Raw genomic sequence first — 288358 nt, forward strand, 5'->3', positions numbered from 1 at the left:
AATTTTAATTGGTAAGAGAAGGTGTGCTAAGTTATCCTGGATTAATTATTGAGTAATATAATCAAATATCAAAACAGATTTGTAAATGTCAGGAATAGTGAGAAGGAAGAAATACCATTCATATCAACCCTCCAGATAGAGAGTCTTATATATTGCCTTTGTGTCCTGAACTTAGCTTTCAGACTAGTGATTTATATGAAAACAAACCCTCTTGGGACAAAATCTCTTCCTACTAAGCAAAAGAGAAGATTAAGAAATGCAAGTTATATCAGATACACCTTGCAGTTTTAGGCACTAGTGTGTAAAACAACTGGTGTATTGCTTTAATAAATACGTGCCAGTGGAGGGCAAAACATGTTCTTTCATTATTTTGAAGTTTTCCTACACAAATTCAGAAGGTAAATGATATGAGAGATCTGCTTTGGAGGGGGCAAACACACGAGACCAGCCTGCTATTGTGAGATTTCTGACATATGTTAAGGCATTAATTAGAAATTGATATAATTGTTTAGGTATTACCCTGCACGGGAAAACCTCTATAACGCAATGAATAAGCCTTTTTGCTTATTTTATCTTTTGTAGCTTGTGAGCTACTTTGAGACAAAATACTTTCTTTTATTTTATTAAAAACTTTCACACAAAAATGGTTATGCATTGGACAACATAATTTATACAATTTATTTTATGAATAAGCCCTACCAATGGATTAAACATGAATTGTTCGATTGTTGCTGTGACCCTTATTCCTGGGCACTTATAAATAAATATATTCCCCCGTGGCTTCACTAAACCTTTGAAAAGTACATTTGCATGCAAATCTATGAAAAGTCATATGGCAATGTCATCCTTAGTATTGCACAAGTTGTGCAGTACCATAGCAGACTGTGGAACACTGACAGCTGATGTATTGGAAGCTCCGGGCCATTTTCAGTGGGGACATCTAAAATCTGAGAGCATAAAAAGCTGAACTATGAAGTACAGAGAACAATTTTGCCATATGCAAGAGATGGACTGGATGACCTGGCAGGCCTTCCTATTAATATCTTCTGCTGATATACACAATATTCTCATAGTCACTTGCTAACTCTTACTAATATTGCCTAAGGAGTAAAATAAGTGATCCTCTGATCCAGAAAATGCAGCTGCTTACCACGTGCCAAGGGAATGGTTAGTAGCCACGAGCCTAACAGCTGTGTGTGATGGCCAGTGGTGACCATGCTGGAAGGCAGCAGGGTTGTGACTGACTCACTGTAACTTTAACCAGCACTACCTGGCTTTCAGTTGAACTGCAGCAACAGAATAACTCAAGTTATAGCCTTGTGTTACAGGTTGATGTGCTTTATATCTACCACAGAACTGTAATGGAAAAACACTTTATAGCAATTTTATTGTTCTAATAGACTATTATAGCATGAGGCTATTGTAAATAACAGTAAGAGTTAACTGAAATTAGGCTTTTTCAGTCATGAAGACATAATGTCTTTGAATGAGGTACCATATGTCAGATTTGCTGTTCTTTTCCTATGCAGAGCAAGAAATCATTTGAATACTGAATTCTTTCATCTGAAATGAGATAAGGAACCTTTCAGGCCACACAATAAAAATAATTAAAAATTATGTATATTAGCCGTTTGAGCAAAGATATTAAGCTCAATGCTTTTTGACATTTTTTTTTTTCTACTGGAAACCACAAGAGTTTTCAAAAGACAGTTTGTTTCAACAAATTTCTAGGATAAAAAAGGGCCTGCCCCTTTTATTAGCCTGAATGATGATACCCAGCCAAGCATCATGTTGTCTGTAAGACAATAGGATGATGGCACTCACTAGATAATTAACTGCTCAATATATTGTTTCAACCTACTAAGAGTTCAGTGTGCAGCTAACATCAGTACCAACATCAGGATTGGCTTCTCAGATCTTCAGCAAATGACCTTTACGTAGCAGGAGTAACTGGCAATGATTGTAGACCGTAGTCTTCAGTTTTCTGTGAATTCTGTAGCTATTGTAAGAAAATGAGAGAAAGTAAGCTCCTGAATCCAAGTCTATGTCCCTTGTGGGAAGTGCCTCTATTTTTTTAGTGCTATCCTCAGCCTGCCTGTTCTCTGCCATGATCAGCCCTTCCTGATATACCACATACCTAAACAATCTGCATCTCGTCATGGTTCCTCTTGACCTATTCTTCTTCTCCTCCATTTTCACACCTGTACGTGTCCCTTCTTTCTGGCTCCTGCAAACCTCTCCGTTATCTCTTGTCCCAGAATTCATCCTACTGTTACATTCCAGGTGCCAAGGGATACAATCCCTCTATAGCATATCCATCACAGTGATATCGTGTGTTCAAAAAAAAATAAATGCAGAGAAAATCTCTTGGCCCTTGCAGTGCACAGTGAAACATCACCAGCGTAGCCCAGTTCCTCAGTGGATGTTTCTTAACTCTTAAATACTCTACTGAGAGTATACAAATGTATTGCTTTTAGAAACTTAAGAATTAACCAAATGTTGTCAAGTTTTCTCAGGAAGAGCAGGAGGTATGGCCCTGAAACTACTTTCTGCCAATTTGAAAGTCCACGTTCAAGATATAGAGTTGCCGGGGGTTGAACCTCTTGGCTGAAATATTTGTAATGGATTCAATAGAAGGCATTTCTTCTTGTTTCCATCTCACAAATTCCCTGAAGGGGAAAAAGAAAGTCCCAAATACAAATATGTGCTACTAGGGCTAAATTATGACTGACAAGTTATAAGCAATTGAAAGTAAAGCATAGAAGGGGAAACTTCACTACAAATTTCACATACAGTACAGTGAGGTGTCTATACTATATCTTCCATGTAAAACAGTATCTTCATCTCTTTTGGAGTCATAACAGTATTAAATAAATATCTTTTTTGTCCTTAGTGTATAAGCAAAGATATCTAATTAAGTGACATCTTCCAATTGACGTAAAAAGATAGATAAGCTCCACCTCATACACCAAAGAAATTTTGAGAAGTACAAATATGTCAGATACAGACTGAAGGGTCAGACATTTAAAGATAAGTGATGGCAAGCATAATTAACCCACTTCACACTCAGAATTATTTTAAAGAACATTATAAACTTTTTAAATACTGAGTAAGTATGTATTTATTACATGACTGTTTAAAAGTCCCCAAACCTTTAGGAAACACACTGGCCAGAAAAATACTGTTGCATTATTATGGTTATGACCAAAGAAATTGAAACATTCACAGCCGATTTTGACATCAAATAGTCGAGCATAGCAGGAAGCTGCCATTGGTAATTTACATATTCACTTCTAATTGTGCCTGTGCATCATAGAGATTGTTCATATTTGCATTTGCTGCCCTCTGAACCAAGTCATTTTCCAGTGGCAAATATTCACTTTCACTGCAGGTAACTTTCATTAGTGGTAATTAAAGGACAATTTTTACTGCATTATGCTACAGGAAACAATAAATGGTTGCTGAGATTGATTAATATCTAAACTAAGTTTGAGATGTAATTAGTCTCACAGGCATGAGAGATTGTTCCTGTTATGTAATGAAAAGTAACAGGAAAGAAAAACCCTATTTATTCTGAACAGCCAATGCTTACCCTTTAAATTCTGTTGGATTGCACTAAATGGCCTGATTTGTTTTTAAATGTTCCCAACAGAGAATAGCCTCAGTCTATGTGTAATGACTTTTTGCCCTCATTATCAGCACAGTCTGTTTGGGCTCTGACTGGGACAATACCAAGGAGGATGTCAATGTTATCTTAGCATGGAAATTATTTTCTAATAGACAACTGTATCTGAGGGTTACTGTGCATCCAATCCCATTCCTTTGGCCTTCAAGGCCTATTGAAGAGACTCCTTTTCAAATACTGCTCAACCTCATAGATTCAATATTCCTTCCAATTGAAGCTCTACTATTTCACTGGGTGATGGAACAGACCCAATAACTGTAATGTGCTTTTACTTGCTAAAAAAAAAATGCTATTATGCTGTGCCTTATTTTGCGATCCAAATATTGTGCTGATAAATACTACTACTGCAGAACTGCTGTCAAATATTTATTTTTATTGGGAAAATAGCACTCTTTCTGTAGTAGCATGATGTTATCATTTAATTATTTTTTCTTTTCTCTTTTATGATGGAAAGCTGCAATTCAATGAAATATATATTTAAATGCAAAAGAGGCATACCAGTTAATCAGTACAGAATACAAATGCTTTTAATCTGCATCAAAAAAATGGTGGGGCTTAGAAAAACACCAATCTTTTAAATAGAAAGTATATAAAAGCAATTTCTATCCATGCTCACATTTCCTCAAATACAATGAAAAATTGCAATCCTCCAATTAAATTATCTCCACAATAATATATTCTTTTAAGGCTTTGCATTACACTAAGAACATTTTGATGAGTCTTTGATTTCTTTTTTATTTTGCACAAAAATGGACATACATAAATAATTTCAATTTATGAAAATGTCAAGAAACCATAGAGATAGATCAAATATTAGCTCTGAAACATTGAGAACTGAAACACAGATGTTTACTGGTTTCTGGATTTTACCCATCCAATTAATGTACAGAAAATTAGCTCTGAAGATAGGAAATAAATTAGGCTAGGGATTGCAGTTAGGTATAGCCATGAGCATGGGCTAATCAATTTTGAGGTGCGTATAAACTAGACGATAGTATTATTACAATCATCTCTCCGTTATCTGAGATCATAGGAGACTGGGAACTGATGTAGAACAGAAAAAACAGGATATTAGAGACGCTCCAAACAGAGACACTTCAGTTATGTATATAGTAAATATAGTCCAGAAGAGCTTACTAACTCTGAGTTCAGCACTAGCCAGTAGTGTCAAGACATCATTTGCAGTGTTGCATGAATTTGCAAAGCCATCCTAGGCTCTACATCTCAAGGAAGCAGTTATATTCCTGATGAATTACTCAGCTAATAAGCCCCACTAAGCCTGGGGTGGCTCTACAGGTATATGCATTCACTCTGGAATATTTCTGTTGTTGTCATAGCCTTTATCAAGTGGTGCAAAACAGAACAGAAATGGTGCTAATGGTGTTTTCAGACTTGAAGACATTTCTCAAGACCTTGAGCAGTGTTTTTTTTTCTGACTAGGGACACTCACTCCAAAGAGCTAAGCAAGTAGAGCACTGCTGACATGGGGCATCCACCTTTCAGTGCCTGCTTTCAAGTCAGGGACCCGGGAGACTTGTCTTTGGACTTGCCTTTCACTGCTAATTATCCAAATGCTACGTTTTATTGGGAAAGATGTCTCTCTGTCTGCTTTTGACCAGAAGCTCTATGCAGAGTGAAAAACTTTTCCGAGAGAAAGTTTTATTTCATATAGAAGTATTCAATAAAGTCTTCCATCTTAAAGGATTGGCATCCTCTAACAAACAGATACTTCATCAGGAAATTCCAATCTGCTCTCTAATGAGTGAGCCAAACCTGCATGGGTCTATTCAGAAAGCTGACTTTCACTCAGTGCCTACCCCTTGGAAAGGGATTGATTATTTTAATATTTAAAATACCCTCCCAAAGCCATTAAATAAAAGAAGGCCAAAACCCATTTGCTAATAAAAAGGATTACTGCCAGAAACACACCTCCTGCTTTAAGTGGTTGCTTTAAAGCCAGCCCTTCCTCTAAATGTTTTTATAGCAAAGTAGTTTAGAGTCATTTTTTTATGGGTGTAAGAAGCAAGCCGTCTTGCCATTTGTTACACAATACCCATGTTACCTGGTTTAGGTCTAGGAAGAAAGAAATGGGCCTTCTTGAGGTCCTGCTTATGTATAGCTGCATGACCAGCGTCTGAACCCTCCACTTTTGCCATGCTCTTAGGGCAGTGGATGCCTCCTCTGCCTTGCCAGTATTTTGTGGGATTAAGAAGATAAGCCTACCTTGTGATGGGCAGTTGGAAGCGATGGCAGCAGAAGGGACCTGGATCAGTACCCAGGAACAGAAGATATGGGAGGAATTCTTTGATGCAGTGAAAATGGAAAGGTAAAGTCAGGAGGCAACCTGGTGGCCAGAGGCTGAGCTGAGAAAGATGAAAGAATGAAGACCAAAACAAAAGAGGCCAAAGGAACAGGGGATCCGGCAGAGCATGGGAGGGGAATAACTGAGATGACAGACTGAGAAAAGAGTAGTGGGAGTGAGAGAAAAGGAAGGATTGCTGACACGAGAGCACTGCTGAGGAGCAAAGATAAGCACACAGGAGGGATGAAGAGGAGAGAGTTTTATGAAAAATGAGGTTGAGGCAGAAGGCAAATCCTGCAAGTGAAAATATATTAGAGGAGAAAGGTCATGTCAAAATAGAGTAAAACTATTTATTTTTGTACTGCTCTTATCTTGTGCATTCTCGAAGCTGCAATTTTGAATCTTATTATATTTGTGCTCTCCAGCAGCTCAGGCTGCCTAGCAATGCCTGGCTGGCGTATGTTGGCTCTGTCGCACAGAGCTCACCGGCTGCCTAGCAACTGGCAGGGGGGGTGCAATGGGGTCCCTGAACCAGGCTCAGGGATGCAGCCCTACTCTAAACACCCCTGCTCCCACGGCAAGGCAGGAGGGAGCATCTCCAGTTGTTACAGCTGTAATGAAAACCTTAAAAATATTAATTGGAATAAAGGGCACGTGGAGATGCCCACGAGAGTGCAAAGAGCCTGACAAATTGTCTCTGAGAAATGGGAACAGCCCCCCCATTCATCTCTGCAATACTCAGACACCCAGTGTTGATAACTGAAATATCAATATGGTTAATTATTCTGGTTCTTAAGTAAGACTCTGTGGGCAGGATGTGAAGCACAGGAAAGCTAACCAACACAGCTATGTAGCTTCTTGAGCAGCTACTTCTAATTTGTAGGAAATACCAAAAAGGTAACTTCTAGTCCCAGGAGAAAACCATTAAAGGTATAGCATTAAGTATTCACTCAAGACTGTCCCAGTACAGCCACACTTGTGTAACTATATCACTGTAATCAACAAAAATTTTCTTACCAGAACATGAGACTTGGCGTTTGGCAGTAGAGCTGATGTGGCTGATCTGAACAGGCCCTGTGTCTTTCGTGCTTCCAGCTGCCCCCTCAGATCCCCCATTTCCCTTTCCATTGCACTGTCAAAAGTGCTTGTGAGGCTAAATGACCGAATCAGGAATTTATCCAGCTGAGAAACAGTTTAACAAAAAAATAAAGAGACACCGAGAGAGGTATATAAGCACATTTTACTCTGAATGGGATCTCATTCAGGTGATCGTTTGGGTGGAGCTTGAAAAGCATCACTACATTTTTTCCCCTACCGGTCCAGCTGCTCCAGACAGGAAAATTTTAATTCCCAGCTCTCTTGCACAGTTGAAGTATCTCAAGTAGTTGGTTAACTATTCCTTCTAATCAGCAGTGGATTGTCTGGAGCAATGGCAAAGTGTGATAATTAAAAAAAAACCGAACAGAATAAAGTAGTTTCTAAAGAAAAACCCAATGCATGCAGTTCAGATGCACACTAGTGTCCTCAGCAAAGGTCAGCTCAAGTCCAAGGTTTATTTGCTCTAGCTCCATGCTGGTTCTGCTAGATTTGGCCAGGACTTGCATAGTTACCTGAGTATGTCTGTGCTTTCAAGTACTTTGGAATTGCTTGGTGTACACACCATGCACACTCATGGAGCCAGGTTGGGTCTATTGCATCTGAGTCAATAAACCCTCTGGGAACCTCAGACATGAGGAACACACCGCAAAGACACTCAGGTGACTCAGAGAGTCATTTTGAAAGCAAGAGGGCTAGCACAGGGTAGGAGCTAATAAGCCTGCTGATCTAACTACCATGCCTGCACCACGATTCCCAGTGTGTCTCGCATTCTTTGGTTACATGGCATGAAATTAAAAAGTCTTGCTGGAGTTGACCTTGCTCAGTGTGGAGCCAGTTTGGGTGTTTCTGGATCTACAATGGGTCAATCTACCAGGCATCGGAATAACTCCCGGCTGTGCCAGGAAGGCTGAAGAACAATCACAATGCAGATGTCACAAGGTGGCGCTCTTTGACGCGGTCTTCCTAGGTCTTCTTGAGTTGCGAGCACATTTTGATGTACAGTTGGTAGGTTTTTTGGTTTGTGCAAGGCCTTTTGGGTCGAGATCTGCTGGAGGAAAACTGGTTGTAAGCCCTCCTGGAGCCTCTGCTCTATTGCTTGAGGCAGGTACGTTTCCTGGGAGCCAGCACTGCTCCGCTCAGCTGCTGTCTTGCCACCTGCTTGTGGGACTAGGTTGCTGGTCAAAGTGAACCACAATACACTGTTTTTTTCTCATACTGAAAAAGTTGATGTGCAAGGCCCCACACATCTGCCATCTCTTGATACAGGGGCAGCAATAACATTTTAAAAAGAGTCGACAACAGTTGTGCTGCATTTGAGGATGTTAACAGCTTCCATGAAGTCAGTTTGTGATCTGTAGGCAATTACAGACTCATCCAAACCAATGGGTGTTAAGCAATTTGCAGCCAGACTGAATAGAGAAATCAAATTTGTCTTTGTATTACGATAGCTGGAAACAAGAAGTCATTGCCTGAGATGGTTTCTGATCACACTTGCCCTGGGACCCATTAAAAGCTTGTCTATAACTCAATACTCCTGCAGATAAAATTTAATTATTTTACATTAAAAGAGTACTTGGAATCCAAAATAAAATGTTTTATTGGAAATTACATGCTGTCCTAAAGAGAGTTATTGAAGCCAGTTTGGAAACAATTTTGCTAAGCTGCCAAATGAATTAACCATCAGAAAGCAGCAATGTAGATGCATTTCTATCCCACCACAAGTGCTGCAAATTTACCAGCTCCTTCCTCTGCTGTCCCAGACAGCACTCAAATATCTTTCTTAGCACCTGCCTAGCTGTTCCCAGACAGGGGGTGGGGTTTTTTTTTGTAACTCCAGCTGCAAAGACCTTCCAAGGCCCACTGGTCATTCACAGGTTCCTTACCATTCATCCTCACTTCCACAGTTCTAGACTGAGATGCTGGAGTTTGATGACCTCAAAGGGGAAGAGAGGTCTATTTTTCCTCTCTCCATCCTGATTTGGAGACATCAGCAGGTATAGCAAAGGATCCTGACCAGAACAGTTTTCAGTGCTGCAAACAGAAGATAGACTCTAAAGGACATGCAAAATACCCCATGATTACGCAGAGATGAGTCAGTCTGCTCCTACTATAATGTGTTTGAGAGTATTTTTTTTTCTGAAACGTGCTGACTTTTCACCGCTGTGGGTTTCTCTGGGACCACTACTAAAACGCAAAGACTGATACCAGTTGTGTTTGTAACTGCGTCCACACAGCACACAAAGCCAACGCATGAATAATGGGCCTTGGAGACAGCTTTTTCTGGGCCTGTTACTCATTGCAAAGGCAGGCTTGGACGTCCCAGTGTAAAAGCCACCTGCTGTTATTGGCTTTTCTTCTGGTATGATCACAGAAACAGAATTTTGCTTACCAAAAAAAAACCCCACATAGAAGAAAGATTGTATTAAATAATCACCAGACCCTTATCTTCCATCCTTTTGCAACAACTAGAGGAGGCCCTGAACGATGATTAACAACTGAGGTAGAAGAGTGGCAGGAATAATGTATTTACCTCAGACAAATATTTAAGTTCTTATGAAACTAAACCCAGAAAAATGTTAATTGTCAATTATTACTCCTGGGAAGGCTTTCACAATGATCTACACAGCTTAGATTCTGTATTTCTCCCTCCCACTCACGATACCCCCCTGGGAAGGGACTAATTGCCCCTAATTGTAATGTCCCTATCATTTTTACCAATTTTATTGTAATCTTACAAATTTCTAGCCTGACAGGAGGCCGTATAACCAGGGCTGCTTTTCCCTTCCAGACCCTCTTGGCTTCTCCTGGAGAGAGGCGTTGCCTCACGGCAGCACTGGTGGGGCTGACCGGTTGTTTGGGGTTTTTTTGTTTGGTTTTTTTGAGGGAGGCCGGGGAAGAACACAATGGCCTCCCCTCGCCTCCAGGCGCCCACAAGGACAGTCCGACGGTCCGACAACCCTGCTGCTTCCCTCCCGCCGCTCTTCGCAGCGGCCGGCCTTCGGCTGGCGACCTCTGGGCACCGCCATCTCCCCTCGGCGGCCGAGGGCGGCAGCCATGAACAGCGACCGCCCCGCCTCACCCCGCGCATGCGCCCTGCACAGCACGACGCTGCCTACAGCTCCCGGCTTCCTTTGCAAAGTGGGTGTGGTTTTTTCTTTTTTTTTTTTTTTCTTTTTTTTTTTTTTTTTCCCCTCCCCTCGGAGGGGGAAGGATGGGTGGGGAAAGTGAGAGCTCACGAAAGCGAGGCGAGGAGGAATCCCACAATACCAGGCGGGTTGCGAGCCCGGCGCTGCTGCTGTCTCTTTAATGCAAGAGGAAGCGATGCGGAGGGGTGGAAAATGGCAGAGTTGCAGATGTTGCTAGAGGAGGAAATCCCTTCTGGCAAGCGGGCTCTGCTCGAGAGCTACCAAAACCTCACTCGAGTCGCCGACTACTGCGAAAACAACTACATCCAGGTGAGAGGCGGCGAGGCAGCGCACGGGGGCCGGCGGTTGGGCGGGGAAGCTCGGCTGGGCTCGGCTCGGGCTCTCTGGTGCGGGCGGCGGGGCCGGAGCCGCCTGAGGGGCAGCGCGGCGCCCGGCTGCCCCCGCCGCGGCTCCCCGCCCCGCAGCCATTCCCTCGGGTTTGGCTTTTCTTTCAACTTTTACAGCCGAACGACCGGGTTTCCCTCCCCCCCGCCCCGCTCCAGAGGGGAAGGGAGGGGGTTATTATGTCAGTCCGGCTGGGAGGGTGTGTCTTTTTTTTTTTTTTTTTTTTTTTCTTCTCCTCTGTATTTATTTATTATGAGTCACATCCCGGAGATCTCCCTGGGCCGGGGTGGGGGTTGAGTGGGGCGTGAGGGCCGCCGAGCCTCTCCCTGTGGCCAGCTCAGAGCCAGTATCTCAGGTTTTCCCCCTCGCTTCCCGGCGGCGCGGCTCCCTCCGGGGGAAGCCGGCGGGCCCCGGTGCGGCGGTTGGTGACGGTTGCTGAGGCGGGCCGTTCCGCGCGCCCTCCGCGCCTCACGTGGAGCGCGGGTGCCGGGCGGTCCCTCCACCGCGCTCCGCCAGAGCCGCGCCGGCAGCGCGGGGCCGCCATCCGCAGCGGCGCGGCGGGCGTGCGGGGAGCGGAAGGGGCCCCGCACACCAGTGACATCACGTAATTCAGTCACCGGGGGCGGGGGGAGCGCAGGGGGATCCGCGGTGGGAACCAGGCACCGGGGGCTCCTCGGCGAGGCGGAGGGAACGGCGCTGAGGGCCCGCGTCGCCGCAGGGAGCGGTGTGCGGGGGCAGGGAGCTGCCCGTGTGCAGGCACCGCTGTGTGAGCGTGAGCTGGTGTTTCAAAATGGCAATCCGTGCCTCTCGCAGGCTCCGCAGTTCAAACACCCGATAACAATCGTTTCAGACCGGGGCCCCGATGCTGGAAGAGGCTCCGTGTCTCCACCGGTCGGTGTGGATTTTTTTTTTTTCCCTTAGATTGCCAGGACTTCTCGGCCTTGGCTTGAAGTCTGTTTTTGTGAAGCTACTTCAAGCACGATTTGCTCTTCTTATTTTTTTCAGGATTTGCAGTGCCTAACTCTGTAAGTCTATATTTGTAGTCATACTGATGTAGATATGGAACCATCCAGAGATGCTCAAATTCACCTGGGTTTTTTTAGTAAAAAAAATTGAAAAGGAAAAGCAAATAAACTCCACTTTACTTACTAGATAGCTTGTAAAGTGAACTTGTTGAATCTAATCCTAAACTGCCTGTGATTAGTATTTAGTACAGGTTATTAAATTGTCTAGCATCCATCTTTATTGGTAAGCTCTCTTACTGTTTTTAGTAATGGAGCAGCAAATTTTGAAAACACAGCTTTTGTAATATGAAGTTAAATATTTTTTAAAAAATACCTGCTTGGATTAAAACTGCTCTAACAAGCCATGTTTTTAAGATTTTTTTTTTTTTTTTTTTTGGTGGTAGGTGAGGTAGTATGAGTTAATGTCTGTTTACCCTTCTGAGTTGTTTGCTCCACCCAAACAAAACTGCTGATATAAATGCTTCTAAGAGGCGAGGTTAATTTGGTTTTACTCATGGGAAATATGACAAATACATGAGCATGGTAATTGCAGTACAAGTTTTGACCTGTCTCCTGCTCCCGACTTTTTTCCTGTGTCAGAAAGTTACAGAGAATCTTCAGTTACATCATTTTCTTCAGAGTCCTGAAACTTGTATTTTCTTTCTTCAAGCAAACAAACCAAAAACCTGAACACTCGAGCTAGTCCCTATACGGTCATTTGGAGTAGCTTTTCTTTTCTTTTAATTTGATAGCTCATTTTCACCTCAAGTATCAAGGTCAGCTGGATATGGGATTGGTACAGTCTGTTTTATCTGTGTACAGCTGTGTTTACCCCTTTTGAAAGGATGCTGGAATTCTAAAATTCCTAATGAGGACTTGTGCATCAGCTTTGAAAAATGTATACCCCGCTTGTATTTACACACATTGTTCCTTTACTCTGTAGAAGTGGCAAATATATTGATAAAATTATATGTTTTGGTTTTTTTTTTTTAAATGTGTGTTGGAGGTGTTTTTTTTTTAATCAGCACTTTATACAAAGCCATCTGCTCTCCAGTTGGACTACTGAACAGATTATACTTCCAGTGCCTGTGGTGGGGCCACTGCAGGATTAGGCAATATGACAGGGGCACTGGGTTATGAGATTTGGGAGCATGTGCATATTGTGGGATAGGAAGGAGGAAAGGAGAGGGAAGAGGCTTAACCAATACATAATACAAAGTGTTTGTATTTAATGTAATTGAACATTTTATAAAAAAAGGCAGGCCGGAACAGAGAACCTGGCCATGAAGTGAATGTTGAAATAGTTCAGAAGTAGCTACACATCATAACTGCGTAGTACATAACTGATTCAATCTGGTCTCTTTGAGTTTGGATAGCTTTGAATTTGGAGAGTTTTCTCACTTCCTGTGTGAAAGGCTATGTGCTTCTTAGTAGGAAAACTTACTGTGTGCTGTGACCCACTCTGCATTGTGGCATTAAGGTGGGACAAGTTTGACTATTCTGAGTACTGGTACTAACAATTTATAGTAATTGCCATAGGACTCAGCTATTTATTCAGAACTCTTGATGTTCTCAGTCTTATGTTTTATATTCTTTGCTCACTTAAGCAGGAAAGTAATTTCCCATCCCCAATATTGCCATATTCAAATTATATCTGTATTTTTGGCTCTGAAAGCATAGGAATCTTGTTTTATCTATTTCACTTAATCTGGGAATAACTCTGCTAAAATTTCAGTCACACTGATTTTTTTGAAGATAACTTGTCTTTGATGTCTTTAGGGACTCCTTAAAAAAAAAAATCACCTGGTTAGAAGTTGTCTCCTTAATGGTAAATGTAGTTCTATTGACAGAAAGTGTCCTTTTACTGAAGCATTTAGGAAAGATGACAGCATTTGCAACTCAGGTTGAAAATCGCTGCTCTTAGAAAGGTGGGAAGCAGTTGCTTGCTAAGGTAAATTGTATTACTGCCTAGCATTCTGATTTATTCACAGTTTGCACTCCAGACCATATGTATTCTGGTTATCTAGAAAGCTTATCTGATAGGAAGGGAAAAGAATTCGGGGGAAGCAGAGCAATTAAGTTTTTAAGGATCTGCAGTGCTAAAAGGAAAGTACAGTATGGTAGCAGTCTTAGTGAGGACGGGAGAGAGAGAGGGGGAGACAGAAAAAAAGGAAAGGAAACTAAATGTAGAAGTAGTAACTGGAGGAAGCTGTGATGTTATTGGTGGGGATTTTGGCTTTGATTAGAAGGAAGAAGGCATTATAAGTACATTACTGTACGTAATGTGTAACAGGATACAAAATCTGTTATGTTTCTGGTTGAAGCTTTAGTGACAAGCAGGTAGAAAATTAGATTCTGGTTTTCTTTTAGATAAGAGACTTAAACTCTGAACAGTTTTAAGAGCAGATTTTGAACCTTGAATCTTTGACTGAAACCATGTGTTTGTCTCCTGAAGTAAGTTTTCTTAAATATAGAGAAATTATATTTTTCTTAATTTTTTTTTCTGTCACCCTTTAGAATCCTGATATGACTCTGTTCTCTTGTGATGGAGACATTTGCTTGTGTATTGGCTTACCTTTATAACAATACTCAGGTTAAGCAAGGAGAGGAGTGGTAAAACTGTCTTATAATAGAAATAAATGAAACTTCTTCATAGATGCCGTATAAATGTAAATTCTGGTACCTCATGCCTTCCCCAAATCTTTTTGCCTGCAAATAAAGTCTTGGGCTAGCCCCTTTCAGTATGCATGTAACTGTGAAAGGTTATCTGAAAATCTATAGCATAAAGCTAAAGATACTAGTGAGGAATCTCATTGGTATCCTAAGGAGTGTGAACTGCATCAGCACTAATACAGAAGTAACATATGGAGTTAAAGCACTGACAGTTCTAATTATCATTCTTCAGCTGAAAATATTAACTTCCAGAGATATTCTCCAGTCAGTTTCCTGTCTGAATTAAATTAATTTTCAATTTTTAATGAACTTATTTACAATAACTAGCTTATGAGGCATTAGAATGACACAGGAAACCAGCGTCTCCAGTGTTACTGCACTGATTATTTCCTTTTGAACAACTTCAGTTGGCTGGTGTAGCACAGAGAGGCCTCTCTGTGCTGTAAAGCACTGCTTACAACTCTCCCCTACTGTCTAAATTGAATGTTTCTTATAGTCTTGTTTATGCATAGGCAGATACATAGTTTTCAGTGGTCTCTTTTGCTTCTAGACCACTTGGGAAGATCCATTTGTAATTTTTTTTTTTTAAGCTCAAATATTGTTTTAATATGACTGAGAACCTCGAAGTGAATAGCTTGGAATATGTACTACTTCTGTAAATTCTGATCTTGGTGGTCTCTAGTGGGTAGACTTAGCAGCTTTAGAAAATAAATTAAATGAAAGACCTTTTAAGGAAGTAAGTGCTATGTTGCCTAAATGTGTGGGTTTTTTTTTTTTTTTTTCTTGTGGTGTTATTTCCTTCTGTAGCTTCCAACTAGTATGTGGAAACTGAGTTGTGAGTTAACAAGCTATTCTGGGTAAAACAGACAAAAGCAGGGACAGATTTCAGTTTGACTGCTATTACAAAAAATTTAGTCTCTTTCCAGTTGGTAGAAAAGTAAGTGTGTGGGCTTGAGCAGAAGTGTTGCATGCAAAAAGTTTCAGAGTTTCATATAGGAATGCTTTCTGTTTGATAGGTGTGATGTTCTGCCCTTCCTGTACAGTAGACAGTACATATTGGAAAGGAAATAACTTTTTTAGTGCTGTTTCTTTTTCCTTGAATATTGGTAACTGATCTGACATCAGTTTCATTGTCTGCTCTATGGAAAGTGGTGTAGCTTAGTTCATTACAAAGAAATTCACTCAGAATGTCTAATTAAGGAAATGACCTGCTTTAAAAGGATAAATGTTTTAAATTGTCACTAATATAAATCTTTTACATGCTGCGAGAACTTGTGTGCTTTCATGTTCATAGGTTAATTAGTTTTTATTGAGAGTACAGTTATTTCCCCCTCCACACCCTCCCCTTTCACTGCTAAATTTGCAACATTTTACAAAATAAGCAAATTAAGCTAGTTCACTTTCTGTTACACAGAAATATAATTCAAAATCAGAGAGCTTGAGAGCAACAAGATAAAATATGAATGTACTGTCCACTATGCTTTGTAGGCTTACATCGTATTCTATAAGAAGAGATGTTAGCTTATATTTTTAAAGACTGTTCTTTTTTAAGGGGTTTTAAGCAAGTGTTTGGCATCAGTATAAAAGGCGCTGGCTGTTCTGTGTGTGTGGTTTTAAAAAAAAAAAAAAAACAAACTTGAGTACAGGTTTGTAGGCTAGGCTTGTAGCTCCATGCCTTGTATAGGTCTTCTGTGCCAGTGCATTGTCTGTGTTTTGGTAAATACAGCTGTATATGTATTTAGCTTGAAAGCAGCAAGGAGATAACAGCGCAGCTTCACTGAACCCGCAAGTGATTACTCTGCATATACAGGAAAGGGATCCTAGAGTGTTGTATGTCTGGTTTGTGTCCAAGGAAGGTAGATGATAGGAGTCCAGCTTTTTCAAATTTAAGATGTTTCCATTAATTTTGGTACATTTGGTTTAAGAAACCAGCAAGATGTCGGCTGCTCTTCCTGCTCCATTTTTTGTTAGTATTTCAGCAGATGATTGTCAACACTGTGCTACCTTTAATCAGGCAGAGTAAAGTGGATTGGGATAAGCTTTTACGGGTGCATACTGCTTCTTCCACAAAGGAAGTGCTGTCCACTCCCTTCCATTCGCACATATGTTAGAAGGAAGGAGCTTGCAAATTGTCTGTCAGTGTGTGTTAAGCGTGATCCTTGCTCTCTGTGCTGCTCTCCCTGTGCCCAGCCCTGTGGAACTGCTGGAAGAAAGAAAGATGACATGCGTAAGAGGAGCAACTCTCTAATCCTTACCTCCCTCTGGATCTCTGGGAGCTCGTTGCAGTAAGTAGCTCTTATGGTAAAGAGAAAATAGATGGGCCTTGAGGAGGGCTCATAAAGTGGATCATGTTGTAATGAAGGCAAGAGTACAGGAGCAGGCTGTGTATATGTAGGAAGAGGGCAAAGTTCTGGTTAGTATCTATGTTACTGATCTAAGTTTAACAACTGAAAACTCCAAACTGAACCAAAAAAACTGATACAACTTCCCAATATCTTTTGTTTAGTATTTTAAACTGTCTTTGTTTTGCAGAAGCATAAATGGAGGCATAGAATTTATAACTGTCTTGTGGAAGGTCATATAGGGACGTGCTGTCAGATTTGGGAACAGAACCTGATTGTTTGGACTCCAGTGCTGTGCACAAGGGTTTCCCCATCCCCCTTTCCAAATTGGCTCTGTTACACTACAACACAGCAAAGGGTGCATATTTGCAGAAATGCAGAGACAGCGCCCACAGAGAGTGCAATGAATCCGTTGCGGAAACATGCACCTGAAACCATCATTGAACTCATTAACAGCAATTTTTAAGAGTTTTACGTATGTCCTCTCATAAGAACCTTGAGATTCAAATTTTTGGCTTTGCAAACTTCTAGAGTTACATAACGCTCACAGTACTGTCTCTCTTCGTGTTGGTGGGTCTTTCTATCTTGGCAGAGGCACTAGAAGATATTGCTCTCTTTCTTGTTAGCGAAAGCAGTCTGTGGTTGATGGTTCTGGTGACTGAAATCTTACTTCTCTGCAGAACAAGAGTGGCAGCTGTGTGGATGAAGTGTCAGTTCTGCTGTAACAGGACATCCTTGAGGGATAAGAGGCTATCTTACTCTCTCTGTGTCTGTATTAAATCCTTAATTAGTAACTTGGAGTCAAAAAGAGCATGATGTGGTTTCTATTTGTTGTTACTTGGAGGGAAATGACTTGTGGGCCCTCAGTTACTCAGTGTCCAGGCTTGTTCATAATTACCCAAATGTTCTTGCTTTCTTTAGTATTTTTACTACCCGGAGCAGTGTTCCTCTGATGCTATTCCTTCCACTGCTGCCCCTCGCATTTTACCACCCCCACCCCACCAAATCTGAGCACTGGTGACAGAGGCAAGTGGGCTTGGTCACAGGGATCCTCCATTCCCTCCACCCCTAAGTAAAGGGAAGTAACTGCTGAATTTGTAATAGTAGATACAGTGCCTCAGTGTGGTTCCTCCCTTTTCCTGACCTTGCTGGTGAGGCGGCTGCTGCAGACAGAGACTTGGTATCTTCTGCGTGTTGTAGAAATAACCCTTTGCAGCTTAAAACTTGCACAGAGCCCTTGAGGGGCCAAGACCAGGGTGCTGTGAAGCATAGGCCACAATGTGCTCCTGAACAGAGCTCTGTGAGCAAGATGGTATCTGCAGGTGCCGTTCCTCCTTCACCTCCAGCCTGGCAGCATGCCCTTTTGACTGCCCTGGAGGGCCTCAGTCAAGTGTTTCATCAGCTTAGGGCCAGGTAGTGAAATAAAAGATACAGCTCTTCTAACAGAAGAAGGTTCTTTAAGGAATCCATTTATTGCACAGCAAATGAAAGCAGAACTCTAAACTCCTCCTCTTGGAATTAGAGGGAATGCCTTTTTTTTCCCCATGCGTTAATTACTAAGAGTGTAGATGCCATCTTTGCTTGAAACTATGCAAATAGTGTTAACTCATTACTTATGCAAGGTCTTAGTGTTGTTAACAGGAGCCATGTACACTTTGCAGAGTGTAGATTTGTTACTATGATGCTGATATTTTAGAAGAAAAACAGAGGGGAACCCTGCAGGAGAATTTCAGCTTAGAGCAAAACACAAGTGCAACATTTTCAGATACAACTTGTAAAATTCAACAATCTGTCTTAACATGAGATGAAATTGGTAGTCAACCTGCTGGCTAAACTGACAAAACAGATTAGTTTTACTCTGAAAAAGACTGACTGCTTAGAAAGTCAGCTTATTTTAAATAATATTATTGTATAAGATTCCAGCTCAGATATGTTTAGTTAGTAAGTGCAGGGTTTAACAAACTGAAAAAAAGGCTCTGAAGATCAAAACTCTTAGTTTGAGCCTCTCCTGTGATCAAGTATCTTCAGAACAGCTGCACATGGTGTGTGCCGTACTGTATCTTCTGCTGTGGTGGAATATTCTAAAAGAACAGTAAAGGTTGTCTCTTCTGCAATCAAATACAGCTTATAGCAGATATATCTGTGATAGTGGCTTCCCTCCTTTTTCCTTCCTCTCTGCCTCTCCAAAGAGCCCAAAATAATCAACTAGAAGTGCTCTTTGGACAGTAGAAGTTAAAGAGCAAGCACGCTGCTCCGTGTACAAGGAGGCTCTGATACGCCTATCACTTGTAGTGATGAAGAGTTAAAGAACTCATGGAGAATTGACTCCACATCACTTTCTTAATTTTAATGTAACCTCAAAGACAAATAGGAGTAAAACGCGGTACTCTTCCCACTTTTCTTAGGAAAGCAGGGAGAACTCAGACAGAGGAGGCTTACTGAAACAAATGCTGGTTTAACATCCTTAGAGTTGAACGTAATGTTCTTACTGGGTGGTCTTAAGGTTATAAATAGTTCCAAGAAAAAAAATTGCTTGTTTACTACTTGTAGCATAACAATTCTTTTATATCCTTGGAAAAAACTGAAGTGTAGACTCTTCTGGCTACTTTCACACTAGTGTTTCACAAGGTAATGTTTTTTATAAGCTATACTTTATCAGGCAAGCGTGGGGGTTTTTTGTTGGCTTTTTTTTTGTTCCAGCTAATCTTTCACCAGATGCGTATCTTAACTTTCATCCTCTGATCTCCTTGTTGTACTTTGGGGTCAGCAAATCTGCCAGCTGGTATTTGTCCTGTGGCAAGCATTGTCAGTTGAGCATCTTATTTGACTTTATTGTAGCAGGTATGCTACAGATTAGTACTTAAACTGTGGTCTCCGTGCAATAATTCTGTGTTTTCTGGAGCCTGAGATAAGAAAATGTCTGCATAAAACAAATAGACAAGAGAAGAAGGTGTCCAGGTAGTTGTATCAGACTACTGTAGTAACATCTAAGCTGCAGAATGTCATGCCTTGGCCTGTCTTTTTGCATTTGTATACCTAATAATATTAGGCACTGTTATGACACTAAATGTTACTAGTGACAATATTTCTCTCTTTCCAGGTGCTTCTCCTAGCCTGTGATCTTAATGTGAATTTGCTAATTTCTCTCTCACTGTTGAAGTCTCCCGTTTGCTTGCTGAAGGCTGTTTCCTAGACCTGTTGTCTCACTTCCTTGTCTTCTACTGCCAAACAGTGTGGACTTTCTCTTTTGCTGCCCATGATGCCAGAGTGCTCTCATCACAGCATCTGCCCCTGAAACAGACTCACGTGCTGGCTATCTACCTCATTGACTGTCTCATTTCAGATCTCATCTGGAAACCTCTTCTCCCTTGTTTATTTTTCTTAATTAAATCTTTCTGTTACTTAACTGTGTATTTTACTGCCTTGCAGCTTAAATTATGCAGCTGTTTTTCTTGATACTTTTCAGACAGCTTCTATTAGCATGAGTTTGAATAATTTGAAACCTGCAGCTACTGAAGACACTTATATACGCTACTTTTTTAGGTTATCTTTATTAGCACAGAGTTGAGGCTGAGGCTTTGGCTGTGAGGTGGTCTGTAACCACCTAGGGAAGCCATGATGAGCAGGATACAGAGGAAACAGAAGGCAGCTGGGGAGATGTGTTATGCAACGGGACTGACGTGATTCTGTCTGCTAGTAAAATTATTAGGAGGCCTCTGGGATAGATGTGACCAGACCTTTGTTTTATAAGAAATCTGTCTTGTTCAGGAAGCTAGTCCTTTTGTTACTCTGAGACCAAGGAGTAGAAAGGGCTTAATAAAACTTCTCTGTTTGGAGGGCTTTAGATCTCTTAACAAGGAGGGAAAGGTGGACATGGTGGGGAAATGGTGTTCTGTTAGGTAATGTATCCACAAAGCAGAGCTGGACCTGATCCTGAAAGTTTTTTTTTTTTTTTTTTTTTTTTTTTAGTAAAGTATTATTATAGCCTCCATGGTTTCCACTGTGAGGTCTTGTGGCAGGTGGCTTGGATGATGCTTCAGTCAAGGTCCAGAGATTATCAGACTAGCAAACAGAGATACGATGGATCAATGCATTTATGTTGGCAAGATCCTTAGAGACCTGGCTCAGCTCTTGATTTGCTGGCTGCCTTGCAGGATTTCTAAATCTCTGGGAGGAGCTATTTTTTCTGTGGTGCAAAGTCTTGGCTTTAGCTGCATTAAATAAAATGTGCATCTGGTTTGGAAGTGCTTGGATGTACAAGGCCTCTCTTCAAATACCATGGATGGATTTCCTTCTGCAGCATACCATATGTTCTCCCGGCTCTGAAATGATCTGGTTGCTGCAGCAGTCCTGAGATTTGTCTGGGAGCGTTGCAAGTAAATATTGTCTTAAAGGGCAACAGGTTTTGTATCTAATTTTTAAGGTGTCTTTAGCTTTGAATGTTAGGGAAAATTGTTGTTGCCTAGAAGTAGTTGACACTTGGGCTCATACAATGCTGCTTACTTTGTAAGAAGTCTTGTATCTTGGCTGTGTCATTTCTAGATGTGTATTTCATTCCTCTCTAGCAATCTTTCATTTAAATCAATGGAGAAGGGTAACAGTCAATGGAAAGCTTTCTAGCACACATTGCCTCTTTGGAACAAAAGAGGCAATGTCTGTGAACAAGAACTATAAAGTGGGCTCCTGTCAATACTCTGCAGTGAATATTGACCTTTCAGAGACCAATTTATTGTAATTATGAGAGGGGCTTGTTTACTGGGGGTAGGAGCCAAGTATGCAGGGATATGGTACCTCTGGGCTGCTGCTCCTCTGCTGAGAGGAGAAAAGTTGCTGGTTTTGGTCCTGAATGTGGGAGCCCTGGGGTTTTTGAGCATGTTCCTCAGGCATGGGAAGGGCTTAAGAGTTCAGTAACATTCTGCCTTGCTAACAGAAAATAGGAATGGTTTGAAGGATGATTGAAAAGCAGCTTGAGGGTCTTAAGCAACTCTAAGTTTCTGGTAGGAGTAAAAGCACAGGAGGAATGGGAGAGAGCATGTAACCATCCTTCGCTGCGTACCTCTCTTCAGCCACTCTCTCTTGCTACCTGTGATGTGGTAGAAGGACAACATTAAAAGCAAATACTGTTACTATTTGCTTCCTGCATATAGCAGAGAGCTAGTAGCTTTACTTTTTTTTTCCCAGATTGCTGTAAGGGGTTGCTGCAGCAGCACTGGGAGTGGGGGAGTATGAACTGAAGCAGGTACTTACTGGCTGTGTAACATCCCACGAGGCCTGAGGTAATGAACGTGGGGAATACAGTGAGTCATGCTTGTCAGTCTCATAAAGCAGGAGGCTTTTTAAAATTGGCCTTGGAGGGGAAGAGGTGTTTAATGGAGCAGTTGTGAAGAAGTTATGCAAATAGAGAACATAAATGAGTACCTTTTGCTCATTATTTAAGCTTCTTGCCTCCTCAGAAAATAACTAAATGCAAACTGACCACTGTGAAAGTCAAGAAAAATACAACATCATTAAGTATAATGGGTGCAAAAATGTGTCCATTCATGATGATAAGAAAATTTCATTTTTGTGACTAGGAAAATGAATTTCTGTGGTTGTTGAACAGAAAAGTGTGTGGCTTTGTGTTTTTTTTTTTTTTTTCTTTCCAGTTTTCTTTAAAAAAAAAAAACATCGAAGTGGGAAGCTGAAAAGCGGTATCTCTTGTCAGAGCTGGTTAGGAGGGAGGGTGGTAAAAAGAAGAGTCTCCAGTTTTGCTTTGGACATATTTTCAGTGTTCAGATGGTTTTTTTTGTATGAAAAGTATTTCCTTTTTCTTCCTTCTATTAATGCAGGATTTTATTTACATGTGAATACTGTATATTCTTTGGTAAAATTGAGATAATGTTTTTAGAGTGTAACTTCTTTTTGCTACTGGCACATCTACTTCTTGCTATTTTAAATCAGAGTTTCAAATAGAGCTTGTGAAATGTAATTGTTTCAGTCCTGGGTTTGCTTGCATCATAGCAGGAATCTTATCTGTGGTAGCAAAGCCTTGCCAGCAGACTTAATTGGAATGTAATTTGCTTGGACTACTTTTTCTGCCTCTCTTGCAGCATAGAGAGGCCATCCCAAGCTTTGAAGCATTTGGATATGCCAGATACTGTCCCACATGCTGCTCCATGGTTGTACATGTCCTCCCTTGACCTCCCCTGTGTTTTAACTGGACGGGGGCAGGTGCTCAACTTTCTCTGGGCCGTACAGATGGGCAGATAGACAGCAGTGTGGGTATGGGTGGATATGCAACTGCGGGTGCCGTATTCCTGTTGTGAAAGGACTACTTCTCTGAACGCAGCTCCTCTGTGGCTGCAATAAGGCCACTCATCTGTCAAGGTGGTTACAGATGAAATAGTAGCGAGATGGCTGTTCCACAGTACTGCAATAGGAGTAGTAGAGAGGAGTTGTGTTGCTACTGGAGGTAGGGACAGGGAGTGATGTGGATGTGACTGTTCTAATGCATCTGGTTTTATGGAAGCGCAAACACTGCTGTCATCTGTATGACTCTCTGCACTTCCTGCATCTGCCTAAAGCTGCCCTCCTCTATGTTTTACGTGAAAGGGTAGCAGTTTTTAAAATCATGTGAGGCAGCAGCATCAAAACACCAGTGGAACTTCAATATGGATTAGAAAACTTTGCTGTAATTGTGTCTGCTAGAGGCATTGCAGCTGTATCTCTAGGAAGAGTTACTCTCTTGAAGTCTCTTGCTATGCTAACACCACAGCAACTGTCTCTCCAAGGACTTTGTTTGTTTTTTAAAAAAAACCCCTCACTCCTGAATGTGACGTTCTTTGCTATTGAAAACTTTCTTTCTGTCTTCTGTTGATTTCTGTAAGTTAAAATTTATCTGATGCTGGATGTGGAGATTACCATATTTATTTACTGCTTGTTTCCTACTGTCCTGTTCATGTGTTTTTTTTTCTGGGAAAGAAACAATGGTATATTATTGGCTTGCCATTCCTCTCTCCCCCTACTTCTTTTCTCCATTCTCCTGAGCCATCTGTTTTGTTCTGTTGTATGTGTTCGGTTTTTTTTGAGGAGCTAAATTCCTACCATCTGCATTTGAAATAACCTAGTATTCCAATTAGCTTATGTGTGTAAGGTTTTGGAATGCTGTTGCTAACCATAGGCTCACTTTTTAACATAATAAAAAGTGATTCTTCAGAAGGAAACTGGATGTGGGGTGCTTAACAACCACTGTCCATACTGTACGGTCAAGTCCAGGAGTATGGAAAGGTCTAAGCAATATTAGCAGCTGTCTGTGTGATTAGATAGAAGCAGAAGCTAGGTTGATTTTCTCCACTTACATGCAAGTTCTTGTAAAAACAATCAGCTCTTGTGTTGCAGTCCATTACTTTATTACCATGAGATCAGTGTATAGCTTGTGTGCTATCTGAGAGTATGCCTCGTGCTGGGAAGCAAGCTGCTACAAAACTGGGGACCCACTGGTGTAAGCATGTTGTGCCAGTGTTGAGATGTGTGCAAGCCCTTGAATGGTTTCCTGCTGGACTATATTTATCTTCAGAACACTAAATAGTCAGCAGTCTAGTGCTACAAAGTATGAGAAGAAAACTTGACCCTGTAATGACCATTGTTTTATTATTTGTTTTAAAAATACTGTGATGTTTGGAACTGCCTGAACTGTAAAATCTGGGCAGTGACTGTGTGTCAAAAGTGACTTTCTTAAACATGAGAACTCTTCCTGAGTTAGGAACATTTACTCTCCTGACATCTGCTGAATGTCAGAAGGCCTGTATGACTCTTTCCTCTACGTTTTAGTGCCTTGAGATTCTTCCTGGAGCTGGACAGGCCTGCTAATGACTTTCCATGCCTTCCTTCCCCACTTCCCTCCCTGCTTTGTTGTCCTGCGATGTCCCCGACATCTCCACCTGGAGAAGCCTGTTGCGGTGCAGAGTGTAGCTTTGAGCCTGCTTGCTTTTGGACCAACCCTTTTGCAGGTGCTGACATTCAGTATATAGCTGTCTTGCAAACAGCAGTTGAGTTTACTCTGTTGTATGGGTTTAGAGCACTGTTGACATGTAATCTGTGATACCAGGACACGCTGAGGTGGCACTGTAATTTGATCCTTTATGCTAAATCTTGATGTCTTAACCTTGCTTGCTGGTATGCTGTCTGGTATGATTCCAGGCCTACCTAGAGGGTAGGGAGGACTAGAGAGTGAGGATCTGGAAAGACAGGTTGTCTTGGAAGTTCACCTGTAGAAGATCATAGAATTTCAGCATGCTGCTTACCTTCAGATATAGGTTTATTGTAGTATTCTGGGTTTATTCCTTCAGTTTGATTTATCAATACTGAGATAAACTTTTGACTTTATGAGCACTCACCAGTCCTTGAGAGTAAACTGAAGAGGTGAATAAAATCCACAGAAGGAAGAGTTGTCATCAATATTATGAAAATACATTTTTTCACATAGTATGAGCTGAAGAACTTGCTTCAGAGTACCTCTGTTCTGGGGCAGTCTTGATTCAAAGGTTTGCATGGCATGAAAATCTACCAGTTTGGGTTTTTTTTCACTCCGGTTAGAAGCTGCATTGCTGCCACTAGATTACAGAGAGGATATTAAGGTAACTAATAAATGCTAGTGTCTCCTTCCTATTACCACAAAGAAGAAGTGAAAAATAAGTCTGACTTATCAGTGAGCGTGTCCTTGCTAGATGGGCTAAAATTTGTGGCTGGATGCTGGCACTTAAGAAAGTAAACAAAGTCGTTTTAATTTCAAGCCCCATTACAAGCAGAAAAGAAAAAAATCAATATTTGAGAGGCAGTATATAAGGAAACAAATGGAATGTAGGTTCCCTAATTCCCTATTATCCACTGTCTGGCTTGCTGAAATAATCATACGCTCCAAAGCCTTGCGTAGCTTTCCTAGTGTTGAAGAAAGAAGACTGCTATGCAACTGCCAAGGGTTTCTTCTCCTGGCTGACAGTCCAAGGGTGGCATTAGTCTGTATTTGGAGCTCTGGCTGATGTCTCTGGTGTCAGAGCCTGCTTTGTGTCAGCTCTGAAGAAATTTGTTTGATGTTATAAGAAGAATCATAGACACTGCAAAGAAGTTAAAAACATGGTTTTGAAGCGACTGTACATGCTAATATTGTGCAGTGTCTTCCACAGGAGTGGAAGATGTAGTTTCTGTCCTCAGCTTGTGTCGTCTAAATCGTGTTAAACCCAGAAGATAATCATAGAATCATAGAATAGTTAGAGTTGGAAGGGACCTTCAACGGTCATCTAGTCCAACCCCCCTGCAAGAAGCAGGGACATCCCTGACTAGATCAGGTTGCTCAGAGCCTCATCCAGCCTGGCCTTGAATGATTCCAGGGATGGGGCATCCACCACCTCTCTGGGCAACCTGTTCCAGTGCTCTACAACTCTCATTGTAAAAAAATTTTTTCTAATATCTAATCTAAACCTACCTCCTTCTAATTTAAACCCATTACCCCTTGTTCTATCACAACAGGCCCTACTGAACAGCTTCTCCCCATCTTTCCTGTAGGCCCCCTTGAGGTATTGGAAGACCGCTATCAGGTCTCCCCGGAGCCTCCTTCTTCTCCTCCTCTTCTCCAGGCTGAACAGCCCCAACTCTCTCAGCCTGTCCTCATAGGAGAGGTGCTCCAGCCCTCTGATCATCTTTGTGGCCCTCCTCTGGACCCTTTCCAACTGGTCCATGTCCTTCTTGTGTTGGGGACTCCAAGACTCGGACCAAGTTCTTAAGCTTGCTCCATGTACACACTTGAAGTCTTTCTAATTCAGTTTACAAGGGTTGTGTGAAAGTGACACATGGGCATGTTTGCTTCTGTCATTTTAGTTCAGTGTTGCAAGATATTTTTGTGGTATACACAGACTATAACAATTGACACTACCAATGTATTGTGCCAACATATATGTTTACTAAGATATCTCCTCTCTTTAATTTGGCAGGAGAATTGAAAATTGTGCTGTTAACAATGTTTTTTTACATATATATATATTATATATATTTTTCTTTTTTTAATAAGGGGAGTGATTTAGTCTAGAGCCAACATGAACACTGCTGCATTGGGCAGAAAATACTGCTAGCAGAGCAGCTGGCACATGTCTTTCCAGGCTCCATCTGTCAGAGCCGGCATTGCTTTGTAAATTGCGCTCCTAATGGATAGATTTGTTTCTTGCTGTAATGTTTGCAACCTGGATTAAAACAGAATTCCTGAGTTTGGTTTTTTTTAGTTATTTACTGTTTTTTTTTTTTTTTTAAGTGGTTTTGTAGGCTACTTCTTCCCTCCTTTACAGACCTGTTAAAGTCTATGTCAGTGTTGTGAATGCTACATCTTGTGGACTTGTCTTAGTTTAAGTGTGGAGGTAAGGTAGTTATTGGAAGCTTAATCTCAAAGACTTGGTTCTCTGCCATATACACAGAGGTCAGAATGGACTGGGATTTGATGATACTGGTGTATCAGTGTATCTGAGAAAGTTAAACTTTTTTTTTTAGAAACAACAATATACATATTCATTTTGCATGTTTTGTTACCAGGACTCATACACTTTTACCACTGTGGGATATATATATGTGTGTGTGTGTGTAATCGTGTTTCTTAAACTCTCCTTTGGAATGAACGTCTCCCTGTAGTGAAGAAACTTTTCTCTCTCTACCTTCCCCAAAAGAGATAATGGTTAGAAAAATTGAGCTGCTTATTTTTACAGTGAATCAACAGAATGAAATTTTTCAAGTAAAATAAAATCTGCAAGGACACAGGCAGATTGACTAAATTGATCTCGGCCCATAGAAATGCTAATTTGCTATCAAGGCTATTCAGGACTGGTCAGGGGAATATTATTAATGGAAATGAAGGATTTGCTTCTAGCTGATTGTCTAGCATGTCCAGGATTTGGGGGAAGGGCCTGTCTGAAACAGAGCTTCTGAATTATAGGCAGTACTTGTTACTGTCCTACGTATTTGTTAAACTACAATAATTTGGTATGTGTCTTGATCCTTGAGATGAAATAGCTGACTAATCAATGATTTTTGTCAAGATAGTGCTTCTAAAAAGAAACAGACTGAAATCTTGCTTGTGGGTTGTGGTGTGATGGTTGCTGTGGTGGTGACCACCTTATCCTCTGGTGCCTTGAACAAATGCTAGCTTTATTGTGCAAGGTCTCTACCTGGGGAGAAGAGATTTCAAGTTCTACCAGTTCCTCTGCTTTTGGTATAGCTGAGTTACTGCATCTTATCTTTGAGAAACTCAACAGACATGGTATTATTTCATATCAATGGGCATTTTTGTTGTGGGTACTGGAAGGAAGTTCACTTGAGTTGAATTGTAGATGCTAGCCTGGCTATGTTTATTGAGGATTTCTGCCTTAGTAGATGGGAAGAATTGCTGTTTACTGAATGGACTTGAAATAATGTAATCATCCTGGTTTTAATTTGAGAGTTACTAGAGTGAGAGGGAGCTTGGGTTTTAGAACTGTTCTGAATGGTTAGGCATCCTTCTGTGCCTCCTTCGTCTTTGAAATTATTTGTACTCCTGGAACAACCAGTTACTTAAGTGGTTGAGAGCTGTAATACTTCTATTTGACACCACTTCTCACTATGTGTAGAGAGAGGTGCGTTGGATAGTCTGTTCTATTTCTTGTTTTCACTGTCAGTGAAGGATTGACTGCCAGTCCCGTGGAGAGAAGGCCTTGGACAGGAGGTGGACGTATTCAGTCACTGCATATATTGCTATTAATAGCTTGCAAGCTATTGGGTAATCAAAATCTTGAGCTTTCAACCTCCCACACAAATTCAGGAACGGTAGGAAAGTACAACAAAATGACAAGTTATGGCAAATCACCTTTCTTGAATATTTTTCTACTGCATGTCTTGTAGTACTGATCTTTGTGATGCAGAATTTTAGTTGAGATTTGCCTGTGCTCTGGAATGTGTGGGTTTCTGGCTTTAGTTTCCCTTTTTATGGAGGCTGTGCTTGTACTAAGTCCCTTCTTGTTCCTTGTCCCCATGTAAGTGCTTTCTTTTTAAATTTCCCACAGTTGTTTTTACTGATGATAGTAATGATGGTTTTGGCGAAGAAGGTGGTTCCAGTAACAAGCATACTGATGATGACTGATCTGGGACTGATTGTGTTGAAGAAAGACAGTAGATGAAGTCTGCTGGTGACCCTCTGAAGTCTTATCTGTGGTGCTGTAGGAGGATGTCTCTTGTGCTCTAGTATGTTTGGCAAAAGTCGAGTTTAAACTTCTGAACTAACTCTCTGGATGGCTGGCTTCACTTTCTGGTGGGGACATTGATCAGCACCTCAATGAGGGGTGTCCTGGTTTCAGCAGGGATGGAGTTAATTTTCTTCTCAGTAGCCAGTGTGTTTTGGATTTCATGTGTGAAGAATGTTGATAAAAACACTCTGATGATACGAGTTGTTGTTAGTGAGACCAAGGACACTGGCTTTCCAAGTCTCGTTAAAGTCTCGTTAACGTGCAGATGCGGGAAGCTGGGCAAAAGACAGAATAATTGATCCAAACTGGCCAAAGAGAGTATTCCATGTCATTAATGTCATGCTCAGTATATAAGTGGGGGTTGCCCATAGGAGGGGGCATTCTTTTCTGGCATCCATTCCATTTGGGTTTCTGTTCGGGCACCCTTGGCATCCTTTTCTTCTCTTTTGCTTGCTGACATCGTTCCCTCTACCTTGCTAGCTTGCTCTCCCCCTTTCGCGTGCTGCTCAGTGTCGTTTCTGTGATTGCTGCTCAGGACGGGCTGCATCGATCACTCAGACATCGGGTGGTGATAAATTGTACATTGTTCATTTTGTATATTTTGTATATATTAGTATCCTTATATCCTGTTAGTTTTTAGTATTTTTAGTAAACTGTTTTTATCTCAACCCACGAGTTTTCCTTTCTTCCCAATTTCTCTCCCCCGTCCTGCTGGGTAGGGGGAGGGTGAGCGAGAAACTGTGTGGTGATCCAGGCTAAACCACCACAGGGGAACAGTCTGTAGCTTGTAGGCAGGTAAATACTGGGCCTAGTATAGCTCTGTGAATATTAGGAAATATTCAGTGTATTGTCCTCTTGAAGCAAATGCCAGCCTAATGGACTGCAGAGAGAGTTTCTTCAATGAGATTGCTGTGTGGCGTGAGCACAGTAAGCATGTTCCAGGAGACAGTTGACACATCTGATTCATACTCTCTTACCTGCATGGCATACAGTGTAAGCAACCCCTATTTGTAAATTTTGAAGCCTTAGTTTCCCCTACCACTTCTGAATGATATATATATATATATCCCTTAAGGCTGTATCTGCGATGAGAGAAACCTTGACTGCTTCCTGCTGAGCACCTGCTAGTAATAACCACAGTCTGTTTAGATCTCTTTGGACGGCTTCCAGGTAGCTAGTTGGCCCCTGAAAGTTCTTCACAATATAGAAACCTGTGGCATTTACTGCTGTGACTTGCTGGTTTGACCTTCTTGTCTCGCTTATAACTGGTATTCTGATGTAAATAACTATCAGTAACAGCCAAAAAAAGTCTATCATGGTGCAGCATGTTTACAAAGCAGTCTAGCAAGCTTCATGAACTATCGATAAGGGGGAACCTGTATCCGTGGGCTACCTGCTTATTTCGGTATATAGCTCTTCAGTTATTTGCAGTGATCTCTGGATTTATGGTTCTTGATATTCAGTGTAAATTAGACTATTGACTCAGTAGGTAAACATTATGTAGTGTGTATGGCGTATTTAATCCTTTGAAACATACTACTGCAGCTTGAATGTGAAATACTTGGTCTAAGCTGAACATGCATTGTGAATAGTTTAGAAACGCCCAAGCCTTTCGCCATTAGCAGTCAAACCCTTAAGACCAACTCTGAGTTATTGAAAGCCTTCTCGGATCAGTGAAGCAGCAACTTCAGACTCATAGATGCATCCACAAGTCTTGCTTTATCTTTGAGTGCTCCTGTTTTCTGAGTGGGGAAGCCACTTTTCAGAAATATGTTCCTTCCACCTTGGAGCATCCTCAGCAAGTCCTCAGGGGAGGTTAAATACTGATATCTAGGAGTCTCCAAGCCACTTCCTGGATGTACATATTCACCTTTCTATAAAAGTATTTCCAATTGACTTGAAAAATTAGATGCTCTAAATTGCAGCTAACTTGGAAGTGAAGGTTTTGGCTGGGTGTTTTCTTGGTTTGTTGTTTTTGTTATTTTGTTCTGGATTTTTTTAGTGAAACTTCATTCCTGAGTGTGTTAGGACCAGATTTCTGAGCTAAAATGGCAAGACCTTCGTGAAGGAAGCGGAACTTTGAAACCTCAACTGTAGTATCTGTCTTGTCAGGAAGTACGCATTCTGTAAATGTCAAAGATAAATAAATGACAACATGAACAGAAGAGAATACAAATGAGTGTATTGATGACTTTGGCATAGTTGCATTCTGTGAATGCTGACATGTGATAGAGATTCCTAAATCCGTATAGGCAATGAATTGTAGTAATCCTGATTTTCTCTTTAATCAATTAATGAAAAGTGGAAGCCTCTTTAAAAAAGACAACCGAGGTGTAAAAGTAAATAATTGTAAAAAGTTTGTGAGGCAAACACAAATGTGCTGCACTGTTGAATTCTTTGCTGTTATTGCTCGTGCATATTTAAAGGCATATAAAGCTGTAAAGCTGTTCTTGTAGCTTGATTGCTGAGAGGATCAAGCCCTTGAACAGAGTGCCGAGCATCTGAACAGGTTTTGGGCATTGAATAATTAACAGTTCTGTTTAGCTTTGTGTTTATTGGGCTGGTTTAGGGCAGTGCTCTGTTAGTAGTTTATCCCAGGTGGGTTTTTCTGTGCTTGAGTTTGCACATATTCCAACAGCTGAAGATGAAAAATGTGGAGCGACACATGCCACATACTGAGGAGGCAAACTAATACATTTCTGCTAGGGCAGCCAGTCTTGGTGTGATCTGGTGAGCTGCTTTCTGACCTTTGTCAAATTGAGCAAGTTCTGTTGGGGCATTTATCTTACACAGAATTTCAAGCACAGTGAATGGGACTGAAGAGGAAAGAGGGAAAACAGAGGTCCGAGAGCAGGTAATGCTTGCAACAGAAAATTTGGCTTCTGAAGATGCTTTGTAATGTGAGCTGATGTGATTTTTGGAGGAAGTTTGTACATGTACTTGCATGCTATATGAGCTAAAAGATGGTGGGAATTGACTGAGAGAAAGAAAGCTGGGAGGGCAGATGGTTTGAACAATACACAGATACTGTTGTGGGGATGTGCCGATGTGGGTGGTAGTTTGGAGAGACTATGCAACTTGTAAAGATCAGCTGCTGAGTGATGGACAGGTTCCTCATCATTTGACCTTGATGTGTCACTGAACTGAAGAATCAGTAAATAAGCTGTACTCTTTTACTGTGGCAATTGCTTGGGTGTAGAATCTATTTTGACTTCGCTATAGTAATTACATAAACTTTTTAAGGAAGCTTTATGATACCAGTTTGCATTTTACAAAAATACGTGATATGCAGAGTGGAATGCAATGCACGTTTAACTGTCTCTTTGTGTATCCACTTGGGTTCTAGGAGAGGTTTGGGGTTTTTTTTTTTTTTTTTTTTTGTGTTAAACCGAGTAATGTGAAAGCAATTTCAAACTGCAATTTTACCATAGTAACATGACTGTTAAGGGTGAACTGGGGATACAGGTGGGAGCTTACTTTAAGAGGGAAACAGCAAAAGCTGTGATGCTCTGGATTTAAAGAATATTCACTTTGCTGCTAAAGGACAGTCAAACTTCCATTTATATCAAGGACTACTGGAGAAACAACAGTGTCTTATTTTAACGTGAGATCATAAAGTAATTCTGAGCTATTAGTAAAACATGTCAGTGGACAGTCTTTGTATTATATTGTCTTTAAATCTGAATAGTTGACTGGTGCTCATGTATTATACTGAAGTACCTGAAGGCATGTAAACATGTACATTATCTTTTATACTACTTTTAGTTTCTGCTTAAAGAGGGAGATGAAAGTAATGAAGAACACTGGAAATCCTGGCTCCCTCCTGTTGCTGCCACATAGCTCTTGTCTTCTCCCTCACCCTGTTTTGCTGACTGCGAAGCTTTTAGCTTGTCTTGTGGATGCCAGCAGCTCTAAATAAAAATGCAAAAGACTACATGCACCACCAAAGCTTGTTTTCTAAAGAAGCAAAATTACTCTTACTAATGTTTTTTGACAGGTAGAAATGTCAATATTCTTTTTAGGTGAAAGGTAGCTTTGTTTGCATTTGGAAATACTAAAAAATGGAGTTTTGCTTAGTGTGGCCTGAGTACATGCAATAGCTGTTTTACCTTTTGGTAACAGATTGCATTAAACAGTTCTGGCTGCTTCACATTGTAGAAGGCGTCTGTATGTGAATCTGTTTGGAGGATGGCATTAACCAAATGTTCTAATACATGTCAAAACACTGCTAGGAATGTTAATCATGAATATGAATGAATTTCCTGGTTGGGAGGAATTCACTTTTGTTTAAAAAAATCTTTAATTAAAAGGTAGCATAGCATAGCTTGTGTTGCAGTATTTAGGTCACAATGCAACTGGTTTTCTCCTTAAAGCAAGAAAGACAAGAAGGATTCCTTATTAGCTGTTGCATCTTTTTTATACTTTAACTCAGGATCAGATTTAACACTTGTGGATGTTAAGCTGAAATATTGAGCTGAAGAAGTAAGAGGCAGGATTTAAGAATGATTGAGTGCATGGAAACCGGAAAACACAGGGCTCAGCTGAATGCAAACAGAATTTCTTTGTTTCCTGACTTTGTTCTTAATAATGTAACTGTTGCATGCAATTTGTGTGTTGCATGTTATCCAAATAAATCAATTAAAAAAAAAAGCAGAAGTCTAGTTGGAAGGGACTACTAATATGAACCTTTCCATTTGGTTGCTGAGGTCGACTGACTGTTATGCATTTTATTTATTTGTGGAAGAAACTATGCTAGCACTGAGTCATCATGTACTGCAAATCCTTCCTTATGCAGTGCACCTTTCCTACAAAGGGAAGAAAAGAGTCCTGGATAGCTGCAGTTGGGTAACAGATAAAGTATGTGGCCTCCACTGCCAGCTCCCAAACTGTGATGCAGGGAGCACTTCAAAGTGGGGTGCATGTGTATTTTCCCAGGTGAAGGTGACGTTGGTACCTCCCATCCTGACAGTGGCCATGCAATTCAAGTTATGTAAGTAGTTGCTGATCTTGGACAGTAACCTGCCCTCTGACTAGGGACCGATGCCTCAGGACAGGTTGAGGACCTTACCTTAGCAAGGTGTGATTTCAGTGATCCTTATATTTTTGCCCTTTGGAGGGAAGCTGTGCTCCTTTCTCACACCTCAAAATATGTGTGTCTTCTCAGTCAATTATGAACTTTCTCAGCTGTCAAGGAAAGTTTATTAAGCTTTTGTGTGAGGAGGGATAATTTCATAAATACTCCTGCATGCAAGAACCCTCTGTGCATGCCGTCTTGATGCTCTGCTCACTCTTCTCTTGAAGCAGTAGCCAGCATAGCTGGAGGGTTGGCTTTGTAGGTGGCCTGTGCAGTAGGGGACACCCAACTGTGGGAAAATATTTTTCTGTCTTTAACTGGCTTGGGCTGCGTGACCTCGTAAGAGATGGTGAAAGCTGCATTTCAGTGTTCCTGGGGAACTGTAGACTTTTCTGGAAATGAAGAATTGGGCAGGCTTTAGAGACTCGACGCCAACAAATGATAATAGTGTTGGTTTTTTTCTACTAAATGAATTGTTTCTCAGCATGTAATGTTATTACAGTTAAATATTTTTCAAATTCTTTATCTGCGCCTTATTATTAGAGAATTTTTTTAAATGTAGGTGCAGGTGGAGTACTTTGACTGCGCAGTCAGATCTTGATTAGATTCTTCTAAACACAGATTGTATTTTTTATTCCTCTCCTTTTCCCCCATCCTGTACTCCTTTCCTGGTCTTAAGCAAACATCTTATTCTTCTGCTTTACAGGCTCCAGATAAAAGGAAAGCATTAGAAGAGACCAAAGCCTACACAACTCAATCTCTAGCCAGTGTTGCTTATCAGATCAATGCACTGGCCAACAATGTCTTACAACTACTGGACATCCAAGCATCCCAGCTGCGGAGGATGGAGTCCTCCATCAACCATATCTCCCAGGTAATTTTTTTTTTTTTTTAATAGAGGACTGACATTGGAGGAGGCATTGCCTTGTCTCTTGTATTATTGAGCTGGATAGTTCATGTTGACTTCTTTGAATTCTCTGAGTAACATGACAGAAAATGGTAAGGTTTTTTTAATATTTATGAAAATCACTTTCTGATGGAGGTCATGACTGAAATAAAACAGTTCTTTTATCAATAAGCACTGGGATTACATTTGATTTAAAGCAGGAGTTAACTATTAAGATTCTGAGATCTGAAGCTGCATTTGAGGGAGGGGTAGAGAAGGATTCTGTTTCTGACAGAAATCCAGGTAGAAGTACCATATGAGTGGTGGCAGTTTACTGCATATGTTGCAATACTAAGTAATCTCATTTGTTTTCATACCCTTGCAGGATGTAATTTCATAAGCTGTGTGGAGAGGGAGGGGGGTTGACATGCTGCCACTACCTGTGCAAGCCAAACTTTGCAAGCTGAGGCAGCTGGATGAGTGAGCTGACCTAACTTGCACTGCGACTGCAGCATTGCTAGAGTTGATGCAGAGAGGACAGGGAAATAGATGACGGGAAAGAACAGGGCCTCAGTGGCAGCCTTGTGTTCTCTTGGCTGAAGCTTCATCCTAACTGGCTGCTGCTGAGGGGGCAGAGCTGCTGCTGCTGCCTGTCTTGTAGCTGATCTGGCACTGGTCTGATTGTATGGTAACTCAGCCAAAAAATGTCTGCTGTGTTTAACCTGGAAGTGACTTATTGCATAACCAGGTGGGTGCCATGCTAGTGCCAAGGAAGAGAGGGACAGAATTCACTTAGTTATTTTACCCTTACAGTGCTGTTCTGAAGTGGCCTTCATTGAGTTGTTGAGGGCCCAGTGTCTACTGTCATATGCTCTTATTGAAATTCAGTTGGATCTTTGCTGGGCTTTATGTCCTATGCATATTTGAGACATTTCATAAACAAATCTCAGAGGATTCAATCTAAAATGTTTTTCGGTGCAGCCAGTGGATTTAAAACCTTTGTTGGTCAACTGATAACTCTGTTAATGGTACACCTTAGACCAAATACTTGACAGAAAACGCTTCTCATGGCCTCTGTCTGTCTCCTCATCAGCTCTGCTAACCTCTGTTTGCTGTTCTTTCAGAGTAATCATGGTTTCTAAAAATCTTTCTGTTAAATGGCAGCACAGTGGTTCACTGAAAGTATGTCAGCAGGGAGAAGATTCCAGTGCATGTGGGAGGGCCTTCCTAGTAACAAACCTTTCAAAAAGGCTTGTCAAGTTAGTATGTGCTAAGAACTACGCAGTGTTAAAAGGTGTATCAGATGTTTTAAAAGTACCTGCCACTGAAACAGGAAAGTAGGAAGAAGTACAATTGCTGTAGGTAAGTTTCTTGTTCTGTCAAGTATTGGGATTTCTTGATGCTAGGATTATGATGACCTCTGAGGAAATGACTGGATAAAGGACTGAACCTACACTTTCCCAAGCATTGGATGTCTGTCCTTTTATACTGAGCACATGTCATGTGTTTCAGAGCTGCAGTATGTGTGAAGCGATTATTGTTAAATTTCCATTGGCCCATTGATATGACTAATCATGGAAAAAGCCAAAATGTTTGATACTAGCACAAAAGGTGTTAACCCTCTGTACTGTTTGCTGCTTGAATTGAAGGCGCTGTGCTGAAAGCTATTGAGTCACCTGATACATGAACTGTTTGCTAAAGACCGTGAACAATCAATGCTTTGTAGAGCTTTTGAGGAGTGTTTAGCAAGGTCACTTGCTTGTAGTTTCTGTCCTGGTTGGTCTTTCCTGAAACTGATCCTTGCTTGTAAATGAACCTCTGCAGACAAACTTTATAAGAATTAAACTGGTTACAGATAGTGCACACATACCAGCTCAGCTATTTGCTTTGAAATGTTTCTGCTCAAATCCTTCGACTGCATATCTTAAATCTGCTGTGCAGTTGCTTTGATAGACTGTTTCCGAATTCTCCGAGGTCTCCAGAGTGCCTTTTGCTGTGCTTGTATCAGTCATAAATATTTTCATGCCACTGGATGAACATACTCTTAAGGTGGAATTCTTCTCTGTGAAAGAAGTATTGCCTAGAAACACAGATCTGAGGTATTGCTAGTCAATTACTCAATTCTAGGTTTTGCAACACAGAGCAGATATCTGTGAGATAAGGTACAATTTAATAGATTTTTTTTTTCTTATTAAAAGCGTTTCTTTCCTGCAGGCATTTTCTGTTCCCCTGCTGTATTTCAGTTCTCTATATTTATTTTCCAGAATGACTGTAAGCTCAATGGCTGGATAGCTCATCTTGATTAGTAGCCACTCAGTATTTTTCCTGGCCATGTACTTCCTTCACTGGAAAAAGCAATCATCAAATATTAGGTGGAGGGATGTGTTCTATTCTTGTTACTGAAGCTTCATTTTACAGATGGTAAGTTTAGTTGCTTCTATAGGAAAAAATTAATTCAATTTTAGTTTCTTGTTGAGAGCAGAGAGGCTTCACGTGAGTAATAACACTGTGGTAAGGGAGCACTGTTCTGAGCACATGGACCTGGTGACCAGCTCCAGGAATGGCTTTCACATAACAGCCAGAGCAGAAGCCTGCCTAGCTGCATTTATTTATTTATTTATTTCCCAGTCATTGTTGTCTTTCAGCTGTAATGTGTGGGTCTGGAGTGACCTGCCACGTAATTATTGGCTACACTCAGTATACAGAGCTGTGCACATACAGCTCAGCATTTTGGCTTAAACCCTTGATATCGACTTTGAGCTTTGCCAAGCTGACTTGACCTTTCTAAGCTGGTCTGATACAGCAGAGCAGAGACTTGATCACTTTTCTGGAGAAATTTGCAAACCCTTCTGCTTTAAGAGATCCTATTCATCCTTTTAGGCAAGATTTGGGGGAAAAAGACAGCAAGTGTATACTTTGGACCAACGTGAGTGTCAAGGCTTCACTAAAGACATTAAGGTGGACCTCTGGACTGCCTACTGCAAGCTTTCTGTTGCAGACACAGTTAACACTGCATATGTCTGTCAGTTCCTGTCTGGTGCTTTACTTTGTTTCGAGAATGGCCATACTTAAAAGGGAAATTTCAGGTAGGAGGTTGAGCTAAGTTTTGATCTAAGAAGTGAAAGCAGAGCCGGCCTGAGTGCTGCGCTGTTGTGGTGTGCTGTGTTAACTTTCCCTATGGGACACTGTGGGGAAAGGAAGCTGAGGAAGGGCTTGAGCCCTATGTGTTTCCTAGCAATCACTGCTGACTCGTCCATCCATGAATGCTAGGTAGTAGCAGAGCATGTCTTCTATGATGTAGATTTACTTCAGTTGCAGTGACCAAAAATAAATTTTCCTCGAAGAGGATTCAACAGCAACAGCCAGGTGTTTTGCTTTCTTCATAGTATTTGAAGTGTAAGGTGCCTGGAATAGTTAGTATTTTCTTTTGTAGCAATTTTAGGGAAGATAAGTGAATGCATGGACTGGACCATGAAAGGGGAAAGAAGCAGCTGAGGTTCAGCCTGCAATTGAAGACACCAGGAAGGACCTTGGACGTTGAGGTGGGGAAGGAATGAAGACCTTAACAGTCAGCATATGACTTTTCTTAAGATGTGCTGCAACTAAATAAACTCAGAATTTTTTTTTTTGTGCACCCCAATGATGGATTAAGCAAGACAATGTGTATTTGTACTCTCAATGCAGTTTATGCTTCACTATGTTTATTTCCTGTGTGTATTAAATGAAATTCTAGTTTGCTGTTTAAACTCATGTTGTTCATTGGTGTCATTCTTTTATGGGTCCCTGAGCCAATGATTTAATTCTTTAAAAAGTAAAATTAAAAAATCCTCTCATGTCTCTCCATTCATTCTGAAAATCACTGTCTTTTAGTAGAGGAGTTAAAAATTCAACTTTTCTTAGCTTGAATATTTGACAAGGGAAAACAGCTCCTCTAGAAATTTTGTCCTGTGTTCTTCTGCTCTTTTGACTTGCTGTTTCTTGGTTGTTCTCCCCTCTTCCCATCCTCCTCTTGGAAACAAGAGCTGACTTAAAAATGGTACTTTAAGATAAATTTTTTTTCTGCTTCACTTCCACAAACTTCAAGAGAATGAAGATGAGACAGAGCCAGATTCATCAGAGGAGAGAGAGTTTGACAGGGACATCCTTGTTTACTGTGTCAAAACTGAAAAATGTAACTGATCAGTGCTCACATTTATGTCAGAGCAGCTGCAGTGTAGCAACTATTCGTTTTTTTTTTTTTCCCCCTGGACATAAACAGTTTTAAAATAGCTCAGTTTTTAAATCTGTCTCTTGAAACATGAAGGAAGCAATACATTCCTTTTTAAGAAGTAATAATTTGCACCAGGAAACACTGTACCCCTTAAACAGTCAGTGTTAAAATTTTCTTCTGCATCTGAAACTATCCTCTAATGCGAAATAAAGACTATTACAAAACAATATGTTCTGAAAGCATAACTCTCAGGAAAAAAAAAAATATGTCTTTTGTCACTGTTAAAAGTTAGAAGCTTTTCAAGCTACAAAAAAAATGGTGAATCAGTTAAGAATATTGCCTGTCACCATCCATGTCTAATTCATTGCATGTGTAATTCAAATACCACATGGAAGCAGAAAGCCAAATGCCTTCTGTTTCTATGGTATGGTTGTCTAGCTAAAGTCGGGGCAATAATGAAATACACAGGTGTTACTCTTGTCTTGTAGGACTTCTGAAACTTACACCTGTGGCCTGTGTTGAATCACACACATGAATCACCATCATCCTCAAATACTAAGGCCTTTTCCATTGGGTGAGCAACCAGGCAGGACTGATGTGGATTAGGTTTCCGAGAAGCTCTTCTGAAGATGTTCTGGGGCTGGAAAGAGTGAGCTCCTAAGTAGTAGCAAGTTGAGAACACAGTAAGTGGTGTTTGATGTCAGGGAAGAAGAGCACAAGAGCTGTTAGGTGCTCAGCAGGTCTCTGGTGTTTGAAGAGGCATAAGGCAGTGCATGTGCAGTGGGGGAGCTCTGAGTTTGTCAGAAAGATCTTTCTCTTGGGGTGTGTGTGTCTGTCCTTTGGATTAATGTGGTACTGCATTCATGGATTGTGATGTATGATCACAGTACAGTTCAAATTCCTGTTTGAAAGCCAAGAAGTAGAGAGAGAGAGAGAGAGTAGAAAATGTGACAAATTGTGTGCTGATAAATGTGAGTGGTCATGCCTAGGAACAAGCAATTATGTCAAGTACTTTAGTACACTTATGGATGGGAGCAAAAGACGTCCTCAGATCCTCTTAGTGATGACTGTGCTTTCAAAGCGACAGCTGTCCAGGTACTTTTACCCAGAAGTTGCCTCTTTAAAAATAAGAGGATGCTTAAAACTAATCTTGTTCTCTGACGCAAAGATCATATGGACTGGACAAAAGGGTTGTTAACTGGAAGGAAAATTAGCCAGAACTAGCAAATGGTTGACAAGCAGGGTCAATATTAGAGCCCACACTGTTCAGAATATTCTTTTGGAGACCATTCAAGACATAAAGCATGTCCTTAGCAAATCTGGAGATAACTCTAAATTAGGAAAGGTGATTCATATGCTGAATGGCAGAGCTTCAGTACAGAGGAACCTTGAGAAACTTGAGGACTGAGACAGAAAAAACCTTGGGAAGCTGGGCAAGGTGCAAGGACCTACACCTGAGGTGGCATAACCCCATGCATTTGTATGTGCCGAGAGGTGACAGTGTGAACGGCTGTTGTGCTGAAAAGGAGCTGGTGTGCTGGAGGATGCTGTGCTGAGCACGAGCCAACAATACAAGGCCATCTCAATAAGTGAAACAGCATGGCAGGGCTGTGTAGGGAAGAGTGGTACTGGCAGATGAAGCGGCAGTGATGAGACTTCATCTGGAGCGGTGTCCACTTTTTTTTTTGTCACATCTACCTTGTTCAAGAGTGATTTAGGGAAAAGTCCAGCAGAGAGGAATCCTGAGATGGTCAGGGACATGGAGCGTGCAGCCTGCAAGGAGAGGCTGAAGGAGTTGTGCTTGTTTAGTGTGACAAAGAGGAAGCAAAGCAGTGATGTAATGGTAGCCTACAAACACTTAAGTCTGCCTCTGTCGTCTTTGCAGTTAGTTTCTCTGTTGGTAGTGACAGTGTAATGTTGAACAGCCAGCTGCAAGCTGAAGCTTGGCAGGCTAGTACATGGAACTCGGAAAGTCCTTTTTATTTTGGATGGTGATGCAGTAGTGGAACAGGTTACCCCCTGCTGTGACTCTTCTCAGTGTTAGGCTGCAGTAGCTGGGTAGATCCTAAAATCTGACTTTCTATCCTTGCAAGGCACATCATAAGCTATAGGAATTAAATGGTTAGAGGGGAGACAATTACAAAGTCAGGGGAGAAACTGCAACTCCATGTCTACAAATCCTTGTAAGCTCCACTTCCACACAAACTTTCTGCATGCCCAGAAGTGTGTGAAGAGTGTCGTAGTTCAGCCCCGATCGGACCAGACTACGCAGTCTCTCTCTCACTCCCCCCACCTTCTGAGAGAATAGGGAGAGAAAATATAAGGAAAAACGGCTCAAGGTTTGAGATAAGGACAGGGAGAAATCCTTAAAGTTACCGTCACGGGCAAAACAGACTCGACTTGGGGAAAACTATTCATTTATTTTGTAAAATTAGCAGGAGAATAAGACAGGGAACAAGATAACCTCCCCCCACCCCTCCCTCTTCCCAGGCTTAACATTATCTCTACTACCTTCCCCTCCCGAGCGGCACGGGGGGGGGGGGGGGGGGGGGGGAAGGGAATGGGGGTCGCGGTCAGTTCATCACGCGTTGTTTTACGCCGCTGTATCATGGTCGGGGGAAGAACTCCTCACATTCCTCCCCTGCTCCAGCGTGGGGTCCCTCCCACGGGCCACAGTCCTCCGTGAAACTGCTCCGGCGTGGGTCATCTCTTCCACGGAGTTCAGTCTCTCCAGAACAGCTGTCCCAGCGGGCCCTCCACGGGCCACAGCTGCCTTCAGGCATCCACCTCCCCCGGTGCGGGGTCCTTCACGGGCTCCAAGTGGATCTCTGGTCCTCCGTGGACCTCCATGGGCTGCAGGGGGACAACCTGCTCCACCATGGTCGTCACCACAGGCTGCAGGGGAATCTTGGCCAGGAGCCGCATTACTCCTCCCCCTCCTTCTGAACTGACCTTGGTGTCTGCAGCCGTTCCTCACAACAGGCTGGTAGGTGTCTCTCAGGATCTTTTTTACATCTTATTCACTTCTCATCTCCTCTCCACTTCTTGCAGCCGGGCTGGACCGAGTCGGGCCCAGTCGGCTGCCTGGCGAGAGGCCAGAGGGTGAGGCCTGCAAGGCCCATGAGGCCTGCGCCTCCCCCTCTGCGCCTCTGCCCCCGCTCAGCTTCTTCACATCTTCTCTTCTCTCTCTCTTTTTTTTTGTTTTCCCATTCTTAAATACGTTATCGCAGAGGCGATATCATGGGACATTCTGCTACCAATCGGCTCGGCCTTGGCCAGCAGCGGGTCCGCCCTAGGCCTGGCCAAGCCCACTGAACAAAGGGGAGCGACTTCTAGCAGTTTCCTACAGAAGCTACCACCTTAGGCCCCCCCTACTAAACAAAACCACAACAGAAGAGGCCAAGTGTTTCTGCAGGAACTAGGGCATTATCTAATGTTGTATACATTAGAAAGATAATGTTGTCTTTCTGGTTCTCTTGGACTGCTATTGCTTGACAGCAGACACAAATATTCTAAATACAGCAAAGAAACTTGCACCTTTTGTTTAGATTAATTTTGCCTTGAGTGATGTTCCCTCTCCTAATAAAGTGCTGACAGTTATCTCTATGGCCTTTGCCTCACATCCTTTGCTTCCTGCACTCTCTGTGGTAGAGGCCAAGGCTCCAAGAAGTTGTACTGTGCTTGTCCTGGTTATCTGTCTGCTTATGAAAATTGTTGTTAACTTTCTGCATATCAACTTCTACATGATATGTATAAATTGCTCAGAGTATAGTATAATGTGTAAGGGTTGCCTTGTCAGCTGTTCTGTTGAGAAATTCCCTTCATGACCATAAATGAATACACATAGGATCTGTCTGCAATTCCTGTACAGTTCAGCTGATGCAGTCAAAAAAACCCAACACACAACCAACAAAAAAAAAACCAAACAAGCAAGCACCATCCCTCCATGTTAGTTATGTACACCTATGAGAGAGCAACCACAACTGCACAACTGTCAGCCTTCTTGTGATGGGGAAGGGCAATTGCTTTGATGGAGAAGAAATTGAGCCAGAAACTTTTGTTTGCTGTCATTCTTTTTTTGTGTGTGTGTGTAGAGCAGCGTTTGAATGTGTTTTTGGGGAATAGGGGAAGTTGTTAACTTTAATAGCCATTGACTGTAGTGAATTCCTTCATATGCTGATTCCAATTCCACAGTCTTAGAGAAGAGCAGTCTGAATGCATAGTTTTGAGTGTATTTTAGACCATTAAAATCTCCTTTCTGCTGAATGGGTGTTTAGCTGAAAGCTCTAGATACCTCATTAAATACTAAATTAAGAGGCCTAATGCAACCTCTTGTTTTCTGAAATCAAAGCCAAAAATCCCAGGACTGTGAACGTTAATGTGAAAGGCCTTTTTGATAATTTTGTGCAACAAAGGAGTCAAGGGTGTTGGTGCAGTCTTTCTTTTTTAATGAAAACCTCTCTTATCTGGAAGATATACCACATAAATGAAATGTGTCACTAACCTACTGTGAAGTCACATGCTGGACTTTTCAAAGAGTAATTTTTTTTTTTTCAGTTACATCTGATTAGCTTGTTGCCTGAAATTAATTTTCCTTTTATTTCAAATATCAGTAAACCAGCAGTCTTCACATATGAATACCTTCTGTTTTATGTTGAATTAGAGTTTTCTTATCTCTGTCAATGTTTTCGTGGCATAAGGGCAAAGCAAGAAGGAAATGCAGTGTATGAGGTGATGGTTATCAGAACATTGGTCTAATACAGCTACCAAGCCATTAAGTAACCAGCTACCAAAGCATTAAGTTGGTCACAGTATCTGTGTCACCCAGTGAAGCTATTTGGGACATAGGTTTTTGTGTTAGCTGGATACTGTTGTGCTTGAGCTGACTATATTGGGGGGGGGGGGGGGGAGAAGCAAGTACAAGCAGCTTATTGTGGAGCAACTATGCTAGTCCGAAACATATTCCAATTTTTCTCAAAAAAGAAAAACCCTACATACGGAACAGCTTTTAACCAAACAAATCTACAATTCTATTTCTACTGCCATTACACTCCTCTTCCATGATGGCATTAGGAGTCACTAGTGATGCAGGGGTACATCACTGCATCACTACACCACTTCATAATCTGCCATTCAAGCACATGAACATGTGCTGCTGGGTGCTTATGGCTGTTCTTGTCCCGTTCGGAAGGGAATTGCTTACTGCTTTCTACTGGCTGGTTTTAATTGGGGGGCATAAAAGTATTTAGTTAATGTTGATCTGCAGATAGAAAACCAAGTAATGATTCGCATGAGCGTTTTATAAGCCAGCAGTAGCATTCTGCTACTCTTTATACTGCTTCTGGTTTGACTTTTTTCTATTTACGAGCAGCCTTTTGGGATACATTGGTATCTGTTATGCATGTCTTGTAAAAGTCCCCTTACAGGTTACATATATGCAGTGAAAAAACTCTTATTAGTTCATGGGAGGTATATGAATAACTTATTAGCTCCTTTTCTAAAGCTGAGACAACATTGGTTGTTTTATTGTAACTTTGAAAAAGTGCATATGAAGTGTGTAAATCTTTCCAAATGCCTTAATCTTACTGAACACTTGTCGTGACTGCTGTTCCCTGGTGTGTGTCCCTTCCCCAACATCATCTGGGACAGTATGACCTCTGCATCACTGAGGCAGTTGCAGAGCACAAAGTGAAAAGTTTCCCTTTACTGTAATGGACAACAGTGTGTGTGAAATTGTATTACCAGATATAATTTATGGCTAAACACCTATATAGAAATAGATTACCGTGAATATTATTTTTTTCAGAACTACTTATTCCACTGGAGAATACCAGAAGAGGTATTGTAGTGGTAGTAGAAATAGAATTGTAGATTTGTTTGGTTAAAAGCTGTTCTGTATGTAGGGTTTTTCTTTTTTGAGAAAAATTGGAATATGTTTTGGACTAGCATAGTTTGAGTGACAACTAGTGATTTGCTTTTTTCAGTAATTCCCCTTTGGAACGCTGGCTGTGCATGTAGAAGTAACCACCATAGAAGTATGTCTGCCCTTACTCAATTTAAAAAAATAGATTACTAAAGCTATCATTTTCCTTTCTAATGTTCACTCCTGGTTTCACCAAATAGTTATACTATTTAATTATTTTGCCTAATATTGTGCCTAATTATATCTTATGGGCATGAAAATGTTAGTAGTGTGTTACCATAAGGACCACAGATCTTATATTTTGTTTGCTTTCTCTCTGAGAATCTGCTAAATAGCTATGACTTTTTCCTGAATGTACCTTTGTATGAATGCTAATGTGCTGTGGTTTTGTAGCTTCACCTATTCAAGCCTAAAAATACTTGCTTTTTCCCCTTACATGTTGTCTTGGGAGGGTTATTGACAGTGGATCCATCAGTACAGTTCAGTGTGATGTCACATGGGGATTGAAGCATAGCTTACTATTTCTATAACTAGCTTCTCTGTTCCTTGCTTGCAAAAGAAGAATAGTGTCTTGTCAACCTGATCATGTCAAATTCCTGTATGTGGCAAAACCAGGAGCAGCAAGGGTGTGATTAAAAGCTATCAGGCTTCTATACAAAGTGAGGACAAGTAGAATGGGGACCTCAGTGTTAAGATGGGTCATGATGGAAGTAATGAAATATATCATTGCTTCAGGAGAGGTCAGTTGGGCCATCTTTTGAAAATACAAGAACAATGAAATATTGAATAATGACTGAAGGGTTTGATTCTGCTTTCTTGTTGAACTCGGTGTCTTACAGGATTGTTTTGTTTTTTTTTTCTTTTTAAGTTATATTTTTGAACTGTGTTCAAAACTAAGCTGTATAAGGTTGCAGGATAAGCCTTCAAACCACAAATCAACCTTTATCTGACTGGAAAGGGATAAACGTCATCTTTGGGAAGCTGATCCTTCTTTGTCCATTTATAGGATTTTCTTACGTGTGTTGTTAAGTCAAGTATTGGGCAAGATGCTGCAATGGCCAGATGTAATAGAGGACGAAGAGAGATGAGTTTTGCTGTGGATAAGACTTGTCTCCTAAACTAAACTAGACTGGAAAAGGTGTTAATGAAGATTTTGAGCAGTGTACATATTTTTGCTCTCTAAGAGCTGATAGGTAGTGTATATTAAGCTGATAACACGGCTGCTCATGTGGACTAGCAAATTGTTTATTTCTCTTAATTAGAAAAAAAATTCAAGTACTATTTCAACCTGTATGTTTTTTAAAAAATAAACTTAGCTTGAAATTATGCAGTTCATCTGCATATGTGTCTTGGCAGATGAAATATGCATTTGAGAGTGGATGAACAATAGAAATATTATGTTATTCCAGTGCTCCAACTCAAGGCACTTTTTGCCTATTGTGGTGGTGAATGAGATGCTGAAGTAAGTGAGGACAATCTCCATTTGGGAGGTGCAACCTCCAAGTCATACCAGAAATGTGCTATCTTCATATAATTATGGGTCATTAAGGTAAAGAGTCAAACAGCCTGAAACAAATTAGACTTTCTCAACTATCTAATATCATACCTGTGCCACTGTGTCTGGATTTAGTTTCCTTCTACACCCTAAATCTCATGTTAAGAGACAGCACTGACGGGGTGATAAGCCTGTAAGCTGACAGCAGCTAGACCGTGCTTTGTTTTATTTGTTCCTCTCTGTGCCCTGTGGATGGTCTGCTCACTACTTGGTATATCACTTTTTTTAGCCTCCTCCTAAATTGATGTGTAATTAAGTATACCTGTTTCTGTGCTATGTGAGTGGTGCTTGTCCATGTGACCTGTACAGTGTCTGTCAGTGCCTTATTTTGACAGTAGCATGAGAGCTGACCACAGAAGTGCTTGTCCTTCATATACTACAGTTTTGAAGCAGCACTGATGTAGTTGATGGTGTTTGGTGCTACTCTGGTATCTGGATGCTAAAACTGGAGGAGAGAACTTCTGGGAGTGTTCATGGTATTTTAGTTAAAATAATGTGGTTTTCTCTTCAGGAAGTGGGGGGGATGGTTTCCGTAAGCTCTCACTGAGAGAAATTCAAGTTAAATCACTTGGGATTTTGCTGCTTTAAGCTTTTGTCCCGCAATGCAGCGTGCCCCTTGACTGGCAGAGAGAATATCAAGCTTCAATCCCAGTTTGCTTCTTACTTGTAGACCTCCAGACCTGGAAGCAAAAGGAGCTTGATGGGACCACAATTCCAAGTTACTTGTATCTTATTTTCAACTCAGCATCTTTATGAAACTATTTCCCTGGGCTGCATTATAATACATAGTCCTTCAGTCAATGCAGAAACTCTTCAGAGATGCTCTCTACTTGAGCTAGCTGGATTACTTTGGATAAATGCATCTAACACATTTATTCTTTTGGAAATTATCTGAAAAACTTTAAAAAGACTGTTTTCCTTGTGAAGTGTTTGCCTAAAATAAGATTGAGAGAATGCTGCTGACTGGTCATTTTCAGATAATGACAGGTCACTGAGTTTGATCGTGTTTAAAAGCATCATCTAACAAGTAGAAACAGAATAAAGAAAATACGTTGTGAATTTTTCCAAGTGCATTTTTAGAAAGCAGAGGTTCTGCAAACAATTATGTGACGTAAGCAAACATCCTGGAAAAACAGACTGAGCAGTCTGCAGATCTTATTCTAGTAAAGGTACTTTTCCTGTGTACTCTTCCCCTTCTTCGCGTTTGCCTAGATTTCCTCATTATGGTAGTTCTTAAAACAAATGCATACTTGGTGTTTACCTTAGCTGTGCACTTCTGGGAGCAGAGACTGACTGTATTGCAGGATGGATATACAAACTTAAATCCAAAAAGTACATTGACCTCACATAGGAAAACTAATCTTTACTAAAGCAGTGGGGAGGAGGCAGGCCACAGAAGTTTGCACAGCTGTCTTTTTGTAGTCCATTAAATTGTGTCCTGACGTACCCCTTTATGTCTCAGGGAAATATTGTACTCTTCACCAACACCTCCCTCCCTGATTAAGGTAACTGTAGCAGTATATTGATCCCAGCCGCTTTCATACGCAGTTAAGTTTCTTGCAGAAGTTCAGGAACTCCTCTGTGTGTGTTTAGCTGTCCAGTATTGCACAGATCAGTGGCCAGGGATGCACGAGGCTGTGGTGCTTGTTATTGTGGTGCTGTAAGGCCTTCTCTTGAAACAGTGGTGCAGTTCATAGGCTTGGAACCCACCACAGTGTTCGCAGCACCTTTACCAGGGCACCAGTGTACCTTCTTCAGTTAGTATTAAACATGTCACTAGTCAGCATTTGTGTAATTGTATGTGTAATTTTTGCCTAAAGTGATGTTAAAGAGATGGCCAGTCTTCCCCCCCGCCCCCCTGGAATTCTCTTATGCCAGACTTCTTGTGTTTCATTCTCTGCCTCCCCTCACCTTGAATTATGGGATCAATTATCCTGGAGACAAGATCTTGAAAGCTACAGGCTTCTGACTGCTTCTTTCTGCAGGCTTCTTTCTGTGTGTCACTACCAATGGCTGACACTCCTCCCCGAGCATTTGCAGTCAAATTTAATCATTATGCTCATAACTACACAGTGAAAATGTCTAATTTCTGAACACATGACCAGTCTGACTAATGAATTTAATGTAACGGTAGGGGGATAATGAATTCAGCAGCAGGGACACAGTGATGTCCTCCTCTCTGTGCCTACGCACAGGACTTCTCTTCAAGACTCGTACTGCCTTTCAGCTTCCTGTCAGGCTGCAGCGTTTGTGTTGAGGTGCACTTACACAGTTCAGAGATGAGAAGTTGCTGCTGGATGTGTGAATGTACAAGTCTGAGAGGTGGTCCTGGAGGAGGGATTGACTGGTGGCATCGTTTCTTCTTGGGCCAGGGTCTTCTGCCAGAGTGCCCACCCTTAGTCTGGAAAAAGTTTTGCCTGGGGAGGACTGTGGCTCAGTATGGAGTAAGTGCTGCTAGGACTGTTGAGGCCATGTGGATGTTCCCAGCAGATATAATTGCAGTATTTCATATTGGTTGTGGCCAAAGGTAGAAGACTAAGGGAAATTCATTTACAGAAACAATGCACAACTTCCTGTTTCAGTTACGTGTGGAAATCAAAATGGCAATGGAGAAGTAGAGCAGCCTTAGCAATTCCATCTCTGCCCTGTCCCTTCCTCCCGACTCTGTTAAACTGGTGAACGTCATCGTACATGCTTTGTGATGTACATGCATGTGATTTGTTTGTCTCTCTTCTGCTTTTACTTAATATATCTCAAATTACAAGAAGTCTGTATTACTCAGTCCAAAGTAGTAACACAGTCTTAGGAAACATGTGAGGGAATTGTTGTTAACTCTCCTTTTCTCTAGAATATCTTAATAAGCTTCTATGCACAATGCTGTGGAAACTGGCATTTCAGAAGTTTGAGCTGAGTGAAGTTCATGATGTTTCTGAGCTTGTCCTCTATTGATGTACCTTCAGAAGGGATAGCTGGTTACTGAAGGAAGTTTGAGAAAGGGAAGACTGTGTCTGAGAGTTGAACTATCTTGTTCTATATTTGTCTTTGAAAACACAAGTGAGAGCTTGTCAGATCCTAGTTGTTTTGATATTAAAGTGACATGGAAATGCTCTTTGCTGCAATAATGTGGTGAAGGTAGCAGCATGGGTAGTAAGTAGACTGCGAAGGGGAATAAGTATATTGAAGTCTTTTAAATGGGATCTATAATGGCTAAGGGTTGTTCTTGTCATCTTATTTTACTCATAAGACTCACCAGCAATGGGGAGAAGAGCAAAAAAATGGCCGTTGCTGATTATCCTGCCGTTGGAGTAGCGACTCATAGTGTGCAACAAAGTTGTTTGCCATGGAGGCTTGCTTGCTTTGTACAAAGTTGTGAACAAAACTAGAGCTGTAGTAGTTCTCTTCTGGAGAAAATGTAGTTTTCAACCTTTGAACATTTAGGAAACAGAGAAAAATAAATTTCACATGTGATAATCTGTGCTTGTGGCACTAAGCCAAGAGGGTTTGTGGTGTAGATTGTATAGCCTTTAGCAATCTGATGGCTGTTTAATTAATACTGATGAGTTACTCTCAGTGCAGTGCTGACCCAGCTGAAAACCAGCAGGTTTCCCACTAGCTTGTATCACTACCATCAAATGAGACGTGATCAAAGAGGTGTAGAAATAACATTGTGCCTTGGATGATTTGTAATCAAAACTGTGTTGGCAGGTGGCTAAAGGATACTCAACGTCATTTCCAGATATACTGTCCTTGGTTTATGTCTTAGGAAAACAGTCTGTCCCAGGACTGTCAATCTTAGACACCTTGTAGGCCCTGAATTCATGTAGAGAAGCAGGGTGCTTAGGAGAGGAGGGTTTTTTTTGTGTGTGTGTGTGTATGTGTGGGTTTTGCTTGTGTTTTCTGTTGGGTTTGGGTGGCTGTTGTGGGTTTTTTGTTGTTGTTGTTTTGTTTTTGGTTTTGTTGTTTGTTTTTTTTTTTAAGAAAAGTAGGTGCCTGAAAATTAATTCAGAAAACTTTCAAGTAAGTACATGTGACAAATCAGAATAGGTTTTATGTGGGAATTTTGTTATTCTTCAGCTTAAATATTATTTTGAGATATGCAATAAATCCACTATCCCAACCATGTAATGTAGCCTTTATTGTTGGAAAATATTTTAGTTTTGCTATTAGAGGTGATGATAAAATAAAGCACTAAAGAGGTGATAAATTAAAGCTAAGGCTATGTTAGCTTACTACTTTTGGTGGGTCATTGTCATCCCCATGTTGCATCCCCTGTCTCCCCCCCATCATGCCCCTCAATTTGAAATGCTGAGTTACAGCTAAATGTGAGGGATTTGGCTTTGAATGTTTTTTGGTTCAGGCACGAGTTTTCTGCTTGTCATTATTCCAGTTTTATCAGTTCCTTACCTCAGTCAAACTTTCAGAAAGTTCAAACTTGTTCTCTTGAGTTTATTTTTTTTTATAGGCTTTTTTAAGATGGTTTTCTTTGCAGCCACCTGCAGTGCTTTTTGCAATTGCACATGTTAATCTCCTCTGAAGTTGCTTTTTTTGGCACACAAAATGCTTTTCGTTTGACATACAACTTTTGTTCTACTCCCATGGTGGTTCTTTAGTGAGTTCAAACTACTGAAGAAGCCTTTTAATTTTTCCTTTCTGTCCTTGCACTTTCATTCAGTCAGTAATATATTTAGATGAGTATGTTTTGTTTAATTCTAGACAAGTGCATTGCTTCTAGTAAGGAAAAGGAGGACTCATTCAGCCACTTTAAAAGCTGCAACTGTCATGTGGGAGCTTGCATAAGCATATTTTGTTTCTTCTATTTTTTTTTAATGAGCCTACTCATGCATGCATATCTCGAGGAACACTCAGCAAAAAAAAGAAATTTGAAGTAACTAAAATCTAATTTCAGGTACTGAAATACACTCACACATACAGTTGGGATTTTGACTTTGCATAATCAAAAGCATTTATCTGCTTTTTAAGACTGAATACAAACGTAACATGTTATGACTGCACGTCCCAACTGTTGTTCTGTCAAAATCAGTCATTAGGTTTTTACACTTGAAACGCTCCTCTTTTGAAGTGTCTTCTATTTTAAAGACTGTTTTTAATCAGCAGATTTTTGCATTTCTGGCTTATGTTCAATTATAATTGATAAGGCTTTGGTTCCATTTAGATAGTCTTTCCTCTGGAAACTTGTATTAGCAGTGCAGCTGGTGTTAGTTAATCCTTGAAATGTCTCTTCAGTTCCCTGTGTAGAAGATCTACTGCTTACTAGAGGAGAGGAGATGTACCTTGGTAGTTCCCTTATCAGAGTCCTGTCTTGATGAAAGGGAGATGAGGGGAGCAGAGGGAGGACTGAGTAGAACTGTCCTTCAAAAAGGTGTTTGTCATACAGCATGAAACTCGAGTGGATGGTCAGCAATTGTTAATTTGCCATGTGCTGTGGTTTTGATCTGATGCAGAGCTGGGTCTGTACTTCCTCTTGTACAACGGTTGTGAGGTGGTGATGTGTGGTGTTCAGCCACAGCTGAATCTCCAGCAAATACTGTAAAGTGTATTCTAGATTGATCATGGATTTTGTGGTGGAATAGGGAGTAACACCATGGAAGCTACTCTCTGCTCCCAGCCTTTGATGATGAAAAACCACAGGCTTCAGGAGGCAGATGGAAGATAATTGCGAATAATCTCGCCATCTCCCCTTCTCTGTGTCCTCCCACAGAGATCTACATTAGAGATGCATTTTTTTTCTACCTGTTTGTTATACTCGGACTCTTGAAGAGCAAATTGAACTAGCAGTTGCATTCTAGCTAACTGTTTTTTCGGTCTTTCAAATTCAAAAATTCGTGTTGTACTCACCATAAACATGCATCTGAGGCCATTGGAGGGCTTGTGTGTTTTGTTTTTTTTTTTTTTAATAAGTAATGTTCACAACACACTTCAATAAGAAGTGTATGTACGTTTGGTTTGCTCAAATGGTTAAAATAGACAGTAAGGTTTGCCAAAGCACAGGAAGTATGATCCATAACTCACTTCTGCATTTGCATTAGCAATTAAAAACTTGGGTGGAAGCTGTTTTACAGAGAAATGTTTGTCGCTGTGTTTCACTGTGCTCAGAGCAGACAGCTATGACAGCTTTGCCTATACCTGTGCCCACCTACGGTCTTGTCTATGTCTATTCTCAAAGCTGCTGCAGGTGGGCAGCTCTGAGAAGCTGGCCCAAGCAGCAAAGCGACTTGCTTGGTGTAGCACAGGAAGTCTGGCGGAGCCAAGAATAGAGCTTCAATCTGTCGTTTTCCAGGCTCTTGCTCCTAGCCACAGACCCATCCCACCGCTTCCCTTTTCTCGACTGACATCCTGGCAGACAGCTGCCTCCTGCATGCAGAGCCAGCTGCTTCTGCAGCACTGTCTGACCTCCATACTCCAGATGTTTGAAGTTCCATTTCCCCCATACTCATGTGAACTTTAGCAAAGTGCTTCTGGCATTTCACCAATGCAACAGGGAGGAGGGAGGGCAGAGGACTGTTGTCTTAACTATTTTCTTTCCATAATGACAGCCTCCGTAGAGCTGCTAAAAATGTCTTTCTCTATAGGACTCAAACTCCATTTGCCTTCAGTTGCCATCTGCCAGTCTTCCTTCCCACATCCTGCTCCCTGTTCCCAAAGATATTCCTGCAGACCTCCTCTCCTTATGCTCTGAATTGACATCATCTTCCTTTCGACTGGGGAGGGGTGGGGGCAGAGGGTGAGGGTGTGATGAGATGCCGTTCTATCTCTCCATAGATGCTCCTCATTTATAGAGCCTAGTTCTGCGAGGTGGCATTTCACAGGCAAAACTTACTGATTTCCTTTAGCTGCCCCATTTTATGTTCTCAGCATCTTGCATGAACATGCTCTGAAGTAGCCGTTAGAGAATAATGTGAGAAGCTTCTTTCCTTCTGTCCTGTCTGGAGGATGAATATGTGTCCTCCGTAGCAGTCCTCCCATTTTCGGTTGGCACCATGAAACAAAAATTAGGCATGAACTCAAATCTGGCTCTTGGATGAGCGGGCTAGTTTCTTTGCTCTGATTCATGTCCTAGAATGTCATGCACTCGCTCCCAGCCGCTCTGGTCTGTCCTTGCCCTGTGTCCCCTTTGCGCGTGGCCCCTTTCTGCTCAGTTTCTTCAGCAGAATGTGTGACGAGATTTGCCAATAGGGTACTCTGAAAAGCATCTATATAAGTAATCCTTTAGCGGAACAGACCTCTCTTCCCTCTCCTTTTTAATGCTATTGTATAGGTGTATGTGCCACTTCACAGATTGCGTTTTGGAAATTGGGGGTCTTTGAGTCCAGTTCTCAGTGAATCCTGGTCTTCCTTTGGAAGAAAGGCTTCCAGTTTCCTAACAGCAAGAGGGCTAAAGGTGAGGCTATTCTTCTATGGTCATTGAGGTTTAAGCCTGTTTCTCTAGCTCTTGTTTTCAGCTGTTTGATTTTAATGAGGCTTATCAATGCCCCGACTCTTTTTTTTTTTTTTTTTTTTTTTTTTTTTTTTTTTTTTTTTTGAGACCTCAGTATTTTAACATTTGCAAGCAGATGTTTTGTTGGTCAGGAATCAGTTTTCTGTTAAGCATGCCTTGCATGGAAATTGGTATAGCTTAGGAAACATAATTCTGGTGCAGGACATGCTGTGGACTGTGTGCATTATTGTTTTACATTCTGTGCTTCTGAATTCTAAAACCATACAGCAAGCAAACTGTCCTCGGTAAATGGGATGCCTGTTGTATACTTCTCTCCCTGACACTTCACCCTCCCAACTGTCCTGACATCCCAGGAAAAATACTTATGTGAAGGTAGAAAATACCTTCAGACCTTTGCTGAAATCTGATCTGCTTTATGTCGATGGTGATTGCTAGGAGAATCTGAGAAAATCTACTAGTGTATATAAAGAAAAAGATTTAAATTTTTCAGTCAAGAGCTAGCTCCATACGATTAAACTGACATATAATTTGCATTCAGAAATAATTAAGAAATCCAGTGATAAGCTGTCAAAATAAAAAAAAACCCCACAACTGCCACCTTTCAACCTGCCCTGACATTGGATGGTATTAGTAAAATGCATTGTAGCATTGTGTGGTTTTTGTACATATAAAAAAACTATATGTTGTTTGTGTATATAAATATATAAAAATGTGTGCATTTACATATGTGTTTCCTCTGGAAATAGGACTTAGTATTTCTTTCATTATTTCTCCTTTGTTCTGTCTAGTGCCTTTCCCCCTCTGATGATGACGAACATTTTATAAAGACTGCAAGTTGCTGTATATGTGCTGATGCTCTTAGTTCATTGTCTTAATCTGTAAAAGCTCTTGATTGCGAACCCTCTTTGCAGGAAAAGGAAGGTGACATATCAGATTACATGAGACATGGCTTATCTGGCTCCTCTATCCTTTTACCTTAAGAGGCCTGGATTTACCAGGACTTCAGAAGATGGAGCTTTATGGAGAGCCTGCCCTACTACTGTGACTTGTCTGTATGCTGAAGGGAATGTGTGAGAAACTTCTATCTATAAACCTACAGGAAAATGTTGCTAGATTTACAGCTCTGGAAATACAACTCTTAATTCTATTTCAGTTGCTTCCTACTTTGCCAGCACCACATACAAAGCAAACACACAAGGTGAAACTTAAATGTCTAAACACTTCAGAGGTAGCAGGAGACCTGTCTTTCGTGGTGCGACTTCAGAAGGCATGGCAGGATATTCTGAGGATTCTCAGATGATATTAGATGCTGGTCTTCAGGCAACTGACTTTTAGCCTTAGTGAAAATTGGATCGAAGGATTGTATGTATGAAATGATAAAACCTTACAATCCTTATATTAAAATAATTTGAGGAACTAAAAAAAGCAAGGAGTGAGAGGCTGGTTTTTATCTTTATTAAGGGATGCTGAAAGTACCTTAGTATTTGTTTCTTAAGTTTTGTTTTCCTTGCTTAACACTACAATTTATGGTCTTGGTGTGTGAGCTTGTAGCACTTAATAGAAATTGTATATTTACTAGAAAATGTTTGTTGGTGTTTATTATAATGTTTGTAACATTCAACTATCTGTGTTTTACTACTATGAGCAACTAAATCTGAAGCTGTGGCTTATTTTTACAGGTAGTAGAACAGATCTTACCTTATATATTCAAACAAACAAGTAAGCTTGGAATCCAGACAATTGTCCATGCAGTTGAGGAAGGAAACTATACTCCTTTCTCTGTACCACTCATTGTCCCATGTATTACGTAGTTTTATTGACTGGGTTCAATTTGAAACCTTTGTCATTGCCCACTATTTTGTGTAACATCAGGCACAGTTACTGCTGAAAGGAGATACCGTATTTGACAAATTGCTAGCCTAACTTGATGCATCAAATCTAGTGTTCCAATTGGCTTGTCTCTGACTAGAATTTTACTTTTTCTTATGCCATTCTTTTCTCTTGTACTACCAGCAATGCCCGTTGGTTAAGGGAATTTCACTGCTGTCAGATGTAAAGTGAATCATACTGTTCTCTCCATTAACTTGCCTTTCAATAATGCTGGCTTTAGCATGGATTCATCTCAAGTTGGAAGAGACCCACAAGGATCACAGAGTCCAACTCCCTGCTCCTCGCAGCTCCCGACCGGGCCCGACCATAGGACAAAGAGCATTGTGCAGACTCTCCTTGGATTCTGACGGGCTTGAGGTCCTGACTGCTTCCCTGGGGAGCCTGTTCCAGTGACCAACCACCCTCTTAGTAAAGAACCTTTTCCTAATGTCCAGTCTGAACTTCCCCTGATACTATTGCTGGTCACCATAGAGAGGGGATCAGCACCCCCTGCTCTGCTGCCTGTCTTGAGGAACTTGTAGACTGCCATGAGGGCACCCCTCAGCCTTCTCTTCTCCAAGCTGAACAAACCAAGTAACTTAGACAATCCTTGTAAGTCTTGCCCCCAAGATCTTTCACCATCTTGGTTGTCCTCCTCTGCACACACTCTAATAATTTGATCTCCTTCTTATATTGAGGCGTCCAAAGCTACTTGCAGTGCTTGCGATGTGGAACAGATTACTTTCAGGAAGTACAGCACCAACTTTTTGCAGAACAAGTTACCGGAACTCAGTAAGTGTGATTACACCAAGTATGCTAGGACAGTGGGCGTGGGAAGCGGTAACAGGTCATGCTGCGTGCATGGCTGATACATCTGTGGTTTTGCTTGTGTAAAGCAATTCTGATCTATTCCGCTAACATTTAGATATGTGTAACACTGATTACTCTGTAACCAGGGCTTTACTTATATGAAACAAAGTGTTGGTAACAGACCCAACCCTCTATTCAACCAGAAACTGAAGAAGCGAAAGAGGGAAGCAACATCAAAATTATACAAGGCTGCTGCTAATAACAAGCTACTCAGCCTTCCTTTTCTCCTCGCTTTCTCTAAAGTAGCAGCTTGGGGAAGCCTGTGGAGTATGAGCCTACGTTCCTTCTTATCTGAGTTAGTCTAGAGACAAAATGAAACGTTACTGACTTGCAGCTCTGTGCAGGACATTTGCTTGAAGGACGTTCATTATGTGAAAATAAAAGTTCTTAAAAGTTGCATGAAGTGGCCTGAAAAATTCAGTAAAAATGGCAGTGTCATTTGGGGATTTTTTTTTTTTTTTTTTTTTTTTGGTCTGATGTGTTTTAGATGTTAGATTTTTTAAATCAAGGAAATGCCCTTGAAGTGACTCTTCACTCATCCTGAAATTCATGGGTAAAAAGGTCTGGTGGTTTGATTTTTTTTTCTTTTTTAGGAGTTTGGTGGGGGGTTTTTTGTGGTGTTGGTAGTTTTTTGGTGTGTTGTTTTTTTTTTTTTTTTTTTTTTTTTTTAAATTTGTAGCTTCCTACAGTGTATCTTAAACAAAACCTCCAAGAAGAGAGAGTCTGTCTATTGTTTTTGCCTGATAGCTACCATTTTCACTGTTGAGGACCGGGTGGCTGTTGTTCTCTTCCCCAGCCGCCACTCCACTCTTCCCAAAAGCCTGGCAGCTTTTTCCAGCTTTCTGGTAAGATAGCTGTGCAGCATTGAACAGTGCTTTTCCTGTCCTCTCTGCCAGGTGAGTGTGTGTGCTGTTACAGCTTCATTCTTGAGGAACTGGAGAGAGGAGCAAAGTAGGAAACCTGAAGTGGAGTTTTCCTGCACAATGCTTCTGGAGTATCAGTGAATTTAACACAAATCTAAAGGGTATTTGCCTGGTGTAAATCTGTGATATTAATTGTCCTTCAGGACAGCCTGAAGTGGGCAGTGCCTGGTTATAGCTGAGTTGACTTGATAGAGGTTTTTCTTTTTTTCGTTTTTTCTCCTGCTCTTCACCAGCTGTGTGTACATTTAGTGAGAGAAGCAGTGGTTGTGTGAGTATCTGGCTCATAAATTTGAGTTGCAGTGGTTCAATATTAAAAAGATTGTCAAAGCTTGAAGTTGCTTTTCTTTTTACTTTTTTTAAAAAAATATCCCTATATATGTGGGCTTTATTGAAATATTTAAATACCCTCAAATTAGCATAACCAAATGTACTGCAGTCTCTGTTATCTTGTAAAGTGTTTGTCCTGGGATTGCACACTGTAGCACGTGGGTAGACTGCTATCTGTACCACAGAGGAAGAAGAGAAAAGAACAACTATTTGCAGTATCATTACTGTGCTGCACTTGGCCTTGAGGCTACTTCTGAGGAAGCAAACAGTTAATTTTTAACTCTATATCCTGTTGATCAACTGGTTGGTTTTTTTTTTGTTTTTTTTTTTTTTTTTGTTTTTCATGTGGTTTGAAGCAGACAGATAGTGGAGGCAGCTAATCATTAACAGCGCCTTCAACCTCCAAACTTAACTTGGCTTCTGGGATTAGCTGGCATGGTCCCTAGCACCCAGTTACAATGGCAAACAGGTTGGTTTGATGGTTAGTTTAAATTTGCTTCTCAAAGGAAACGTGCTTTTGGAAGGGCTATCTCTCCATCTCCAAATCAGTACAATGCTGGACTTTTTCCTGCTGGATTATGTTGTCTAGGAGTGAGAATCCCATCCCTATCCCCAAATTTTAAATTATGCCACATTTTATGTTTCAGCATAGACAGAGCATATTTGAAGCTGGTCTGACTGTTTGCTGGTGCTTGTTAACCTGTGTTAAACCAAGCTGGTTTGCCATGCTTTGCTCTTCTCCGTCTTTAATGTTTAAAAGTAGGTTTTGTGTGTTAAATCACAAACCAGCTACTGTTTACCTGTCTTGTACCGTAATAGAACAGGCACTCATAGCCACGAGTGTTGAGCGTGGCCAGAGCCTTGAGAACAGTCTGGTTTTGCTGCTACCTGGTATATGTGGCTTGTGTCTCTTGGGAATTTACTATTGTCTGTCTGGATAGCTATGCTGTCCTGTTAAAAATTGCTTGTTTTCAGTTTTTCCTCTTTTGGAAGTGAAAAACATGGCCTATGACTAAACAATAAACTTCTGCATCAGCATCAAGCAAATAGATATAAATAAAAATACAAAAATGAACAAGTGTTGTGTGCTCTGTTTGGCATACTGATCACATAACAATAACATGCAGTCTTTGTAGATCTGGAAAAAGTAATTTCTTCTTACAGGAGCAAGATGCTATTTAGTAGCTGATGGGCAGCATATTGCTCTGGGCAAGGCATATACTGGGACCCTTTGATTTTGCATAAAGGCAAAATACTGCCTGGCTTTTCCAGTGTACCAGATGTGGTAAGAGTTGCAGTCGCATTTGCTTCCAACACCAAACTGGTCTGTTGCACAGGCACGTTCAAGATTTACGTATGTGCCTTAAGTTGCTGTCATACAGATAGTCTTCTCTTTGCTTGGTTTACGTTACTGAAGTCTGTGGAAAGACTTTGCAAATCGCTGCTTTGTATTTAATTTTGGATAAGCTGTCTGATAAAATTAATATATGCTATTTTCCTGTTCTAAGAGGTTTTTTTTCTGTTAACATGAATTTGCAAGATCACTTAAGTCATCTTCCAATGAATGTATGGGATAATGTCTGTGCCTGGAATTTCTTATCTTCTGCTCTAGTCATTTATGGAATTTTAGTTGTTCGTTGCAAGGAGTAAAAGCCAGTCCTCATGAACTACTTTCTAGGAGAAGATGCATCTTTTTCTACTGTGAAGGGCTTTGTTTTGTTTCTTTTTTCTTTTGACATCAATGTTAACAGAACTATTAGTATAAAGATGCATTTTTGTCCAGCCACTGAACAAAAAAAGAATTTATTGGTAAAAACAGATTTTGTTTGTGGGAATGAAGCAGAAGATTTATTTCAAGGATTGTAGTAGTGCTTTAAAATACCTTCTTTTAAAACATTGTAGTATGTGCCTTAAATTGATGTTCTCCTCAGCCTGCTATATTGCTGTTGTTTAATGACTCTAAATAAAGTTTTTTGGTTTTTTTTCACCTATGCAGTGCTTGTGTATTACAAAATATGAAGAGTTGCATATTATTAAAGAGTTCTGTAAGATAGTTTCAGACCTGGTATTATCACTGAACAAAAAGAGTTCAGGTTGTCTGGAGGAACTGGAAGAGAGATGATCTAAGAACATGTAGCACAGCACTCATAATGTTTCTTAATATTGCTGAAAGCAAGCTAAAAGGCAGAACAGACATCTATATTTTAGCCTCTAAAAGGAAAAGAACAAATAATAGCTGGAGTTTAAGAAATACGGATAATCTTGTTCTTAAGTCTTCGCTCTGTCGTCTGTGAAATTGGCTGCCAGAACAAACATGGGTGCAGTGGGTGATACCTGATACTGATGTAGTGGTAAATACTTGATGTATAGGATTGTCTTGTTTGGAAAGGTGCGTTTTATTCCTGACTTTGGGATTTTTCAGAGCATGAGTATTTAGAACCATAAAGCTTGCTCCGAAGATTTATTGGGATAATTAACTTATTCCAAATAAGCTAATGCAGACATACTCATGTAATGTCTTGCATTGCTCTGGAAAAGCATAACTCCTATTTCTATTGATATTCCATGCGCTTTCAAAGTAAAACAACTTTTTGCAACGTTACAGGCTGTCTGTTATTTAACTTTAAGCTGTGAAAACAAGCTTGCTTGATATCCCTGCTTTTAGGTGTTTCTCCACTTGTGTTCCCACTTGCAATCTGCAATGCTGTGTATCAAAGCTGTTAAGGAGGATTTTATTTCTTTCTATACTTAGGAGAATTTAAGATAATTTGAGCGTGTGCACTAGTTAGTGAAAATAACAGTTCAATTGAAGGCATTTCATAGTGAACACTGAATGCTGACTTTCCTAGAAATGGTTGTTTCCTGGATGCTTATCTTGCTTGTTTCACCTTGCCTCATGTAGAAGCAGAGTGAAATATAAACTAATTTTGTCCTTCGTCTTTGACTCGGCTTCACTAAACAAAACCTTGCACATCACAATATCCATTTTAGTTTAGCTGATTCTAGTGAACTACCTGAACGGGTACTGATGGACAAGGATTTTTCTTTCTTTCTGAACCTTGACTCTGTTTCTGTGACAGTCTCTCCAGGAGGAATTGATGCTTGCAGACTGAGAATTATTTTCCTTAGTGGAAAAAGTGGTGGCTTGATAGGTTTTATTGAAAGCCGCTTAGAGTGGTGTTTTTTGTCAGATACCATCTTCTGCAATGAAATCCTGAGGTTCTGGTAGGTACTTAAATCAGTAAATACAATCCCTGTATCCTGAAACAGGCTTCCTAGAGGTGGGACTTCCTATGGCATCTGATGCTTGATATGTACTTGTTCTCCTTCAGCTAGGGTGTAAGTGATTATATTGCATATAGAAGCATTTGTCTGTTAAGTGAAGCTTAGTTTGATCCTTCACAGACTGCTGGACTGACCTTTCTTTGTCTCTTTAGATATTTCCTAATAAAATGTTGAAGCTTGGCGTATTTTATATTCCTTTACTTGCATCTTTAAGGCTCTATTTTATTATTTTAGTACAGCTGCTATAAACAGTATGACTGAAACTAGCCTCAGTGCTGAAATTAGCCCTTCCCTACACAGACTTTTACTCTGACATGCACTGATGGCTTTGCTGAAAGAAATTACCACACAGACTTCCCAAGCTTAGTCCCCCTCTGGGGATGTGGGCAAATTGCTTAGCTTGTCTGTCCTGGTTTCCCAGCTGTGGAGTTTGAGTAAATTATTACTAGTGTCAGTCGTAAGAATGTTGAGGGTTAATCTGCAAGCACTGTATCTGCATAGTGTCTTCAGAGCGTCAAAGCAGTAATATGTAATTGTAATTTTATTATTAATATCGGTTATTTCATTAAAGTGTAATTTTCAAACAATTTTCATGTAGATTAAACTCATTTTGTCAATAAACTGGCATCCTTCCAGCAGCATTAACTCAGTTCAGACTTTGTCTTATAGTGAAGCCTAAACGTGTAGATAGCTCTGTAAAGAAAACAGCGAATGCCTAAAGAAACTCATACTTTCTTGTTTTTAATCTAGACTGTGGACATCCATAAAGAAAAGGTCGCTCGCAGAGAGATAGGCATTTTGACGACCAATAAGAACACATCGAGAACTCACAAAATTATAGCGCCAGCGAACATGGAACGTCCCGTAAGGTATATTCGAAAACCTATAGACTACACAGTGCTGGATGATGTTGGCCATGGCGTAAAGGTAAGAATACCTGAACACTTGAGGGCTCCAAGTAACACAGACCAGCAGATAGGGTCGGGGAAGAGTGTTACTGACATTAAAATGTTTAGTTCATTTATGGTAGGAAGGATTATGGGTTTCATATGCTCCCCTATACAAACATTTCAATGTCAAAATTGATCGTTTTACAGTAAGGGGTTTTAGAGCAATGTTTGCCATCACCTTATGACTGCCAGTGGTAGTCACAGTGTCTAGAAATAATGGCTCATGATCTTAGGCTAATGACTTGTCAAAAAAGCCATGACTGACTTTTATTACTCCTTCCTCCTCTGATTGAATTGTCTCTGCCACTCCCTTTATTTCTTTCATTATTGAGAAAAATTAAGTCATCTGTAATGTGGAAACTGGCTGGTGGGGTGGAGTTTTTTGTTGGGGTTTTGTGGAGCATGGTCAGGAGAAAGGGAGTCAGCTAGTTGGTATTTAAATCTCAGTGGCATTTGATGTCTTACTCCCATTTGTGCTTTCAGACAGTGTTATTTTCATTCTCTAAATAAAAGCCTTCATAAGTTAATGTCTATTTCCCTTGAAATGGTCGTAGTTGAAATGAATTAATATAACACTGTGCTCCCTGGACATCTTTTTATAAATAATAGCTTCATATCCCCCTACAGCAGGCCTTGCAGGTATATTCAGTAGTTCACAACAATCTTCCCTTAGCTTTTATTCAACACTCATCTATCCTCTAAAGCTTTGTGTGCTCTGGTTAGTCAGTTGTGCAGCTAGATCAGTGCATCATGTGCCCTTTGAATCACTGAGCTCTTGAGGAACAGATCTTTCAGAATTTCTTGACACAAGAGTGCCAGGGTAACCTCCTGCTTTGTAGTAACCCTCCGAATGCCCAGAGGCATCTAATTTCAACACAAGTTAGAAAGCAGCTCTACACCATGAGAGCTTTGACTAAGACTTTGGACTACCTGATGTTTTGGTGGTGGTTTTTTTTTTCGTTGGTTTTTTTTGTTTGTTTGGTTGGTTTTTTTTGTAGCTAAACCTGTAACTCTTAGGGTTGTTTTACACTAATAATTTAAGCCAGACTGGATGAAGCACAGTCCTGTGTAGAAGTCTGAAAGACATGCCCTGAATTATTGTGAAATAGAAACACTGGGGCCAGAGAAATTGATAAATTTTCAGTACAGTCTCTGCATTTGAGGAGGGAGCTCTATGAATAGAGAATACAGGAATCCACAAATTCAGTGTCCTGATACTGGTTTCTGCATTTAAGTGCTTCAAGGAGCAAGTGCTGTAGAAGGCTTTTACTGTTAGTCTCTGAAGTTGATGCTTTGCTGAGCTACTTGTATTTTGCAGGCTCAAAACAGGTTGCTTGATCCATAAACACTGAAGTTGTTAAGCTGTCGCAGTTGCATTTTCCAGTCTGACTATTTGCTTTTAGGAGTACTGATGTCTTTATTTTTATTAATGTGACCCTGTTTATTTAGAGGGTGGAAATGAGGTGCTGTTTATTTCTACACACCTCTTAGGGAACATTTTTAGTAAAGGTTTTTTTAACTGTTAGTCGTTTAATTCTATCTTAGAAACTTGATCTATTCAGAGGTAAAATAGCTTCCAGTAATAACCAAATTAGCAACTCATTAGAAGTCAGCTACGATTTATATCTTGCTATTGTTTCTTTATTGAGTGATTTGCCTAAGTCTGTTTTACAACTGTGGAAGGCATGAAATGCTTAGTAGAAAAATTACGTTAGGATTTTCTGTGTAGACTCGTTGCGCAAATGAAATAAGCTGCCAGCCAGGCCTCAGGTATATAGTTCAAGATGACTGTCATGCATTTGACACCTTTACCAGTGTTGACATTCACTGGACACACTGTTGAGAAAAGTGGGCTGAGGGAGTGAAAGACATAATTACATGTTTTTAGCCATCTAGTTACTGGGATTCTGAGTGTGACACAGATCATGTCTCTGAAGGAAGTACCTTGCTTTGTCTGCAAACCTAAATGTAGCTAGTGCTGTTATGAGAAAATGAAACCAAAACAGCTTAAGAAACTTAATCAGGTTCTCTTGGAAGTCAAGCACAAATAACAGATGACCCTGAGTATCTTGAGTTACCTCCTGAATGTACAAATTAGGGGAAAGCATACAACAAATGGAATTTAAAACTTTGTCTTGTCCAGAGTGGTCTTGGAAGATGCTTCAGACTCTGTTAAGTCTTACTTTCTTGACCAGAGATTTCACCCCAAGTTGGACAGCAGCATGTCCGATATGGCCTTACAAACCATGTTTTTCTAGAGGAAAATAAGTTTGAAGTCTGCGTAGAGCAATTGTCAGTTTGACTAACTTGCAGGTCTTTGAATGTCTTCTGCTGTAGTACAACACATACGTTGACATTTAAGTATTAAATAAAAATTATGCAACACTTTGAAATCTGTAAATAACAATTTATTGCTATTAATGAAACTCTGTTGTGTTCTGGTGCAGGATTTGATAAAGAAACAGAAAGGAAAATAGAGGGAAGAAAAATGAAAGATACAGGCTGGATTATAGCCTGTTTCTGCTTTTATTTATTTAATGAAATACTGATCCTAGGAAAAATGCCATTAAAATATGTGTTATATTTTTAAGGGGTGATCCTGAATTGTTTTTTTATATATAAAAAGTGTAAATAAAACACTGTGTCACAGAATTGAAAAAAATAAATAGAAACATGGATGATCCTCAGAGTAAATACTGTCATCCCCTGTACATTTTCCATCTGAGCAAATGCAGGAATACCTCCTGTGCATACTCACAGCTCATTTTCTTTGTGTGTATGTCTCTGATGCTTCTCATGGCTGTGTAGAGGGGAGGCAAAAGCAGATGCCTATGCTTGGGACATGGGGAAGGGCTCTGCATGGCTTCTCTGTCTCATGTGCATGCAGCAGTTTTTGTGTGGCAGTGATGGGAAGAAGCTACTCTCTATAGCAGGTTTCGTCCCTGATGGGAGGCACCTCCTTGGAAGGCAGTGATGTTTTCTCCTTCAGCAGCTTCTTGATAGAAAAGCTTTTGTAGAGCATCCTAGGATCGCAGAGGTGGTTTCTCCTTTGGCCTGAAAGCTCCATGGCAGCCCCAAGCTGCCCTAGCTGCTCTACTCCCTGCCCCTTCCCTCTGCAGGAGTAGAGACAGACAAAGTTTACAAAGTTTCCAAAAGGAAAATGTTGCCTTTTTTCTTTTTTTGAATATACATGCCTGTGAAGCCAAGGCTAACATCAGTCAAAATCAGGAGGACTTTTAAAGTTGGTTTGCTAGTGAGAAGACTTTCCCTTGCAACACAAATATTATGTGTAGATGGCTCCAAGAAACACACAGGCAAACATTTTTGCCAGTCTGTTAAGTAGTTGCTCAGCTGTCACCCTCGGGGGATAGGGGAGTGTAGCTGAAGTCATTCTTGGTAAATAAGAGTAACTGTCATGATGCGAGAGCCCACCTTCCTGTGTAGAGCTTGGTTTAAATTATTAGGCAGAGGCTACTTTAACATTTCCTTTCTTCTCTTCCCCTGCTTTTTTGAATGGGAAAAAAAAAATAGTGTGCCAGAAAATAAATAGGTCAAATACAATTACTCATACAGAAAATCCTCAGTTTAAGAGGGGGGAGAAGGAGGAGGAAGCTTGGAAGCTGCCTTAAAAGCCCTGAAGTTGGCATTTGAATTTATTATAATCTTTTTTTGTTTTGTTTTGTTTCAAATAGTAGGCAGGTGGAACTGCAGCAATTTGTGAAGTGGCAGCTAAGTAGGAAATTGAAATGATGCTTTATGGTAAAGGCAGATAAAATGTTGAATACATGCTAAATTGAAATGCTTAATAGCTATGATTGGATCGAGTTTGTTTTATGAGACAAGTATTTCTTCAAAACCAAACTTGAATTGTATATGAAGATTGATCACTTTTCGGCTTTGTTTTCAGAAAAAATTTGGATTGCATCACCATAAAATACTTGCATTTCTGTGCATTAGAACTGTAAGAAGCTTTCTAGCCCAGGAAGTCAAACAGGAGTTAAGCATTCAGAAATCTTTCTCAAGCAAATGGAATTTGGAAGCACTCCCTTAAAGTGGGGATTGGGCCAAAAACTTTTCAAGTACTAAGCGTAGAGAAGGGACCCTTGCTCTCACCCTTGTTACACTTCTCAGCCTGCCCTATTCACTGGCAGTCCTCATGCTTTCATCTGTGTTAGTGCAAAACAAAAATGCAGATGAGGTGCTGATGTCAGGGTGGAAGGCTACCTAATCATGCCTGCTTCCCCTTTAGGATAAGATCTTTTATGTGTTAGCCACTTGAGTATTAATTTTTAAATAATTTACTATAATAAAAACCAAAGTGAGACAGGGATCCTCAACCTGAGCCTCTGCTGCCTTTGTCCCTGTATTGGCCTCTGTCAGACACTCACGCTTCAAAGGATGTCATGTTGCCAGTTTCATTAATGTCACATCATCCCTCTGAGGTCGTGGCCAAACAGTAAATATTACTGAAAGGTAAAGAACCCTTCTCTGGGGGGGAAAAGTAGCTCTTCCTGTTGCCAACTCTAATGACTCTCTTGTGAGTGTTGACACTGTGTGCTTTTCATAGGGCTCTTGCTACTGGAAATGCGGAAGCGTGTGTAGTGTCATCTGATACAGTGTAGGTTTCAAGCCTTTCTACTTGCAAAGAAAACTGAAAACTATGTAGTCTTTTTATTTTCTATTTTTGAAAATAATTTTTTAAATGTTTATTTTATTGTGGCTAGATTCAAAGTTACTAACTCAAAGAATTCAAGAAGCTTGAAGTATTTAAATACAGGAATCTAGGTGTCTTTCTCTGAACAAGGCTGCTGAATGCTGAGGGAACAATATTAAGTTTGTCTATCACCCAAAAGCAGGTTTTTGTATGTTAATAGGAGTTTAATAGGTACAAATATTTTAAGGTCAAATGTGACTTGAAATTTTTTGCCTGCTCAGTTTGAAAACAAAACAACAAAAAAAGATGCAATAAAGGGGAGAGAAGCAATACTGACAAGCTACATCTGGTTACTGTTAACAGAAGACTGTGTAATTACTAGGTTGCAAATAATGATGGGAGACGTTATAGTTAAAAGGTAAAGATAAGACTGCACTGAAGAGATACTTACCAACTCATGTTCAATTTTGAAAGAAAAATTTATTTGGAACCTAAATTTTCTCAAGGTAATGTGGCTTACAATAGACGATATGGAAATAAAGGGCTTCTCACCCATTCTGATAAGGAAATTGAGACACAGAAATGATTTCTTTTAAAACTGCACAGAGCTAGTGGTAGAAGTGTATTATCCTGAGTGTCTGACACCCATGTACGGTCTGCCTTCTGAAAAACATATTTGATTACACATTCTCCCTAAGTCATATCTTGATTTCTGTAAGGAAACAGTCTTCTAGACTTGGTGCTTTACTGTATCCTTTTTTCAGTCTTCCCATACCTTCATGTGCAAGTACCCTTCCAGCTGCTTTTTCTGCTCTGTGTCATCTTCTGGTACTCCAAAACTGCTTCACTGATGAGACAGGAGGCAGTCTTGTGCAAAAATCCGTGAGGATGCCTGTGGGGCAATTGAATTGCCTACCTGCAGATACATAATAACACTTCAAAAGGTCTTAGGGCCAGCTGCCTTTCTGTAGGGATGTCTCAGCTAATTCTCCCTTGACTAATAAAGGAAATACCTTTTTAAGTAAAAGGAGAGGTTGACTAAAGAGTCCTCAAGTGCAATCATGTTTTTTTTCTATTGAGGCTGATGACTGTGATTACTGGTCAAAGGTAACGGATCTAAAGCTGGTTATTGCTTTTACATAGCATACCTATTACAGTTCTGAGTTTACTGGACACTTGCTATTAATGCAGATTAGGCTGGCACCTAATCTTTTGTTTTTAAACCTTTGTTTCCATTAACTAGCATTTATATTGGATAGTCTTTAATGATGGCTTTCAGTGATCCTAGGTATGGCAGGAAGTAGAGTGAAATTGGCTCTTTAAATTCTGGAGTTGGAGAAATAGCGAGCGACATAGAGCAGAGGAAGTACAACCAACCTGCACAGAGATTTGAAGTTTCTGCAGTCTGAAATTGGAGAGTTCATAGCTGAAATGTCCAGGAGAAACTTGCTGGATATCAGTGTTATAAGGATTTTGCTCGTGTGTGCAAGTGGCTTTTTGTATTTCTGTGCTTATAGATACATTTGCTTACATAAATGAGTTGTGGGCAACATCCCTAGCCCTAGTTTTCCAAACACACTTTGTAACTCAAATAATAGCTTTCTGGTTCCCTGAATCGTGACTAATCTTCCCCCATGAATTGTTACTTGGCATGGAAACTATAAAAAGTTATACACGGTTGCCTCCTGAGGACAGCCAGCAGAGTCCCTCAAATGTCTCGACATCCTCTGGCTATCAGTAGATACTTCTGATTGCCTCACACCCTACCCTTCCATGCCGTTCTTGGTCTTGTCCCTTTGGCCTCAGTTATAGAAACCTGCAGTACTGCCTTTGTCGGCAGGTATTTTTGTAGTGTTTAGACTACCAGAACTGCGCACGCTGGAATTGATGAAATAGTTGCCTTGAGCAAGTAAGCCAGTAAGCAAGTGCTTGTTACCTACAGTCAGTGCTCAACTGTCCCAAAACATTGCTTGTCCTCTCCAAACCCACAGCTAAAATTCTTAGTCCAGGTGCTCTGAATTCCTGGCATCAGTTCCAGAAGCAGCCTCACTTTTGGCTTGGATAAATACCTTGCATGGCTCTTGCAAACGCCTGTTTTGCCCATTGCCTTAATTGTATTACCCCTTTCCAGCCCACTGCTGGCTCTCAGTCCTTGGCCAACCTGCTCTCCTATGCTGTCAAAACCCTGCAGATGCGCTACTGCCCTAGCTGTAATCTTTTGGAAATGCAGCAAGGTTGACTCTTATTTCTTGGACCTGAGGCTGTGGTTTCTTTCTCTTAATTTTGTGACAACTTTTAAAACTCTATCCAGGACTGCCACACACTTGGTAGGTTTTTTCTGGAAAGGCAAAATTGTTCTGCTTGCTTCTTTAAAACATCTTTCTGCTACGATGCTTGCAAGAAACTCCAACCAGTACTGCTGCTTTCCAAGCTGTCTTGTTTCTGGGAACATCCTGATCTGTCTAGTTCTCTGTCTCAGCGTCACAAGCATCCCCAGCAAGCCTACACACTCACTGTGTTTTTGTTCTGATGTGTATGTCATCCAGGATGCTGGTATCTGGCTGGAAAACTGTCTCCTGTGTGTACAGTAATATAAGAGCAGGAGGAGAAGGGAGTCGTGTTCCTTACAGCTTCTGCGAGAGTTCTCAGTTCTGCTCTTCATTTGACTCAGTTTTTTTTTCCCTTTTGCACTTCCTATCTCTTATTTTATAGATCGCTCTCAACAATCTCTTCCCTCTTCAAGCTGTGAACCATACGCATGCCGCTGCTTCTCTGCCCTGCATTTCCTTCCTTCCTGCCTCTGCCCTTTTCGGTACTGATGAGGCAGTTGGTGATAGTCATGTTCTGCCAGCTGGCTGGTTGGCCTGGAGGCATTTGTAGAGAAATGCTTGAACCTACATTAAACACATACCTGCTTTTCCATTTGGTTTTCTGCTGTCTTTTTTCCTGTTTTTCTTAAAAATCATAGTGAGTCTAGACCCTGCTGCCTAAACTGTTCCCAGTTCCAAGAATTTTTTTTTAATTACTTAGAAAGCACTACGTTCGGTTTTTAGACCAAGAAATGCAGCGAGGTTGACCTCATAAGCTCAGCCAATAAATACAAGGAAGTGTCTTCTCCTAATTAATTAGCTTATTAACCATGATTAAATAGCCATATGGTTCATCTCACTTTGATTCATTTGCTTTCCTCCCTTATTTCTGTCTTTTGGATCAGGAGTTCCTCTCCCATAAGAATCCCTGTTCCCTTTGTGTTCTGTTCTTTGTTTTCCTGCCCGTATGACTCCTGTACAGAGGACACGTACAGAGCTTTTTACTTACAGAAAGCAGTATGACAACAGTTACTAATTCTTCTGCACAATAGAGGTGTGTGTGTCTGGCTGTATGTTGTTAAAGCTCACCTGATGTAGAAGTAGAGATAGGAATAAAGGTCAAGAGCTGTTGGACTTCAGATATATGTTCAGTATGTTCAACAGTACTTAGCAGTAGAAAGGTTTTAAATAAGATGAAGATTCCTGAGTCATTGCTAGATGTTGATATTCATATTGTCGCTGCAGCAGAGGCAGAACGTAACAGTGATTAAGGAGGAGGTGGAGAGACTCACTATAAGAGCTGAGTGACACTGCATAAGGGAAGGAAAGAGAGGAAGCTTTTTGGTTTTATATTTTTGAGGCAGGCAAATTTAGTGGTAGAGGCTGGGTAAGAAACTATGCCACCCTTCCTTTTAAGTCTTTAAAAGGTTTCGATCTATGGTTCCTGGGGAAGGATGAGACCAGGAGTTTCACTTTTTGGTCTCTCTTAACGAATTCCTTGTATTATGCCATTGCCCTTGGCAACTGGTGAAGTAAGGGGAAGGGTCACATATTCCTGTGAGAGGGGAAAGCAAATTTCATTGCTAAAAGCCTGTTTTAAAAATACAATACTTGAGAGACTACCCTGGCATCCTGGAAGCTCAGCCTTCCTGTTTATCCATGAAATAATATGTGGGGACAGAAGTGGTTTAAGTGCCTTAGTTCTGCCACTCTGCTGACGAACCTCTGCCTAGATGGGAAGTGAACAGGGTGACCTTCAAATTTACTTAAAACAGCTAAGCTTTTTCATTTGAATTTTGGAGTGGGTTTGTGTTTCTGTTCTTGTAATGTGATTAAGGGCAATGGCTTTCAACCTGTTTAGATTTGTAAATCCCATCTGTTTTTCAATGGTTTTGCAGACCCTATCAGAAATCTCTGTTGGTGTTGGTGATTTTTTAATAAGTGAAACAAACTCTTTTCCCCATTCAAAAACATGAGTCTTCTCCCCCAGTGAAATTAAAGAACTCAGCTTGAACTTCTTTAAAATTTTACATTCATTTTCCTTATGGGGCCAAGTTTTCCTAAATTTTTTTTTCCTCCACAATCGTTGAAGGCTGTAAAAGTGATACAGTGGAGTCACATAATGACTTGATTCTAAGAGCTACAATTTCAGAATAAAACAACCATTAGTGCACTGCCAACACAGTTTTGAGCAGCCAGCGCTGTGCTGGCTTGAATCAGATTTCAATCAATAAACCAGAGGTGAAAGGCGCTGCTGCTCATCCTGTTTGAGAACTCCCATTTCTTTATTTACCATTCAATGCAGCAGCTAGTATTTCTTCAAAACACATGAAGGTTAAGTGTCAAAACAACAGGCATGTCTATCCTGCACTGTGTAGCTGAAACTGTGGTTTTGTGAACGAACTCTTAAGTGCACGTTGCACTGAAGTAGCATTGATTTGTGTTTGAACTTGAATGGTCAGCAAAGAACTTTTCAACCCTTTACTGCTCATGAGGAGTCTGGCAAACAAATCTGGCAAAGCTTAGCTAAACTTAATTTTGACACAAGTGTTTTTCCTATGGTCACTTAGTCAGACACAGAACTTCCAACGACTAAGTGAGCCAGTAAAATCTCTGTTAGTGTACTGGGATGTAGCTAATTGTCAGTAGACACAAATTATTTTTTTAAAAAATGTGATTATCTGTAGTTTAACCTGTCCTGTCAGTTGTGATGGATCTGCCATTAATTTCTACCTTTTTCCCCTCTTTTTTTGCCAACGTTAAGTGGCTAAAAGCCAAGGTAAGAAGTGTTATTTCTCCTTTGACCCACAGTGCCTCATGTGACTGATAGTAGAGGCTGCAGAGCCATTAAAACTGAAAACTAGCACTCTCTTATTCTCTCCTCTGCTTTCCATAGGATATTTAGATTAAACATGCTATATTTGATTTTTTTTATTATTTACAGAGTTTAGTATGTGTCAATATATCTGCGATACATTGACATCTGCACTTATACATTAATTTCTCTAACACAAGTAGTGCTTTGCTCTGAATTCAGTAGATGCCTTGATTCCCTTCACTTACATTTTTTGCAGGAGACTTCCCAGACAACCTGAATGACTCTGCTAGTTAAATAGCAGGGGCAAATTGAGAAATTCTGGGCCCATGCTGACTGTATTGTACTGTCAGTGTTAAAGTTTGATGTAAATTATTAACACCCCAACAGAGATGAACACAAATGTGGCTTCCCTTTAAAGAAAAGAGGATATAAGAGATTTGTGCATGAACCTGTCAATTGCCTACCTTTCTGATGTCTGTTGTAATGTAATAGCAAAAATAACATTAAGCTTTTATTTAGAGTCTTTGTATTTACTGGTGTCTGTCTTGCGTGTAGCTGAAAACTTGCCGTTTGACAGCTGTCTGGGAATTCTCACTTTATATTCTTACACTTTAAAAAAAAAAAAAGCTGTTAATAATAGAGCTGCTCTGATATAAAAATAAAATCATGTTTTCCCTTATTTCAGCATGGAAATAACCAGCCTGCAAGAACTGGCACCTTGTCAAGAACAAATCCGCCTACACAAAAACCACCAAGTCCTCCCATGTCAGGCCGGGGAACTCTGGGGTAAGAGTGACGACTGCTTGGTCCCGCCTGTATAATAGACAGTTTTAATTGTGCCGGTGTTGTGTTTCTTAAATACGTGGATAGATGGCAATTCTGATTGCATTTAGCAAAAAACACAATTACCTTTTCTGTATAAACCCTTTCAGCTGCACTGACTCTTATTTTCATGATGACCTTTAGAAAGAATCCTTTTTCATGGGGGATGGATTTATTATAGATACGGGTAAACGACGAGGCTATTGTTATTCCTGATTTTTGGAGAGCAATCCTTAGTGACACAAAAGAGTATCAATAAGGTTTTAACTTCACTGGGGGAAAGACTTCATTGTTAAAGTTTTTTGTCTACTCATTTCTCAGTATTCTAAGAGGAATGAAACGGCTCTTTGTGTCATATTTGTGGCATTATCTAAGCAAAATTTGTAGCATCATGAACACATTGGCAACATTGATTCTCACAGGCTTGTGCATTTTTATTTTTATGCTTAAATGAGGAAGGATTTTGCTATTCCTGAGTCTCTGTGACTAAAGGTCCATGCCATAGCATCTGTTTTGCTGCTGTGGACCTCTGGGGAATGAAATCTTCTTATCTTGGTGTGCCAGCAAGTAGTTGATGATAGGGTCCAAAATGTTAATACTTGAGAATACTTGTTAATACTCAGAGCACATGCCATATCATTTTATCTGTGCAACAATTTTCCAAAAGACATCCTAAAGAAGACCTTCTACCTATTTGTCACTCTCAGTCTTTGTTTTATGCTGTGGGGGACTGTGACACTGAAATTGGCTGACATAGTTGTGTTGGCTTCAAGTACGTTGTATGGGAGAGGTGGGGAGCTGGAAAAATTATGAATAATGAGACGGAACAGGATGGGGATCAGGAACAGTGGTCAAGGAAAATAAGGAGCAGCAACTCCTTTTGTCGAAGACTTAGTGATTTTTTTAATCCTGATTTGATGCTTTGCTGCTTCAGGATGGCAGTATTTGTTGCATATTCCTGCAGAGAAATTACCCTAGAGGTTTCCTGACCATGTTTTGTGAAAATTCCCATTGCTCAAGGGGATATAATCAGTATTCCAATTGTCTCTGTTATCCCAGCTAAGAAAGAGTTGTTTATTAGTCCTGGGAAGCTGGGTAGCACTTTTGTGTCCTCTTGGATGTTTGCTAGTGAAGCAGCAGCGTTGATGTACCGGTGAGCTGCCTCTCTCTAATGCTCCCTCCTGAACAAGCCAGAGCTGTTTGCTTGCCCTAGCTGATGCCTGATAAGGATTAATCAGCTGAACGTCATTTCCAGATGAGCTTGACAAGAGGCAGCAGTTGGCTGAGGGGGAGGAATAATGTGGGTTCGTAACAGAGATTTCTATCTGCCCTTCTTGTTCAGGAAGTACAGCTCTTGTCTTGAGCAGCCGTGTTCTGCCAAAGCATGAAATATCATAGGCATGACTGTTTCCCTAATGTATGCAGAAAAAATTGCTAGAAACCACAAGATTACTACACTTTTCCCTTTGATCCAGAAAACAGAGATAAGCCTGTAAAATCAGAACGAGCTTGGTGTGTAACACGGACCTTTAAAGTACATGCTGCCTATTGTGTAGCTTGTCCCTCCAAGGCAGGGCTATCCAAAGGAACATGGTGAGAAGGGAGTCCTGCACAGAAATCATGTGGGCTGAAAAGGGAGAGGGACTGCAGGAAACAACTGAACACAGGACCAAGGAGAGGCTGCGGAAAACCTTGGATGCTCAAGTTAGAAGTACCACAGGAGAATAAGTGAACTGCTGGAGCTGGATGGAGGGAGTAGTTGCAGTCCTGCCGTGAGGATGCTGAGGCAGATGCAAAGCCGTGGACTCCCTGTAGCTCTCTCTGGTGGCAACGGCCATCAGCACCACACTAAAGTGTTGAGGGACAGAGAGGTGCGGAGTGCTAGGTGGTGTCAGGGAAGAGTCCTGCTCTCTTTACGGCTGACAAATAAGCAAAAGAAAGGATGGGATTAAAGTGATGGAAATAAATTGTTTCTTACTTCTCTGGTGCTTAGGAGTTTGAGTTCTTCAGTGAAGCTGAGTAGAACAAAGGAGAAACTGAGGCACGGCTGAACCTGAAGATATAGTGGTGGTTTGCTTTTGACAGTACTTTTAAATTGTACAGGCAAAATAAATAGTACTGCAGACCTGAGTAGTAGTTCCTATTGCCAGTGCATTCCAAGATAGAATACTTTAAAATATTAGTTTTGAAGGTTGTTTCTGTTGGAAGCGCATTTAAAGTCTTCTGTGCTAGCCATTTTATTTGGTGATATTTAGAGCTCTATCTCTTACAACTGAAATACAAAGTTTATTTTTCCCACGACTGATCTCTTTTGGCAGATCTATAGGTGGTGGCAGTCTGCATATTAAAATCATCTGGAGTTTTTTATGTAGACAAACTAATTTACAAACACCACAGTGTGTGCAAACAACTGCAGTATTTCCACTTTTCTCTTTGAGAGGTTTTAATAATGAAACATCACAGTTAAAATTTAGTATTGTTGTGTTCCATATTGTAAAAAGGAAGTCAATAAGTTTCTTAAAATACCAGGAAGTCTTATAACTTACCAACTCAGTTAGAACCCGTAATTGAACAAATGATTAAATGGCAGTAGTTTAGTATTTTTGTTTTTGCTTAGCTGATGCATTGCCAAATTCCACGTCTTGCAAGGGATCTCTTAGTTACCGGTGAGAACTGGAGAGCTCTGCGATTCAGTACAATAAACACACTGTTCTTAAGGTAGTAATGGGTCTGGTAAATAGATCTCGAAAGATCTGTTATATTTCTGAGTTGATGCAGTCTGCTAGGTGACCTTGGAAGTCTCTGGGCTTCACTTTCTTGGGCTGCAAACTAGAAACAATGAAGCTCATCTGTGAAGCACTTTAAGATCTGCTTAAGTGATAGCAGATTGCTTGATTACTGCATGAAACAATGCTACTAGGAAGAGCACTGGTGATTGCAAATGTAACTTGTTCTGTGAATCTTTCAGCCTTACTCCTGTCTTAATGAGTTGAATACCTTTAGCCAAAAATGCTTCTAGGATGGAAGGCAGGAGGGGAAAGACGGGATTGTTAAAATGGAAGAGTTTGTCACATACAAGAGTGTCATGTGCAGCGTACGGAAAGGTAACCCCAGAATATTATGCAGATGTAACTATTGTATGCTATGTAGTTCAAAGAATGTATTTCAGGTGATAAATTTAGTTTAGGCTTTTCTAATCAATTTATGTGCTGTAGGCCAACTTACATAGAACTGTCTACTTAAGAGCACTTCAGAGAGTTGAATGTGACCCATCTACCCCATCTGGTGAAATTTGTTTAATATACTGTAATGTGGGTCACTATGCAGTGATCTCTCATAAAAACAAGAAAATAAATGGCTTCACTACTTTATTCATTTATCCTTTTGATCTTGTGATCCTTTATCTTTCTGTCTTCAATTTTTTTTTTTTTTCCTCCCCTTGACCAGACGAAATACTCCTTACAAAACCCTGGAGCCAGTCAAACCGCCAACAGTCCCCAATGATTACATGACCAGTCCTGCCAGACTGGGCAGTCAGCACAGTCCAGGAAGGACAGCTTCCTTGAACCAGAGACCAAGAACACACAGGTAGAGCATTTTCTCACTGTAACTCTTTCCTGCCTGGCATGCTGATGCTTACTAAAGTCACAGAAAAGCTTTGAAGCTTTGTGCTTGTGCCTTTTTGTTGAAAGGCAAAAGGTGAGTTGTTATACCATTCTGCGTTAACAGAACTTCACTGTATTGTTGACTTCTCTAACACAAAGAAGTGTCTTCATACTCTATAGAAGCCTCATTGCATCTTGCAACTTCCATAATCACAGGCCTCGTTTTGTATAAGAAATCTATTATGTTCTATGGTATTTGTTTCCCAAGAGCAAATATGTTTTCCCAATAAGCAACACTTCAGAATTTATGCAGTTGCAAGGTAGGGTAGTGATGGGTCCTAATGAGTTTAAAGCTGCATTATTAACCTTGGCCTAAATACACTTAGGCTCCCTGCCCCAAGACCACTAATTGCAAAAGGAAATTTCTGTTGATTAGAAACACTGTAATGAAGGTAGTCTGAAAGAGCTGATTGCATTCTTTTGGCTAAAACTTAATGCTCATAATCAGTGCTTGCAGGATAGAAGTAGAAAATAAAACCTATTCACAGAGCAGGTGTTGGCCTCAGCCAGTTGTTTCCACGTGCTTGAGGGCTTAGATGAGAGAGTCGTGTGTGTTTTGGGTATTCTGAGTGTACCTTGGGGTTTTTTAATGCAGTTTTTTGTCATGAATTGCAAGGCTAGATCTTTCTCTGAGCTTCTCGAGTGAGTTCAGTTTTTTCAATTTTATTTTTATCATAGGCTTCAAACTGCAGGGAAAAAAAAACAGATGAAAGAATTCAATGTAGTTAGAAGTAAGACATTAGCTTATTTTTTGGAAAGCTGCTTTCCTGAATTTTTTTTAACTCCCTGGAGGCAGTTAAACATGATAGGTCACTAACAGGGCTTGAGAGGGTATTTTGGACACAGTTGATCATGAAATACTGTCAGAATGAAGTAACTTGTAAATCTGGTTTCAATGAAGATCTTGTTAATCTGTTTAGCTGGCTACTGTGAATGCTCCCTACACTTGTATCACAAGATCTTCTTTTATGTACACTGCAGTTAGAAATTCAGCTGCAACCATGGTGACAAGATCAAGGTCTTCAGCAGACAGAACACCAATTTTGAAGGAATTATCTTGGCTTCCATTCCAGATCACTGATTTTCTCTTTTTGTAGCAGTGTTATTTTCTTAGGATATATTTGAATGATTTCTGCTTGACTGACAGCACTGATTTGTAGCTACCCAGGAGTGGTAATTAAAGATTACTCAGTGATGTTATAGTTTAATTAACATGAATGGGTTAAAGTGGTATTTTGACTTCAAAACATCTTGACTACTTAGTTGCCTTTATATTATCCATTTAATCCGTGTAAATTCAAGCCTCAGCCTAAGGAATGTTCTTAGGTAAGAATAAGCACAGATTTCGCCTCAGTCTTAATTCTTGTTCAGCTCCCCCAATGAACAGAAGTGTTATGGCCTCCAAAGGCATGTGGAGGAATGCTATCCAGTAGTTCACTAAAAGGATGTGCTGCAAAAAATCTGTATTGCTGGCCTCTAATTTGGATGTAATATAATAGTACTTAGGCAAATTGTGACCTGTCTGTACTGTTACCTTTTAGACTATCTTAGAAACAAACTTCTCGTACACAAAAAGTGCGTGCCTCGTCAGGGAGGAGTGTTAGATATACAGAAAATTAGCGACACCACACCCCACATCCCAATTGGTTTGTCATAGTTGTTGTCAGTTAAAAATTTCTCAATCTAAACTTCTGTTCTGAGCAGAAAAAATGTTCCCTCAACTGACACCATAAATAATCTTAAATAATTATTTATAATTTAGGCATGAACTCTTCCAGTCTCAGTTTATTACTTTCGATTATTACAAGGCCCCTGAACTATTCCTGCAGTTGTTACTCTATTGCCCAGAACTGGTATGGTTGCTTACCTTTCTGTTTTTTAAAGCATTTAATTAGACATTTTATGTGCAGCGATGTTTATTAGCTTAGCTAATTCCATTTATTAGGAGTGTAATGCATCCAGACTTGATTAGCTGTATGCAATTGTAAGTAGACACAGAGATATTTTGTAGGGAATCTTTCAATAGTCTGTAATTGACTTAGGCTAGTGGAGCTTGCTCACGAAGTGTGACTGTTGATAGGCCTTTGTAGGAAATACTGTGCTAATACTCATGTTTTTCTTTTACAGCGGTAGTAGTGGAGGAAGCGGCAGTCGAGAAAATAGTGGAAGCAGCAGTATTGGCATTCCCATTGCCGTGCCTACACCTTCACCGCCAACCATTGGACCAAGTATGTTCGACTCTTTCCGTATTAACTTAAGGTTGTAATGTCAGTTGCTTGTCTTTGCAGAGGGATTTGGACTGAATACGATGTGGTAGAAACTGTCCTGAAACACAGTCCTACTCAGGAAATCACTTATTGAGTGCAGAGGGACATCTAAAGTTTTAATTCTTTTCCTAAAGTACTTGCAGAACAACCACTTACAGACCAGCAGGTGCTTAAAACACCGTTGTTGGTCCGTGTTTTTACAAGATAATCAAGGCAGGGAGGGGACAGAAGGAGAGAGGTGTATCCTTTTAAAGCTTAAGTATGTCTTTAAATGCCTATCTACAATTTGACATTTCTGGATGCTCTAAGCAGCAGCAGCAACTATGTACATGTTTGGGAAAAGTGGTCTTCTGAAACAGCCTGCTAACTTTCCATCTGCTAATGATGGTATGTGCATGTTCTTTTTTAAAAATTAAATAAAAGTCTTCACTTCAAATAAAACCCAGAAGATGACCTATAAAAACACTTCTAGTAGTAGAATTCAGGCTTATACACCAGTGTTGTTTTTGCTATGGTTACATTTTGAAGTTGCTAAGCTATGATGATCATTGAGAGGCAGAACTAGTGTGTCTAAGATAGCAGAGCAATAAAAGAGAACCATCAGGATCTCTCGGCACCAAAAGTATTTTCTTTTGTCTTTGATGAATGGTGAGAATGTGTAGGATCCTTCTTTATTTTAAGCCAACAGGATTATTATCTTGGAAATAAACCAACTCAGTTACTTGTTTACTATCTGTGTATTTTGTAAGCAACAAGTCTTCACTTTCTTACACACATGTAGGCTTACTTTTCCCTCGTTTTGGTCCTGCAGTGGTACAAATAGGCATGAAATTTTAGTATTGTCTGGCATCCTATAAAAATCAATGGGAATAAAGATTTGCAGGTACAGAAGCCTGTGTAGGATCAGGGCCTGAGCTTGTACCAGATGACCGAAGTTGAATTTCTGTATTTATCTGGGAAGCCTATCAAGTGCCCATGGTTTCTTATTTGGGTTTATTTTTTAATTTTTTTTTTTTTTAATATATGGCCTAATTGGGAATATAAACTATTTTATTAGCACATATTTCTGTTCCTCCTCCTCCTGGAGCCCCGCCAGCACCACCACTGCCACCACCTCTCCCGATGGGCAGTCTGATAGGTGAGACTTGTGTCAATGCTGAAGTGATTGCAGTTGTGCTGCATAATCAATAATCATTTCTTCCTAATGGACTTATTGAGAGTGTTTCTTCTTCTGTAGTGGGGTCTATGTGATTTTAGTATAAAAATCAGTTCTGGGAAATTTTTTGTTTGTTTTTAAACAAATCTAATCTTCACTAATTTCCTGTGGTTAAAGCCTCTGAAGGTGAATGCACAAGATATGGGGAAAAGGCTGCCAGTTGCTTGAGGTCTCTGTTCCCAATAAAGCTAAGATCTAGTTAGTCTGATCTGTAAGAAATAAGTCAGCTCGAATATTGGTATTCTGCTGTAGCAGTCCTGCAGCTGAAACGAAACCACACCAGTTGCACTCTGGCTTAAAAATGGTAGCTTATGTGTATGGTGATGTATGTGTTCTATCCTGTGTGTGTAAGGTGACTGAAAAGCAAAAGTGTCTGTCACAATGGCTTGGGGTTGATTCTGTAATGCTGCAGGCAAGTGGCAAACCAGAAGACTTGAGAATACGAACTAACAGTTCTTGAAAAATTGCTTCAAGCATTACACATAGGTGTTAGGATGGGATCTAAAAGTTGTAGTTTTCAAAACCTTGAGGAAAAAATATCCCACCCTTCCCTGTCACAGGCTGATGACAAAAGTCATTGATTGTGTTATGAAACTATCTTTGGAGGCTTTGACCCACATAACCCTTTGCACTCTCCCTTACTGAAGTGTTAAGTGAAAGTGACTTTGGATATCATTACAGGACTGCAAACTTCTGATCGCACACTATTTGTGTATGTGTGTGTGTGCGCGCGTTTTTGTATATATTTCTATAAGATATATACATATTTATATAAAAGCACAAAACATTTTATTGCAAAACAATTTTTGCATTTAAAAAATGTATTGATCCATGTGACCTCAGCATGTGAGATTCATTAGTTTGCAAGGTGTGATTATTTTCTCTATCTGCCAGATATTTGTCTTAATCCAAAAGACAACTTAAATTGTTTTACTGACCTTGAAGTTTGTGCAGCAAGCATGTGGAAGGTAAAAATGAGTGTTCATCCTGAAGAATGAGCAACATGTCTGTCAGCTGGCAGTGGTGATTCTGATCTGTTAGTGCAACTTCCATCAATATAAAAGCACAACTAGCAAATATGATCAATAAATGTGCCAAGTGTCTGAAGCTCACGACACTTATTTTACTATTTTGTTAGAGTGTCTTTATATTAGATTGAAGACAAGTTCTGGTTCACAATGGAAAATATTTTCTTTGAGCAGAATGTGGATTCTTTTCTGTATGCTTTTTGATAAAGGGTATTGCATGTAGAAAAATTGAGATATGCTTGGGAGTTGGAAGCTTATTCAATTTTTCCGTCCAATCCAGTCTCTCAAAGTACTTCTCAGCATTTCTCAAATGCCCTTTATATAAGTGTTGGTTTATGTCTTGTGTGTGTTTTCTCATTATTGATTATAATAGGGATGTTTTGGTTTCTGTTAATCTCCTGTTACTTGCCTTGAGTTATTAGAGACCTGTAATCAAGTATTTCCCATATTCTGGGCTTTTTCCTATTTTCTGCATTCTATCCCAAGTAATGCTCTGCTTAAGTCTTTTTCTTGGTTCCTCTGGCTAATGCTTTTCAGCTGCTCCGGGTTCAGCTCCTGGTTCCCAGTATGGCACAATGACCAGGCAAATCTCGCGACACAACTCTACCACTTCTTCAGCATCTTCTGGTGGATACAGACGGAATCCTTCTGTGACTGCTCCATTTTCTGCTCAACCTCATGTTAATGGCGGGCCTCTTTATTCTCAGAATTCAAGTAAGCTTCTAAGCTCTGAAATCACAAACTGTTTTGAGCAAAATGATTGTAAAAGCATGCATGGCATTTTAATTCATTTATGAAGAGCATCAATCAAATTACTACTTTCTTTCCTAAAACAGAAGGAAAAACAAAAAAAAAAACATATTGAAGTTGTGCAGTGATTGCACTATATGCAATTATACTGTTTTCCCCTCTGACTTGTTTGCTGTTGCTCATGACAAGAAAGTACTATGATTGCCTATCTAATTATAGGCACATTATACCTAGCATTTCAGATGTGCTTGGAGAGCATAAACTAAAACCAGATTTTTTTTTTTGCAGGAGACCTAATATGGTTGTAGTACAGTCCCTCCACTACTGGGCTAGTGGCAAGAGACTACTGTCAGAGCACAGTGCTCATGTAACAAACTTCTCCCATTACACAGTTCCTCTCTGTCTCTTTCCTAAATCTTTTCCTGTTTCCAAGTTCCTCCTTTATTCTTATTTTAAAGCTTGACTGTTAAAGAAGAGCTCAGTCTCTCTCTTTTTAGCAGGCTCCTGCTGTGTGCTTCCACACTGGTAGTAGTCTAGATAATGAGGGAAGGGATGGATGCCACGGGCAAGTGAGCAGATTTTAGTCAGCAGCATCCTGCCTACCTACTCAACAGGGGAAACGAGGTTCACTGCAGAAAGATCTGCAAAATAAGAATCTAGTTGAGTGTTGGTAGAAAGCTGTTTCTGTCAGGAAGTTTCTTCCTTGCTGTTTCCATAAATTTTGACCAGGAGTGATAGTCTTGTAGTGGTTTCTGGTGGTGGCACTGAAGTGTGCCAACTCTTTAAACTTCAAAGTGATATTTCTTTTGAAAAGAAATGTTGATGTTTGGGCTGAAGATCTGTCTGGACCACTGTTTGCTGTTGTGTAGTTACTCTTAAGGAAAGAATGCACGTAAAATGTTTGAGATGCTGAGGTGAAGAGTTTTTTCAGTGGTTTACAAGTATTACATTTATCAGAAAGCATTTTTATATGCAGACACAGTACCTATCTAATTTTTTTTCCAATCCTGATTTTCCTCCCTCTCTCTCTCTCTCTCTCACTCGTATTGGCCCTTCATTCTCCTCCACACTCTTGTTCCCCCCAGATTAATTCACCATAACAACAGAAACGCCTTCCTGTTTGAACAGTTGTGTTCTATTGAATAAACAGGGCTTTACTTCTGGAAATAGTTCAGTTGTCTTAAATGCTGTGCACACCACTGTTTCTGAACACTTACATTTGTCCAAAGCAATTTTTTGCTCAAACTCAGGTGCTGTTCCTTAATCTAGCCTCTCTGGTGTTTTCAAAATACTGATTTTAAAACATTTTTTAAACAGTATTTTGATGGGTGTGTTTTTTCTACTTTAAACTGTTTCCTCTGTTTCTGTAGCTGGTGGGGTTTTTTTTTATTTTTTATTTTTTAATGCTACTGTCTTGACATTAAATCCAGATCTCATGTTTCCTTAAGGTTTTACTTTTCATGCTAACAAATACTTTGTTTTTTCGTAGATGTTTACTTCAATTTTGTGAGAAACCTGTTTGTTCTCCCTCTTTTATTGATCATTTCTTCCATACAGTTTATTTGATTATTGGTTTTGTAATGAACTAAATGCTTTGTTTTTATTCATCAAACATTAATCTTAGTTATGGCTTTATTTAAAACTTGCTTACTTGGAAGTACAGAACCTCTTTCAAATTTGGTTCCAACTGGATTACCCTGCTGAATTCCCACCTTCACAGGGATTTCTCTACTTCAGTGCAAGAGAAGTTCCCCTGAGAAGGGGCACGGTATAAAAAAATGAGTTGATGTTTTGTTGGGGTTTTTCTTTCCCTTTACTTCATGGGGAGGTGTCCTGCCAGAGCTGGAAGTTTGAGTGGTGTGATCTGTTGCTACCGTGCCTCTTTCCTACCTGTAGAGGCAAGAGTTGAACATCTCAGCTGTCAGCCCAGCATTTCTGAGCGCTGGTGCCATGTGTCTCCTATCTCATTACTCACCAAATAGGTACATACTTCAGAGAAGACAAGCTTGCAAGTGCCTTCTGGGGAGCTCTGTGCACTGCTGTTGCCAGAGGTAGCTGTTGAAGCCTTTGCCAGCCTTTTAGGTTGCTGAGTGCCTCCAGCCACAAAAGACTTAATTTAAAATAAAGCTCCGTTCTGCACTAAACCCATCTGGTTTTCCTGCCAACAAGCAACAAAGTCCCTTTTTCCATGGACAACAAAAGCATAGTAAGCCGACGCAATACCCCCTGTCCCAGCAGAAAAAAAAATTACGGGAGGTGCTCTCTGTATGAATATTAAGTATTGATGTTGCAGCGTTGTTTCCCGTGTAAAGTAGTTGCCTTTGCTCTGTGTCAGTGCTGCTTTGCTGCACTTGATGTAGTGCTCTACACTATTTTAGAGGAGGAATCCAAAATCCTGCAAAACATCACCTCTACTTGTAGTAGCATACTTTTAAAAGATAACTACTAAATTTGAGTAATCCTTATTTGGCAGCAAGACAAAAAGCTCAGTTTTGTGTGCTTCCCAAGTGAAGCAGAGCAAGTCCCTTCACACGTGCACCCTGTGAGCTTCCTGACACAGCCTGCGCTTGGCTTTTTGTTCAGCTAAACACAGGGGCATGCTTGGCTTTTTGATCCTCGAGTGGCTAACCATGAATTCAGCCTCGTTGGAAACAAGCTTGAAGAAGGTTCTTCTGTGTGTGTTCTTGTTGTTCTTTACATACTTTGTTTTGTGGTCCTCATTACTGACGGCTGCTTTTGTTTGTTTCCTTTTTTTTTTTTTTCCTTTGTCTGTTTGACTTTCCCTGATACGGTGTGTGTGTGTGTGTTGCTACCAGTTTCTATTGCTCCACCCCCTCCCCCTATGCCTCAGTTGACTCCACAGATACCTCTCACAGGCTTCGTGGCCAGGGTGCAGGAAAACAGTAAGTTTGGACAAGCTGAGCTGTTAAAGGGTAGAGCCTACTTTCTTCTAGCATGCATGGCTGGCAAGTCAGACTCTATTTTGTTTCCTTTTCCAGAAGCTAATACCATCTCGCATTCTAGTGTCAATATGCTATTGGAGCTGAAGGGCACACTCTTCAATATTTTATAACGTGCATGATTATTACTGACCTATTTAAGTTCTGAACGGCAAATTTATTATAGAAATACGGTGTGAAATGTAGCATCTGCTCAGTGTGAATATAGAAATGTATCTTAATTAAAAATATTAATTTCATGTTGAATCATCCTGCCTGAGGCTTTTTCACTAGGGATAATTGATTAGCTTTTGTTACAAAGGCTTATGTAGGCTGTCAAAATATGTACTGTGTAACCATGGACTCTGATAATGGAGTGTTTTCAGGAAGCTGTACAGTCAATTGAAAGTCACAGAATCATAGAATGGTTAGATGTGCAGTCTTACAATCTAATGCCATTACGAGGGAGCTTGTAAGGTATTTCTCCTCTCATCAGTCTTTCATTCTCCATTTCTTTGTGTTCTCTAGCCAGATTTCTCTACTGAGCTTGCAGCATAGCTCTGCTTGTTAGGTTTGTGAGAGATATGCTCCCAGGCTCTGATCTGTGCTGCAAGGTGTTTTATACTGGTAACTCTGCTTTTACCGTTACTACTTGATTCATTTCAGGTGAGTGTTACTGTCCCAAATGCTACCGTAAGTTCCTGATCTGGGAACATCTTTGCTGTAGGAGTGTGCTGCAGTTCTGTAAACAATAGAATGAATGCAATCTAGTTAGGGCATGAAGTAAGTATAAAATGTTTTAAAAGTGTTTGGGAGCCACAGTGAAGTCTGCTAGGATCTCAGAGGCTACTACTACATAGAAGCTACATAGCTCCAGCATTCGTGTAGGGGCCTCTAGATTGCACTACTGCTGCTCTGCAGCTTCCCATTAGAGCCTTTAAGTGGTCATGTTCTGAGCGTTCCCCTAGAGAAAGGAGGCCTCTGTCTGGTTCTCATTTGAAAATAAGGTATTTTGGTGGTGTGCTAGGTGAATTGTAAGAATTACGTTGATGAAGAATAGTATGCCACAAAATTATGTTGACGAACCTTAAGTGTAGAGGTAAACGTACTGAAGGTGAAAGTTACAGAATGTCTTCACTTGCAGATAAACTTGAGAAAATTGACACCTGCTTCTGAATTGTTCCAAATATTGTCCTCCTGGAGATTACACAGCCCTTGGGAGAGCAGAGGTGAAAGGGACAGACTTATTCGTGTATGCAACAACAAAATGCAAGCTGACTTGTGAATGAGATTGCAGCAAAAATAGCTGAAGCTTGAAATCTGGTCTTAGGAATTGTTCTTTTTATTTTCTTTCTTTTAACAGTCTCTGGGGTTTGAAAGTGATATAACGAGTATGGCTTTGAGCTGCTGCTGCCTCGTTTTGGAGGCAGGGGTGCGTGTGGCAAGTCCGCATACGCTCAGCAAAACTGGCTGTAGAGGCTGTTGTTGAGTTTTGGCATTGTGTGCTGGTCTTTCATCTGCCTCATTTTCTGCAAGAAGTCTACAGGGTAGGGGAGTTAGGAAGACATGTGGGTAGGCTTGTCTTTTCCTTATCATAAAGATCTGTGGGTTTGGAAACAACATCCTCTGCTCTGTGGACTTCTTTCAGAGGACAAGGACAGAGGGCTTAGAAATTATGCAACCCCTATTCTTTTTTTTTTCCTGCGCCCTGTGCCCAAACTGTGGGTATTTCCTTCAGAGAGGTTTTCCAGTGTGTCCAGGGCCCAGGGACAACTGATTGAATATAAATTGCTGCACAGTCACACCCAGTCCTTTCAAAAGGAGTCTGCTGGTCCTCATTTAAAGAACAGGATTGTTAATACATACAAGAGAAGACGTCTAAATTTGGAGCTGTATAAATACTGGTCCTTTTACCCTGTCTCATTTAGTGTGGTCTTCTGTATGCAATTTTTTTCCTCCCCTAGGAAAAGTGATGCTATTCTAGAGCCTCCCTGTTTTTAAGTTCAGAACCAGGAAAAGTCTAGGTTAAAATTCAAGAGGCAGAGGGATACTTCTGTGACGTGGCACTTGTCTGATTTTCTGTTCCATTCTTTCCACTTGTTTAAATGTGAAGTTAAATTGTTTTAAATGTTTCCCGTAAAGCATGTAGTTTCTGCACTGCCTCTCAGTTAGGTTATGTGTTGGCGCTTTCACACTTGCATTTCCTGCCCTCTTCTTTTTTTCAAATAAGCAACTTCATTGTTGAATAAATACAACTTTTTGCATTTCTTAAGGTAAGGCTTTCTCGAGATCTCAAAGGATTGTTGTTTCAATACTTTTTTTTTTTCTGGCTGCAGATGGACATTAAGGGGAAAAATACATTTTGTGAAAGATGTGCCGACACTATTGCACAAACCCAATCCCTTCATAAGCAGTGTTGTCATGTGTCTATGGTGGATTAATGAAGCCTGCCTGTGACTGCTATTCAGTAACACAGGCAAGACGTAGTGTTCATTCAGCCAAAAACTTTGTTAGTCTGTCTCCAAGTGACATAAATGGGCTTCTGTATGGGAGAGGAATCACTAATACAGTGGCAGCCAGTCTTACTGATGGAGAGAGCTGTGGGGTATAGAGCTCAGCTGGTCAAGTTGAAGAAGAGCTGGGCTCACAGATGAAGAGCTCTCCAAGGGGCAGAGAGTGGGCTGAGTGCCAGGGCTGAGGCAGCGTCTCCCCCAGCAGCTCCTGCTGGCTTCTGCCCCCTTGCAGCAAGAGATTTGGCTTCCCCTATGCCAGTCCAGCCAGTCTGACTCAGCTAGGACATGGGAGCTATGCTCAAGCCCCTTGTCAGGGGCATGTGGCTGAAGAGCAAAGGTTAGTCACTGCTGGAGCAGTGGCCAGACGAAAGTAAATAGCATTAAAACAAACAGCCTATTTCTGATCTTCAGTACCATTGTAACTAGCAGTAGGTAAGGCTTCACTGAGTGTTGTTCTTGCCTTGCCTGCAGCTTGACTTTCTACTCAAAATCAGTGTAGTGTGCTGGAGATACATGTTCTTGAGCACGTGCCCAGCCTCATGGCTCCTTCCAGTCAAACCCTTTTCTAGAGCAGTGGTTTTCAGCCTATGTTTTCAATGTATAGACTCTCAGATCTCTTGTCATTAAATCTGTATTGCTGCATAGCGAAGTTGAGTTCAGTGACGCTACCTTCCTTTCAGTAACTTCTGGCTTACACCTAGTGCATACACCTAGGTCCATGAGTGTAGTGGACCACAGTTCCCAAGGAATAGGAGAAGTGGCTGGATGGCTTGCATCTGAGCGTGCTCGGTCTCTCCTTTGCTGTCAGCTGCTGTGAACATTACTGAAAACTAATTTGATGAACTGATTTTAAGAGTGATTTGTACCATAATGCCTTTCTCTTTTTCCCTTTCCCAAAGCAACTTGTAATTGTGCTGATTGGAGAATCTCAGGGCAGGGATTTGACATTTTGGATTATACACTTAATTCCTTGAGCACTTTTTCCCCCAAGAGCAGCAGCTGCCTGTTGTAGTTTTCCATTTATTAATTGAATCCTGGATGTGTGCATGCACACAAACTAGTCTGCAAGATAAGGATCTGTACAAAGCTTTTCTTCTGCAGAAGGATTACTTGGCTTTCTCTTACCTGGTTAAATCTTAAACACGAGCATCTCTTTCCTTTATGTTCCACTCCAGATCTTTTTGTCCCCTTAATGCTAGCTCTGAGAGAAAAGGAATCCAAAGAAACAGTGTTCAGAAATAAATTAAAGTGATTTGTTATAGATAAAGGATTTGTTAAAAAATAATGAAGCTGCTGGTCCAGTCTCGAGGCCTGTTGCTGCCTGGCTCAGAGGGTGCCACTCGGAGTCCTCCCATAGCTAACCGCTGCAGCTAGCCCCTCAGCGCATGGACGTCGGAGCAGGAAGCTTTCCTCTCTGCTGGTGTTCAGCTTACGCCCTGCAGCATGTGCTTTGACTCTAGTAGCATTTATACATAGATTTGACCACTAATAACAAAGGTAGTTTTATGTTGTAGCTATTAATACAAAGCCTTTGTCTCTAATCGGTGCATGGTATTATAGTGCATGCTATCTGTGTTGTCCCCCCACCCCTTTTATTTACAGTGTACAGCCTCAGGCTTGTTTGCCTCTCCACACTGTTTTAATTTAAGAAAAAAAAAATAATCTCCAAACATTTCTAGTTGCTGATAGCCCGACTCCTCCCCCACCACCGCCTCCTGATGAGATGCCAATGTTTGATGACTCTCCTCCTCCTCCACCCCCACCTCCTGTGGATTATGAGGATGAGGAGGCTGCTGTTGTGCAGTACAGCGATCCCTATGCAGATGGAGATCCTGCTTGGGCACCTAAAAACTATATAGAGAAAGGTAAGAAAAGCATTACAACTCTGTGTTACTGCAGCATCGGAGGATTAATGGTATCTGAAGGGAATGAAGGATTTAGCTTGGGTCTGATGAAAACAATCATTGTCCCTGCTAAGTCAGAACTTGGACCGTTGTTTTCTTTGTTCGTCTGCAGCCACACCTAATGTGACAAAATATAATCTTTCTTTGGAAGGATTATAAATACCTTCAAGCATTCTAGAACAGATTAAAATTAAAAAAAAAAATCCTTCATTATGAGAAGCAGATGTAAATCTGATGGCTTTCATCTTTGCTGAGCTGCTGGACTGTGTCTGTAGCTACTGCAGGACTGCTGGGCAATCATCTAGAAATAGTGTTGCCAAAAGGGCACTGTATTTATCCCATCAAACTAGGTAGCTGGAGTGGATCAATTAGACTTTCAACTGTAAAATGTAGTGAGGCTTCCTTGGAGACCTATCAGTAACTCTAGATCAGCAGATTATAAACTGTGCTTAGGTATGAACTCATACAGTAAATGTCTCTTCCCATGAATAATTGAGATGCTGATTTTCTGCCTGTAGAGTTCCCTGTGTTCTGACAATCACCATTTTGTCAACAGCAATGCTGCAAGTTTTCTTATGATCTGGTTGATACTGCAGTGCGTATGAAATGGGGTAGGGTACTTGTAACGCCTGTCTTGGCAGAACTGCCATGTTCCATCTTCGCTCCTAGCTGCACTGTGTGCAGGACCTGCCCGTGGGATGGAAATAACTGATACACCGCATCATTATTTGCTAGGCATTGAGACATCAGACTTCTGGGAATATACATATGTAAAATAGTAGGTTCTTGGAATTCATAAATCTGATCAATAATCCATGTTAACTGTTTTGAAGGGTAAGGCTGTGATGTCCAAAGTTTGTGTATTCACAAAGGTAGTTTTTAATTCTGGTATCATCGGTGGCGACGTTTACTTTGCTTAGGGAGATCTCTGCTTTGTTAATGGCACACAATGAGTTGGAGGTCGGCAAGAGTAATGTATTCACCAAGCAAGTATGGAAAAATAGCTGATGTTGCTGTAAACTTGCTTCTCCTTTTTTCTACAGTAACTTTTATACTTGCACTCATTGCAGCTCCTTGAAAAGTAATGCCAAAACTTCTTATCCATAGAAGCTCTGTAGCAAAGACCATCCATTTCTGTACAGTGGCTTTAAGCAACTGTGTTACAAAATCATCCCCTGAAATACGTGCTATGTAGCTGCAGGGGCCATAGTGTAGATTTTTTAATTTTTTTTTTTTGGCTTTCTCTAATCAAGAGATCCCCATACAGGGATCTGTAGTTTTGAGGTAATCTGACCAGAAATGACTGCCACGCTTATGGAGCCAGTTCTTTCCTAGTTCAGCTTTTAAGTGTCCATACGCTCTGCTTTACTGTGCCACAGTCAACTGCACCTCTCTGTCCATAGTTTAACTGAGCATTCAGTGTAGTCACCACCCACTTCTTACTGGTAGCTAATGTTGCACGAAAAGTGAAATTTCATTTTCTGGACTTAATGTTCAACAGGGAAAGCATGTGAATTCAGTATGGAAAATCCCAGGGTAGTAAACTAGTCTTTTAAAAAAATAATTGTAGTTCAAAAAATGTTAATACTGGTGCTATTAATAAAATGCTAAACGTGTCCCTGTTCAATCCACAGTTGTTGCTATATATGACTATACGAAGGACAAAGACGATGAGCTGTCGTTTATGGAGGGTGCAATCATTTATGTGATAAAGAAGAATGATGACGGCTGGTATGAAGGAGTTTGCAATCGAGTAACTGGCTTGTTTCCTGGGAATTACGTTGAATCAATCATGCACTATGCCGATTAAAATCCTTTGCTTTTCAAAGTTGGGTCTTGTATTCAGTCATGCCATGATTATTTACAAGGGGTAACTAAAAGCTAACAGAATTGTCTTAATATACTTTCAAAAAAAATGTGCCCATTTCTTCAGGCCATACTGTTTTAATGGTATGATTGAATGTCTATCTCTCTACGTCTCTGGAGACAGTACGTCTTACCTGATGGCAATTTGTAAAACAAGCAACTGTCTATAACTGGTTATACTTATTTACTTATGCATTGTTAATTTTATGACCAGCCTAAATATTCTGGGGAAGTAGGGTATAATATTTAATGAACCATGATTCAGATTGTGCCATTACATTTTTCAGTACAGCATGGTAACTAACACTACGTTAGACTAACATATTAAAATCTGGATGAGAAGTTTAATGTTAGTGCTGGTCATATTACTTTTTGTTTAGACTCTTTGCTCATTCTTGAACTATATTTGTTTAAAGCATGCATACAAACTTATGTATTGAAATATACTTTTTTAAAAATCCAAGATGCTTCCAATTGTTGTAATCTTTACCTGGAGTATTCTCACTGAAGTCTATTACAATGAGTTGTTTGGGTCTAAGGTGTCCATGTGAATCAAAAAATGGGTGGTCTTATGTATGTGTAATTTGTACCCAAGTTTTTTTAATGAGTAAATTTACATTATGACTTTTTCCATTCATAAATATATAAGTGAACCAAAGGTCTTGTCCATTACTTTGTTGGTTGGCTTGGCAAAGAAGTCTGGAATGCTAACGTAGCAAAATCATGGCTGTGTTATCCCAGGCAATGTACTAAAAATCAAATGTTTGTGATGTGACTTTTACCACTGAGAGGGGGCAAATAAATTAGATATGAAACCTGAATTACACACTTATACAAACTCTTAAAAGTTCCTTTCTTCCAAAATCAATTTTAGCAAAGATTCTTGATTTAGTCCAGTTACCTAGATGGAGTAAGTTGGACACTGTCTGTAACTGACATTTCTCAGTGGAAACTGTATCTGGCTTGGTGATGTGCCCAGCTGAGCAGAGACAGCAGACTGTCCTCAAGATAAGGGAGAACAAAGAGGGAGCAAACACGACAGGAACGTAGCCATTGTGTTAAGGGATCACAGGCAGAGATAGTTAGCGATGATGTACTTCCCCGTTCTACAAATTCTGTGGCTTAAATAACCTGAAAAGGAATGTGGTAGTACTGGATAATTACTGTAAGAGGAATGTGTCTGGGACTTGAAAGCAGACTTCCAGGAGGGTCCTGAAGACACTCTATGAATGAGTGATGGAAGGTGATGGAGTTGAAGCTTTGACTGACTGTTGACTCATTCATTTTTAGTGTGAGTTGAGAGGAAATACTGAGCCTTTCATTTTCTTAACTGTAGCAATCTCAAATTCTGCACCTTGCTACCTGCCAGCAAGTAGCAACCAATAACATACCTGTATTTCATTAGGAATTTCTCATTTATGTATATAACCAATTAAAGGTTACATATGGTCTTTTATAATAAACCAATTTCCATCTATGTAATTTCAGGTTTAACAGCCAGGAAAGCGTTCGAACCATCTCTCTTCACAGGAGTTTACCAGATAGTAACATGCATGCTCTGTTTATTAGTATGAACAAGTGAAATTTGGAGCAACTTCAATTCTTGTACACTGATTTATATTTATTCTCATTGTGGCCTTTGTGCATCAACATGTAAACATCTTCCCCGCCCCTCACAATTAATAGCCTCCACTAAAACAATTGTACAGCACAGTTTGATTTGCTCTGAATTGTACGGCTTCCCACAATAAAACACTTTAAACTTTTGTTTCTAAAAAAAAGTAGAACTTCCAGGAAAAAAAAATATTTTTAAAAAAATAATTTTTGGTAGCCTGTGTTGGAAGCAAATAACTTTTTAAGTGAATTTAGGCACAGTCTGGTAAGTAGCTGCCAGAACGAGTGGAAGGAGTTCTCTCACTTGTCTCGCATGAGTACCATTTCCGTCAGCTGAATGAGGGCTTCTCTTTCAGGGGATGGCCGTAGTTTACTGATCTCTCTTGTAGCTTCATGGCAGTAGCGCTGGGCGAGGTAGGTTGTTTGCTGCACACCATCACTCTAATGTAAGAAGACAGTTAAAGGTAATGGATAACTGGCCAGCCTCCCTCCTGCCTTTTGCTTCTTCCAGGGCAAACAGGGGGAAGTTTTAAGATCAGTAAGTACCCTGAACACTTAAATTATATTCTGAGGGGAATGGAAAGAGATTGATTCCTACATCTCTTCCCCAAACTGAAACTCATCCATGCTAAACTTAAGTATACTTACAAAACAACACTGGTATATTAACGTACTCTATAATGGTGTAACCGCTCCCCTCCTGCCCTAAATTGAGATGTACAAAAAAAACATTCTATGCTGAAAAAAAAAGACATTAATTTTGCACAGACAATTATTCAGTGTTTTCACAACCAGACTCAATTAAAACTAATATGGAACGTGTACTGCAGTTACAAGACTGACTGGTAGTTACATGCTGCTTACACCAGCTGCTGGATACAGCTACTCTTCAGCTGAAGGAACTGAGTTCATGCATGAACTGTTTACTTTTATTATGTGGATTTTATGCTATTGGAAGGAAAGAAGAAAAAGAAAAGCTCTTCAGTACCTAGTGTTTCTGCTAAAACACTGTGCCAGTAAGGCAGCTGAAGAGTACTAACTGGTATTGTACATAGCATGCTACTTAACATGTTATTTGAACATGCAGCCCTGGTATTTTACTTCTGAGGCAATTAATTTCAGTCTGATTGCAGCAGGGACAGCACTTCAGGAATGAAACATTTGGTATCAGTCTTACCTGTAGCACGTATTTCCGAGCACGTTCAACATCTCCTGGCTTACTGAATCGTCTCATTATCATAGCATTCATTTCTGGAAACTAAGCACAAAGAGAGAAGGTTTTGTACAGCTTCTGAGTTGTTTTCCATGTAGCTGCCTTCGGTCAAAAAGAAACCGAAGTATAGACCTCTTCCCCTGCCACTGCTGTTACTGCAGGTATAGCTATAGGTTAATACCTGCAGTCTGCATGGGACTGTAGTATGGCAAAGCCTGAGCACTTAAAACTTGGCTGGTTCTGTTGGCTGTGGCCAGTTAGTAGCGCAAGTTAGCATCTGCCATTCCATCATGTTGAGCAGATGATCCAGTGTGGTAATTTCTGATGTGGCTACTTCCAGGTGTATCCACATTATATTCCAGGTGTAGAATCTGGTTCAGGTGTTCTTATATCACAAATGATGGTTAGTGTTGGCACACCTAGAAGAAGCACCTCTTCCCCAAGATGTACAACAGAGAACCCAAGAGGTCTGTTGTATCTGTATTGCACAGTTCAACCTGTAAAACCCTTCGTGATACCCTTGACTATTACCTCCACTTAAATTTTCCATTGCTCTGCTATTTTATATATACAAGCTCTGCCTGCGGAAAAGTCAGGACAGATGGACAGATATATATATATATATTTTAAGAGAAAAATGACAACTAGGATGCATTTTGTTTTCACGTAGAATTTGTAGTTATTACTGCACACTCAATTCCCTACAGATCAGGTAGAGAACTAAAGTCCATCATCTGAGAAAGTCACTGCATCACTCAGCTAAACATGTGGGCACTTTCTTCAGACAGTCCAGAAATACAGAAACCTGATGTTTAACAAACAAAGGCCACAACTCAAGGCAGCTACTCAGCAGAATTATTTTTAAAGGAAAGAGGTGTTTGTTCATTTTGTCTGAAAGGGTTATAGGCAAACCAAGATTATTTTATTGCCGTAAACAATGATCTGCTTTCCTTGCACACCTTTGGTCCTGAAACTGTAGATCTACAAACTTGTTAGGGAACAAACAAGTAGCATCCCTTACTGTTGTGACACTTCCCCATTACTCATAGGCAGTCTTCTTGGAAGATACCTTTAGAAGTTTATCGGTGACTCATACTTGGCTTTCTCTAGATTCTAGCTTACTTTCCATATAATGACAATTTAATTGCAATGTTCATATAATCTATTTTCATATTATTCACATTTACAATGACGTAGGATGCATACGCTTTCACTTTTTATACTTAAGCACTAAAAAATATAAAAATCCCCAAACCTGTAATGCAAAGCTGTTATTAGCAGTTCTGCAGACTTAATGGGAAGTACATAAGCATTTGACGGGAATGCTTATAATAAAAACAAACCCTCATTCTTCAGCTGTACTAGTTTAAGAGTGGCTTTAGACTTAGCTTGTACTAGTGTATTTCTTCTTTTAAAATAATTGGTTGTGGGTTTGTTTGGTTTTTTTTAACTAAGTGAACTAACTTTAAATACTGAATAAATAGGTCTCACACGAAGCTAAAATTTTTGTATAAAGGCCTCTCCTTAATAATCTAATCTAACGCACAAAGAAAGATGTATTTTAGAGGGAGGGGAGAGGACAAGAAGAAAAGAAGGCTGCCACGGAAGATACAGAGCACATTAAGAACTACAGTAAGTTTGTCAAGAAGAGAACATGAGGATTACCAGATACATTAAAGGGTGTGCAGGATAGCAGCAATACTAATTTCAAGAGAAACGACAGCCTATAACTAACCATTACATTTTGAGCTGTCCTCAAGTGCTGCCTCGGGAGTTTTTATTCTCAGATACAAATGGATGAAACATCTTTTAGTAGCAGCATAGATAAGTGTCTGTTGAAGCTCCAAATCTTTTAGCACTTTTATTTTGTTTATATATCACTTAAGTCTGTAGTGCTGTTCTTCCAGTTTCTTGAAAACAGCAGGACATGTTCAGCAAAGAAGCCTTCCGGTTAATGCGGAAAACTTAGCAAGATGGTCAAGTTATCTTTCAATGCAAAAACGTATGCTTACCATCTATCAAAGATAAAATGTGGAAAAGCATTTAAAAGTGACCTACAAAGAACAAGTAAGATTTTAAAAGAGAACTAACAGATTTTCTTTTCTTGCATTTATGTATTATGAACTTAACTCATTTATCTTATAAAGCCAATTAAATGATAGATTAAGTTGAAAGTCAGCCAGCCAGCCCAAAGAAATGAATAAAAGAATAGTTTTAATTTAAAAAATTGGAATATTCAATACCCCCAAGACAATTTGTGTCACCCATTCTCTGCCAAAATGAGAGTATTTGGAACATGTCCTTGTTTCTCTCTACAAGTAGCTTTAACACACACAAACCATTTCACAATTGCATCCTCTTTCTGTACCTGAGTCTCTCACTGTTCCTTAGACAACTCCGGTTGCTGATGACTAACAAGATCCTGCTACTTATCAAAAAAATCTGAAATAATGATTCACTAAAAAGTCAGTGAATCCTCCAGATGACTCTGCGGGGAGGAAATGAGAACACGGAGGAGGCTGTTCTCAGCACACATTCAGTGGCTGATACTCTTTGCTTTCCTATCATGGAGATACATGTCCTTGTAAATGCCCAAAGGATGAGGAAACAAATACATGCCTATGCTAACTATTCTATGATTCTCTCTTCCACCTCCCCTCACCCTGGGCTCTTTAAGAAAGAGGGGGAAATAAATGTCATGAAGCTCTATTTTTTTCTTAATTATTTAAAGCTTTTCCCACATCAAGCTCTGTGCAGTTCCAATGAGAGATCAGAGACTACAGCTCTACTGGAATTAGTTGTGCCAGTTGTTATATCATGCTGTGAAGTTTGGTAGAAAGGAATACTTTATAAATCTTCTTTCCTCAGGTGAACCAGAAACTTGAGCAAGGTGCATTAAACCAGCTTCTTCCTCTTTTATGAAATAGCACCAGTTTTAGTGTTTCTTTTGGTGCTGCTGGCACTTCTGTTTTGTTGTACTCCTCCAAATAATTTTTAAGCCACTAAAATCTTGATGAATTTTAAACTTATGTGTTTTATTTATGATACTCCTTTTTCTTTTATCCAAACTATGATGTTTACCTTCAGAAGGGAAAGCTTCCTACGTTGGTAACTGGATAAGACTCAAGGATGAAGAGATTAAGGGTTCAAAAGCAATAAACAGGCATGCCCACCTAAAAGCTAGGCAGAGATTTAAGTTCTTGGCCCCAGGATGGATACAAAGCCCAGAACCTGGCAAAGAGCCTACATATGTAGTCAAGCCTGGGGAGAACAAGATGTCTCAGAAAAGAACATAAGCAAGAAGCTACTTGGGAATAACCTGCAGAAAACATGCAAAAAACTCCCTGAAAACGTGGCCCTTTGCAAAGGTTAAGCACTTGAACTGGGGCAGCAACAGGCTAGTGCTGCTTCTGATATGAGGGCCTAATGGTAAGAGGAGCTGGGTAGGAAGGTGTTTCTCAGTTGGAAAGAACGTGTGTGTGCACACTAAATCCAGCTGATCTTCAGCGCCCTAATTTTTCACACATGCCCAGCCCACGCTCATCACTTACACTGTAGACTTGATCTGTTCAAGCTGGACCTCTTGTGTGTACTGCAAAGAGCAGTGTACACTTTTTGTCTTGGGGAAACAGATTTTTGTTGACTTACCTGTCGACAAGCAAACAAGACGGGGCCTGTGGCTAATCCAAGCTTGAGATCTGCTGCTGCTGGTTTCCCTAGATGGTTGGCACACGATGTAAAATCCAAGACATCGTCTATTAGCTGGAAAAAGATAAACATACAAATTATTTTTTTTTTTTTAAGGAGAACTAAATACAGAATAATCCTTGTTCAGAGAAGATTATGGAAAGGATTAAGACAGCCCACTTTGATTTCTAAGGCAGTTTGGAAAAGTTTAGGTTTTGGATTCCCTTTAGTTCAACAAAAGACTTGGGGGTACTGGTGAATGAAAAGCTAGTCATGAGCCATCAATGTGTGCTTGCAGCCCAGAAGGCCAATTGTATCGTGGACTGCCTCAAAAGAACCGTGGCCAGCAGGTCAAGGGAGGTGATTCTCCCCCTCTACTCTGCTCTCATGAAACCCCACCTGGAGTACTGTGTCCAGCTCTGGGGCTCTCAACATAAGGACATGGACCTGCTGGAGCGAGCCCAGAGCAGGGCCACAAAAAATGATCAGAGGGCTGGAGCACTTCTCCTGTGAGGACAGACTGAGAGAGTTTGGGCTGTTCAGCCTGGAGAAGAGGAGGCTCCGGAGAGACCTTACTGCGGCCTTTCAGTACTTGAAGAGGGCCTTTAAGACAGATAGAGATAAAGTTTTTAGCAGGGCCTGTTGCAACAGGATTAGGGGTAATGGTTTTAAACTAAAAGAGGGTAGATTTAGACTAGACATAAGTAAAAAATTGTTTATGATGAGGGTGGTGAAGCACTGGAACAGGTTGCCCAGAGAGGTGGTGGATGCCCCATCCTTGGAAACATTCAAGGCCAGGCTGGATGAGGCTCTGAGCAACCTGACTGAGTTGGAGATGTCCCTACTCCTTGCAGTGGGGTTGGACTACATGACCTTTAAAGGTCCCTTCCAGCCCAAACCATTCTATGATTCTACGAAAAGCACTACCTGAAAAGCTATGCCAACATTTTTTCCATACTGGTATGCAATCTCATGAACTTTGGGATCAGGGCAGCCTAGAATTGAAACCTGAAAAGAAAAAAAAAACAACAAGTAAATAGAAAGCTTTAGTTAGTATCCACTTTTAGTTTCTGACCACAGGTGTGACAGCAAGCGCAGACATTTGGGATCTGGGAAACAAAAGAAAGCTGACTCAGTAGCACATTCTTGCTTATCTCTGTTCATGGCTACACACAAATAGCTGAGCTTATTAGAAAACAAGGCTGAACAGCAGTGCAGTATTAAAAATATATTAAAGTCTGGGAAGAGATTAGTTTATTAAATATTTATCAGGCTTAGAAATTCTAATGCAAGAATGAAGATAGAAGAAATGTGGATGCACTACATATGCAGGCTAGTAGTCATATACAGTCCAGTGACAGAGTAATTAAATTTATTACATATATAAATCAGCCAGGGGATAATTGGAGGTCAGACAACAGATAAACGGACATTACATGCCTCATAAAAGATCCACAAAACTGGATGTGTTGCACCCAGTTAGGTGCAGTAGGAGGGGCAGTTGAGGAAGATTTTTAAGGGTGATGTTAACTATAACTGAATTGCTCAAGAAGATGAGCTGATTAGCTTGCAGACAAAGGTATCAAGGGATAATTAGTGGCAAAGAAAAGACAGTGAATGAAGAAAGTACACCAAGCTAGACAAAAGTTATCACTAAACTGAGATAAACAAATAAAACATTTTAATCAAGTACAGATAAAGGAATCAACTACGTGAGAGACAGCGGTTTTGCCAAATAAACTCCACAAAGTTAAGATACAGGATACAAACTAAGATTTGAGAATTAATATATTGCCTTAAAGTAAGGGGACTTATGCTTTTGCATTTATGTATTGATTATACACTTTGCAAAATGAGGTTGGTTATATTTAAATACTCAGATTTATTTCAGCTTTCAATAAAGCAATTAGGAACAAGGGGCAAAAATCTATCCTGCTGTACCGCAGACATTTCCACGTCTCCTGTGACTAACAGAAGAAGTGAAGATACATTTTACTTAATGTATGACTAAAAAACATGCTAGGAAAAGCAACATAGAAATGTGTGTGTATGTATATATATATATTCCTCTTTAAGACTATGTAAGGTAGGATCACACTAAAAAAAAAACCCAAAAACCAACCCCAAAGTAAAAGCAAGTCCACTAGTAGCTTTGAAGGTGAACATGAAGATGGAACTAAGAAACATCAAATCCTAATAAATGTGATGCAACTTGCCCAAGATTAGAGACTATTTCAAGCATCAGTGTATTTTGTAACCAAGCATCATAGAATCATAGAATCATAGAATGGTTAGGGTTGGAAGGGACCTTCAAAGGTCATCTAGTCCAACTTCCTGCAAAAAGCAGCTTGCTCCTTGGGAGAGCAAAAATTATTTTTGCATTGATGAAAGAGAAGACCTTCACAGCTCCTATTCACGTTATAAACATTTCTGAAGAAAAAAAAAATTACAAAATCTAGGAGGTTGATACGCCTATCACACCTCAAGTGAGCAACCCTCTGGCCATGACCACATGATAAACCTCCACATGACTGGGTCTTGTCTACCAGGGAGCTCCTTCAGCAGCCAATTTCTCAAATTGCTCTTGTGGATTATTGCCCCCATCTGGACACTCAGTGGGAGGCAGGCAGGCAGCCTTGTCCCAGTCAGCTTGTCACTCTGAGAGAGACGAAGTTTAACTGAAGCCATACTGGGATAATAGCATGCATTTACAAATACAAATCAGGATAATAATGTCAGTATAATGATATATGTTTAAATGATAAAGCTCACCCTTTGAAAACATCCCCTGATATGACTGGCTGTATTACAAATTTAATCTTGCAAGAATTCAGACTCCACAAAATCCTAATGAAAAACCCTTCCTAATACCAAGTGGAACAAATTCTTTAGAAAGGTTCTTTGATTTCAGCAAAGCAAGTCAATCTGCTTGGCATTATTTCAAACACACTTTTAAAATTTAAAAAATAGTTTCTATTATTTTATGATACATGAGAGACTCTTTACTGAATTTCACATCCCTAAAATATTCTGTCATCAGCTCTGGGTAGATACATCCTGCTCAGCTATTTCTCATGTGAGAATACAGCGGCTGGAGTTGAAAGCACTTGCACATCTGTACCAGTGCCCTGTAGGTTAGAGAGAAAAACCTGCTGCTGGGCAGGGATATGTTTGTATAAACTGTACAAGAGATGTTTGCTCTCACACTCCTAGTTTTGTGGACGCCATGAAAGGGAAAGGCTGTAAATCTTCCCGGTTTCCAGCCTTTCTCCTCCATTTCTATCTCCTGAAGCAGCCAGGATCCTGCCTTCTCATTTGTGACTCATCCACCACTGTCTGTCCAGACAGGAGGACTGTTTCTCTTTCCAGTGGAATCACAGAAAGGTTTAGGTTGGAAGGGAACTCTAAAACTCATTTCGTGCAGTCATCTGCTCAAAGCAGAGCTTACTTCACAGGGTGCTCAAGGCTGTGTCCAGTTGAGTTCTGAGCATCTCCAAGGATGAAGATCCCACACTCTCTCTGAGCAACCTGTTGCAGTGTTTGACCAACCTCATGGAGAAAATTTTCCTAACACCTTATTGAATTTTCCCATCCTACAGCTTGTCCTTTCACTGCGCATCTCTCCATCCTCTCTATGCACTCCCATTACATAGCTGGAGACAGCAAGAGGATTCCCCCTCAGCCTTCTCTACTCCAAACTAATACCAGCTCTTGGCATATAATTTCCTCCAGCCCCCAACCATCATGGTGGCCCTTCACTGAACCGACTCCACAATGTGAATGCCTGTCTTGTATGAGGGAGCCCAGCCTTGAGGTCTCATGTGGGCTGAAGAGAGGAAAACAGTCACTTCCTTGATGTGCTGGCTACACTGGTAGTGATGCAGCCCAGTACGTGCTTGTCCTTCACTGGTGCAGAGCACACCGCTGACTTTTCCTCCAGGCTCTTCAAATTTTGGTAACTGCTCTTAGGAAGGGGGTTATGAAGGCCTACTTGGGAGAGGAAAATATCTACCCAGCAGGAGCCTCCTCCAGCCCAGCAGACAACTATCTTGTCTTGAGTTTTCATGCATTTAACCTTTTCTCAAATAACTAGAATTTTAACATGCTAATCAAGTAGTTGTTTATGAAGAACTGTACTTTTACAGAAGTAAAGACTATCTGCCTGAGTATCTGTGATACATTTATGCTGATCTTTTTCACAGCAAACATTATGAAGAAGAAATAGCCCCAAAGGAGTTACTGTATTTTAAATAATAAATAAGGAAATTTACTGGCTGACCATAATACCTGATGCTACTGATGCTATTACCCTACATCTGTCGTTGGACTTGACTGTAGCCTGCATGCATATTGGTGTGGGGGGATCAGTTTTGCTGGTGATGGTCAGAGGTCTTATTTTCCTAGACACCAGTCCCACACCCTTGTAGGTTTTTCTGATGGAGCCCTGTGTACATACCAAACTATAAACTAGTTAAAACAGGAGCTCACAGCTAGATCCAGAGCTGCAGACTACATCTTTTGTTCAGTCCCTAAGGCAGACCTTCCATACGCAGCCTTGCCTTACTCATGGAGGCTGCATGCTTTCTCCTAACAGAGAAATTAAAGGATTTCTAGTGCAACTTTACACTTATCTCAAAACAAGCATGATTTAATCCCTCTTCTGAAACTATGCTACGCAAAATATAAACAGCTTTATGAGGGTTAGGAATTCACATAACAGCGGGATAAAAAAAGACAGAAAGAGAACCTGCACAGCTTATTTTGCCATCTCCAGCTTCTCTGATGACTAATAGAAATTCCACTTCAGCTTTATTGCTTCTGAATTCTTGAACCAAAGTCACCTCTCATGTTTCTCTGAAAAATGCCTTTCAGTAACTAAGGCTTCAGTGACTCTCTGGGCCATCTGCCACCATTTCCTTTTGCAATGTATTACATTGACTGCAACTTTGGTAACATTCCCCCATGCAGAACTATTATAGAAATAAACTGGAGACTGGGATGGCTCTAACATCTTGAACAGACTGTTCTGTCCATAAAAAAAATATTTTGCTAACTTAAAAGACTTTGGATTTAAGTGCAATAATGCTTTGGCAATGCAGAAGTTATCTAATACAGTGACTAGACCACTGTTGACAGACTACCTATTATCTTGTTTAGACATTTTTTCCAAGAATACTCTACTCTTCCATCTCTAAGGCATGACACTGTAGAACTCTAAGATGCCACCTAAAGTTGTTTGACATCGTCTTTCCAGTTAATACTTTTATCTTATTTATGCAGAGAAACAAACTGTTTTCTCCTACCATTAACAGGAACTGAACTGCTTCTAATGACACACCAGACTGGTGGTAACTGATGTTCTGAAAACCAATATCTCTTCTTAGCTTTGTCCCTAAAAACAAGATGTGAATACTCTTGAGTCCCCAACGGAATTTCCTTTCAAGCTAGAACTGATGATCCTGCTAGTCATTTTTGCTACAGAAAACAGAACTCCCCTCTGATTCCATCAATTTCCAGCCAAAGTCATCTAAACACCCTCCCCCGCAAAAAAAAAAACCCAAACCAAAACCCAGACCCTGAACAAAAAAACCAAAACAAAACAAAAAATCCCCTTTTCACTGGTATCAGCAGAGTTTTCTTTATAACACAAATTTTACTGCATATAAAATTCCAGCAATTCCGCAATGGAACTACTCAGAACAACCACTAGAAGAAAAGCAGCCAAACATCCCCTTCACCTGCATCACAGCCACAATCTGGAGGGAAGTGCTTAAATCCTTAACTCTTGCAAGTTATGAAAAGGAAAAAACTCAAAATAGCAGATTTCTAAGAAGAATCCACCCAGTGGGAAGGTGATTTCTTCATCTATCTGTTAAGATCATTTCAGGAAGACTGTCAAAGTGAATATAAAAACTCGTATGTTTTTATTGGGGTAGCAGAATAATGTGATGCTCCTTACTAATCCAATTGCCCACTAATATAAATGAAGATTTGCAAAAGGAAATTATTGCCATTAATTTGAGCAATCCATAAGACTTAACTTCTTTCCTCCAACTACGGTGAAAGATATTTTCCCTCCCCACAAAATCAGTCTCTCATTCTATATGATGTTTTGATTTAAGCGATTTTCAACTGCTGTCTATTGTACAAATGTACTCGTTCTCTGAGAACAAAGCAGTATGACTAACACTAGCACAGATTTTTAGTCTTATTCTTTTAGAATTCCCTCTTGCTATAGCATACACCAGCCATATTGCCTTTAATACTTAAAAAATTATAACTCTCTTTTGGAGTGAGATTATTGCATACCTTCTCCATTTTCTGCATTAAACTAAACAAGTTTTTTTAATAAGAACATCACCTCAAACCAGATCTTTTTGTAATGAAGTAACAGAACTGAATGACAGATAGGGTTGGATATAGCAATTAATAATTAAAAATCCCAGACAAATCAAGAACTACATGCTCCTGTTCTTTTACAATGTAATGTAGAGTATATACAATTAGTTGTTTCCTCCCACTCTTAGCACTCGAGGTCCACTCAGCACCAATGAGTGGGACCAGATGTCACAGAAGACTTAAAATCAAACTATAGACTCAAGAATTATCAACTGAAATTAAAATTAGTCTCAAAGTTGCAGAATTACAGAAATTAAAGGCTGCCACTGTGAATCTTATTTTGATTCAATAAATCTGTGTACGAATATAAAACAGAAAAGAAAGAGTAAAAACCAGTATTAGAGGCTACACAGCTGAACTGTGATAAATGCACAATCACAAACCCATTCGGATTCTGGCAGAATACCATTTAAAGGGTTTGCTTTGGAGGATCTCCAGAGAAAACAGCAGTAACTAGGAGTTTAGCTGTGAAGCTTACAGTGTGGTATGTTAACTTTAGAAGAGACAGACGTACATACTGCTTTACAACTGTTTGCTATAAGACTCGCAGTCTTCTTAAAAGTCTTCTCGAGGTAGTGAGCAAATCTCTCATTCTCATTTTCCTTGGAGCCCAGCTGGAGGAATTCACCTAAAAAGTTGCAGAGACAAGAGTTTTTATTTGTGGGTTTACTGCTTAGGCAAGCAAATCTGAAGATAAAAATAGAAAAAGACCTTACCACGCACCAGATCTTCAATCACCTGAGTTAGAACAGAGATGATAGTAGTGTTTCCAATTCGTGCTAAAGCTACGGAAGCAGCTGAGAGGATGAAGTCACCAGCTAGAACAGCCTAAGAATAAAAAAAATAATTGATCTTTAAAGTCTTTTCCTGTAGCTGTTATTACAGATGATACAATTTCCCTTATTTGCCAGGTCTACTCATATCATTTTCTTACATAAAGCACAAATATCTCATTGTAACAGAGAGAAAACAGAAGATGACCAAATATTAAAATCTGAACCATTTTTTGAATCCCTACCTTACAGTGCTGTTTATATTTTTCTATATAAGCACTGTCCTCCCTGTATGCAATATGTGAATATGTTTGCCTGTGAAGTTTTTTGAACATTACTTCTCTATTTGACCATTCTGTTGTGACTTATGCCATGTTAGCTCTGAATTGCCATAGCAAGTTCATCAGCAATGTATTTCTTTCCTTGCATTTGCTGATGAAGGCCTTCCTTTTAATGCGCTATGAAGAAACACTCCTCTCAAAAAATAAAAAAAATTGTCACGCTGACTGAAAACATTTTTGTGTTTACTACTGAATCAGTAGTAAATATAGGAATATACTGTTCTGCATGAGGTGCAAGTTCAAAGTATTCCACCAACACTGCAAAGAATGGTATAGGGAATGTAAAATCAGTAAGAATCACACTACAATCATACATCATCTAATGCTTCCAACAGTTCAGAAACGGAACATATATTTGGCTTCCCACAATCTGTGCATACCCCTTCATGCTTTTTCTGGCATATCCTAAGGCTGTGCCTAGGGACTGTAATGTGACAAAAAGCCTAGGTACTTGTGCTCTGCTGAAACTCAAAGGCAAGCCTTGCATGTAATGGCAAACTCACCTTCCTCTCTCCCCAGATTTGATTGACTGTCATTTTTCCTCTGCGAGAATTTGCATCATCAATAACATCATCATGAACTAGGCTAGCTGTGTGGATCATCTCAGCAATTATGGCCACAGAGCGCTGGCTTGCTTGAACCTCCCTAAAATAAAGAACAAGAACTGTCAAATAATGAAATCAATTTTATGTGCTGCAATACACTAAAAGAAATCTCTACTAAAACCAAACAAAAAATGTTTCTCTGAAAACAGCTGTCGCAGCTTTTCCATGGTCTGAACCCCATCTTTCAAACCTGGAATTAGGAAGACAAGAGAAAGTACGATCACGTTAGTGTAGTAAGTGCAATGGGACATCTCCATAGGCCTATTTCTGCCTTACTGCATCAACAATACTGCAAAACTCCCGAGTTATTGACTCTAGTCCCTCTAAATCCAGACTGCAATAAATAGCACAGCATCAAGGATGCTTGATTCTAATGAGAAGGAAATCTGGAAAACGGCAGAGAAAAGAATGCCAGGTAGCTTTGCAGATGCATTTTAAGTTTTCCTTATCTCTGTGATGCTCTATCTGTAAGACGCAGTATCAACAGCTCTCCAAAGTTGGCTAACTCCACTAACCAGCAAGCTGGAGAGATCAGCAGGCACAAGAGCCTGTATTCCGCATTTAAAAGACGTAACTCATGAATCTTATCCTTTATGTTACCTTATTATCTTAAGACCTCAGAGGTTCTTCAAAAGCCTGAGGAATTAACTAGAATTATACTGCAATCACTTGAAGCCTGCGAACACTAGCTACCTAACACTTACTGAAGTTCAGCCTTTGGGAAGATCTAACACTCATGATTCAACTCTCAGTAGTTCACACTTACTTTATTTTTTGAACTAGGTGAAAAGAAGGTAGTGGAAGAACACAGAAGCAATTATCTAGGGAACAAGGTTGGCAAAATGAACATAAAAGAGCCAACCTAGCTCACACAAAGGACCATCTACCCTAGTATCCAACTGCCACCTCCTTTTTCCAGTATCTATTTCTCTTTTTCTTCCTGTTTTCATCATGGGGAATCTCAGAAATGGCTATCCCAGTCAGCCTTGCCTTATAGCTGCAACAAGCCCACATGGATGTTAAACTAACAAAACCAAAAAACCCAACAAAAGAAAAAATTACTTCTGATATATTGATACCTTAGTTCTGGTATACAGATACTGAGCAAATCAGACTGTTTTCCAGCAGAGCAGAAAAAGAACTGAGAGAAACAGATGATGGTAATTTCAGCTCAGCTGAAGGGAATTTAAATTCCTGCATTGCCTATTTCTATTAAAATCTAGTGATTGATCAAAAAAAATGAAATAACATCTTGCAGTCTGCTGACATAACATTGTGTTCTGACACCTACCTCTATGCAGAACTCTGCATTGCTGTCAGTGGGAGTTCAATATCCTGAACAATAGCAGGATGTGTGGCTCACAGGCTGTGAAAATGTGGCTTTTAAACAACAGAAAATAAGAGCTGGAAACCTTCATAGTTGTTTGAAGGTAAGTTTTACTGTGGACTAGTAATTTAGTCAAATGCTAGTTCAGTGTAAGTAGTTTTCCCAAATAAACTCTTGTTACTAAGTAGGAGAACTTACCTTCAAAAAACTGTAAAGGTCTCCAGCCTCTTTCATGCACTGGTCTCCTTTTGGGGACTCCCTTTTTCATTTATTATGTCAGCAGATTGGACTTCCTGCTGGGAAGTAGCAGTAAATGGCAACACTCACCGACACACCAAAATCTTTCAGTAGTATGAAGACAGCACAAGGATAGACATTTCAAAAGCAGGTTTTGAAAAGTTCTGCATTATAGTGCATTTCAGCTCTGACAATGACTAAAAATGGCATAGGAATGCTCATGGTTCATGTGTCTGGTTCCCAGAATGCTGTATCAAAAGTAATAATTTAACCCAAAGGGTTTGTTTTTTTAAACTACTATTTCTATAAGGTCTCAAGCAACGTTCTTCCTATCGCTGGCAAAAAATTTTGCAATAGTTTCCTACAAACATCTTGCAAAAGTAATTCTGAATCAGAGCATGCCTATTTTAGGGAAAACACACAAGAAACAGGATCCTTCTCATTCCCTGCCATTTTTCATTCTGCTTCACCTGCAAAACAAAAGCAAAAAGTAGCAGTAACTCAAGTCAATAGACAACTGGGTCCTCACAAGTCCAGTAAGTGGAGAGGTGCCATTTTTAGCTCATTCTCAAAGCAAAGGCACCCCAAGATGACAGATATTTACACAAAATGTTTACAGAACTGTAGGTTTATCTTTTTACACATGCATTATATTAATGTTTAAGTCCATGATCATATTCTGTTTTTCAGTAGGACCCCCTGCTTGTGATAAGCTTTTAGAGACCTACAGCATCCTGAGGTCTTTTCCATTACAGAACTTGTTTCATGTACACAGAACAAGACCAAGGTTGATCTTACAGGTCAAAAAACACCCAAACGCACCTCTCCCTTCAAATATCCCTCAAAAAAAAAAAAAAAAAGGCAGGGGGACATGACTCAAAACAACAACACAAAACGGGATTTACACTCTGCAACAAAGAGCTTTGCAATGTGTTTGCCAGTAAGTAAATATTGCCAGGTTAAAGACAGGAAACATGCAAAAGAACTTGCAAAATTTCTGTGTTATGACCACATTCCTCAAAGTACATTTTTGCTGTTAAGTCACTGTGGCTGAAAGAAACTAACATTTCAGAAACACAGTCTGTGACACAGAAAAGCATTGCAAACTGGAGAAAGCACAGAGAACAGATGTGTTAACACGGAAGCAAATTACCAAACAGATGAAAACCAGCATACAATGCAGGCATCTGACAACCATGGTTTGGAGGAGTGAAAGACAAGAGGACTAATGTTGCTGGAAGGTCCTCATATCTTTAGGAAATATTATTCTAACACGTTTAGCCACATCATTATATTTAAGTATTTCTCACACTATTCTGATGGATTTATTACCCTTTTCCCCCCAAATCTTTTGTGCTTACTATTTTCTCTATTAAGGTGTCTATGTACTTCTTTGGCCTTCTCTTATTTGTTTGTCTCTCCCATTTTGGTTGCAGAAATAGAAATAAAAACTCCTATTTGCAAACACCTCTGGAGAATACACCCTAAACAGAAACATTAGGTCCAGTCAGGCTAAGTGATAATTCTGTGAAATTCTGCACGCAGGTATGTGAAGAAAAGCCAGAGGATGTGTGAAATTGAGGGTTTGCATTACCTCAGCTTAAACTCTTTACAGCGATTCTCACTCTCACACAAAGATAAGTTGCTTTCCTTAAGCAAAAAGCCATTGCCCAAGGGACCTATGGACTCAGGGTTGGACTTCAGACATTTGAATCTTCAAGGGAAAAAACCCAGCATACCAGCACAGGAAAACTTGAATGCTTCAGACACTTATCTTTCTGATAATAGTTCAGATTTTTAATATAACTGTCATTCTCCTTGTGATGACGACAATAAAGTGACCTCACTCTAGAAAGACAGTTAAGCTGCTGAGGGCATTCTAAATACCTAGCCTTCCTCAAATCTAAACATAAACAATCATGTCACCTAACCTGTAAGCAGGGCTACCTGGGTGTTCCCCTCCATTCACTTGAGAAGTCGCAGCTATTCTGGTGGGGCTCTGTGAAGACCAGAGGTCTCTGTGGACTGCCTCCTAAGATCAGAAACTATAATCTTACGAAGCTGTGTTCTGTTATTTTAACAACCAAACAAGGAAGAGTATTACCTTTTCTACTAGTATTGCATAAAAGGAAAAAAAAAGAAAAAGCACAAAACAACAAAAAAACAAATTAAAGAACAGGCAAAAGCATGCTGGGTCCAGCAAGTTATATGACAATTGAGAATGGCAGCAAGATGAAGGAGAAACTCAACATGAGTAACACAAACCCCAGAGGTAGAATAAAAAAAATTTTTAAAAATGCTAGGGATGAACAGCACAGGATATTGGCTCACCTGACAAGTCTACAGATGTTGTGGCCAGTACCTTTGATCACATGTGTGGGAACCAAAGCTTCAACAAACAAAACCACCCCAATTTTGGGAGAAGAATCAATACTAATTGAGGAAGAGACTGATAAAATGCTTTAAGGGAAATGACAAGTTGAAAGACAAAAAACATCTTAAAAAAAAAAATGCTGTAAGAAGCAGAATGGAAAGCAAGTATTTTTTTTCCCCTCAGGTCGACAGCAGAGTCACAGACTTACAAATACACAGTGTTTCCTTCTCTACATATACAATTTCCCTCACAAATCGTAAGAAGTTGGAAGAACAATTTCTCACCTGTAAGCAATGCTGCTTTAAGAAGCAACAAGAATGAAACCAGTATCAGTGTGAACTGGAAGGATACGTACATACAAAGCCGATGTAACACAGCCTGCTTCAAGATGCTTAAGAGCAAAAGAGAAGAAAATGTCCATAAAACTCCATCAACTCACAGTAAGTAGGAATCCACAATATGAAAGTATATTATTTTGCCATGGCCTACCCAACCCTCAAAAAACCTTGGTCATCATGCATGAACCAAAAAGCATTACACTGAAGACTTGTATAAACATATGTGAATTTTAATTACAATCATAGGCTTAGAGAAAAGCAGCATGAGGGAAAGAAGAGGAAGGTAAATAGCCTTCAACCTCTTCCTTTGATGAAACACTTCTGTTTTCCCTACTCCGAATTTAATTCTAAAAACAACATGATGGAGATAGTGACTCAGTCTGTCCTTATGCAAGGAACACTCAGATTAATGAGGAAGCTTTTAAACATCAAACATAGTTTGGAGGGGCTGACAAAAACTGCAACAGATGTACAAAAGCTGCCAAATAACACAGGCATCTATAAATCAGAGCGCTTATGCTGAGGGTTGGCTACTGCGAAGCAAACACTTGCCTCAGGCGTATGTGACACTTGAACTCCAAGATTGCACTTTATCACTGGCACAGGGCAGGTCTCAAAACCAGTCCTGATGGTTTCATGACAGCATTAACGCACGGACGAGAATATGTCCATGAGCATATACATATGCCAAAACCCAGCAAATATGCTTTTAGCCTATAAAGGCAAATTCAGTTCTTTCTACAGCTACTTCTTGTCTTCGATTCACTGCTCACCTCCTACACTGTACAACATCAATTCCAGCCCTCTCAGTATTGCATGTACACTACATAATTTTGATAATAAGCTTCTCATTCTACACTCTAGAATGAGATTGAAGTATTTTTCCTATTATTCTGACTAGAAGCATGCTCCAAAAACTCACTGCTTTGGTTGTTTAAAGTCTCCTCCTAAGTTTTCACCCTCTTTGCAACATTGTCCTTTGTCTTTAATAGCTCTTTCTTCCTTGTTTCTGATAAATTCATAGAACACACGTCCTTCATTCTGATAATCTTTGTAGTCCATCCCTGAAGCTAGCTGGACTTATCTTTTTTTGAACAAAAAGATCAGACATGTTGATGACTTCATAAAGCTGATACAAGGGTACCAGCACTCCCGTAGCTGAACTGGGTTTACTATGGTTGGTGCATGCTGGGATTATTTTAAGGTTTTTCATAGAGAAGGTGGCTGCAAATCACATCAGGGTTACACCCTAATGGGACTCTCACAAGCCTCCAAGCTCAAGCAGAAATTTTTGGTTTATTGCACTTCCTTTCATGCCATAATGGATGGCTAGTCATCAAGAATGATTTTGTCATCAAAAAGTGCCATCATCACACTCCTGTTTTTCACGTCAAGATCACTCGTGAAAATATTAAGCCAATCAGTGCTGTGAGAAAGGACATCCTTGAGGAGTTTCACAATCAACATTTGCTACCTCTAAGACAACGACAAGAAGTAGTACTGAATGGAGAACAGAATCAAGGTGGAGTGAAGTTCATTAATACTGGACAATGTTTTCCTAAAACAAGAGGAACTGGCACACAAAGGACAGGACACTGCCAACTAGGTTTTGCTTTCTCCTTCGAAATTATATTTGCATAGGAGGGGGTATACTGGGAGAGGTGCCATATCAAGCAGCAAAATAGATGCCATGCTCTGAGGTAGAAATCAAGTCCAACAAGGCATTAACTAAGGAAAAAATTATGCAAGAGCTGAGAAATCCCTTAGGACTGATAAAGTCATCTAGAAACACTTCTGGCAAGGGACCAAAGATTTCATATTTGAAATTCTATACAAGGGAAGACTGGAAGTGTAGCTGGAAGGCAGAGAACACTCCAGCCAACATCCTTCCTCAAAATGCGAACAAAACAACTGATAGGAATGTGTGGAGAGAAGCATTTGCAATCAGTCAGAGCAAGGAGTGATACAAGGTGAGTCTGATGTTCTGCTCAGTTAAAAGTGCTTTTGAAAGACAAGTAACTTGAAGAACACGAGGATTATACCAGCTCTAAGCTTAGAATCTTACACTTAAGTATAGAAACTTGCTCGTAGAGGTGGAAAAAAAACAAAATATCTCTGACTACTTCGAATCTCTCACAGCTTTGAATATAATCATACCACCTGCTTAATGGCTTTTCTGCATAATTACAAAAAAAGCTATGGAAGTCTCTTCTTGCAGCAAAGTTCTTACCTATGACAAGAGTTTAACAGCTACAGAGGAGGTTACAAATGAAAAATACTTTTATTTAAGTTTATTTTGTTTCAAAGAGTATTAGAGGTTCTAATAAAGCATTTATGTAAGAAGGTAAAATTGACTAAAAACCTTACAAATACCAGAATTTGGCAACATTATTTATTCATCACCAGTTAAAACTGCAGTATAGTCCACAGTTTTACACATGGAAGCATGTAGTAAACCCAGTAGTTCCTTTTGCATTGCTAACTACAAAAATACAACTTCATGATGGAACTTGAATTCAGGTTTTACTGAGGCGCTTTTTATTTTCATAAAGTTACCTGACATTTTTTGGGAACACAAGAATGATGAATTTCAAGTACGATAGATGTCTATATGTCTAAAAGTGAGCAGCTCACCTGGAATTATTATGGTGAATGTTGCAAGCCCTTGCCATTAGCACCACAATCATTGGTCGAAAGGCCTTTCCTTTCCCATCAAAGTAATAATCACACATTTCCTTAAGTTCTACTGTAGATACAAGTAATTCCTACAAAAAGGAAAAGAATATATCAGCATAAAAGTCACAAAGCCAATCTGTCTAGTGTAAGCAAAACTGTACATGTGTATAAGGTTATTGCCTGTATTCATTCCACGTAGTGTAAGCTGAAGTTGTTTTTAAAATTACTATGAGCAATCTGAAACATAAATGATGTATTCCAGCAGTGTAAATCAGAAGGAAAAAAAATGCATTCTGGTTCTGTAAGAAATGTAGAAATGCTCTCTTTGCCTTCAGTTTAAGTTTCAGATAGCTCTTCATAAACATAAAGAATATTCTTTCAATAGCTATCCTCCAAAGCAATTGTTGCTGTTAAAATCAGAATCATCACAACATCTCAGAATAGTCACCAAAATCCCTTACCTTTTTAATATCTTCATAGAGATTCTTCAAGTCTCTTCTACCAAGTTGAAAAGGGTCTTGGTATTTTTCATCACTAACTGTCTTGCTACAGCTGCACAAGTGGGATGTACTTGTATGATGAAAGCTGGTGACAGTGTTTTTCAAGAGAGTAATGCTGTTAAAAGCAAACTTTCCCTGATTCCCCAAACAGAAACATTCCAAAGCACTTCCTCCTCCTCCTATCCCTTCACACAAAATTTAACCTAATAGCTAAAATATAAGCAGGAGGCATCAAAACACTCTTTTCAGCCAGCTAATAAGGTGCAAGGACAGAACAGCTACAGATTGATGATCCTAGACTTTTGGGAGCTGGCAAAGTGCAGCATTTGGCAAACAATAATCCCTCCCCACCTCGCCTCTAACAGGTTACAGAAGTCTTCTGAGACACATAAAACTACATTGCTCTCAATGTATCCTTTCAAATACACTATTGATAGTACAGTGTACATTTGGAGATGGAGCCTTTCTTGCCACTCCTGCATACTCTCGGAAAAATATTCAGGACTTGGATTTGAAAATTCTCCTTTGCACACTCACCTACATTATAAACTATACATTAAATCAACACTTCCAGTTGCTATGAAAGTTCATCAGTAAAGGGTGAAAGCTCCAGCTGGATGCATTAAGATGCAGTCAGCTTGGGCTTGATTTTTTTAACATTCCTTGGAGTTGAAGTATATGCTTCTTATGATACTTCTTTTTCAAAGTGAACCACATGGGTTTTCTTGGGGCATTCTTGCTTTGCCCATTGCTCCCCAGGATGGAGGGCTTAGATTCAGGTTCAGCACCACAGCAGCAGTCTACACAGAATTATTCAACTATGTACTACAGCAATAACCTTATTTGTAAAGTTTACAGCTCACAGGTATAACTAGCACGCCACCCAATAACTATGTCTTTACCCATTACATAACAACATGAATCTCCAACTTACCGCCAAAATATATTACATATTTTTGGAAATGACAAAGTTGCACTTCTTTGGGTAAAGTGACACATCTGCACAAAGAAAGATCAGAGTTAATTTAACAGAACTTTAAAATGACAGAAAACAATAGATTACAAAGAACAAGTTTCTGTTCACTAGCACTATTCTATTTGTCCATTTTAACAACCCTGCAGCAAAGGGAGTCTCATAATCTCCTCTGGTATCACGTGAGACATAATACGTACGTTGCCAATACGTACGTTCATTAGCTTCTGACTTAAACTGACTCTTCCTCTCCAGACTGTTGGACTTCCTCCCCTTGCAGGACCAGCCCAGAAGATGCATCAGTTAACTTCCCAGAACTGCTCTAATGAAACCTTGCTTTTGCAGCCGTGGAAGGTGCAGTTTTCAATCGTTCCCTGTCTTGCAGATAAATCTGGAGTGCACCAGTCAAGGCAGACAGAAAAGGACAAGAGCTGTTTCCATAAACTACTACACTAACAGAAAAAGAACATCCTTGTTTTCCCCTGAAGCAATTTTAATTCAGCTTTCTTCTTATGATAATTTACACCTACACATCTTCCCTGCTACATGTCAAGAACCTAACCTCCAAACCCAGCAATCTCTCCATTGATCTCTCCCTGCAGACACAGCCCAGGAGCCTGGGGGAAGGAGCAGTTCCAGGTACACGATTTCAGTAGAGATAGGCTACGAAAGGAAAAACTCCTCTTGCTCTGCTCCTGGCATTGCTGCCAAGAACTACCCAGCCCCGCTCTGGAGCGCACGCTGACTCAGAGGCCCAGGCGGGCTGACCCAGCCCAAAATTAGTGCAATCCACATGTTCACCAAACTGTTGCTCCAAAAGCCTGCACAGAAATATTCAAGGAGACCCAGAACTGGAGAAGAGTTCCCCCAACTTGCTCCTCATGCCTCAGTGTCTCCTTGTACACAGCTTGAAGTCTCTCTCTCCTTCAGCATGGGGTAGAAACAAGAGCACCACAACAGCTCCGTGGCACCCTTCCATCCTTCTTGTGTACAGGATGAACAAAGGCCAGGCAAGGAGACAAGGGAAGGAGAGGAAAAAGAGGAACCCTAACTTATCATAGATTTGCAACTCTGCAACTTTGCAAATCACTGCTGAATTCAGTGCCCAGCCCTATGGTTGAGACCTTCGTAAGTTCGCTCTCTCATACCGCGCACCCTTTTCTGATGTTAAAAACCAGCTGATCTCTTGCTATTCTTCCTTCGGTAAGGGCACTGACAGACTTTCTCCTTTACATTGCTGCTTAAGCCTGCAAGACTGGGTCCTGTATGATGGCGGACACATCACAGCCAGAACACTCTACTGCAGGTCAGAACAGTAACTTGGCCTTGTGAGGAAGATGTAAACGAATGCAGCAGAACTGCCTCTCATTACTACTCATAATGCTACCTTAACATATAAACATGTTGAAAATCTCACACTAATGAGAATCGCTCTCCCTGCTCGCACCTAGAGAAGACTCAGAGAGGTTCTTACCCACAGCAGCAACCAATCCTGCCCTGAAAACCCTTCAGCCAGGACTTAACCTTGCACCGAGAGCGTTCCTGCCCCCTGCAAGGCTCTCCCCGGGCAGGGAGCTGCCCGCCCGCCGCACACGGCAGCCGCCCTCGGGCCTTCGCGCGTCCCGGGCGGGAGGGAAGCCCTGGGCTGAGAAACGCCGAGGGAGCGGCGGCCCCGGACGCGGGGCAATTGTGACCGCCCGACCCCTCCGTCCTGCTCGGCCCCCCACCCCGAGCCGCCCCATTCATTCTCGGTGACCTCCAGGCGCCCCGCCGCCGCGCCGCACTCACCGCCGCGCTGGGGGCCGGTGGCGGCGGCGGGGTGCGGGAGCCGGGCCCCGGCGGGCGGAGGCGCGGCAGGGAGGCGAGCGGCGGCGCCCGGCGGGAGGAGGCGCCGCACCGCCACCACCACCAGCGCAAGGCCATGGTGTCCCCCAGCCCCGCCGCGCCGGCACCGCCTTCCGGCACCGCCGCGACCCGGACGCGGAAGCCCCGCGCCGCCGCCACCCTCTGGCAGGGGTGCCGGGAGGACATCCGGGCGGGGGGGGCGAGAGCCCCCCCTTCCTTTCGCCCTTCGTCACCTCACCTCCTGCCGCCCCCTCGGGGCGTTGGGCGCGGCCGAGGGCCGGGCAGGGGCGCGGCGCCTCCTGGCCGGGCCCGGCCCGGCCACCGCACCCGGCTGTGGGACAGGGTTCGGGACGCCGCCGCCGCCCTTCACCGGGGAGCCGGCTCTCCCCGGCCTGGCTGCCGGGCGTGGAGCTGGGTAGCCTGGCCGGCCGCGGCCCAGGCAGTGCAGGGAGAGCGGCTTCAGCGACAGCCGCCCTGTCCTTCCCGCTCGGAAGAGGCACCAGCTCCCCCCTGAAATCTCAGTGAAGAGATAAGAGAGGAGGGCTTTTTCTGAGGGGAAGGGGGGGAGCTTTGAGCCGGTTTCTTACGTGAGGTGGAGAAGGCGAGGCGTGGGGACCATGTGGTGGCCCCCCTGGATGGCCGCCTGGCTGGCGTGGGCCTGTGGGGCCGGGGCCGGGCGACCGGCACCGCTGTGCGCCTCCCGCGGGCTCTGCCCGGCTCCCCCCGGCCCGAACGCCTCGCACCCCGCACCGGGGCACTGCCCGCGGCAGCGCGGCGCGGCCGACCTCTGCGCCTGGGCCCTCTCCACCCGGGGCCTCCGAGGTACGGCCTGCCCGCGCTCGGTGGGCTGCGGCAGCTGTTAAAGTCAAAACTGAAGTGAAAACCACAGGAAAATACTTAGTAGTTTTAAAATTAAAGCTAAGGAGGTTGGGCTTGTCTTTATTTATTTATTTATTTATTTTTAATTGGCAGTTTATCATAATGGAGGGATGCAGAAGTCCCAATTACATGTTAATGCAAAATGGATAACCTGGCACCTGGCTCAAAGTACACAAGGCTGTATAGCTCTCGGGCATACAGAATTGCCTGAAATAAAAAATATAATTTACTACATTACAGAAATAATTTCTTTGGGCAATCCAATTACTTGTAAACGTTAAGAAATAATAATCAGTGATAAAGATGGCAGCTGGCTATAACTGGATTTGGCATTAGAGGTACTGAGAAACATAGCAAGTCTCCAGAGACGCTAACTAACTTGTGATTTTTACAAAACAGTGACTATGAGGTATTGGGATTTTATAATTAACATGGAATCATAAGGTTGTTGCAATAAAAAAAACCCCACAAAAATGTTAAAATAAACAGTCCAGATGTTTAAAACGGTGTTTGTCTGTTACTATGGATCAGGGCGCAGAGTAGCTCTGAAGGAAGAATGAAGCACATCTTTTCAGTACCTATGTTATGCTACAGCAAGAAGTGCATCCTTTGACCCTTCAGTTCTCTGTTTTCTTGGAGAAGACTTCAAGCTGGTTTCTTAGGTTACTTGGTGATTAACACTGCGTATAGACTGTATGCTGCAGCCACTGGTGCACAGTGACTTCATCTGTTGCACTACGTCGTTCAGCTGTGAGGACAGCTGAGCTTTTCTGTCTCATGCAAATATCTTTTAGGGTTGCATATAATTGAGTGCAATATAAAACTGCCCTGAGACTGTTCTAAACACAGTTAACTGAGACTATGCCTAAATATGTTTTAAGTCTTAAAACTGGCATGCTCTGCCGCTCTCTTTAGCTGCAGAATTTAAGCCTTCTTTTAAAAAATCCCAAATAGAATAAAATCCTAAATTTATTTGGGCTTGCTCATGCAGGTTTAACATACATCATGGTAAAGAGTGGAGTTTTAATTGTTTCTGAAGTATTTTGATTGGATTTAAGAGCAAAGGTATTAAAATTGGTTAATTTGTTCTTAAAAAAACTTTTCTTGTGTATTTCTTGTTTATAGATCCCTTTCCAGTTGATGTGATCCAGGAAAATTATGTCCGTAACGTGAGAAACTGCATTTTTTCAGTTGTCTATCCTACACCTTTTAAATCCAGAGTTCGTCTTGTAGCTGTTTCAAAGGTTGACTAATACTGTTTTGTTCCTGTCTAATTAATAGAGATTGTTAATACATGCACTAAAGTATATTTTAATACTCATATGCTGTTTGTTGTGAAAGTATCCTATCAAGATATACTTTAAACAAATAGATCATGTAAAATGTACCGTGAGATGTGCCAGAGGAGGTTTAGATGGGATATTAGGAAAAGTTTCTTCATCAAAAGGGTTTTCAAGCATTGGAAGTGCCCAGGGAAGTGGTTGAGTCATCATCCCTGGAGATATTTAAAAGACGTGTAGATGTGGTGCTTAGGGACATGGTTTAGTGGTGGACTAGGGTTGGGTTAGTGGTTGGACCTGATGATCTTAAAGGTCTTTTCCAACCTAAATGATTCTGTGATTCTATGACTTTTATTAACAAAACCAATAGAGAAAACACATTCATTACCACTGAAAAAATTATCATATTCAAGAACCATCTGTATTTTTTTTTTTATCCAGGAAGTTCTTGAAAATATTTTGGATCTTGATATATCTGTCAAAGGAACATCTGATTTTCTTCAGTTTGTCAGTGGTGGGAACGTGATATTTGGGTCTATTCCATTGGCCCATAGATACGGGGGTCATCAGGTAACTGTAACACTCATTCTTCCAGGTGGAATTGTGTAGGTCTTTTCATGTGAATTGTACCTTGAGAATACCTGTAAGTGTGTGAGAATAAACCTATCCGAACAGTTATGAACGCTTTGATTGCAGATTTGTTCTTCATAAGGGGCTGCAGATGGAAGAGAACTATAATACTCTTTCACAGTACCATGTCTGCTTTCTCTGCTTCTGTTTATACCAGAAGCAAATTATCTTTTTAACTTCTGTTAGCTGCAGAGTCTGACAAGCTCTGATTCATGCTAGGTACTTTCAGCTCAGAGAAGTGAAGAAGGACAGAGCCTCACTGAACTCTGCAATACCGTGATTACTAAGAATTAAGTTTTATTGAAATGATTAAGGTGATTCATGGAAAAGAATGGTAGGATTTTATTAGTAATACACAATTTAAAAAAAGTTACAAGTTGTGTCAGTTTAAAGGCTCATTATACAAAAAAGACTGGGCTATACCCATATGTCACAGCTTGGAAGGTAGAGGGGAAAAAAAAGGATTACTGGTGTAATTTTTTTTCTGTGGTTTTCTGATTCGTATTGGTATGAGTGTGGAAATACAGCTTTAGGGATCAATATCTTAATGACTACCTGAGCAAATGTGTCATTGTATTGATCAAAGAGAACCTACATGTAATTTATACTACTTAAAATATAACCCCTATAAATGATAGAAGAAAATCACTTGATTTTTATTTTTGTCAGTTTGGTAGCTGGGCAGGTCAGCTGGGTGATGGAAGAGCCCACTTGATTGGAATACATACAAACAGGTGTGACATTTTTTACAACTCTGTATTCTATTTAGCTCATTCAGGCATAGCCTGAGGTGTCCTGTTACAAATACTAGTGGTATTTTTGCAGGCATGGTGAGAAGTGGGAACTACAGTTAAAGGGATCAGGAAAGACCCCATACTCCAGGTAAGTTGCAGGTAATCTATGTACGCTAAAACTGGATGTTTCTTTTTGAAGTTTACTTTGCTTTGATGACCTGTTCTTTATTTCTCTGTTTTCCGTAGGAATGGTGATGGAAGAGCTGTGCTTCGCTCTTCTGTGCGAGAATTTTTGTGCAGTGAGGCTATGCACTATCTTGGAATTCCTACAAGCAGAGCTGCTAGGTATTTTTCTTTTGTTTTTCAGAGTATCCTAATTTATAGATGATTTTGTGACTGAGTTTCGTTGAGCAGCAGTAAGGCAGGACAGTTAGTTTCCAGCAGGATAGATCTTTCTTTTCATACGTATGTAGTCAGAACAAAATATATCTTTCCAGTTTTGTAGATTTTTGGATAAAACCTTCCGGTAATGGTAAGCTCCAGCACTTTTGTCTTTGGTATGCTTTAAAGTACTACTTTATTTAAATACAGTATTGTGTCTTCCAGTGAACAGCTGTTTTTCACTTGTAAGACTGTTTTAACTGAATTACCTTAGTCTGAAATCTGGTTTATTTTGTGAAGAGAATTAAAAGTGGAAGTTAGATTGAGTGATTATATCTGACACTAACTCCCTTCTCCAGCTTTTATGATACTGCAATCAAGAGTTTCTTCTCTTAAAAAAAAAATGTTCTCTCTGTTGTTGCTCACCAAAAGACTTGCCAAAACAGCAGGACTAGATTCCTACCCTATAAATAATAATAATGCCTTTAGTTTATGTGGGTAATCAATGAGTCTATTAATACGTTTTACATAGTTAATAAATGAATCTTTTATGGCACTAAAGTTAAGCATTTGGATGAATTTTTCTAGAATCAGGCCAGGTACAAAAATGTTGAAAGTGGCTATTTCTGTATTGCCATACTTAGCTAGTTGCAATTTTTCAGATTGATAAGAAAAATTATCAGTCAGATGAATAGACATTAATATTGGAGGTAGTACTGAATCTAGGTAATTGCTCTCAATTCTTATTTGTGCAAACACTTACTGAGCAGAGAGGGAGATTTAATAAAAAATAAAACTAATTCTGTTTGAACCAAAGAAGACTAATACATTCATTCATTTGGATTATTTTCTCAGAATTAAGTAAACTGAATTTTTCAGATTATCATGTTTGAAATGTCAACTTAATTTTTGTTCCAAGTGTTCTCATGTCTGTACTTGAGCATTTCAGGCTTTAAGGAAAGTAAACGTTCTGCAGCTACTCAGCTGCCACTTGGCTAGGTGTCTGTATTTGCAGTGTCCGCAAATCTCTCTAGCATTAATTCTAACACGTTTACTTGGTTGAAGTGCAGTGTTTGTAAATGACATTTTTGATGGTTTATTCACTGACTTCACCTTGAGACCCTTTGCCGTTGGTTGTTAATGCAGAACTTTAAATCTGTCTGAACATTGGCAGGAAAGCATCTGACAAGGTTACAGCCTTTCTTTGCTGTCGTCTCAACAAATTGTTCAGTGCAAAACCAATATGAAATTACTCCTTAACTGTGCACAAGTTCTACTGAGTACACAGTGTGCTTTAGTTCTCTGCTGGAAAATTGGTTAAATGCCTGGCTCTCTTAACTGCTGTACAAGCTCTCCAGACTGTTTGTGAGACTTCATTTGGAAAAACCCTGGCTGATATCCATATTCTTCCCAATGGGGAGCTGTTGCACTGAGGCTGGTGGGGTGCACTTACAGAGGTTGTGTCAAGTCTTGGCAGAAGTGTGGGGAAAAGCCTTACAGCTTATTCCAGAACACCCAGCGGGTTGGTTTGCTCTATTAATTTTAAGTACTGTGTTCACAATGGGGTGCTGCAGTTTATGACTGTACTGCCAGATGAAGAACACTTCTTCGTATGGTACCATTTTAGTCACATACTGGTACTACCAGTTATCAGTGTTATGCATTAGGTCAAAAAAAATGAGCCAATATGCATGGTTTTCAGAGTGGCCCATACTTGCATAGGGCTTGATGTTCATGCAGAACAGCAAGCAGAGCCTTGGGAGTGCAAAGTCCAGCCCTTAAGCTGGAGCCAGGGTAAGGAGGGGTATAATCCATCCATTCTTCTGGGAGTGCTATTCCACTTTCTCTGGTGTAAGAGCAATTTCAGTGCTCCGTTTCCTGTGCTTGAGTGTATGTGTGGTCTCCTGCCACCTTCTTTCAAGTAATGGTACTTACCAACTACAGGGACCACTTGAAAAGTATTTTTATAGTGGGACTGTAGGTATCTTTACGTGGCTGCTCAGCTATCTGGCCAGCTTTTTAAGTGTTGCATGTCCATTAACTTGTATTAGTAACTAACCAAGTGTTGATACCCCCATAGATTTTTTTTTTGTCAGTAATAGAAGTCTGGTATTCTGCAGGAATTTTGCAGGGAGCCTGCTAAGAGTTATATAGTCAAAAAGAAACAACCCTTCTGGCAGAGATCTGTTCAAACCAGTAAAATTTAGTAGCATTATTTTTCTGACTCCTCTCCCCTAGTGCTCTGATGCACACACTATTTTGTTAGTGTCTGGGATTCATTCCCTGTTTTTGAAAATTTTTGTTTTTCTTAAAGGATTAAGATTTTCTTCTTCTATTTCATGTATGTCAGCTCTTTTTGTACTTAATCCTACAGACATACAAATCACATATGATTGTTTCCAAAAGAGTCTTTTTTTTGAAAAAAATTCCTAAAGTCGCTTGTATCAGAACAGCTCCAGTAGTGAGAGCAGATTGATTGCTAGATACTTTTCCCCTCCTTCTGGAACAATTCACTGCCTGTTCTTTGCAGTTAACAGAGAACATTCAGTTTGGATAGCTGCTAGATACCTTCAAAAAATACTGAACATAATAATAATATTATTTCAGAGCCACAGTTACTGTTGCAAGCACCTGCACTGTGTAAGAATTCAGACAAATAATTCCTTTTCATGATTTTTCGATACACATTTATGTTTATATGCATAACCCACATTTTTGGTCCATCTAAATTCTTTCTAAAGTTTTGGTGCTAAATTGTGTAAAACCAGAATCTAGTGTACTCTGAAAATTTAACACTTGGGAGTTGCTTTAGCTCTGTGATTGTCTTCCGTCATGTTTGTGAATGGAATATTAGGTTTGCCTCCTGTCTTTTTCTGTGTACCTCCAAGGAAAGTTTGGTTCTATATTCTGTACAGTCTTCAACTACCTAATAGACAGCAGATGTAAGTAGCTGCGTTGAATTTCCAAGAGCATGACACCCAACTGTTTTGAATAGAAGAATGTTTTTCAGTTATCAGCAAGCAAAGATAAAGAAAAATTTAAAAAAAAAACAAAAACAAAGAGCTAAATTTTCCTACTGCTAGACTCTTGATCAAGAAGTCTTCTGTGCCTATTGAGGGGAAAACACCTCTTTCAGAAGATAGTGCCAAGCATTACTTCTGCTGGGTTGTCCGTGTAGTCCCAGTAGGTTTGGAGAGAAAACTTCCTACGTGTTAACCTTAGGAGAATATGATGCCCTTCCACAATTTGTGAGGATTGATTCTATTTTATTTTTCCTGATATAGCAGAAAATACAGTGAAATTACGTATTTTATTTTGTAAAATGGGTGTAAGTTGTGGAATATTTTAGAGCAGGTGAAGTGGTTCAAAGTGCTGACAAATCTAAGTATTTGGATAAACATGAAAATTTATACCATGTGGAGAATTTTGAAGCAAGTGAAAGAAAAAAGATAGGAATAATTATAATGTGTCTTAAAAATTATGCCTTTTTTGTGTGTTGCTACTGTTTGAAGAGTTCCTGATTGCTAGGGGTCCCAGATCTGCCCCTGAAGTTCCTGAGACAGCAGTTTTGGCTCACGTCAAGAGCAACCTTCATCTGATGCAACAATTTGGTTTCTAATTTCTCTGTCCTCCTAATTTCACTATTGTCCTCAGGGAAATTGTGGCCTGTTTAATATCATCACACTAATCAGTCACTGAGGTTCCAAATGAATGCAGTACATTTTTTTTTTTCCCTGCAACCCCCTCCCTAAGGACAATGTGAGTAATGGAAATTGGACAACATTGCATAAATAAAAATGAATGGGTCTTCCTAATGAAGCTTGGTAAGCCTCAGGTTACTGTTTGCCTCTATCATTTGTGAATACAAAGATATGCCAGCAAAAAGATCTTTCTTTTTATGAAAGAAATGAAGTTACATAAAATAGGACTTGTTTTTCAATATGTAAATTATTTTTCCTGAGAAAACTTTTTAATGTTCATTTCTTGTTTGTTACAGCTTAGTTGTAAGTGATGATGATGTGTGGAGAGACCAGTTTTACAATGGGAATATTAGGAAAGAAAGAGGTAATGAACATATTTAAAAATAATATGTTGCAAAATTAATTATAAAAATTAATTTTGGTATATTATTTATGTGTAATAAAAAGTACTAAATAGGCTTAATTTCATTTATTAAGATAGAATACTTTTCCTGAGAAAATAAATCTTAACCATATCTTAGTTAAAGAAATGAAGCCCCATGAACACATCTACTATGATTGTGGCATATGTGTTGTAGGGGTATAATTTTTATTTTCACATGCGGTTACAGCAGTGATATTGAAAACCAGGGAGATTTTCCATTGTTCTACTATTGATACTAGGACAGTGGGAATGCTGCTGTGGCTACACCTGCTCTGAAAAAGAGTGGGATGGCACAGCACAGGGGAAAACCAGAAAATATTTATGTTGCTTATTTCTTCATTGCTAGCATTTTTGGAGTAATTCTAGTATTAATCAGTACTGAAATTTTGCCTGTGTTTGTTCATATAGTGTATCTGCCATGGTTTAGCCCCACTCAGCAGCTAAAATACTACACAGTCAGTGACTCAGTCCCCCCTCACTGCCCCCCACAATATGATGAGGAGGAGAATCAGGAAAGAAAAGAAGGCAAAACTCATGGGTTGAGATAAAAACAGTTTAAGAGAACAACAGAGGAAAAGAAAACAGAGATGGAAAACAAAACAAAACCAGAAAATACTTAAGCTCATAATATACAGTACAATATCTCACAGTGGATCCTAACACCTAGCTCCCTTCCAAGGAGCAAATTCTGCCCCTCAGCACAGTCCCCACTTTATATATTGAGCATGATGTCACAGGGTATGGAATGGCTAATTTGGGTAAACTATCCCAGCTGTGTTCCCCAGTCTCAGCTGCCACCAGCTCCAGTTCCTTTCCCAGCTCAGGTGAAAATTATCCTAGCCAGAACCAGAAGAGTATCCAAGTTAAGCAAATTAAACTTTATCATTGAAATGCATTTGTAGTAAAGTAGTATTACACATACTCATCTGTTATACACTGAGCATAGTTATAAAAGTACCAGTTTAAACTATGCATATATAAATTCTGCATCTATAGAAACAACATGTAACAGTTTTTACTATGGGGTTATTTTATTTTGCTGATACTATGTTTACATGTAAACACACGTGTCTGTCTTTAAGGTGCAGTAGTTCTGCGTCTTGCCAAATCATGGTTTCGTATAGGATCCTTAGAAATCTTAGCTCATGCTGGGGAACTGGACTTACAAAGGTTTGAATTTAATCTTCATAGTAACTGTATTAGTTGTCTTAACAGTCAAACATATATTAGAATGTGTACATACAGTTGGAATTTAGACATAAATTATTTAGAAGACTGCATAATTTAGAAAGATAACCTGCTATTTTCCTACAAGCATACAAAAGATCTTACCTCGTATGGGTAAAACCCCCTAGATGTTTTTAAAGACCTGGATCTTACAAAATGAGAAAGGTTTTATAGCTAAAATAGATCTGGTAACTAAGCACTAGAGAAGAATTGTTTGTTTTGGAAAGATTTGTAAATTTAGAATGTAAGCTCCTAAATTTCTCATAGTTGTCAGTGAAGTCAAATTAACACAAATATTAAACCACTAGTATAAGTATGTTGTATAAAGTATGCTTTCCAGGAATATGCAGAACCAGACAAGTGTACTAGGTAAGAAATTATTGCATGATTTTAAGCCTCTTAGCAATATTAATTTATATGTGTTATTCCATTTCAAGTAATTAGCATGACAAATTTTTAGTTCTGCTGTAAATATTTAAAAATTGGTCATTAGTTCTCAGGAGCAATGTAATGGTTGATAATCACTTGCAATCGAAATTGTTCTGGGGTGCTTAAAAATGAGCAAAAGCTCATAGCAGCAGTTGTGTGTTGTGGTAACTGATAATTCAAGTTAACTTTGTGCCTGACTACATTATCTTTCTTTCAATTTTTTTGAAATGTCATAATAGATTTTTGTTGTAAAACTGAAAGACTGAATTAAATAACTGATTTTAAGATGAAACTATTTTGTTTTTTTTCTGGTTAAAGTATTTGTGACCCATTGAATTTAAGGAAGCATGTAAAGATCACCTGTACTCATGTAGAACAGACGATTCCTTCCTGCCTGTTTTGGAGGAGGCCTCAGAAAGAGTGGCCCAGAGCAGGGCAAGGCTAGTGTAACCATCTGCGCTTCCTACTCAGAGAAGGTCCTCCTGAAAGAGGATGTCCTGGAGCAACCAGCTAAAATTCAGAGGCAATAGGTTGGACATCCCTGTAAAGGTCACGTTGCTAGGTACTCTGATAAATTTGTCACAGTTTGAGGGGAGTTCAGTGATTTGCTCCAACAACCCAATTCAGAGGTAAAATCTAGGTATTTGTGTGCGCAGCCTCGCAACCCTGGCCCGGGCTGCCTACCCCACATGTATATGGTGCCTACAGCTTCCTGTGCCAGTGGCCCTGGCTGGCTCTGACCACAAGAGAGTCCTCCAGGGAGCTCCTGAATGTACTAAATGCCAGCCGCTGTACTTTAAAGCTTTAGATCTGCAAAGATATCCATCTGACAGGCATTGCAATTTTTAAAGCATGTATCCCAATTTCCTGGGCATATCTTGTAGGACTATGCAGCAGTGTTCTGGGAATGGCCAGTTACTATGGCAAGTAACTCTACTTCATAAGAATTCAGCCATAAAATTTTCTTTGCGAGAATTCTGATGTAGATCAGAATTCCTTGTAATCATATACCTTTTTTTTTTTTTTTGGCTATGCAAACTTCTTTTTGTTTCCTAAAAACTTGATATTACTGCATGCAAAACCAGATTCTGGTGTGTTCTGGAAGTTTAACACATAGGAATAATTTATGACTGGAGCCTTAGGTTTTATTTCTAAGCATTTGAAAGGGCTTAATCCAAGACTTGTGAATAAATAAACTGAGTTTCCTAATAACTGTTTGCAGCAAGCTGTAGATCAGCATTTAGCTGTTTGAATACAAGAATTTTGAATCATCAGTTCTGAAAGTAACAGTTTTGTTTAAAGAATTCTGCTTCTCATATTACAGAAGATTGCTAGACTTTATCATCCAGGAACACTTTCCATCAATAGCCATGAACGATTCAAATAGATATCTGGTAAGTCTCTTTTAGAAGTTTATTTTCCACAAGCATGTGAACAAAATTGTGCAAAACTTTTCAAAGTTTCAAGTTTTAAAAGGTTTTAAAATTTGAAGTAAGTAATGTCTCTGTTTCTTTTTTTGACTTTTTAATTTCTTTCAGGGCATCTGTATGTACTTACTTAACTATAGTCCTGGCTGGATAAGGTTATATTGTACAGTTACGTAATTTAAAATGTGAATGAAAAGTCCTTGCAGACAGAGATATAAGTTTAAAAGTAGAATGTATGATGTATTTCTGAAGTGAATCAGATGTTTATGTTGTTTACTGTATTCCATATTTTTCATTCAAAGGACTTGAAGTAAAAGATTTATTTGATTTTAGGAATTTTTCTCTACAGTCGTAACAGAGACTGCAAATCTGATTGCATTGTGGATGTCTGTGGGGTTTGCACATGGTAAGCTGCAGTAGATGGCATTGGCTTTACAGGAGTGACTTTTTATAGTCATGTACTTAAAGATGGCTTTTATTTGTCACTTTGTTCTTCAGTTCTTCTGATGTCTTTGCCTATAGCAATTTGTTACGCATTACATAAAAACCTGACCTTTTACAGTGTATAGGATAGAGTGCTGTCCACCTTGGTTTCAGATTTATGTTATGAAAAATAAAACAGCATTGTCTTGCTAATACAGCAGTCAGTCAGCTTGCCAAGAAGAAGCTAATGACCAATTTGTAAGATGCTGTTTCAATACGGAGTAGCAGTGAAAGGAGAAGGAAACAGTGCCACCTAGGTACAGAAACCAGGTGCAGGATAATGTAGCAAACAATTTCTCATTTTCATACTTAAAATGCATGCCAGGGCAAGAATAAGAGAGACAAGTTTATTTTCCAGAGTCTGATTTCTGAAAGGTAACTGCTCCAAAGTTCTCTAGATTCAGAGGATCTATTTCACAGCAAATTTTCTAAAGACTACAGGATTCAAGCGGACTTTTAACTTTTGTTTCTCCTTGTTATCGAATTGTAGGTGTGTGCAATACAGATAACTTCAGTTTATTGTCCATAACAATAGATTATGGTCCATTTGGATTTATGGATTCCTATGACCCAAGTGAGTGTAGCGTCTGTTTTTAAATATATTTTTTTTGCTTAAATTAATCTCTTTTTATTAATGTATGTAGTTTCTGTGTGCATGAAAACTAACATTATTAGCAGAAAAATCACAAGTATGTGTATTGTTTGAAGAATTTTAGGGAAAAAAATTGTATCAGAGGCCAGTTTTATGATACACTGTGCAGGTTGCATTTCAAGTGCTAAAAGTCTCATTAGTGAAATATTACTATTAAACCCATTTTCCTGGGAATATTTCCAGTTGAACTTCATCAATTGAATAGGTGCTACAACAGAAATGTAGAAAGCTAAAAATTGTCTGTTGCTGTAGGCAGCCAAAAGCAAACGTGGTGTACAGTAACTTTGCATGCATCATGCTCTGGCTTTATAGTCACAGCAGCTAGTTATATGTTGGATGAAAAAAAGTCAAACCTATTCAGTCATGGCAACGTTTCTTTGAAAGGATGAACTCAGTCAGGCTGGGATTGATAGATACAGGTCGAGTATGTACATAAATGCATATTATTATCATAGAGTCATAGAGTGCCAGGTTGGACGGGACCTCAAGGATCATCTGGTCCAAACTTTCTTGACAAAAGCACAGTCTAGACAAGATGGCCCAGCACCCTGTCCAGCTGAATCATAAAAGTGTCGAGTGTTGGAGAATCCACCACTTCCCTGTGGAGGTTATTCCCATGGCTGATTGCTCTCATTGTGAAAAGTTTTCCTTTTGTGTTCAATCAGAGTCTCCCCAGGAGAAACTTGTACCCATTACCCCTCTGCTTTTCCATGTCACTCCTTGTAAAAACAGAGTCTCCATCCTCTTTGTGGCCGCCCTTTAAATACTGGAACATGGTGATAAGGTCTCCCCTAAGCCTTCTTTTCTCAAGGCTGAACAAACCCAGTTCTCTCAGCCTTTCCTCACATGGCAGGCTTCTCAGTCCTTTCATCATCTTTGTGGCACTTCTCTGGACGCTCTCCAGCCTGTCCACATCTTTTTTTTGTGTAGTGGGGACCAAAAGTGAACACAGTATTCCAGATGTGGCCTGCCAGGCTCTGAGTAGAGTGGAATAATGGCTTCTTTATCTCTGCTGGTGATGCCTTTGTTGATCCAACCCAGCATCCCCTTGGATTTCTTTGCCACAGCAGCACATTGTTCACTCATATTGGGCTTGTTGTCCACCAGGACCCCCAGGTCCCTTTCCACTGAGCTGCTCCCCAGCCCGTGCTGCACTGGGGTAGATCCCACCCTGTGCTGCACTCCTGGATTATGTCTTCTCAGGTGCGAGATCTTACACTTGTCCTTGCTGAACTTCACAAGGTTCTTGTTAGCCCACTCTTCCAGCCTAGGCACGTCTTCCCACAGGGTGGCTCTCCCTTCCAAAGTGTCCACTTCCCCACTCAGTTTGTTATCATCGGCAGACTTCATCAAGGTACACCTGATCTCATCATCCAGATCACCCGTGAAGATGCTAAACAGCGTTGGGCCCAATATTGATCCCTGGGGGACCCCACTCATGATAGGTTGCCAGTTTGAAAGGGAACCATTTACCACCACCGTCTGGATGTGGCCTGTCAGCCAGTTCCCCCCTCACCACGCAGACCACTTGTCTAGACTGTAATGCATCCATTTCTCTAGGAGGAGGCCGTGGGAAACTGTATTGAAAGCCTTGGGGAAATCCAGATAGACAATATCCACCACTCACTCCGCATCAACCAAGTCATAGAAAGTGACCAGGTCTGTCAAGCACGATTTGCCTTTGGTGGATCCTTGCTGGCTTCTCCCAGTCATGTGCTTCATTTGACTTGTGATAGCCCCCAGGATTCATTCCATAACTTTCCCAGGCACTGAATTTAAGACCGATGGGCCTGTAACTTCCTGGATCCTCCTTTAAGCCCTTCTTGTAGCTGGTAGTGACATTAGCCTTCTTCCAGTCTTCTGGGACATCCCTTAATCTTCACAACTTCTCAAAGATTATGGAGAGTGGCCTCACACGACATCGGGCAGCTCTCTTAACACCCTCAGGTGGATACATCAGGGCCCATTGGTTTGTAGGGGTCAGGCTCCTCTAATAGTTCACATACCAAGTTCTCATTCACGGGTGGTGGATCTGTGCATTAACCTGGATTTTTATTCCCAAGGCCTGGAGCCCAAAACTACTGGTAAAGACAGAGGTGAAGAAAGTGTTGAGAACCTTTGCCTTTTCAGCATTGTTGGTGACTAATTCACCTCTCCTGTTTAACAGATTATTCGATTATTATTAGGAGATTATATAGATTATTAGATTATTGTTTGGTGATTGCATCTGAGTAAGCTTCAGAACCAGCGGTGGTTATCTTGCTATCTGTTTTAATAAGACAGCAGCCTCAAATTAAAGAAGTCTCATGAAAATAAATGTCATATTGTTTTTATTGTATTGGAAAAACAAGGCTTTTCTGGGTTTAGGTCTTTCTTTATATGGTGGGTTGATCCCAGCTGGCAATTAAAGACCTACCAGCCACTTGTTCACTTCCCTGTGCTGGGAGCTGGGGGAGAGAATTGGAAGAGCTAAGATAAGAAAAAGCTCATGGGTTAATATAAAGACAGTTGAATAAGTGAAAGGAAAAAAAAGAGACAAGGAAGACCAACGAGTGATGCCAAGGCAGTCATTCACCACTTCCCACCACCAGACTGCTGTCCAGTTGAGCAACAACTGCCTTGGAAAAAAAAAACCCAGTGCTTATTGCTGAGCGTGATATTATATGATATGGAACATCCCTTTGGTCCCTTGGGGTCAGCTGTTATTAATGTCCTCTGAGGACTCAGGCAGTGCTGCGTGCATTGACCAGTTTATCTGCATTTGATCTGAGCAAGGGGTAAATCCTGCATCCATTCAGAGCCTGGTGCTGTAGATGTGCATACATTTTACTTCTGGATGCCTGTAACTTGCATAGCAGATATTATCTACCAGATAATGGATTTGCATACTGGAACATGTTAGCCTTGATTTTTATGTGACTGCATAAAGCTTGCCTTTACAACTGAAACAGATCTTGCTTAGGTGGCCTATTTATTTAAATATGTGTTTATACATGTTATTTTTCAAAAAATACTTATAAATCCTGGATCTGGTTACACAGTTGTTTGCTTAATCTATGTGCTAAATAATAGCGGTGTATGTAGTAAAAACAGAATAAGACATTAGTTTTAGTGTAAAAATGGTCTTTTTCTGTTTAAACATCTGAATTTCATAGAATCATAGAATGGTTAGGGTTGGAAGGAACCTTCAAAGGTCATCTAGTCCAACCCCCCTGCAAGGAGCAGGGACATCCCTGACTAGGTCAGGTTGCTCAGAGCCTCATCCAGCCTGGCCTTGAACGCTTCCAGAGATGGGGCCTCCACCACCTTTCTGGGCAACCTGTTCCAGTGTTCTATAACCCGCATCGTAAAAAATTTTTTCCTAATTTCTAATCTAAATCTACCCCCCTCTATTTTAAAACCATTACCTCTCGTCCTATCGCAACAGGCCCTACTAAACAGCCTATCCCCATCTTTCTTGTAGGCCCCCTTGAGGTACTGGAAGACCGCTATCAGGTCTCCCCGGAGCCTCCTCTTCTCCAGGCTGAACAGCCCCAACTCTCTCAGCCTGTCCTCATAAGAGAGGTGCTCCAGCCCTTTTATCATCTTTGTGGCCCTCCTCTGGACCTTCTCCGACTGGTCCATGTCCTTCTTGTGTTGGGGGCTCCAGAACTGGACACAGTACTGCAGGTGGGGTCTCACCAGGGCAGAGTAGAGGGGGAGAATCACCTCCCTCGACCTGCTGGCCACGCTTCTCTTGATGCAGCCCAGGATGCGGTTGGCCTTCTGGGCCGCAAGGGCGCATTGCCTGCTCATGTTAAGCTTCTCATCCAGCAGCACTCCCAAGTCCTTCTCCTCAGGGCTGCTCTCAATCCATTCTTTGCCCAGCCTGTATTTGTGTCTGGGATTGCCATGACCCAGGTGCAGGACCTTGCACTTGGCCTGGTTGAACTTCATGAGGTTGGCACAGGCCCACCTCTCCAGCCTGTCAAGGTCCCTCTGGATGGCATCCCTCCCTTCCAGCGTGTCGATGGCACCACACAACTTGGTGTCGTCGGCGAACTTGCTGAGGGTGCACTCTATCCCACTGTCCATGTCGCCGACAAAGATGTTGAACAGGGCCGGGCCCAGCACGGACCCCTGAGGGACGCCACTCGTGACCGGTCTCCACCTGGACATTGAGCCGTTGACCACCACTCTCTGAGTGCGGCCACCCAGCCAACTCCTTATCCACCGAGTGGTCCGTCCATCAAACCCATGTCTCTCTAGTTTAGAGAGAAGGATGTCATGCAGGACAGTGTCAAAAGCTTTGCACAAGTCCAGGTAGATGATGTCAGTTGCTCGTCCCTTGTCCACCGATGCCGTCACCCCGTCATAGAAGGCCACCAAATTGGTCAGGCACGATCTGCCCTTGGTGAAGCCATGTTGGCTGTCACCAGCCACCTCTTTGCTCTCCATGTGCCTTAGCATGGTTTCCAGGAGAATCTGCTCCATGACCTTGCCAGGCACAGAGGTGAGGCTGACCGGCCTGTAGTTACCTGGGTCTTCCTTATTCCCCTTTTTAAAAACTGGGGTTATGTTCCCCCTCTTCCAGTCATCGGGGACCTCACCAGACCGCCACGACTTCTCAAATATGATGGCCAGTGGCTTGGCAACTTCATCCGCCAGTTCCCTCAGGACCCGCGGATGGATCTCATCAGGACCCATGGACTTGTGCACCTTCAGGTTCCTCAGTTGATCCCGAACCTGCTCTTTGAGTACAATGGGCAGTTCTTCATTCTCGCAGTCCCTGTTGCACCTTCTACAGCTTGGGCGGTGGGACAGGAACTCTTGTCGGTGAAGACTGAGGCAAAAAAGTCATTGAGAACCTCAGCCTTCTCCATGTCCTGGGTAACCAGGACACCAGTTCCCTTCTGGAGGGGGCCTACATTTACCCTGGACTTTCTTTTGTCCCCTACGTACCTATTATTTTATATCCTGTTACATTTTATATCCCTGGCCAGATTCAGTTCTGCCAGGGCTTTGGCCTTCCTTACCTTCTCCCTGGCCACTCGCGCAGCCTCTTTATAGTCCTCCCAGGCTACCTGTCCCCACTTCCCCCCTCTATAGGCTTCCTTTTTCACTTTCAGTTGGTCCAGGAGCTCCTTGCTCATCCACGCCGGCCTCCTGGCCTTTTTGCCCGACTTGTTTTTCATCGGGATGCACTTCTGCTGAGCTTGGAGGAGGTGCTCCTTGAATATGGACCAACTTTCCTGGGCCCCTCTTCCCTCCAGGGCCGCCTCCCATGGCACTTGGCCCATCAGGTCCCTGAAGAGGCCGAAGTCCGCCTTCCTGAAGTCTAGGGCAGAGAGCTTGCCGTGTATTTTCCTTGCTGCCCCGTGGATCTTGAACTCCACTATGTCATGGTCGCTGCAGCCAAGGCTGTCCTTTACTTTCACATCCCCGACCAGTCCCTCCTGGTTGGTGAGCACAAGGTTGAGCATGGCACCCCTCCTTGTCGGCTCCTCTATCGCCTGCAGGAGGAAGTTGTCATCCACGCATTCCAGGAACCTCCTGGACTGCCTGTGCCCTGCCGTGTTGTCTCTCCAACAGATGTCAGGGTGGTTGAAGTCCCCCATGAGGACCAGGGCCTGTGACCGTGAGGCTGCTCCTATCTGCCTATAGAGAGTCAGCTCCTCCTCCATTCCCAGGCGGAGCTCCACACACTCCAGCCAGCTGCTGACGTAGAGAGCGACACCCCCTCCTCGTCTCCCCTTCCTGTCTTTTCTAAAAATTTTGTATCTTCAAGTAGGAAAATGTCACTTGTGACACATGGGAACTTGTCTGTGAAGGATGTCTTCCTTAGACTTGCAAATAATAGATCTTGAGTTAATTAATTTTAAATAGGTATCCTTGTGATCTGATTTGAAATATTTAGTAACTTTAGGGCTTTTATTAGTTTGCTGTGTAAATGTAAGAATGAATGCATTTCAATATTTTAACATTGATTGTTCATTGTAATTACTCTGTTGTGGAAAAGCAATGTTTTGTTTGAAACAGATTTTGTTCCAAACACGTCTGATGATGATGGGAGGTATAAAATAGGAAACCAGGCAAATGTTGGACTGTTTAATCTGAGCAAGCTGTTACAAGCTCTAAAACCTTTATTGGATCCCAGGCAAAAGCAGCTGTAAGTAATCCTTAAAATATCCTAACACTTAAAAGAACTAGTGAGATGGGAGACCCTCTAATCACCATATGCATAGGAAAGGGATTAGCTTTTAAAATCTTTTTTTTTTTAAGTGGAAATTGATTCTGAATTAATTATTGGCCAGAATAAGGTGGAAGGAGGGGAGAAGGGTTTTCACTGGTCATAAATAATATCAAAATAGGACTGGAAGGCAGTCCTGGACGTTGTGTGCTCCATTCTCCTTTCACTAAGGTAGGACTTTGGCCTGTAGTTTTCTATTCTGACTAGCTTGTTTTTTAAGATGCTTACTTATGAAGACCACACATCTTTCTGAAGTAATGAGGCAGTATTTTAATATCCTACTGTAAAGATTCCTAATGTGAATCTTCTTCTGTGTGGATTAAACTCATGGCTTCTTACTCAGTATAAAAATTAAGAACATTTTTTTCCTTCTTTGCAGTAGCTATTTATGTATTTGAGGCCTGTTAAAATGTCTTCCCTCAGTCCTTTTTCCGCTACAGATCCCAGTTGATTTAGGTATCCATGTTTGTGAAATATCAGACAAAAGAAGTTTTCATTGCTTAGTGTACAGTAGGATTGTACTCACGGTAGTATTTTAGGTCCACAGAATTTGACATTTCTTTTGTTTTTGCAGAGCTTCCCAGATCTTGGAGGGGTATGGTGAGCACTATTATATCCGGTATGCAGTTCTGGAACTCAGACCTTCTAGTCACAATACTATAAATTATATTATGTAACAATTTCCTTACTTTATTACTATTTTCAGTTTCACAGAACTATTCAAAACAAAATTGGGTCTTCTTGGGGAGAGTGAGGATGATAACTATTTGATTGCGTTCCTCCTGAAAGTGAGTTTGCTGTGCTAATTTTGTTGGCAAACGTCTGAATGGATACCCCATACTTTAAAAACACTGATAGAAGTATCTTTATTTCACTAGCTTATGGAAGATACAAAGGCTGATTTTACAATGACATTTCGACAGCTCAGTGAAATTACTGAAGACCAGTTAAAGGAACTCCTTATTCCTGAGGTATTAATACAAATACCCAATTTTAGGAATACTTAATATAAAATGAGTAAATCAAGTTGGATGTAACTGGTATAATAGAGGATGTCTCAAGCCATGATTTGTCTGGGAAATTTGTCATTGTAGCATTATTAAGGGACAGGGAAACTAATACATCTGTGTCATGCTACCACTCCGTGTTGAGTCTGTGTCTGGTAATGAAGGATACATTAACAAAGAGTACTAATAAAAGATAGATTACTGAAGAGTGCTGAAGTCACATTTTCAGCCTCTGGTATAGGTCCAGAGTAGTCATAAATGTTCATACAGAGATGGGAATGTGATTTGTTTTACATTTAAGATGGGTCTGCTAGGAAGAACTTTTCTCCTCCCGCCTTCCCTTTTTTTTTTTTTTCCTTAGGGATGTCTCTGATAGTATTTCATAAGACACAAGTGAAGTTTGACAGGGCTTATAAGGAAAAATTCGACTTTGGGTCAATCAAACTATTCCTAACATGGGTTTAGCAGATGTCCTAAACCTCTGATCTCAAGCCTATCAGCTTGTCTTGATATCTAATTATCAGTGAGATCCTGTCTTGTCATAAATTCTTCCTAGAATCTCAGCCCATAGTGGCCTCTGTCCTTCCTTGGGTACAAGATTAGTTCTAAATATAGCTTAAAGCGTAAGAGTATATTTTGTTATTGTGTCCTGCTCAGCCTGCTGGCCCATCCTGGGTTGCTGACTCAGCCTAAGCTTATTCTTCTGGACCAAGTGTAACCATAGAACAGATGAGAGTATTAAAATAAAAGAGATAAATGTCTTACATGGATATAGTACAATCTTTAGAAGTGGAAATATAGCTGAAATGTTTGAAGTGGAGTGAGATGCTAGGCAAGTAATAATTGGATAAAAATGGGAAATTCTGAAAATTTCCTCATCTGGAAAGAAAAATAGGAAGCATTTTTGCAAGAGCCAAAAAGACCTTTTTCTTTTTTCTTTAAGACAGTGCCTTTTCCATGTGAGGAATATTGTTCACTTTGCCTGGGAAGCTTCATTGCCTTTCGCTAACTTCTGACTTATTTCTGTTTGTCATTGAATGTAATTTAAAATTAGAGCAGGTGGACTTAAGAGGTTGTTTTAGGGAACAGAATGACTGTACGTAAAGCATAGAATGAAAATGAGGAGTTACTGTTTCTTTTTCCAGTTGTGTCCTAGACCCTGCTACTACACAGGGGGTTATTTCTGGCCTTTACTTGGTAGCAGCTGGCTGTTTTTTTCACACAATGAAATGATTTAGCCCACAAGTTCTGAGTCTCAATGCAGAGTCTCTGATGCAGTAAAGCAGGTACAATTTTATGCTGGTAAAAAGTTTTGGGTTGTTTTTTTTTTTTTTCAATATTGAAGTAATTTCACCTGCTGTTTATTCACACATTAATACTTCGTCAGCAGCAAAGTAAGTTCTCATATTGGTTTGTAGATCACTTATGTTTTTTTCAGCTGCACACCAAAATTGACTTTAAAATGCCTGAACCCTGTGGGGACTCTGCAGGAGTCCTTACGTTTAGTATTAACTGGAAACATTCTAAAATTCCTCCTAAAGCAGCCTAACCCTGCACATTTTTGAACAAATGCTTGACTCCCACACTCACCTGTTATCCACTTGCCTCACCCCCAGCTCTTAGTCACTTCTGTAATTTTAACTCATTTTTATACTCAAATGTGATTTTCATTATATTTTTTCACTCCCGTTCCTGTAAAAAACGGATGTGGTCAAAACTTGTTTTGTTCTTGCTTTTCATTTCCCTTACTTAACTTTTGCCATTTTTTTCTCTTGTATATGGGCTGTTGACCTCTTTTTATCTGTGTCCATTTCTTTCTAATCTGTTCTTTCTCTGAAATTAATTTTTTTGTCTGTGTGTTTTTGCTACTTTCTCTCAGCCAAGCTCAGTGTAGTCAGCCAGGGAAGCCTAGTTTGTGGTTGTTGTCCAATACTGGAGGCAGTAACACCAAGTTCTGTTTTCTCTCTGTTTGCCTTTTCCGAGTTCTGTCTCCTCTCCCTTCTTCCTCTTCCACTGTGTTCTTCTCATTCTTCTCCTATCCCTTTAGTCTTATGTTTCCCTTTTTCTGTACACCTTATCTTTATCAATTTTTGGAAAAACAAAAGTCTTTAAAAAGAGATGTGATCCACATACAAAACTCAGATGAGTGTAAAACTTGTAGTTATGTAGCCTAAAAAATAAAACAGATCAGACCATAAGCCAAGGAAAAATAGGATTGTAGTGCTGGAGGTGTTTAGGCAGAATTTGCCATAAGAGATGGATTAATATGGGTATATCATGGTAGCAAAAATAAATAATTTAAATACAGAGGAAAAGATACTAGTAGAATTTGGGGGGAGAAAATTCCTTGAAGGGTCATCATATGTTTCCCTCATAAATCTTTTAAATATCTGTTTGCTTACTTTGGTTTTTTGCTTAATAGGAACAAAATTCTGATTACCCACCATTAACTATTTATTTCTCTTTAGGAGTTCTGGGCTCTCCATGATCTGAGTAAACACAAGTTATTTTCAGAATGGGTTACTATGTACCTCTTGAGATTAAATCGGTAAGCCTGATGCAGTTTCAAGTGTAAAAATAACACCAGATGTATATTTGCCAGAAGCAGACAACTTTAGTCTGCAATGATTTTCCATAATCTTTTAAACCACCCAAACATGGTTTCATGTGCCTTTTTTGTCTTTATGGTTCCACAGTAATTACTATTGTAGTTCTGTTTTGACACACAAGTACATAAAAATCACATGGCAGGAGTGGCCTGTATTTCTTGTCCTTCATTGAGCAACTGGTCATATTTCTTTGATTAATAATTTTGGTTAAAATACCAATCCTATGGATTCATTCCAAGAATCACAAACAGGCTTTGCAAATAAATAGGAATGAATAGTGCTTCATTACTGGTAATACACACATTTTTAACTATGTAATAATGCTTTAGGATGACAGGAGGTAGAAGATGGACAGTTGTGAATATGTAGACTGTGCTTGGAAACTGCTGGTATTGCATAAATAGGGACATGCATGTTAGAACTTCCTACCAATTCTTTTGTCTTAAATAGATAAAGAATATAAAGAATGTAACGTGTTTTTCTTAGTCATACATGGTATGCATGGCTGATAGTAGTGAAAAGAAGTACATATCAGGTACTTGGAAATTTTAATCAGTAAATACAATTCTTAGAGGAAAATAATACAAGGTACAAAACCTACAAGAAAGTGTGCCGTTTTTTCCAAGTCTGATCATTCTTAGAGATTAATACCGTCTTCCTCTGAATACAAAAGCAGAACACTTAATGATTTTAATGAAAGTCAATTAAAATCTTTCTAAAAATAAATGAGCATAACTGTCATTAGCTAAAGCACTTTTTTTTTTTCTTCTTTTGGTTTGCTTTGTATAGTAACAAGGGTGATTCAGACACCAAGAGAAGAACAAGAATGACAAGTGAGTAAAACAATCCAAAGGAATCATACGCTTGAAAGTAGCAACTGTCTAGTTACATAGGTTTCCTTAGTGTTAGTTATTTTTCCTTTTGATAAGAACTAAAATGTACTGTTTTTCTGAAGAGGAGAAACTCTCATTACACTGCTGCAAATCTTGTGATGCTGTACATTCACTGTGGCTATCTCTGGTTTCACCCACTCTTGTGATTAGAATCGAGCCATGTGTATGGCTAGACCTGTGAATATATATGTGCTTTTTACATAAGCTAAATGATCGAGAAGTTCCTTGGCTACAAGAAGGCTTACTTCCTGCTTAGGATCCTCCCTTTCCCCTCCTTTAAGAAAAAAAAATAAATCCTTAATTTAATTGACTGCGTTTATGAAGAAATTGGTCTGGCCCAGACCCCTTCTGTTGTGAATACAGTTGTAGTCATATCAGTTGACTGAGGCCTAGGAGTGTGAGATCATGGAAATGTACCAGTTCAAGTGCTCTTCTCTAGATTCTGCTGATCTGGAATGACAGAGCACATGTATGTTCATATTTTGGGTGACTGAAATCACAAGTGATGAAGACCTCATAAAGAAGGTTTTCATATCAGGATCCATAAAGGCTGCTCTGACCTGTGTCAAACCGTATGTGAATATAGACATTGAAGCAATCTAACTCAGCTGTCCAGCTATGGTTTACTCCATATCAATCTTTATTTATATACCTGTTTATTTTTCTTTCCTTTATTTACCTTTTTCTATTTATTTTTTTCTCAATTTTTTTACACCCTTTTTTACAGTTTCCATTTGGAGATTCAGGAGATGGCAGGCCTCCACCTTGTTCCAAGGTTTAGTGCTCTTGGACTTGATTCATTTATTTTCCCCTTTTGATTCCCTTTAAGAACTTAAGAATTATTGGCCTGTGAGAACGTGGTTGTCTGTATCTTGTCACATCTCAAGCAGAGCTTCACCTTAGTGTCTTCACATAGTGGACATGCTCTGTCTGCTCCCCAAGTTGTAACTCTTCATTGCAAAGTAGGGTGCTCCCTGAAAAAGTCCCTAGGATTTGATTTCCTTGTGAGAGATGCCCTTCCACTTCTGCTATATCTGCTTTTCCTGAGTGCAAGCAACATCTTTTCCTTGGTGTGTACTTCCTTCCTTTAGCAGTCTGTGACCGTGTTAGTTTGCATTGCTCAGAACATTGTTCTTCTCTGTTGACGAACCTTTGATAACATCAGGAAAGATTCTGGTAAGCATCCTGTACTGGCTCAATGGACTAAGATTTGTCTGAGTGTTCAAATATGTCCAGATCCTTTCTACATGTTATAAAGAACCTGAGTTTCTGATAGGCACCCACTTTTTTTTTTCTTTTTTTCTGCACCTGGAGAAAACTCCTTACTTGTGAAAGGGTTATCTAGTTGTGAGAGGTCTATCTAGTCATGAAAGGAAGGTACGTTAATTCTCCAAGTTCTAAATACAAAATAGTAGAGGTACTGCATTTAGCTGTCTATCACAGCAGAAACAGCAGATGTGAAATTCTAAAAATTATTCAGAGAGAGATTTTTTTTAGGATCTGCAGTAAGCTCTGGTAAATTTGTGAAATTTGCCTGTAAAAGACAGCAACTGAAAATCTCTGACCAAAAGGCAATGAAGGAAATGCAGGATCTGATCAAATTCTGCACAAGAGGTATTATAAGCATCAATGTTACACTGCTTTGCAGGATGTTTTATTCTCATTTCTAATGGAAATGACTGTACTCTTTTGTTAAATATTGATTGGCTGCTTTCTTCAAAAGCTTTAATTTAGTAGGAAGATGGCTGGAGATAGCACTGCCTTTCGGTAGTAAGACAGTAAAAACTACATAGGGCACAATTTATCATCATATGGACCTTCAAGTTTCTATCCACATTTTCTAACCAAGGCTCCATCCATTTCTAAGAACACTTCTTACAATTTTACATGTATTTTTCAGAAAGTTAATATGAAAACAGTTACCAAGAAGAAAGGCTTGTTACATTGTTTGTATTTTGGTAGGGTTGAGAAGTTTCAGCTGCAGGACTCTGAGGCTCTTAGCTGAACTACTGTTTCAAGGTTTTCGGCTCCTCTGTTTTCATCAGCTAAAATTTAATGCTGAAAACTGTCTAAACAAACTTCTTATTTTTCTTTGGTTTTTGAATCTGCTTTTAGAGAAGATAATGACATTCTGAGTTTTTATTCCAAATCAGAAAGGATTCCAGTTTGGGAATGATCTTCTGCAAGCCAGCATCATGTTTTTCCACATGCACCTCAGAGGATCTTATAGTACAGGAGACATATGGAAAAGGTTTTGCCTCCAGGACCACACTTGTACCAGTGGTCTCAGTTTTGATAGCAGTCCAAAACTTGATATGCAAAATTCATGGTTAAGTTAGTTAAGTTTTCTTCCCTATATTTGGTCTTCACTTCATGTTGATACAGCAGAGCTGTAGAAATTTGTAACAGGCTAATGATGAATAATTTGTTATTGTTTAAAATTTAATTTTCCCTTTAAAATCAACAAATCTTGTTACATTTTTGCTAACGGCTCCATATTACACTGCGACTGAAGGTTCATACAGAGTTTTTGTAGTTGTTGTTCTCGTTTTACATCTATACATTTAAATAGATCTCTTAGATGCCCCTTGTGGTCTCTTTAAAATTGTGGGTTTTTTGTTTAAGTATTTCCTTGTAACAGCTGTCCCTTGCCAGTACAACTTGCAGGAGAAATGAGGCTCAACTCAGTCAACTGTGCATTTTTACCCAACATTTCATATTAAAGACAGAACTGTCTCTAGGTTTTTATATGAGTTGGTAAGTTCCACTAAATTTGATATTGCTGTCTTGGGTATTTACTGGCCTTGAATATAATGCCATTAACACCTCATTATTCATTACCTTTCCCTTATAATTAGTAAGTGTAGTAAAATATCTCATTTCTCAAAGTACATTACTTTGAAGCATTTGAAGTTGATCACTTATTCATTATCTTTTTTTTTTCCTCTCTTTATTTAGTTTTTAGTTCTTAGTAGGACTTCATCTTGTACTGCCTAAACTTAGTTCCTTAGGAGTCGATCAGAAAGTTTTGACAATCCAAATCCCAATACAAGTCTAAAATTGTGTTTCTTTACAAAAGAAACATGGAAAAAAAAAAGTGTAGACCAGATCATAAAATGCTCATAAGGGCACAAAATTTCTTCTACTTTGTCCTTTTCTTATCTGACTTGTCTTACTCTTGTATAATTGTCTTGTCACTTGTGTTAATTACAGATATTTTTAATGCCACTATAAAACTTGTCAGTTTGCAATTGTTAAGAATATATTTCTGGGACAAATATTCTCCTGCTAATATGAGTCATAGTTTTAATGTGAATTATCATTTTTGTATGAGTCATGTTAACTTCTCCACCTTTAAAATATTCTTTTTATGTTGTTACTACACTTTACTATTGAAAACCCATTTACTGGATTAAATCAAATACTTGGCCAAAGCATATTCTTTTGCCAAGCGGGAAACCACTATTTTTATAGCAGTTAGGGCAGGATATTGTTAGGACTGTGCAGAGGCTACCAAGGTTGCAAACAGGTACTCGTATTTATTGGCTTTTGTTTAATATATTTAATTACATACAGAACAGCAGCAATGTGAAAAAGCAGCATGTCTGTATCTGGGTGGATTCTCTTCTTCTCATGGAAGTCAGCACCTGGACATTGTGCCAGAATGTTGTTCAATTACCTGGGTGTTTTTTATCAAGGAGGGAGTGGCAGTGCCACCTGAGACGCTTCTGGTTTCAGCCCATGTTCTGATTTTGTGAGAGGGCTCCACCTTCTCTCTTCTGGCAGGAACATGAGTGGTCAGAGTTCAGCACTTAAAGCAGAGGGTGATTTTTTTGGTCCTTTACTTTTCTGAATAACATAAAGACCCTTTGGGTAATGCTGCTTTATGTCAAATCTTGTGGCTTAAAATGGCTGTCATTCAGTTCCAAACATAAAGAATTTAATTGTGTTGTGATACATAAAATAATCATGGAAGTGTTGTTTCACTGATTACATAGCTTCAGTAAATTCTAGTTTGTTAGCTGGTTAAACGGTGCTTTTTAGAAGCAGTGCTTATTACAGAGGCGGCTGTTCACTGTGCTAGGCACTAATTCTGTATGAGGAGTTATTAAATAATAATAAAGTCCTGTGATTGTTTGTCCACAAAACCGCAGGGGGAGCCACTCCTAGCTTTTCTCAAAGATGTCAGTTGTCTTGGTGGTCAGCTGGGATAAACAAGTTATGTTTGCAAGCTGAAGAAGCAGTACAAGGAGATGCAAAAGCAGAGTAAATTGGGAAACGGAACAAGATCAAGTTTAATATTTTTACCCAAAATACTATTTCTTGTTGCCCCCCTCCTAATATAATTTATTTGTAAATAAGATAAGATTATAACATATTTATTAGAGGAATTGAGTAGAGGGAAATTTGGGATGTTGATTTTGATGAATACTCTGCTTTCTCAAATAGCCCTTTTCAAACATGCTGTTCAGAGTATTTGTAAGAGTACTTTAGAAAGCCACATGGATTTTTTTTTTAAGAAATGTAGAAAATATGAGGCTTGACCTAACATTTATTCATATAAAACCTACTAGGATATCAATGGAAAAAGAAGGAACAAATGAAGTTTATATCACAGATTTTTGGTTTCAAGTCCACAGGTGAAATGCCTCTGGTATCGCTAATTAATCTCTTCATGTAATAATCAGCTACTGAATTTGAGAAAATATGCAGACCAGTGTCAAATTAAGACTTACAATGCAAGCTTGAGTTTGTTACAATTAGCCTGTACCATTGTTTTGATCATTAATTAAAGGGAAAACTTTCTGAAGCAGAATCCTAGGCTTTAATTGAAGAGCAAAAATAAGAATTGTGTTGATGTTACCTACTCAAAAATTGATAATAAAAGCCATGTGTGCTGTCCTCGGCTTACAGTTTGAGAGAACTCCCTTTATGAGTTGTTAGTTGCCATCCTGTAAGATACAGCCTGGGTTACTAATTCAGCAGTTTCATTTTCTGTGTCCCTACCGTCTCCCCATCACTGATTAGCCACAATCAGCCAGGAACATGCCAGAGAAGCAGTGTAGCTGTCATGGGTGCTTCCAAGAAGATACAGCAGAGAGTTGTGGAAAAAACTTTGGACACCGCACCCCCAGAAAACTAAAAAGGAATGACAAAATTGAAAAAGTAGTTTCTAAAAAATGCACTTCTAAATTTCTAGTTTCTAAAAAATCCAACATTTTAAGGCTTTTATGGCCAAACTTTTGATACACGGTATAGAAGAAGGAATATCTAAGTACATATACTTTATGAATATATAGATAATTTCTTTTTACACTACATAATATAATATTCATTTTTATGATCTCCAGGATATATAGTGACAACATTGAAATACGCTTTCCAACAGTGTAGCAGGAACCTAGGTTGTGGTAGACTAATCTCATGTGAAAAGTCTGCTGGTGTTCGTAACAGGAAACCCTTTGTGTATCAATGTGCTGTTCTATACTATTCTGATTTTTGTTTGGCACTTCGACATTACTGATCGTGCAAGTTTTAAAAAATCATTTTAGCAGCTCATAAAAATAAATAGATTCATTCCTTTTTATGCATTTTTAATTGATCTGCAAATTAAACCTTCTTAAAGATTTGAATGATATGTTTCAATTATTGTTTTGCTTTTGTTGAATATGTCTAATTAAATTTAACATGATTTGCTTTTGGTTTCAGCTGTTAATCCTAGATACATACTTAGGAATTGGATGGCAGAATCAGCAGTGCAAAAAGCTAATTTGAATGATTTCTCAGAGGTAAAATTATTTCTTTCTTTCTTGATGTGTTTATTAATAATTGGCATAATTGTTAATGAATGAGTTGTTGCATCTACACTTTGAACCTGTATTACACTTTGACCAACATTGTGCTATCTAATATCAATTACTATTAAAATATTAACAAAACTATTAATAGTCTTAATTACAAAATAAATAGTGACTATATTCATAGTAGTACTAATAATTGTAAGCAACTCATAGAGTAGTTTCTGGAGCCAGGAGGGTGAGTCACATGAAGTGGCAGAGGCTTTTCTTGTTTGCAGGAAAACATCTTGTATAAAAACTTACCCATGTTAATTGCTTCCAGGTTCATCTCCTACAGCAGATTTTACAATATCCCTTTCGGAGACAGCAGGCTGCAGAGAAAGCTGGCTACTCCCTGCGCCCCCCAGCTTGGGCCAAGGATCTTAAAGTAAGCTGTTCATCCTGAGAGAAATTTGAACAAGCAAGAAACATGATCAAGGCTGAAGCTCAGGCCTTCAAATAGGATTAATGGATCAAGCCACAGGAGCTTCTTTCCCTTAGACTTTGTGGACTGGAATCTGCTACTCTGCTAGAGAAGACGAAGTCTTGACCAACTTTATAAAGTCTAAAGATTAAAGAAATGGACCACTATGTATGGTTGCAGCAGCAAATTATATTGGTGTGTATAACTCTGCCCTTCATATTCAGCTGTGCATTAGAGTCCCAATATTTAAATTGTGCCAAACTGTCACACTTAACCTCTCCAAATTCATGGCTGATCAGGTGGTTCACAGTGGTCAATTTAAAATCCGTCTAAGCTAGTGTTAATCATACAGCATTTTGATGAATGTTCTCCTTGCTGTTACACACTGTTCAAATATAATTGTATTCTGGAGACATAAATATTCTTAAATCTTTTGCAGAGTTGGAACAGAGGATCATCTTACACTTAGACCTTGCCATCTTTTCTCTTTTTGACCTTGTTTTGTCCCATTAAACTGTCAAGAAAGATTTAAAGGAAATTCAGTTAAATAGGGAGCAAAGATGTCTGTCTTGGGAGGGACTTGCCCCAAAATAAATTTTGGTGTCTTTGCTGGTGTTAGGAGCTTATCAAGCCTGTTCCACTGCTCTTTTAAATGGTATCATCTTTTGCTAGTAGCAGAAAGATTGTTGGTGTATGGCTATAATGCCTCAGGAACTCTTCACTGACTGGACGTGGAAAAGGACTTTCTTGGAAGCATCTCACTATGTATGTAGTCAGGTCAATATACCTTTTGTATCCAGCCACTTGACGCTGTAAGGGACTAACAAAAATCTTCCAGGGAAAGTATTTAAAATTCAACTGAAGCTGTTACATAGAAGTCCTTTCAGTAACAGAGAGAGACTAGCCTCGAGTCCTGGGTCCTGTTATTTCTGTTTGTTTGATACTCCAATTCCACATCACAAAACTTAGTGTATAGTTAAGCCAAAAGTAACACATAAGCAATCAGGTGCAATGTTATGCTAGCAAAATGTCACTTATTTGAGGGCTTTGTTACTTCTAGATGTTACCTCGTCTCTTCTCAAATCCAAAATGGATTATTGGTTTAGAATCTCCCCATTTCTTGAGTGCCGCTTGATTCTGAAATACAGGCTATTAAGTGATATAATTAGTGTTTCACAAATCTATTTCTAGAAATATAATTAGTGGGGGAAAATATACATTATTAGAAATCTTTCAGTGACTAAAAATAGTATTTGAATGTCTTGTTAATTATAATCAACACAATTATTCAGGATGGTTTCCCCCCAGCTGTTCAAATATAAATAGTTGTTCAACTGTAAATGGCCTCATAATGTGAGGCACAATATAGATATTTAATTACAGGTTTCTGAACGTTCAGTCTGAAGTTCAAGCAACTTACACAAGTTCAGCCTGGGTTAACATTCCTTGTGCAGGTAGGAAGTGCTGTTCTGCAGCCTTCGGGATTAGTGTTTGAGCAGGCAGCACCTGCAGGTAAAAAGAGTGGGCTGCTGGGGAGGGAGGGGTCTATAGAAGCCCTTCTGCAGTGGGCTACATTCCCAACCTTTTGAAACATTGGTATTGACGTCTCTTCTCGGACAATTAGAAGCAAAATAGCACGTTGTGATGAAAAGTGTGAACATCATTACCACCTGCAGTGACATGGGTCACACTGCAAGTAAGGGACAATGTGAAGATGAACATATTTGAGCCTGCAGGGTAAATACAGCGGCGCTGCAACCTGGGCCTTGGTTTCCTACTGGGTGAAAGCAAAGAGCTCTCATTTATGTTGAACCAAACATGTGATAAGTTTCTGTCATGTGGAGGCCAGACCATGGCTGCCTGTACTTCTTCACCTCATGGAATAACTACATAAATACAAAGCATTTTTATGCTGCGTTCTTCTTCAAAATGTTTTAGAAATGTTAAATCCTATCAGCAACAGTAGCAAGTGGACCTTTGCTTTACACAGTTACAGGTAAAGAAAGCCTCTGGCATCATGATATAAAAGCAGAACATCCCAAATGGGAGCTATTTTATAAGCAGTGATACCTGTGTACTGCCCACTGTGTTCATTGTGAGGCTTTTCTCAGGTTCTTGGAAAAACATCTGAAGGATAAGCAAGCCCTGAAAAACTGGTTTTGCGTATTCCTCTGGCTGCAGAGAGCCTTAAGTCGCCTACTTCTCTTCTCCAGAAGTTCATCCATGGACTCAGCCGTGTCCTCTTTCCTTGATTTATATGAAAGCAAATCTCCTTCCCTGTCCAGTTTTACCGTGCAGTTTACATAGCCTGGTTTTAGTAATCTTGAGTATTCTGGTCTCATAATAGTGCTGACTGTTAACGGCAATCAAACTGCCTTAGACTGTTCTGCAAGACCATAACAATTCTTAAGTCTTAACGATACCAAATCTCTTCTGTTTTGCGTGTCTCCCTCAAGCAGAATACATGCGTTTCCCAGTTACTGTGAGGCTGTCAGTGATAACCCATAAATAATAGTTCTGTCCTACAGTGTTGCCACATGGTCTGTATACGTTTCTACTTTTCCACTCTAAAAAGTGCCTGAAAGAGTGTATGAAAAACACATGAAGAATACAGTTATCGCAACACTGCCCTTGAACTGTGTTTTGCGGAAGTAGAGAAATGAGCCCACATCATGCTCAGCATTTTGTACCACCTCCCTTTCCACTTCTGGGTTTTCATCATTATGGTTTATTATGACAACATCAGCGCTAATGCTGTTGCTCATGGTATAGTTCCTAAAAATCCTTGGCTTCCATCTGCAGTTCTGGAGCTGCCTCTTCCTTCACCTTACATAAACACAGCAGTGATGCAAGATCAGATGGGGAATAAAAATACTGTGGCTGGTAGTCAAACAGGTGTTTGTTTATATTCTCATCCTCTTTCTGTAGCAGAGGACAGTTACGAGGGGCAGCAGTGGTGATTCCCCACATGTAGACTTTTCCACATGACCATACCTTTCTAATCCTAAGGACCGATGGAAATAATTGCTTGAAGTAGCTCCTTGTGCTGTGTCAGTGAAACAAGAGCCCAAGGGAGATGACAGCTGCTGAGACTGCTTCCACTTGAGGTATGGAGAAACATTCAAACCAACGTGCTGCGATTTCAGATCTTTTCAGACTAAAATACTGTCATCTCTAGTAATGCATATACTACCGCGATCTACACAAATAAGACAATTTCATATGGAATAGATTAGCTAGAGGCGGAAGGATTAATTGCTATTTCTTACGAAGGCTTTGATTTACAGTCTTAACAAGGAAGATATTTTTCTATTTTGCAGCATCTTTTGTACCAAATAAAGCCAGATAATTGTGTATCATTAAGATGGTAGCTCTGTTCTTTGAATGGGGTTTGAATACTTACATTTCAGAAATTCAGTGCCACCATGTACATACACAAAATAGTTGATAGATGTCTAATCATCACAGCATTTTAATTGATTTCTGGAGTTTTCTGTAAGCTTTGATTCTTTTTGTTTTGAAGAAAGCACAACTTTTTCTTTTGTGTAAGATTAAGTGCATGAGTTATGACTGACTGCAGATGTATAATGTGTAAAATTGCAGTTATTGTGCTGTAACAAAAGAGCAGGGAAGAAACAGGGCAGGGGCTGAGCATTCTGGTGAGAAGAGTGAATGCTAGGAAAGCTGTGTAGAAGTCTTAGTGCTTTGTGAATTCAGAGAAACTAGCATATCATGCTATATTTTTCTAACAATGTGTTCTGCTTTATTTTGATGCTGGGTGTATATTTCATAAATTAATTTGATTTAAAGATAGCTGGAGAGCAGACTGCTATTGTCACCTAAGTGTGTCGAAGATGTGCACTCCTAGTACTTTGTCAGAAAATTACACCCAGCTCTTTAGCATTCAGTGGTTCCACATAACCCTTACCTCAGTTACACATGGAAAGCAGATACTGAGCGCTTGCCGTTTGTGCTTTATCATAACAAAGTCCTGGTCTTTGCTGTCCTGAGGAGGACTACGCTCATGCAGCCACCAAAGCGTGCAAACATAGTAGGGCTCATCTGAACAAAAGCAAGAAGGGCCAGCCAGCACTGCTGTCCGTACTGGGATAAAAAGCGTGCCTCTTTGTGCTGTGAACTTGTGGAAAATGTGGAAAATAAGGGTCTGCAACTCTTAGGTGAAGTGTGGCTGTAACGGCCAGCAATCACCTTGGTTGCTGTTGCACTTTCAGACTCTGACAACAATGTTTTCAGTGATGTCAGTCAGTGCACAGACTGCAAGGCATCTGGGAGTGAAGGCCAGGCCTCAGTAGCCTGATATACCTGCATGACCTTGGAGAGCCAAAGTCCCCTACTTCTTCCAGATTGGTCAAATAATTCACCTAAGCCAAAGACCCCACTGGGGAGTGGGGCCAACACAGGAACATGCGGTGTGACATACTGGTGTGGGGTGGGAAGGGGCTGGCTCATTCGAACTGTAGCATCAACAGACTTTTAATGCACCTTCTCTGTGCTCAGTGGTGCCTGCAGGCAGGGCCCTACCTCTATGTGACCGGCGCTCTTAGAGTCTCTCACACAGGCGACCTTGTAAGACTTTGTAATTAAAATGCTTTTATATTTTTTTCAAGTTCAATATTCACCACAATGGCCTTTGCCCACATACAGATGCATTTATTGGTCTGCCCAAGCAGCCACTTCTTCCAGCAGAGATGACCCAGCTGTGGGCTTTACCACAGTGTTTAAAGCAAAACAATTTCAGTGGCAGGAAGAAATGCATGTTGTTCATATCATTAGTGTTTGCAGCTTAAAAAAAAAAAAAAGTAATAATTTCAAAAGGAAAGGCATGGTTACAGCCTTCATATTTCTGCTAGGCTGTTACACAGGTACATGGGTATTGACAAACCAACTTCAAGCCAAAAATAAGACAAGAAATGACCCAAAACTTTCCCAGGCCATGGCACTGCCACCAGCTTGTCATTCCCTTGCATCCCACGACCACTTCTGGACCTAGGACTCCATTTTGACAAACAGCAGCGCTCTCACTCCCTGCTCTGTCAGCTGCTTTTATGTGTTTATTTATTTAGACCACACACTTGACTTTTTATGTTTTTTGTATTGCAAAATACAGAAATATATTATTTATGATAGCTTAGAAGACCATGTGCATGAGAAGAGGCAAAGACTGGAAGAAATAAAGACTAGAAGATATAGACAAAAACTCTTTACAATATTTGAAGTGGCACCAATTGCCAGTAAAATGCCTGTTCATTAACTATGACACTTTGTGCAGATATAAAATAGAAGCTATTTTTATTTGAGAACTAATAATGAATGCTGCCTAAATGAACAACAGAGAATTAAAATGGGAGAACAAATGAAAAAAAAAAATGTAGGAGGAGACATTCATATCAGGTACAAGATAATTACAAAGTCCTTCAGGAGACAGACTATTTCTAGGTACAGTTTGAAGACAAATGTTAACCAATAGGAAAAAAAAAAAAAATCCCTGCTTACCAAGGGAAGCATGTAAGATTTTGAAATAATAGTTTTTCTTTGTCTAAGATAACCAAATAAATGAGACTTAAAGGCAGCAACTGTGAGTGCTGACAGGTATGACTGGAGTTGCATATGGAAGGTAGACTGTATAACATTTGGGGTGACACTGTCTGGAAATGGCCCTGGTCCTGCCTTGCATCTCAGAATAATCTAGCTGAGGTTTTACTTTTTAAGACAGCCTTTTTTTTTGGAAGAAAAAAAAAAAAAAAAGAGGAGTCTTTTTATTGAAAAAAAAAAACCAAAATTGGGGAGTTTCTGATAAAGAACCTTTAAGGGAAATTCTTTGAAAAGAGATCTTCCCACTTCTCAAATTTCACACAAGAACGTTGTTGTATTTTTCCCTTCAGCTCCAATTCTACCAGAGAGGCAACCACAGAAGATGCATTTCACTCGCTGGCTGGCTGTGTGAGTGCTGCTCTGCCATCCCTGGCTGTCTTGATGGAGCGAACCAAGACTCTACAGCCAATTCTTACCTTGGCCTGGTGCTGGAATGGTAGTTAATGGCAGGGGGGTGGGGCACGGCTGGAAGGAGTAGGTTATGGGGACAAAGTGGGGGACAGAGAACACTCCATCTTACTTCTTGAGACCCCCCAGGAGGAATTCTGAAGGAGAATTCCTCCTGGAGGAGCCTGATTCAGCACGACTTGCCATGATGCCTCACAAAACCAGCTATGGCTTGAAGTCCACCTGCTCCCAGAGTTCAGGAGTTGCTGCCCCTTTTCTTCTCGAGAGCTTTCATTAGGTCAGACATGAAATCTGCTTGCTTGCCTCCACCCCCAATTGGAGGTGGCCCAGCTGACCGTGGCTCTCCAGCCTGTCCTGCGTTTTCTAGCCTTTTTGAAGGAGGTGGCACAGGTTTCTTTGTCAGAGGTGCTGGCTTACTGGAGAGAAGTGGAGGTGGAGGTGGAGGAGGTAATGGCAGGTCTCCATTACTACTGCTGGAGGCTGGTGGTGGTGGAGGCACAAAATCAGGCGGAGGTTCACAGAAATCAGATGGTGGTGGTGGAAAATCAATATTCAATGTAGGTGGAGGTGCTGGGAAGCTGTCTGGATCTGTTAGGAAAATGCCGCTGTCTCGTTTGAATTTGGAGGGTAGAATTGGTGAAACAGAAACAGCAGATGACCGCCTTTCAGGTGGAGGAGGAGGCTGCAGTGAGTTCCTCTTACTCTGGGATTTCTGTGGCCTCATCACTGACTGTACCAGGCCAGGCGTGTTGACATTATTTGGCTTAGCCTTTAGTAAGCAGAAGAAAAAAAAGGATAAGACACAGTCAGTGCACATGTAAACTAATGCCACTGCCTAGGAACAGTGAAAAGATGTGAAAAAATACGAGAAGAGTGCAGTAGACAGACAGTGGAGTACATTCTGCCTGAAGAGTGCAAATAATATTTTGTTTTCTTTCTGGAGCTGCCCATAGAGCTTTGACAGTGGGAACCTCCCTGTTGACAGTATTCACAGTGCTTCTTTGAGAGCCATCCTCACAAAAGGAGTGCTTTTAAAATGTCAGAGAACTGTAGTTAGTGAGACGTATAAAGATACTTTCTTGATGTTCCACCCTGTTGTTCATTCCCTGAGAACATGAAGACTTAAAAAAAAAAAAATACTGAACAAGATTTGGGAACATAAAAAGCAGAAGTAGTTTTGACTCTCTCATTGTTGTATCTCCATCTCTCACCCTAGCTGTGACTGCTGGATCTCTGGATAAAGCTAAAACAATGAAGTCACTTATCTCTGCCAAAGTCATTAGAGACAACAGCAGTGAACCAGGAAGAAAGCGGAGAGATCTGGGAATTTAAAGTTTACGTGTCTGAATTCAGTGTCCCCATGTCCCCACTGCTCTGCAGTATGGTGTGACAGGCATTCACCCGCAGGGTACTGCACTGGGCCCCTGCTCTGTGCCGGAGGGAGAGCACTGCACAGCACCGGAAAGAGAGGCACTGGGGAAAGCTGGCTGTCATGATTCTGCACGGTGCACAGCACAGGAAAGATACCCCACCAGTGACCTGGCAAGGGCCACTGATGAATCTGGGGAGGGGCAAGGCACATGCACACACCTCCTCCACTGCCGAATCAACAGTGTGACAAACAGGTCCTTGAAGCCACTCAGTAGTAGCCACGTTTGCAAGGTCACAAGACATTCAAACACTCTGGCAACTTTTGTTATGGAAAAATTAATCAAAGCATCGATCACACAAATTAAGAAAAATAAAATGTAGAATAGCAGTTCTTTATGGACATGTTTATCTTGTCAATATTTTAGATGGTTTGTCTTTTAAATTGTGTTTGCTAGTCGATATTGAAGATAGATAAAGCCCATTTGGTGATATCTGAATATAATTTGCTCTTTTTGTTTTCAGGTAGCAACTGGTAGCTGTTGACAATTACTACACAAACATGCTATCTATTCTTGGAAACCTGTGGAGAAGTCTGCTGTCCTGAAAACAAAGCTTTGTAACACATTCATTTCTAGTTATGCTAATTTATCATCTAGATCGAGCTGGCTTAGTGCTCTAACTGTAGCACAGTACACCCTGAAAGACTTCAGTGTGATCCTTTGGTCCCAGGCTTGTAGAAGCTGTGAGGTGAAGAAGGCAACATGTTTGCTCCTGCTAGAGAAAAGAGCTCTGCAACCCTGCGGTCAGCAGTACTAATTCTGGCATTAGCTAAGTATAACACGCAACGTGCTTGCCTTCTCTTCCTCACTCTCCTTGTCTACAAAGACGGAAGTAAACAAGACACAGGAGGAGGGAACCACTGGCTGAGTTCTGAGAATGTGATGTGTGCCAGAGGAAGTGAGGTTCAGAACAGAGAAATAGATCTTTTTAAAGGAGGAACTCAAAGACAGAAACAAGAAGGATGGACATATAATGCAGGTGACAGAGAAATACTAGGAATTTAGTTTCACTTGTCCTGTGCACTTTATGCATGATGGAGGGATTGAATAATGAACTGCAAACAAATGCAGGGGTTTTTTTCTGTAGGATGTTTTTGAAGTCCTCATACTGTACTCTGCTGATATTTTTACAGCCAGAGATGGAGCAAGTAGACAAAATCTGGAGCTTGACCACGGACTGCATTTAAAGCCTAGAAAACATGTGATGCTTTCCCTTACTTCTTCACACTTTCTCCTTTCTTACACATTCATCTTCAGCCGTGCACAGTGCTCCCTGCCGAAAACAATACTGTATCCTTTGCGTTACTAAGGCAAGACGTTTCCTGGCAGAGACAGAAAACAACACTGAAGTTCTGGCAGCCCAGACTCTTTGAGACTGTCCCAGTAGGCACATTCCTATTTCTGCTACTTGAACTCACATCTATTTGTACTGAAGAACGAAAGTGGTGGATGGCTGTGCCTTCACCTCCCATCGGTGGCTCTTGCTCTGTGCAATGAGCACACTGTTTGCAGTGTGTCAGCATGAGGAGGGGCAGCAAGGAACCAGCCACTCTGCCCAGGAGCCAAACCCTTGTCGCAGCAGTACACTGGCACTTCGAGGGGAGCAAGACAGTGGGTGAAGAAAGACAAATTTGGAGAATGGGTTCACAGGTAACATTTAACTAGTGTACTGCTAGTAACTGCTGACCTGTACCTCTGATGTATCCACTTTCTTCTGAGTCTCTGGAAATTCTGCACTGGAAGGACGAACAATTTGGGGAATCCGTCCATTGGCCTGAACAGCACCTGTGACAAGGAGCAGAGACAGAGGGAACAGAGTGTTACATTTCTGTGGTATTAACCAGATGAGGGAATAGAAAATTAAGAATAATGCTATAAAAACATCTTTACAACTTCCACCAAGGAACCACTCCTTACAGATTTTATACATAATTCAGTAAAACAAGGACGTCTGTTTTCTACTTCAGGCTTATTTTGTGACTTTTCATGTTCAGTTCAATACACAAGGAAAAGCAGCACAATACCATACATGAAAGCTAGTCCCTGCCCACGTGCCTCTGTGGTTGTAGCTGACAACACTACAGGAAATGCAAGTGGCAGAAGTATGAACACATATGACAGAAGTTATCAGAGTGTGTAAAGGTGGTGACAAATGAAGAGCTCTTTCTTCTGACTATTGTAAATGGTGCTTACAGAAGGCGACCGTTAAGGTTAACACAGGAATAGAGAGGGGAACTGGCTTTGGATGGGGAACTAAGCAGAAATCAAACCAGCGTAGTTAAGCCTACCCTCTGGCCTTCCGTTGTTTAAATACCTCTCTTTCATAACAGCATTCTGAAGTTTGTAGTATGCTTAGTATTACTACATTCTCCATTTTTATTGCATTTTTTTTCCCTTTACTTTAGCCTAAAGACCAAAAGCACCATAGTTTCATATCAGTAACAGTCATGAGAACTGAAGGTTTGAAATCCTACAGAGAGGCTGATCCATTTTCTTTAGTAAACAAACTAACAGCTCTGAAACTTCTCCCCCATCTGGAATCACGGAAGATTTGTGAACCTCACTGTATTTCCAGATTAGTGAAGATCTGCTAGCTGGCTAAGTTAAAGCTCTACAAAATGTCTGCCCACCATTAGTGTGTTTGTAAGGGATATGCATAAATAACCCAGTACTGTCAAATGGAGTAAGTGAATGTGAGACCAAAGGCCAAATTTGTGGGTTTAATTAGGAAAAAATGCCCAGCCTCTGTATAGTCTCATGAGGATTAAATAAACTCTCCAGTTTAGTCTAGGATTTTTGGAAGCTGTACATGTCAAAGTAGTAGACAGTGTTTGGTGCCTAGATACATACATTTGTAAACCTTAATGACTGCGTTAGCTCTCCTATAATTTACAGTTCCAAGATCCAGTAAAGTTCCACTCATGTGCTTCTTGGATGCTAGTGAACCTTTAGCTGTCTACAGTATAAGTCTAAGTACAGTGATGGTTTTCATCTTAGCAGGTACTTTTCTGATTAGCAAAGAGGTTCCATGAATACAATACAGAATAAATTATTTTTTATTGCCATGCCTGCAAATCACACAACTGATGGAGATGTAGGACAAACTCTGCAGTGTGCTGAATTTACTAGGGCTATTTAGGCTTCAAGGGATGACAGAAGATGGTCTGAAGTCCTTGTGCTTTATGCCTGTGCTTGTGTGTCGTTCAGCATATTTAATCCAAAGTACTGTTTTGATCATTCAAACTGCAGCCTGTGTTTGTTGAAGGACTAACATGGAAGCTCAATAAAGAGATAAAACCAATCTTGTGGCTGCAAATGCTCAGCGGAGAGATGTAAATCCCTGGGTTCTGTGGCCATGCCCTCAAGTGGAGCAAGTTACTGTCTCTCCTCACTTTGCTCTCCATAGCAGAGCAGGAGCTTGCGCTTCACACTGCTCCAAGACATTGCTGCCCTCAGTCATGCTGAGATTTAACTAAATGAAAGAGAGCAGAGAGAGATCCACTCTCTACAGTGCAAGGTATAATGCTCTACTTGGCAAATATGATATACCAGAAAGTTGGGACATGGCTAAATGGTAATCTGTTTCTTCTTCTGTCAATGGGTTTCATGAACTACACAAGACTTGAAAGCAACATTTGAGATATCTCCTGCCACATACCTGCACATATGCTATGCACAAAGTCAGCCAGCTGAAGGACCCTCAGTCAATCCGAGTTCATGCATTCTATTCTCAAGATTTACTTTGAATTTAAATGTTATAGTATTCTTTGCAAGTCAATTTTTCTGAAATTTTATGTTGAATTAATATTTGTTTTAAGCAAAAAAAAAAGTAGTCCAAACATAATGCAAAATATAGGTACCTCAAATACATACTGCAAAATATCGAGCCTTGTAGTGATACGGAAAATCTGAATAAAGCAACATCTGTCATCTTTCAAGCATCATGATATTGTGCTGGCACATAATACAGAGCTTTTCAGTGTCCAAAGACACACACACACACAGTGAGGCAGAGAGGCAAACAACGTGTCTTGCCTGAGATGCATCTGACACTTGGGACACTTCAGAACCTCAGACTATACCGTTTGTGGTACAGATGAACACACACATGCTGGCTGCAGCCGCCTGACCAGAGAACACAGGCTACAGAAGATCCACCTGAGCACTGCTTTTGGCCGCCACTGAAGTTAAGAGAGTACAGCCCCCTGCTCTCACAGGACTGTAGGCTTCTGTAGCAGATTTTAGCCTATGCCGAAATCAGCCCAGACACATGCTATACAGCCATTTGAACACAGAACAGAAGAAAACACGCTTTGGTCCATTTCCAAAACATGAACCAACAACTGCTCACAATCAGGCAGTTAAGATTACAGCATTATAGTCAGGCCCCAGGTTTTACATAGGGCAGTAATGATAACTGTAAGACAGCAAGAATCACAGCAACTTGCCTCAATTAGAACACTAATGATCCTTCAGAGGTGTTTGCACAGAGACAACATACATGACTAAAATCTTTCCAGGCTACTTAACCATTTAATGAGATCCATTATTTAAGATTAACAGTATATTTTATGATCACATGCAGTGTTCCTGAATTCTATTCAGGAGCTGAAGCTATACAGATGTATATGTACTTTATAAGGTCTCAGTCCTACCCACATCCAGTACAGACTGCAGCACCAGCATGGAGCCTCACTGGCCAGCCACCTCACTATGGCCATCAACACCAGAACACAAAATGCCCCACGACTGTCCCATCCACCCTCGCTAAAGTACTGCCACGCACAACCATCAGAAAATCCCCTGATCTTGAAACAGTTTGTTACTGGGTCTCCCCACCCCAAATGTACATTTATTACCATGATTTGACTCCAAGGAATAGTAGAAAGACCACCCTTTCTCACATGTACTGAGGAAAGGCAAACTGAAGCCTTGGAAAGGTGTTTAGAGGATTTTAAGTTGTCTACATGAGAAGTCAGAATATTAACTGCCAGCACTGATCTTGACTTCACTTGTTTTAAGACAGTAAGTACTTGGTCAGCATGTCCTTCCTAATAAATAAAGTGTATCTTAAGCATGTAAACTAAAAACATTCATGCAAGTTACAGCTAGTAGCATGCACTGTAGTATCTGTACAATGACAAAATAGGTAACAGAAGTATGATGAAGCTACTGGAAAAGTAAAGTCTGAGAATAACCCAATCCTTTCTTCCTCTGCGTCCTTCTCAACACTAACATTGTTACCATGCACACGAGTGAAAGGCTAGGAAAGAGAGTGGCTCACCCTATAATAGTATCTTTCTGAAATTATCATTCTCAGAATATCCCACTCATCCTTTTACTCATTGGAAGAAAAGCTCCCATATAGCCAATGCAGAGACTGAACAAACAGAAAACTTCAAGACATGGACCATCAGTCTGTAAAATGTAGAAGGAGGATAAAGGATTTGTACTCAGATGCCAACAGAAAAATACCTTATTAAATTATGCAGATTTAAACTGACTTTTGGTGGGCTGTCTTTGTATTTTTCAAGTTCTAATTTTAAAGTGAGAGCTCTGCTGCCAGCTTAGTTGTAGTTCAGAGCAACACTCGGCTGTCTAGAATGAGATATTATCTTGCTGAATCAATGGGACAATTTCCTGAAAAAAAGACTATGTGCAGCACTGATGATGAGAGAAGAGGGCAATAAACGTGAGTTCAACAGCATCGGTACCTGCTGATAAGGATCCTGCAGGGGCAGCTGGTTCCACCGTCCCTTGATTTGCCCACCGAGAGGACAAGCCAGCTTTCTTCACTGCACATTTGTAATTATCATACAGTGTCTTGCCATACTGCAAAACAATCAATACAATACAATAAGCATGGTGTTAAGCTTGAAACAGGCCAAGCATTCATTTTGCTCTTGGACAACTTTTCTGACCCCATTCCATCCTACCCAGTTTTGTTAAAGTAGCTTTCTACAAGTGGTGTGCCTATTTCTGTCTAGGGCCAGGTGGAAAGCATCGCCGTAACAGCACAATAAAACACGAATCCCTGTGACCAAATACAGCCCTACTGGTACCATTCTCACCTTATGTTCATTTCAGCATTTGTAAACATCTTGAAGCTTGGCTTTAAGACCAACTGCTCTCAATAACTATCTTTTTCCAATGCTTCCCAAGTATTACATTTTCAGACTGGAGACTTGGGACACTGAATCCTGGGCTCTAGAGCAAACAGCTCTGTCAGTGTAAGACGCAAAATAATTTGGTTTTCACCCCACGCCTCTGTTGGATGTCACCCTATAGAAAAACTGGCAGAAAAGATGATATACCTTACAGAAGTGAGTCTGTATAGCAACATACAGCCAGTATACTGGGCCACGTGTAAATCCATCTTCCTGAATATTTTGTGCAAACCAAAATGGTTTGTGAATTAGGATCTTTTTTAAGAGGGTGAGGCAGAAAATTTGGGCAGAACGGTCTGAAAAATGTCATAGCTGGACTGACCAGAACCTGCACATGTTTAGCCATAGTTTATTATTACTGTGTCAGATAACTGTGGAGTGAGTTTTATGAGTACATGAGTTTCACAGGTACAGAATTCACCCTCATGTTAATCAGAAAAACACACTGATAACTAGGTTACAAGAATATTCAGCAAATCCATCCTGGTCATAGAATCATAGAATGGTTAGAGTTGGAAGGGACTTTCAAAGGTCATCTAGTCCAAACCCCCCTGCAAGGAGCAGGGACATCCCCGACTAGATCAGGTTGCTCAGAGCCCCATCCAACCTGGCCTTGAACGTTTCCAGGGATGGGGCATCCACCACCTCTCTCGGCAACTTGTTCCAGTGTTCTACCACCCTCAGTGTAAAAAATTTCTTCCTAATATCTAATCTAAATCTACCTCCCTCTATTTTGAAACCATTACCCCTAGTCCTGTCACAACAGGCCCTAGTGAAGAGTCTCTTCCTGTCTTTCCTGTAGGCCCCCTTGAGGTACTGGAAGATCGCTAAAAGGTCTTCCCAGAGCCTCCTCTTCTCCAGGCTGAACAGCCCCAACTCTCTCAGCCTGTCCTCATAGGAGAGGTGCTCCAGCCCTCTTATTATCTTCGTGGCCCTCCTCTGGACCTTCTCCAGCTGGTCCATGTCCTTTTTATGTTGGGGGCTCCAGAACTGGACACAGTACTCCAGGTGGGGTCTCACCAGGGCAGAGTAGAGGGGGAGAATCACCTCCCTCGACCTGCTGGCTATGCTCCTCTTGATGCAGCCCAGGATGCGGTTGGCCTTCTGGGCTGCAAGGGCGCATTGCTGGCTCATGTTGAGCTTCTCGTCCACCAGCACTCCCAAGTCCTTCTCCTCAGGGCTGCTCTCAATCCATTCTTTGCCCAGCCTGTATTTGTGCCTGGGATTGCCATGACCCAGGTGCAGGACCTTGCACCTGACCTGGTTGAACTTCATGAGTTTGGCATGGGCCCACCTCTCCAGCCTGTCAAGGTCCCTCTGGATGGCATCCCTCCTTTCCAGCAGGTCGACGGCACCACACAGCTTGGTGTCATTGGCGAACTTGCTGAGGGTGCATTTGCTGAGGTCATGCCCTTCTACTCTTTCTTTCTATGATAAAATTAACATGCATCTCCATTCTTGTCACAATATTTTCAGTTGAGGTGATGACAGTAACCTGAAGACAGGATTTAACAGAAAACTTATTTGACTAAATTTACTTTTAATCTCACCTTGGCAATTCTTATTCCTGTTACCCACTGATGCAAGGTTGCTTGATCATCGCAGCATAAGTACTTGATATATTGTGACTCCTTTTGAATCTGGGGGTGCTGAAAGATATTGATTCACAAAATCAGACAAACACAGAAATCAAGTCACTACACAAAAGTGTGAAGACACTGCACAGTGAGCTCATTGAGAACACTGCCTACAGGCATTATGTTAACATTTAGATGATTTGGAAAAAAAAAAAGAAAAAAAAGCAGCAGTAAAAACAGGGTATAAGAAAATATAAAAAAGATGGTGATTATGAACAACACATGAGTTGCCACTGCCAGCATTTGCTTTAAATAATTTTAATGCATTGCAATATGAAGTCAAGGGCTACAAAAAGTTAACAGTGATCTAGAGTTCAATGAAGTCTACAAATGCCATGTTTTAAGGTCTAACACTCAGTGTATACACAGTAGAAGGAAGTCTGCTCCTCATTGTGGTTTGTCATCTGCAAGGCATCCAGACTGAATGCTGAACATAATTAGTTTTCAAAGAGCATATTAAATTTGTTTAAGCATAAACTTTCAGCTGAAACCGATTTTTCCTTCTAACTGACTGTCTTTCTTTGGGCCTAGTTCTAGCCTAGAACTTCCTACACATTTTTATTCTGCTTTATTCTCACTATTGTTTGTTAACAGTTTTGTAAATCTGCCATATATTCTAGGTAGAGGATAATTCAAAGTACACCACCATCAAAAGTCACCTTTTTCTTTTGTTTGTACCTGAAAGCTTTAAAATTTTTGAACCCTTTTTGTTCTTTGGACACAATTTAGGATCTGTTCCCTAGTGTAGTAGGGGTACATGGTGACGTACCATTGCAACTCAGAGATCATCAAAATGCCAGGCTGCCTACCTGCCTGCGACTGAACATCCTCTCTAAGACTCTGTGGGAATTTGGTTCCCCTGCTACAGCAGAGAAGAATGTAAGTCTTCAGTAGCATGGATGGAATAGTATACTGCCATCTCTTGATACACAAGGAAAAGAATGAAACCAAAGGAAAAGGCTTCATTATCCCTCATTAATGTGTTCATTTTTATTTATAATCTTATAAATTATACATGCACAGTTAGTGAAATCTTATAAACACAAAAAAGAGCAGATGAATATGCTCCAAGGATTCACTGTGGTCAAACTGCTCCCTTTTCAGCTTGAGCAGCTGAAAATTCAAAGCATACTTCCACCTAGCAGCAAGGACCCCGGTTTTATACATATCAAAGTCCCAGAGGCAGAGCAGTGCCAGAAGTGGGGAGCTCAGCATGACCCCTCACTGATGTAGCCCAAGGCTGATGTAGGTGCCAGATGTCTCCTTGCAGATGTCTGCTGGTGGCTGGGGCGTCCCTGGCATGAAGGCCAAGCCCCGGCCATGGCTAGGTGATCCAGGGCTTCAAAACCAGAGCTGAATAGAGTGGTCTTGCTGCTCAGCCACATGTCCCTGCTCCCCACTCAGCGCTGCAGACATCAGACTTCCCTTGCCTGTGCAGACCCAACTGTTTATAATGCCACATTGTGATTCAAAAACAAGGAACTGGTCTGGGTTAAATATAACCCATTTCATCATGCTGTAGTTTTGGTTTGGTTTTTTTGGTTGTTTTTTTTTTTTTTTTTTTTTTAAATTCAGCAATACATAGCATGGCCTCACACACAGCATGGGGTTAAGGGGCACTGTGGCTTGGGGAGAGAACAAATAGCAAGGGATGGATGAGGGAATGGGACCGCACACAAGGCAGTATTGCTGCTAAAGCCCTGTATCATCAAATTGCGGAGCGAAAGTGAACACACCAGGGAGGAAGAAACTGTGAGGAAGAAAAAAAAAAAAAGGAACTGTGAGGAAGGAAAAAACAAAGGGATATTACCCTTGAGGGGTCTCACAGCGACAGATGTGTCTCAAGGCAGTGCTGTGGGTTAACTGCATTACAGCTCCCTGTGTGTTTGAACTCAGCTGCGCGCACAGGTCACACCATTTGCCATTTTTCTACAAACACATTGCTGGCCATCTCCCCTGGACTATGAACATGCAAAGTCCACTTCAGCCCTCTGAAAGGGCCCATGGCTACATTATTTTATTACCTTGCTCTTCGGCACTCCCAAGGTGACAGCTAGGGATATCTCACATCGCAAGTCCCGAGATGCCAGCTCAGTGTCACCAGGTGCAGAGCAGGCACCACGTCTGTCCCACGGACCTGTGTCTCACCCACCTGGTACACTCACACACCGCCCCTTCACACAGCTCAACGGACAGGGCTGTACCTCACTGTTATACATCTATGCCACGTATCAAAAAGAGGTAGCAACCAAGGCTGCTGGACAAACAGCCTTCTCCAGCTCCCCAGTGTCTGCCTGCCCCTGTCTCCAGCAGCACTGGACAGCCTGAATGCTGCTCAGAGCAGGCTCCACTACTGCAACGCATGGCCAGGACACAATGCCAGATAATCTTTATCTCCTTCCACCATTTCTCCATTATGTGACTAAACACAGTGAAAACCATTACAGAAGTCAGTCTGAATGGTATTGTTAAAAGGGAACAGTAAGCAGGCACTTCTCCATATAGCACAGTACGGCCCATGGACCTGGGTTACCTTGTCACCAACAGAGACAAAAGAACCAGCAGGTGCAAACAAATACACTGCAACCCTGGGTAAATTCAATTCTTTCCAACCAGCAACTAGGAATTTCACTCCAGTGTGTAAGCTCCTCCTGAACCCAGCAGATGGCACCCAAAGCTTTAAAAAATGGAAAAAGCAAGGATTTCTTTTCCTCCCTTTTCATGAGAATGAAGTCCAATGGGTCTATGTATCTCCCCTCATTTTCAAACACCACACCTACCATTAAAAAAAGCCCCACTTCTATAATTTAACAGATAATTAATACAACATCTGGAAGAAAGAACACACTGCATAAACAAGGCAGAGGAGAACATGACATAAAGCAAGATAGGCAATGGTGCTGCACATAGACACAGCCCTCCCATGGAGATCTGCTGCTGGGGAGCTCAGAGGGGCTCCTGCAGACCTCTCCTCTGGGGCACCCTACCGAAACCCCAGTTTCACAAGAACTGGGGTCAGATCAAAGGTCTCTGAACCCAGTATCTGGACTTTGACAGTGGCCACAAATACACACTGAAGGAAGAGAAAGAACAAGCCAAGCATATATGATACTTCCTTCTCTGTACTCTCCCCTTCTGCAACTATTCTCAGCTCAGGGGAGTTTCTGGGCTGTATGGGGATTCTCTGTATTTAGGTTCTTCAATGGATTTCTCATCCAGGTACTCCTTCAGCTTTTTATTGAGCCTAGGGAGAGGTCTGGCACCCACATCTTTTAGCAACAATTTCCCCAGGTCTGCTACACACTCTATGAAGAGCCGCCTCCTTTTGCTCTGAACACGACTGCTAGCAGCTTTATCTAAACTTCTTGTTTGGGGAGAGACAATGAATGGCTGACCCCTATCCACACCTCTCCATGCCACTCCTGAGCCTAGAGATCTCCATCATACTCCTGGCAAGCTGTCTCTTTTCCAGCCTACAGGCTACCAGTTGCTGCAGTTGTTCTTCAAGTCAAAGTCATTCCTTACCTTTGCTTATCCTTGTTGCTCTTCCCTGATCCTTTTCCAAGTTTATTATATCCTCTTTGAGATGAGAGGACCAGAACTGCACAGGTGAGAAGAAACCATGGACTTCTGCCATACTACGGCAATGTTCACTATTTTATCATCTGTGCTTTTCCTAATAATTCCTAATGCCTGATCTACATATCTGACCACTACTGAGCACTGAAACAAAGCTTTCATCAAGTTATATGGTATATCAGCATCCTGGTCTTCAGTGGTACAGGTCAGCTCAAAGTTAGCCATTTCACAGGTGAAGTTGTGATCATTTTTGTCCCTACGCATATTACTGTGTTATATCTAGACTGTATGTTATTTATGATTTTATTGTCCAGAACCTCAGCCTCACAATGCCCTTCCAGAATTCTTCAGTCTGCCCTTTCCTCAATGATCTGAATAATGTAGCTTCATCAGCAAGTATCCTCACCTCACTGCTTACCCTGTCTATGAATATTTTGAGATTGTGGAGTTCTCACCATCCTGAGCAGTGAATCAGGCTAGAGTGTCTCATGCCGGACACCGTGGAAGTTATTTACTGCCGGCTCTCTACCCTATCTTTTACTAGCTATTGTCTCCACTGGGCAATTCATCTTAACTACTGACATTCACCAGTGGGGCCTATTCCAAATTACCCCAATCAGTTCCTTGATTAAATTAGTCCAATCAGTAACCATGGTTAAAAGCAGAGCCACAAATATGTTCTGTCAATTAGGGTCCAAACTTGTAAGCTGCTGAACATCCAGCTCTCGTAAGGAAGGTTAAACACCTCAAAACCATGCAAGCATTCTGCACCTTTGCTTCGTAACAGGTAAGAACTGTATAATCTCTCACTTTCCAAAAAACAGCAGCAGCACCGACTCTCTTTAATTTACCAATGACACATAACTTTCTACTGGACCCATAGCCCACTGAGGTTGACTGGAAACATCCCCATTACCTTTCCTGGTCTGGGGATCAGGTCTAAGGACTGCTGTTGCATGTTGCCAGTGCAGGAGCTGCCTACTGCAGCTGTGTGCAAGGCCAGACCATGGGACCAAACACCAGCAACACCAAGCTTAATACTGAAGGTTTACACCTGTAAAAGATTATTAGAAAATGACTCAGATGGAGGCATTTGGCTTCCTGTGCTTTTTAGATGCATGAAGCATGCTACTTTGGGTAGGAAGGCATAATGTTTCAGCCAAGAACTGTCACACCCCACCCCACCAGCTTGCTCACTGAGGAAGAACTGTAGCATAGGGAAATTTAGCGGTACAAATGGCAGAAGTCTCTGCTGTTGACGCTGACCTTTACAAGCTCAACTCTCCACTAAAAACTTCAGGTCACATGCAAAATCTATTATATAGGACACAAAAATGCTGACTCAGGATAATAAATTCAGAGAAGAATTTGGACAGTTGAAAGTCCCTGGAAATGATGACTTGGTATGAAGGTCCATGTCAATCAACTTCCTCCTGCATCTCAGGATAGTTGTTTAGCATGGCACAGAGATGTAAGGAGCTGTAGTCACTATAAAAGTCTGCTTCTGCTAAACTAGATTAATAATCCCTGTAATAACCTCTCTGTGAGACTAACAGAGGTCATAACAATATCAGTCATGACAGTCATGTGAGACATACTGTATTTTTAGGCAAAGTAACACTAACCTCAGTATGCCACAGCTTACCCATCTCACACATAGAAACAAGATAAATTATTCTGTTACATGGTTCACACCACGTCCTGAAAAGGTCATTACAATTGTCTGACAGCGAAGTGAAAACATTTCCTCTGGAAAGGTTTATCACCTTTGCCTCTGAAACATGCAGCACCAAAATGAATTATGAAAGCCAACTGTTTAAAAAGCAATCACCCCAGAATTCACAGTTTGAATGAAAAGTGGTATTACGCAAGTAGAAAAGGACTCCAGAATTTTTCTTACAGGAAAAAAGTTCCCGTGGATTAGTGCTTTGAAAACAATACGGTGTATTAAAATGCAACATAATTTGACTACAGTGAACTTTTTTATCTGTTGATGCCAAAACTCTTAAAAATGCTGAACTAGTAGCACCATTGGGGCTGATTTTTGGAAGTGATGGACATCTCTCCAGTTACTTATTAAGGCCTGAGCACCTCAAATGTCAGGTTGCAAAAGGATGTGCCATGTTCCCCTTGAAAAAGCACTGAAAAGGTTTGGAACAGTATCTCATGTTCCCCTCCTACCCACTGTCTCCTCTGCAAGTATCAACTGTCTAGAGATAAAGAATGCAAAAGCACTTGAATATAAAGAGCTTATTTTCTGGAGAGGTTTAAAAAAATACTTGTGCACAGACTACATTTTCTGATACAAAGTAAACTCTGCCTAAAGAAAAGAAGATAGAACACATTGAAAACCTGAAGAAATGGGAACTGAACAATGTGATGTCTATGGTTTGTGCCAAAACAAATGACTAAAGGCCACGTGCGCATGAAATTAGATATTATCCCAATAAAGCGTTCTTCTGCTTTGCCTTCTTCCAACACTGAAGATGAAAAGTAAACTGAAGTTATTTAGGCATCTCATTGGATTCCTTGCCCCCAAACATATGGATCGTTGCTCAGCCTCTGAGGCAGAAACAATAGCCAGAAGCATAAAAAAAATGACTAACTTTGCATCAAAGGCTTTGGCTTTAGGCCAAATTTTCACAAAATGGTCAAAGTTTTTGGATACTGTATCTTCTGCTGATGAACTTGTGCTATGTTGAGCTAGGTTCTCAGAAAAGCTGAGGCTCCCATGACTCCAAGTAGAATTAATACTCAGCACCTTTCAAAAATCACTCTAAAATGGTTCAAATCTGCTGTCTACTATTAAAAATGGTCAAATTCTAATGCTATGCACTCCTTGCGTTAAGATGACTGAGCTTAACCGATCTTTAGAAGATACGTGTTTAACTGTACAGACAAAACAGTAACTGTTCTAAGGAAATTATTCTTTTGACCTACGTTTCTCTAATGACTGAGGCAAAATTTTTAGCTCATTAAAAATATATGTAATAGCCATTGTGACCAAAGAAATGCTTTACGCAGCAAATAGTATTTTCTAAAGCTATTATATTCCATTTCTCACTGTCCATTCTGTCCTTATTCTCCATATTGTTTACGCATTAATCTCCCAAAACTGTGTGCATGTACTATGATTGTAATTCCTCATATCTGAAAGTGTTCTGTAACAAAGACTATTTCTGCTTTTGCATTTTCAGCAAAAGCAGTTATTTGTTCTACATCTTTTTCCTACTATTTTCTATCTCAAACACTGCTACTTCTCACTTTCTATCTTCTTAACTGTCATTCTGTTGAATGTGTTACGTACACGACTCAGTCTGCGACGGAGCATACTGGGTGTGAGGGAGGAGGGAATCAGGAGCAGAGCAACTAAATACCAAATCCCCTGCTCGAATGAAGGCACTGTTGCAAACAGAAGCTATTCTTGAAAATTTACTTCCAAAATTCTTTGGATCATTAGAAATTTTTTTTTTTAATCGTAGTTTCCAAATGACACCAGGAAAACATCGCTGTTTAGACTGTACAGGAAAATGTACCCAGCTGTGGAAACAGGCAATGATTTGCCTTTGTCTCAGTTTATCCCCAGGATACCAATTTTTTTCATCCTAGATTAATTCAGTATTATGCACCATTACCTCCAGATTACTCAACCACAACCAGCACCAATAAACTATAATTAAATCCACTCTTTGTCACAGGCATATGAGACTGACGAAACCAGCACATTTGCATATAGATTACCTTGCTATTTGTCTGCTTTGAAAGATTTTTCAACGTGGTGTGACAAAACCAGCTTCTGGACTAGTGTGTGTGCATGTGTGCGCACACACACACACAGACACTCTTCAATGCACAAAATAAACATTACGTTCACAATTTCTGCTCAGGACAATGGACGCTGTCGCAAACACGATGAACAGATCCCCTCCGCCACGGTGGAATCTCTGGTTTTGACAGCTTTCAGCTTTGGAATATGAAGGCTGAGTAGAAAAAGGAAGAATCTGCATGTTTACAAGAGCAGATGCCCCAAAAGTATTTACTTTATTCAAAGACTCTATTTTTAGTATGTTGAGAGTTCTCTGTGTTGTTTATTGTTTTTTAAATGTGGCACTTCCTTTGAGGGAGGAAGGCTTGTTTAGCACTGCTATAGAACAATTCAATTTAAGAAGGTTATAGCTCAGCACACATCAAGTAGCTACTGGGGAATAAAACAGTTCCTCAAGCTTTATAGCTGCCCCAAAGCCTAAGGATTCCTGAAAGCCAAGTCCATCAGAAGCTCTGTGCCAGGCTGCACTCTCATCCTCAGGACCCAGCCACATCGGTTCTGGTTTGCTGCACAGGGAGAGCTAAAGGTGACCCTGCTGTCTGACACCGACCAGCCAGCGATGCTCTTTTCAGTTGGTCCCAGCTGGGTTTTCTGCTGCCTGAGAGGAGCTGATATGAGGAAGCATCTGCTTTGTTCAGTTATTGCAGTTGTCTCCTGAATCATTCTGAAACAAAACTCCTGAGTTAAGCTCAGCAAAGTGCTCTCTCTTTTGCTGGTAGACACTGCGATGTGCTTTTGAACTTTCTGGCACACCAACCTTTTCCCAACAGTCTCCTCAGTGTCTTGATTGCTAACAAACAAGCAAAAAACACCAGAGTGGAGTAGAGGGGCAGAATCACCTCCCTCCACCTGCTGGTCACATTTCTTTTGATGCAGGCCAGGATACAATTGCCTTTTGGGCTGTGAGTGTGCCTTGACGGCTCCAGCTTTTCATCCACCAGTACCCCAAAGTCTCTCAGCAGGGCTGCACTCAATCCCTTCATCCCTCAGCCTATATTGATACCAGGGGTTTCCCTGACCCAGGTACAGGACCCTGCACTTGGTCTTATTGAACCTCATGAGGTTTGCATGGGCCCACTTCTCAAGCTTGTCCAGGTCCCTCTGGATGGCATCCCATCCCACAGGTGTGTTGACTGCACCACTCAGCTTAGTGTTGTCTGCAAACTTCCTGAGGGTGCACTCAATCCCACTGTCTATGTCATTGATGAAAATGTTAAACAGTACTGGTCCCAGTATGGACCCTTGAGGAACCCCACTTGTCAGCAATCTCCATCTGGATATTGAGCCATTGACCACTACCCTCTGGATGCAACCATCCAACCATTCCTCATCCACCAAACAGTCCACCCATCAAATGGATCTGCAGCCAAGAACATTTATGTTTGAGCTAGTTTAAAATTGCTAGTCCAGGTGCAGCTCCAACATCACAGGCTGCAAAACCTACCTCAGCTTCTGACTGAGTATTAAAGCAACCTGCCCATGATGTGCATGATCTTCTTGCTACACTACCACCAGTACCCAAGCCAGTATCAGCTAAGTAACCCAGGAATAACCACTGAAGTTGAAAATAAATGGCTAGATTAAAACAGAAACAGGACAGAGGGAGCTGCTGCCTCCTGGTAACTAGAAGCATGTTAGCTAGGGCAGGCACTAGGATCAAAGTCTCACAATCTCTGTGAGACCCTCACTTGACTGTAGTCTAAGAGAAGCAACTGGAGAAAAAGCCTGCATCCCATTTAGAGAGATTAAGGTGAACATTTGAAGAATCAGAGTCATAAATCTTTAAGGCTGGAAAAGACCACCAAGATCATAAAGCCCAACCATCAACCTAACACCACCATGCCTACTTAACTACGTCCTGAAGTGCCACATCTAAATATTCTTTGAACACCTCCAGGGATCGTGACTCCACTTCCTTTAGCAGCCTGTTCCAGTGCTAGACCACTCTTTCAGTAAAGAAGTGTTTCCTAATATGGAGAAATGGAGACTTTGAAGCAAAAGCCCATACATAGTTAAGGGCAGTGTCAGACAATCTGAGAAACCTCACTGTTCTACCTAAAACCAAATCACTAGGGTTGTGGTTAACGCTAGTTACAGGGTTCTTCTTCTAAGTTCTTGGTGATGCCTGGCACATTGATGCCAAAACAGCAGGAATGCTCTGCTCATTCTTACAATATCTCATGAGGATTCTTCCCTCTACAAAGACACATCATTTAGACGACCAAGGCTGAGGGGAGGCAAAAAGAAACAGCATGTCTTTTCTCCCTTCAAAGGCAGGACCTTTGAAGGCTGATACAAATGTTACTGGTTTTGGTCTAGCTATTTGCTTAGAAGGCTCATCATTCAACTCATGACTGGAAGAAAAAGAAGGGATGCTTCCTTCAAGCATGAGGTCAATTCAACTCCAAATCAGCCCACCTCACCGGCCATTTGAATGAATGCAGGGTATTTCTGATGTTCTTGAAGTAAAGATGCCAATTAGCTTAACCTGTCAGAAATAAATACAGTATTTTTTCAACTCAATGGTCAAAGCTGGGAAATTTTGTCTGGTTCTGAATTCAGTAGGATTTTCGACCTAGCACAGAAGCAAGATACTGCTGAAGCTGGTAAGTCCTTGCATTTATTCTGCATTATAAAGCACAAGCTGGTCTCTTCTCTCTGAGCTAGGCAGTTTCTTTTGTTAATTTTGAAGTACAGCAGACCAAGTAACTTGGCTGATGACTGCTCACGGTTTTGAGACAGCAGTTCCCAAGGCTGTCCTCAGAAAGCAACAATTCTTTTAAAAAATGTAGTAGCATGCTATTATTCAAAAGCTGTCCAAGTAGTGTTACAGCTTGCTGGAGCTAATAAGGGCCGCAGACTAACGTATTTTCCAAAACGTGAAAATCTCCTTTGATTTACAGTCATCCTCAGTGAACACATAGCATGAGCTACAATTGCTACTCTTCAACTACTTTCCCCCATTTGCAATCAAGCAAGCAACTGAAAGAGAACCTCTGTGAAGCTCACTGTCCCGAGACACGCTGAGAAGAGCTGTGAAGACACAGCAGTGTGGCCTTGGCTGTAAAGAAATTTCCATCCGGCTTGTACTAAGCTGGGCACCCAAATTCTTTCAAAATTACTAGGTTACCAGTACAATAAAGACAAATGTTTACTTGTTAAATCTATTGCCTTTTGCTCACTGTGCCTGTCTGCAAAAGTACTGTCATTTCACCTTAAGGACTTTACTCTCAAAATATGGCAGGATGAGAAATATCTCAAGGATGATGGTTTCTTTTCCTTTGATATCTCAGGACAAGTGTCTCCTGGCAAGAGAGATATTTTCTTCTGGGATACTTCCATATAAAAATAGATGGGAACAAAATGTGACTCAGTGTAATAAACGGCTCTATGTTCCTTTCCACACACTTTTGTGTCACCAAGCATCCAGTCAGAAAGGTCAACATTTAACTTTGCTCTTTCCTTCAGACCACAGATCTCAAGATGTATTACATCCTCAGCTCCAACCTCCAAAGGTCAGAGAAGGATACGATAGAACTCCTCTCAGCTTCATGCCTTCAGAACAGTATATACAGAACTTAAATTAATTTACAGAAATTAAAGTAAATATGACACTCTCCATTGCATCATCCTCCGAAAACCACCCTAAGTGGGAGGCTTCCACTTTTGAAACAACTGAAGATTTGAAGATATCAATACTTGCCCATACTTTCTGACCAACTCCAGCCACTGCAAGAGACAACTGTTAAAAGAAGCCAAGTCTGAAGCTGAGCTGGTCAGGAATCTATCAAATGCTGATATGTGGGAATTAAAATGAAGAACAATCACTGTAACATAATCTATTAATCACTAAATAGTGTTGTTCAGATATAATGATCTTATCAATACGATATTTACTCTAGCATACCGCAAACACATTTTAGAAGCACCACAGCAAACCGTTTTGCTAAGTAGGTTTCAAAAATATGTAAGTCTATTACACACACAGCTTTCCCTAGTGAGCTTTTGATTTTGTTCTTCACACTTCACGTTGAGGGTACAGCGCTAATATCACACACCCAATAAAGGAAGTATTTTAGTCGAGTTCTGGCTTTTTTTTAATGTAAGTTCTTTTTTATAGCATACTACTTTTCACAGAAGATGGCAGTAAGTCCAGAAAGTTTTGCTAGGGATTGTGAACAGTTAAATACATTGTTACATACACTTCAAAAATAATGCTTTTATTTTCATCTAAACAGAATTTGAATAACTGTTATTAAAATAGTCAGATACTTCTTTGACCAGTCATCTGTTTAGAAATTAAATTTTCCCTTATTTTTACAGTCAGCTCCCCTTTTCCTTTTTTTTTTTTCATTAGAAGTCCTATTTTTCAGAAGTAATGCTTACCCGTTAACTTCAGAAGGCTCACCTCTGTTTTACAAAAAAGGATAAAGTGTTTTTCACAGACCATGTTGTAAAGAAGTATAGTATTAAAACTGCTCATCTGTGTTAATTAAATACATCTGCTTCAGGAAGTAAGTCTGGGTCTATAAACCACTTCTGCTTGGTCATGTGTAAATTAGGCTAGCAGACATTTTGAAACTGAATAAAAAAATGCTCTAAATGTGCAGCTACACCCAGAAATGTGGTATCATAAGTGACCTCTGATGTGAACGTTTCCTGTACTTTTTTTTCTGAGATGGTAAGATACTGTGTTTTCTAATATCTTGCTTGCACTGCAGGCCTTTAAAATAGAGAAGCAGCTTCTGTCTCGTACCCAGTAATCACACTATATTCTATAAATCTGTATTAATGACAGACAGCAAGCAAGGGCTAATTACTGCAATCTCAAAGCTTAACTTCAGCTATCAGAACTATGTGAAAAGCACAGGCTTCTTTTCTTTTCCAGAGAGGAATGCAAAATTCCCAGCCTATTTGCAGTGCTACTACCTGGAGAAGCAGCAATGAGATACTTCAACAGCAAGCACTGATTTTCACGACCGGGTGAACAATGCCTTTTGCCCTCCTGCCACAAAGAGTTGTGCAATAAAATATGCCATCTGAGATATCTGTTCCTGCAAGATTTTGCATCTCAGTTCAACAAACCATTCAACAGGTATGACTACACTGCAAACAAAAAGTAGACATACTTTTTAGTATATAGTCTATAGCACTCATTAGGGACTGCCAGTCTTCTCATCATACATCTGCCTTCTGTGCCATTTGTCCAGCTGCATCCAGTCACCTGAACAGTCAGTCACTGAAAGCATATTCAGCCTTTTTTTGAAGACAACTTTATAAATGTAGTGTAGACATATATCACAGGACTACCAGTCCGTAAAATTAGGGTTCTAAATGTGTGTCGCTGATCAACAATAAAGCAAAGAAGAAAACAGACATGATTTTGCAGGAGATATTCTGTCTCATCAGGGTCCCTGAAGCTTCAAACTTACAACATGTTTACATATAAAAAAACCCCTGTGTATGACATTTCTAGAACTTATTTTTTTGTACATTACCTTTAAAACAAAGCAGTGATCTGTGGGTGCCTTATATTTCACTTTGTGTTGAGAACCATAATAAACGTTCATATTCTCAAATTGTATGAAGCATGCCAGATCCCGTGATGTCTACAATGAAAATTAAGCACATTACTGTTAAAACAAATTGAATTTTGATGTGAAACTCAGTAGTAGTATTTTTTTCCAAGTGTATGAATGCTAATGCTTTTTATTTTTTTTAACTGTCATGAAGTTGACTAAAGAAAGATGAAATTTAAGTGTGTGCATTCTTGAACAATTGGAAGAGAGTCAGTACATATTAGGAATAATATATAACACAGTGCAACACTTCGCTGGTGTTCTGGTTTGCTGTGCTTTATTGCTTTGTGTGGAGATTTTGGCTTATGGCTAATAAGACCAAATAGAAAACCACAGTAAGAAATAACTTCAGTAAAAAAGATATCAGCCTTGCAACCACACCCATACAATTCTGAGTGGAGAAAGGAGGTTTGGGGTTCTAAATTGCTTTGTGAGTTTCTTTTTCTTTCATATATGTGACAAACAACTCTCATCAGCAAATAAGCACACATTTCATGTGTTCTGCTCTGAATTTTCTCAAATTTCCTGGCATCATTCCTTTTCTGTTTATCATATTTGCTTGCTCACAATATGTTGCTACAGCAACAAGGTTTCTGTTGCTGGCACACTTCTCAGTGCAGAATTCTGCATGCAAAGCATAACTTTTGCAATTCTTTGAGTGGAAATGCAAAAAATGACCATGTCACATGGTCACTGCTGGCCAAACTGAGAAATTAGGAAATTGTGAAAAAAAACCAAAACAAAACAAAAAAAACCAACCCCCAAACAACAAAGTCTGTCCACCCCTAAGAATGGGATTATACTTCCATGTATGATGACCCTTCTATGCTATTTTCATTCTTACTGATACTTTCATTACAATACACCCTGGGAGTTGGGTTTATTTACAAACTGAGTTTGCAAGTAAGATTTGTGGGGAGAGGAAACACTCCATACTGTATGTAGACAGGACTCTTCTCTCTCTCCCCTGTCTCCCCTGAAGCTGACGTAAGGGATTTTGTCATTGACTGTGCAGACTTGGGATTTTCCAACACTCTAAGTTCCTAAACGTGCTCAAATCCATGCAGTACGAGTTCCTTTCCTTTACGAACCAGGTAATGGCAATTAAGACCAATATGAACGCATACTTTCTTCTAACTAAGGAACAAATTTTTATACAAGGGACAAAGGCACTTATTGCTGGTGTTTCTGCAATGGTAACACAACAAAGCAACACAATTAACAGAAACAAATTTTAAAATTGTATCTGCAATTCTGACTCTCTTGTTTTGTGACCCTGTCCACTAATAGTGTTTTTGAATGGGATGTTAAGTAGAGTAATGCTGACGAAAGAAATTAAGACAGCAGTGCTGACTGGTGCCTGGTTTGTTAAAAAAAACGCAAACACAAAAACCACTAAAGTCATGTGTGTGTATTTTCACGTTTGCCATGTATTTTACAGCCAACATGAAGTGCCAAAGCTATGCCAAACTTTTGGTTTTTTTACAACAAGTGAAAACATGATTACACAAAAATTTTGAAACAGCTGCTGCAGCAGCTGAAGATAATGTCCGCCAACTGCTTGTTTCTGTACCTCGGTGAAAGACCACTCTACCCAAAACTGAATGACTGCAGCAAGGTGCATGTGCACACTTCATACCACCCTGACATGGGATGAACTCTGGTAAATTAAGGGCTTTGGCTGAAGAGCTCTACTGAATTCTGCTGCAGTGCTTTAAGATGTTTAGCACCCTCACTGCACCCTGCTCATCTACCAGAGATTACTGTCTCCACAAAAGACACAGGTACCTGAGCCTCAGCTGTTTCAACACAGAGTCCAGTAACTAACTTAAATCACCATTAAACACAGATTTGAGCTAAGAGACTTGACTTTCTCTGGAATGGCCGAGGCATGTACATATGCATCCTTTTTCTGAAGGCTGTGGCAGAAGTAGGAGCAAACAGTTGATTGTGGTACCATTTTAAAGAGCTGTGAATAATTCCTAAAGAATTAGATTCAAGGTCCTCACTCCCTGTCAGTGGCTGAGTTGGTAAGACACCGAGTTTGAAGGACTCACACAGCTCCTTAAAATGGCTCAGTTATAGGCAGTGTGGTACACAAGCTGTAACGACTAACAGGCAATAAAACAGCTCAAACAGTTCAACTAAAACAGCTGTTAAAAGGTGACTACACAGCTCCATCCTGAGCCTATGTTTGTAGCCCATCACCTGGGAAAAGAAAGCACTTTCCTCATTTGCACTATGATGGAAACTCACTGAAATGAGTATCACTGGATAATGAACAAAGGCTGGGTAACTATCAGTAAATGCTTCCCCTGCTTTGGCACTGTGCTACTGGCCATCGCTGGAGGCAGGCTACGGGGAAACATCCAAGATAGACTTTTCATTTGACTATTCTAATATTCTTTCCACCTCAAATGCCTTCCAAATCACATTCTAGTTCCTAATTGATAGGATGTTGTCTGTGTGCAACATGATTTTAGTACTGAAAGCTGTTATCTCAGGGTCAGGTAAAGTCAAAATAAATTGCTGTGAAAGCACCAAGGTAATCTAGGTCTGTGTTTCACAGAGATTTGGTTATAAACACAGGTCACTGGAGCAGCAGCATGGCATTCCTTTACAAGCTATAAATTTTAATTTTTTTCCTTTCTAATTTAGTCAGGGAACAGCAGAACAGTCAAGTTTCACAGCACAAATCAGAACAGTAAAGCTCCATCAGCAGCGCCAAAATTTTCAAATACGATGCATTAGCAGAACTGTAAGTGGTAACAGAAGTGGTTTCCAGAATACAGGAAAAAAACCCAAAAACTAAAAAGCACCAGTCCCAGAAACCACCATTCTACCTCATCACAGTGGAAACAAGAAGCCAGACACCCTTATCTGCAACATGTCCAGGACCCCTTTGCTTCTCCAGTGCTGGTAATTCAGACCACTTAAATATTTTCCAATACTAAATGTCAGTGCATTTCATTCAGTCAGGTGGATGCTTCTGTCTCACTTCTTCCTACACAAACGGCAGTCCTAAAAAGCCTTAGAAGGCACAATGCATTCTCTAGGTAAAGACCACTGTAGGAAACAATGTATAGCATTTCTGTATGCTGATTACTGCCACAGAAAGTCAGTATCAAGCAAGTAAAATTCCACCTTTTTTTTGTGATAAGAAATTAGTTTGCTTGAGAAATTTGTAAACACTCTTCCACAGGGAACCCATATAACAGTGAAGCATTTTGGCAGCATAATACTGGCTGAAGGGTGTTGTGCTGTTTTTCTTTCCCCTATTGACTTCCAGAGGAGTGCTATTTCATTAATGCTTTTATCTATCCATAGAAATCAAAAGGAGAGAAATGTGACAGGATTCAGTGACATTCCAGTATTTGCACAAGTGGTGTAGTCAAAGTTAAACCAAAAAAGCCCCAACCCTCTCAGATGCACCAGACAGCGCTCTTAAAATGTCACCTAGGGAGTTCTTCGCTTTCACCTCCATGAATTGTTTTATTGCTATAAGGATTATTTGGCTTTCTGACCTTGGTTTTTCCTTTGGGTACATAATAAATTCCAGAAGCTCGCAGAAGAAAATAACGCCTCTTCCAGGACTTTTTTCCATCTTCTTTTAAATAAAGGGGCCCTTCAAGCTCTGGCACAATGACAGATGTCCCACAGAAGCTTTCCTGTGTAATAAGAATAATAATACACAAAATAAATTGATTTAAGCATAATCCTATTAATAAATAGCAGAAAAATGCTCCCTTGAAAAATAAAGACATTTCCTGTGACAGTGAACGTATGAACACGGGAAATGCAGTTATTAGGGAGATGAACAGCTTACACAGGCAAAGGAAACTTTTCCAAGCTAATGTGGTAACTTGGCTGTGCAAGTTGGGTGTTCACACTGGAAAAGAAGGCTAGCAAAACCTCCACTCTCTAACAGGTCAAGCAAAAACCTACAAAAGGTTTTAACTAAACATAGATGTGCTCAGCGAAGGCAATAAAACAGAATGGTTGGTGCTGCTGCTGTTGGTTTTTCTCTATTTCTGTATCTATAGGTTCTGCAGATAAATACTTCTGTAGATAGAATCTTTAGAGACTACTTAGAGCTCTAAAAATAGCTAAAGAAAAAAATCACCCTCAGTCTCTGCCTTCACTTTGAAATACATGCTAGCATTTTCAACACTGTTTAAACAAATATACTTCACTGTTTTCTTGAAGGACCTACTGTTGGGTAACTTTTAATGCCCACACACTTATCACTTACTGTTTTCATTTCGAATTTACCAGGACTTCTGTGGTTGACATCTGGTGCCTTCATGACATGCACTAATTTTGAAACGGGAGTCCTCAGTCACCTGAGAACAGCATTTCCTTTGTGAATTTTTACCAAACTCAAAATGCTTGCCAGGAGAACTGTAACAATCTTCTCCTTCATAAGCAGACTTTCTGAAAAAGTGCAAAGGCTCTTCTTCTGTTGTAGTAGAGCTAATAATTTGAGCTAGTGAGAAGTATATCTACTTCTAACCCAAAATATAATTGTTTGCTACTGATCAACCTTACTAACAATATAAATTCACAAGTGCTGGCCTGAGGGTGTGGCACAGCTGTTTCTTTTATTCATATTCATATAACACTTCTTTTATTGTTATCATGGCATTACTTTTCATAGAAACATTAAATAAAAACATTTCATGGCATTGGAGTGTATCGCTACAAAATAATTCTCCATTGTTTAATTTCTCTGATAGGGGATGTAATCTGCATTTTTAATGGTGAGCAGCAGATGCAGAGGAAAATCCACATATTAAACCTTACACACAAAGACAACAATCATCACAGAATTTCTTTAATTTCCTAGAACTTCCTCGACATGTGCCCACAAAGAACTCCACGCTGCTGTTGCAGAGCAGATGCAGATGGTGGTAGAGTTTTGGTGATATTTGCATCATGAATCTAGAAAGTTGGCTTACCTCCAGTAAAGCCTCTTTGTTTTTTTCATTCATTTCTTTGATTTCATTCTTCCCTTTGTTTGCCAGGTAGAAATTCTGATTAAGACACAAAAGAAACTGATGTTCATTACAAAGACAGCAATACAAGTAACTAGATCACTACAAACTCATTCAATAGTTAATCAGTCTTTCAACGTTGAGTACACAAGCCAGTAGATGCAAGAGGCAGATGCTTATGGACTTTTCTTATTGAAAACTTCAATCACAGCTGCCAGCTCATGAGTTTTATTTCTTTACTTTGAATATAATTCAAAAGTAACAAAACAAAATTACTTTTGCCTATGTATATACAGCCTCTCAAAATCTGAAAAATGCTGGCTTATGTTGTGGACTGTTTTTCTGGATCAATGGGTTTGACTTGATCATTCCAATTTTCACCGCTTCCTATATTACTACATGTAGTAAAGAACATAACATTTTATTGCATGCTGATATACGATGAATACAATGCAGCATCAAAAGGCTACAATTCATTTTTTCTAACAACTCAATCTGGTAATTTGAAGTTATCTACTTCAAAATTACTCCTAATTCTGTAATTCTTCAGCAATTCTGTAGGAAGAAAACTAAGTGTTTATCTGATTTTTCACCCCTCTTCATTTCTTCATGTCTCAAGACTATGAGAATGTGGCAACATATTTGCATGTCTAGAACTCCACAATGACTAAACTGCAACACAAATACAACCATTACCTACAGGCAAATGAGAAGTGTGTAAATGAAGGGACACACTGTTGCTACAATACAAGAAAGAAAGAAAAACAAGTGGTATACCATGCTAACAGCAACAAGGTTTATCTGAAGTGAAACTCTGCTGCTCCACACAACCACATCTTCTTTTTCAAGCAGCGCTGCGGACAGCTGCCTGCCAGAACGCAAGCCTCACAGCAGTTGTTTTTTGGAGGGGCACCAGAAGAGGAAGGGGAAGAGGCGTGGATGATCTCAAAAACAGTTCTTTAAAAACTGCTTTCTTAAAAGATCACATTAATTCAGACAGGGGACATCAAAAACACAACCACCTGCAACTTGGCCTATGCTGATGCCATGTCTGTTGTACGAACATAAAAAGAAGAAACTTGAACATTCAATACAACAGACAGTTATGTTACAAAATACAGCAATGTCCTTCTCTAGCATATACAGCAGCACATAGCTGGCTCCAGACTGCCTTGGCACAGTTTTAGTCCATGGATGAAGGTAAGCAAACACTAAGGACCACAGCTTCACGACTACATCTGAAGACAGTATTCATACCTGAAAAAACCCAAACCAGCTCAAAACAAAACCTGCTTAGAAGTGTGTTCTCAGTCGAGCCCATACGGTGATGCCTGCCTATGCAGTTCAAAACCATAGGTCTGACTCAGTGACAATGCTCCAGTCATCCCACTGGAAAAAAAGACACTGTTGTGAGCAGCTGCAGCCAAGTTCTCTGTACACGCACAACAGCTCTCCTTGACAGTCAACACTACCACAGCACTGCTGGCTTGATGTTGGCACAGCCACTTTTGCATTGATGAAGGTATGAAGATTAAACTCAGAGGGCACTGTTAGGCTGGGTTGGGCCTCCAGACTTTGGGATGGATTTGGAAAGTGGAGTGACATGCAAGCTTTAAGCCTTCTTCTTCTATAGATCATTATAAAGACATAGTACAACCCCTAAAATACACAATGAAGATTTATCAAGGTAAGTGCACCTTATCATTGTCTCAACAAGGCTTGGCTCATCAGCTTTACTACCGGTGGGGAGAGCATTCATCTGGCTCAGTCAGCCTTCAGTGCACTGATAATACGAAAACAAAGCTTCTCTGATTACAACTGATTCACATGCAGGCATCTGGTATTTATTTAGCAGAAACACAGACCACCCTGTACTGACATAATCAATGGTAAAGAGAGAAAGTTTGTAATGATATCCATGCTGGATCTCTAACAATGCAGCTTTTTCATTAGGGAAACAGAGCTCTATCACCTAAACCAACGTTACACAAATGTACACTGTCATCTTTCACCTGTCAACACACATTTCATTTATTCCTGATCACCTCCTTTATGTCTCTGCCATGAAATTTGGAAGTACATGGTACTTGTTTTTTGTCAGCAGCTGAAAACCTGGGGAGCAGACTGTACTTGTTTTATCACTGTGTGGTCTCCTATTTTTGATCAGAAGCATTCATCCTACAGGAGGCAAACCACATGTGTCCACAAGAGGTCATTCCAAGTCCAGTAGTCAAAGGTCACAATAAAAGGCAAGCTCTTTCCTGTCTGAGGACACTACTGGGAAACATGTTTGGTTTGGGATGTCAGGTCATTAATGTGACAAGATGTGGCTACAGGGCAGCTCTCTGCATATGTCTACAGATTTGCAAAATATTTTTTAATATTTTTTACGTTCAGAAGACAATGTCTTTCTCTCAATAGAGAGCTGGGCTTACTTAACAGGATGGATTCATCCTCTTGGGCTGATAAGAAAAAAAAGCAAACATAAAAGGTTATTTTAACAAACAAACCAAAGTATGCTGGCACACTTTGTCATTGGGTTTGCTTTGTTTGCATTGCTTCTGTTATTCTCTGCAGAGATGAGCTGTCAAATGTTTTTGCTGAATTATGTCCTGTGCCTACGCACCCCAGATCAGCGGAAGCTGACACAAAACCAGTTGCTCTCCCATTGCCATTCTGCCTGACTCAAACTAAGGCAGAGCTACAGTGTCTCTCTCTCTCTCCACTGTATAACCCTGAAACAGTGGAAGACGGGGTGTTTTCAACAGTTTCAAAGAATATCCATCTCTGGGGACACGTAAGAAAACCAAACTTGGACCATGGTAGAAACAGCAACCTTAACTACTGCACTGCCAAACTCTCTGATCTGTGTTCCATGTCTCTATATTTGTAAAAAATAATTTCCTAAATGAAACAGCACCTCTCATACCTTTCATCTTTTTTCATACACAGTCCCCAACCAAGCTGGAATGCAGCAGCTACTTGTCAGTACACACCAAAAAACAGGCGCTCAAGGCAGCATCCTCCCTCTCCTTTCCCTTCCACTCAGGTTGTATTTTTGCTTTCAAGCTATTGAAACCGTTTTTCCTGAAGGTCTGCAACCGTTTGCAAGGTCCGCAACAGCACAGGTCAGACAGTGTGCAGCAAACCAAGCAGCTGGTCCATACTCATGTGAAATGAGCTGCCTGTTTACACCCATCCAAGCTGCACCTGGAATGAGGCAAGAATTGGCCAGCTGACATCCCATTTCAGCCCATTGCAACTGCGTACTGAACGTAGCATGGTTTTTGCAGAAAATATGAAACAGAACATGGTCATATCTGCAACCTGTATCATGATGTGTCCCCTAAAAAAATGCACATTAAAAATATTAGAAGATATCTCAAATTGCTCTGAAGATCACAAATTTAAACAACTAAATGAAGCTAAAGGCAAAGCTCTTTTCAAGCCCCCTCAAATTGATTTTCAACACTATTCACTTCATTTTATAATGTTTGAAGAAATTACTACAGCTGACTTTTCATGCCTTGAGGACAATGGTCTTCATCACCAAAGATGGGGTAACATGGAACAAACAAAAGACGTAGATAAGCTAGGATGCAGCTAACAGAAAAGCACTTAACAGGTTGATTAAAAGTCACCTGCAAAATGGTTCAAATGTGTAAAGACCGTTTCCGTGTTACAGTTCCAAGGCAGCAAAATATTTATTGAACTACGATCTTCAACATGAAACTATTCCATGGTCTGAGATACACTAATAGAGAGAGAAATTAAGATCATTAAACAGTGGGAGTACAGTGAAAAACACTTCCCTTCTCTCACTTCTGTTTCTTTGTGCATTTGCCAGCACACTCAATAGTCAGGTTCCCTGACATCCTTCTATGTTTCCCTCACTGGCTAATGGCGGAGACAAAACAAAAACCTTGATTCATAAATGTGGCCAAAGTGGCCAAAAACAGAAACATCACCTGGTGGATACTAGCCCAGTTTCACTGACTTAAAAATAAATATTCAAGCATGAAACTCACTATAGCTGTCCTGCTACAAAAGACATTACAAATTCTTACTCCTCTTCCTTCTCACGCTGTTTAGTACTCTTGCTTTTCGGAAGAAAAAAAAAGTCAATTCAGTGTATGGGTTCTCAGTTGGAGGGTATAGCTCTTGCTTTTGGCTTACACACGAGGTAGCAGAAGCATAAAGTACTCACTGTACAGATTTTCATTATTTTTTTATAAAGACTGTCCAAAAATAATAAAAAACAAAAGACCCCCACATGCATGTGGTGTCACCTGCACTGTTTGAATTTATCCTATCTGCTTGTATCAGCAAAAGAGAAACACAAGAAATCAAAATTCATGTAAGCAAAAATCAAATATAGTGTTGTAAGACCATGACCAGCACTTACAGTCAGGAGTTTAGATGCAGCTGCCCCTTACAATTAACTCTCTTCAAAATGAACCAAAAGCATTTCCTGCATTTTTCTTTTTTTTTTTTTCAGAGTCTATTTTAGCTGATAATTATTCTTTGAGCTTTATGAAAAGAGGTGTTGAGACCTGACAACCTTTCCTTTCAAAAGTCAAGCACAGCGTCACTCAGTCGCATGACAAAGCATCACCTCTCCTATGTTACAAAGGTTTTCTTTATTTGCACATATACCAATATGTATTTTTGTTTCACTCTTTAGTCATAGACTTGTGACACTCCATCTCTGAGATGACTCACTGATACCATTCACGGAATGGTCTTTTACCGTGAGTTCCCTGCAGGGTAAATTATATCATGGTGAGGAAAGGGCAAAAATGTGCCTGTCTTCATGAAGAAGTGGACACCTGATGATTCCGCAGACACTTTTTCTAAAATGTATTCCAAATACTTTAAAAAAAATATTGTTTTCAGAAACAAAACTGCAGAAAAAAATATTAGAGAGTACTGCACGACAAGAAGGACAATCTTCAAAAAAAGCGACTGGCATTAGCTGAGCAGAATGCTGCTAGCACAGACATAGAGCATCCTTAATTTCAAAACCTCAGTTCCTCCTTAGAAAATGAAACATATGTAATTAATTGTTGTTTAATCTATACCAGGTATATAAATAGTTCACAGAAAGAAACAATGAATATTGGCACAGGTCACAGACCTTCTCCAGAGCTCCACTTGTTCTAGCAATGCATCTGGACATCTTTATAACAAGGATTTTAGAGCATTTAATTGTGTCAAACCTCTGTAATGAAAATTTTGTATCACTGATTTGTATAAGAATAAATTATAGGCACTTGGCCACCTTTGGAATTTGCTTCTTTTTTCCTAGAAAACTATCTGCAAGTTACAAAACTGTGAGATCTCCAAAGACAACCTTCACCAGAATGAGCAATAAATAATACCAACAAGGAATCCAGTTGCTGCTGCATTACCACCACTGGCTGCATCAGAAAAAAAAAGCATTCTTCAATTTCTGTACTCAGAAAATGAGTTTACGAGGTAACCTTGACTGAGCTAGGAGGAGGAGGAGGCTGAATATACTGAGAAGACGGTATCAGAACACTGGATTTCAGTTTCCCATCAGTTACACCATGATTTCCCTAAAGTAATTAGTTAGGTAATCATACACCCTGCCCCCCACCAACTCAGTATTTCCACTTGGTTTACCTTTTCAGGGATTCACTCCAGATCATGTATTTTTACTATGTTTCATTATCTAGTGTGAGCTTCGTCTGTACAATCCTGATTATTTTCTGCCAAAAAGATAAACTGCTGATATGACTGTACTATTCCGCCTGTCTCACAATGTTTGAATTTACTAAGTCTGACAGATGGTTAGACTTTATTACTGGCAAAATATTTCAATAGTGTGATAGCTGCAACTGATCCAGTTTCCTTAGGCTGTTCATTTGAGAGCTTATCACAGAGGGGCTGAAGCTCAAGGACTGCACACATGTAAAGACCAAGTTCAGCATGTCCTGAGATGGAAGGACAGAGCTACACTCCTACTCTGGTTTTGGTTTAGGTCATGTTTATTTCTAAAGTTCATTGCAATCAAAATGCCCAGAATCTTCATTAAAGATTTACTTCCTATGGAAGGTTCACAGCCACTTGCCCTAAGCCACTTGCCCAAATAACACTACTAGTGTACAAATCAAATGTACAAGAGAGCCTCCGCTGCTAGGTATTTTTATGTGCATTAGAAAGTATAACATCTTGAGCCATCATGTATGTTTTACTTCCAAACGTAGCTCTGCTGTTTCATATTAAAAATCAACATCAATCCATGTACACTGCAGGGTAAGTTTTCTTTCCCTGACTGTGGATACTTGTTATGGCAATGACGGAAACTTCCTCTCTGCAGGTTTACTCTAAATAAAACTAACTTCCTAATCAGCAGCTTGGTGAGATTTACTGCCAAATTATGTATTTGACTCATTTTTTCAGCAATGCTGAATTGCTCATTTTTCTCTTGCTGCTCTCAGGAACAAACCAGGTGCTCAGTGAGCTAACAGACCACTGACAAGGGGAAAATATCTAGTGCCCCAGAATCCATCAACTGTATGTGCCAAGGTGTTTGTAAATACGGCTTTGACCACGTATCACAAGAAAGAAATCACTTGGGTATACATCTATCCTGAATAATTTGATGCCATTCAGTGTGCAGACTTTCTTATTACAAAGTTAGTGTGCACAAGTTACTGTTCACCTAATTCTTCTCCCCAGTCTAAATGAAACTCAGATAAACTCTCTGTAGTACTCAGCTTACTCTTAATGAAGCATCATGTACAACTGGCAAAAACTGGACCTTGAAAGAAATGTTGCTTTTCATCAGTAGAAATAGTGGAGAATCTGTAGTAAGAACAAAGGCCAGATTTTTACAGCTGTGCTGTCTCACTCCAGTTCTGAGAGCTGTGCCTAAGCAACAGCTTGTACCAATGGAGAACTACAAGCTTCATTTTTTTACAACTGCAGACGGGCCTTTAAAATAGTGTCAAAAAAGAACAGAAAGGACTAATTTTAAAATCCTTGCATTCAACCATCTGGGTTTTTTTCTGGTTGAAAGTACAAGTTTTGCTTTCTCTAACATCAAACTGAAAGCAAACTAATAATGTTATAGGCAGCATACAGACTAAATTACATAATTTTAGACTCCCACCCAAATATCATGTTAGCTTACCTGGGGATTTTTAAATAAAGCATATTTTTCACGTTTTTCCAAAAACAGAATCTTGTTCTCAGTGTCTCGAGTCCAGCTTGATAACACTTCAACAACATTTTCATGGTCTTCAAAAAACCTTTCTGGAGAGATAGAAAAGGTAATGTAAGACACTCAGACTCTCTCCCCCCTCTCCTGAGGTTGCAGAAATTCCTGTGTAAGCATGTAATCATTTCTGATGTTCCCTCAGAGCTGGACAGCCCAGCACTCTTTTCCATTGCACAGAAGGGAGCAAAACCACATGAAAACAGTGTCATGTAGAAAGGCAAATCAGCTACAGAAGATGCCTTATGTAGCGCTGGCATGCTCCTGGATTCCTCCTACATGTCTGTGCTGTCCGAAGACTGGACAGGATAGAAACAGGGACCCATTAGGAGTAGACGGTTACACCTATGTCTCTCTATAGCCTTCTGCTTTTGCTTGCTTTTGTTTTTTAAAGTTTGCAGTATGATTAAGGGGGTTATATAGTCACTTCGGCTACTGAATTGGAAAAAAAAACAGTAAAAACTTATTTCCTTGTCTTTTTACTTATTGGAACAAATGAAAAATTGCTTTTTGTCAGCAGGAAGAATTCTATGCACTGAAACAGAAATGTTTTGTTTCAAGTAACTGTTTTTAAAAACAGAAATAGCAAAACTCTGCTGGGAGTCTGTAAACTGAGAATGCTAAAGACTGTTTGACAATTTCCCATTTCTCTAGGTCAAATGTGACCCTGGAAGAAAGCTGTGGCAATTTTTCTTTTCCTTTTGATGTGAATACCTTTGCAGCCTGGACAATAAAAATACACTGAAATAACTCACAATTATAGAATACTCCGTTCTTAATCAGGCCTTGACGTCTTTTTGAAACAAAACTCATTAAATTGCACCAAACAGTACACAAGTTTTGCACAGCTGTTTCCTAGGGACCTGGAGGCCTGGTTAGTTATTTCCTAAATCATAAGGTACCACAAGCAGAGCTGCAGCCCCGTCAGAGAGCAATATCCTGTTCACAACTACACTTAAGAAAACTACTATCACAAGTGAAAAGCATTAGAAACGACTGAAATGCTTCTCAGTCAGTCTTGTTTAATTACGTTTGTTTGGCCAGTATGTAACAGCCTGCTGACAGTACTTCAGCACTGCATCCTCTCTTTAAAGAGTTGAGTGTGTTTGGGTCTGTCACTGCCTTGACAAACATGGTAAAATCCACATGGCCCCTTCATTTTGTGTAAAATAGAAAAATGGAAATGGGGGTGAGTAAGGAATCTGCAGTTCACAGCACAGAGGAATGGAAGACTCATTTCTACAGCAAGAACGGCCCAAGTACAGTCCTGCAGCATCCCTCAGCTTAGAGACGGCAATATTCCAACACCAATGGTCACATGGGCAGGAGAAATATTATTAATTATCTTTTCAAGATTACCAATAGCATAGGATGTGCTGTATCTATTTGCTATATGCTCGTCACTACGCCACTTACCAATCTGGAGCTCTGGGTACATTTCATACAGACACCAGTCGACGTTGCAGTCGCAATGGGTTTTCTCAAAGAGATTGTCTAAAACATCCCGTGTCATCTGACGCTCATCCACCATCAGTGACTTTGTGCTGTTATCGTACATGTGCACCTTGATAACAAGCTGAGTACAGAGTCACAGGAGAGTCAGTTAATTTCAGAAGCAAGTAAAAGGCTTGTCTGAATCTGCTACAGAGATAAGAAAGATTAAGGCTGAAGGTTATTACTGATTCAAAGGCACTCTCTCCCCCACAGTGCGCTGAGGGAATGAAACAGCTTGGAAGCTTTCACATATATTGCCACCAAAATAAAGACCTTTTCTCAAAAGAGGAAATTGAACCTTGTCCTGTATATGACTTCAGGAAAGGTGAAATTGCTATGGAGAAAAAGTAGAAGTTAATGTCTTCTCTAAATCTACTAGTTGTGCAATTAAGGAAAATGCTTGATAGGGAAACCAAGGACAGAAGGATAGAGTGTCTTTAATGTAAGCTAGAAATGTGGAAAGTTTAGTTTTAAAAGAGAAAAAGAATGGAAGAATCTTGCCATGTTGACAGACTAATGTGAAATCAGATTGTACTAAAACAGGCCGTAATCCAACATCCATCAATAAGCAAACAGATGAGTTACTTATATTGACCAAATTACCTAAGACACAAATTATTTCTTCATATTGTGAAGTATTTGTTAAAGGTGAAACAGTGTGTGCTTTCTTTCAGAGAGGAACAATGCAAGAAAATGCTGAAGTACATAAAAAGTGATAAAGAAGTGCAAATACATTATAAGGAAAGTACTTAAAATGCTCCATTAGTACTGAAAACAGAAGAAAAATTGTCTACAGGATCTGTACAAGGAAACTGGAACTAAACTGGTGAGTTGGGAAGACTTCTCCATATAGTCTTGTTTAAATAGCTCCTTATTTTAAAATGTGTGCATAAGAAGCTTTCGTACTCAGACAATCTCTTATTAAAGATAAGGTAGAAGCAGAGAGGAATGATCCCCAATCTACACTATCTCTGAAAAGTAGAAGTAAATGTGACAAAAAACGTGAACTTGCTTTGATTCCAACCCTTGTTAAGTATTTTCCTCTCTGAAATAAGCAACTGAGCCATAGTGAACAATACAGAGAAAAGGAAATGTTGTATATGCATAATCTACAACATGTCCAGGGAAAAAGGGGTATTTTTTTGTCTGGTTATAGCTGACTGCTCATAAACATGTATGCAGCTTCCATCTTCACAGAATCACAGAATGGCTGAGATTGGAAGGCACCTCTGGAGGTCATCCAGTCCAGTCCCCTGCTCAAGCAGGGCCACCTAGAGCCCATTGTCCAGGACCATGTCCAGATACTTTTGAGTATCTCCGAGGGAAGAGACTTCATCCCTGGGAAACTTGTGACAGTGCTCAGCCATCATCACAGTGAAAAAGTGTTTCTTGATGTTCAGATCCGCAAGGAAAAGAGGGTGATGAATGAGCAGTCATAAGTTTAGTTACAGAGCTTTCCAAAGACAACATTGGTGAAATCCTCCCAAAACATTCATAAAATCATAGAATGGTTTGGGTTGGAAGGGATCTTAAAGACCATCTAGTTCCAACTCCCTTGTCTTGGGCAGGGACACCTTCCATTGTCTCAGAAGTAGCATTTGTACATGAACATAAAGTGTTCTGTGGGAAGCATCTCAAGTCTGGACACCCACAAGTTTATTGGATGTTTCAATTCTTGGAAGCCCTACAGACTCTGATCTCCAGCACATCCCATCTCCTGTTTCAGTAAGACTGAAAGGTCATCACTGTTTTTTCCTTCACAACCATTTTTCTGAGTTAGCGAACATCTGCAGCTTCTGTTGAGTTCAGCTGGAACACCAGCTTAGGATGACTGGGCATAATTACATGACACACTGCAGCACTGTGCAGATATTGACTGGAAGCTTTCTAATTTCTTGGTCCAAAATAATTTTTATTATCCTTGTACATTACTACACTGCTGTGAAAAGATTTAGCAAGACGACTCTCACTAATTTAATTTGGATTAGCTAAATCCACATCCACTGTAGAAGAAAAGTTTAACACTTCTGAAATCTGCACAGCATAAGACTTTTATGTACATTCCACTTTCTCTAAAGCAACCTATCAGAACAGTGGCTTTACCTCAACATTAGAAAAAAAAAGAAGCAGAGCCTTCCAAATCCTCTTAAAAATAAGTCCCTCAGAGGTAGCATTCTCACAGAGACTTCTCTTCAGGTGGATGACAAGACAGCTCCACAGAATATGTTTAGATGTCTCCAGTTACAGACATAGGTGTGTATGAATATGAAAATATTTAAAAGTCTAGTGATTTAGTACGAACTTTATTATGAAGAAGAATGATATTAGATACTTAGTTGATAGCTCTTATGGTAGTATTTAACTATTTTAAGGCTCACCTTCTTAACTTTGGCTTCCTTCAGTTTCTCCAATGCAAGTTTAATCTTGTCAGCTTTAGCCTGTGCCTCTCGTTCCTCCTGAAAAGACACAACATATTTGGTGTAGTTCTTGTTAAGTAAAGCCAACAATTTATGTTTACTTGAAAAGAGTTGTTTCTTGTTATTTACATCCAGAACATAAGGCTTGTCATGGGAAATTTCATGGTTACAGGAAATCCTTAGCTTTCCTTGACCTAATATCCTCCAGCCAAAGCTTTGATTTACAAGTCCAGTGCTTCCTTTTGTTGCCCAGTTATACAGCTGTTACATGATCTATTCTTCAAATGCTACAGGAATGCCCGAAAAATGGACTCTTCTATGTTTCCAAATGGGTTACAGTTGACACAAAAAAGAAGATGAAGGACGTCTTAATGTAGAAAAAGGAAATGATGCAAAGTAACTAAGCTATCAGTTGCAAAATTTTAGCACTGTTAAAGAAATGCTTTGACTGGCTATAAGATTTGTTTTCTCACTACAGTATCACCACCACATTTTCTGGATCTTCAAACAGAAGCACATAAAAGTCATCCAGATAATGTCATAGAAAACGCTGAAGTCTTATTTAGCTTAAGGACAGTTTTAAAAAGAAATGTCAGAGTTGATGGAAACTTATGAGACAGCTCCATGCCTCCCTGAAAGAAAGGCTATACTTCTTAATTTTGGCACAGTTAAAAGGTTAGAGAATAGAGTCTTAGTACCACAGGTGCATTGGGAATAACTAACACTACTCTTATTTAACCACAGACAAACAGACGTGTTAAACAAAATAACAGCTTTGATTGGCTCAAAAATCACTTATCAAGAATCCTGGCTAACAAGAATGTGGATTTTGATGAAACAAAATACATCCCATTTACAGCTGCACTTCATTCTACTGAGCAGAAATGTCATGTCAAAGCAAATACTAATCAAGATAGTAAATGCTAATTTAAAATTAATACGGAAAGAACTGATTTCAAGTGTTTATTACCTCCATCATTCACACTGCAACTCGTGTAATAGCCCTACAGGCAATCTGTGTGGATAGTAAGCCACACAATGGGTATCGCATCAGTATTTGAATACAACCTGTATAGAAAATGAGGCCTGGGCTGTGGGAGAAAGCAGAACCAGGTCCTTAATGAGGAAACCAACTAGTGAAAACAGATTCCTTAGAAATGCCTCTACCTGCTGTTCCCATGCTTCTCTGCCCTCTCCCTGTAACCAGAAAGAGACCAGAAAACACTGCTGGAGATTAACTCAGCACACAGTCTCAGAGAAAAACTTTAATTGTGGGAGACAGAAGTGACTTCCAGCTACTTTTTTGCATATAGAATTCCAGTTGTGTTTAGGAAGGATATCCTCTTTTCACTCTGAAATCTTGTTTGACTCTCAGGTAATGCAGGATGTGAGCTCAGTACAAGAATTAACTCAGTACAAGACTCAAGGGAAAGAACTGTGCACCACTGTTGATTTCAGCGAGCTTTAGATCACAGCATCATAAAAGCGCTGGTTGGAAGAGAGGTCTGGAGGTTCACAGTCTGGTTCCCTGCCCAAAGCAGGACTGTCACCAACACTAGCCATGGTCAGCCATGATTTTGCCTGGCAAAGTTTGGAAAACTTCCAAAGAAAGAGAATCTGATCTCTCAGGATCACCTGTTCCAGTGCTACACTACCACCTGAAATGGAAAAGGTTTTCCTAATGTCCTGTCCAAAACTACAAAGCTACAACATGTAGCTATTGCCCCTTGTTAAATGATCGAACGTTACCATGGAAGAATTTGGCTCCGCTAGCTTTGTAATCACCCTTCAGCTATTTTTAGGCTACCATTAGATCACTCTCCAGCCTCCTCTATCAGATTAAACAAGCCCAGCTCCCTTAGCCTGTCCTCGGTGGCCCCTGATCCCTCCATGCCCCTGGCCCTTACTCTCCAGCACCTCCACATCCAGAATGGGGTGCAGTATTCCAGGTGTGGCCTCACCAGGGCCAAGAGAAAGGAATAATGGCAGTGTCAGTCTGCTGGCCATGCTCCTCCCAATACAGGCCAGTTTCTTTTACTGAGATGGCCTTGCACTTGTGGTTCTTACTCCATGTGGCATCCACCAGGATGCCACCTCCTTTTCAGCTGCTGCTCAGCCTGTCACCTCCCAAACTCTACAAATGCATTCCACCCCAGGTGCAGAACCTTGTACTTTGCTGGGTTTCAGAGGGTTTTGCTGGCCCAGTCCTCATGTTTCTCAAGCTGTCTCTGCACTGAAGTTCTGTCATTCATGTTGTCAGTCATAGCTCTTAAACAAAAACATCTTCAGCACATCTCCAGGTAATTTTTTATGTCATCGCTCAGGTCACAGATGAAAATGTTAAAGAATACAAGCCCCACTTGTTATCAGCCAGCTAACTATCAATTACTACCCCTTGAGTCTGGCAGTTTGGCCAATCTCAGTCCACCTAACCAGCTACGATTCCAGACCACACTTCCTCAGCTTTCAAACCAGACTATTTAGAAGCTTGGTACTTCCTTAAAGGTCATGAGTCTAAATCAAGATGGGAACATGTTTGAGGACAATGGATAGAACTTACCTTGACAGCATCTCTTCTAGATCAATGATACTAGTTAAATATAAGACTTCAGCTGCTGAAGCTGTCTAGCTGCTGTTTTTGCAAATGTTGATATTCCTTTAAGATAGGATGTTCACTATTATCTTTGAGATACAGAAGAATGGCAAAGTTCCTCCCACATGTTTACGACTCTCACTCTTCAAACAGCACTGAAAGGTCCTATGCACCAAATGAAGCTTTATCCAGTGAATCACTTTCTGTATAATCAGAAAGGTCCTCTTCCTACCAATTTTTCTGTCTTTTGCTAAATATGTCAGCCGTATGATGCTAAATACAGAGGTAGCAGTTTGTGTGGACTTTTAAACTGCAATGAATTATCTATGGTTTTAAGCAAAACTGATACAGTTCTACATGGGCTAACAGAGCACTTTTCACGTTCCCTAAAATCTTTCCATTCCCTAGAAGTAAACACCTCCTCTCCGTCAGTTACTATGCACACAAATACTCAAAGAGATACTTTTACATCTTTCATTATTTCATGTTTTCTGGGCTGCATTGCTCTTCTAATGCACGTACTCTCTCCATAGGGCTGTGACAGGGCAGAGAGAATTCTTACATTATCTATCTTCTCCATAATTGTATGTCAAAGAAATGAACTTCTAATGCTTCTACTAGAAATACTACATTCGATTTCAGTTGTTAAAACAGCATATTGTAAATGGTCTTCATTACTTCCCTTCAAAGACAAGACGAAGAAGAGCACAGTGATTCTGTGTTGAGATTAGGAGAGGTACTTCTTGTGCTCAGCCTTGCACCCAATCTCCTAACAAAGGTGGAGTTTTACACAACTGAACAGCTTTCCTGTTGTAAGACATCAGTTAGGCCAGGGTGGGTCTGGGAAACATTGACAGAACTGTCTCATCAGCACCAACAGCACAGACTGCAACAAACACAGTGATATCTTCACAAAATGGTGGGATCTTTGGCCATGCTTTGCACCGATGCAAAAGCCAAGTTCTCTATACAAAGGTATTAACTGATCAGTGTTTATTAAAAAAAATCAGTGACAAGTTTTCTGTTACAGTAAACCCTTTGCAACAATTTATCCCTGTCTTTGGCTATCAAAATGATGATTAGAAAGGCGAAGGAATAGGCAACCAGTCAAGGAATAGGCAGAAATTGCTGAGCCCACAATAACAGAAAACACTTCACTGTTCATGCATTCTTCATCATTGCAGAACATTCACAAGATGTTTATACATGGAATACCCACTATTGTTTCAATAACAAATATCACTTGCAACATCACAAGAAATACCAAACGCTTAGAACAAGGTTCCATCCAGGCTCACCTGGGTGAGTGGCTCAGAAGGAGGTGGTGGTGGTGGTGGTGGAAGGTCTAAATCAGGTTCTGGAGGTGGAGGGGGCAAGTCATCCCCAAACTGCCCAGAAAAGGTAACACACAGACTTGATTTAGAACCAATGCCACTATCCAAGCCTGTTGAAGGCTGAGTGACTGTACTTTGCTGGTTGTCAGAATTTGTTTTCTGGGCTTGTAAAGTTCTCTGTTCAACATCGTTTAAGCCTGCTACAAGATCAGCCATTAAAGCATCCAGGTCTTTGTCCTCTAGGGCACTTAAGGATTCTGTAAAGAAAACCAAAAAATGTGTCAGAGTGAGTGCAATGCAAAACTCTATGTTTCCAGTTCAGTGGAGATTAAATTGCAGAAAGCATGATTACCATAAAATGTAAGTGTTATAGGAAAGGAAAAAAGATTTTAAATGAGTTCAAGAAACAAAAGTATTTTAGGAATAGCCATTAATATGATCATACTGAAGTTCAGAGCACAACGAACTCTATGAATACAAATTAAACGAGACAGGAAGCTTCACTTTCAGTCACACAGTCTCAAGGCCTTATGATGTTGTAAAAGGTGGCACTGACCCAGCAAAGTTTCTGGGCACATGCTTAGTGATACGGATGCAAGAAATTCCATTAACTCCCATTAGGCTATTTATTTACCTTAAGTTAAATGCTCAGCAAGTTTTGGTATAGCACACAACAAATCATGTAACTGAGGCCCAGATCAAGAGTATGGTCATATATTATTACTATTCTACAACTCTAAAACTAACATGAAGAAGAATCAGAGACTTCTAAGATACAAGAAATTTTATGGTATTGTTTGTAGCACATCAGTAATTGTGTGATCAACACCTGTGACACATCTCATGTAATATGCAGGGTTCTGAGGATCCTTTAAGCAGAGAACAAACAAGAAAGCCTCTTTTGAAAAGTATCTTATCAACCAGATAGAAACATTGTAACTTTCCCTTTCTGTCTTCTACTCTGTCAGACTAGAAGATAAAATCCTATATTGGAACTTCACATGCAATTTCTTCTTTTGTTGTTTGAACTAGCCATGGTATACGAGATCCTGTAGAATAACACCCTGTAGGATGATTTAGCTTTCTAGACGAGAAGGATCCTTTAAGAACCAACAGATTCAGTGGTTTAAATCTCTTTGAAGTGTCTAATTAAAAAAAAATAAATAAAATCACAAATTGGAGAAGTTTTAAGTGGGATTTTGAAAAGGGATGGAGAGCACTAAACTAGACACTCAACGCTAATATAGTCCAACAAAGAATAGATCATTCATAGAATCATAGAATGGTTAGGGCTGGAAGGGACCTTCAAAGGTCATCTAGTCCAACTCCCCTACAAGGAGCAGGGACATCCCCAACTACATCAGGTTGCTCAGAGCCTCATCCAGCCTGGCCTTGAACGTTTCCAGGGATGGGACATCAACCTGTTTCAGTGTTCTACAACTCTCATTGCAAATTTTTTTTTCCCAATATCTAATCTAAATCTACCTCCCTCTATTTTAAAACCATTACCCCTAGTCCTGTCACAACAGGCCCTACTGAACAGCCTCTCCCCATCTTTCTTGGAGGCCCCCTTGAGGTACTGGAAGACCGCTATAAGGTCTCCCTGGAGCCTCCTCTTCTCCAGGCTGAACAGCCCCAACTCTCTCAGCCTGTCCTCATAGGAGAGGTGAATCAGCAGACTAAGTGTGAAAACGCCACTAGATCGTGTTAGTTTACTCTGATTTACCTGTTATGCTAATAGAGTATTTTCATAAGCTCTTCTTTCCAGTGGGAAAGTTGGCTTATGATCCTTTCTGTTTACATAGCCCTACCCACTTTGCTGGTAGAGGCATTAGGTAGCTTAATAGTGAACTGATTCTGGGACAAAAACACAGGTTAAAACCAACTCAGACAAATGCAAACAACCAGCCCCCAGCAAAAAGAAAAAAAAAAACAAACCACAAACAGAACCAAAGGGAGGGTACTTTCTAAAACTTTGATAAATTCCCTCATTTGCTTCATTACACAGCATCAACAAACAGTTGCACATGCAAAAGTGACAGTGCAAACCAGAATGAGAATAAGCAATGTAAAGGGGAAGCAGTTGAAGTCGATACTTCCACTGGACAAAAGTGCTTATACAGTTCTCACCTCACACTGAGGAACTTTGTCTTCTATTAAGTTAAATGTTTACGTAAAAAAGGTTGCACTTTAGAAAGTTATTTGAGAGACTTCTCATTTTTGTTTTCCTCTACACTCAAGACATTTTAAAAAGTCGGACTCCTATGTAAGACTGAGCAATGTCACTTTAAAAAAAAATTTGGCCCCTTTGAAGTATACTAAATTGAGACACACAAAGGTACTTCCTCCTCCAGTAAAACACATTGTATGTTTGTTTGTTTAATCGAGAGTGTTTGAAGATTTTCTTCTCACTTGTCCGCTGTGAGATATTTTAAATAAGTGCAAAAAACACGAGAGAGTCCATTCAGCTACTTACCGTTTAAATCTTTAAAACCAACTGTAAAGCTAAAGTCATTGTTGGATGCTTTGCAGGATGCAGGTTGTACAGTCTCCACTCCCAAACTCTGTTAAGGTAGAAGAAAAAAACAGGTATCTGATTACACATAATAATTATTACAGATATTAACATTTGTAAATCAATTATCTGAATTTGTCTAATTAAACTCATTCTTCTTCAAGGAACAGAACGACACATACACTAGTTTCTGGGATTATGCCTAGACTGGTAAACTAAATAAGGCCAGGTCAAGGGTTCAAGCACTGTCTCACAGTCACACCAAGCGTTTAACGGTTTGCATGATTCTCAACACAGTGTTGACCCTGCCAACTGCAACGTGTCAGGCAACATCTGGACTTGGTGTGGGGAACAGCACAGGCTAGGGTTGTTTCTAGTACAGACAGTGGATAAAACTAGACTGATTTTTAGTGTTTTTTTTTTTTTTTTTTTAAGAGGGGCAGGGGAAAGGTGTTGAAAAGAGTTTAGCTGTGTACACATTTGAGCTATAGAATCATAGAATGGTTAGGGCTGGAAGGGACCTTCAAAGATCATCTAGTCCAACCCCCCCGCAAGGAGCAGGGACATCCCTGACTAGACCAGGTTGCTCAAAGCCCCATCCAGCCTGGCCTTGAACGTTTCCAGGAATGGGGCATCAACCATCTCTCTTGGCAACCTGTTCCAGTGTTCTACAACTCTCATTGTAAAAAATTTCTTCCTAATATCTAATCTAAATATACTTCCCTCTATTTCGAAACCATTACCCCTCGTCCTGTCACAACAGGCCCTACTGAACAGTCCCTCCCCATCTTTCTTGTAGGGCCCCTTGAGGTACTGGAAGACCGCTATCAGGTCTCCCCTAAGCCTCCTCTTCTCCAGGCTGAACAGCCCCAGCTCTCTCAGCCTGTCCTCATAAGAGAGGTGCTCCAGCCCTCTTATCATCTTCGTGGCCCTCCTCTGGACCCTCTCCAACTGGTCCATGTCCTTCTTATGTTGGGGGCTTCAGAACTGGACACAGTACTCCAGGTGGGGTCTCACCAGGGCAGAGTAGAATACATAGAAATAGCAGAAAAGCCCAATGATGAATTTACATTAGTTTTTCAGCCTTGTTATGCAATGCGAAGGCATCTCTGTGTGCTTCTATCATTTACACTTACTTTAGGAACAGATAGATTGGTGAAAAGGGTAAAAAACTATCTACAGTCTTATTTTGGAAATTAAGAGTCTAAAGGAATTAACAGATGCAAGTCTGTTAACTGAAAGCGCACGCTTTCAGATATGTCTGTCTCCTCCTATACCATGCTGAGGTAAGAGGTGATGAGGTGATGCCAGCACTTTAGAGAGCAGGAGGCGTCAGTCTCCCTCTTAGGAACCCACTCCCTCCCATCCCACTCAGTACTGAACAGATGAGCAGAGAGAGAAAAGGCTCACTCTCTTACTCTCAGCCCATCCCTGCACTCCTAACAGTGCTGTGTCCAGTCTGAGGAGGTAAAATTTATCACAAGGAGTCTTTTGTTAATTTTCAAGGTATAATAATGAAATGACATTACTCTAAACTCTTCCCTCTTTCTATACATATATATCTGTATAAAAAAAATAAATATGCATGGTTATAAAAAGCCTTAAAAAGCAGAAAGGCTACGAAGAGGCAAAGTATTATGATGTGACAGATAAGAATGTCATGTGAAATCTTGGCTTTCACACAGTTTAAGTGCAATTCCTATTCTCTGGCTCAGAACTACTGGTATTTAATTTGGTAAGCACTAGGATTCACCAAGAGGAAAGGCTCCTCAAAACAGAGGCTGTAAGCAAACTCACACAGAATTCAAGATGACAGCTGAAGTGTTTCCAAGCCTGCATTTATTAAAATAAAACAGATTTATTGACTTTTTGAGGGTTTTTTTTTTAGAAAAAAAAGTTTTCCTTTCCTCAGGTTTTGCAGGAAGTATTCCATGACTACAGATTTAGAAATAGGCTCATGCTGTTTTATAGTTTCTTCTCCAGAGTGTACTCTGCACTGGCAATAATGTCTCTACAATTCTTGAGTGCCACCCTAGCTGTAACATAGTACTTTGCCATATCTAGAGACTACTCTTACGCATATATTCAAAATGTTGCTTTCATTTCCAAAGTTTACATTTGACACTCAGGTTACATCCCATTTACCCATGTATGCAAAGCATTCATACCTGAAAATTCTGACTCAAACTCTTCCTGTTTCAACAGAATCAATTTCTTGGGATCCAGGCCAGAGGCATTTAAATTGCTTGTTTGGTTTTTTTTTTGAGAAAGCGTCTTTCATAAGCAGTTAGCTCTCTTTAACAATCTAGCCTGCACTGATATTACCTTATTCTTCAGGTCACGTGTTTTAAATGCCAAGCAGAGAAATTTAGTTGAAGGTTTTTCAAAATACTGTACCTATATTTATTCAGAGTGGAGGTACATGAAAAATACGGAAAAGTTGCCTCTTCTCTCTAACATATCATAGTTGTTTTTCTAGTCTTGATGGAAAAAAAGAATTACTGACCTGGGTGAGCATGTCCATCTCCCCAAGTAAATTGCTGAACATTTCATCTATATCATCACATGTTTGCTCCATCTGAAAGAAAAAAAATCCACAGCCAAGGAATCATCACAAGTTCATTTCAAAGCCAGCAACAGTCAAAATCAGAGGATATACAATGTTACTTTACACTGTGTTCCAAATTAACTTTAAACCAACTGTTAATGACTTGCAAAAACCTCCATCCATAGTTTAGAAATAACTACCAACAGGTCAGAATCTCAAGCCTATATATGCTTAAACACACACCTGGGCTCTACACTCATTAGGAGTTAAAAAAAAAAAAAATCTTCTTGTATAATTTACATTTCATAGGAAGTCACTAGCTAATAAACCATAGTTGTGTCTTAAACATCAAATAAATGTAGCTAGTGAGAGATGGAGAGGGAAACTAAGTTTGAGGTTGAGAATTCCTGAATGCTACATCTTGAAAACTTGCTTTCTTTGGCTTAGACAACTAATACAACAAGAGTTTATTAGGTGCTACCTAGTGCAGGACCTGGTTATGGTTAGATATATGACCCACTTTTGTCTCAGTATTTCGTCCTATTTTCTTTCACGTACTAGACCGCTGAGAGAACTCCAGTCTTACCAAACCTCAAGAGAGCACTGAGACAATGCTGCATGACAGTACATGCTGCATGACAGTAAATGGTGGCTCTTGTTGCATGAGGGGGCTGTGAGGACAGCACCACACACTGGTGATGCTGAGATACTGGAGAGATACAGCTTCTGTAATAATCCTCTTCCTCTCTCTCATAAATTTGTTCCTTTGCAGGGAAAGAAGTAGTGTAAAAGGGTGTCTAACATGGAACACTGCCAGAGACAAGAACTACAAACATCATTTTATTAAGAGGCTCAAGTCTGCAAGCGACTGAGGACTCCAGTACCGATCACATAAACCTAGGGTTCAAAATAGATTAAAACTTCAAACATACAAGTAATCCTGTTGGTTCAGTTCCTGTGGGTTTCTGTGCACCTATATTGGATTTATGTGGCAAGGTTTTGGTAGCAGGAGGGCTGCAGTGGTGGCTTCTGTGAGAAGACACCAGGGGCTGCACCCATGTCGGAGAGAGACAGTGGTCCCAGGTGGCTCCAAGATGAACTTGGTGCTGGGCAAAACTGGTGGCACCACGATGCTGGTGGCATGTCTGCAACAGCATATTTAAGAAAGGGTAAAAAATGCTGCACAAGAGCTGTAAGAGACGAGTGAGAAAATGTGAGAGATATAGCCCTGCAGACACCAAAGTCAGCGAAGGACGAGAGGGAGGAGATGTGCCAGGTGCCAGAGCAGAGATTCCCATGGTGAAGCCCATTGTGAAGCAGGCTGTTCCCCTGCAGCCCACGGAGGACCATGCTGGAGCAGGCAGCCACACTGCAGTCTGTGGAGGACCCCACGCCCTGATGGAAGTTGTGGGCCATGGTGTGCCCAGGCTGGAGCAGGCTCCTGGCAGGAACTGCAGCCTGTGAAGAGAAGCCCACACAGAGCACATTTTCTGGCAAGGGCCTGTGAGCCCATCGGGGACCCACACTGGAGCAGTCTGTTCCTGAAGGACTGTACCTTGTGGAAAGGACTCATGTTGAAGCAGTTCTTGAAGAACTGCAGGCTGTGGGCAGGTCTCACATTGGAGAAGTTCATGGAAGGCTATCTCCCATAGGAGGGCCCCCACACTGGAGCAGGGAAACAGCGTGAGGAAGAAGGAGCAGTAGAGACAAAGCGTTATGAACCGACCACAATCCCCATTCCCCGTTCCCCTGTGCTGCCTCAGGTGGAAGAAGAAGAGTTGGGAGCGAAGCTGAGTCTGGGAAGAAGGGAAGGGTGGGATGAAGATGTTTTTAGTTCTGTTCTTATTTCTTATTATCCTACTGTCTTATTAAGTGGCAATGAACTAAGTTAATTTCCCTATGTTGAGCCTGTTTTGCTCAATGGTAAATGGTAAGTGATCTCCCTGTCCTTATCTCAACCCATGAGCTTTCCCATCATATTTTCTCCCTCTGTTCCGCTGAGGAGGGGGAATGATAGAGTGACTTGGTGGGCGCCTGGTGGCTAGCCAAGGTCAACCCACCACAGCACCTTACGGGACAAGGACCAACCTGATGCAAGAAAGCAATCAATCAAGGACAACAACTCTAACGACTATAAAAACTGGCAAGAAGAGAAGACCAGCAAGTATTCTGCTGTTCAATCTTCAATGCTTTTCCTTTAATAGAGCATCTCGAGTCACGTAACTATTCCATAGTTAAATGATAAAGGCCACTGAACCACTAAAGTCAGTATCTGTTGTTTGGGAATTATTTGGTAGCAGGTCTTTAATATGGTAGTTAATATTGGAGCAATCTGAGCTGCTCTACCTCCTTTGGACTTGGTCTTTCTGGCATCTACATAAGCAAGATCGGCCTAATTTCCACTTGTTCTCTTACCATCTGTGCTATCCCTGATACCAGAACTCATTAGGAGTAGGCAGGTACAGCTTTCATCAAGGCTCGGCACGTATTCTACCTGCTTTAGACGTTTTTCTAGCTGCGTAACTGAAGAAGGCACAGGCAAATGGGCGCTGGACTTGGAACTTTTACAGTTCTCTCAGATCCTGGAAATCAAAGACTTAAATATTTGGGAACTGGATGCTGTTAAAGACATTTTAATAGGATGTGGTTGGCAGGCCTGAGGGTAACCCGAGCCCAATGGTGGAGACAGCACAGCTACGCCTGTGTAACAGGGAACACATCTCATATATGACTGAGCAAATGGAGAGCTAAAGCCATCTTACTTGCTTCATTTCCAGCTGACAAATCCACACTGATGGCTCACTCTCTCTGCAGGTATCACAGTTATCATACAAAGCTTTCTATATAAAATTCTGTTTCTGCAGATTCAGCAGTATACTGGTTGGGTAGATGATTACTGAATCTAGCTACTGAATGTAGCTTCCTACACACTTGGCACTTGGAGAATTAATTTTCATTAAAAGGATAGATAAAATAGCACTTACTTGATGAGGCAGAGTGAAGTCAGATTTGTTACATGACAAAAAATTGAGCTGCAGTTCATACTGACAGGTATCTCATCAGTGCTTAAAGAATAATAATTTTATGTTTTCCTGTTTTCTGATTTAGGAGAACAAAATATCTGCTGGGAGGACCTTATCAGCTCTAGCCATTTGTATGTTTTGCAGGTTTTTTAAGTACTGGCTAGATTTGCTTTCAGAAAAAGTCTTCATACTGGTTCCTTTGACAAATTGAAATCCTGCTTTGCTAAATTTTTCAAGAACAGAAATATAAAAATGGGGGAAAAAATTACTCTTAAGTTACAACCAGGACACGTTATAAAGACGAGGAGTAAGAACTGCATAAAAAGGAGAAAAAAAACCCCAAACACCTAAGAACACTCCTCAGTAGTTAACAACAGGAAAAAAAAAAAAAAAGGCAAGAGAACTGAATACTGGATTATGCTACACTTCCACCAAATTATGGGATTTTTACACGTTCTAGTAAATTTAGAGCTTCTTTCTTTGCAATTATGTGATTTTCCAAATCTTCAGACACATTCAATTCATAAGGAAAACAATGTAATCCTATAAAAAAGCAACGTGCAAAGAATTCTGTAAGAATTTCCACTGTAAACTGGAGCTGAGATAGCCATTGATGACTTTTCCTCATTAATTTAAACAAATTACATTTAATACTATAGCTTTTTTTTTAATTCAAGCATGTGGGGAAAGGGAGAAGGCCTGAAGATGTATTTTGAGAAGGAAACACATCACTGTCCCTTTCAAGTGGCACTTTCAATGAACAGACATCATCATCATCACCAAACTGATAATCTTTCTTTTTCTCTTGAATTTTTATTGATTTGGTTCAGGAAGATAAAATTAACATCATAATCATCAAATACTCTGAACATATTTTTATGTTAAAAGGCACTGAATGATCTCTGAAACTGATATGAGAACTCTCCAAATTCACCAGTGATTTTGTCAAGAGCTAGAAAAGCAAAAGATAGTAAAATGAGTCCCCAAAATGTGCACCTGCAAAAGAGTGTCCTCCTCCTCTTTGACTCCTCTCCATAATCATTTCCATTTCTTTTTCTTGTTTGCCACAGTAAGAATAAACAGACAAAATAATATGCAGATTCGGGAACTATCCCATTCAAGGAAGATTTTGCTGCATTCTGGACCAGCAAATTCTTTGAACTTTTACAAATAGCCTTTAATTTATTCAAACCAGAAACTCAAAGTGAAACCTGCAGGTGTATGAGCTATTATTAACAAAAAAGAGGAAAAGATTTACCAAAGTCCCCAGAAGAACACTGAGTTTCATACTCAGTCCTCCTCTATATCCACTGAACAGTAACTTTTCTGTCAGGTTTTTCTGTATATAGTACTCATACTAGTAACTCTTAAAATCGCTATCAACTACATAAACCGAGAAGAAAAAAAAAAGAGTGTACTTTTACAACAAGTTTCCCATGTTACACATTGAAGCACAGAAAAACTCAGAATTAAAATAAAAAGAGGAAATTGCTATTGTCAAGAATAAACATGCTAAGAAGCAGCTTGTGGGAAGGCATACATGTGAAACCAAACCTATTTTTGAAGGGACTGATTTTCAAATTGATGTCTTCTAGACCACTTTTTGAAGTAACACCAAGCATACAGGCAAACGTATTTTTTGTCTTTTATCTTCCCCAAATTTCACATTCTCAAATCTTCATAGACCTCTCATGAAAATATCTTTCTTTTTTTTTTTTCTAAATACTCTCACATTTCTCATACTGTGTATCTAAGTGGTTGAGGCATTTTCTCTTCAGCCTGCTATTCTTACCACCAATTCTCCTTATTCAGTTTGTACTCTCACAGCTTTATGTAATACATAAATATCAACACACGGTATTTTGACTCATCAATACTTTTATTCACTCTACCAGTTACCAGAAGTCCCACAAACCTGCTAGATTGATTTTTTTTTTTACTTCCCAATTTCAGATTTAGCAGCCTCTTTGTTAATAAAAATAATTTACATCTAAATTAAGAGATGTAAATAATAAAACCAGTGTATTTTATTGCAGTCTTTGTACCTCTAGCATCTTTGTATTTCAGGTCACCTAATAAAAAAACACGGTTTCTGTGTATTTGTTCCTACTTCTCCTCACCTGTCAGTGTCTGTCTTCCATAGTGTCTCACAGGCTTTGTTGCCATTTCCAAAGACCTACTTGCATACATTCAGGTGCCCCTGTGAGGGGGCCTCCAACCATTTCCTTTTCACAAGAACCAGCTCAGCTGCCCTGGATGACAATACAAAACTCCTGTGCACCGTATTTCTAAGCTTGGCAATAGACCCACACAAAACTTCTCCCCTCTCTAAGTATCTACTCCATATATACCCTTACTTTGAAATTGTGATGTAAATTTCTACATTTTTTGAGCTATGGGCTAAGAAGCTGGAATTAAGTTATCTCACTTCTAACACCAGAGAAATTTAGCAGATGCACAGAAAGAAAGCTAGCCCACAGACACGGATAGGAAGCACTCCCTGGTCCAACTTGTCAGGCTTGCACGAGCAATGTACTTTGCCGACAGTGAACAACGCTATTTTCCCATGGTCCAGTATTCAAGGGCACCAAAGAAAAACACTGGCTGAGAAATTTCTTGCTCAGATGCAAGAATGGAGAAGCAGTCCTTACATTAAGTCTGAAGGTACACAACCTTACCCAGGTTAAGTAGAACCTCACCTATATTTAGCGTTATGCACCCACAGGTGGAGCAGGAACTGCCTTTCCTGGCCTATAATAGGAACTCTGTATTTAAGACAAGGATATGATTTCTGCATGGTTGCATACATTTTGATTTGTGTAACGTACTAGAGAGAATAATAAAACAATTTTATTTTTTTAAGAATGAAGAAAGTTTTGTGATTTGCACACTTACCTAACACAATAGCACTATGTCTATGAACAATACACAGGAAATTGAATGGCAGAATCATTATCACTTGGCAGGAAGCCAACAAAACGAGTAGCAAAACAAGGGCACAAAATTCACCCTGCTTAAAAAAAAGAAACTATTAAAAAGTATAGATGAAAGCTGACAAGGTGATCACATGGTGTAGCTCAAAAAAAACCAAGCATGGCACGTTACTAAGCGGAGCTTGAACTGTTAGCACCTGAGAGCTCTGAGAGCTTCTGAAAGCCAGCCCCTTTCAACAGGAAGAGCGGTCTAGGTTACATGGTAACAGGGCTTCTGCACTTGCAGTCTGAAACAAGCTCAAAGCCCTGGTGAGATACCGAACAGGAAACAGTATTGCACAGAAGATTACCATCTCTGCAACTCAGCCTCGGTTGAGTTGATATAATCAACCTAAGGGCTACAAAAAGAAAAAAAAAAGAAAAAAAAAAAAAAAAAGAGGAATGCATGGTATCAATAGAATAAAGACATATAGCAGATTCGTGTTACGAACAGTATTAGGAACCAGTCCACTTAGTGATCTGGTGAACAGTTACAGACATACTCATTAAATTCAAAGCATTGCTGTTATTCTTAAACTGTTACACATGCAAATAGCAAGGATAAAAACACATGAAGTATATTTTTACAAGACACACAGAAAGATCAAAAGCACACCTTCACCTCCTAGTCCCTGCACTGCAGTGCGTAAGTATCAGAGTACCAAGTCCACCAAACTGAACACAAGCTGTTTGACTACCCAGACAACCGCTACCAGCATTGTCACTTCCTGCTAACGCTTAATGCTTCAATGATTTCTGGAGTGGAACGAAGAAATCTTTAATGTTTTAGAGAGACCCACCAGTAGCCCAATAATTAAATCACTCAAACAAGAGACTCACTCTTACCTACGGCAGACTATGCAAAGTAGACCATGTCATATTAAAGACAGAAGAAAAGAAGAGAATTGACGAATAGTGATGAAAGTGGCAGAAGTCCCACCATAAAGAGCAAGGTTGGAAAGAGGTTAACTGATTGTCATGGGAAACAGATGTGAAAGTAGTATGATTCACAAAATGCATCAAAACCTAGAGGAAAGTTACTGAGGCATCATTTTGTCCTGCCTTATAACACAAAATCAATGGGATATTAAATGAAACTGAACGTCTGCACAACAGTTCCAGGGAAACGCGCATCACGTAATTGTGAAACTCAATCACAACTGGCGAGTTAGCAAGCTGAGGAGTTGGTTTTCTCCACAAGCAGTTATAGTTAGAAGTGTTAGTATTTCGGAGAGTTTCAGGCAAGGTTGATGAACCTCATGTTTCAAGGCCTAAAACAAAGACTCCATCAATTTGGAACCAGAGTAAAGCTTTCATGATAGACAGGTTACACCATACCTTCCAGCACAGGATTTCTTGTACCTCCTTCTGAAGCATGTGATGCTAGCCACTGTTGGAAACAACCTGCTGGCCAACTGACTGTAAGTTTGAAATCGATCTAACTAGGTTTCTTACAATGATTTTACAGTTAGATGTCAAGAAAAACTCTGACTACTCAAATGTCTCATATACTTAAGTGAAGTAGGATGGAAGTTCCTTAACCAGCTGTTGCATCATGTCTAGTAAAAAGTCCCTAACAGACATTCACATCAATTTTTACAAAGTAGAACATGAGAGAATATCTATCTCTGCAGAATTCAGCCTAGAAGAATAATCCAATCAGTTACTAATTCTAGTAGATACTGAGAAAGGAAATTGAAGTTTTGAAATTATGAAGTAAATAGCAGGTGCCCCCAAGCTTTCAAAATCACAATCAGATTTGTCAATTAGCATGTTGACTTTTCTCTTTCTTAGTTGCATAACATAACCCTGCAACTCTCTTCTATTTTAATACCAACTCATATTTTGAAAAGAATGGATCAAGAGCAATTGGACTGCTTCAAGCACTGCACTTACTTAGCATCGGGAAGTGTGGCATTTTCCAAGAAAAAAAACTTGCACACATAGATAACTCTGAAAGCAGTTTCTTACTCATATCACCTGTTCTTCTGGGAAATCTGGTGTGCCAATGACTGTGGGTTTATCTGCAGCTGAAATTACATTACATTTTTATCTCAGGGATGGGTGTGACATGTCGTAACTCTGCTCGTGATGGAATAAAAGTGATACACTAAAACATCAGGAGCTGCAGGAAGACTGATAGAACTGCAGAGTATACTTCCTAGTTTAAGAATAACTCTCATTTGGCTTTGGATTAAAATAAAAACAGCAGGTAAATACAATCATGTCAGAGAACCCTTTTCTAATGTTAACCTGGGGCACTAGAACAATTTCAGGTGACCGTGCCACTTCTAGAATTTTCTATTATTGCTCCAGATGCACTTTTACATACACTGTGGAACCGATTTTGACTACAGTTGCCTTGTTATCTTATATCACATTCCTCATAATGACTCCAGCAAGACTAAAGGCACATTTGATATTTAAGCTTATTACTAACTCCAGAATCATCCATTCAGACGTAAGCACAAACATTTTTAGCTAAAAGCACCCCAACCTCACAGATCCTACTTCTGTTTCACAGAAATTGTAGCAATGCCATTTATACAATTAAACCTCTTGAAAACTTGCTCCTTTTTTGCTGTTTTGCAACTTCACAGTTAACTCACTTGTATTAGAGAAACAAGCTTGCCATTAGGACTGAATTTGGAAGAAGTCTTTATTATTCCAAAAGACTCAGATTTAATAGACCTGAAAGCTACATTGCTCCATTTCAATGATGACAGCAGTTGTATTTTACCCATGTTTTGCCAAGATGATAATGATAATTTAAACACCACAGGAACTCCTCTGCATGAGTATATCAACTGAACACAAGTACATCATCATCTTTTTCAGGGCTACGTGTTTGGGTACTTCATTTTCCATTGGGGGAAAGAGAGAGAGAAAGAGAAAGAGTTTTAGTATGTTTGTAAAGCACCACAGGACACTGAGTCTGAGGCCATCCTTCAGATGGTGCTGCCTCAGCATCCATCACCTCTGTGCTCCCCAGCCTTCCCCACTCCCCCAAACACATATTCTATTTTGTATCCCACTTGCTGAGAGAGGTATTTGGGAGAAGCAGCTATGAGTCCTGTTCTTAGGGTGATGCAGGATGGCAAGATAATTGAAATGTCCCAGAGGCTGAGTTAAGAGACACTGAGAAGGGACTACCTAAAAGTTTATCCACACTGTGTCAGGAGGAAGGGGGAGGGGGTTAGCAAAGGGCTCTAGTGCTAAGATGAGAGAGGACAGAAGAACACTTAACTAGTGACAGACAGTGTATGCTATGGCTACAGAAAAGGAGCATACAGGGATATGGCACGCAGGCTGGCTGCAAGACAGCTCATTCACCGAGTTCCTCTACAGAATCACTCCCAGGGACAGACACAAAGTCTGGATCCTCAGCTCCAGAAAATGTATCCCAAGTGTACTAGAGCAGCTGGGGACAGTGAGTTAAAACTATCTTATGCAAGGGGAAACAGAAACACCAGCGTAAAGCACAAACTCAAAGAGGAGAAAGCTGGGGAGCAATTTCTATGTACCAGGATTTAACTTTGTAGTTTCCTGTCACCTCCCAAAGGGAACTGTTTTTATGGAGCTGGAAAGCACTGCCACTTCTGTTCATCTTCACGTAGTATCCTCCCAGCAAACAATGTGCTTCAGTCTGGTCTATGGGTCTAAGAACATTACAGAAATACTGTATGACTACAGACTCGGTCATCTTCTTTTTCCTTTGTCACAGAATTATTTACTGCAGAATGGTCCAGTTTGAGGACTTTCTCCCCATGAGCCATATAGGCAGCACAAACTCTCTATGTAGAATTAAATGGTAGGAGGAGACATTCTTCCAGTCCCATGTCTTCACACAGATCGGCAGAAGAAACAATTCCCTATTCTGTGCCAGATTACTGGCACACAGGAAAAAGATCTCCATTCCTCCAACTTATCTTCTCCTGGAAAAGGCAGAAAGCTGGGTGGAAGTGTGTCCCCTGAGCTGGATTCAGTGCATGAACCACCAGCAGATCTAGGCTCATTCGTCTTGTGTTAATAACACGTCTACTTCAGCTGCGCTCTGGTAAAAGCAACTGCAGATGTACAAGTTACCAGTTCTAGGTTTCTCCCATTCCCTCGACGGGAGAGCAGAATAGTGAAAGAATAATGTAAGTCTAAGTAGCACAAATTTGTTCTATTTCCACATTCCTTCCCATAATCTCTAGTTTGCCGCTGGTGGTGTAATGTTTTCCTTCCTGTTTTTTTCCAGTTACCCAACATTGCTGTACGGAACTTACACGACAACAAGAGACTTGTCCTGTACTTAAAAAGATTGCCGGCAAATGAGAATAGTGCAATTATTAACAATTTTTTGATCCAGTAGCATGCTCAGCCTATCTCCACCCTGCAATGGAGCAGATGGGCTATAAGCATTTCATTCTCATTTGCTACTTTTGAACTATTCCCAGACTTCCCTTATTCTCAGGTCAACAAGCTGCAGGAAGCGTGTCCTGTGGCTCTCTACTAAAAGAAAATTTTTATATTTAGCTTCACAATCCATGAGGTAGGCTGGTCCCACATGAACAGATTGTCTAATGAGCAGAAAACAGTAGACAAGGAAGCCCACAGATTGGAGAGGAAGGGAACCACAACGGGGGAAAGATCTTTCCCCTCCTCAATTCCCTACAGAATCAAGAGCTCTTAAGTGTGGAATAATGAAAACAATAGCACAAACTTAGGAAGAGGACAAAAAGGAACGAAAAGTTACAGTACAAAATTTAAGTACAGGAACTGCTAAGTTGAATAACCAATGACTCATCCAACGTTCACTCCCTCCCACAATGAGCCACTAGAGGTAAGTGCAAGATATGCTATAAGGCTCCATGACAGCACTGTCTACCCATACAAATAATTTATTCCTAGGTCCTAGTCATCGGCAAAGGCTCTAAGTCACCATCTTATCTCTCACAATCACATGTTCTTATTACCGCCAGAAATGTTTAAGGGAGGGCACACACGGTATGGGAAAGGAATACCGAAAAAGGAAAAGACACTAGCATAAAGTGCTCTAACAGATTAAAAGTGAAGCAAAAGAGTGAAAACAAATGTGTAAAAATTTTCTTGAACTCATCTGTTTGTTTCTTACATAGTTTACGTATTAAAATAAAATTAAACAATTAATGCTTTAATATGAATTTATAGGTATTTCACCGAAGTACAGTGCTCGGTACCACAGTGAGTGGTAGGAAAACTAAATTAAGATTTTTCTAAACCTTTTTGTCACCTTTACTACTGACTGAAGAGTCAGGTCAAGGCCCATTATTAACTTTCCACCTAGAAAAGCTGTTTCTTTCAATCTATATAATGCACAGTGATCACAAACAGTTATAAGCAGTGGGTTTCAGATTAAGATCTGTAATGAAAGTGGAAGCCTGGAGTCACCGTAAATGGGATGTTAAACTGGTATGGCTGTGGCTGGTTTGCCACAGACCAGCAAGGCCTGAACCAGACAAAGGAAACAGTTAGGGGAAGAAAATACAGCAAGAGAAGAACTTTTTGACATTTCCAGTGTCATTCTTCCATTTCTGTAAGGTTTTCCATGAGAAGGAAATGCCACTGCCTCCCTCTCTTTTTTTCCTTAACAAGTGGAGTGGGGATGGAACAATTTATCTGGTCAGAGACAGCAACTCCATCATGACACAGGGGAGACAAAGGAGGTCAATCTAGTGACAGATATGAAAGGCTTTGCTTAATTTCATAGAAGAACATAGAATCATAGAATGGTTTGGTTTAGAGGGGACCCTCAAGGGTCATCTAGTCCAACCTCCCTGCAAGAATGAGGGACATCTCTGACTAGATCAGGTTGCTCAGAGCCTCATCCAGCCTGGCCTTGAACATTTCCAGGGATGGGGCATCCACCACCTCTCTGGGCAACCTGTTCCAGTGTTCTACCACCCTCCGTGTAAAAATTTTCCTCCTTATGTCCAGTCTGAATCTACCCCCCTCTATTTTAAAACATGCAGTTATGTTTATGCTGAATCTAGGACTGGCACTCAAAAGCACTGGCTCATTTGTTACTTGTTCTCTCATACACTAGGTCTGCTGGTTTCCCCTTAGTCATGAAGATGTGGTAACCAAAGTCAAAACTAAGCTGTAATGACAAGTATTTGGGAATGTTATCTATGTACATGTTTTTAGCATGTATTCTCACTTGCTCAGGGTTATCTCACCAACTTAGGCCCTCCAAGCCACATGTACTGCAGGTCTTCCAAATACAATATTTCATCAAAAAGCACAGAGAAAAATAATGTAAACTTGACTGTTACTTAAATGACTATTTTTTAAAACTCGCAAACAGTGACAAAAAACACATCAACTTTCAAAAATGCTTTTTGAACTGATACATCCTTCTTATTATTGTGCTTCAATGAAATTCCCAGAGAAAGTGAGAGAATGGGGGCTTTAGTACTGTTAGAAAGTACTAGAAAATCTACAAAAGTGCACCAAAATATTGCTCTGAAGCAGAAGAGAAGTAACCATGTGTAAGTGACAATTCTGTACAGCTTGCCCACCCTCTTGGTGAGCTGTCTTCTAGGCAGACACATTATTTTGCCTAAAACTGGGGACTCAGGTAATTTGCAATTTTTATCAGCAAAAGCATCCAGTGAGTGCCTCTATGATTTCGTCTCCTAGCTGTCCTCTCTATGCTTGATGGAGTAGCAATGCTGCTAGAAGCAGATTTGCTCCCTGTACATCCCCATTCTCCTTGCTAGGTGTAGGTACAATTACAAGATTTTCACAAAAATTTTTATTATATCAGTTGGATTGTCTGAGGAAAACTGAGAACTTTCCATTGTCAGTGATATCAGCCATGTAGGGTCTGCTCATCACTGACAGCAGATACACAGGGAGTTTGATCCTTTAATATCACTGTTAAATGTCACACTTCTACATCTGCTGCTTTAGATTACAAGCAAATGCAGAGTGAAAGTAAAAATGGAAATGGACTGAGGAGATGCATCCGGTTCAAAGCTTCTATCAGAAATGTCTCTGCATGCATTTCTAAACAGAGTACCATAGAAAAATTTGGTTCATATATACTGAACCTTCTTTTTCTTCTAGGATTCATAACGCATCTACTCTCCAAAATACTCCTAATACCCCTAATAACTGCAGGCCTAATTTATTTAAGCTTAAACCACGGCATGCTGGAACAATACTCAACAAGAAAAAACAGCACTGTGCGCAGGCTGCAGTAGCTTCTGGTAGCAAAAATTATGAGACTAATTAGCTAGCCACAGATCTAAAAGGTCACTTTATTGGAAGAAAGGCTTTGAAACCAAGGACAGTCTTAAACTTTTTCAACAGTCATTATCAAACTAGTTTGTGAATTCCCACATTAAAGTTGTAAGTCAGATCAAAGTCATTTGTGTTTCCTTTTTATTCACAGCTCAGAAGCAATGCTATAAATTAATATTGACAGTGGTGAGGAACACATGTTGATGCAGATACAGTTAATGTAGATGCGCAAAAGTTGTAGCTCATGTAAACGCTCAGAAGTCTCCTACAGAAACTTAAGAAGCACATGGCACCCTAGCTTCTTTCTTTCACAGTGCAACATAACAATCTTCTACACTGGCAGCCATACTGTTAATATCTAGGGTAGTCATGAATCAATAGGCTGGATGATACAGAAAGCTGCCTAAAATGCTTGCTTTTCCAAGAGCAACTTTACTGTATCGTGGATCACTCCTCATCATGAAACAACCTATGGTGGAGTTTCTATGACATCTGCATCTGACCTGGTCATCTCAGGCTGTTTTTAGTCAACGAATGAAATTGTGAAGAGCATGTCTCATGGTAGCTGTCTAAAACTGGGCAGCTGAATCAAGTTTTGGCAGTATCTGTCTCCCTCCGTTGACTGTAAAGGTGACTAAGAACTTCAGGTGACTAACTAGAATGCTAATGTCTAAAGCTGAGGAGGATCCTGCCTATAGAGTCCTAGAAGTGCTTTGGAAGGTCTACATGGATGCAAGTTACCATTGTCACTAGAGACCTTCCAAAAGAAACAAGCTAGAGCTTCTCTATTGCTGCAGGCAAATAAGAGGTCTTATTTTCACTTTCACCCCAGATCAGCACCTGACTCCATGAAGTCAACATCACAACAGGTCAGATGGGCCTACAACAGAGCAAGTCAAGACGTACTGAAATGAAAGATGATAAAAGGGTCTGTGGGAATGAAAAACACAGGTAGTTTGCAGAGAAAGCAGGAAAGGACAGGGGCCTCGATATCTGAATGACATGCATGAAAACCAAGTTCAGCTACATTCCCCTAAAGCCACTTCTAAAATACAAACACTCTCCAGAAAATCCACCTTCTGAAAGGAAAAATGTTGATGAATTTGCAAACAAGACAGGTCCTCTCTTGAACAAGGCAATCCTTCCTCTCAGCTCCAGCAGTACTCCAGACTGGTAGTTTTCTCAGACATTTTGTAGGGCCAAAGAGATGCAATAACTTATCCCTCCATCCACAGGTTACCCAAGTCCTACCTCTCCCTTCACCACATACTGCAGAGCAAGAGAAGGAAAGTTTTCTGCCTCTTTCTTTTCTGTTCCCCTCATCGCTGTAAGACATTTCTGCTAACGGGAAAGGTGAAACACAGCAGAAGCAAAATCTTAGTGGTTGGGAAATTCTTTACTACCTAAGAAATCTCAGGCCGCAGTATTGAGTTAAGCTGTTACAACATCCACCAGGCCCCTTTGTTCATACTGTTGCCCTCTTTGTGCAAATTGTTACCCTCTCAAATGTATTTGTCTCTAAAGTTTTATAAATTATAAAATGATCAAGCTTACAGCCTGATTCACAGATGCATGAGTTACAGTGTGTCATCTAGTACACACTGCTCAAGCATAGTGAGAATCAACTTTTGATCTCTAAAAATCAAACTTATCTGGAATACACACATTTGATAACAAAATAAATCAGCACTTCAAAGGCATCATACCCTGCTTGAAGATACTGCACAAATTCCAGTATGAACAATTAAAACACAATTTACTCAATAATTACTTTAATATTTCAGTCATGTTTGCCTCCCAACACCAGAAGAGTCCGTAGTATCCAGAGAAGGTATTTTAAAAAGAAAGAGAAGACACAGAGAATGATTAAAAGTACCCTTTCAGAGACAGTACCTTTTTCCAGTTATGTGTGCTCCCAGATGGAGCAGAACTCTCTGAGAATATAAAACAAGGATCACCCAGCTAGCTACCTGCCATGCTCCATTGATTAAACTTCCAAAAGACATTTGTAATCCCTATTTCAAACCAAATTATCTCTCTTTTTAAACAACGCTTGCACAAAGCATAAAGTACAATTAAATGTAACAAAAATCAACAGGGGAAAGCAGAACTGAATAGGTTCATCAAAAGTTAAACACTCTGTTTTAAACATAAAGCTTTAACCTAAATTCACATTCTTTACAAAGTTTCTAGAAAAAAAAATACATTGTAAAGTTAGTGAAGACAAATGAGTAGGAGTCTACATAGATGGAGCAGGTCATTCAGTACAGCCCCCTGAAGCACTGGGGCTTACCTACTTGTCTCTAACGAATCAGAGGCACTAAATCGAGTCCTAGAAACACTACATTTACACCACTGTTGTGCAGCAGCAGGGTAATTAATTAACAGTGACATCAACAGAGTCATATGTGAAGTAAGTCAAGAAAAGATGACAAAACATGCATTTCCAGTAATTCACAAAGGGGAACTAGAACCAAAGAGGAAATATGACCACCATAATCCTGCAAACAGAAATTTAAGGGGTAGAATCAAGCTGGAGCCACACTAATCATAGAATCAGAGTAATCTGGGACAGGAAGGGACCTCAAAAAGTCAAGCTCTCTGTCCCAGTTTGGTGGCAACCTGCATATTTTGTTTGTAGGCTGTATTCCGGCATCCAAATTTTTATGACAGTTAAGATAGGCTGGATCATACAGGCTGGATCATGCCGAAAAGTCCCTACCGGATACGTCTTCCCAGTGTGACAATGAATGGATTTAATAACTTCTCTTTTGGTGCACAAGGATTGAAAACCCACCCCAACCTTGTGGAGACTGTATTTATGTGACTTCTCCACAGTATTCAGATTCAGGTATCTTGCAGGATGGGCTTTCTCAAAGTCAGCAGATACATCTACTTCTTCCCTAAACCACGTGGCCAAATACACCAGCAGACAGCTGGAAGCTGCATTCCTGGGCAGCCTGTACTGGCAGTTTTGCCACAACCACACCACCTTCTCGCATGCTTACTTTAGGACTGATAAGTTAGCACATGCACATGGTGTTATCTTTTGGCCACTTGGTCTGCATTTTCTCCTGCCTGCCTTCGCTTTCCCAGCGCAGCCGCCAAAAGCTGGGCACAGATTGTCCCCCAGGGATCCCACCTGCTTCACAAGGCTATGGGGAACGTTCCGTAATCCTGCCTTGCAAATGATCAATCTGCTCCTCGGGGTATGGCCATAGACTAATCTGACTCAGGTTTACCCTCCCAAAGAGAACAACCAATACCCGGACCCAGCGCTAAATCCCTTTATCCCACTTCAGCCCACCGAGGCCACGTTTGCCGTCGGAAGGCTCCCTGCCCCGAGGGGGAGGCCCGGGCATGAGACACGGCTCTCGCCACAGGTTTCCCGGACGGCGAGACCGAAGGGCGGCGGCTGGCGGGCTCCCCTCTGCGGGCCCCCATGCTGCCCACCCCGGACTGCCCCGCTCCAGGGACACCGCAAGTCATGCCCGGAGCGGAGTTTGCCGCAACTCCCCACCCCCAGCACCAGTATTCGCCGGCACGATTTCTCACCACAGCGAGTAGGACACTCCGTGCCCCCCGCCACGCCACAGCCGGGAGCCTCACGCTTCCCGCGGCGGCCGCACCTCCGCCCTCCCGCCCCGTCGGGGTCCCGGGCTGGCGCTGGGAGCCCTTGGGGGTCCGGCTAACCCCTCCCTGCCCAACTTACCTTGGCGGGCGGGCGGCGGCGGGTGCGGGCTCTCGGAGGCGCTGCGAGCAGGAGGCGCTGGGCGCCTGTTCAGCACCCCTGCGCGGCGGGAACTCGCCTGCCCTCCGCCGACGGGGAAGTGGGGCCACCTCCGCGGGAGCCGCCCCGGCGCAGACAGCGCCGCCCTCCGCCGTGGGTCCGCAGAGCCCGGGCGGGCGACCCGCTCCTCCCGACTCGTGGGAACCGGGCCCGCTCCCTGCGACCGCTTCCCCTCGCCGCTCGAGGCCGACCCGAGGGCTGTGGAGAGGTCTCTTCCTCCCCGGAGCCTTAGGGGGATCCGAGCTCTCCACAAAATGGAGCCTGGAGCTCGACCTGTGAAGGCTTGAGAGGCTGGAGGCCCAGGTGGAGAAGCTGTGGCCGGTGCCGGGGCAGTAGCCCCACGGGGGGAGCCCCGGGCAGCCCAGCCCAGCCCCCTCAGCTCCTCTCCTGGGTCACCTCAACTGGGCCCGACGGCTTTCGGCTGGGCAGTGCTGCCAGCTGCTCTCTGGTTTTCAGACAGAATTGTGTGTCTTTAGCTGCTCCCTTTAGTGACTTTATATCTCTTTTAAATAACGCTGCTGCAAGGCAGCAGATTTCATAGCATTGCAAAGTGCCACTTTGAAGCATACTTAATGTTATTCACTGAGTAGAAATAATTTTATAACTCGTTAAATTCCATAAAAAGATGAGGAAGGAAAAAAAGGAACTCAGGAGTTTCCATCTGAAGTTAAAAAGGCAAACGTCTGTTAGAAAATTCAGTGTGGCCTTGTCAGGGTTAATGTCAAGTTAAAAAGATGAGATTCTAAGTGCTGCAGGCAGCACATTCTCTTGATTTCAAATCCTATTTTCATTGTCCATAACTTTGCGAAACCAATGCTTTTACCTAATTTTTTCTTAGATATCTATGGCACTGACAGACAGTGAAGTGTAGTGAGTGAAGGTTAAGATGTCACCATCTCCTACTTCTGTTACTTTAGTTTAGGAAAGTCCTCAGGTAGTTTAGCTTAATCTTGTGGTTACAGGCAATTTACATTAAAACACCAGGTTTTGCTCCAAAGCAGCCAAGAAATCCCATGTTCCATCCTCCAGCACTGTTGGAGATAAAATAATTATAGCAGAAGGATTGTAGCATTTTAAATTACCATCGTGTTTTGCACAGCAAATATGTTTCAATGCTTTAAGGGGTAATTGCTTTGAAAAATTCCAGCTGAGACAGCTCAGCCATATTTAAGAATGCATTTAGGGAATAGTATGTTGTTCTGCTCATGTTATTTAAAAAACCCCAAGTTATTTCACTGAGAAGCTAGCTAAAATTTACCAGAAACTTTGGTGAGGTCAGAACTGCATCTTTGGCCAGGCACGTGGATACATCTAAATTTGGCAAACCTTTTAGCATCTGAAAAATCGTGCACAGAGTTAATAAACAGTTATTAGTTCGGCAGCTTGGGAATCTGAGATTCCAAGGATACTGCATATTCTCTTTGCTGACTTTCTTTGCAGTTGCTCCTTTTGGCTTTTGGGATCATTATGGTGCCAAGAAAAGAGGTAATTTCAAAAGATCGTTTGGCAATTAATTTTATTTTTTTTATTACCCCAAAGACAAATTTCAAATCAGCACTTTCCATGTATTAGAAGAATAATATTTGATGGTGCATTTTGTTGTCAAAAAGTGTTATTTCACTTCTATATGTGACCTCACAGTAACATGGCCACACCCTGATTACACTAGTGATTTCGCAGATAGCTGTTATGACAATGTAGAAAACATCCATTCGCTTGTACAAATGAGCCTTTGTTTTCTCTGTATCTAGATCTGTCCCTGTCCTCTCTAAGCACCTTGAAATAAGGCTAAGAAAGTTGAATGGCAGTATTTTCCAGCTCTCCTTGTACCGGGCTGTAACATATGGGCAGCATTCTCTTTAAGAGGAACAGTGGAGATTAAAACAGCACATCTCTAGAAAGCAAAGAGAAAATAATAGAAATCCCAGAAAATCTCGAATGCTATCCGAGAGGTTTTTGGGCTGCATTCAGGAGCATGAGCATTGTGCTCCAGTGGGATGGGTGGAGGCCATCATGTATTCACAAGGAAGAAATGTGGTGAGATACTGTGGCAGATATGAACTTGATTAACAGTGTATGTCCTAATGTCAGAGAGAGGCAAAGTTTGTGGCACGAACAGGTGGAAATATGTAATGCTTCCTAATTTTTCTCCTCTGTCAGCTAAAATGAATGTGCATTCCCCTGAATTCCAGCCTTCCATTTTGTTCTTCTCCAAAAGCTTTTTGTTTTCTAATGGAAAGAAGAGACATGCACCCCACTGATACTACAGTTGTGGGGTTTGCAGCCATCTCATGACTCAAGATCTAATGCATGCAATTACAAATTGTTCTTTTCCTTTTCTTATCGTGGGAGAGTAGATCACTGAATAGCTATGCTGTCATTATACACTCAGCCTGGGTGGGGGCTTTATTAACCTCCACAGTCCTTGTGGATTGTAAGGTTCCATAAAGCAGCAAATAATTTAGAGTTAAAGCAGAACATCTGTTTTAGAAAGGGAACAATTAAATATGTTTCTAGTGTCAGGAAGCCACGGCTTCATTGGCCAAAAAAGTAATGGTTTACCATATATGTGCTCCTTTAAGTTTCATTGACATTGCTTTATACACTGATAATGACATGACTTCAGAGACTGACCTTCGTTTTCTCTCCAGGGTAAATGTGACACTATGCTGACTAGGATCTTATGTGCCCAGAGTAATGCAGGATCAGCCCATAGCCCTCAGCATTACGAATGGAAAGGCTGGCCACTGGCCAACAGTAAAAAAAAAAAAGGGAAATAAATATTAATCAGTGTATTAATTAGATCTTTTCTCATGGCAAAACACATAAAATACAATTGAAATGTTTGTTTGTTTTGTTGTTATTTAAACAAAACAACTTTCAGAATGATAGAATAATGAAGGTTTTGGTCATACAGGGCAAAGGCATAGATAAAAGCTACAAAATAGGATTAAAATCTTTTTAAGGCAAGTGATATCTAAAGGATGGAGTATCCTCTTTTCAAGTGGTACTCTGCAGACACTGTGAAAATCTTTGGTACAGTGACTGTATGATCCTCGGGGGTATACCAGGTAATTTCTTCCACTAAGACAGTGTTTTTTCCAGAAACCTTAAAGTGGTTGCAATTAGTGTGAAGTGAATCACACACCACATCAGACTGTGATGTCAGGGCATTCTGGAAAAATTTGTATCTCTTTTTGGCATCTTCCTAGATGATAAGGCCAAGCGCAGAAAGTACAGAGATAACAAGTAGCAACTATAGGTCTTATGTTCTTCCAATAAGAACTAATTCTATTTAAGTTTGGGGGTTTTTAATATTTCTTTGTGACTGTGCAATACTATGGAAGACCTGTAAACTATAAAACTTCCTATGAGAAGGATGGAAAGCTCTCATTTGAGAGTTTATATGGAAGAAATTACCAAACATAGCTTTTGAAAAATCACAGGAAACTGAATTTGAGTACAACTGCATTGAATACAGAAGCTAGTTAACAAGCACATCACATATAATTATTTAAAATTAGAACAAATTAATAAGCTAAAACACAACGTGCTGAAGAACAGGTACATGGCCAGATCAATTTCTTTCTTCCTATCTATCCTTACATCCTTCTAATGGCATCTTTCAGTGACTCAGAACTGAGAATATAATTCTTTCTCCACAACTATTCATAGGAAAGCTCACTTGCATTGGTTCTTACAGTGGAAAACCAAAAGCAAAACAAAACCTCAACTTGGATGAAAAGCTGAAGAAGAGGTTCAAAGTCTATGTGAAAATGTCAGCAGTGAAGCTAGTAAATTCACACTTCTAACTGTAGGAAATTAGGACAGAAGTACTTTTGAAAAGTTTATGATCAAAGCTTAGTTACTAGAGTTCTGCCCACTATGATGATCCGAAGATGAATTTCCACTTATTTTTCTCTGTGTATGGTAGAGCCCCAGGTTAGTCAATGGCTTCCATTGTTACGTATAGAATGTTCAGGCAACAATTTACATATCCAGGCTTTACACTGTTAAAATTTCAAAGGCCTTGATTCAAAAGCCAGAGATGCCTGAGGGAGCCTTTTTCCCTGGGTTCAATGAGCTTTAGATCAGAGCCTAAGTTTTCCACCTCTCGCATATAAATACCGCTCTGTGTACATCCATATTTCTTGTGACTGTTTAAACAGAGCGGATATATATCCCTTTCTCTTTTTCAAAAACATCTGTTCAAGTCAGCCCACTCGTTCACTGTGAGAGCTGAGCATCTAACACAAATCACACTTGACGTAGGAAAAGCCTGACTACCATATCTTGTTTATTAGTTTTATTAATCTTATGATAAAATGAAATTATCTGCACCCCTAAAACAAAATCTGAAAATGCTGTGAAATGGAATATTGAAATCTCATCTAACTTATTCAGAATGTTATTTGTTATTAACTAGAAAATTGTAACCTGAGGGTCTTCATTTGAGAATGTCAGCGTTTATTATTAACATTATTTCTTTAGCTTTACAAGATAGGCTTTTAGCTATCGCTCAGAGCAATGTGTACAAAAGTTAGCTTAATGAGAAGTATAATTTTAAACTGGACATTTGATTTTATTAATGCTGTATGTAAGATTTCACATGCATGACAAAATAAGCATTATATGAACAAGGTTTTGAAGCCTTTGAAACACTTAACAGTCTTCATTTAACTACGTAGCAGTAGTTGAAAACAATGTCACAATTTTAATTTGAGATTTTTCCTGTTAGTCAAGGTTCAAAATAAACCTGTGTCACACCCACCCTCCCACTCCCCATAATTTTCATCGTGTTTTACAGAAAGCTTTACAGAAATAATTGTCAGTATATTTTGCTTCTCAGAAAGTATCTCCAAAATCTGAGTATGTATTTACTCATCTTTCCATCTTAGTGGGTACTTTTCAAGTCCAAATGCTAGGCTACATCTTTTTGCACAAGCGTTTGATTTTCTGTAGCTGCATGTCAATATTAGGCTGCAAATTTATCTGCTATTTATAGTAAATATGTGTGTTACTTAGAGCATATGTGTAGTGCATAGCATTTGGCCAGTTGTAATGTGTGTATAGGTGAGAGATGGTATGAGGAAAGTAGCACAATAAACTAGCTGAATTTTCTTTTCTAGTGTGAAGAAATGAGAAGTGGAGGTTTTGCACAATCGCTTCTTTCTCATCACTGTAAGAACTGTCTGCAAGGAACTGATGGAAAACTTCAGAAATAGTCTTCAGACCTATTTTTTTTTTCTACAGCAGAAGGTCCTGATAGTTCCTGCAGAATAGGTTTTAGGTGTATGGCCCTTACTGCTCCTAAGTAGGCCAAAGTAGGAAGCAGAACTTGCCTCAAGTCCTTGAACTAAATATGGAAGCAGATGGGAAAACTGGTAGAGTTTCATCTTCTTGTCCCACTCTGGAGGAAGGTGTGTATGAAATTAGCTTATGCATATGAAATTACAGATGGAATTGGGGTACACAGACAATCCTTGCTGGTAAGTCCCAGTGAGCCAGGCTGTGATGGCATAGCAGTGCAAGTCTACAGAAAAGCTACACGTAATACAAATATTGGAGGCTAAGAGCTTTGTCATACCATGAGAGCTTGTCCTGTCTTGGCCACCTCAGAACATTATGTTAGATTTGTGTAAGATACAGGACAATTGTTAAGCAAGTAAATATTCATCAGTTTCCACCCAACCACAGTCTTGTATGGTGAGTGCTGAAAGAAAAGCTACTGCAGCTCATGCTTGATGGTTTACACTGCTGCTGATAAATAAGATTTCCAGGGAACATTTTTATTTCACTTCAGCCCATAAAAATTTGCCTCCCTAAAACTGTAGATTGTCTGAAGGGTAGTACGTGCCCTGCTCAGGTAATGTACAGCTGAGCTCTGAATATTACTATTGAGAATTTGGAGACCTTTACCTTTTCTATCCTCTCTTCTTCTACAGCTCTTCACAGCCTATAGTTGATGCAGTAAGCCAAGCAACAGTATGTGAGCTGAACAAGAGTCAAGATGAGACTCTCCTTCCACTGTGCAAAGAAATTACATTACCCCACCTGTGGCCTGTTGCATCACTTTTACTCAAGAATAGCATCTCGCATGATTCACAAGAGCGTAAGACAATGAATGATTTCCTGAGACTGATGTAGTAAGCTAATAGTGTTTTCCAGATGATGTTGACAATATAGTTTTCCATAAAATACCAGTCAAATATGAGCTCTATTTTAATTTAATAGAATCAATAATATGTAAAAGAGACACTTGACAATAGCATTGTGCTTCCTTTGTGCTACTTGATAATAGCATTGTGCTACCATTTGGTAATGAATTCACACTTTCTCTTCCTTTTAATAACTCAAGTTTCTACACTGCACAGTTGCAATGTACAGTTTGTATTATTTTTAGAATATGGTTATAAATAATATTTTAAATACTGTCATATTTTTCTCATATGATAGTTTGAGTGTCCAATTGTCAAACATTTGTATTCTTGCCTAGTGACACGGCTATCTACTGACCACAACAAAGCTGTCTATGAGAATAAAGTAAAGTAAGCTTTGACCCAGCACCAGTCGTTAAAATCATTACACAGCTTAAGTATTCCAGCCAGAATCATATGCTTTACTAGTCTTCATGTTCCCGGGGATGAGGATTCCTATGTACTAGCTATGTCAGTGGCAATTATAAGAGTTTCTTGCAGGACACATTAAGGCAAGATGTGGCTTTGCTTTTGGGTAAAATTTTTGCAGAAAGTATTTCAGATAATGTAGCTGGCCTTTAAGAAAACTGTTCCTGATGCTTTAAAAATATGATAATCATGAATGGTCTTTTGGCTGATAATGTCTCTCTGAAAGTAAGCAGATTATTCCCTCAAATAGACTTAACAAATTACTTCAAGCTCTTACCCAATTTTGGTAAGACACTCCTGGAAAAGGAGTGTGTTCTGGTGTATGACCGTATTTCAGCAAAGCAATTAAGGAAGTGCTTGTCCCATACTCATGTTCAGGCTACCATGTTTGGTGTTTTTACTCTGCTTTCTTATTCATATTGAGATTTCCATTTCTGCTCCCTTTTTGCCTCAGTCAACACTACTCATCTCTCAGCTTATCTCTGAATATTGTTCAGATTGTCTGTATGCTTTTCACATTTCACTCTTTGGTATTATTTTTGCTTATTTTCAAATGAAAACCCTTTGCAGCAACATTTAGATTATCCCCAACTGACAGAGACCTTTTTAATTACTGATACCAGTAGTACAGTAGCAAGTATGTGTATTATATTGTCCCTGGATTTCAAAAAACCTTTTGAAGATGCTTTTTAGAAGTTTCAGATATGAAGAATAAAACATGAAGGCTCTTGTAAATTTTACTAAATGGGCAAAGGAGAGATGAAAGCTGATGAGTCTGCAGTGAAAGAGAGGTGGTGTGGAACGTGGAGAGTCCATAGAGGAACTTGAAAGTGAAGATCAGCAGCTTCTACTTGATAGAATTGGGAAGCCAGTGCCAAGAACATAGAGACTAAGCGATACAATAAAAGCATTTGGCCTAGAAAGTAATATTCAGAGCAAGAAATAATAAATGAGAAGGGAAAGACCACATCTGGAGACTAAGGATAAGGATATGAAATAAGAGCCTTGCTTCAAGCTTTGATGTATGGAAAGAGGGCACCTATTTTAGTGCTGCAAAGAAATAATCAGCAATCTCTTAGGCACAGCTGATCTGAGGGGATCTGGATATATGTCTGAGTCAAAGATGATGTACAGTTTACAGCACGGAAGAAAAACATGTGGAAGCAAATGTTTTCTTAAATCTCTTAATTGGCTCTACTTGAGCTTGAGTTGACAGCTTGATAAAGAGAAAAGCTGAAAAGCATACACTGCAAGTGAACCTTGAACATATAAATGTGCATTCCAAGTAAATTCAGCAACTGGCATGCACTGATTTTTGAAGCAGTCAGTATTGTCACGTACATGGCATGCACTTGATTTGTTACTTGTAAAGACTGTGAAAAGCAAACTCCACTTTGCTCTGGTGGCAGAGTGTTGTTAAGGTAATAGGACTTTCAGAGACCAATGCCGCATCTTTAATCATATTTTCTGTATTCAGTTTTATTTTGCTTTCCTATGCAGAAATAATTTCTTGTCTTATGATACAGACACACAAAATGAACGTCTGATTTATGTGAACATACTTCAGAAAAAAAAAGTCTTAAACATTTACAACTTTGTGAATATGTTCTTGCCTCATAAAGTGAAATCAGTCTTGCTTGACAACACTATATACCACTTTTCCTCTATAAGGGTCATATGAAATGAAAAGTGTAATCCGCTTCAACTAAAAAAATAAAAATTTCCATAGGTTTAATCTTTCTCATGGACTTTTTTTCCTCTGTTAACTCTAGGTCTCACATTCTGCCTCCAACATTTATAGAGGGTAAGGAAGCCTGCTCTTTCCCTTACAGCATCGAAGACTGGTGATAAAGCACTGGAGAGTGAGGTGAAGGAGCTAAACAAAAGTTTGGAAGACCTGAGTTGGTTTTCCAAGTCTGCCACTGGATGTTTGTAACCAGGTTGCGGTTGCTAAAGTCCTTTAAAGCCACCTAAAGTTGTCAAAAGAGCTAAATGTCACTGCAGATTGTAGAAAATATTTGGGTCCTATTAACTTACGTGGCTGTTCCTAAACACCTGGAAATCTGCAGCATAACTGTCTATGAATCAAATACTTATGGGTGAAGAATGGGAAGGGAACACTTTCTTAGGTCTTAGATGTGTTCTGAACATACCTGCATTGGACTGTGACCTTCTCAGAAACTCTGGCCAGGTAAGTACCTCAGAGAGCTAGATAGGTGATTTAACCACAGCACAGAAACTCTAACACAGGTCCCAAAAATACTCAGCAAACATAGTATGTAAGTGAAACTAGTTGTCGTAGTTCAGCCCCGATCGGGACCAAACTACGCAGTCGCTCTCTCGCTCCCCCCACCCTCCGAGAGAATAGGAGGAGATGATATAAGGAAAACAGCTCGAGGTTTGAGATAAGGACGGGGAGAAATCCTTAAAATTACCGTTACGGGCAAAACAGACTCGACTTGGGGAAAACTATTCATTTATTTCTAAAATTAGCAGGAGAATGAGACAGGGAACAAGATAACCTCCCCCCACCCCTCCCTCTTCCGGGGCTTAACATTATCTATACTACCTCCCCTCCCGAGTGGCACTGGGGGGAAAAGGGAATGGGGGTCGCGGTCAGTTCATCACGCGTTGTTTTACGCCGCTGTGTCATCGTCGGGGGAAGAACTCCTCGCATTCCTCCTCTGCTCCAGCGTGGGGTCCCTCCCACGGGCCACAGTCCTTCATGAAACTGCTCCGGCGTGGGTGCAGTCCCTCTAGAACAGCTGTCCCAGCGGGCCCTCCACGGGCCACAGCCTCCTTCAGGCCTCCATCTGCTCTGGCGTGGGGTCCTCCACAGGCTGCAGGTGGATCTCTGCCCCTCCGTGGACCTCCATGGGCTGCAGGGGGACAATCCGCTCCACCATGGTCTTCACCACGAGTTGCAGAGGAATCTTGGCCAGGAGCCGCGTTACTCCTCCCCTCTTTCTTCACTGACCTTGGCGTCTGCAGCCGTTCCTCACAACAGGCTGGCAGACGCCTCTCAGGATCCTTTTTACATCTTGTTCACTTCTCATCTCCTCTCCACTTCTTGCAGCCAGGCCGGGCCGAGTTGGGCCCAGTCGGCTGCCCGGCGGGAGGCCAGAGGGTGAGGCCTGCAAGGCTCGCGCCTCCCCCTCTCTGCCCCCCGCTCAGCTGCTTCACATCTTCTCCTCTCTCTTTTTTTTCTGTTTTCCCCTTCTTAAATACGTTATTGCAGAGGCGTTATCATGGGACATTCTGCTACCAATCAGCTCAGCCTTGGCCAGCAGCAGGTCTGCCCTAGGCCCGGCCGAGTCCACTAAACAAAGGGGAGCAACTTCTAGCAGTTTCCTACAGAAGCTATCACCTTAGGCCCCCCCTCACTAACAAAACCAGAACACTAGTGTAGTGCATGAGAAGAAAGACAGATATTTAGCCTGCTCTATGGCCTTTTTCTTTATAGAAACAACATTTTTGCCAGGTTAATATTATTTCTAGAAATACAGGCCAAAACAAACACTCTTCTTGGACTATCTGATGAAAATCTATCTGGAGTAGAATAAACTCAGCTGGGTCTTGATCAATCAGTGTTTGAAACATTTCCAGTTTGACGGTTAATGTGTTTTTTTGCCAAAATCTTAGGCTTTAAATTTATTTTAGAACTACATTGTTGAGGAAAAGTCTTTGTAATTGATCCTAGCCTATTTTTAGGATTACCAAAATAAGGTCTTGGGTCTTCATGGTGGGCAAATAGCCATACTGAAAAAAAGGTCCATAAACATCTCACAGCTTGAAGCAAAGATCAATGTAAACTGTTTACAAAGGGTATTTGAGAGACCACCAGACACTGGAGCATTATTGAGAAGAACCTTGTGAGTTACTGTGCAGAATTCTCCACTAGGAACCAAGGAAGCGAATTTGCTTTTCTCTTATGCAGCAAGAGTGTAGTTCCTCTCTTAGGGAGAAAACTGAATTCTTCTTACTGATAGAAAGGCACTAAGATAAGCTAATATGGGATGTTTGTTGCAAGAGGTTTTATAATAAGTTGGAAAACACACAGAGCACCTGATCTACATCTATAGTAAAGCTCCTTCACATGGGGTAAATGAGGATTAAGTCTACAGTATTTAGTAGCTTAAAGAGTCTTAATTTAGTCGTCTTTCTGAGAATAACCCCTCTTTTTTTTTTTTAATATATATATAATTTTAGCTTGCATATGGAAATGCACAGGTCTAAATTGTCAGCTGCTACAACCCTGCCTATCGTTGCAGAAACCCTTTGTGTCTATGCCTTTTCCTTGGATATGTCTGAAACTTTCCTCTATATGGAAAACCTCAATTGTTCTTGGATGAATGAAGATAAAGAACTGGAAATCTATAAATGCTCCATGTTATCATTCCTGTGCTGCTTCTTCCTTTGTTAGGGGCAGTCTGGAAAACCAGAAATTCTCATAAATTAAAAGAAAGGAAAAAAGTGGCTATAGTAATTATTACTGGAGCCTTCTTCCCATTTTCACCCTGAAGGCAAAAGGCACTAGGATGCATTCCCATCTTTCTTGTAATGCTGCAGCGTGGCTTCTTAAAAATTACATTACTGTAAGTTGTGTACAGAAAAATTATCTGGGATCTAACTATCTTCTTTTTTGTTCTCTTTGGCAGTCTCAAATCTGAATGGTGATACTTTTCAGCATTAGTTATAGTTATATAGATTATAGGCAACACGTAAGATTTTATCATTTTGAGTTCCAAGTTTAAGCCCCCATTTTTAACAGATTTTGCACTTGTCTAAAAAAAAAGTAGAAACATTATCAGATTCATGCCTGATGTGTCTCTTGTCTGGAGTGCTCACTGGAAGATTTCACAGCTAACACTTTCCTTGGTTAGATTTCTTTTTTTCACTGTTGGCCAGTGCTTGACATAGTCATTCTTTCTGACTGTTAGGCATAAATTGATAAGAAGGAATGTTGCCAACAGCTTTTCAAAATTGTAAGTATATAATTTCAAACACAGTTGCTTTTTTTTTTCTTTCGTTCCAGGAAGACTAATCTTAACAGAATCCAGCGACTATTTGACATATCTAATTGAATGTTAGATCTCTTAGTCTGTTCTTTTTTATGGGATATATTCTTTTTTATGCCTCTATACATGCACTGTGTACTAAACCAAATATTTTTTGTTTTGAAAAAACATTGTTTTGTGATTTGAAGACTTAAAAGATGAAGTTTTGCTAGCTAGAAGGAAAACAAAAAAACAAACCCCAAAACCCCAGCTAGCTCCAGATTTGCTGAGGTTTTGGGAGTTTTTTCTGCTTTGGTTTTCTGCATGAAATCCTGACACCATTTATAGCTCTGGGTGCTTTACCATTGACTTTAGTGGATCCAGGAACTTTTCCTCATTTTTCACACGTATTAGCTTTTACAAATATTATCTTTAACCACCATCTCTTTTCCCTCAGGGTTCTTTGATGTTCCAGAGAGTAGTTGGTACATTTTAGTTCAATCTATACCGTACTTACATATGTTTACTTTTGTAGAGGCCATGGAGTTTTGATAGGTGGCAACCTGTCAGTGATTTATTTCATAGCAAATATTTAACACATAAGCATATACAAAACCAAAGCTTTTATTAAGGCTGCAAAATAAAACTTTCATGACTTAGGAAATGCCAGAATTAAGACTGCTGATGTAAATTAATTTCTGTCACATTATTTGCATACAGTATATAGCTTTTTATATGGGCTCTATGCTTTTTTCCATAGACCACTGCCAGAGGCAATCACCTACCAGAGTCTGTATTGGTCCAAACAGTTAAAAACTCACAAAAGTATAAAAAAATCAAACCAGATCTTATAATGGGAAAATCTGAGACAATTTTACTAGTAAGTGATAGTTTGTGCCACTCCTGTAATGAAAAAGACAACAGGTTGGATTTGAGGTTGTCCTCCAACCATTAGACACAATATAAGAAAGAAAATACAGCAGTTAGTATGGAACAGTTAGGTATCTCTTGCACTAGATGACATTTATTTCAAAACATTCTTTATGTCCAGCAGGGAACCCTGCTCCACAGTTCACCATAGCCCAAACCATGCATTAGTGTGATGTACCTCAAGCACACCTTCTCTTTGTAGAACACCTTCTGTATGAAGGCTTGTGAAAACAATAAGGTCTTCCAAAACTTAGGTCTAGAGTTGCTCAAGACAAATCTTTTCTCGTCACTTGCATGCTGTTCCCAGTACCATGATACTGGGACTCTGTGGAACAAGACAGACTCCTTATTAAGGTGGTTTGATCATGAGAATTTCTGGGCAGTCTGATAATCTGTAGATTATCTTCAAAGTAGAATACAAAAATATCTGTTCAAACGATTCTTTCTATTCAAGCATGAATACATTGACAAGGATTCTGTGCTGCGCTCCTAGTGCTCACATGTGGCATTACTGAAGGAATGCAGTCAGCAACTGGGAGAGCTGAAGGTGACCCAAAGACTGTTACTTTAGGAGGCTGAGACTTGTAGAACCAAACAAATGCTGATCAGCTAGTGTAGCCAAGACTGAGATATTTTTATCATTGTGTCATCCAGCTATGAATGCATCTTTTTGGAAACGCCATTCTGCTGGAATGTTTTCTGTCAAAAGTTGCTGGTTCATTGAGAGTGAAACATTTCATGAAAGCTTATCTCAGTGAGCCTTATAATGGAATACAGACAACTTTTGATAGTTTTCTACTAGGCAGGTCAGCTGCCAGTTTTCCATTCAGTCAGATCTACTTCTGTATAGTGGCCTCTTCCTTGTCTCAGGAATCCAGGGAACACAAAGACCTCTTGGGATTCAGGGCTCCACTGCTCTAGAAAAAATAATTGCTTTTTGGAAATGCTGTGTTTCCCAAATGATGTTGTTACTGGAAAGTCTATTTCCTAGGAAATGTTTTAACAGTTTTCATTCTAAATTGGGACAAATTAAGATTTCAAAGTGGTGAAATTTCTCAGAAAATATAAATTCTGAGCTGTGACCAATTCTAACCATGAGCAACTTCTAAGTATTTGTAGAATGCTCTAGCTGTAAAATCCTAAAACAGGCAGAGTGCGAGAGCCTGAAGGCTTATCCACAGGGCAGATACAGCTCACTTGAAGGAAGCAGTTGCAACACAGAGCACGTCTGCAAGAGCTGTGCACAGCCTTGTGAGCCGGCGCGGAGCAAGTTAGCACATTGCTATGGGGCAACGCACTGCTGGGCAGAGGAACTGCACTGGGTTGCGGAAACAGTTATCAGTAACCTTTCAGGCTGTAGTGTTCTGTGAATTCTCCTGCTCAGCTGCAGTACGGTAGGATCTAGTTTTCCCTCAGCAACTGGAGAAAAGCATTTGTATTTGTACTGTTTTCACCACAGAAGTATAACTCACAAAGACTAAACTTGTACTACCAACTAATTGATGTGCTTTTTTACCAACATGTACAAAAACTATTTTTGATGACTCCTTAAAACTGTTCGGATACTCAGGCAATTCCCAAACTTACTGAGGAAAGGGTATCCGTGGCCCTTTGGTCCGTAGCTGCGCTGCAGAATTGCGGCCGCCGCCTCTGTGCAGCGCGCCGGGCAGGCGCGGGCTCCTGCTGCCCCCTGCTGGCTGCCGCCCCGCCCCCGCCTCGCCCCGGGAGGGCCGAGGGCCCCGGGGGCCCCCTCAGCCCCCTCAGCCCCTCTCAAGCCCCCTCAGGCTCCGACGGGCTCCGGCAGGCCTCCGAGGAGCGCCGAGACCCTGTAAAAGGGCGCTTTGGCCTCGGTGAGATGGGTTCCGAGAGGACAAAGCCCACCTGCCACTGCACGGCCCACGCTAGAGCTGCTGCATCTACTGGAAGGTGGTGCCAAGCCAGTTGATTTGGGGTTCTTGCCTGTTCAGAGCAGCAGGGCCATTCTGAAGCAATTATCCCAATTGTCCTCACCTATCACATTCAGTTTTGGTGCTTGCAGAGGGGTTCCCTTTTGCAGGAATCTGACAAATAAGCTCTTTTCTCGGCAAACACCAAACGGGCACCAGCGCCTGATTGGGGATGTAGGGGTCCAGACCAATTCTGTATGAATTTTAACCATTGCAAAGTCTGAAGTACCCTTCCCAAACTGCACATAGTGAAGACGTAGAGGCCTCCTTACCTACTACTTTGGTCTGAGCCACTCCTGTTGTGCTAGTGAACACAGAGAAGCTGAAAAATGCCATGAAGAGAAAAGAAAATGCTTTGCACCAAGTACTGCATCCAGCTCTCGAGCCTCCAACATAAGAAGGACGTGGACCTGTTGGAGAGAGTCCATGGAGGAGGAAGGCCATGAAGATGATCAGAGGGCTGGAGCACTTTTCCTATGAGGACAGGCTATGAGGGTTGGGGCTGTTAAGCCTGGAGAAGAGAAGGATCCGGGGAGACGTCATGGCAGCCTTCCAGTACCTAAAGGGGGCTTATGAGAAAGACAGGGAGAAACTCTTCAGCAGGGCCTGTTGTGACAAGGCAAGGGGTGATGGTTTTAAAACAGAGGGAGGTAGATTCAGACTTAATATAAGAAAGAAATTTTTTACATTACGGGTGGTGGAACACTGGAACAGGTTGCCCAGAGAAGTGGTGGATGCCCCATCCTTGGAAACATTCAAGGCCAGGTTGGATGGGCTCTGAGCAACCTGATCTAGTTGGGGATGTCCCTGCTCCTTGCAGGGGGGTTGGACTACATGACCTTTAAAGGTCCCTTCCAACCCAAACTATTCTGTGATTCTATGATCTTGCAAACCCGTGAAGTATGGGCTCTCCCTGCTTATGCAAGGCCCATGGAAGGAAGGAAAGCAGGAGGAACTGCTGCTTCGTAGGTACTGCTTTATGTGTATTGACACACAAGTCACTGACTTCAGTTTGGATCTGTGGCATCTGTGCAACAGTAGGCAGTACCTACAAATAGTGTCATATAGCTTATATGCCATATACTAGACACCAGCAGAACACTCTCCCCCCCCCCCCTTAATTGCTGCACAGCTTTCAATCATAAAGGATAGCAGATGCATGTTTATGCTGCTTGTCAAACTGATGGCAGCATTTCACACTGCTGCATTCTGCAGTATAGGCACTTCCAAAGTCTGAATGCATGAATCAGTACTCTTGTTTGCACTATCACTGATAGGTTGTTTGCCTATCCAAAGGCTTTTTTTTTCTGCAAAAATATTGTTATTAAGATTCAGATTTGAAGTTAAATTCTGTTCTTATTTTTACCAGCAATACATAAACACCTCTATTTCAGTCTAGTTGCTCTTAATGTGTGCTGTGACTAAGAATGTCACGTCTCATGTAATTTCATTAATTATTAGCCTGCATGTGTAGCTATTCTGGCAATTATCTCCAACTCTATAGCTTTTCTACGTAATTTCTGAAGATGATCCAAGGATGAGTTTGCATCTTAGGTAGCTTTATATGCTCTGGCATGCGTCCCCAAAATAATACAGCTGTGGCAGCAATGTATTGGCTGCAAAACCTATCAAGGAACCTAAGAAAATACAGGGGTGTTAATTCAGAAGAAAAAATTAGCTCATGCAGAGCACAGCTGGGCTGTGGATTCCCTGGAGGGACAGATCCTGGAGGTGTATCCCCATTTATTCCATGTCTTTTTGTGATAGAGATATTTGAAACCATAGGAAAACTTGGAATGTCTCAGCCATAGTTGAACCTGGAGTCTTACTTCAGTTAAAGATTAGGGCAGAGAGTCTAGGAACTGTTGAGGATTTCACGTAGGACTGGGTCTGGCAGGGCTTCAAGGTTTCCCTGTCCCAGGCAGGAGCCCTGCAACCTGGCAGGTCACCAGTCCCGCAGAATTCAGCTGGGGGTACCACTCCTCTGCGTCTGGAGCCTCTGCTGCTGCTGCACAGCATTTCAGTTTTGACAAGCTGGTGTTTTAAAAAGAAATAATGCTTAGTCAAAAAACGGCCAGCCAGTTGCAAGTGATGTACTTGGTATGCTTTTTCTGTAGCAAGGGAAAGAGTAGATCAGCCAGTCTGGAGTTTAAAAAATGGAGATTCACAATAAGTTTCAAATTTAATTTGTAGCAGAAAGAAAAAAAAAAAGAACAATGTGCTGTTTCTCCTCTTTCTTGTATAAGTGATAGCAAAAGAACTGTATGAGAGCATTGCAAAGATGCCGTGAGAGAGGGTTTGCGTGTGTGAGCCTGTGGATGGAAGGAAACTGAAGATAATGAATTAAGAAATAATATTTTCTGTAATTGTTCTTCTGTCCATAGCTATTGTATCTGTACTGGCCAACTTCCCAAAGACAAAACGTGGCCTCGCAGTCAGTGCTGAAGTGGACACATACTTGGTGTCGCTTTCCTCCAGTAGCATGTGGAAGAGATTAGATAAGTGAAGTGGCTCCTGCTGCAGAGACTGATTCACGCTTCGGAGCCCTCGAGAGGTATGCTGCTTCTCACACGTCGGTGTGAGCGCTGCCAGAAAGGGTCTAGGAGAGCTGCTTTACCAAAAAGGAATACGCTATAGCCACATGGCTGATTTAAAGTCAGACTCAGTCCTCCGCTTTGGTTTATGCTGTGGCTATAGGCAGCCCCGGAGAAAACGGCAGCTGCCGGTCGTGGTAATCTTTGATGTAGGTTCCTGACGATCAAAGCGAGAACGAAGAAATCCAAACTACCAGTAACTTTTTCCAGCCCCATGAATTTTTCTTTATTGGCAACAGCATCGCGCGTGTACTTCATTCCTGTTGTTTCGGGGTCATTATTATTTTTTTTTCCCCAGGCGAAATAAAACCTCTCGGGACGAAAGCCAGCCTTTTGAGACGCGTACGCATCCCTGCCGCGCGCCTTGGGATAACGCCCACCGCCAGGAAACGCCGGCGGCCCCGCGGGAGAGCCGGAGCCCGGCGGGGGTGCGGGGGCTGCGGGGCAGCCCCCTCCCCCGCCCCGGGCAGCCAGGAGGGGCTGGAGGAGCGAAGGAGTTAAAGGGAGGCGCTTGGGAAATCTGATGCTAACGAAGCCCCAGGAATGTTGCACATTTCCATTCCCCTCCAGCTTTCGGAGGAGGTCAGTCCCCGCTGCGGGCAGCCGCTTTGAGGAGCCCAGCCCCGAGGCCGCACTTGCTCCGGGCGCTGTCCCGCACCTTCCCGCAGGTTGAGACGCCGGGGAGGGACGGGACGGGACGGGGCGGGGGGGGCGAGTGGGTGGTGTAAAAAGTTTTTCCTGGGTTTGGGATGCCCTGGCAGGACCTGCAAAACCGAGGAGGAGAGGGACGCGGGGTGGGGGGTCCGCGCCTCTGCGCACGCCGGGCTGGGGCGGAGGGAGCGGCGGGCTCGGGCCGCACCGCAGAGAGAGGCAGCTCCCCTGACCCGCCGCCGCCTCTCTTGTCTTGCAGACGCGGCCGGAGATGCCGGGGAGACGGCTGTGGTGGGCGCGCTGCTGGCTCGGCGTCTGCCTCTCGCTGCTGGGCGCGGGGGGCGGTGCCGCCGAGCCCTGCCGCGGGCCCGCCTGCGGAGCCGGCGAGGCGCCCCCGCCGCCCTGCCGCGGGGCCCGCTGCGGCGGCAGGGCCGCCCGCCCGCCGCGCTCCTTCCTCCACACCGCCACGCCGCTCCGCCCGCCGCAGGGCAAGGCGCCCTCCGCCGCCCCTCACGCCGGCACCCCGCACCCCGCCGCCTGCCCAGGCGGAGACTGCGCCGCCGCCAACGGCACCCGCCGCGACTGCCAGGGCCTGGAGTGCCGGCTGCCGCCCCGCCTGCGCCCCCGGCCCCGCGGCCCGGGCTGCGCTGCCCCCGCCGAGGGCTGCGCCGAGCCCGCCCTGCTGCGCGCCGCCGAGAGAGCCGCCCAGTTCGCGGGGGACGACTTCGCCCACGCCACGCCCGAGCTGGGCGGCGGCGCCCTGGGGGTGCAGCTCACCTGCGACGTCAAGCCAGGTGCGGGCCGCCCTGAGGGGCTGGGAGGACGGGAGGGTCCCCGTCCGGGACGGCGGGCACCGAGGGCCGCGGCCGGGGCTCTCCCACGGGTCCCTGCAGGCCGCGGCGACTGCGGCTCAGGGGTGCTGCGTCCCCTCATGCCTGGCGGGAGTCTCCTGAGCCGAGGGGCTTGGGCACCGCTGGGAGCCTGGCCACATGGGCACCCCTGGGGGTACACCAGGCCCCCTCATTTTGGGAGAATTGGGAGCCGCATCTGGCGCTGGTCTTCGTGACACCAGGCCCCCCTCTCTTCTCCCCTTCATCTTGCCTCCACACGAACGTGTGCACATAGGACGCCCACAGCAGATGAAACGTGGCAAAACATTCTCTAGTCCTATTTTTAAGCACGTGTAAGACCTCTAACTGCCTCTCTCTTCACAATCTGGTGTTTCTAGGGTTTTTAATTTATAGCAACATTGTACAAGGCTTCAGTGGGGTGTGTGTACATTCCACACCCAGGATGAATGGGCTGGTGCCATTGGTAAGAAACTTGCTTCGCCTGACAAATTGTCCTGCCGTAATAGTCAGCATAAAAAAAAAAAAAAAGAAAAGAAGTTGCAGAGCCTTTCTTACTGCAGATCATTCAGAGCACTTGCCTGTCAATTGATGAGCACAACAGCTCTGGTCAGTTCAGTATCCCTGTAGGAAACCAGGTATGTCCATGGTTATACTCACGGGTTGGCAGACGGTGTGGTGTAATGGCCTGGGATATGTGGATTTACCCACATGAAAAGCACCAGCAGGTCTGTAATGACCACAAAGCAGTTCAGGTTCTGGTTTAATGTCTTATCTGAAAGATACAAAATGTATAAGGAAGAGTGGTTTAGTTTATTCCCCATTGATGTTAAAAGCTAATGGAAAGTGTGAAGGTCATTGAAACTTTGTCACATCCGTGTTGCTCATCTGAAGGCTGCGGCTGCTTCAGACACCAGAGCACATGCCAAGCCAGGGTACCAGCTCTGCTCAGTAAAGTGACATCTCCTCCAAAGCAGGTGCCAGCACATAGTGGCATTCCAGTCCCTGAGCTGAGGTTTAACCATCCCCATGCCTAGTGCAGTGATACTGTCTACCTTCCTCTTGCCTGATACTGCTCTCAGATGTCTTACAGAACCTCTCTATGCTCCATGACCAAAGGTGGGCAGAAAACAGAGAGGTCAGTATGGTCAGCCTCCAATTTTCTCTGCTTCTGTGCATATTCTTTCTACTATTGTCATAACTGCCATGCCTCCCTTTTGCAAAAGGATCCAGGATATTTGCATTTTCTTTGTCCTTACCAAAATCCATCTCTATGTAATAGAAGCCCTGGCAAATAATAATGGCATTCTGCATGGACAGAAAAGACAAATACTTTTTGGATGGTGCTGAAAGCAGACATGCTCAATCTTCGTGAAGGTCTTACAAGGAGGATCCAGCTCAGCATGACTTCTTTCTCTAAACATCCTCTTGTTCTTTGGCCGTCTTTAGAGGACCCGGATCAGTCTCTGCTGCCCAGTCTTTAGTACCATCAGTACTTCCAGCTACCATGGTGAGTTACATGCACTCCTCATCTCCTAGGCCGTAGGGTTAGGTACTCTGTCCCCTCTGACATGGGTCAGAGGAAAACAGAATAAGGGAAATTAAAGCAAAAGGGTCGGGGAGTGAAGGTGCTGGGGAATTTGGAGACTTGATGCAGACTTCACTGTCCTCTTTTTATTTTATGCGCTTTGCAGGCCTGGTGCTGGATGGAGTCTTGGAGGAACAGAAGTGTGGTTATAAGTTTCCCTTAAGAAAATCCTTGAATGCATCAAGAATGGATTATACCTGATGATCAGTGGCAGTCATGAATGTGTACATTCATCTCTTCCTGTGGCAGAGAGAAGCATCCTGTATGTTGGAGGGAAAGCAGCATACAGCACTGCCCACTAAACTGCGTAATCTCATGGAAGGCACTGTCATCATGAAAGCACACTGTGAGCAAACCTGTGATAACATATGAGGTTCTATGAGTGAGAGAGAGTTTTTAGATGAGGAGAACTGCATGCTCAGAAGTTCTCCTCTCTCACTACTTTTGTGTTGTGACCAGCGAGTTACGCTGGCTGGCACCAGCCCACACTCAGACCCGCTGCAGTAATCATGGCTGTGGATGAGACCTGCTGTAGACATACTTCTGTCCAAACTGGACAAAGGGCATATATCCATGTTTTGCCCATTCCAAAGACTGGACCCAGTCCTTCACAAGGGAGCTTTCTCTCCCCAGGAGTAGAATAGCATACTGGATTCATCAACATCTAGCAGAAGTTCCATGGGCTTGGCATCAGGAGCAAAAAAATAAGCCATGTTGACAGTCCTTGGTTCCCTTCAAGTTGGTGTACAGGCAGGCATCCAGTATTCTGCTCTGCCTGCAACCTGTAACATTCTCTGCATTTGCTTGAGACCTTTTGAACAGACGTCAGTGAGTCTCCTACATTAGTGCAGAGAATACCTTGTTCAGTCCCCATTTGCAGCTGGAATGGTGGATCTTGGAAATGAGCATGGTTCTGCATGGCAATTCCAGCATGGTTTGTCTGCTAACAAACAGAACAACAAAATGTGATAATCAGACATCTAATTAGGGGAAATGCATTTACAGTTGTCTGGGGAGAGCTCCTACTCAAACAGCATGCAGTGAACGTGACGGAGCAAATGCAGGTAAGAATCATGAAAAACATAGTGCAGTTCTAGTCTTCTAAAGAGACAGACAGGCTTAGCTGAGCTCTAGGAGTCTCTGGGGTTGGTCAGGGTGCACAGAGTTGCCTCCAGTACTCGGAGTGGCTGCTGTGCGTTCCCAGTCCTCTTTGCAGTGTCTTGTGAGATGTGGCTGCTCTGTGTGCTCAGCATGTGACTTAAGTGAGTGGGAAGCAAAGAAAATACTACAGTATTTTTTTTTCCTGTGCATAGTATATCTTTTGCATGACTGCAGGGTGAGGTCTGTACATTCTGAGGACAGTGCAGGTGTATGCCTCCAGCCCAGGCAATCATGCATTTATTTTAGCCTCCAGGAACTTGTCACACAGTCAGAAAGAACACGGGTTTATGACAGGTTATCTACTACCTCCAGATCTTTACCGACCCTCCTAATTCTTCCTAAATTAATCACCTCAAAAGTGGAGGTTTCTCTGGCACCCGTTTGCAGAGAATTTGTCTTAGGGATTTCTTGTGTTCTTAGATCAAGGATAAAGGTACAGTTCCTGGTAGAAGCAAGAAACAGAAGGCTGTCTGGCCCTTCAGTTTCTGCTGTAGCTGAAAGCAGAGGAAGTAATCTATTCAGGAAGAAACAGGTCAGTTACTGTCTTTCTCTTGTTCTTAGGGGAACATTTCTGTCTGGTTACCATTTAAGCATGTCACTCTAAGGCCAGTTGTATGGGGTGTTTCTTTGCCATTGCCCTCTCAGACAGCAGGGGAGCTGGAATATGCTGCCTAGGTGACCCTAAGGTCATTTTTCTGCCTATCTTAATTCATCATCCACAGCTGGAGACCTGGTGGCCCACCCCAAGCCTATGACTGACAGCTCTGTGACAGTGCATGGGTAGATTTGCAATGATTCTTCAGTCACTGAGAGGTGACCTGTGTATCTGGCAGAGAAGGTTGTGCTTTGGTCAGCAGAATAATCTTCAACCTGTTGTGTGGCCCCATTCATGTGAAGTGCAGTTTACTTGAATGCTTGCTGAAGACCATGCCTGATATCAGCTCTCCAAGATACAGGCCAGCATCAGGCTGATTCCCAGCACTGTGTCTTGTGTTTGCAGGCTCATCTGCATGAGGCAGGTGACTGTTACTCTGCACTAGCTGCCTGTCAGAACCAGCACAGCCCTTCTGTGGGGATCACACAAACATCTTCATCTTTTCAGCCAGTATCACCAACACCACAGCTAACATTTTGGAAGGCTTTTGCCAGCTGCAGTTGAACCACCATGTGTGTTGGCCAGGTGAAGATGCTGAAGTGCAGACTTGTACTCCCTTTTCAAACCAGATGAGCCCATTCCTCTGCAAGATTGTCATTGCTATTTCTCAGCAGCACTGTGAGTACCCCTTTCTTGAGATGAAAGACTGCCATCCCGAAAGAAGGAATGCACAGGACCTGTTTTTGTTGTCTTTGTCATTTTGTATTCCTGTGTTTCTCTCCTCACTCATTAATTGTCATTAAATCCTTTGTTTTTCTTATCAGACCTGTCTTTCTGTTGTATTCTTTTGGGCAGATTTTTCTGCAGGTGCAAACACTTGCATTTGGGCACAGTAATGTGCAACTGCTATATCTCGTACCTGCAAAACCTGGTGAACAAGGTTGTAGGTTCTCATGCTCTTGCTGTCTGTGCACTGAGCAGTGCCTGCAGTGCACTGCTCTCGTCTCCTGTGGTTACCAGGAGTGACAGGCACCATCAGATGGCCCTGTGCTCTCTCATCCCAATCAAGATCTCGCCTTCCCTTCCTCACAGTAGCATAACTGCCCGCTTTTAGCCTCTGCTGCTTGTGCAGTGGCAGATTGTGCCTCAGGGCTACCTTGTCCGTGCAGCATGCCCTCAGGTTGACGTGTCCTTTCCAGGGATTCTAGGGAAATGTAGCAGAGGTTTGTATGTGTTATTATATTTGCACCATGAATTGATCCTGGAAGCATGAAGCAGATGTTTGCCAAACAGATCTTGCCATGGCTGTGTGTGGCATGTGTGTTCAAGGAAAGTAATATTGCATCTGTGGTCCTGGGAACATCTGAGTGTTGCTAGTGGGTGTACCTGCTTGATGCCTGTGTGGGCAATGTGGAAAGGTACTTAAGTGGGATTGCTGGCATCCACTAGCGTGTAAACATCACTTGCAGTGGAATTCTTCTCATAATTTTAGATGTCTGCGAAAGACACATCCCCATCGTTCATGTTCACCGTACCTTACCTTTATATAGTTAATGGAGAGAAAAAAGGCCACATTTAAGGCACTCGACATCTGAGCTATTTTAGACTTCTTCAGAATTCTTTTGGCAAACAAGATAGTCCTTCTGCTTAATTGAATGTAATTTATTTTCAGTAGACTGTTCTCTTTTGTGCAAGAGCTCTGTTGCTGTGGCACTGTGAACTGCCAGTAGCACCGACTGCACTGTGCAGTGAAGGACCTCTTGTACCGGTAAGTATAAATTTAGTCATAGTACTGCAAAATAGATAAAAATGAGAGGAAAAAAAGTCACAAAAGAAATTTTAGCTGAGCTTTAGACAGCCAAAAGTACCAAAGTTAAATTGACTGACTGGAATGTGGCTGCTGTTATAGAGTTCTGCAAGGCCATTTAGGGCAGAGAGAATAGAAAGCTGGTCCATCATGTAAGCAAGCTTTACTGCAGTCAGTACTTAAAATTATAGTCGTTGTTACTGCCAGCAAATCAGACAGTTACTGGTTGAAGACAATGCTCCTTAAGTATGTGCTTAAAAATAAGCTCTACTTTATGTCAGGGCTTTAGTTAACCTTTCTTTACTCTAATAGCTTTGCTCTTGTGTGCGAGAAAAGCCCAGATTCCCAGGATGGGAAGAGCCCAATAATTCTGTCTTTTCTAAGTAAATTTTTTTCTCTGTAAATTTGTGATGGCTGGAATAATTCAAAATGTTACTGTTATTGGTCCCCGAATCTCAGCCACTGAGAACTGGAGGAAAAGTGATTTTGGAAAAAAGTGATTTGGTAATATATGTTTGACTGTAGGATTCACTCCCTCTTGCAGTTCCCCATAGGCCGTTCCCTGGGATAACTTTTTGAAGTAGTGCAGTTGGACTTTTCCTCACCTCTGTGAAGGTTGTTTCTTTTTTCCTTTTCTATTGAGAAAGAGAGTCTAAAGGCCTAGGAAGGGAGAGTTTAATGCTGTTACTTTCATTTCTGTTTGTTCCTTACAAACCTGTATTTGTTAACATTTCAAGCTTAAAGTCAAGATCATGTCTTTCTGAAGTTGCTGATAAAGGCTGACGTGTACGTAGCTCATTCTGCAGTGAATGTGATGGCTGTTGGTGCTATGTAGCAGTTTCCTAGGGGAATGCATTTAGACTTTAGGTTTTCTGGTATTGTAAGAATGTTGTGTTTATTATTTACTATTTACTATTTACTATGTTTGTATTCTTTTTATCGATAACTGTATTGCAGTACTAGCATGGAACCCTGTTGTCACATGTGATTCTAGCATGTGAGAAATCATTTTAATGGAGGACAAGAGGATGAAGTCCCTCTCAGAAAACTAACAGGGAGATCTACCAAGAAACAATTAAGTAACAGTAGTCAACATGGTAGCCAAAGCCTCAGTATGCCAGCTTTCACCAGCTGTTTTTCTAGGTGCATATGCTTTATTTGGCCAGGTAAAGGCTGGCCTTTTCCTCACAGACTTTCTGTCTGCTTTGAAGACATAACTCTTGCTAATACATGACGTAGTCTTTTTGCACTGTGTTGTCACTTCTGCCGTCAAAATACCTGGCAAAGACCTGTGCTCTTCTGCCTGTATTCTCAGTTGTAAGCCAGACTTCTGAGAGCAAAAGTTTTGTGAAAAGGAATTTATTAATGTCTTTCTAGCCTCAAGCACAAATGGAGCCCATACAGGCCAATGAAAAATCTTGATTGGCAATCGCAGTGTTCTTGTAACTCTCTTGCTGCTCAGTATCTGTCAAACGTATAGGATTATTTCAGGCAAATTTGACAATGGGCAGAGATATTAAAAGTAGGCAAAGTTGTATAAACTTTGTAAGAGGTGATTAAAGACAGAAGAGAGTGAAATACTCTTGGATGAGGAGTGTGGCCTTTCCTGGATCCTGGTCTTTACTTTCTCAAATCCAGTCCCTGCAAGTTGCCTTAATCTTTAAGTGAATACTGAAAAATAAAAATTAATGTGTGCCTTATGCCATGAATAAAAGTAACTGAACAGCAAAATATTTTAGGAACCATAAACAGAAACTGACTATGGTCTTTTTGATTGTCTCATCCTTGATGTTCTGCACTTAAAAGTAGAAAATTCAGTGCTGCGTAAGAACAGAATCCTGGATTCAGGATTCTCTCTCAGGCATTGTCCAGCAGCGGATGCTGGGGAAAGGATGGCATGATATTTGCCTAGATAATTTTCCCGGCTCTGACGGTTTATTGCTCAGGTTTCATGAACCTGATTGATGTTTGTGCATCTTTTAGTCTCAAGTTGATTTTATTTTATGTACTGGACCAGCAACTTTCTGGACCTGGTTGAACTTTTCACATGTATTGTAGCTGCTGCCTTCATTTAATGTCCCCTAATTCTTGTACTGGAAGATAGAGTGAAGAGTCTTTCTATATCCACTTGCTTTAGGACACCTGTAGTATAGCATAGTTATTTTTTGGTTGTTTTGTTTTTTTTTTCCCCAAGCCTGAAGAGTCCTACCTAATTCTCATATTGTAGCAGTATCGTACATTAGATTTTCCTTGCTGCCCTTTTGTGAACTTCTCAAGTTCTTCTGTGCCCTTTTTGAGATGAGGTATCAGGACTGCATGCTATATTAAAGATGCTGTATTGATTAATATAATGTCATAATGATAGATCCTCTTCTGTTACATATTCCTCTTCTAATTAGTCGTAGTATTTTATTTGCCTTTTTGACCTCTATTCAGCACTGAACTGATGATTGCGTGGCTCCGTAGCACAACATCTATATCTAGATATATTACCTCAAGATCATTTCCAAGTGGTAATAATAATTTACAAGTACATTTGATATAAAAACTTAGTTTTTTTTTTTTTTTCCAGTGGGTGCCTCATTTCACCTTTTATCTCCTTTGAGTTTCTTTTTGCTATTTTATTGCTGTTACTCAGTATCATAGACTCCTTTTGCAGCTCTTTGCAATCGACCCCTACTTTTACTGCCCTTAATAGCTTAGTATTCTCAGCAAGTTTTATCACCTCATTTTATTGCCTCTGCAGTGAAAATTGACCATTTACTCCTTACTGTATTTGAGCACGTACATAGGCATGATTAATCTGTTATTGAACCCCAGTGATGATTAATTTATGCCCTGAAGCATGGGGCTTAACTACAACTTTTAAAATGTGTACAACTATAAATGTTGTTGCTTATGAAGTGGAAGACCTTGTGGTCCCATGAAGGGGTTACAAAGAAAGTAAAGGAACTTGGCTCATAACCATGACTTGAATTTAGTGAGATTTTTCATTAACCTATTAAAATTCAAATGCCTTTGAAGAGATGATACAGCAAGGTGGAAAATTACTTTTCTTGGACAATAATCACTTATTTGTGTTTCAGGAGAAAATGAAGTTCCATCTGAAGATGCCCTAATACTACAGCTGCACCTTGCAAAAGGGCATGAGAAATTTACTGAAATGCTAAAAAGCCAGCAGCAGATCATTGTTGATTTGCAGCAAAAACTTGCTGAACAGCAGCACATATTGGTTAGCCAGCAACGGGAGATTCTTGAACAGCAAAGAAAAATGCATGAGCAAATGGATCTGATCAAAGTCCAGTATGGCATGCTTTTTGACACAGTGAAACAAATTTCATTTCAGAGTTTGCAAGAAGATATTCAAAATTATTTTGAAAGTCATCTCCAAGGACTTCAGAACCAGGTCAGAAATCATCTCCAGAAGTCATACTCTGGGCATAAAGTGGAAGTGGATGCAAAAGTGATTAATGTTGGGGAGTCTTTGCTGGACTGTGGCCTTTGTGAAAGTGATGAATTTTGCAATTTCCAGAAGACACCTTCACAATGTGAAAAATGCACATTGTGTCCTGCTGGTTTTTTTCAAATGGCTGAGTGTTCTGCAAACTCTGATCGGATTTGCCAGGTGAACTCTAATTCTGTATCTTTCAATTATTGCTTGTGAAGTATTGTGTTGGACATACTGGGATAACATTCTAGAAATAACTACTTGGATCCACTTTGAAGCATGTGCTTTACTGAATGGGTCTATGGCACTTCAAAGTCTGCCTGAATTTTTTGTGGGTTTCCTCTTCACTATTTACTGCTCTAAATGTGGCACTAGTTTGTGCCTGTTGGATGTGATGTTTTCCCAAACCTGAAAGCTGGTAGGACTTAGATTCTTTTTGTGCTGGTCAGAAAAGACATCCTAAAACACATATACTTATGTATGCTAAATTTGTTTTTTTAATCTCAGTCCACTCTACAGGAACTTCTAGAAATCTCTGAAAAGCAGAGGAAAGCTTTACTAAGCAAAACCAGAGGTCAGATATTTATTTATAAAATTGGAAACAAAAGTTATCAGTTAAAAAAAAATGTAAAAACTAGTTCCAGCTTAAACATAACATACAAACATATAAAAATTAGAACACTAATGTTTTTATTATAAAATACATTTTATTATACAATAGAAGAACAACCATAAGCAAAATAAGATGGTTCTTTAGTCGCTTTCTCTTATTTAGAAGTCCTAAGATATATGAGGAAATTTATATTTAAAGCAGTGTCTTGTTTGTCAAGTGTTGCCCCCAGTTCTTAGTTTAACATGATCCCGAACAGCTGGTGACCTAAACCCAAGATACTGAGAAGAGAACCAGCCTGAAAGAGTCTGTCGATTCCATGTCTGCTAGTCTCAGTTTTCTTTAATGCTAGCATTTAAATACAAATATAGCCTGTTATTCTTTCCCCTCTGCCTGCTGTAGGGTGAAAGCAGGGCTTGTTGACAGGACATACTGCTTTATCATTTGCCTTTGTTGTGTGTTTTTCAGTTAGCACCTTCCTCCCAGACTAAATGTCTTTAAGAGCCTTTCCTAACACTGTCTCGATTGTTACAGTGTCCTTAAGACCAGATGAGTGATGTGTGGCTCTCAAGGATGTGGTATTATCTTACTGATCATGCATCATAACAAGCGTTAGTTGTACAACCAATCTATTTAGTTTGTCATCTGCACACTACCAGCTTTCTGTGGGCACCACGCAGTCTTTTTGGATACCTTACTAAACCAGGTGACAAATCGAAAATGAGTTGCCTTGCTCCAACATGGTTGTGAGATCAGTCCTCTCTCCATCCCCCCATACACCTTTTACTGGCATATGGGCATCACAGAGCCTGAAGAAGTGCCTGTTTCAAATTTAAGTTGTTACGTTAAACTATTTCAATATGATTCTTGTGATTTACAGGACAGAGATGAATGCACTGAGTCTCCAAGCATTTGTGGTGAGAGGATAAAATGCCTGAATACTCCAGGTGAGTTATATTCTCTGGTAATTAAAGAATGAAGATAATTAGATCCTCAGGAACAGGCCGAAGAGATAGATAAGGACTCAGGCCTATATGCTTGTGAGTAATGAGGTGCTCAGCTGGCTGGATTCAAAGGGGTTGAAAAACACTCAGCTGTAAGTTGATAGCAATTCTTGTGGACAATGGGCTATTTAGGACATAATATCCACTAGAAGCATTGGATGGTCCCTTTTACCTTATTTTCATGGAAGTTTTATGTGCTTTGGTTTTAATTTTCACTTATGACCTGGCTTTCTTCTTGTTTATGCTGGTGCAAATGGGGTCAAAATCAAAGATATCATTCCTAATGGAGAAAAATAGTTGTCATTTTCCTTCTGCTGCACTGGGGTAGATATTTGATTTCATCTAATGAAGGTTCTTTATAAGATTCATGGCCTCCTTCCGTCAATCTTATTCTCCTTTAGCAACAATATTGTCAAATACTGAGGAATAATCAACAGTTTCCATCATTTGTGGGGGCCTGGGTGAATTTTTCAGACATTTAAGAACAGATTTGACTGGAGTTCTGCACTGCAGACTTCACCTTCATTACTTCTCATGGCAGTCGGACACAAAAGAGCAAAATTAATAGACATACTGAGCAAATTACATCCAGGTACTAGGTTTCTTTCTACTTGTCTAAGTCTTGGTCAGCCAAAAAAAACTTGAAAGGAACTCTGATCAAATAGAGCATTTCACCAGTTGTGACCTCTACCCAAGGGCTCCCAGTCAAACAACTGAGGGAGGGCTTCATTAGGTTTTGTGGTTTTCCTCCTCTAGACTTCTTACTTTTAAAAAGAGGGTGGCCTCTCTGAGGGAAAAAGGTTGTTTTCAGCTGAGTATGAGTGATTTTATACCATTCCTGCCCTGCCACTGATGGAGAAAAAAGTGTGAGGGAATTGGTCCTAGGAAAGGGTTAAAAGAGGACATAGCCTCACTTACATTGTCCTTGCTTCCTCTGGGCAGGAACTGTGGTGGGTTGGATGGTATTACTACAAACACCACAGGAAACTGGAAATGACAGAGGAAGAGAGCACTTAGTGTTGCCTTGTGTGGTAGATGCTGTAGAGGAGGTACCATCAGTCTTACAAAAGAAAAGGCAAGACACTTTCAGACAGCCTTAGTGGTGGGCAGTTAGAGGCAAGACAACTTAGGGCACAAAATTTGAGACAGAACATTGGAAAGGTGTAAGGCTTTGTCTCTTCTTTAGTAAGAGACTGGGTTTGGTTGAGTTGGTGTATTTGTGGAAGGAAGGCCCCAAGCCCCAGTCCTAGGAAAGGAGAGCCACCAATGTCGTAATCATTTGGTGTTGCTCTAGTCTGTGGCTTGGAAGAGGGAGTGCTCTAAGGAATTTATCCAATGGGTGCTGTGGTGGGGGGACCCAGACCAAGAGTGGGTCTATACAACGGCTGGAGAAAAGTAAGTGAGGGCAAAATACTGCCAAGAAACAGGCAGATAGCGGTGGTGTGTCAGACCACAGAAAGGCAGTAACAATATGTCTGAAAGGAAATGACTTTTCCCTTGATTCCTCCTCTCCCAGTTTTAATGGTGGCTTGTAAAGATGTGAAGGCAAATTATTTCCCATCGCCTGGATCAGGAATCAAAGTCCTGGCAATGTCATCCCTGTCTGTCATGGAAGAGAGAGCGTTCTTTTTATTTTTTTTTTATTAGAGAAGACTGCTACTTTCAGCCTGTCTGTTCATGATAGCTCATTATCTTATGCAAGTGCAATTAAGTTGTCAAAAGGGTGGCTGAAACTGAATGTCTGTTTTGGGTGATGCAGGGGAGATGTGGATGTGATCTGACATGTGAGTTGCAGATGTTGTATGTGGTTTCTTGAGCTGCACGCAGAGGTTGTTGCATCTGTAGCAACTCATGTTCACTGTACAGTGTGAAGGGAGACAGAGCAAATAACGATAAAAAAACATGCAACTAGAAGCCTCACTTTCTTCACCCTTCCACTTTCCTCTACATCATACCTTCTTCCCCTGCTGCTTTTTCTTGCTTTTTGTCTGGGATGAGAGTTGTTAGGTTATTTAATTAAAGGCTAGCCATCAAGGAGCAATGACAGTTGGAGGTACCTCATCAGCGAAAATGGAGTCCAGTGCAACATTTCCTTCCTAGACAATCGTGGGACAGTGGTCAGACTGTTGTCTTTGGTATGAACCCACCATGTGGAGTCAGCCAAAGACACTCTCCCCAGAATGCCATGCAAGCTAAAGAGGACTTACCATATGTCGTAGTTCAGCCCTGATCAGGACCAGACTACGCAGTCTCTCTCTCGCTCCCCCCACCCTCCGAGAGAATAGGAGGAGATGATATAAGGAAAACGGCTCGAGGTTTGAGATAAGGACGGGGAGAAATCCTTAAAATTACCGTTACGGGCAAAACAGACTCGACTTGGGGAAAACTATTCATTTATTTCTAAAATTAGCAGGAGAATGAGACAGGGAACAAGATAACCTCCCCCCACCCCTCCCTCTTCCGGGGCTTAACATTATCTATACTACCTCCCCTCCCGAGTGGCACTGGGGGGAAAAGGGAATGGGGGTCGCGGTCAGTTCATCACGCGTTGTTTTACGCCGCTGTGTCATCGTCAGGGGAAGAACTCCTCGCATTCCTCCTCTGCTCCAGCGTGGGGTCCCTCCCACGGGCCACAGTCCTTCATGAAACTGCTCTGGCGTGGGTCATCTCTTCCACGGGGTGCAGTCCCTCTAGAACAGCTGTCCCAGCGGGCCCTCCACAGGCCACAGCCTCCTTCAGGCCTCCACCTGCTCCGGCGTGGGGTCCTCCACGGGCTGCAGGTGGATCTCTGCCCCTCTGTGGACCTCCATGGGCTGCAGGGGGACAACCTGCTCCACCATGGTCTTCACCATGAGTTGCAGAGGAATCTTGGCCAGGAGCCGCATTACTCCTCCCCCTCCTTCTTCACTGACCTTGGCGTCTGCAGCCGTTCCTTACAACAGGCTGGCAGACGCCTCTCAGGATCCTTTTTACATCTTGTTCACTTCTCATCTCCTCTCCACTTCTTGCAGCCAGGCCGGGCCGAGTTGGGCCCAGTAGGCTGCCCGGTGGGAGGCCAGAGGGTGAGGCCTGCAAGGCCCATGAGGCTCACGCCTCCCCCTCTCTGCCCCCCGCTCAGCTGCTTCGCATCTCTCCCCCTCTTTTTCTGTTTTCCCCTTCTTAAATACGTTATGGCAGAGGTGTTATCATGGGACATTCTGCTACCAATTGGCTCGGCCTTGGCCAGCAGCGGGTCTGCCCTAGGCCTGGCCGAGTCCACTGAACAAAGGGGAGCGACTTCTAGCAGTTTCCTACAGAAGCTACCACCTTAGGCCCCCCCTCACTAACAAAACCAGAACACCATAGAACATCCTGTGAGATGCGGGAGAAAGAGGAACGAGAACCTAGACAGGTAGCCCTGATTTGTAATTTGCCATGTTGATGTGTGATGATCCAAATTGACCTATAAGGTTTAAAAAGAGATGGATTGCCATACTTAATTTCCTTGAGTGTCACCTTTGCATGAGGCAGTTACGCATAGTAACAGCAGAAAAGTACACGCATGACTTGCTCTCATTGCCTTGCATTGCCTGGGAGCCATGAATGGCAGGGGGCTGGTGAATGTGTGGCAGAGATACTTGATTTCACAAAACCAGCTTGTGTGCAGCTGGGCTGCTCACTGTTAAACCAGCTGCAGCAGTGCCCAGAGCAGGAGCCAGGAAGAGGAGGGAGAGGTTATCAGGTAGTAAAGTAGGAAGCTGTCACAGCATGCTGCTGTGCTGGCTTTCTGGTATTTGGCTGTCAGTTGCTGCTTGACCTCTTCTGGGCAAAGGGTGGGATGCTGCTCTTGTCACTGTGGCCGTAGTATAAAGTGGCCCTTGTGCAGCTTTGAAGTCGCCTATTTGAAGCACACGTAAGGGCAACACCTACTGCAGATCTATAAAAGCCTAGACAGCAAATTGGAGAGAGTAGTTACCACGTGTATATGTAAAACATGGTATTTATAAAAATCCTTATATATACATTAAAATATTTTAAAGCAGCAAATAGCATAATTCTAGGCACTACTGCAGGTGGTCTCTGCTATGTGAACCAGCTGTTTTTGTGTACTCAATAGCAGTTCATCCAGTATTTCTCAGTGGTGGGGGAGCATTGATGTGAGAAGTAGAACTGATTTAGAAGTGTCATGTGAGCATGGTTAAAACTGATTTCAAAGGAAAGTTTGTCTGGGATTTTTTTTCTATATTTCCTTTAGAATGTTCTTGGTTGAAGAATTGTAACCTTATTTATGTCTTTTGTTTCTTGGAAAAAAAAAAAAAGGCCAGACACACTTTCGGGGGGAACAAAGTGCTAAGTTTCTCTTGACTTGTTTTAAATGGAAAAATCTTACTATTCTGCAGTGAACTGTTTTGAGAAAATGATACCTGGTCTCAGAAAGAATGTTCTCACATCATAAATCGTATAGTCCTGCATATCAGTGTTAGTGGAGAATCATTGCTTAAGTGAATAAAATAGAAATAGACAAAGAGATACGAGGGTGAATATATGAAGCCTGTGTAAATTAACACAGTGTCTAGTGTTCTCTGATGAATAACATAGTATGAGAAGTGAATTTTAGCCAATATTCTGACCTCTCTTGTGGGCCAGGTGTGTGTATACTCCTCTGTCTTGCAGATTGCAGTATGTGTGGCGTGCTTTTCTGCCTGCATCAGCAGTCTGCATAGCCAGCTCCACCCTGGGGTTAGCAATGGAGAAAAATGGCTTGTTGGGGTCCATGTCAAATGCTTGTAGTCCCAGTCTCAGAGCAAATCCCAGCCCAGATCTAGCAACTTTCTAGCTGAGGAATAAAGCAAATATATAACACAGTATCTAGATAGTAAAAGATATTTAAGAAAAGTTATAAGAACAATGAGTATTGAGTTTTTGTTATGGTGTTAAAAAGCAGAAGGGAGTGCATTAGTGATTAAGCTTTGAGGCACAAACTGCAAGTGGTTATTCTTTAGGGTGCCTCAAATCTCATGTGTTGATTTAGATCCTGAAGGCTCCATGCACAAAGGTTTTGGGCACCAGTCGCTACCACTGGAGGAACTGGCAGCTGGCGATGCTCTTGGAAAATTGCCATAGAAAATTACAGGCTGTTTTTAAAACCTGCTCTTTGAGTGTGCGTTCTTTGATTCACTGAGGTCATGGTGTACCATTTAACAGCACAAAATTGCTTTATGTCAAATAAAGTAATTTCAAATGGCACCTCTAGATATTCTTTACTGCTTGCAGCAGTGTTATATTTTAACTTTGGACTGTCACAGCCACTGCTGTTCTGTGTCTTAGGGCAGTGGCTTTCAACCTTTCAAATGTGTGGACTTCTGCATAACGATTTTAAGCCTGCTGTTCGCAATTTTATTTTTCCTATTTGTCTCTTGCCAATTCTTTAAACACTGTGCACAGAATGCCTGGGGTCCATGTCCCTTGGGTCGAAAAGTACTGCTTTAGCAATCACAGCTATAGCAGTGCTACCCCATAACACGGCTGGGCAGACAGCGCACATTTCTCCTTGTGTGGGGGAACTCTCCATTAGTTGAAAATATCTTTGCTGCTTAGTGTGCCGTTCACCTAGGGGAAGGGAGAGAGTGCCCTTCCAGCATTATCATTGTATCTGATCCATTACAGTGTTAGAATTGCCTCTATGCAGCCCTATCTTGCTCTTTTCCTACTCTAAACCACTGGATTCAACTTGGACAAAGTGAGTTACTCCTAGTATTTCCTCTGTTGGCCATCAAGGATTCTTTAATAGCACAATGGGATCTAACATCACAATTGTCTTCTGTTTTCTCTCTTATAATTAGATGTGTTATTGACAGTAGTTGATACATGGAGCTATAGAGTTCTTAAATGTATTGTTTTAAACGGATGACAATAAAATTTGTTTGTTTCTTGTGAACAGGTGGTTTCCGATGCCTTGGAATTGCTGAGAAAGATGCAGCTTTGGGACTGTGTGGAGAGGAATATTTCTTTAACAAGGAAATGCAGGAATGCCAGGCGTGTTTAAAATGTGAAGATGGAATGGTGGCCATGCCTTGTTCCACTGTCAGTGATACGGTTTGTTCAGCAGCCAGTGAAAACAAGCTCTCAGAGTCTTGGGCTGCAAACATCATTCTACCCTCTGTAAAGCCTGGCATCTCTCAGGTCTACTCTGGCTTGAACTTGAAGATAAAGGGAAAGCTTCCCTGTGAAATCCTGTCCATTGAAGATAACAGCCTGGTATTCAGGCAACACGGTCTGTTGTGGACTGACCTAAATTTTGCAGTAAAGCACAACTGCAGAAACTTTTTGCAACTTTCCTTAAAGCTAAATGGCAGTGAGGAGGGCTATGAACTGAGCGGTGTTCGCATTGAACAGCCAGAAGGAAAGTATTTCCAGAGCACTAGTTTAAGCAGTGCTGCTGAAGTGGAGCCCAGCCAAACTCTTTCTGTGTATTTGCGGAGCCCAAATCAGTTTTGCAATCAAAGTAAAGACTTAAATATTTATGATCTTAATACTCCACTCAGTTTGTTTTGGTTGTCCCATGACACAGGTGCTGTGGCACTCAGTGCGCAGATGTCAACAGCAATGCATTACCAAACCAACTATCGACCTACCTTTAAAATAATATCGGTTTCTGACCCTTACATGCTAAGTTTATCTCATGATGGCAGAGCTATAAAGTTCACTGAAACTGGTGTTGTCAAATTTGTGTTCCACCAGGCACTGTATTCCATGGGTCATACGTGTGTCCGGGAGGGCTTCTCCTTAATTTCCTATATCAATAGGAATGGTACCAACAGAGAATTAATGAATGTATTTAAATCTGGGGTAAATTACAGAGACACATCAATATCTGCTTCCGGGGCTGCGAAAGTTGGTGCTGGAGATCTGATTAGCTTTGAGATATTTTCGCCTGCACAGTGTAACGTTCGGTATTTTGGAGATAGTTCCGGAATTAGTATGTTTAGCCTCATCTGGATTCCTTCAGCAGTTTCCAGTGCCATATCAGCCACAGTTTCTGTTACAGGTCTGCCTACTGGAGCTGTGAGAAACAAATTACTGGATTTCACTCAGATCTCATCCAATGAGAAACAGATACAGCTAGTTTCTTCTGGACAGCTTGCTCAGAAGTATTTCATTTTTACTGAAAAGGGAGTTGCCAGCCTTGCATTTAACCTAAAGCTCATCCACTCGTGCAGTGTGCTCAAAATGACTCTCAATCAGTTGACCATGGATCACATGCAACCCACAGCAATTGCTCAGCAGATTGGAGGTCAGATGCCAGAGGGAAGCATATGGACGAGTGTGTCCCTCCGTGCATCTTTTGAAGTACGTAACGGAACACTGATATCCATTTCTCTTGACTGTGTGCGTGGAAGGATCAATCAGATCACTCATGAACATGGAACAAGTATATCTATTTTATGGATTTCATCTTAGTTTCTGTGCAGTGAAGGTACCACAGAACTAGGGTTTAAATTGCATTTGGATTCTACTCTGATTCTGTACATATTTGACACCTTATTCTGTGTCAACATGAGCAGATTGTCCCACTAAAATGCTCTTAATTTTAGGAATATTTAAATGTAGTCTTAATTGAATGATCAGTATTTAAAGAAAAGAGAGCTTTCAGCATTCCAAGATTTTACCTCCTTTAACATCTTCAGGCAGGGGAACTTTTAATTCAAGTCGAATTCTCTTATTTTTAATTTTAACTTAAAATGAGTTATTTTTGGACCACAAGAAATTGCAGCTGATGGTAAATACATACCTTTTAGTACTGCAACTGAAAGCAGCACTGCCAAGTTATGGAAACCTGCTTTCAGTTTTTTTCACTGCAGCAAGCTAATAGCAAGACTAAATGCACTTTGAGGCTAATTTTTCTGCATCTTGTAAAATGTTGTGCTTTCTATAAATGCAGAGAACATGCCTCAAACTAGAGGTTATGCTATGGTGACACTGGAGCGTACATGCTTAAGATTATAGAAATAGACAGGCGTCAAAAATGGAACATTATTTTTGCAAATAGAATAATTGCTCTCAACAAAAACATTAGAACTAAGGACAGTTCTAATTTCACTAGGAGATAATCTGCATTTAAGTACTTTGGCAAGACTCTCTCCCATTTTTAGTTTTTGCCACTGAAAAGTTGCAGGATGAGAAGGAAGGAATTCTATTCTAAAAAGTAAGGGTATATAGGAAAAAATGAATTAGTATTAAAAGAATGTTTTAAAAAAATCAGACTTTTAGAAATTAAATGTTAATTAATTTTTATTCAGTTTCTTATAAATGACAAAATATTTTTATTACCAAAATGGAACACCATTTACAAACATACTTATTTTACTGAACAGGTACTTAATTTTAAAATGTGGGGTTTTTTTATTAAATCACTCAGTTAATTCTAAAAAGAAATGATGTATTCAGTGACACTGATTTTTGTCTTCTTCTGACTCTTCCATCAAACTATTATTTTTCTGATCTATGTAGAGCATTTTCTCTCGTTTTCTCCTTTCTCCTCCACAAATGCTGCTTCACTCTCCTTTCTCATTTCTTTTGTTAAGAGTAAATGGCATGCCCTGTTACATAAATCAACTCTTTCCAGCCTTCTTTCACCTGCCCTACTAAAGAACAGATGCATGTTCGTCACATCCGTAATTACAGAAGATGGACGTTAATAAGGCACTTGCAGGCTGCCTTACATCAACCTTACTGAAAGTGGCAATACTATGCACGATATAACTTTAATGTAAGTGTCTGCCTGAGTGTGTATATCTAAAATACATGCATTTCCTGTGCTCTTCACCTGTTCTGAAGTTTCTCACACTGCTTTTCCTGTATAATTTCCTTGTATAATATTCTGTGGATGCATGAACCCAAATGCAAGACTTGTATCTGGTGGTTCTATTTTTACTTGTAACTTTATAACTTGCGTTTGTCTTTTCCTAATCCCTTTTTCTTCAAGTTTATACTCAAAGGTATGCAGGCATTGGACAAATTGCTCTGCTGCTCCAAACAGAGAACAGTATTTTTTCTTGCTTTCAACTGCAAAGTCTAAGCAGTCCATCACAAGATACCTCATGGGCTGTTGTGTTGAAGCCAGCATGAGTATGCAAACAACAGTAAGTTCAATCCTGGTGTCCCTGAAGTCTGCGACAGGGGTCTTGCTGCCTTTGTGTAGGTAGGCTCATTTGTTCTGTCAAGGACATCAGGAAGAGTAGAGTAAAGCAAACATTAAAGGTGTTCGACATTTGCAAAATACTGTTATTGTTACAGAGGATGTTCTGTAGTGGTAGAGGAAGACTTCTGGAATGAGAGCACATGTGTCTCTTGCATAGAGAAAAGCTGTATTACCTAGGAGTAGAGCAGTTTTTCTGGGTACTTCACTCGGGAAGTCTACTCAGACTGAACAAAGATGAAATGCCACAGGAGTTAAACTTTTCTGAAATACCCATCTGCTTAGTAAGGCAAACTAGTGAAATGATTCCTAGGTGATATCAAGGCCATCGTATCTTCTCAAAAAGACTCCTCTCTCCAAAGAAGGTGATTCTGCGAGGAGGGGATCAAAGGGCTTCTTCCTTGCAGAAACGGGTAGCTCATTTCTGTACAGGATACATGTGACATAAGAGAAGCTCTGCAGAGAGCAGACCTGGGTGTTTCTAAGGTGAGACTTCAGGGGAAGACAATGTTGAAATGCTAAGCTTAAGGTTTTGTTTTGGAGGAAGTTAAGAAAGTAACTTTCTCACACCCCCTTATATTTCTTTGCTGTTTTACTCTGTGCAGTTGTGTTAAAGGATGCCACTCCCCATTATCATGACAACTTAAGAGCCATTTTAGATTTCAACCTGTGCAGCAGATAATGGAATCTGATGTTAGAATCCGATACATCTTTAGCAAAATGCAGATGTTACCTGAATATAATAAGTATTTGCCTATATATAGCACATAGCAAATCTAATGGCATGATTTGTAGGAGCATGCTTTATTTGAGTAAGATTGTGGTATCAGTGGAATTGCTTGAATATGGGAGAGACTGATCCTCAAATCCTGTATTATGTGCGATGTTGGGGGTACTTGCAATTAAATGCACCATTATTAAAGGATGCAGAAACTACCAGGGAGGTACAAGTTAACGTTACTACAGCTAAGAGAGATTTTAGAGTATGAATTCTTCAGTGTAGTAAATCTTCTCTGAGGATTCTGAGGGAAGTACCTTAATAATTGCCCTTAAATTCAGAGTAGATTTTTAGATGTACAGTGGCAGAAATACAGTATTTTGCACCCATCTGGTAGTGATCATGCATCTAATACTGTTTTGCTAATGTCATCTCTGATAAGGTACTCACATGATTAAAAAAAAAAAAGTGTTATTAAATACATAGTAGTAATTGCAGCTTACAGCAGGCTTAGTCTTATTCCAAGCAAGAAAAAGCTGGTGGTTTGAGCCTCTTTTGCATCGCTCCCTTTTGAAAAAAGGAAGCCTGAATTCATAGTTCAGGCCACTCGCTGACCTCGGTTATAGTAACATCAATTTGGAGTAAGTGTGTTGGAATCAGTGTGGATTTATGATAGTCTAATTAACAGCATAGTGTATAGCCTTTGCATCTATGAAAATGATATATATTGCCTCATACCATGCAACATTAAGTGGTGCACTATGATCCTGAATAAGACCAAGTTCAAAAGGAATCAGACAATATAAAATGAATGCTAATTTTATGGCACTTATCTCATTTGCTGTAATAAATTGCATGCTTTTTGACAGGTATATCTTATTAATTATATTTACAATTTTTTAACTTTTAAAATTCATTTTTTCATATGATTTCTTTCTATTAGTAGCACAATATAATACTGTGAAGTACAGAATTAATTTAAAAACTTTTCTTTTGCATCTTTTGATACCACATTCAAAAATGTGGTTAAAATAGTTGGAGACAATCTCTCCAATCCTTTCTGCCAGAGAGCGTTTCCAATGGAGGTATTCTTAAAGTAAGTAAGAGTAAGTATGAAGCTGGCAGAATCTAGCTGTATGGAAAGAGTTGAAGTTAATGCATCCAGGAAGGCAGGTGGTTATTTCATTTATGTTATGCAGATAATGGGCAACAAGATTGTTATAGAAAACATGACCATCACAGGCGGAGAATAGTTTAGTTTGTATAGTGCTGCTCATACAGGAGGAAAAAGGATTTGGCTTACAAAGACTTGCATCGTTTTGTATTGTGAATTTGCAAATTCAAAGATTTTACTTGAATATATTTTATTACTCGTACAATTTTTTAATGCTTTCTATGAAGTCAAAACTGGGCAGAATATGTTGAGTCTATTTTAATACTGTGGATGCTTCCTCTGTTCTGTGATCCCTGCAGATTGCGGTATACTGTGAAAACTACACTAGTTTCAAGTGGTTTTTTTTTTATTACATTTCCTGCTTTGAAATATTACTTTGTTTTTAAAATACTATTTAGACACTTGCCTCTGTTAATATTATATTGTAATATGTTTTAAGAGAACTTTACTGAAATAAATGAAACAATAAGGCTTCATTGGTGTTCATGTTCTGTTCTGAGGAAGGCTTATTGCAGCTATTGCGATTTTCAACACCGACTCTTCTGGGGCCAGGATTTTACAGATGTCACCTGAATTAGTTACCTGTGCTTGCTGAAGTGGCATTAAACAGGGACAGTAATAATACACATTTCTAGAGATCATCTAGTCTACCTGTTTTCTGTTCCCACTGTCATAACTGTAGATCTGAGAAGACGAAAATTGCATTTGAGGCTACCACGCTAACAAATACTTGTGTGAGGAAAGCAGTACAGCTTATCTTGGTCATTGCTGTGGTCACCCCAGTGATCCAGAGGAAAAAAACGAGAATACTGTGCAAGTTGAAGCTCACGTGTTCTCAGTAGAGACTCTTTACAATTATTTTAAATTATACAACTCTTTATTCCTTTTTGGAGATGTTATTGTTTATTAGAGTCGAATGAAAGAGAGGTGCTACCAAATGACCTCCATTCAGGAATAATTTTGTAACAGATTCCTCCAAAAACCAATTTGAGAGCAGTTGGTGTTTCTTTCAGCCTTTTCAACTAAAAGCAAAAAAGGAAAATTTTACATTATGTATTTTTCACCAACTGCATTTTTAGTGATTTGAAAGGCTCACATAAATTGTTACTGTAAGAAGAGGATTACGGACATCCTTAGCATAGTCTAAATTAGCCAAGGATGAAATTCAGAGGAAGAAGAAAAGAAGCATTTGTGAAATACTGGTGAAAAGAAAACCATCCTCCTCCAGGCTGGATCCAAACCTGCCCCTTCTAGCCTTCAGGGGCTGATATTGTTTACACCCTTTCCATAACAGCCCAAACCATCCTAGTCTTTGAGCAATATGTCCAACGTCTCTCTCAGCTTCACCCTGTGTTTCTCTTCAGGAATCTGACCTTCACTTACACAACATACATATCTGTCTATAAGCATGCTATGCGACCAAGCCTGATGTCCCTTCCTCTGCTTGGAGGGTTTGCCTTAAAATCAGGCTGATCAGAAGATTTTAACTGTGGTAAAGGCAGTGCCTGTGCTGCTGTGGTAGTGCTGCCTGAAAAAATAGGTAGTGAGTGAGCCTCTAAACAGGCATGTTGCTGATTTGCTGGACTTCAGTGCCTCTGTGTCTATACATTTATAGACGTCTCATGGTCTGGCTCTTGGTGCCTGAAAGCGAAATGACTGCTATTGGGGGATCCAAGAAACTTTTATTTGCATTAAAGAATTGTTATTGCTGAAACAGAGTTTCCTGGTCAGCTGCAGTTTGTACAGCTTTCTTCAGGCTTTCCTTGGAGCTCTGCAGGCATATTGGGACCTGCAGGATTGCATCTTTTTTTTATAGGCTCTGCAGAAGAGAAACTAACTGCTCTCCAGACATTCCAGTGCAACCCTGTTAAATGCCATCTCTTGAAAGTAGCCTTAAAAGGCTGGATGTAATTTCCTTGCTAGAAGGGTGTTAATGCCTGGCTTTAGCGGAAGCTTGAAGTATAAGTCTGTCATGTTAAAATATATATGTATCCTTGGGTTAAATAGCATTTTCCCTAAAAGCAGAACTGTGGAAAAAGGATTTTCAAAAGTTTCTGCATCTCCTTATGAAAACAGTTTCTTTGACTTTCCCCTTTGCCTTTTTTCCACTGGAAAGGTAGAGGGGAAAAAGGAAAATAAGGAAGTGAAGGTGGAGGAAACGGAGATAGAAGGGGAGAAAAGTGGGAGAAGGAAAAAGCAATCTCCAGGGTTTGGGTAATTTAATATATGTGAATTTAAACTAGTTTTCTTCAGAACCTTCTGAAATAAATTCTTGTTTTCTCAACCAGTTGAAATTGAAAATTTGTTCAACTGAAAATTAATTCTATCACATTTGGCTTAATTTCTGTCTCTCTTCATCCAAGCACTTCCCACCCACTAACTTCTGTAAACTTCAGTAACATTAGAGTATCCTGAATATGTTTAAGTATTTTGCTGAGCTGGAACATTAAATTGAGTAATTGGGTTAATTAAGTGGCAACTTACATTGGGAAACCTCTAGATATACTTGGGGGTTTTGGCATGCAAACCTCAGGTTTCGTCATTACCTCTTAACGATGTTTATATTGGGAACTGCTTCTCATTAGATAAATGAGCCTTCTCTGAGCTCCACGTTATCATCACTTGACTGCTAATGGTACCTAACGTTACTCATTTAAGTCTCCTTTGGGTATTTTTCTATTATACTGCAGTCAGTAATATAGACATGTACTAAGTGTCTTCAGGCCCTCTGTACATGTGGGATGTCAACAGAATGTTCTTGTCACAGTTAGTTTTTCCTGACTCATTTCATTGTTTTAAATCATAAGTTGAAATCTGTTCAGGAGTCCATATGATAGAAATGGGCTTTCAAAGCAAATGTGACCTGGTGAGTGGTTTAGACTGGTAATCACATCTGAGTTGCATGACTGCAGCCTTCTCTTGCAGAGTATAAAAAACTTCTGAGAATATCCATAGATTAAACGCAGGTGTCTTGAGTAAAAAGCTGGAGATGCTTTGCATCAAATTCAAATAAAAGGCTGATACTCTACTCAGAAGGTCAAAAAAGTAAAAAGATTTAGTATGTACTGTAAAATATGCTGTTTGTTCCAGGAGAAGTACATTTGTTGGTTTTATTAGGAGAGGAGAATGAAAACGTGTGCTTTATGCCAAGTAAATATGACAAATTGCTTAAGATGCCTTTATGCCTGAAAATACTCAGTACTTCACTTTTTCTTGAACATGTACCTAGATTTGTTTAAACCTTTGTTTCAAACTACTGCCATATCAATGACTTAATGCAGGCTTGATTCGTGCTAAAACCTCTTTGAGGGTATTTTTCCGCCCATATGCCAGACAAACATAATACATTTCAAACACATCTGATCAGTCCTTGTAAAATAGTGTCCAATACTGCAAGTCTCCCGAGAGATGTGAGCCCTGTGATCCTGGCTGAGGCAATAGTTTTTATCCTCAGCTGCTTCAGCCTCCTGAAGCCCTTGTCCTGAGGTGGTCAAGCTTTCCCTCACCTTTTGGCATTGCTAGAGGGGTGCAGGGACAGCTATCTTGCCCGGGAAGCTGTTTTGGATCAGCCATTAAAGTTTTGATTTATTTTTTTTCTCTCATTTCAGCCATTCTGCCTTCCAGCCTCCTTTCATGCCTAGCCATGAGGCTGAAAATCCACCATTCCAACATCTCCACCCCTGATGTGCACCTTTACTTCTGCTCGCTCATGCTTTGGTGTGTGACTGTGGTTTGAGTTGTTGTTTTCCTGGCTGCAGGCTTCCCTCTTATACTCATCTGTGAAGCACCATGTACACTTAAACACCACATACCTCTGAAAGGCTTAGACATGCATAACCAGAGATGCTTAATCCCATTTGGACCTGCCTACACCCTTGGGAGACCAGGGTAATGGCATTCTGCAGCAATGGTGGGAGTCATAACAGCAGCATTTGTGCAGAGCACAAGATAGTTAAAGCACCTCTCCTCTGGTCAGGACTGGGTTTTGACATTCTATGTTTTGACTGGAGTTCCCTTCTTTGGTTAAAAAAGGAGGTAAAAACTGTTATAATGCTGAGAACAAATATATCTTTTTCTCTGCCCAGCTTTTCTCCCTGTTACTTGGGTATCTCAAGCTAAGGCAGCCAGCAAGCAGCCTGCTTTCCTTTTGTACAGTGTCACTGTGCTTCGTGCTGCTGATCCTGCCAGCCTGCTGTGAGCCTTGAAGAACCACTTAAGGGCCAGAATAAGTAAGCTGGAGCCCAAAGTGAAGTAGGGAGAAACCAAGTGCACAATTTTAGGTTATCCATCAACATCATACAACTCTGCTCCTAAGAAGAGTAACTTTTTACGGAAATGACATTTGGTAAAGTAAACCATAAAGGTAAATCCAGAGCCTACAACGTGCTTGCTACTATGACACAGCATGCGTTAATTTCTCTTTCATAGCTTGGGGTAAGATTCAGAGAGGACTTTGGTGCACTGTTCACCCACAGGCCCTGTTCTGAGCAGAGGTTTTCATTTTCTCAGTTCCCACTCCTGGAAGTATATAAATTCACTAACAGTTTCCTACAGTTCTGCTTTTCATAGCTAGAGATGACCTGTTTCCTGTGCTCTTGCAGTGCTTCACGCCTTTCAGTACCATCCCTTGCTCTAAGTAAGGATGTTGAAATATTGATGTCCTCCAAGACTTCTTTCAAGTCCGTGTGTGTGCACATGCACCTGAGAATTCACTTATATCCTGGGAGAGGAGGAGAATACCTCTCTCTTCTTACCTTTTCAATTGCCCCCAAAGTCAACTATATAGAAAAGATCTGCTTTCATCCAGTCTTCCTGGCACTCAATTTCCAGAGGCCAAAACACAAAGCAGTGTGTTTCCTATTCTGCATAGAAGATATTGGTAAATACCTACAATATTACTGGTATGCTACTAACAAAATCTATTTCAGAATTGATAATCTTTAACTTCATGGTAATCCAAATATCAAATACTTCATCTGGTTTAATTACGACTGTAAGGTTAATACTCCAAATGTCCCGATACTAATGTTAATATTCTGAGAAATAAGAAATAAAAGTTCTTTAAGATTTGCAATACATGGTTGGGGAAATGGACATTTTAGCTCATGGTCACAAATACCTTTTATAAAAGCTATTTTGATGAAGACTATCATAAAGATGCTTCTTTTTCCTCTCAACTCCACTTATTTAGATATGGTCTCTGGGTTTATAGCAGCTACAATATGTAGAATAGTTTATGGCTTTTTTGAAGTTATGCCAGAAGCCATTTTATTTCTAGTTGCTTTTAGGGCCATGAAAGGGCACAACTGGATTAAAATTTTCTTTCTATCAACCTACTCTGCTCCACACAGCTTATCTGGTATAAACCTGGCAGCATTATCAAGTTCTGAGTTGGATGTATAAACAGTAAGAGTTCCAGTGGGCAAAATAAATGGAACAATCTTTGATACCTGGTTACAGTGGTTGAACAGTTATTTCACATGAAATATCCCTTAGCAAAGTCCTTTCAAGTGAACTTTATATGATGAAGAAAATATTAAATGCAGACCTTGATGCTGCAAGGCGTTTGTTTGTATAAAAGGTATTGGTATGTGAAAGTGTAAAAGTGTAAGTAAGTCCTAGAAGTAATGAGAATCCTTATGTGCACAATAAATGTGTCTGACAGTTAGGATCTGGGAGACTTGAGCTGTAAATGCTAGCATTTTATTTACATAAGGTGAATGTGGGAAGTGTATGATGCTCAATGACTGGTCTGTGAAGCTCAGCATGAGCAGGCAATGTGCCAACCGCATCCTGGGCTGCATCAAAAGAATTGTGGCTGGCAGGTTGAGGGAGGTGATTCTGCTCCTCTACTCCACTCTTGTGAGATGCCACCTGGAGTACTGCGTCCAGCTCTGGAGCCCCCAACACAAGAAGGACGTGGACCTGTTGGAGAGAGTCCAGAGGAGGGCCACGAAGATGATCAGAGGGCTGGAGCACCTCTCCTATGAGGACAGGCTGATAGAGTTGGGGCTGTTCAGCCTGGAGAAGAGAAGGATCTGGGGAGACCTCATAGCAGCCTTCCAGTACCTAAAGGAGACTTATAAGAAAGACAGGGAGAAGCTCTTTAGCAGGGCCTGTTGTGATAGGGGTAATGGTTTTAAAATAGAAGGAAGCAGATTCAGACTTGATATAAGGAAGAACTTTTTTACAGTGAGGGTAGTAGAACACTGGAACAGGTTGCTCAGAGAGGTGGTTGATGCCCCATCCCTGGAAAGATTCAAGGCCAGGTTGGATGGGACTCTGAGCAACCTGATCTGGTTGAAGATGTCCCTGCTCCTTACAGGTGCATTGGACTAGATGACCTTTAAAGGTCCTTTCCAACCTAAACCATTCTATGCTTCTATCATTGTATGATTCTATGATCTGTTGGTTTGACACTGTTGTTTGCTAAAGGACACCTAAGTGTTAAAGCACTTGTAACTTTGCCTATGGACACAAGGGATAATGAATTTGGCCACCTCTTTGCAGGCAGTATTTCAATCACAATGCAGATATTAAAGTCTTTTAAGTTTTGTTTCTGTCCAAGCTGAGCACGATGTTTTTTGACCAGAAACAAGTCAGAGTGCACTTGGAAACACTGAATAAGCAGGCCAGGCTGGCTCTGCAAGAGGGACCCCTTGCTGAAGCTCAGGAGTCGGTGTGATGGAGGGTCCCGCTGCAGCCTGGCTCTCGCAGGAGCAGGAGTACATGGGACCTGACCAGCCTCCAGGATATACTAAGCTTTAGGTATGAGTGGGGTATGTTGAGGGTATTTTGCAGTTGTAGCATTTTTGTTGCTGATTGCTGTACTCCTAAGGGTAAGTAATGCTTTGCTTGGAAGGTTGCCCATATTCAGTGCTGTGTCTAACTGCAGCTTAAGGGAAATTTGCTCCAGGAGCCCAACTTGGTTTGACTATCTGAGCAAAATGTCTAGAAATTAAAGATGCTGCAGGATGGAGATCTTCCTAAAGTAGGTTTAGTTTTCACTAGGGGCACAGGACATGTCATTTGACAACAGAGACTTAGTCTGAAACTGCAACATGTATACTTAATTTTTGTACTGTAAAAATGCCACTCTGGTGGGTTCAGCACGGCATGCTAAACTATGCAAGTACCCAATCTGAGGTCTGTATTAGGGATGAGGGTAATCTTGTGGGTAGTCCTCATTCGATAAATAAAAACTGATTCTGACATAACTCAAAGAAGGCCATTCATTCTGTCTGTGCTGTAGTTCACCACATCTGTAGCACATGCTACATACCACAGTGCCTCCCAGGAAACCAACAGATATAAAATCACTGGACTTGACTGTGATGGTGAAGTTTTGAGGGCTTCTCATCCACAAATTTATGGAGTGAAACTTATGAAATCTCTTCTGCAATCATTACTTCCAGTTATCTGAAAGATCCACATGGATCTACTCTCTTCTAATAAATAACCACTCTGAAATAGGTATTTGAATTACAGTATTTTTGGTAAATTGAAAATCCTTGCTTCAGTAGCACTGCTGTTACTAACTGACAAGCCACATCACCGAGGTCTGGATCCTTGCTTCAGGTGACAGCTATTCAAGCTTTTGGTCCAGACTTCAAAACTAAAATACCCTTAAAAAAAAAAAAAAATCACGCACCTGACACCAATGTTTCCTCTGCTGCGGTGGCCGCAGCCCATGCACAGGAACATCCCCCTCAAATTTCACGTCCTTGCAGCTAGCCACGCAGAGGGGGAAGCCATGCCGGGCACTGCCCACAGTGTGTGGCCACGCAGTGCGGTCCTCCCTTGTCCAGGGAAGGCTGCAGATTTGGGGCTGCTGCAGCCTATTGACAAACAGAGCCAGGAAAGAATTTTTCTGATTTCAGGACCACTAAGTGCTGATTGCGTTGGCATTGCCCCAGAGGTGTTTCTGTGCCCATCAAGGCTGCCAGTGGCAGGCTTGACTACTAGAGAGGAATTTTTTTTTTTTTTGTTCCAGTGAAAAGCTCTGAGCAGGGGAAGGTCTTATTTGTCACTGCCTCAGCTGAGCCGTCATAAAAGTGGCAATAATAGTTAGCTGATAAGGGGAGTAAAAAGGCAGGTCTCCAACCCTGGGGAAGGATTTGACAAATGGCCACTCGCTAGATGGGAGGTGTTGCTGGTTTGGAGACAGATGGGCTCATCAGGTGAATGTAGGTTATGTTACAGGTAAATGACAGAGAAATTACTGTAGGCCTAGTTGAGGTAGTTACAACAACCTCTTTATCTCCTGTTGGCATCTTTTGCCTTCGTAGTTAACTCATTTGTCTTTTAAAGAGACCTGCAGAGACCAGGGAGTGAGAGATGAGCGAGCTCGTTGGTCACAAAGAAAAGGATGTCTTTTGATTTTGGTGCCATACATTAAACAGCTGTGTTTGCGACAAATCTTTGCCCCAGGTTGCTTTGTTACAAGTTACATGAGCTTCTGATTTACAATCAGTTCATGATAGATTTTCATTTTAGTCCTTGCTTTTACAAATTTTTGTCTTTTCTGTTTCCTTAAGTGTGTCACAATACATGTCAACTGATATTCACTGCAACCATTTGTTAGAAATGTATGGATTTAGATGAGTTAATAATTGAATGTTAAACCCTCGTACACACTCATTTCCAAAAGAAGAGGAATACACAGTCTGCAGTTTGCCTTGTACAATGTTTTGAGCAATACAGATTTTGGTATACTTCTCTCATATTTCTGAATGATCAAATAATTGTAAAAACAAATGTTATGTTTCAGGTAGCTTTTCTTTTGGGCTTGAGTCTATTTCTGAATGTGAACATCTATAATGACTTGCCTTAGGTGCCCTGAGGTCAGCACTGAAGTCTTCAAAGACTGAATTAATCTGACGTAAGAAAACAGTCAGACACAGAGGGTGTAAGAGTGAAAACAGGGGAGGTCACAGTCACTCGGCTCCCTCAGTTTCTGTGGATGCCAGCTAAACCCTTAACCTCATTTGATACAATGAGGTGTGTTGGTCTGCTTTATTAGAAAACAACAGTGTGTGTCGGGGGGAAGAAATCTGGGAATTTTTACATCACAGGCCTTGAAAAGGTTTTGGCGCTTAAACTTTCATGGCAGACGTATTTAAGAGTGCTTCTAAAGGCAAATTAGATGAGATTCTGTACTCTTGACATTTATTTATTTTAATTTGTCTTTTTGCAGCTTGTTCATATTTTAAATTTGAGAAAAATCTGAGAAAAACATTTCTCGGGGCAATTGATGAAGTTCCTTAAACAAAAATAGACAGTAGACATGTACAGGTATTTTCCCTTTTTAAGGGCTATTGAAGTCAGGTCTGTATTAACAATAACAAAAGTGTTGTCTTCAACCATCTAAGTGAATTAATGCTCAGTTACCTCTTTGTCCAGACCAGACAGTCTAAAAGGAAACAGTACTTTTGACAAATTAGCCAAAGGCTGGCAGAACAGGACATCCCATTCCTGCTTTCCATAGTTTGTGTTGTGCGATTGAGCCACAGCTTAGAGAACCCCCCTGTTTTGAAGAAAGGATGCTGCCAAGCTTTTGAAACGGGTTTTCAGAACAGACTCTGACACACAGAGCTCAGAACAGCCACTCTGAACCCATCGTACATCCTGAAATCACTACAGACTACTCTATTAACAGTGGACCATTATTTAGCTTTTTCTGGTGCTCTTGCTACTTATCTCCAGATTTCTTAAAAGAGACTGAAAGCCTATTAGCACACCCTGTGTTTTCACTGTATTACTCGTCATCCACAGCTCACCCCGAGAGCATCGCACTGTTTCTTCTTCACTATGAAATCTGAAAAATGCACATCTCAGCATAGCAATTTCCACTATAAGAAAAATGAGAAATAATGATTGTTCTAATTGTTTCTTTGTTCTATTAAGAACAAAGTTGGCTGGGCATGTGATAGACTAGAAAAGAAAACTAAAATGAAAGGCAAGGAAAATATAGCCTGAGCATTGGGTAGCATATCAGATGGTACATTTGCCTGTCATTGGGCCATTCCCTCATCTTCACTAAGCAAAGAAGTTGTCCCACCCTTTCTTCTCTCCCAAGCTTAGAGGGAGCCGTGCTGGTTTAAAGGCACAAGTGCATGGAGCATGATAAAAAGTTGGATTTTGATGGGTAATGTCTGCTCATTTCCTTCTTTCCATCTTTCCATTGAATTTTTAATAAAATTACCAGTATGCTTAAGGTAAGAGATTTTTCCTATACCTTTATTTAATTCTGAAGTATGGAGCCCCAAACCATATCCATGTGTTCCTGCTACATTCAGGGAAGAAAGTGTCACATATCCCTGGAAATGAACCTGCCACCATTCTCTAGCAATGGTCTGGCAGCCAGTATCAGGAGCTGCAGTTTTGTTGTCTTTATGCTTTTCCCTAGCAGTTTATTGTTGACCCATATCAAAGTCACGACACTGGATGTGTCATCCAGACACGGCTGGATGACAGGTACAGCTGCTGTGTTCTTGTTTAGATTGCAGGGGTCTGACCACAGCGTGCTGGTATGACTGGGTGGGTGACTCAATCTATTTGCTTTCGCTCCTTGAAAATGGGATGAAGTGCCACTGTACTACAGGGGTGTTATAAGGGTAAAATTCATTATTAACGACTGTAAGGTATTCAGATGCAGTGGTAATGAGGCTATATGGATGTCTGGAGTATATGCTTCACTGCACATCTGAAGCAAAACATGTCTGTTTCCTTGACAACCCCTCTGCATCTCTACCATTGTAGCAGCTTTCCATCCTACCTGGAAATCGCAAGCATCATTACTGAAGCCTGCTCACACTTTGCTCCATTCATATTCTGCTATTAAAAAAAAAATCTGTTTGTTGCATTGACAATGTGCTGCTCTGAATCGTGCAGGCCTATTCCTCTCTGTTCCTCCCCTTTTTCTTCCTCTCCCTCCCCAGGGGTGCAGCCCTCCCCTTTTTCTCTACCATCGGAATCCATGCTTGACCCTTCAGGAAGCCGATTTGGTTTAGTTGACTGGTAGCAAAACTAACCTCATGCAAAAATGAAATAAAGTAGTTTTCTGCTGAGCTGACTTTCAGAGGGGTCAGACTGGCATTTGGGGCTGCAGGGACAGCAGGGGCCAAGCAACAACAAAGAGAGGCAGGAGAGAGGGGAGAGATGGAGAAGGAGCTCAGCTAAGCCCTCTTCTCTGCCTACAGCAGAAGCATCAGGCTCACCCCACCAAAAGTGGGAAGAAACTGCGCTTCTCTAAGTGGTGCACAAATGCGGTAATATAGAAACACATCATGGCCGTGTCCATGCGCAGCCCTTGAGAAAATTAAAACAACATGAACTTTCTGAACAATTAGTGCTGCCATCTGTTACTGTCAGCAGATGTACGGGATAACCTTGTGTTCGCTTCCTCGCCAAGAGCTGTGTGTATTTCACTGATATTATCCATAAATGTTTCCCTTTTAGCAATGCAGAGATATGTGATATTATCTAACAGTTTTATCTTGACATGTGTCATGGTTATATGAATGCCTTTACATAAAACAAATACCAAAGAGATCTTCAGCAGTTTGGAGCTGCGCACAGTCAATGTTTTTAGACAGATGAGAGTTTATAGCCCATGGAAGCCCAAGGACTGCTCATGTGAAAAAGTGCTCACCACAGCACAGAAACTTTGTGCGTCCTAATGCAGCCCATATCTTTGTCCTCCTTTGAACTCCCGCATGTTAAGACGATTCATGGCTCTCAAAGAGCCAGTCCTACAAATGGAGAACAGCAAGTATGTTGTGTTTAAATAGTTGTTGCCAATTTCAAAATAAAAACTTCAGAACTTAAGGTTTCAAGAGTTCAGTTCTTCTCACTGTCAGTCTAGCCCAATTACCACGTAAAGATATAAAGGGAATATAGGCAACGACATGGTGGAAGAGTTCAAATTCTGACCCTGCTTGTCCCAGCACCTTTGTCTCTGCAGCGCAATGCCCGAGGGGTTCATTGCACCGACCAGTGCTTCGCTTGCCTGCACCTCTGTTCATGAACAGGTTTGCAGCTCTGTGCGTTTACACTAGGTGATGTCCCAGGAAAAAGTGCCAAACAAGAGGGATAAGGTGTTGCAAAATTGAACATGAAAATAAATTTCTGGTTAAGAAATGTTTTATGATTAAAAGGAAAAGGAAGCACAGAATGTGGGCCACAAAGTCTGTCCTGTAAATCTGCCCATTATTTAGTGTTTGTGTGAGCATGATAGTACCACGATTACATCTTTAGTGTGAGTGAGACCTCCATCCATGACCTAAAAGCTGGAATGTGAACAGATGCAACAGAAAGGAGAATCTTGCTTAGTTTTGGCAAGCACTGAAGGCAGGTCAAGAAGATGTTTCTTGTGAGATCTAGGAAGATTATCCCAACAGTTCCTCCTTACAGCGCATGTTCTACCTCTTTCAAGTTTCTGCATCTCCTTTTGCCTAAAATAGGTTGGTCCCTACTAAAATCTGTTTCCTGGAGTAGTATTTGTTGCAAATTAAGATATAAGGAATTGCTCTACAGTATCCTGGGAGACCATTTTCCATTTCAAAATCAATGCTAATTAAGTGTACGTACTTTAATGTTAACATAAATCAGTTCCCAATTTACATGCTACCAATACCTGACAAAACAGCATTTTCCTTGATGCTAATGAGATCGTCGCTCTGTGTTTTGTGGAAGTTAATTAATTAAGTGCCTTTGCTTTTACATAAACATAAATACACACACATATAGCAACTATACATGAAACAGAGGGAAAAAGCAATGGGGATTTAGCTTTTTTTGGGCAGATGTGTGTTGAAATTCCCCTTAGGTATAGGACTCCACTGAAATAAAATCTTCTAAAACATCCTAAGTAGGCTGTTGGGAAAAATTACAAATCTCCTTATGTGTGTTTGTGAGAAAGCACTGACACAGATGTTTACTTCCAGGACAGGTCTCAGGCTTGCTAATCCAAACTGAAAATAGTAACTTTCTGCGGCTTTCATGTAGGAGTTAAAATTTCTGGAAGAGATGGAACTTCTCTCCTCCTCATTTCTTACTGACTCTTTCATGCAAATCCCCAGTCTCCAGATGTACTGACTTTTGTTAGAGATGTTCAATTTACCTGAAAATTATGAAGGGCCTCGAGCATTTTCATACCTAGCAGGTATTTTAAACAGCTGAGCATGGACAGGGCAGCAGAGCTGCTCTATAGGACACGTACAGAGAATGGCAGAAACGTTCTTTGCATTTGATGTAGGTATCAAGAAAGCACTGGCTACATGACAAAGAGATCTTATGGTACACATGTTTACTTTAATGAAGGGCAGAGTAGGAGAAAAAAAAAATACTTATCTACAGACAAAACTGTACTCCAGAAATATGGGAGCCATATGGTGAAACACAGCAATTCCCTGTACTGGGAAAAAAAGACTCAAGTGTGACAGAGACTTCAGTGAAAATAAGCTTGAGGATTCAGTAGGCACTCCTGCAAGGGATTAGCGAAGCAAATGTGGACTTGCCTCTAACAAGAAACAGAGTCCTAAATTCAATACAAACCAATTAGCCCATTATATTTGGGTCATGGCAAAACTGTGAGAAGCAGGGAAGCACGCCCCTAGGTGTTACAGTTTGCTGTGTAGCAGTGCACCATGTTTCACACTGGTTGTACTTCTAGATTGCCTCCAATCAATAAAAGCCCAGGACCCCCCACCATGCTGTGCCTAAAGGACTGCATTTCTGTAGTGAATTGAGTCAAGCCTGTGTGCTGGCTCCGGTGGGAAAGCTGGTTTAAGAAGCTCCTTCCTTTTTTCATGACAGCCTTGAATAAGTGTTGCAGTGCTATGCTGAAGTTTACTGCCTCTAAGTTGTGAAGTTATGGCTGGTTTTGAGGCCATGCTGTAAACCAGGTCACAATTCATTCATTTGAAAGGTTTAAAATAGTCACCAGAGGGTCCAGGGCAGATACTTCTGAAGCCAACTTTGTCATGACAGCCAGCACTGCATAACTGCACAATTAAAGTCATAGTTGCGTGCAAGTTCATGAAAGAAACATGAAAATCCATGAAAGAACATGAAGAATGAAGAATACAGCCTATCTGGGGCTTGCAGCTACTGGCCACAGCTGCAAAGACGAAATGGAGCATCACCCAGACCTTGGTTTAGTTATTTACAGCACATCTGATTTTAGTTTAGTTATTTACAGCACATTATTGCCAGCTGCAGATTTATTAGCAACCTGCAGTTGTTTGACAATTTCATCTTGAGTTTTAGAACTGTTGATGGGAAAAAACCAATGTGATTATCCTCAGGATGCTCTTTTTTTTTTGCTATCCCTGAATGAAATGGTGGCATTTTATTAAAATAGCTTATTTCAATCTATTTAAAATTAAGAAGAACCAGCAACCTTAAAATGCCCTTGCATCTCAAAAGGTGTTTCATTTCATCCCAGCTCATCCCCATCCTTCTGCTGATAGACTTTGGCAACTATTTGAAGAAGGAGGAGCTTAAAAACAGATGTAAAATCCCTCTTGTATAGAGATCAATGATCCTTCTTTCAGCAGTGCAGTTTTTGCAAATCCAGCAGTGATCTTTAATACATTGACTTATACTTCTGACCTATGAGTTCAGCATCTTCTAAAGAATAATTTGGAATAGCAACCTTCTTGTTGGCAGACCTCAAATGCTTCTGTAGAATTAAGGAATGTAGTTATAGTGTCCAGACGTCTGATTTTGCAGGCAACTCTGCTGAGGTCCTAGACATGTACAATGAAAGCAGCTCTGGGACACTCTCACTTGAGTTCCTGCCCCTACAAGCAGATCCGGAGGAGCATAGAAGTAAAAAATCTCTATCATCCTTCAGAGCAGGAATCACTTAGTACAAACTCAGTGGGGGCATGTCATAAGACATAACCTACAATCTCTGGGTACGGACATTACCCTGGAACAGAATGAGCTGCTTGATACCAAGAACATGGGGACTGTGTTGCTCACTTGCAGTCCACAACACCCTACACCTCAGAGGACTCTCGATCTGCTTTAATTTAAGTGAACCACACAGTCCGTGACAGCTCAGTGTTACAAGGCTGCAAAGGTGACTTAAATCTCATATGTCTGTTGTGGTTCACAGTATTTTCCCCTTTTCTTGCTTGCTGTGCTTGGTGGTTAATGGCGATAACTACTTTTAACAGATGCAATAATGCAGTGGTAACACAAGTCCTTTGCTGCTGCTGGGGCTGCAAAACTCTTCATGTCTCAGGGAGATTTCAGTGGGTATGATGAAGGTAAGGTATGGGCTGTTCAGGTCACTGTCCATGAGTGTGACCAGTTACAATGTTGGGTCATCACGGGCACATTGAGAATGGAAATTTAATCCTGTGTCAAGAGGTATTGCCTTCAGGCTATGTTTTTTTTTTAAGTTCCTATTCTTTTTAAGCCACTATCAAGGGTTATAATCCATCGGTGTGAAAAATATTACTCCTTTGAGTCTATCCTTAAAGAGGACTCATCCATTCCAGCAGACTGAAAGAGTTTAACATCATCAGCTGCTCTATTCCTGGATCACTACGTGTTTGTAACTGCCTGGAATCCCAGGCTTTCCCATCTGCTTTCACTAAAGGACAGTGCTTTCCTGCCTTAAAGAGATTAAAAACAGACATTGTACTTTTTTTGGGCTGTGACCATCAGGCATCAGAAGGAGAGGACACTAAAATTTTGTTTGAAACAAATTAAGTCTAACAGGAGCTTTCTTGGGTAGGCTTGCAGTGTTTGTGTGTATTTAACACAGAAATGATGCTTTATGCTTCACCAAAGCCAAAAGCCAAAAATATCCATAGTATTTGCACTGTTTGAAAGTGTCTCTGAAGGCATATCTTAAAAACTTTATGGGGAGGGGGGTACATCTTCATTTTCTAGTTTAAGGATGAAGACTGAGCTTTCCTGGGGACAAATCTAGCAGTATACAGTCATGAAGAATTTATGTTAGGGTGTTTCTTCAATTCACCTGTCTAAAATCACCATGGAGCAACAAAGAGGCTAACTACCCAGTCAGATAGGGTCCCTACCAATACAGGACACAACATTTCACAGGCACACACTAAGCCCTTGAGTAGTAACAGAGGAGAAAACAAAGCATATGTAACAAATATTAACTGCATCACTTGATGCACAGCTGGAAGATGTTCAGATTCTGTGGTATTACAGGAATGTACAGAAAACAGTGCACAGAAAACAGGAATGCACTCTGAGCTAGAAGAAAGCTTATCTCCCCCTAGGATAAATACAGTTTTCTGGAGTGAGGTCCATGTTTTACTCAAAACACCTACTTTTTTTTTCCAGGGGAAAAAAAAAAGAAGACTCAAACAATAATCACCTGAAAAAAACCTTGTTGTGCAAGGTAGCTGAGGTATGAGATTAAATCCACTGAAGCAGAGGAGAGAATGAAATGTCATTGGCCCCATCTCTGACCATGGTTGCCTGAATAAAGGGCAGAGCAGCATCTCCATGGGTATGTGCTGAGCCCTGTCTGATTTTGGTACATGAGGGAAAGCTGCAGGAGGACACCATGGGGTAAGATGGTCAGAAATCTAGTTTGCAGTGCAGAAAGGACTATATTGAAATAAATGCTCATTTGATTAGCTATACCAATATGTAGGTCCTTCAGGGCATGGCTGGAACGACACCTAGTATAGTCATATGGACCAGCTGTAGTGAGGACATGTGTGCCTCAAAATTTGTTATGTTTCAAGGTGGGGCTGCACATTTTGTGAAGATTTTTTGGTGATTAGCTCTAGTTATATTTGTCCTATGCTTCAGTCTGAAATAACCCTCAGGCTTGCAGCACTGCATTGGCCACAGAAGTATTTCTGTAACCCATCTGCAAATTAGGGATTATACTGGTGTTTTGAGGTACATGTCTTTCAAATGTCAATTGTTATTCTAATGATTAAGTGTAAAAATATCACTGTCACTTTTTTTTCACAAAAAACCCCACTGCTTAGAATTCATATCATGCCATAAATATCTGGGTATGAGATTTTTTTGCTTTATAAATGGGAAGAGCAATGTGGTTCTGCAGTGATGAGCCAGGATGCCTTCGTGAAGGAAAGCACTGGTCAAGCAGCTGCTGCCGGCAGGATTGTGCCTACCTTGTGGACACAAGAGCCCTGGAGAGCAACTCGAATAAGGGTAGATTAATAAAGCTTCTGGTGAGAAAGTAGAGTTTTTCTATTGGCATTTCTCATGATATTTTATTACTCTACATTCTTTTCACTGATGTGAATTTCTTGGTGCCCCTCTGACTCCATCTTGCTCTTGAAGAAGCAATGCCCTCCTTACATACACCAATTACAACTTACAAGAGGAAAAATCTCAGCCCCAAATCTCATTTTCATAGTACTGTAACTAATAGGAAGGATTTACAGTGAATAATCACTTTCAGGTTTTTTTTTTTTAATAGTTTTGGATTGATTTTTTAAATGAAGCAATTACTTGCATAATTTTCCGAAACAAAAACCATCAGCTTTTCCCCACCTAATTCTTCTTGTTGGTAGAAATGTATCATTACCTTTGGCAGAGTACGAGTGTGTTCACACTTGCCTTTGCACAGCTACTTGAGCTTTCTGCAGCAGTAGCAGGTAAGATGAGGGTCAGTAACCAGAAATTGGGGTCAGTTTTCCAGATATCACATTACATATCTCAATCACTGGCTTTTTCTGGAATGTTTCATCTGAAGACATAAAAGTTTAGCTGCCTTTTAAAGCAAGGTCATACAGTTTCTCTGTATTCTATCTCCATCCTGTGGCTTTTTACAAAAAGACCCAAATAATATTTGCTCACAGCTGTTTCTTACCACATGAGTGGGCTTAGCTTGCTGGGAGGCGATTTGAATGTCGACAGAAAGCTGAAACAATGCTGAGTTAGTGCTCCGGTCCAGTGCCTTCTTAATTTAAAGGAGAGGGAACTGAGCCTGGAAAAAAGCTACAATATCACAGCGCTATTTCTACTGTGGGAATTTTGCATACAAGTTGCAATAAATGTGTGCAATTCAGAAAGCAGCATTTCCTGCTGTCAGATGGGAGGGATCAACACGCGTAGTAACTGGATTATGAATAGAGCAATAGCAATGAAATACTTGTTCACAGTGGGTGAAACTACAGGGAAAACAGAACTTTCCCTGCTGTGCTGTAATGTTTTACTTTCCCCCGCTGGGAAAATCCCAAGCCCCGGTCCCTGGTCCCCATGGAGAAGCACAGAAGGCTCCGTAGGGAGCCGCTGCGCACGGAGCTGCCGCAGCCAGCCAGGAATGAAGGGCACAGGCAAAGGCAGGGCTGGAATATCTGTCTGACGTGACTCAGAGGAGACTCCTGTAGCCAGCTCCTGTTTATTTGCATGCTACTCCTAGAACTAGTTGGTATTTTTTACAAAAGTTATATGACGACAAAGTCTTGAAATGTAGTCGTTTGGTGACACTAGAGTGGTGAGATACGGCTCCTTGCCATTGCTGCCCAGATGATTTGTGCTTTTCATTACAGCAATATGATAATAAAATCAGAGTCTGGAGAAGGAAAATGACAGACAAAAGCAGAAGCTTGCCAGTAGTGTGGCATAACAGTCCCTTGCTCTGTCTGGAAATATAAGCTTTTTACATCAGTAGAAAGCTATTTAGTTCATTCTCATTAAATTTATTGGTAGGGTGACTTTATGTAGATTTGACACAATGATTCGGTAAAGCTGGCCACTGCATTTTTCTAAGTGTCTTTGTTTTCAAACACTGAAATGGCCCATCAGGCAGTAAAGCTGGCTTTAGCGGTCAACTTCAGCAACTAGTGGGAGAAAAGAGCCAGAAGATGCTGAGGTCTGCAAAGCAATTCCTTTGTCTGTTTTTAATCACACCTTTCTGGAGGGACACTGAAAATGTGAGAATGTGCTACCAAGGAATTCAAGCTCCAGCACTTTTCTCTGTATGTGTTAGGAGCTATACTAGGGAAAAAAGGAACAAAATAACAAATGTTGCACGATTAAATGGTCTGGGTAGAGGGGAGAGGCTTGACCTTGGTTTAAGTAGAATAGCAAAAAACTGAAATTAAAAAGGGTGAATTTTCTTTTTTTTGCAGCAGAAAAAAACTGGTGTCCAGCTCACACCAATTTGTCACATTCATTTGCAGGAAAGATACGGGAGTGAGAATCATAGCAGGGGTAAAACTGCAAGGAGAGTCAGATAGTGCTTGGGAGGAATATTTAATGAAAGGGGATATCTTCAGAGGCAGAAACAGAAGATAAGCTCCTTGGGTAAACATTTGTAATGCAATAATGTAATAATCAGGGCTCAGGAGTCTGCCAGGGGCACAGTGCCCATGGTTTTGTGTTGCACGTGATGGAAACACGTTTTCGTGTGGCATGAATATGAGTTATGGAGGGTAGAGCTGTCTGCCTTTGTGCTAAATCCCCTGTGGCTTTTTAAGCGGACAGTAGCAGTTTCTCCTTCCACAAGGGAATCCTCAGGGGATGGGGACCCAAACCTTTGGCACAGAGGATAAAACAAGACCGTGCTTTGCTGCAGCACGGCTGGGCCAACAGAGCTGCTCTAACCCTGCGGTGCTCCAGCCCCAGCAGGGGCGTGCTCCAGGAGCAGTGCAGTGGTCCTCGCTCCAGCCCTCAACTCTTCCCACATCTTGCTTTTCTTACTGGCTAGTTCATGTCTGTGCCCAGACCTTGAGGGACTGAGCCTGCAATACATCTCTCAGTAGGGTCTGACTTGTCGAAAAATTGTCAAGCTGGTATTTTTAGCTCCACATCTGTCACTACACTGTGTTTTGGTTGACACGGCATTTTTCAGGCTGATTTCGATAGCTGCCTGATAGCTGGAAATTATCAACATTTGTTTCAACAGGAAAGCCTGTACTTGTGAAAAGAAATAGCTTTTCTGATTGGTATCCTGAAAAGAGCAACAGTGCTGATGACCATGCTGGCTGAGAGAAGAAACACACACCTGAGCGTGGTCCACAGCAAGATCTTCTAGAGCTCCCAGAGATACTGCAGCAGTACCCAGAAGAACCTCCAGGACATTGCTCAGAAGCAATAAGTGAGCTGAGCTAATGCTGAACAATTTCCTGCTGATTATTAAAATGTCGCACTTTTAATTTCATGTTCAGCGTGTTGTCATTTTAAGGCTTGGCAAAGGGAAGCTGGGAGAAGCATCAATAATGTTTTGCTGTAAGGTGAGGTATGTTACCAATTTCATTTAAACAGCCATTTGTACCTTAAGGAAAGCAGAGATTATCTGCTTCCTATTTGTAGAAGAATATTAAAGACTATGAAGCACCAGATAGAAAATGAGGACTAGTGAGCTCTCCTAACATGTCAAGCATTATAGGGCAAATTGCTATACATACTGTGGCTGCACATTTTCTGTAGGTGTTAATTACATGCACAGAGTATCTGTTTTCATTAGATAATTGTGGTTAATAAGTGTCCATCTGAATACACTAATGGCTACGTGATTACTCAAGTGTTGAATTTTCCAAGCAGATTTTGCTTCTGGCTCTTTATCCAAATAAGAAGTAGGAAAAAAAAAATACAGTAGACTTTTGTTGTAAAACAGGGGATAAGTCTGTAAATAAATGTTTCTCATGCACCATTTCTCAATAGTTTAGTTTACAAAGCAGATTAAACAACCTGAAATCTATTTTTAAAAATAAAAAGGTGTGTCTGATAAAGTAATTTCAGACTAACACAATTGTTTCCATTTACAACTACATATGAAGCCAAATCCTTATCATTTTCTTACAATTCTGCAAACTAACTCATGACCACTTCAGAAATATGCTTGTCTTCACTGGGTTTACAGAAGACTATAATAAGTTTAAAACCCCATTTAAAAACTGAAACATGTGTTTTTTTTCAGAACCTCCCAGAACAACTGGGAGGTTGTTAAAACTATGGTTGACTTTTTTATTTCATGGCATCTCTGTGTAGTAAGGCCTCTTGCTTACTAAACATTGTGACTAAATGCAGCTGTGTTTTTTTTTTCTTTTTTTAAACTACAACTTTCACAGTAGCAGTTGGACTAAGAACAGGTAAAAGTCTTTCATTAGATAGAAAATCCTTGTTCTCTCTTAATGCACACTTAGAAAATGTGATTTCTTTGTAGCATTAGCAGCTCATAAAGAGGAAGAAACCTATACCATCCTTTTAAGTATTTTCCAAGTTATTTCTATAAAGATGTGGAAAAAGTAGCAGATTAGTCACTAGCCATGAAATGTATCTGACTTAATGCTTTGTGTAAATGCTAACTGTTATTAATGCCTGTTGGATAATAGGGCATACCTGTATAATCCACTTTTTTTTTTTGTATACAGAAAGGCACAAGCTAACACAATATAGGCCAATGTGTACTTCAAGGTTTTAGTCATTCCAGTTGATCTTGTCTTCCTGTTCTTCTGCTTAAAATGTCCCAGGCACATTCCTTCTAAAGCTCTTCTAATAGAAAACATCAGTTTAGGATAGTGAATGAAAGACAATGTCTCATTGACCCTAGTAGAGTTACTTTACTTTCATTTTTCAGCAAACACTTGATTTCCATATACATTTTGTGTATATGTATCTTAGACTCTGAGCAGGACTGATACCTATTCATGATGTATTCCCAAAACACTTCAGTTATCCTTGCATGATGGAATTTTCAAAATAAACCACGTTGCAGAGTTAACAGAGAATGTAATCCCTGCCATAGGAGGTCCATAGGAAGCTTTAAAAAACACAGCAGGACCTTGTATTCTCCTTTGAATGTTCTAGTTTCTATTTATTTATGTAGCAGTGCAGTGCTTCTGTATATTGTATTCACTTGCTTGATTTTTGGCGAAGAATTGTTTTGTCACACCACAGTTCACCCAGAATGAGGGGTGATGATTCACTGTGGTGTCCAGGAGCTGAACAAACATATACAGTTTAAATTCTTCTTTCTTTTTGACTTCCTTGGGGAGTAACTCAGCATCCATTTTTTTGGAGGGTGACTGGCAGCCCTCTCTTACCTCTAGCTCTGGAGGATGGGCCCCCAATCTGCCCATCTCTGTGCTAGCCTGCCATCACTCTGCCTGGAAGCAGCAAGTTGGAAGCAGCTAATTTTACAGCCTCAGGTTCTTTCTATCCTCTGTACATGCCCAGGGTGGCTTTACAGTTTAGCTGTAAACAAGCCAAATTGTCAACCTGTAGCAAGCTTGTCCCCTTGACAAGTGCAGGGTCTGAGGAGGGTACCACCTTACCTACTGTCAAAATGCAGCCCCTCTGTCACTGTGGCTTGTCAGCCTGCAAAATAACCACCATCAAACCCAAACAGCTTTGGTGGGAGCAAGCAGCAAAGATGGCAAGTGGGGTCCTGGGGCCTCTGGAGTCAGCAGCACTTTTATCTCTGACTTCAGTATGGTCAGCCACCAACTGAATTAGACATGTTGTAAGAGCTAAAGTTGACTCCAAAGCACCTCCAATATTTGCAACTTCTTTTTTAAACATCGTCTTCTGACATACGCTTTCTTGATCTAGAGGAACTCATTACCCTGATGGCCAGTTCTGCAGTGTGCCGGGATGCTCGAAGGTGCTGCAGCCCAGCCCCGCTTCACTGCACATAATGCTTGCAGCAGAAGACTTGGCTGGAGGTGGTAACACTGCGAGCAGACATCATCTCCTCATCCCAGCGCAGTGTCCTCACATCCACTTGCCTTGACTTCTAAAAAACCTTCGCAGGCTTAATTTGTATTGGAGCAGGACTGAGAAAGCACCAGGAAGCTCTCTGCTCTTCGTTAGCGCCCACCAAAATTAACCCTCCTCCTGTGCTTCAGCCATTCCTTCTTAGTGGCAAATTAGTGCCTGAAATGTGAAAGCTTGACTTCATGCTCTGCTATAATCTCTCTGACTCACTCTTCCCCAAATCAGTCCAGTTACCTAAGGTTTGAGCTTTTCTTTTTTAAGCTAAGTTATGTAAAATATCCTCTACAGAAAAGTAAATGTTTCTAAGCAGAAAGTTAACTCCAAAATACAACTAAGGTTTCTTTTATTCACAGCTTAGTAGGTTTAATTCCAGATTGCTATTTATCTCTGATGTATGCCTCATTGATAAAAATATTATCTTTATAGACACATGGCAGTAAAAATTGGATGAAGACAAAGTATGATATAGGTATAAAAATGTGAGGGAAAAGAAATAAAAGAAAATGAGGTACTGAGCAGAGATACAGACTAATGCATTAGAAACATGAGCGGAACAGCTTTATCTAATGAATTTGTAAATGTTGGTTATTAAAATGCTTAGATGAAAAAATGTGACTAGGAAAAAAAATAGGAATCACTGTAATTGTATATAAAATGCTGTTCAATTTTATCAGCAGCTTTCTGCAGTTAGCTGGGAATGAAGGGTGAAGTATATCCCAACAGCTACCAATGTATTATTAGTCTGTTTACAAATATAACAATTTAATTGCACAGTCCTGGGTCAGCTTTTCTCTTTTTAAAAGTAATGACATCCAAGGTGAGAACGAAACAAAACATTTCAGGTTGTTAAATTAGTCACTGGGGGAAAAATTATAAGGTCTCCTGAATACAACTTGAGTACAAAGAAATTACAGGAAAAACCAACAAAGAAATCCATCTTCTTAACGACGGCAGTCACTTTCACATTTAATGGCCTCCCTGCATGGGTACCAGGGTGTCAGGTAAATCCTTCTCCTCTTCTAGGTCAATGGAGCTCTGCGTTATTGAAGTCTGATGTCTACCGCAGCTTTCTGTTCCTCCCCCTGTGAAATTTAGATTTGTATTATGCAGTCAAACCTGCCACTCACTGGAGGTCTGATTCTTGTGAGAACAACCAGATCGCAACTGTGTGATGTAGAACATAACTACCCACTCCAGAAACATTCTCCTTTTCACAGAGAAAACCTGATCGAGTTCAGAACACCACAAGGGTATCAGGGAAATCCTGCAATCCTTACAACAGATGGGAGTTTTACTGCTGACTGCTACAATGCTGGGATTTTATCTGGCAGCTGGACTGCAGAATCGCTTCCCATAGCCAGGGTGCCACAACTCGGAATATTTAATTTCTCATGTAAAAGACAAGCTTAGCTTGGTACCTCCTTTTCCTCCTTCTAAATTGAAACTCTTGTAGTAAAAAAAAAAACCACACTCATTTTCCATGTCATAAACCAGCAATTGATCTATAGGTTTAAAATATCCAGCCTACTTAAGGGCTGCACCTTCACTCTTTCTGTGCAAATGTAAGTCGCCCTTGGCTGCAGGAAAGCCAAAGATTTGCATTTGTAGGAAATAAATTTTCATGCACTTCTTCTCTGGCCCTCTAACTTGAATCCCAGTCTGAATCAAGGGAGTCTTTTCTGAGGTCTTGAAGGGGCACCTACCTTTCTCCATGAGCTATATGAGGAACCTGGGTGTTTAGGTAATTAAATTTTAAAAAGCGGGAATTATCACATTGGAGTGGTCAAACCACACTGCTGTTTGGTACTTAGTTGTTTTACCCTCAAAACACTGCTTGTAGGCAGGAGACTTTTGGAAACCATTACATGTAATGTTGGGGTAGGAGATCTTGTTCCAAATTAATGACCCCGTGCTCTCTCCAGCCACCCAGAAGCAGAGATGGCATTGTGCTGGTTCCTTCGCTGCTTCAGAGCACTGTGAGAGTGGGAAGACTTCCCCACAAAAGGCAACTGCTGGACTCCGTAGCACATGGTAGGCACCTCAGCCAGCTGAAGAGACTATCACAAGCCCCAGTGCGATGTGAAAAACAGGCCAGCTCTAAAATGAAGACACTTGCTAGAGCCAAAGGGCCAGCACGTCACACCTTTCATTTCCCTCTGCACCCAAGTGCTGCAAACACGCTCACATGGCAATTGCTATCATTTGTCTCAGTGCAGAGTTTAAAAGCACTTTACGATCTGCAGCTGAGGACTTTTTTCTTCCCTGTTAAATGAGTGTTCTCAGCATAATGGGATATTGCAATGGTTTTTATGCGATATGAGCTTTTCCTCCTTCGACTCCTTCGGCCAAATTCTTGAAAACACTCTCAGTGGAAGACACCTGCAGAAAATCAGCCATCTTCCCCCACCTGCCCTTTTCCTCATTTAGTAGAAAAAAAAATTACAGTGAGTTGAAAACACATTAACAAGCCAGCAGTACCCCTGGGAGCACCTGCTGCCCTCCGAGCCACCCTGTCTCCTGCTAGCGGTTGTCTGCGCTGTGCATTTCAGCTTTTACCTCTGATCTCTGTCTGAAAATAAGTTTTGACATTAACCAACAGCATTTGGTTAGTTTTCTCTCATTTCCTTTCAGCCTCGAAGAGCTGGGTCCAGTACCCAGTGGTCAGAGTGGAAGGAAGGCTGCAAGGTCACACGATGCTCCACTGGTTCACAAAATCCACCATTTTGTGTGGGCTGGCTGCCTCTGCCTCTATGGATATGCCTTCAAGGTAACTGTCGCGAGGCGCGAGAAATAGATTTATGACTTGATGAGACTGAAATGAGTGAATTTACACAGACGGTAGCTCTGCTTTGGTGGACATTTTTATTGAAGCCTCCCATTTCCAGCCTGAGGGCGTGCAGGAGGAAAAGCCACATCCGTCGCAGAGTACTCTAGACTCATCTCTTGTCACTGTGCAGTGGCTGGTGGGTGGTCAGGTTTAAACTGCTTGTTCTCCCCACACCTTTGCCTTAACCTCACTGACCTATCACAGGCAAAATGATACAGAAAGAGCGAGCTGACTCACTTTCCTGTAACTAATGCACAAATGACAACCTGTGGTCCTGTCAGCAGGCAGTGCAAGGCCACCTCAGTCCCCAGCTACCTCATGGCCAGCTGTGATGGACTCTTTTCCAAGGGCTTGGCAAGTGTGTGGAGCGAAGGAAAAAATCCTCCAGAAATGAAGTGAGGTTTATGGGGACAAAAGGGCCAGGTGGGCTCTAAATACAACTTGGATCAAAACAACTTTGATTGATCACCTAGTTATGCTGGACAGAAGTGTAGTTACAACCTGAACATGTTTGAGATACCTAATTTCTGCATTTTTAAGCTGAAGACACGATTTTAATTTTAAAATAACAGTTTTTGCTGAAACCTCACATGTATTAAAATATAATCAGGTTTAAGAGGCTAAATAATCCAAAAAGAAAGCACAATGACAGTTTTAACATAATTTGATTGTCCAGAAATTAAATTGTGGAGGGATATGTGTAGTTTTTGTTTCCACAATAAAAATTCATTTCAGGTCAACTTGAATAGATTTTTAAAGAAAAATCTTTCTTACAATTGAACTAAAAAATCCATTATTCCTCTTCAAAGTCTCTTCATTCTTATTTCTTAATTTTTCCATCTTCATTTTTTAAGGTAAATATGCTTTCTTAGTTGGACTGCCAGAGTACAGTAGCTGTTACTCAGTTTCTGGTGCCTATTTTAATTCCCTCAATATTTGCCTCCAAAAATATGTGCAGGTCAGGAATGAGCTTCTTTTTATCCTGTAGATCTTTGTAATGGTTTAGCAACAGCTTACCTGACTAGAAAGCAGATGAACACCCATCGCTGGCCACTGCCTGCCATGAGGCGTGAGGACCCGGCAGGGTGATGCAAGGATGGGCAATCAGCTGCTTCCTCCAGCTCCAGCTGACCCTAAAGGCAACCCCCTGCTTGGGTACCCCATCACTGGGAGGGGAAGAGCAAGCAACGAGTGCTGCTCCGGGGAAGGCTCCCTGAGAAATGCCTATGTCAAACAGCTGCTTTGCAGCAGCAGGGACAATCCAAGTTTCCATTTGGCATTTGCCTGTCAGACCCTGCCTAGCCCCTGGGCTCAACCAATTTGTCAGGTGTCATAAATGGCATTGAAATAGACAGACATTAGGTCAGGCAGCCAAGATGTCCTGTAAATTACGTGGCTCATTGTTGTGGTTTAGCCCCAGTCACCACACAGTTTCTCACTGGGATGGGGAAGAGAGCTGGGAGGAAAGGAGAACTTGTGGATTGAGATGAAGACAGTTTACTAGAATAGCAAAGGAAAATTACAATAATGACAAAATATAAGGATACTAACATATACAAAATGAACAATGCGTGATTTCTCACCACCCGATGTCCCAGTGGCCGATACAGCCCGTCCTGAGCAGCAATCATGGAGATGAAACTGAGCAGCAACCAAAGGAGCGAGGGGGAGTCATGACCCCCCATCCTGGCGAACCTCCCCTTATGTACTGAGCATGACATTTATGGGATGGAATACTCTTTTTGGCCAGTTTGGATCAATTATTCTGACTATATCCCTCCCAGCTTCCTGCATCTGCACATTAGCAAGACTTAGAAAGCTGGACAGTGACCTTGGTCTCATCAACAACAGGGTGTTTATCAGCATTCTTCACATCTGAAATCCAAAACACACTGGCTACTGAGAGGAAAATTACCTCCATCTCTGCCGAAACCAGGACATCATGAATTCAGCCCAAGTCCATTTGCAGTCAGTGGGAATTTTGCTATGGACTTAGGCAGGGGCCAGATCAAACTCAGCTTGTGTGGGTACAGAGGAGCGGGATTTACAGCTACATTTCTCCAACACATATCTGTCAGTAACTAAGGCTACAGGGATATTTTATCACCTATTCACCACTGCACTGGGTTAATTTTCAAGGCAAGTCAGGGTGAGAGAGCATCCAAGATCACCCAGGTGGAAAGATGAATTAAAGAGGAGTCACCACCAGCCAGATCTGGTTTCTGTATTTCATCCAGGCCTAGACCAGTCGCAAGTGTAATCTGAGTTTCTTGTTCTGACCTCTCTCACAGTACTTAGATTTGAGAATATTTTTTAAGGAATTTTCTGCTGTGTTTTGCAACAGTTAATGATTTAGGAGGAGACAACTAACTGTATGGTTAACATAGGGTAGCAGTAGTCCCGGGAGCTGGCAGTTCAGAAGGTCGCTGCTTTGCCAAGGAAGGATCATCAGTACAGTTCTTTACATCTGTTACGACATTTATTGCCTGAGGTCTCTACAGCTCTCTTGCTACACTGGATTTCCTAGAAGTTAACTTCACATTAATCCACAGCACTGACATGGTCTTGAAAAGTGTAATTGAAAGGAGTTGCAGGCAGTCACAGATTAACCCAGGGCTGCTGCCTTGAGTCACAGAAAAATACAGCAGGATTTAATAAAAACAGAATACAGGACTTCAGGAGGATACCCGGTCCATCTCTCTACTCAAAGCAGGATCAGTTGTTCCTCACTTAACATTCGTCCACCCTGTTCTAAGACATCCAGCATCCCATGTTCTCCCAAGGTAAACTCTTTTGAGGCTTTATTACCTTTACCACTGGAAAACTATTTCTAATATTGAATTTAATATCTTCTGCTGGAGTTTGAACACATTATTTCTTGTGAGCTTTCATGACCACAGAGAAAAAAAAAATCCCTCTCTATAGCAAGCTTCTAGATATTAGAGGACTTTCATAATACTTTTTGACATGTATTTTAGGCAGACAGTTCAACTTTCAGTATTTCCTTGAAGACTGTATGTTTTTAGATCACTAGTGCTTATTGTTGCTGCTGTGTTAATGTCTTCCTGGAAGTGTGATGCCTAAAACTGAATATTACATCCCCATTGAAGCTGTACCAGTCATCACTGGTGACCAGATCAGAAGGATGACTGGATGACTCAGTCTGTGGTGCAAGCCATTCTCCCAGTCATATATTCCAGAACGACTACATCCTTTTTTTTTTTTCTCTGATAGGACATTGTTCACTGATAATTTAATCCCTTTTTTGAAAGGCTGCCACATAACCCACCCCCCTAATCTGTGACTGTGATTAGTCCTGCTTGAAGTGACACTCTTCAGTTGCCTTTTCTGAGCTTTAACCTGTTTTTTTCAGATTATTTTCCCAGGTGTCAAGATTGATTTTAATTCAGTTGTTGCCCTTCCCCTGTTCTTCCCAGACTTCTGCCCCTCCTTGCACCATACTATCTTGGCACTTTATAGACGTAGTGTGTATTTCACTGTCCAAGTCATTAGTGAGAAGCTGAACAAAATCAGGTCTGGGACAGGCTCCTGCAGAGCCACATGCTGTGTGACCTACAGAAAACTCTCTGGGCACATTTATTAACCATTTTTGTACCAACCCCAGCCAGCTTCATCCAGACCACATGTCAGCAGAATGGATTAAGAGCATTTCTTGCCCCTATAATCACCAATGAGCACTTTATTAGAGTGTACTGGTGTGGATTCAAGTCTCATTAGACAAAATTAGAGTTTGTACATGAGGTCCTCCTCATGGTATTGTTTTTGAAGGTCCCAACCACCAAACCACTGAATGAAAGGGGAGACCTCCCCCTCTGTGAGCCTTTCTTGGTCTTCAGCCTATTTTGTCTGCTGTTTTGCTCTTCCTGTGGAGAAGGGATTCCCTCTTTCATGGGAATCAACTTTGAGTTAGCTCAAATTCAATGACTATGTAATAAAAGAGTGAAGGATGATGGACAACAACAACAGTCAACAGCTTGTGCATGGTGCTGGGCATTGAAACTAGGGACAGGGGGCCAGAAATGAGGATCCACCTTTACTTTTCTAAATTTCTGCTTACTGAACTACTGTGTACCATAAGGACCTCGAGGTAGGGTTATATGAACTGAAGCAGTAACTGAGGTCTTTGCCTCCTCACTGGAACGTAGTGTGGAAGGTAGCTAAGAACACAGTTTTTTCCATTCTGTTATTTTATGGCACTGAGATAAATCCTGGAGCCAATGACTGGATACATTGATCTTCCTACAGAAGGGGTAAAAGAAAACAAAGAAACAAAGCGATAGAGTCCTTGCTGAGTGGAGGAGTATGGGTGCTGTAATTGCTTGGGACAGACCCCGGCTCACACTGTGCACGAGCACCCTGAGACAGAGTGGGTTTTCTCAGGGGTGAGAAGTGCTTGAGTATCATTTGTTCCCTCTTCCAAGAGCAAGGGGAGCAGGGAGCGTCTTTGTTGGGTTAGAAGGCAGGAAAGCACAGAGAAGAGATCGATCTATTTATGACATTGCTGCAAAATGCTGTTTCTTCTGCTCTGCTCTAAACGTTTGTTCATGTGACAGGTAATGGAGCACAGCTGTTTGCCAGCTGCTCTTGAGGACCCTCTTGAGCAAAGCAGTCTCACAGGAGATGTGCTATCAGTGAGGGCCCTGCAGAGAGGACATTGCCACCCATGAGGACAAGTCATTGCCCATTTTGGAGGGTCTCCTTCCTATCAGCCCCAAGACAGCCAGAGATAGAATGAAATCAGTCACCATCTTACTGTAGTGCCTTATCAGATACACTTGAACAAAGATATCCTGGTATATCCTAACCTCTGCTACGAGGTCTTTGTCTGGAGAAGGAGAGTGCTTAGGTTCATGTAGTGCATTGGTCCTGTCACTATGTCTGTTGTACACCCAAAAGACACTCTGGGCTGGCTGGCTGGGCTCATTTGTATCCACCCTGCTGAAGGCCAGCATGTTGCCCACATCCACACTGCATAGCACTTTGACAAGGTCTCTTTGGGGTACCACAGGGTAGTCCTAGTGCATAGTTATTACTTTTTCAACATTCCTTGAAAGACATGTAAATGTGGCACTTAGGGACATGGTTTAGTGGTGAACTTCACAGTGTTAGGTTTACGGTTGGACTCAGCGATCTTAAACATCTTTTCCAACTAAAATGATTTTATGAGTTTTGAGAGGGCTTTGTTCTAGCCTGCAGAATGATGTCCTTATGCATGACTCTAGGCTATTTTTTGTGTACTCAAGAGAGTGTAGGAGTGTTTCTGAAATTGCAATGTCCCCCGTGATGCAGAAGTCAAACTTGGTGCAGTGTCCATCTACGCTGTCTGCTTGGATTAGACTCTGTGGTGACCTATCCTGTCAAAAGTGCCAGTTTCCCATAGAAAAGGATTAGTTGGTTCACTCTAAAAACAAGCCTGGGAGCAAGCAAGGCTGCCTACAATGTGGACAAAGAGTCACAGACTTTCTGTGTGTGAAATATGAAGGCCAGTGATCAATAGCTACAATTTATTACAGATTTCTACCAGAGCTACTGGAAGAAAATTGCTTTCTATAATACATCAGTAATTTCAGCTGCATTGCAACTGAGGCATCTACAATCAGATCCAATCACTGGAAGTTTTTTTGAGTTTGATTATTTTTATATCTTTTTTTTTTTCATGATGACTGCAGCTGAACTAGCTGAAGAAAAGGAGAAAAGTGATTGCAAATTTTCATCTGTGGAAGTCTATCACAGTGGTAAATAAAAGGCAGACTGTTCCAGAAGCAATGGCAAAGTAGTGAAATAATCCGTGCACACCTCTTGGGTTGCCAGTCTCATATCAACAATACATGCTTTGCTTGTAGATTTTCCTGCAGCACTAGCTCAGAAAAACATGACACTGTGAATTAAGAGAAATGCCAAAGGGAGAAATGAATCAATGCAAATTAAATCATATTACACACAAACAAGGCACTGAGTAAAGTGTGTGCATCAGCTGACATATTGTTAATTGTATGTATTTTGTATTTCACTTTAATGTGATAATTTCTTTCAACTGTTGACATCTACTGAAATTTTAGTAAATGTGAGATATAAGTAGATAGATATGTGTTTGATTAAGCATAGAAAACACCTCTTTTTATTGAAGGTAAAAGGACAGAGTGAGATATGGAGGCACTTGCACTATTTCATAACCCTGCCATTTATGATTTGCCTGTTGGATACTAATTCCCGAGGCAATTGGGTCTGTAGACTGCAAACAGGAAATGATTATATTTTTATCCAAAGTTATTACAGAAAATAACCCAACAGTAATCTTCCAGTATAAACATTTCTATTGAAGTGTCTATTCAGAACTGTCACTAATCTCACTGAGCAGTAAGCGCTTACTTTAAGGACTCTGTATTTTATTAATATCATCCTCACCAATTCTCATTAGTATCACAATTAATACAGCTTAATTCTCAATCTCCCAAATTTAATATAGACAGGTTTGTCTGGAGGAGCTGCCCAAACTGTTGGTGCAAGAGCCGTAACAATAGACTAAGGGATAGGGAAGGTATGTGGAAATAAATCTGTTACAGCTCATTCATAACTTGTCTAGATCTGTTCTGCTCCCAGGTGGAACCTCACTGTCTCCTTTTCACAGCCACTGTGCAGAGGTGTTGTCCCCGTTTCTTTGAGATTTCTGCAGCCAGGAGAATTTATCAAACATGCTGGTGGACGTAATGCATCTGGCAACCGGTGAAAGGAAACAGAGCAGCTCTGAATTCCAAATTCAATTCTGTGTCCCGCAGTCAAGTTCATTGAAAGATTAATCCAAACAGAGAATTGCCTAAAAGCTTCGTATTTTATTTCCAGTCTCTTTTGATCAGAAGGGAACTTTGATGAAAGGTTAAAATCATCATGTGAGACAAAGACCTGAGACAAGCTCTGTGTACCAAGTCTCTTCCATGCTTTCAGATCTTGAGCTGACAATGTTGGAGCTTTTACTGCTACAAGGCTTGGACTTCAACTGGTTGCCAATGTAATACGAACTGCCATGGTTTGTCTGAAAGGGAAATTAGCTGGATTAGCTTTAGCAGAGTAAGCTGTTTGGCAGGGACTCTTGTGGAGTCACTTCCCATGGTGGGCATTGGCTCTCAGCACAGGAGCACCTGGGGAGCTGTGTGCAGTCCTCAACCACACGGCCTCATCGCTCTTTATAGACTGTCTTTAAAAAGCTGTGGTCTGCAGATAGCTATTTTACCACAAGCCATTTCCTTTTAGTTTCTCAAAGCAGCAAAAGCATGTTTACATCAAGTTCCAAACAGCTGTTCTTTCTTCCAGAACTGCTTTCATGGATGGGTAGGAAAATAGAAGTCCATCATGCAGGCAGCACAGAAGTGTAAGAAAATGGAAATTTACTGATACGAGATTATATAAAA

At 40.9% G+C, this 288358-nt stretch overlaps 5 protein-coding genes across 20 annotated transcripts; 3 read left to right on the forward strand and 2 right to left on the reverse strand.

Annotated features, from left to right (window-relative positions):
* Window positions 1-10295: 10295 nt before the first annotated feature.
* On the forward strand, window positions 10296-91604 carry ABI1 (abl interactor 1). Of its 12 annotated transcripts, XM_086742122.1 has the most exons (12): window positions 10296-10540; window positions 34648-34815; window positions 61996-62172; window positions 71923-71937; window positions 72662-72762; window positions 76246-76386; window positions 78591-78691; window positions 79788-79868; window positions 81512-81688; window positions 84541-84627; window positions 88856-89041; window positions 90715-91604. In XM_086742122.1, exons 1-12 carry the CDS (start codon window positions 10424-10426, stop codon window positions 90888-90890), a joined length of 1527 nt encoding a protein of 508 aa, XP_086598248.1. In that variant the 5' UTR covers window positions 10296-10423; the 3' UTR covers window positions 90891-91604. The 12 variants fall into 12 exon arrangements, with proteins under 12 accessions (XP_086598248.1, XP_086598251.1, XP_086598255.1 ...); XM_086742125.1 differs by lacking the exon at window positions 84541-84627; XM_086742129.1 differs by lacking the exon at window positions 81512-81688.
* Window positions 91605-92546: 942 nt separating this feature from the next.
* PDSS1 (decaprenyl diphosphate synthase subunit 1) lies at window positions 92547-116034 on the reverse strand. 3 transcript variants are annotated; one of them, XM_086742137.1, is made up of 12 exons: window positions 115792-115942; window positions 113965-114029; window positions 112992-113082; window positions 112489-112619; window positions 105477-105618; window positions 104576-104687; window positions 104374-104487; window positions 102764-102852; window positions 98388-98468; window positions 97422-97535; window positions 93738-93818; window positions 92547-93001 (listed from the first exon to the last, which is right to left on the reverse strand). In XM_086742137.1, the coding sequence occupies exons 1-12, from the start codon at window positions 115924-115926 to the stop codon at window positions 92861-92863; spliced, it is 1296 nt and encodes a 431-aa protein (XP_086598263.1). In that variant the 5' UTR covers window positions 115927-115942; the 3' UTR covers window positions 92547-92860. The 3 variants fall into 3 exon arrangements, with proteins under 3 accessions (XP_086598263.1, XP_086598262.1, XP_086598261.1); XM_086742136.1 differs by having other exon boundaries at window positions 112992-113115; XM_086742135.1 differs by lacking the exon at window positions 102764-102852 and having other exon boundaries at window positions 104378-104487; window positions 112992-113115; window positions 115792-116034.
* Window positions 116035-116067: 33 nt separating this feature from the next.
* LOC104474817 (uncharacterized) lies at window positions 116068-148457 on the forward strand. Its single transcript, XM_086742138.1, has 19 exons — window positions 116068-116670; window positions 117853-117971; window positions 118449-118577; window positions 119307-119371; window positions 119463-119519; window positions 119618-119716; window positions 123750-123817; window positions 124960-125047; window positions 126858-126927; window positions 127294-127366; window positions 127934-128017; window positions 134114-134243; window positions 134899-134943; window positions 135031-135112; window positions 135203-135295; window positions 137800-137879; window positions 138730-138773; window positions 144543-144622; window positions 144954-148457. The coding sequence occupies exons 1-19, from the start codon at window positions 116466-116468 to the stop codon at window positions 145074-145076; spliced, it is 1734 nt and encodes a 577-aa protein (XP_086598264.1). The 5' UTR covers window positions 116068-116465; the 3' UTR covers window positions 145077-148457.
* A 2691-nt stretch (window positions 148458-151148) lies between these two features.
* Window positions 151149-215548, reverse strand: APBB1IP (amyloid beta precursor protein binding family B member 1 interacting protein). Of its 2 annotated transcripts, none has more exons than XM_086741558.1 (14): window positions 215451-215548; window positions 198430-198501; window positions 195885-195972; window positions 193373-193665; window positions 189443-189520; window positions 186987-187146; window positions 185487-185608; window positions 178292-178366; window positions 176858-177001; window positions 173253-173363; window positions 160263-160361; window positions 158260-158377; window positions 154239-154330; window positions 151149-151884 (listed from the first exon to the last, which is right to left on the reverse strand). In XM_086741558.1, the coding sequence occupies exons 2-14, from the start codon at window positions 198499-198501 to the stop codon at window positions 151351-151353; spliced, it is 1986 nt and encodes a 661-aa protein (XP_086597684.1). In that variant the 5' UTR covers window positions 215451-215548; the 3' UTR covers window positions 151149-151350. The 2 variants fall into 2 exon arrangements, with proteins under 2 accessions (XP_086597684.1, XP_086597683.1); XM_086741557.1 differs by having other exon boundaries at window positions 154233-154330.
* A 17685-nt stretch (window positions 215549-233233) lies between these two features.
* On the forward strand, window positions 233234-251810 carry LOC147601600 (uncharacterized). 2 transcript variants are annotated; one of them, XM_086742749.1, is made up of 5 exons: window positions 233234-233289; window positions 233532-234066; window positions 242358-242896; window positions 244210-244276; window positions 250254-251810. In XM_086742749.1, exons 2-5 carry the CDS (start codon window positions 233544-233546, stop codon window positions 251771-251773), a joined length of 2649 nt encoding a protein of 882 aa, XP_086598875.1. In that variant the 5' UTR covers window positions 233234-233289; window positions 233532-233543; the 3' UTR covers window positions 251774-251810. The 2 variants fall into 2 exon arrangements, with proteins under 2 accessions (XP_086598875.1, XP_086598874.1); XM_086742748.1 differs by lacking the exon at window positions 233234-233289.
* Window positions 251811-288358: the final 36548 nt, after the last annotated feature.

This window comes from Chlamydotis macqueenii, chromosome 2 (assembly GCF_036417535.1).
Source record: "Chlamydotis macqueenii isolate bChlMac1 chromosome 2, bChlMac1.mat, whole genome shotgun sequence".
NCBI lineage: Eukaryota > Metazoa > Chordata > Aves > Otidiformes > Otididae > Chlamydotis > Chlamydotis macqueenii.

Excerpts from the sequence above, each read along its gene's own strand:
- ABI1 (XM_086742122.1), top strand. The coding sequence starts at position 10,424 with ATGGCAGAGTTGCAGATGTTGCTAGAGGAGGAAATCCCTTCTGGCAAG. Across the intron at positions 10,541-34,647 it reads GCGAAAACAACTACATCCAG|GCTCCAGATAAAAGGAAAGC; the intron begins GTGAGAGGCGGC and ends TCTGCTTTACAG. Across the intron at positions 76,387-78,590 it reads CAGAGACCAAGAACACACAG|CGGTAGTAGTGGAGGAAGCG; the intron begins GTAGAGCATTTT and ends TTTCTTTTACAG.
- PDSS1 (XM_086742135.1), bottom strand. The coding sequence starts at position 116,034 with ATGTCCTCCCGGCACCCCTGCCAGAGGGTGGCGGCGGCGCGGGGCTTC. Across the intron at positions 113,116-113,964 it reads ATATGTAATATATTTTGGCG|CTTTCATCATACAAGTACAT; the intron begins GTAAGTTGGAGA and ends CACTGTCACCAG. Across the intron at positions 105,619-112,488 it reads ATTCACCATAATAATTCCAG|GGAGGTTCAAGCAAGCCAGC; the intron begins GTGAGCTGCTCA and ends TCTTTATTTTAG.
- LOC104474817 (XM_086742138.1), top strand. The coding sequence starts at position 116,466 with ATGTGGTGGCCCCCCTGGATGGCCGCCTGGCTGGCGTGGGCCTGTGGG. Across the intron at positions 125,048-126,857 it reads GGGGAACTGGACTTACAAAG|AAGATTGCTAGACTTTATCA; the intron begins GTTTGAATTTAA and ends CTCATATTACAG. Across the intron at positions 135,296-137,799 it reads AGGAACTCCTTATTCCTGAG|GAGTTCTGGGCTCTCCATGA; the intron begins GTATTAATACAA and ends ATTTCTCTTTAG.
- APBB1IP (XM_086741557.1), bottom strand. The coding sequence starts at position 198,501 with ATGGAGCAAACATGTGATGATATAGATGAAATGTTCAGCAATTTACTT. Across the intron at positions 193,666-195,884 it reads TGGTTTTAAAGATTTAAACG|AATCCTTAAGTGCCCTAGAG; the intron begins GTAAGTAGCTGA and ends TTTTCTTTACAG. Across the intron at positions 178,367-185,486 it reads CTTTATTTAAAAATCCCCAG|AATTTCTACCTGGCAAACAA; the intron begins GTAAGCTAACAT and ends TGTCTTAATCAG.
- LOC147601600 (XM_086742749.1), top strand. The coding sequence starts at position 233,544 with ATGCCGGGGAGACGGCTGTGGTGGGCGCGCTGCTGGCTCGGCGTCTGC. Across the intron at positions 242,897-244,209 it reads ACTCTGATCGGATTTGCCAG|GACAGAGATGAATGCACTGA; the intron begins GTGAACTCTAAT and ends TGTGATTTACAG. Across the intron at positions 244,277-250,253 it reads AAAATGCCTGAATACTCCAG|GTGGTTTCCGATGCCTTGGA; the intron begins GTGAGTTATATT and ends TCTTGTGAACAG.